The following is a 262,962-nucleotide window of genomic DNA, read 5'->3' as shown; positions in this document are numbered from 1 at the left end:
ACGCTTTCACAATGTTATACAAATGTTTGTCCCCAGAGTCCGAATGGAATAAAGGGGAAAGGCTTGTAAAGCTGTGGCCTCTGTTTCCTGGAATAATATCCTACAGAAGGAGATGACAATGTCCACTTTAAAGGAGCGAGAGAATAGCTCTTTTGGTCAGTGTGACTGCTTTTGTAATGATCTGTTATTTATCTGTTATATGATTTGCATGTTTGTGTTCAACTGTGTGTACTGAATGTCAGGTGTATGTCTTTCTTTACTTGTCATATTGTTATGTGTTGTATTTAGTCAGGTCCCTCTTGGAAAACGCATGTCTTTCAGTACAGCAGGCCTCCTTTTACAGTAGAGAAACATTTATTCAGTGAATTTTCAGTCCATCTAGACTGGATATATCATCACAATGCCACCTTAAATGAACTGAGTTGGTTAAAACTAGTGTGTGTGTGTGTGTGGGGGGGGGGGGGGGGGGGGGCGTCAGACACATGTTCGAGCAAAAATCCAGTAACTGGAAGTGTGTTTGATGCTTCTGATGTGGTTCCTGATAACATCGCTTTACCACAAGATGGCAATGTTGTAGAATTGATCCTAATGTGGTGAAGCCATGAAAAACACAAGGAGAAAAAAAAGGGGGACTATGCGCTTACCTGCTGCTCTCTGGCAGGTAGCTCCATGCCCTCCTGGGTTTTAATTGCACCTTAGAACACACATGCATCAACACTACAATGAGCGGGTGGAGGGAGGTTTGGAGTCTTCTCTCACCCCCGTTCTCTGCGGCCTGCTGGAGCGGGGGGGCTAGGAGGAGTTGGCCGTCCAGCTGCGGTCTGGAGTGTGGGGCCTCCCTGCTGCTGCGGAGTCGGGGCGGTCTGCCTCTCCCCACCGCAGGGAAAAGGGTAACACCACCTGGGTCTGGGTGCAGTTCCCCCCTCCAGGGGCAAGGGTACCTAGACCCAGTTCGTAGAGTACGCTTGGGGAGTGTGATCGTGTGTACAGCGTCTCTTTATGTCTCCATGTTGGTTGAGTGTGGAGTAAGTGCATATGAGAGCATGAGGGCGGGGATGGATGTTTGTGTCTGTGTGTGCCTGTATGTCTGTGTCTATATGTCAGGTTGGGTATCAGACGCCACCTCTCTGGGGACATCTCAGGCCCTCCAAGGTTTGGAGGCCTATCTCCACCCACCACTTCCCCTGCCAGTGGCGGACTCCCTCAGGTGTCGGTGCGTTGGTGGTTCTTTGTGTCTGGGGGTGGGCGTCCGGGTACACACCGGCTCACTCCTTGGCGGCCGCTTATCGGGGCCTGGAGCCTGGGGCTCGCTCGGGCCACTTCGGAGGTGGGGTGCCCCCGGCCTCTCGGCCTGGGGCTCGGTCACTCAGGCACGGCTGGCTGCCGGCGGAGCTCACGGGCGCGTCACTGCAACTCCCCCTGGCTTCTGCTCCGCGGCTGCTGAGTGAACCCTCATCTGGGACTCTCCTCAGCTCTTACTGGGACAGTGGCGCGGCTGCCCCTCTGTTGGTCTTCCTTGGTCTCTTGTGTTCTGGGGGCCTCTGGATGTCTGGATTTTTGATCTCCTCCATACCTGCTTCATACCTTGGAGGACGGGGCTGTGGCCCCCCACACTCTCTAGCAGATCGTTACATGGAGAAACCTTTGGAATGCAAGCATGCTGATCCACACAGGTATGCACACAGGTGTACACACGGGTATTCACAGACGTGGACTACAGCTTTCTTGGCTGCTGCCTCAAAGCACATTGTACGCTGTCTATCTTGCGTGCTGCACAATATCGTTTATTATTTAGTATCTACTGATATCTACTGCTAGCTAGTTTATTGTGATGGTGCCGTTTTTTTTATTATGTTGCTCTTTGTTGTTTGCTTTCTCTTCTGTTTTTTTTTCTCCATACAGGTGACCCAGGTGTTTTGTTTTTTTTGTTTGTTTTTCTTTCTTTCTTCTCCCCCTTCTCACCGTCTCTTCTCCCCTTTGGTTTTCTTTCTCTCCCTCTCTTTCTTTCATTCTTTCTCCCTGTCCTATCCCCCAGTCATGTCTGTCCCGTTTGTAGCAACTGAAAATAAAATAAATTCATAATTATAATAAAGGTCAATCAAATGGACCAATATGGCAAGGCCATGATGATCCACTTGGTAAAATAAATCCGCTTGGCATCTTTCTTGGCCTCAAGACAACAATTCTGATGGCTAAAGTTCCAAACGGGACACAAAAGGAAAAAAAAAAAAAAAGGAGAAAAAAAAAGGGACCAGAGCAAGGTTGTTGTTCTCAAATGCTTTTAATAATCATGTGTCAGAAAGAACAAACAAAACAAAAAGCAACCAAAAGCCAAACAAAATTACTTACAGTACTGACACTGTAAAAATAACACAACACAAGTGATGTATGTGATAAAAAACAGTAGCCCTTTTTATTTGAAAATGCACACAAACGAAATGATGAGAACTCATGCTACACGCAGTTGCTTTCTAGTTTATCTCTGCTACATATTTCTCTTTTTTTTCCAACTAGAAAAACAAACAAACAAACAAAAAATCTAACACAGACATTTGGCCCGACTGAAGGGTTCAACAATACACCTTGGTAGAGTATCGTGAGCTTGTGCTCTCACATGCCGGTGAAAAACGACCACATTCACTCCACTCAGTTGCTCATTACAGCGTCAAAAAACCATGTATTACAAAAATTAAACACAGTATCACATTTTCACATCAGTGCAATTAAACCCTGAACCGTTGCCTCTACCAACAAAAGCATGCAACTCAATTAGTCTATGAATCAGTCGTGTATATACAATAGATCTGCTTGCTTTCAGTGCTGGCATATTCACATACCTCGGCCTAATGAAATGAAAAGAGTTGCTGTTAATTTCACGATATGACCAATTAGATAGTATTCACATATTGATATGGAAGCCACCGAGTTCTGCGTGTGTATTTCTGCTGGAGCGCAAGTGGATTACATTGACTGTGTGTAGCGAGGCATTTTTAATATAATAATGTGGCACATATAGTCAGTCTGGACATCCCCGTGTGTGTTTATTGCTCCTTTCTAATCCAGTGCTTCAACATCTGTCTGTTATCTTGCCGCGTCTGTCCTTTGCTTGCCTGAATGTCAACTATAAACCTGCCTCTCCCTCTCTCCCTCTCTCCATCTCTTTCTCTCTCTCTCACACACACACACACACACACACACACACACACACACACACACACGCACTCCACACACAGGTTCTTGTTTCAGGCTCCGGAGCCTCCTGCTGGTTCCCCGTTCCCTGGATTTAATGTATTCATCAGAAACAGACACTGAGTGAGGGGAGGGAGCAGATTAAAGTCCTACAGTACATGATAAGGGACTGCAGCATTTTCTGCTGCAAGACAACCTTAAAACAGCCTTTCTGTGAACAAGCAGCTTTTACTGTCGGCCAAGATTCTAATAGAGGATGGGGCAGAGAACAAAAATGCATGGCTACTTCTCAGAATCTAAAATTAAACACCACCTAACCATATCTATCTATGTACTTTTTGAGATAACTGGCGCAGAAAATGAGCGCTCTCACTTTTTATCGTTTCCATCTTTTTGCCTGTCGGTCTCATGCACAAATCCCAATAAATCCAGTGATGTTAGATGTGAGCTTCTGCTTTTGACCTTACAGAGTGTGGCAAATTCAAAAGGAAGACTGGATGATATTGCTGCCTGTCCGCTTTGACTCTCACAAACACAGCTTCTGCCCTGTCAGGCCCAGCGACAGACCTTTCATATTGGGAAGCGCAGCCTGAAATGTTGACCTGTGATGTGAGAAACATATCTGTGCTATGCTTTTTGTATTGTTTGTCACCTGCTTTCTTTTTCCCATTTCCTTCCTTGTTTCTACACAGTTGACTAGGAAGTGGTTGGATGACCATGTGTGTAATTTGAGTGTCTTTTACAGCGCACGAATCTAATAAACCTCATTAAGAAAAATCAGCTCAGTAAAGCAGGAGGCCACGGGGTTATTTTTCCCAGCCATTTTGATAGAAAGTCCTTCTCTCTGCTGCCGCTCCACTCCTGAGTTGGCAGGGGTGGAGGGAGCTCTGAGGGTCACATGATGGTGCAGCGATTCCTCTGTAGCGCCCCCTGCAAACGAATGGAGGTGTGGTTCTGGCGCATCCCCCGTGCCACAGCAATCCCCAGCAGCTCCTTGAAGAGCAGGACTACGTGCCAGTTAAACTTGGCAGAGCACTCCACATAACCGCACTTCCATGTCTTCTTCACCAGAACCGACACGGCCCTGCGAGGCATGAAGCGCTGACGCTGCAGATCTCTCTTGTTACCCACCACCAGGATTGGCACCTCGCTGCTGCTACCTTCCCTGCAGGAGTATGAGAAAAGAAGGTTGTGTTATTTATTTTTATTTTTTTAAACCCAGCAAAGCCATCGTGTTGGTGTTTGTCACAGCTGTTGTCTCTGCATAGTTTTCCCTTCCTTCTGAGGTGTGTGGGGGTGGACTGGAGGATTAAAACTCACAGGCTCAAGGGGCCTCCCACCGCATGCTGCAGTGAGGGCTTTACAGCATTATTGAGTGGGAAAATGTACGGCAAGCCGGAGGGATGTGTTATAAAATTCTAACTCAGAAGCAAAATCAGAATACTACTATAAACTATTTAGGAAAAGCTGTAACAACCGATGTTGAACTCAGAACATCTAGAAAAGACAAGTGTATAAACTGTTTAAACAGTTTATACACAACTTAGCTCTTTCTCTCAGAACGAATGATGGCTTATTTTGTATGACAAAGACTTTTGCATACTTTTGCATATTTGCACGTCTGCCTCGACAGATGGATAAAATGGCTCGCCGAAGAGAAGGCGATGCAGCCTGAGAGAGATGAGCGGTGCAATTTTCAAGCCCCGAGGCGAAGTTCTCAAAACTTGGGAGCTGAACAACCACACGGCAGCAATCATCTCACTTTTCTCCTTTTCACAGGTTGTGCTCACATAACAGCCTTAAAAATATCTCCTTGCATATCTGCTCGGGCTTGACTACTTGTGCACAATGAGGTGTACTGAATGTGGGAGGCGGTGTGCGTGCATCCCTTCATGAGAATGGGGGGGGGGGTAGGAATGATGGAAGGACAACACTGTCACAAGCCTCACTGAACTGAAGGTAGGCTCCTCGCTAGTGGGAACCAGAATAATAAAAGATTTCTGAGGAACATTTCAACAATAGACTTTTTTTTTTCGACAGCTGACACACAGAGTAAAAAAAACTCCTCCAAAACTCGATTATTAATGATTCCTCTTACAGTATCTGCCCCCTTCTCCTCCCCTTCCTTTCCTTTCCTTCTCCAGTCTGATGTTAGACTCTCCATGATTGCACATTTTCCCCCTATTGCCTATTCCTCTCACATTCACCATTTCTTCCATAGTTGCTGGGGATAATAGGTTTCTGTCTTAGATCATAAACATTCGTGGTTACACGTTCAGAGCTGCGAGAAAGTGGGCATCAACTGTGGAGAGGCAGTTTGGTGTTGTACAACATGGCAAACAAATGAAGCCACCCAATGCACCTTTCTATATGTAAATATATGCATGCAGCTGACGACTGGAGAGCGAGGGATTTCTGGCCCCATATGCAGCAGGTGCAAAGCAAATCCAGGAAGCATTTACTGTATGTTATCTGTGGGCCTTCTGTACACTAAATGTACGACTGTCCCAAGAATAGCCTTTAAATTACTAGTGTGGGTTTAGGCATCACACAAGAATCAAATGTCATCAGACAGTGAACTGTCATCATGACGAGCGCGCACGCTAAATTGAAAGATACCACCACAAGAAGCCTAAAAATCACTGTCACCATCATGTAATTGTACAGCTTTGTGACAGGCTGTGAAATTGTGTGCTGTCTTCAGACGGGTGACGGGATGATTTCATTACAAATCATCAGTGAAGGATAACAAGCTGTGTGTCAGCGGTTTAACAAAAAAAAGCAGGATTGTTGTATTACATTTAGTTAAAAATGAAATGCAAATCATTCAAACTTATATTCAAATGAAAACAGCACAAAAACAACACATGAATTGTTGAAATAATTTTTTTTATTGAATTTGATTTCAGCAACATATTTTTTAAAAGGTTGAGACATGTTTAATACTTTGTTGCCTCTATCTTTCTATGCAGCCATGTTGCCGTAATACAAGTGGAATTTGGTTTCGCACTCTTTAAGAAATAAACAAGGCCTTTCCTGAGAAACACCCCCTCTGGATGGCAGCACACGTTGCTCCAAAACGTGCATACGGAGCCTTCAAAGGTGTAAGTTACTTATGGCATGTGCACTAATGATCTTCTATACGATTACAGTATGGATGTTGGCTTTTTAAGCTGTGCACTGATAACAATCTGAATAGTCCAATCCTATGCATGACTCGACTACACTAGAATTTCTGTGAAAAACTAAACATCATTACTGCTTCCACTGGAAATAAGATGGTAAGAAACAGCCAGGTGCTGCTAGTCAAATGTAGCTGTTTGTTAAGACAATGTCACAGTCTTTCCAGGAGTGTATGTCCGACCAATTTCACTCCAAGGTCAGACTGTGCAATGCTCAGGGAAACCTTGACAAATTCTAGTTAGTACAACCGTCAAGTGTCACCTTGGGCTTGTTTTACCTTGCAATCAATGACTCAGTATTCAGTAGAAAAGTATTCTAGATGCCGTCTTCCAACAGCTAATTGGGAATTGGGCCATGCAACAGGACAACGATCCCAAGCAAAGCAGCAAATTTACAACAGAATGTCTGAAAAAGAACAGAAACAAAGTTCTGCAATGTTCCAGGCAAAGCGTAGACCTCAACCTGCTTGAACTGCTGTGGTGGACTCTTGACAGAGCTAATGCTAACAAACCTCAATGAACTGAAGCAAAGTTGTAAAGAAGAGTGGAGCTAAAGTAAAAAAAAAAGTCAAAGTGAGAGCCTGCTGGGCTCTGTATAAAAATCCCACAGAAAACTATTACTTTACGTTATTGCTGCTAAAGGTGGCTCTACAAGCTAAAACTTTCTTTTCCACATTTTCACATGCTGGGCCTTTATTTTTTGGTATTTTGTACTTTGATGATAAAATCCCCCAAACGTGTTGTAATTTTTATGTTCTAAACATTATTCTTATGCATTTATTTGTTTTAAAAAAAAGGGTGGTAAACCCACCGTCCTCTTAATTCTCAGTTCTGAAAGGCTCAGCCTCTGTGGGATGCTCTTTTATGTTACTGACCTGTTGCTAATTAACCTAATTAGCTCTGAGATGTTCCAACAGCTTTTTTTTTTTCAGCATTACGTAATATTTCTGGTCTTTTGTTGTCCCTGTCCTAGATTTTTTTTTTTTTTTAAATTAGAAAACAGTAATGCCTGTGAGTCTTGACAGCGTCATTGTGGTTCAGTTTTCAATTAAATATAGGGTTTAAAGCACGGGTGTCAAACACAAGGCCCAGGACGAAGAATTTCCAATGGAAAAAAATACCCCCCTCCTCCCCCCCAATAGATAAATGCTTAATTTACAGGAAAATCTCTGTTTTGTAAATTAACAAAAGCTTAATATTTTAAAATAACACAAAACTTTAATATTTTAAAATAAAAAAAATCGAAGGAGTGTCTGGTAAATTAACTACCACTAAACATTTTTCTGTAATTTCATATATTTATCATGTAGTTTCACTGGTCTGGCCCACTTAAGATCAAAGCAGGCTGTATGTATGTGATGCATGATGTCCAATGAGTTTGACAGTCCTGGTTTGAAGCTTTTGGACGGTATGTTGAACATCTGCGTTGTCAGCAGAGAGTGTTTGTGACCATACCTGTTCTCTACTATCTGCTGTCGGATCATTTTGACGTATTCAAAGCTCTCCACGCAGCAGATGTCATACACCAGGATGTATGCGTTGGCATTACGAACACCTCTGCAGCGCAAATCCAGCCATTCCTGAAAGGACAGATATGTAGAGAAACACATAAATATGCAAACATATGAGTACGTCCAAGACCCGTTTTAGTCAAGCTTAAGAACTGACATGGTCTCTTGGGTATGCTGACGTATTAGATGGAAGACTTTGCAGATGTGTAAGGTTCCCAGGTAGTGTGTCCTAATGGCTTTGTCAAAGTCTGACATTTCCTCAAATGCCACAATGAGGTTATTTGTGGTTCTGAGTGAAATGGCTCATCGGCTCATGAATACGTTCTTGTGAAATTGGGTGTGGACATTAATTTCCCCTTCAGGACAAACTGATGACTTTGCCACCAGCGTCATCATCAAAGAGAAATTTCAATCCAATACTTTGATTCATGACAGATTAAAAGACTAACGATAATCCCATCAGCCTCGGTTAATTTTTTTCCCTCTTTATGTAACAGAACTTTGCTCTGTCACAGTTTGCTTCCCTTTGCAGTTACAAATTTCCCACGTGTGGGACTAATAAAGGTTATCTTATCTTATCTTATCTTATCTTAAAGTGCAGTGTATGAATTCCTCGAGTAGACATGGTTCTGGGAATCTTACAGCTTTGAACAAAGTCATGAAACACGATGACCCCGCAGTAAAACACTGCACGCTGTTCAAGGACAAAGACGGAGGCTGGGGGAAAGAAAACGCACAACCTTCTGTCAGGAGAGGAAAAAAGGGAACGCGGTGCTCTGATGTGGCAAAAAAGCAACATTTTGTTCATGCTAATGGTTTTCAAAGCATAATTCAAAATGTAATCAAAGCACACAGTGCACGTGGGTCTATTTGCACCTTACTGAGGGCCATTCGTTTTAATAGAAACGTGAGGAACCATCCTTCTATCCAAATGTGTATCACTGGGCTCACCACTGCCGACCTGCTGCCTGTAACAGCATGAAATTAATGTATAAACATTTGATCTGATAAAAGAGGGAGAGGCAAATAGAGGAAGTTCAGGGGCTGGGGGAAAAAGATATACTGAGGGAAGGAAATGAGAACACAAACGCAGGCCTGGGAGAATGTTGAAAAGATGAAAAAGGCAACAGCGGATCAAGGGATGAGCAGACATAACCTCTGGTGTTCCCACACACTGCTAATGAAGGGCCTAGACTCTGTGAGACCGCCTCAGTTCAGTTCAGTGAAACATAATTCAATCCAATTTAATATAATTTAACAGACAAACATTGGAAATTAATTTTGCAATAAACAGGGTTGTTCTTATTAGATGCAGACTGCTGTAATGCACAAACGGCATTGCACTTTAGACAACGGTGTGATGAGGATCTTTCAAATGTAGTCTAACATCTGGGGAAATACAGTTTAGTAGCTGGGGATGAGAATGACTAACAATGACTATGAAGCTGGAACTAGAAACTGCTTAGTTTGGCTTAACATGAATGCTGGAAGCGTGGAAAGCTGGGCTCTGTATAAAAACCCAAATCTGTTTTCTGCCACATTTGGAGCTCACCGGTCAACACATTACATTCAGGTTTATTATAGTCCTTTAAATGAAATGAAAAGCGGCACAGGTTGTGATCTTAAAAGGGGCTTGTGTGGCCCAAGACCTCTTTTCTTGTGATCACTTTGAAGTTTCTGGTGTTGTGCCAAAAGATGGTCACCCACATTTAAGCTGTTGTAAATGACTTGTCGGCCTATAATCTGTGAAGCACATGTCAAACCAATGTCATCAAATCATTCTGAGCCACAAATAACCTTCCTGTCACAAGGTAGAAAGTGAGTTTTATATATCCTTTATTTATCCAGCTAAAAAGTGTCATTGATGTTAAAAATATATAACTTTTAAAGAGTGATATGAAGTTGGTAAAATAATGTCATAAAGATAATTTTATATATAATCCTTTAATAAATTCTGTTGACTAAAGTCTATTTACCAATATAAGCAAAGATATACATTTGGGAAAATGAATATAAACATCAGAAATCAGTTTTGGCACATTCACCAGCAAAGATTTTCAGGAAGTTGGACTTGTCTCATGCTTGGAAAGTACCGGCATATTTCCCAAAGCTCAAAAGTGTCATCAGGTAGTGCAATGATATCAGCTTCCGGCTATTTGGATTATTGGTGTCATCTTTGAACAACAACTGAATTTTAAAACTCTAAGCTCATCCAACCTTGTTTCCTTCACCTCAGAAATGTGGCAAAAGTCAAACCTTTACGGATGATCTGATATCGTCGTGTTGGTGTCGTTGCAAGTGACCAATCACATTGTTGTGACGTTATTCTTTGGCGCGCCAAGCCATTCGTGCATTTATGAAATTCCAATGTTGCAAGGACAATATCAATTCTGCTTAGCGTTTATTAAAGGGTTAGGGTCAGGGTCTGGGTCCGTTGATCGGCGGACAGAGGCGGTTTCTCGCAGCTTAAGTACAGTTTTTTGTTTTACGGCGTTTTTTCCTGAAGTCGCAAAGGTATGACGCCACAACATTCTGATTGGTCACTTGCAATGTTGATCCTGGAACAACATTTACTATGTTGATCTGGGAACAACACCAACACGACGATATCAGATCGTGCAACCTTTACTGTCATTCAGTCCTCTGGATCTTTTACTACACAGTTTACTTTTCTAACCCACTTTTCACTCTTCACTGCATCTGACCTGCTCTGACCTCTGGCATCGACAAGAGATTTTCACCCAGAGACCTGCAGCTTATTGGGTAGTTTCTCTTTTTTGACCATTCTCTGTAAACCCCAGAGATCCCAGTAGATCAGCATTTTCTGAGATACTCAGACTACCCTGACAGCAACAACCATGCCACATTCAAAGTCACTTCAATCACCTTTCTTCCCCATCCGACGCTCGGTTTGAACATGTTTTCATGCATAGACACACTTCCATGTGATTGGCCGATAGAGATTTGAGAGCGCTTGAAAAGGTATACCTAATGAAATGGCCAGTGAGTTTATATTATGTTGTTAAGATCACTGATTTAACCTTGGAACATTTCCACAGACTCAGTGTAGATTTACTTCACACAGTGGCTGCTGTTCGATTTGCTCCTCCTGAGCTCTTTTTTAAAACAGTTTTTTTAAATCCCTGTGAACACATTTTTAAAAGAATTTACATACAAATCAATTTCCCCATGTGATCACTGCCTCTCCTGAAGCTGTTTATTATGTTATGCTTCAATGATTTTCAGTGAAATTCCGTTCTGATGTATTTGATGCTTTTTGACTGACGCACCTGAACCTCGGGGCTCTGATGATGATTTGGCTGCTTTGGAGCCGTGCTTGTTGTGCCCATATTGCTTTGAAAGCTCACATATCAAAGTGCTGATTGTCAGGCCCCATTTTAATTTGCATGCTTATAATTAGCATGCAATCTAATGTGACCCCGTAGTGGAGCAGTGCAATGTTGATGGATTTGCTACAGTATTTTGTACAGCGTTAAGTCATTTGTTCCATGTGGTGTTTACTCTACACTTTTTCCAGCACTTACACAGCTTGTGTAACCTAAAATAGAAACGTGAATAGAAAAAAAATTAATTACACTGCTGTCAAGGTTTGGGGGGGGGATTTGCATCCAAATTAAACATGCTGTACAGCTAATCTGTACAATGAAGATGAACTGATAATTTGTGACAGGTGAGGCTGAGGGAACAGGCGAGGATCAGCCTAACTTGTAATGATAAAACGCAGTGAGGGACGCTTTGCCTCTATTCATTTTGGAGGGGGTGTTTGTGTCAAGGAGCAGAAACAGCCTCACAGATCAGCAGGAAGATAATGAAGCCAATCAGGCGCAGAGATGGCAATAAGATCACTGCCATCAAAAGTAAAAAGCGTAAGTGGGACGATGTGTTGTGAAAACTGGTGTAAAGTGCAGTTTTCTCTGGTCTTTCACAGTGTTTTCAGCAAGAGTGGTTTTTTTTTTCTTTATGATTTCTAATTTCTTCCATCAATTCATTTTCTTACTGGAGTCTATCCTAAAGTGTCCAGTACAGCTCCAGTGCAAGATTTGTTGTGTTTCCCGAACAAACCAGAGATGTTCGCTGTCATCACAGCTCATGATAACTGAGGCAGCTGACGACGCAAGGCGAGCACGGTGGCTTGTGGTTGCAGCCTCACATCCCGCGGGGCTAAAAATAGCAGCTTGTGTTTTCATCTCGTATCTCTTTGTCGTCCAAGTCCTGTTTTTTAATGTGGAGGAGGAGCCGGCACAGAAGCAGCAATACTACTTCTCCAAACCCCAAACACGAGGCCCAGGCCAAAACAGAGCAGTAAAGAAAAGGCAGCGCACTGATACGCGGTAACCAAATGAATGCAAACGGCATGTGTGGGCATGTTTATTTGTGTGTGCTCGCCGGGATGTGAGAATGTGCTTGCGGGAGTGTGACTGTGAAGTGTGGTGCCACTGTCTGTGTCCTCCAGTCGGTCGCCTTACCACAGCGTGGAAAAAGAGCAGCTCGTCCTTTGCTCCTCAAGACCCAAACAGAGCGTGTTTCCCTGACAACTGCAGGGCCGTGGTCAGTTTTCAGCAGGCTATGGCAAAGCCGCCATGACTCCGATATTAGTGGAGGCAGCTTGAACGTAATGAGTGGTTGCGATGGATCAATACTCCATCCAGTGCAGGAGGGCGGCCGGTGTAACCTGGCTGGGGCCAATGCTGAGCTATTACAGATATGTCAAACACAGGTCACGCTGGTTGAGTTGGAATTAAAATCCATTACATCCCTTAGGGATGGAAGTCCCCTTTTCAAAGTAATGACCTGGACCAGCAAAACCATTTATTGCCCTTTGTTGTAAGTCTCCAGTGTTCAGGTGACAAGGAGACTCTGGCTGATGCTGGCGAGGGGTCAAAAATGGATATTCTCAAGAATTAGACTGGATTGGGAAACTGAGAGATATGTAACGTTGCTCTATGTCTTTCTTGTCCTTACAGATATCCTTGCAGATATCCTTGCATGCTGCCAGAGAGTTAGATGAGAAGATTGCCTACTTTGTTAAATACTAATAAGATAAAGCCAGGAGCTGGAAGCTTAACATCAAGACCAATTGCTGGGTCTGACCCGAGGCACAACCTCCATGGCTGAAAAATGAAACCAGTTGAAGTGCACCTTGAAGTGCAGTTACTCGAAGGCCCACTGAGGCGGCCTCGAGAAGCAAGTTAATCTGCTTAGACTCACAATTTAAAGGCCTAACTGTACAATGGAAATATGAATACAATTTTAAATAAAATGGTTTACAGTCTCAGTAGCTGATGTTTCACATCCTTTGGGGTGACTGTGTCTCAGGAGGTGGAGCAGGTTATCTACTAATCAAGAGGTCAGTGGTTGGATTTCCTCACGCATCGGAGAGCAACTCAGCTCCAGCTACTTGCCCAATGATTCTTAGGCATGCAGCCAGGTATGGAGTCACCAACCTTTCCAAATCTTCCAGAGCTACAAACACCACCACCCCTAGTGTGAATGTTTAACTAGCTCTCATTGCACTTGCATGAATGAGGCTTGTAGTAAGAAAGCGCTTTGAGCGAAAAAGTGCTACATTAGTACAGGTTCATAATAAGTGCACCAGAGGTGATTTTTAATATAACTCACCAACTGTGTTGTTATTACCACTTGAACTTTGCATTTTTAAGGGAATAGTTGAATGAGAGGGGGAAACGCCAACTGGTTGTTAGCTAGCTGTCTAGCATGCTAGGCTACTTCTAATTCAAATCACTGATCTAGAACAAATAACATGGCTTGCAAGTACTTAACAATTAATTAAATCTAACTGTACTAAGAGCCCATTCAAGGAATCTTTGCTTCAGCTTTGTTGAGTGAAATGTCAGAATTTTATTCAGATTTGACTTGGCAGTAATTAGCACTGAGGATGAGGGTGTGTTTTGCTGATCACGCTTGTTAGAGTCATCTCTACAAGGCTTGTCTGGTCCATATTTTGTTGGGCACAGTTTTACACTACTGTACACAACCATAATGGATTTAATTTTATTCTTATATAAGTGCAAATACAAGGGTTGCCAGCTTGTTTAATTCTTTGCAGCCTGAAGTCTGGAACCCATAGACATCAGGTAATGCTGTCTTTCTTTGCTTGAGATGCAGGGCCTTTTTTACAGCTGCCTTTGGCTGCTGCTTGTGTGTGAGTATCTCTGCTCTGAGTTTTGTATTTAATACCTGAAAAGCTGCACTATTGAGATCAGGCGAAGACTTGCCATTCAAGGATATCTCATTTCTTTGCTTTGACAAACTCTCGGTTGCTTTTACAGTTTGCTTTGGGTCATTTTCCGTTTGTGCTGTGAAACTCTGCCCGATGGGTTTTGTAGCATCTGTCTGAATCTGAGCAGAGAGTGTAGCCCCGTACACTTCACAGTCAATCCTGCAGCTTCACTCAGCAATCACATCACCAACAAAGTGTCCTGGTTCCCCTGCCAGGCATATGTTTCTACGTGGTATTCTTTGGATCATGACCTTTTCTCTAATGCTCAATACTTTTGTCTTCTATTAGTAAGTAAAGTTACATTTTATTTATATAGCACCTTTTCAGATTAAATCACAAAGTGCTTCACAGAGGCTCAAAATATACATCATCCAATGTCAACCAAAACCAATTTTAAAAAGATAAGTCTTTAACTGCTTCTTAAAAGAAATGACTGAGTCCACAGATCTCAAACTCAATGGCAGAGAGTTCCAGAGTCTGGGAGCCACAGATACAAACGCTCTGTCACCTTCAGTTTTTAACCTTGTATGCTGGACAGCCAGCAGGCCTTGGTCACAAGACCTCAAGACCTTTTTTCTTCTATTATGTTAGTACAGGTTAATCTTGGTTTCATCTTTTATCATCTAGATGTTTTCTGTCAAACTCTAATCCGGCCTTCCTGTTCCTCAGTGTAACTGTGTGAACCTTATTGTAAATTCTCTGTATTTCCATTCATGAAGGTGTTTCTTGATTGTAGTCCTCGATAACAATACTCCTACCTCCTTAAGAGTATCCTTAATTTTGTTAGGTGCTATAAAGTTGTTTCTTTAGCCATGGAAATAATTCTGCAATCATCCTCTGTGTTTTTTCTGAGCATTTATTCTTTTTTTAACGGCATAAAAGATTGCTGATTTAACCGATCCTGGCGTTTTGCTCTCTCTCTGAGAGGATAATTTTGCTGTTTCAGTGACAATGTCTTTCACTTGCACCGACATCTATTTGAGACTCATATTTAAAATTTCGGTGAAAAGCTACGAAATACAAATTCAACACTTCAGATATTCTATCTGCTTCATTTATTATGAAATAACAAGTGAACGTGCCTCACCCAGCCATGAAACCGCTCGTCAATCAAATGTAGAACTAACTGTGAGCCACTGAAAATGAGGGACTGTGTATAAACCGTAACTGCTGAACTGTTAATGCAACATTTTTGTTAAACCCTTTGAATTAAGGCTAAAAGTCTGCACTTCTATCACCTCTGGATGTTTCATTTAAAATCAACTGTGAAGGTGTGCACAGGGAAAACTACAAAAACTGTGCCTTTGCAGATAGTATAATGATATTTGTGTATATATCAGCAAAAACAGATTAAATGCAATTCAAAATGAATGATCCACTATGATTATTATACATTTGTGCTCAGTTTCACTTCCAGATCCTGTCAGCACTTAACGCTTCACCGATATGTGCACTTCACAGACGCACACATCTTTCTTGCTGCATCTGCAAGCGTGAAATACGATAGTTTCCTCGCTGTTATATATGAAAGTATTGACAGAGATAGCTGAGAAAAATGCCCAAAGAGAGCAGGAGACGGAGCATTTTGTGTGGGAGGAAGTCATGGAGATACATTATGGCAAGAACAAAAAGGGAAAAGAAGAGAAAGTGAAAAGAAAAGAACAAGAAAAAATCATGCTGAATCTTCCGTCACGCTTAAATCCATCTGTCATCACATCGTATTGACACACCAGGACAGATGCTCTCTCAATGCAATACTCTCAGAAACAGACACACACGCCACAAAGCAAACAAATCATTACACCAACCCAGCTTCACGGGAAAAATGATACAAATCTTGCCTCTTTCCAGCATTAAAAAAAGATTTTTTAATGTCTCTGTATGTTGTTGAAATGAGGTCACAAGTCGCCTGCTAGAACGCCACTGCTGTTCTTATAAAATAATCTGAACTGATGAGAAATTGCCGGGCTACATCAGCGCGGAGGCGTACTGACTCACTCTATTCTGCAGCTTATTCATCACAAATTTTAATAGGACAATATAAAACCTCATTTGGTCACCCCGGCTTCAACGGTGTCCATTAAACTTTCTAATTGACCAAAACAAATTCCCGCTCTCTCCCTCCCCTCTCTCCTTTCTTCCTCTCTTATTCCCCGACTGTATTCTAACAGTGAAGTGTGCTTTTATTTAATTTGCTGTCTTCAGCAAGTAAAATTCAATCAGGATTCTTTGTGCTGGCTCAACTCACCCCTCATTACATCCAACTGCCCCTGATCCACGTTACATTTCTGTGGTCGCAGGGTTAAACGCAGATGAGGGCAGTGACTCGAAAATGCCCCGTGTCTCTCGCTGTGAATAGAGGATGAAGCACCAGAGGAAGCAAGAACGAGCGAGACAAAGCACAGCGGGCCTTCCAGGTGTTGTTCCTTAGCAAATGAGTAACCGTAAATCTGTCAGATGGAAATGTTGTGGCAACACTCAGCTAATGGATTTCTCTGCTGGTATACCTTCGACAAAGAGCCTGCACCACCACTCTGACATTAGCATGAAATATTTAACCAAAGACAATCAAATGAGGAGGAAACCCCTCAAATGTGACTCAACCTTTGAGACACTTGAACTCATCAGATGCACCTCGTCCCCTGTTCCTGCAGCTGCTCCTGCTTATTGCTTAATGGGAGTTCAAAGCACTTTAGCTGGAAAAAAGGAAACTCAGTGCCTTCCCAGCAGGAATCTGTAGCGTAAGCAGTCTGCAGAACTCTTAACACCTTCCAATAAAATGTTAAATCTAGTAGGGAAGCTTTGTATAACTCCGACAAGATGATTGCTCTGCCCTGTCAGATGTTTTCTGACAGGGCAGAAAACATCCGCCGCAGCTTTGTGAGCGCACAGAAAACCAGCACTTTGGGAGGTCTCTCTTTCTCGTTGTGCTTTTGTTGTCTCCTGCTTGGCTTGATCTCATTTTCTCAGTGGCACTTTCGCCGGCGGTAGATAACCACAGCTGTTCTTGGGAGGCCTATCTGTGACACCGACAGGGAGGGAAGGAGAGAAACAGTCAGCAGCAGCAAATCAATGGCTTTGCTGTGGTGACCTTGGAGATTTCGGTCTTTCCAATGAGGTCACAGTGGACAAGAGTCAAACACGTGCCTCGCGTCAGCAGAGACTTGCAGTGGGATGCGCCGTTTCAAGCACCGCACACATGCATACGAAGAGAGGGACGCATTATATTCAGCAACTTAATGGGCTGGGAAAAATGACAAAGAGGACTTTAACAAGGGGATCATTTGTCTCGAGGGATAGAGTCACATTTTTAAGGCGATATTAAAGCAGTTCTCACATGCTCATGTGTAGATTGGAAGGATTTCAGCTGCTGTAACAGATCCTACTCTCCACATTTGGCCACTAAGAGGGAAGGGAAAGCGGAGAGCTGATGTCTTTCCAATAAAGAGAGGATTTAATGCGATTTCACTCTAAGTGTCAAGGGCCAAAATACGCACTTCTTATTCCATGTAAAAAAAATAACTAAAACAATGCTTAATATGTCTGATTCACACAAGGTAAGCGGAATAATAACACAAAGAGGATTTAAAAGATTATCCCCTAGACTGATTCAGACAGTTGAAGAAGCAGGTGAAGCAGCTCTCCCACATCCTTGGTTCTGGTTTTTTGTTCTTATTTTTTACTGGCTGTGTTTTTGAAAACAGAGGTTCAGAAGTCTGTGGTGCTTTGAAGCCTCTGTGGGTCTCCTCCTTGGTTGTGACTGTTTAACAAAGGATCTGTAAGGCGGGAGGGTGAAAAAAGTTAGAGGATCTAATAATGCTTTCAGTATGGCCACGAGGACTGTTTCAAGCACCTCCAATTCTTGTCAAGAAATAAAGAAAGCCAAAAATCTGCTCCAAAAAAGTGACTGCAAAGCCGCAGCATTCACAGCGCTTTTTCATCTTGCTATGATCCTGCGACCAGATGTGCCTCCATCTAATGAGGGGTGGCATCTGACCTGTGGTCAGGAATAAAAGGGCAGTCTGCTCTATTTTTAAAAAGGGAGTTTTAACCAGGTGCTGTGGCCATGCCTGAAGCACAATGCTGCAGAATCAACACAAATATCAGCAGCAGCACTGCTGTTTCTTAGAAGTGTGTAGAAGACATGTTATGATTAACACATAACAATATGCAAGTTTGCATATTGCAAGTTTGCATATTGTCTTCATAAACGGGCTGAAAGACAGAGACAAAGAGAGTTTAAAAACGCCAAAGTGAAGCTCTTAGGCTTTAAGTCAGCCAGGTCTCCATAGCAACTAGTAGACTAGGGACATCTGATACTGAAAGAGAAATAAATAAAATTGGTGTTTTTGCCTTTGAGGGATGTTAGCGGCTGTGAACAGACGGGCACTTGTAAGATTAAGCAGTGATTAAATAAATGAGAAGCGGGTTCAATCAGAGAATGGACCCCCTCCTCTCTAAGCTTGTCTAAATCCTCCTCTGATAAAGTTCCCGAGACAGAGACGTGATACCTGACTGGAGCTTGATGGAAAAGAGGAGATCGGCGGGACGTCCAAAATCTTCAGCTCGTACATGTTCCCGTTCAGTATGACGGAGGGTCTGTACACATATCTGGTCCTGGTCGGCGTGTACACCTCCGAGAAGTCGTTATAGATGAACTGGCGGATTATAGAAGTTTTCCCCACTCCGGGAGCACCGATCACTGCGATACTCAGCGTCTCCACCATTCCTGGAGCCCGAGTTCAGCACCATGGACAGCGGCGACAACAACGGCAGATGTGGTAGTCCAGAAACACAGCTGGCCGCCGCTTTTTAAAAAATAAATCTTTATTTTGTCTTTTTTCTTTTCTTTTTTTTTTCTTGCTGTTTCTCTGGTGGAATTCAACCCACCCGCCGCCGCTGCCCCTTTAACCAGCACCCACTAAATCACCTTAACTGGCTTCAGCTGCGTTCAATAGAAGAGTCGGTGGGAGAATAGAGCACCCACCCGTCGAGCAGAGCGGGGAAACTTTTATCTCCAAGACACGCAGATAGTCAAAAATACAGCTCAGCCACCAATAGATGGGCTCTTCGCCGCCTCTGTGAGCCAACGCAAGGAGAGAAACTCTTGGTTTTCAGGGGACACCCCAGGCAACCTCGTCCCCGGAGAGGAAGCATAAAAGTCCGCCCTTGCCGCCTCCACATGGACATAATCCTGCCAAGGCTGGGCTCCGATGACCTTGTCCAAACGCACAGCTCTCAGTGTCTTCGTTGATTATCTCCTCCGCACCTCTCACTCATCCCCAGCGATGCACCACCGCGCTCCTCCATCACAATGAGGACGGGCGCGCAGCCGCTCGTCTCATAAGCTTTCCACGTGTTCCCGCATAATACGCGATCCCCATAATCTTCTGGTTTTCGATAACACAGCGATCGATTTAAGACAGGAGAGGCAACTCGCACAGAAAACAGCGGCGCGTATTCTGTAAAGGCATCTGGAGTCTTAAGGAGCGCTGCGTGTCTGCCGTTGGAAAGACAGGAGCTCTCCACCTCCTCCCCTCTCTCCCCCCCTCATCATCATTTGCAATATTCACTGCCCCGCTCGTCCAATAGGATCACGTAGTGCACAAGGCGTGCGAAAGCTTTGAGCTCCCATACGCCGCAAACAAATAGCTGTGGAAGAGGCCACACACTATACATCATCTCCGCGCCAGGGTCACGGAGAGGCGGCGCAGGACTGAACATCATACCTGTGAGGTGACTTATGACCGGACAGGGTCCCGGGGCACGCGAGGGGGGGTGTGTTCGAATCAATCACGGCTGACCGCGGAGCACCACAGACAAAGCTGAGCAATAAACGCAATTCAGTTTATGGTTCCTCAGAATAACTGAGATGAGCTCCAGAGAAGTGTGAGACTGTTCTGTGAAAGGTTTGCATGCTTTATGTCTGTGAAGGTTCTCACTCATCCAGGTCATCGTAGTCTAAGGAGCTTGGAAAGAAAAGCGTCTGGACTTCTTTGAGTTGCTTGAAGACGTTTCACCTCTGCACCTCAAGTTTGCATGTTTTAGTTCACACCTCTGCAGATTAGTTCTTATTATTAACAAGTACAGCGTTTTAGATCCAGTTTTCCAAACCTAATGTTGGTGGGGGGTTTTTTTTGTTTTTTTTACTTACACATGTCTGAATACAAATCAGTTGGAGCAAAATTTCTAGGGTTTTACTGGTGAAATGTGTAAAGGTACTAATAAGACAGACATATGGAAAATAGGCGAAGGCTCTTGAGGAAATGGGAGTAGTTAAAAAGAAATATCAAAAGTTAAAAGAACAGAAGCTTTTTCTGCATACTCACTGGTAATGCCCCTGATGGTGAGAGTTTTAGTGGAAATTTGGAAAGGGTATTTACAAAAAGGACCTTTAAAAATAACAAAGCAAGTGTCACATGCTGAAGTTGGTTAAATATCAGCCAAGGAGATGTTTGACAACTCGGCAGCCTAAAATATGTAGAAAGCATTTGAGTTACTTTAATGAACATAAAATAAAAGCTTTATTGGTCCTGAAAGCTGGAAATTGACCGTGTTACAGCAGCTAAAATATGAAAAACAACTTGGCTGAATAAAATAAATATATCACAGAACAAATGTCTTAAAAAAGGACACTAGGGAAGAACGTTATTTAAACAGAATATTTCAAAGAAAAAGCTCAATAAATCCACATTTAACTGTGTTACAAGAAGGAGATTAAAGCTAAAATAAATGACAGTATGTTGTTACGGTGGTAAAGATATTTTTGTCTTTCCAAACATGTTTTATCAGAAAATCGATGATCAAACATCACAAATGAGGACTATAGACGTGCTGCCACCGAGTGATAAATGCCAAATCTGGAAAATGTCAAGATAAAGAGTAAGCCGAATGTATGAGATTACTCTCAGAACACATAAGAGCCGATGATGGGTGGCTGTAGATCAGGAGGTGGAGCAGGTCGCTGGCTACTCCATACCAAATATCCTTGGAAGGATACCAACCAAAGTTGCTGTCTGCTGTATGACTGTGTATGAATGCTAGATAGAAAGGACTTATATGGATGGGTGAGAATGAGATAAGTTGTATGAAGCACTGAGTGCTCAGAGTAGAAAAGCGCTACATAAGAACCAGCTGCCACATTGTTGAGCTCAGCTACATTTTGGAAAATGTGGAAAGTTCTAAAAAGCAGGACATACATTTTATACCTTTAACGGTCTCTTCATCCGTTTCAATCTTCTTACTGACAGATGTAACCCCATATGCCAGAGTAGTAGATAAACCATTAAGTGAATGGAGGTTGTTGGTGTTAGTGTTTAATAACAGAAATGTTCCTTTTCCACCGTCTTTAACACCATTTTCTGGTGGTGACAGTTGTTTTGTTTTTTTAACTTTAGGATAAAGACCTCTATTTCTTACAGTGTAATCCCAGTCAGTCCATACTTGCAAGTTGCTTTGATTTTCCACAGCAAGATTTCTTTATAACATTGAAAAAAATAAATAAAGACCTGCTGCTTTAATTGCACTTCTTTATCTCTTAAGAGAGCTCAGAAATTAAACATGTATTTAAACTTTTTTTTACAATCAAACTAAGGTGAACAGTTTAGAGCAAATAGCTTCACTGAAACTGAGTCCACGACATTAAAATGAGTGTGACACTCCTGGACTGACCATAAATAGTGGAAGTGATCTGGATACATTTAAAAGAAAAAAGAAGAAGAAAAGAACTGAGTTTAAAAGAAGGGATTTCTCCTCCCAACACTTCAGAAAATCTATTTAAGAGATAAAATACTGTGATTACTTCCCTGCTAGTAACACAAATTACATTTGTGATTTGGTAGTTAATGACTGTGCTCTCATAGAGAGGAGACGTTTACTAAAAGACAGTAAAGTAACAGGATCAATATTATGGATCATTCATTACAGCAGCAGAAGAAAGTCTGACACTGTTCACAGCTTCACTTTGCTCTGGTTAGTGATTTCTGTTGACCTTATGATTCACGCAATCAGAGATCCGAGCTGAGAAGTGCTTGTGACCACAATTGGATCATGCAGAGGAAATCTTGGTTAAGCTTTCCAAAGCAGGTTGGACTTTCAGGAAAAGGAGGGTGCACTCTGACGGATAAACCTCAGATTTCACTGCTGGAATGAGGCTGAGCACAACTGAGTCTGTTGACTTCTGTGTGCAAAGCTGCGGACACCGTTTGGTCAACAACACCAGAGCAGAGCTGTGGCGCCCAGAGAGAAAAGCGCTGAATGCCGCAAAGGTCATCAACGATTATGGCGTGTGTGTGAAAACGGTGCACATCGATTTCCAGGCCCCCAGGCGCAAATAAAACTGAGATAATGTTTCACATCCTTTAACACTGGGACTTCAGCATCAACAGGAAAGGGAATAATATACAACTACTTAAAAAAAAAACAAAAAAAACAACCACACACACGTGAATTAATCAAGACTTTTAATGGTTCTTCAAATGATGTACACACAATGAAAAAACAAACATCTGATTAAACATTGATTTTTTTGTACAGCATGTCATAAGTATCAGCTGCATCACACACAAAGACACACACTCAGAATACACAGCCTCCGTGCTGATCCTGTAGAGCCAGTACAGTCTGTAACAGCTCGCTAAAAGGAATCCAATTAATCAGCGGAGCCTGCAGCTCAAACAGAGACGCCGCATGTTGATCCAGCTTTGTTTTAGCGAACGCTGCCTGCTACCTACATGTGCGCTTGTGACTCAGAAGTGTTACAAACTATGGCATCAGCTGTTTTGCTTTATTTTCCACCTGAGCCTTCATGTCAGGTAAGGCGTGGACCTCGAGAGAGCTGCAGCGTGGATACACGGAGAGCAAAGTGGCAGAGAGCCCGGGGTGGCCGGCGCTGCTGACGCAGAGAGCGCCGACACTTATAAAACTCTCGCCACCTGAGCCTCTCTCCCAGTTTGCAGCATGTGCGCTAAACAAGACTACGAACAAAAATTTAACCATGGAATGACCGAGTAAGAGAGTAGTCCGAGGACAACTGCTGCTAGTCTATAAAATGTTGCGATGTTGATGAAAAATTAAACACGCAGTAACACACAGTTTCCATGCACACGGAAACACACATTCTGCTTTCGAGGACAGACGACGAGCCCCCTGATAACCAGACACTAAAAGAAAACTATAAAAGACAAAAACAATAGTGTAATGGGGTTTTTTTTTTAGATGTAATTATGTGGCTCTATTAAGATCCAGAGAGAAGCTAAAATACAGTCAAAGCCTCTCCTGTCTGACATCTTAATTGAAATTAACCCCTAAATAAATATGGTGAAAGTGATGATTCACCTGCTGATCACAGGTGCTAAAAATAGACTCCAATATATATATATGAGCGAGAGAGAGAGCGAGAGAAAAAAAGCAGGGCTTGAAAATGATAAAGGAGCCTCATGCAGAGAAACATTCACGGCCGTCTGCCCCCCACCCCTAAAAACGAATAAAGATTGTTTAAGGATGGCTCGGACAGGGGAGAACAGGGGATGTGGGATGATTTCCTGAAACCGAAGCATGTGGTGTGAACAAAGATGGGGACAGGATAAGGGCAGCCAAGAGAGTGAACCACATCTCTCTGCAGCATTGGAGGGGAAAAAAGGAAGAAAGCAAGCAAGAAAGGAAGGGCCGATAGACCCATTAACCATCCTGATGAAATGGTTGGGTAACATGAGGACCGCAGTGTCCCGACCGAACGCAGCGGGAAGCGGCTCCCGGCACTGCGTGAGGCTGTGATGTGGTTCGTGGGTCAGGCGAGAGAGAATGAGAGAGAGATGGTAGTCTGCAAGGGCTGCGGCTGGGTGGATGCACGGGCTTGTTTGTTCAGTTCTTCAGCACCGCCTCGTAGCTCTGGAACACCCACTGGGAAACCTCTGCAGCTCTGCACTTCAGAGAGACCTGAGGGAGACAAGTTAGGGTGAGCATGATTTGATTTATAAAGCAGTCTGTTGGCAGGCAGTGCTTTGACTGACGCATGAACAAAAAGCAGGTTTTTAAAGGCCTGCTGCGGGTTATATAAAGCACCTCAGAAAAGGCGATAACTTATTGTTTGATCTTAAATCTTTGCTGTTCAGCTGATATCTTCATCGGGCAACTTCACATAACATTTCTCCAGATTCCTGGATTTATGGTGAATAAATGACCTCATCTTTTATACTTATAGAAGATTAAATTCCTAATTTTCCACCTTATAGCTGGAATAGTCTGAAGGTCACATGGCGAGCACGCCTACGATAAGCGCCGACCCCAGGTGACTCTAGTTTCCAGCGACAAATACAAAACGGCACTCGAAGATAAGTAATTAAATCCTGGAGTGTCGTGTCCAGATTAGTCCTGCATTTTAACATTTTGCTTTTAAATCTGTACCTGAATACGAGTAATGGATCTGTGTGCTTTATTCTAAAAGGACAGGATGACCCGAGCTTCTAACATTTTATCATTTCACCGTTGTTTTTTCTTCAGTGCACCAACACTACACAGCAAACACTTTGACACTTGGCACCATTATTATAATTAAAACGATCAGTAATGAATTTGATGAGTGACTGATGGGAATTTCACACCAGGCCCCTTCTATGACTCTGAATATTAATATCAAAGGCAGGTGATGGAGTGTGGAATGCTTGCTGCAGTCAGCTGAAGCAGTAACAGTGCACAGCTCCTTCAGTGCTGCACTGGTACACTCAAGGCTCTTTATTAATGCATGCTGCTGCTGGCAACATTTAGACGCTCCTATCAGGAAGATGTGAAGAAACGCAGAAGCTCCAGCCACTGTGAACAAGCCGCTGGTTAGAGCAACTGCGAGAAACTGCAGTGTTCGAGTCTGCAGCCAAGAGCCTGCTGCTAAAATGTTTGTTTTATCGGATGAGGAAATGGAAGAAAAATACATCTTTGTGTCTATTATTGATGGACTGAGTGAGAGGGGGAGATCGCTCTTCAAGACAGTCTCGGGCTTTACATAACACTGCATAAATACCAGCAGGATGTGCTTTTTTTGGAGTAATTAATGAGTCTGAAAATGATGCAGATCTGCTGTAAAACCTGCATAAAGGAGACTTTGAGCCACTACACTGTGATGAAGCACAGCAGCACTGCAATAAGGCAAAGCAAAGACAGACTGATACAGTATGATAAAAACCCTGTCTTCAAAAAGCATGTGGACTGTTGAACTATTTAAAATAACCGAGACTGTTTAAATGTTAGATGCATTGTTAGCAACAGTTGTTAAAAGAACAGTAACATTCAACAAAAGGTTGGAAACATTTGTCAGAGTTTCTGATCCATATTTACATGGCAGCGTCACACAGTTGCTGCAAATCCGTGACACAAATCTCCGATCCCACGACATCCCAAAGCTGCTCTACTGCACTGAGATCTGATGACTCTGGAGGCCGTTTGAAAATAACGCTCAGTTGGTACTCGACGTGTGCCGGGAAACTATCCTCCACATCAATGCACCGGCAGCAGCCTGAACTGTGGATCCACACTTTCATGTTGTTTCTACCAAATTCTGACTCCTACCATCTGAATGTTGCAGCAGAAATTGAGACTCAAACTAGGCAACATTTTTCCCCCATCAGTTATTGTGGAATTTTTCAGGAGCCTGTGCAAACCTGCTCAGTTTCCTGTTCTTAGCGAACAGGAGTGGCACCTGATGCGCTCTTCTGCTGCTATAATCCATAGTAGGTTCAGAGATGCTCTTCTGCATACCTTGGTTATAGCGAGTGGATATTTGAGTTACTGTTGCCCTCTAATCAGCTCCGAACAGTCTGGCAATTCTCCTTCGACATCAACAAGGTATTTCTGCCCAGAGAACTGTTGCTAACTGAATATTTTTCAGCCAAATCTCAGAGATGCTTCTGTGGGAAAATCCCAGCAGACCAGCAGTTTCTGAAATATTCAAACCAGCCTGTCTGGCACCAACAACCATACCACATTCAGATCATCTTTCTTCTTCATTCTGATGCTAAGTTTGAACCTCAGAAGGTCGTCTTCACCACATCTATATTTCTAAATGCGTCAAGTCGCTGTCATGTGATTGGCTAATTGATATTCGCATTAATGGATAATTGAACCGATGTACCTAATGAATTGGCCAGCGAGTGTAAGAAAACGATTTTTACATGGAACACTAATCAAACTGTGCCATATCCACTTCAATCAAAGGCAACGACATTAAAGTAAAACTGTTGTTGTGTTGCAATTAAGTTTGAAATTCGTATGAAATGCTCACGTCTAAATACTTTGATATGAAAGAGCTGAAAAACAAAAACAACTGGGCTTTAAACTCCAAGTTGTTGTGCCGGGGTTTTGGTCAAAGGTTCAAAAAGCTCAGCAGAAGATTATTTCAAATTGATGTGTGGAAATTCTTACGTCTGCAAATGTCATCCATCCTCCACAGATGGATTTTTATCAAAAAGCTGTAAGAGGAGGACTGTGAGTGAGAACAGAAGGCAGACCCAGACAGAACAGCAGCAGATTGGATATTTGCATAAGTGTGAATAAAACGGAGGAGAAAAAAAGGTTCTCTTTAGATATCAACAACAATGATCAGATACAACATAGCACACAGGCCAGAATCAGCAGGTAAGGTTACAGCATGGTGGAAGCCATTCATGAGCTCAAAGAAAATAGGGGGGGAAAATGCACAGAAAGACAAACACTGTCTGAGGATTTTTGTTTTCCAAGATGTACCCATTTAATCTACATCAGTGTGCTGGTAGCAGGTTTGTGTGGGGAAAAGGCCGGAGATGAAAAATAAAAACCCAAACCAGACTGCACTGAGGGTTCAGGAGAGATGGGAATGTCTGAGGCCGTTTTTCTAACAGTGGAGTCGGTGAGCTGAGTATTTATTGACAAATTCACAGTCTGAAACAAGTAAAACAAAAACATTCAAAGCAAAAGCAGGCCAGCAGCCCGTGCCCCACTGACACTCTGATGTAGATGAACTGAACACATGTGCAGATGTGCCCAGCAGTTCTTTGCATTGGAAAAATAAAATAATGAAACTGTAGCTCATCTTTGAAATGTACGTCTACTTAACAAAAACACAGGGTGATTAGTTTATGTAAAAATGTAGTTTGTTACTGTTTTGGTTTATGTGCTGAAAACGGTTTTATTTGTGTATGTTCGATGTGTTAGACTTGTACATAGTTAAACATGTATGGATCAAATAAAACTGAATTCTGGATATGGATTTGTAAGCAATGAAATTTGAAATAAGGGGGTAGGAAGAGGAAAAGTGTAAACTTCATCATACTCCTTTTCGAGCACACACATTCTGTAGACATAAATATACACATGAAAACTTGATGATTTTTAAGTTTTTTTCCTCTTGTTATTTCAGTTATTTTTGCATGTTTGAAATAAAATTCTATCTAAATAATTTGATTTTAGATGCAATATTCATGTAAAATCTCCAAAATAATTCAGCAGTCTGTTGCATTGATTTATAATGCTACCCATAATGGTATCAAAGTGACATACACAAACCCTTCTATTAGAGATTCAATTCTGATTAGAGATTTTTAAGAAAACTCTTCATCCACGTTTATGTTGAGAAACTGCTCGCGTGTTTCGTTTTCAGCAGACTTCTCTATTTACCAAAACCCCTCAGATTTACCAGCTAAAGTGGTGGGTAGAAGAAAAAATAAATAAATAAGTCAGCCCACAACACTGGTCACATTGTTGCCATGGGGACAGGACATGGCAGATAAGACCATGCGTGATGTCAAAAAGATGAGCAGCATCCCTATTCGCCACTGTAAATACGGTAAAGTGTACACGAGCCTAACTGAGAGAGTCAAATGAGAACGTCAGCTTGGTGTCGCATGAGAAACGCAGGTACAAACCTGTTTGGGATCTCAGTTCAGTTTTGAACTTGCACTGCCAACAAACACGGACCTAAATGCAGGAAGCGGACCAATGTACAACACTGAGAGCAGCCAAACGTATGACACGGGACTTGGCGATGGAAAAACAAACAAGATGCAGCATGCAAAGATGCTGGTCATCAAATAAAAGCCACCTCTCGCATTATCAAAAATGGCTATAATTAGGCCACCATTACTGGTAACAGTGAACGGGTGAGGGGGCGAGACACACTGTGCCAGCGAAAATGAAGCATGAGCTCTCAGATTTGTCTGATTCCCAGGCTAATGAAATCTGGGAGCGACAGACAATTTCCTAAATCCACAGCTGCCATAATGGCAAGATGGCAAAATACACTCTGAAAACAATTTGACAACACACAATAGACTGTGATGTTGCTCATATAAAGAATTAACACCTTAATGTGCTACCCTCAGCTCAAATGCTACATTTACAATGCTGCCAATTTGCAGGTAGATTTTCTTTAGTGCTCATAATCATTCCTAGGCTTGTGTAGGACACTTCAGCACTTCTTAGCACTGTTCCACTATGTAAAAAACACTGTTCCACACACACGGCTTCCAGTATTCACTCACTTTTCCATTGTTAGTGAAGCGTAGAATAAAACCGAGCAGGAAGCAGCATGGGATGTGGAATTGGGACACAGCGTCATAGAAGAGCTGAAGCTAATCAACTTTTAAGATAGGAGGAAAATAGGGCAGCTATGTTCAACCCTTAAAAACTGCATGTGTAAGCAGCAGCAAAACTCAAGCATGTCACCATACGTGTCTACTAATGTCAGTGAATTAGAACAGTTTCATGTCTCATCTTCAGACGTGCAATAGAACCCAGAAAACAGTGGCTTTGCTTCTTCAGGTCTAAAAATAGCTGCCGACAAAAGGCTTTGGCAGCTTGGCTTTAATGTTCTGTGCCAAGAGAGCGCGGGGCCCGTGCAGCAGGCAGTCGCTCCGAGGGACGAACGTCAGGATACATACTGTGCGTGTGGTTTACTTTAAAGTCTGGTCCTATCGTTGCTGAATATACGTTTGTTAAAAGCACTTACAGTCACACCGAGAAACCATGTGGAGATCAGAGGGTACAAGGTAGAAAACAAACCCCTTCTGCTTTCCCCGTTTCAGTCACATTTTGTCCTGTATCACATCAGGATGTGATCTGACCAAAGAGGCTTAACCGTGGTGGGTGTAAAACCACCTCAAAATTCTGAGACTTTAACGCAACTAACAAATTGCCTAGTCTAGACAGAAGAAAACAAAAAGACAGTTAATGCCACCTTATACATAAAACATGACCTGAAAGCAGACTGAGTGATGAGCAGGGAGGAGAGTCACACCAAGGTCATCGTTCTAGGCGAGTTATACAGAATTTCTAAGCCAAAAAACAATCCATCAAGAGTGGCGACTGCAGCGTGCTGACAAAGCAAGACACATGCAACAACACAGCACACAAACAATTAACCCTACAACTGCACAACAACACATGTATGCGCACACAGATGAGTCACCACGGGTAAGTCATAGCCAGTGTTTTTCCACAGCCCTCCACGCACATCAGAGAAGTTTCCTTCCCTCAGACCGGTTCGTGTCGGTCAGACGTAGTTTTAAACGGTGTATTTTGCCCCAAACCAATCTTTTCCTGAACCCGCCCGAGCGGTTTTGTTGCCTAACCTAAATCAAACTACAAGTGAAAAAAAAAGAAAAGCAAAAAAGCAAAAAAGCTGTCTGACAGGAAGCCCGAAGGCAAACTTCTCCCACTACCACACATCGCCATCCAATCCCTGTCCCTAGTGCACATCGACTGCTCAGTACTTCACATTAATCCCCGTCACATCTCTGCTTGGTCAGATCTGATATTAATGTCATTTGTCTCCATCTGTAATATGCAGTGCCCACTATTATTTAACTCCATCATACCGATTTAATTTTCTAACCGGGTTTTAATTTCTGCTAAAAGTGCAAATCGGAGGATTCACTCTTTACGGCGTTATTTATGACTGTGAGAATTCAGGATGTGGCTGATAGACAAGTCTGTCTGATTCATCAGTTATGAATATTTCAAAACATAACAAAATGGGAATTTTCAGTTATTATGGAGGGCATCAATTACAGCTGCCCAATAATGTTAATGTGAATAAATGTAATAATAGAGCTTGTTTAGAAAATGGGACATTTACAGCACCATCAAATTTCCAACAAAGCTTAGAATATCTGGGGAATAGGACCATTTTTTAGTCAAATTAGCTTGTATAATACTGCCTTACTGTGTATGAAACAAGCAGTTCTTTAAAATCTGTAAATGCTTCTTTTAAATGAACCAAAGTAAATTTGAAAAACATTATGTGACAACAAGTATGAATAAAAAAATAAATTAAAAAAAAGTAAAATAGGTCATTTAGCATACAATTTACATGTTTTTATTTTTTAATTGGTGCAACTCGAACTGTTTCTTTCTCTCACTCTGCGCCATTGTACTCATCTGAACTTCGCCAACTTAAAGCTACTGGACGCCGCCTAGAACGTCTCTCCAGGAAAACAGGACTTACTATTCACAAGGACATGTATCTCAGTCATATACAACACTATAAAGAAGCTATTCATCATGCTAAACCTGCTTACTACACCTCTGTTATTGAATCTGCTGAAGGAAACACTCGCACTTTGTTTTCTATATTGCATAATATTGTTAAACCCCCAGATACCTTTGCCATACATACATGCTCTGCCACAGTTTGCAACAAATTTATGGATTTTTTTCTTTTCTTTTTTTGTTTTTGTTTGTTTTTTTTACACCAAGATTGAGAATCTTCATCAACAATTGCCCTCGTCCTGTGAAATGGTCAATTGTTCTATCTGCATTTTTTGTCCTTCTCAACTGTCATCCTCTCTATCCAATTTTGAACTTCCCACAATAACTCAGCTATCTTCCATAATTACTAACTTAAAGTTATCATCATGTAAACTTGATCCATTGCCAACAAATCTTGTTAAACTCTCATTCCCGTCTCTTGCCCCACTGATTGCTAATATCGTACACTCCTCTCTTATATCTGGTTCTGTTCCTTCTTCTCTTAAAACTGCAATAATAACTCCAATACTGAAAAAGAATGGTTCAGATCCCTCCAATCTAAATAATTTCAGGCCAATTTCAAATCTCCCTTTCCTAGAAAAAAATTCTTGAAAAGATAGTGGCTGCACAGGTTCATCATCATCTCATTGGAAATAACTGGTACGAACAGTTTCAGTCCGGCTTCCATTCATGTCACAGTACAGAAACAGCCCTAGTAAAAATCACCAATGATCTTTTGCTTGCAGCTGATTCTGGACTTATATCCATCCTCATTCTCCTTGACCTTACAGCAGCTTTCGATACCATCTCCCACTGCATCCTCCTTCACAGATTAGCATCTATTGGCATCAATGGTACAGTACTCGCCTGGTTTACTTCTTATCCCTCTGGCCGCTCACAGTTTGTTCAATTACTCCCTCACAGATCAGTATCTACTCCAGTTAATTCCGGTGTACCCCAAGGCTCTGTCCTGGGTCCTTTACTTTTTATCATCCATCTCCTACCCCTAGGTAATATTTTTAGGAAGCATAACATCCAGTTTCACTGCTTGCAGATGACACCCAGCTCTACCTATCCTCCAAACCCACAGCTACTCTCCCACCCACATCCATTTCTGACTGTTTAAGTGAAATCAAGGTCTGGTTTTCTCACAACTTTCTTAAACTTAATGGCAATAAAACAGAATTCATTTTAATAGGCACCAGATCAAAACTGACTACAGTTCCAACCAGTCTTTCGTTATCCACTGATAACTCTGTTGTCACACCCTCCCCTCAGGTTAAGAGTCTTGGTGTCATTCTCGATAGCACTCTGTCCTTCACAGCACATATAAATAATATCACTCAGTCTTCCTACTTTCTTCTCCGTAATATTAACCGCCTTCGTCCCTCACTCACACCACACAGTACCGCCATATTTGTCAATGCTCTTGTCACATCTCGTCTGGATTACTGTAATTCTCTTCTCTATGGTTTACCTCATAAATCCCTCCATAAACTGCAGTTGGTTCAAAATACAGCTGCTCGTATTATTCCCAGAACTAGATCCACTGAACATATAACGCCTGTTCTTAAACAGCTCCATTGGCTCCCAGTTCACCTCCATGTCAATTTGTCTCTGAGGAGCTTCATGACTTTACTCCTCCATATCTATCCGATCTTCTCCATACATACTCACCCCTTCGTACACTCCGCTCTTCTTCAGTTTCCCTTCTGTCTGTTCCACCTGTTCGCCTGACTACCATGGGACTCAGAGCCTTTAGTTGTTCTGCCCCGAGACTTTGGAATGGACTTCCACTTGCTCTACGGACCACACACACCATCTCACCACTTTTAAATCACTACTCAAAACCCATCTGTTTAGAATTGCATACACCTGATCTGTCTTAGGCCATTTTTACCTTGCTCAGTTTTTATATTTGCTTTTAGACTTTTATGACTGTTTATGTCTAGATTCTATCTACCATGTTTGCTATATATACACATTTTTCTTATGTTTTTTATGGTATTGTTTACGTGCTACTGTAAGGTGACCTTGAGGGTCTGAAAGGCGCCTATAAATAAAATGTATTATTATTATTATTATTATTATTATTATTATGTTATCCCAGAACAGGTTACAAGGACCATCTTTAGCAGAAAAAAATGCCCATGAATATGCTGTAGTTGTGATAATTTACTGTCAACATCAAAATATTGAAAGGAGCCATATTCCTGGTCATGAGTAAGCACCACAGCACAGGCAGCAGGGCAGCAGTACTCACTGTGTAGACTGGGTTTCCTGCCTGCACCCTCATCTCAGTCAGCACCCAGATGCCATTGGTGAGCTTCATGGACTGATACAGCATGTCCTGACCGTCCACTGTGCGCTTGGCTATGGTGAAGATGTTGCTACCCTGCAGTTTGTTAGAGGCTGCATCTGTAGAGGAAGCATAATGAAACACTCTTAAATTGCAGGTTTAATCTAGTTTAGCAATTACTTAATATGGAGTTACTCACTGACTTCTGCCACGATCAGCGACTAAAACCATTATTAAAACGCACCAAATCATTACGGATTTCTTTTATTTCCATTTCTTAAAATTTCACTCCAGGCTGTCAGTGCAACAGAGACGCAGCCACTCATTTAGAATTTTCCCCTCAGCCATCGTCTCACTCTTGTGCCCAAGCAGGACATGAAATGCTCTCTCTATGTTCATCAGGATGAAATTTAATCTTTGGGGGGGAAAATCTCCATTAGGCCATCATTAGGAATTCTTCTCCAGTTCAGCTGCTCTCACACTTGTGTAAAACTAAATTATCACACATAAATAGGGACTGCAGCTGATGAGTTCCCATCAAATACAATTTGCTTCATTACCGAGGATCTGATTCTGAGCTGTGGACTGTGCTGGCTACAGAAGCTACTGAATATGTCTGGATAGGAATTTTTTTTTAAGCAAGTGCACTCTCCATTCTCCAACCATCCTTCTTACCTGAGCTGAGATGACAGTCTTTGATCTGAAACTGGGCCTCACTGTCATTAGGAATGTCTTTCCATGTAGCAAGAAAAACTTGCCGCTCTGTGGAGGAGGAGATATAATTAGTGATGAGTGCATTGTCAGAGCACACAATCAAATGCACATCTGAAAGCATAGTCGATTTTTTCGTAAAGGAAAATGTACATACTGCATTAAAGAGGGGAAAAAAACAAAAAGTCCAAGTAATGAGTGAGCAGCTTAGCACAAGACTTCCTGTTGTTGTTCAGGCTCTGGAGCATTAAATCTCAGCCTCTGGCTGCGGTCCTGCTGCTAGCCCCATCAGAAAGCTCCACAGGGAGAAATGCCAACACGTTTTCACAGAATAAATCAAATGACATCAAGAAACAAAACGTGAAAAAAAGAGGCAGAAAATATCACTGGTGTGCAATCGAGGAGTACTAGCTGTGCAGCCCCGAGATGTGAGTGAGTTCAAGCAGCTGGACACTTGCATACATCTACGTCACTGACTGCTTCACATGCGCCGAACAGTCACCTTCACTCAAACACTAACGTACGTGTCTATCACTGACGTCAGATGGGCTTCGGCCTTTTTAAGTGAAGAGATTTTGCCAAGGAACACTCACCCATCTTCCCGTCCTCTACAAACAGCATGCTGATGGGGTACTGGCAGCTGAAGTAGAATACGTCAATGTTGTTCTTAACAGCCACCTGCAAGAGTGATTACATCGAAAGAGGGGGAAGGGAGGACAAGCATGAAGCATTACATGAGTAATTACATTCCAAGTGCCCTCCAAGGATGGCCATTACTGCTTATGTGCACTGTCTACTAAATAACCAGCTAAAGTTGTTACGATAACTTGTGCATTCAAAAACACAAATACGGAGGTATTAACACGGTGGAGCCCAACAGTCTGAGGCCACTGCTCCTATTAAGAATTTGATTCAAATTTAATCCTTAATGTTTCATTACAAAATGTTAATACCAGCTTAACAATTTTACTGAAAAGCTCCATCTCCAATTTTCAGAATAACCACGTATTAGTTTGCCTCCTTTTACTTTAATGACAGCAGCCCTGGAGCCACTTGGAAATGGACACATTTGCTCAAAGCGGATAAACCATTTTATCCCAGCGTGATCTGACAATGATACAAAGAGTCGTTTTTGATAGCACACCGAGGCTTCGCTTCCTCAGTGTTCAAGTACCCGCAAATGTTCAGGAGTTTACATAACATGACAAAGGAGGAAGGTCCAGGACGGGGACCGTTGCTTGGTCTTCAGATCACTGTGGAAAACATCTAAGGTGGGTTATGGCTGCAGCAGTACAAATCCTTAACTACACAGATGCAGCCCACAGGGTTTCTCTCTTTACATACACTCCTCTGTCACAGCCACAAATGTGGAAATGGTAAATAGCAAATAGTATTTTTTTTCCTTCCACTGCTATTTCTAAGCTAACCGAGTGTTTTGATTTTGTTTTTCTTCCTGACAAATGTTTTAAAGCTGCAAAACATCTGAGTACTAGACAGCCTTGTTTTGACACAAGTTTTCAAGCCTTTTATTCTTTATTCAGGAAATTCTGCATCAGTGCTGAAGTTGCTTTTCTACCTCTCAGTGAAAAAAAACAAAAAAACAAAAACAAAAAACAAAACTTGATTTGTTGATCTTGTGATGGTGTGCTCACTTACGCTGCGTCTCACCATGCTTTGGATGAAACTGATCCAGTTTCCGCACCCTGTTTTAGAGTAGTGTAATGCACGACCCCCTCAGAAACTTTCAGACATGACTTGACACAGAGAAATCCTCTCATCTATCAGAATAACAAATTGACTTCTGACACTTTCACTTAGTTCTGAAGGCACATTTCTCACTATCACAATGCTACAAGCCTGGAAACTTGAAAAGGAGCTATTTTTATAGCAACCAAGGAATATTTGCTAGTTTATGTACTTGATTCAACTTTTAATGAGCACATCACATCCACCTGAACATTTCCTAAAGCACCAAACTCCCACTACTGGCAGGTGGACATAGAAATACAAGAAAAAAAAACAACAACTTTTGGACTCCACTTTATAACATCATTACTAAAAGTCGTGTTCATAACTGGACCCTCACCTTATCACCAAAAATCTAAATATAATCAAATTAACAGTCTACAAACCGCCTTGAAATATGATTTACAACAAGATATAAATAAACATGAAAATGAGAAAGATCACAACAGAAGACAGTGTTAAAAATAAAATCTGAAAACTGTCCAAAACAACAACCACATATAAAATTATAAAAAAAAATGTGTTGGCCACAGGCTTTAAACAGACAATTCATAGTCTATGCAAGGAAAAACTACAGGACACAGAAACACTCTAGCGACTTGTGGTTGAATGCGAGCACACGAAGTAACAAGCGTCAGCCAGTGATACTGATCGGGCTGTTGAACAAAGAGGTGCTGAAAGAAGAACAGCGAGTTCAAACAGAGCATGGCAGAAGAATGGCTCATGAATTATTCATTACAGGGCATCTTATTCCTGAGTGCAACACAGGACAGCACAAAAAAAAAAAAAAAAAAAAGACCACAAAGCTCCATTCTGATCTAGCGGTCTATTAAAAAGGGTTAGATGCCCAAGATGAGGGGGTCTGACATCTACTGTAGAGAAATGAAATAAAGAAAAAACAAACTTCCAGTCTAATAGTATCTGACACATTATTACACGGCCTTCAAGTTAATCTACTGGCAGCACAATAGTTTCCAGCTCTGTAAAGTCCCCTTTTATGGACAAAAAGACGCAGGAGTAGCTTGCCATTTTTCAGGTAAAGTCTCCACTGCAGCATTATTATTATTTGGATGAGACTCAGTTAACTGCTGTGTCCAGATGTTGCCAGCGTACGAGTGTAAGAAACAAACTGCTTCGACACGTAAATAGTTAAAAGAGCACTCAGAATATTATGTGACACCTTCATCACAACAAAATACAACACATATCTCAGGAGATGTCAAACCCACAACAGTAACCATCAAAGCGGGGCCGTGAGGCAGCACCGCAGAAAGGTTAGCGAGGCTACTGAGGCCAGGAGAAACAAAAGAGCCATGTGCTGTGAGACCGCTAATGACCAATCCCACCTCCATCGCCCCCTAAGGCGCTCTTATCTTCCCTCTCCAGCTGCACACAGCACCCATCCACCATGCTGGCCAGTTAAAAGAGCCGCCCTAATCAAGAAACAGACAGGCTCTGCCGGGTTTTTTTTTTTTTTTTTTAACATTTTCAACAAATCATTATGGCTCTGAAGTCTGTTTTACGCTTTAATCACATTACAGTTTACAGTGTGGGAATTCAGCAGTATAGCTTGACTAATCAGTTAGAACATATGGTCATATCTTCGGGTCAGTGCCTCAAAAGACAATGTGAAGTCCACTGGATATATCAGGTTAAATGATTCATAAGTTAAAATTTTGTGAACTTTAATTTAGAATTTGACAGATTAAGCCGAGTAATGTTTCTGTTTAATTATGAAAAACCTTAAATAACCATGCCAAATCCATTTAAACTTACTGAATCTATGCAATGGGTGTCATAATATAAAGTCAAATTTCAGGACGATAAAGTGTTGAAAATTCAAAAACAGTGGAAATATGTAACCACTTATTCCAATTTGTTCTCGACACCAGTCATGTGTTTGATAGCTTATGTTACTGCCACACTGTGACGCTGAAAAGTTCAGCCAAGTTTGGATTCATGGAAAACGAATACAGAAGCAAGGACAGAATAACACTGTCATTTCAAGCAAAACAAAAAGTAGCAATGTCATAAATAATTCAGGGGAAATGAACACAAGTGAAGGTTATACCTGCAAGTTGTTAAGAGGCTCCATCTTCATGACAGGTCCCACAGTATTGAGGGGAAGAGTCACTTCAATACTCTGGTTTGGGCTGAGAGGAGTTAGAACCTGCAGTGGACCAGCTGGAGCGAGACCAAAGCTTAAGCGAGACAAAGAAGAGAAAAAGGCAAACATGAGCATCCATTGCAGGGTTTGCTCAAGGTCTATCGTATCAAGCTTCAATCTTGTGAAAATCCTGTACGGATTATTAGCTGGTCTTACCTGTTTCTGTTAAACTGTATAGCAAAATCAGTCATGACACTCATAGCTTTATTGGTGAGGGTCATCTCCATTTGGATGACCCCAGAACGGCGGGCGAAAGTGCCTGATATCTCCAAGCCCTTGGCCTTCAAAGCTGGAAGCCAAACCTTAACAGAGACAAGATCATTTATTTTCTGAAGGATCTCTTCTGTTTTTTTTGTTTTTTTTTTTATCTTTCCCCAGCTTATATAAACTTACAGTTTTGGGGGCGCTGTAGGCTCCCATAGGCATACCAACTCCCCCTCCGAGATCAAACAGGTCATCCAGACCGCCGCTGACAGGGGCACTGAAAGAGGCTGGCATTGCAGCTGGGGGAGCACCAAAACCAGCCCCAATCTGTGGGTTACACAGCAACATGTTCACATTCAATGTCACTTTGTACTGAGCAAACAAAGGCCAACAACAATTCTGAAAAATGACTTACAGCAGGACTTCCACCAAGGTCTCCTCCAAGCTGAGCAGAATGAAAAAGCACAGAAGTAATTGAAGTTATTTAGTGCAGTATTAAATTATTTTCTGACAAGTTTAAAGAGGTGGATTGAGGGGTGGGGGGTGGAAGTCTAAAATGTCTTTCAGTGAATGATGACAGCTATGGGGTTTATATCATTATATCAAGTAACAGCAAAAAGGAGATAAAAGAACAGTAAGACTCCTTTTATGTACTTCACTTTTTACCATCCACAAGTTCTGCCTACTGGTTGTTGAAATCCAAGAGCTTTTTGTTAAACTGCTGCTCAATAAATAGGTGTACTGTCATTGCGACTTCACACTGTGACAAAGCTAAACTACTGTGCACGGAAAGAAATTTGACCAAAAACACAGGTGTGAGTCATTAAAATCTCACCTACAGGGAGTGTGGGTGGGGGGTGGGGGGTGGGGGGGGGACTGACAGTGCAAAGTGCAAACAGACTAATATCACTGTGGGATGACTATTCAGAGGGGACACGGTGGCACAACAGGGGACAAGAGAAGGGTTCAAGACTGGTGCTGGCCTTTAGTGGTCCAGCACGGTCCCCTGGACCAACCTCAGTGGGGCTGTAATCTGGGGGCGATGGGGATTGATGTGGGAGCTGAGGTGACTGAGGAGTGTCCATCCGCAGGGGAATGGGCGGCTGATTGAAAGATGAGACATCACAGAGCCCAGAGATAAGAGATGGACTTAAGGATTTGACATCATGTTTACGACATATATCAGGACAATAAAGATGATAATGATGAATGAAGAGATTTAGGTACATTCTCAAAACAAAACAAAACAACATAATAAAACTGTTTTTATATTCTATAATGGCCTGATATGGTTTATAAATGTTAAGCCCTCCCCTTCCACGTAGTTACCGGCTCAGACTCATCCCCCATCTGCAGGTGCAGCATTGAACAAAGGGAATAAATACAAGAGTCAAAAGAAAAAAGGCACCAAAAGGTAGAAAAGGACACAATACAAGGATACAATAGCTGCAAGCAGTGATGAGGGGGAGGCCAAGCAGTTGCCATGGCAACTTGAGCTCATCATGTCAATTTTTCCCCCCTGTTATTAATGTGTTGTTCTATCAGTGGTCAGACAACTTTCAGATGACATGGAGAGTCCATACATCAAGTCTGGTGGCAATATATCAAACACTGAGATTTTGAAAAATCAGAATGTGCCTGGATCTGTCCCAATTGGAAAAAAATGGCCTGTAAAAATGTTTTGAAACTTCTTAAAATCCAGTATGTCAAAAGTAGCCATGAGCATTGATAAACTTGGCTTTATCAAAGTGATTCCCTGTTTTTCGCATAAATGGATCTTCAGCTGCAACCTACTGGTTACAGTTGAGGCACAGCCATAAAACTTTGTGGAAAGAATCAGTCAACACTTCTCCATTTAGTGCACCAACATTCACTTCAATTGTTTACCAGAAGCGGCTTGTATGCATGTTACATGGCTGCTTGGCCCCCTGTTATCGTTACTGGGCGTCTTTAATGTTAAACCTCTGGGTGAAATAAACAGCCTTTCAATTTCACTTAAATAATCATGTTCAGAAGACATACCAGGCTGTCAAGTCCTCCTCCAAGAAGGTCCATAGCACCCATTTGCATGCCACTAGAGGCTGGTGGTGGTGGTCCAGTGGTGGTGGGAGGTGTCAGGTCGAGATTGAGAAGATCTCCCAGCAGGTCTCCCTGGGATGGGATGACAGCCGGAGGGGCATCAGAAACTGCAGCAGCAGAAGCTGTGTCAGGGCTCTCACTCTCCCCACTGGTAAAAGCAAGGGGGGGGGGGGGGGGGGGGGGGAAATGATGTTTAAGCCATATGCATTATGACAACTTTGGTTATTATGAAGCCCCTAATTTGTCATTAAACTCCTGATAAAACTCAATCGAGTTCATATGAATAATGGTAGATGGATGTAATGAATTACATCCGAAAGAAGGAACAAACAAAGAAATGCTCCACAGCTTGGCACTATATGCAAGTTATACTCAGCAGATTTTCTTGAAAGCAAAACACCATAGTTAAGAGGGCAGTTCCACTCAAGTAAACTAAGCCCTCTGCCTGCAGTGTCAAAGTAATTAAAGTCTATGACTCACGATTCAGTACTGCCAGGGAGTCTCTTGTGCTGAACTCCGCGGCTGCCCTCAACAAAGGCACTGGGAGGCTTGTGGTAGACAGAGGCCAGAGTACCAATGTGGCAGATAAGTTCCTCCAGCAGTGTAGGCTCAATCAGATCTGTCTCCTCAGAGATCAGCGGCTTCTCAGCCAGAACCACCTCTTTGGCAGCCACAGGGTCTGTGGAGAGCAGACGCCAGTAGATGTAGCCTCGGTCTCTTAGATCTGGGTTATCAGAGTCCTGTGAAAAAGGGATGAGTCATAAGGAATGTCTTTATGTTGTATGTTTAATAAATACTTAATGTTCGACTCTGTCTTGGCCCAGAAGTTATACAAAGATATCAAAAACGGAGTTTGCCTTAGGGTAGTGGTAAGATTTGGATAATGTATGAGGCAATCTGACACTGTACTTTTTTTCTCAGCATAGAAAAGCACAAAGTTCCCAGGGTTCTAAGAAAATCAAGTAAGCTTAAAAGTTACTTCAGTGAATAGCCAATATATTCATTCTTTGAAGTTGCGAGGCACATCGTCTCTACATTGCTGCTTTCTGCTAGCCTTTTACAAGAAAAAAAAATGTTTGTGTGCATAAAAATTGGACTTAGGAGTGAAATTACCATTTTCTTTTTTGCATGTTTGCCAATAGTATACACAAGTACTGGAAAAATAAAAATAAATGAATAAATGTAAATCTGTGAGAGGATTATAAAAGGTCTGGATTTTGGAACAGAAATAGGAAGCCCCTTTTAATAACGTTTAAATGACACAACTAAAAGAAAAAAGAAATAAGCAACAAAGTTCAAAAAGCAGACAATAAAGGATGCGCTGACAGGAAAAATAGCATGTATGACGTAGACTGCTTATTCCCCCGCCCCCCCTCACCTGTGTGGCTAGGCTTAGCACCTGCTGCACCAGCTCTTGGGTCTCCGTTGGCTTTTTCAGGAACAATTTGACAATTGCAGTCAGGAGCTGCAACTGCACCTAGAGGCCAGTGAGAACACCAAATGTGTTACAAATGCTCACGCACTGCTTTTAAAAGCAAGTGAATAAATGATCATTAAGATGTACCTTAACACTGTGCGACAGTTTAAGACACGCAGTGAGGTTTTAACATGTTTTACATAAATGACACACCTTTCTAGCAGTAAATAGTTTAAGACTATTTTACACATGCACTGCACAGCACAAAAAACAAATTGTTTAATATCTGACTGGTTAGCTCAGACAATACAGTCCCTTGTGTTAGGTCTGCGTAATGTTCACAGAATACACAATGAGTAAGTGCGCTTAACGTGTCCTTTTTCCTTCATCAGTCAATAATAAAAATGGAATATATTTCCAAGGCAATAATATGGGAATCAATCAATTACTTAGGGAGAGTCTAACACCAAGCAAAGCTGTGTAATCCGACAGTGAGCTGTGGCAGAAAGATCTTCAGAGTAAAGGCTGGCGTTTCAACAAATACGCCCCTGAGCCACATATAAGAAGTGACACACTGAAATATTGTAAAGCCTTCTCATTAATCACGGTTAGGTCACAAGAAATTTTGTTCCACTGTTTCTTTATTTTTTCTTATTTTAATCATTGAGCAAGCTCACTAAAAAGAAAAAAAGGTCTCTGGTACTTTCAAAATGGTTTATGCTTTCTCATCCTTTGCTACAGCTAACCAGTGGTTTTAATGATTTCCTGCTTGAAAGGACGCATCTGTTACTCCCAGCACTGATGGCAAATTATTACTGCAGCTTCCATTAAATATTGACTTTTTCAAATAACAACCTCCCCACACCCTCCTAAATACACCTGAGTGCTTTCATCGTGGAAACCCTCCAAAAAGCTCTCCAGCAGCTCATCAGCATTGTCGATGCGCTCAGCGTACTCTCCTACAATCCAGATCATGGCGGCACGCGCCTCCGGCTCATCCAGAGAGTCCAGATTTTCACACAGAGTGGCAATCACACTCTCGTACCTGCAAACAGTGACACAAAGCATCAGTGCATCAGATTCAGAGACACTTAAACGCAAGACTGACAAAATGCAAATTGCAGTTATTTTCTTAGAACAGCATTCATCTGTTTGTTGCCGAGATTGACCAAAATAACTATAATAAAATCTGATCAAACAACCACATGTCTGGCTTGTAATACGTGGTAGCAAATAACTGCCTACTTTCATATCCAGCAGACATAGAACAACATTAACACTGCTTTGGAGTCGTGTTTTCTGGCACCCTGACAAATGTAAATGTATTATTCACTCTCCTTTTAGCTCTGTTTCCTTGTCTTTCGCAGGCAACATGCCAAACTATGAAGTTTTCTGCAGTGGTTGGTGAATTTCTGATCTGCATAAAATGCTTGATAATAATTTAGTCAATTTACATATTGCTTTCATTAAAAAAAATGCTACAGCACAAATGCCTAATTAATAGGAAATCCAAAGGTTGTCTTGGGCAGTGACTCGTGTCGCTCAACGCACAAGGCATGCTGATCTGGAAACATTGCAAAGCTGCTCCCTTAGAGGCTCACAGCCTTGCAGCTGTGTAGGTACTCCCCTGAATCCACAGCCAAAGTTGGACTCCAGACAAACCAACATACCCTTTGAGCCAGGTACAATCAAGTACCGTCGACTGCAAGCAGGTTTTTAGAGGGAAACACTTTGTCTTTATGATCAAAAGGTTTTCATTGCTTATTTAAAGATCAAGAGGAAATGAATGATGAGGTGACTACATGTGCATAACAGCATATGTAAATAAGGGTTATAAGTCTTTGTCATACATTTGATAAATGTGAGGATTATTCATATAAACACAGAGAGAGTTTTAAGTAAAGTGGAAAATGTGAAAACAAACATGTCCAAGAAGAAACCTACTTGTTAGGGTACTTGCGGAAGATGTCCTTGATGACCACAATGGCCTCTTGCACCACATAGTTGACCTTAGTCTGGATGAGGTCTAGCAGTGTGCTGACACAGCGCTCGGCTGATTGCTAACAAACAGAGAGAGAGAAAGAAAAAAATGACTGGTGTGCAGGTTAAGTAGTTCAGTAAGTGTTCTTGTTAAAAAAAAAAAAAAAAAAAAAAAAAAATTGTACTTGATTTTAATATGGATGAGATTCTCTTGAAGGACATCTCCTTGAGCCTTGACACATCGCTTTCTACAGTCCTGCTACTTTTGTATTACTCCCTGAAAGTCTCACTCTAAACATGCTGGATCTCATCCACTGTGTCTAAACAGTACATTTTTTAAAAGAAGATTTTATTTCAGGTTAGGGTTAGTGGGTGGTCACTGTGTTGGTGGGTGCACAATTGCATGAGCAATGCTATGTACCACAGCTCAGCTCGTGTCTGCTGAAAGTTGTCCCTCAGACACCTCAGGTCATTTTAGCAGAACTTTGCATTAGAGCAGGGCGATATGGCCAAAAATATTTATCACGATATATATTTGAAAATTTGCGATAACGATATAACCGATGATATAATTGATGCGAGACAAAATACAACTCCACAACATTACTAGCGCAAAAAGACAACCTTCCATTTATTTTCACTTAAACAAGAAGCTGGTTTTTATGTACATTAAAGCTTTATAAAAATGTAACAGTGCAAATGCAAATTCCTTGCTGAAAGTTTAACCAAAAGGCATTTCCAGTAGAAATGGGCTGACATATCCTGAGCATAACCATGTATAATATCCACTGAAGTTAAAAAGAGGTGCTTTGCAACATTAAACTGCAGTGTGCAGTACGCATTTTTCGGACCATAAGGTGCACGGGATTATAAGGCACATTAAGCGAAACAAAGCAGTCAGATAAATCAAACTTTATTAAACTCATTCTTCTTGCTTCCTCCACTTCTGTACCATTGATTCATTAATGTTGAATTCTCTGGCAGCTGCTCTATTCCCATGTTGTTGCAGTATATTAATGACTAACCTCGCATTGTGGATGGATTATCTCAGTTGTTCTCCTGACTGAAGTTTGGTCCGTTTACAGCATCCTGCCATGCGATTGCATTTGTCTCTAACCATGAAGAACCTTCACGTTAACTTTTATAAGTGGAAAAGTGTTAGTGTTCGTCCTCCAGCTTCACTGTTTATGTTATGCTAACATAGCTGTGTCGCTAGCGATCACGTAGCACATCATTATATACCAGCTAGCCCAACTTCAGTAACCCTACAAACATCACTGCTGTTTAGTTTCCTGTCTTCATTTATGTTGGAAGTGATAGCAGAGCTGTACGTTTGATTTTTTTCAGAAATCTCTCAGTCAGAACATGCAATATCATGCTTAGGTAACTAGCGAAACTAGCGAGCTAACTTCCGCTAGCTTCCTGCTAACTTCTAACTCCGTTAAATGTAATAACTTTTGTTTTCATGGATGCCTGGAAGTTAAACTTTATAGTTACACCTGGTAAAGCAGCAATGCTGATCGTTTTATTAAAGATGAAAGAATTTAGACAGTTTTTAACTCTAAGTGATGCTGCAGTGTTGTTTGACCTGAAGAATACGGAGTTTAGGACCCAGATTACTCCCAGATTTAAGAGCATCTTAGTCCGACAAATATGACAATAACAACGGCCGCTTGCATGTTCTGCAAAAAATGTGCTTTGTTGTGTATCTGACAGACAAACACCAAACCAGTTCCACATCACGGAAGTTGCACCGTTTTTACAAACCAATTCTGGTTCATCTGTTTCACTCAACAATCAGCCATGTGCGTATGAAAACAAAGGCACCGCGCATGCGCGTTTTACTCCCATTCTATCGCGATATTTCATTTTCCTATCGTTGCCTAACATTATACCGGTATTACCGTGAATGGTATAATATGGCCCAGCCCTACTTTGCATTGACAGTTGGATCCCAGGAGACAAATTCATGGTGTACAACTCTATGAATGTTAATATGCTGGCATGCTACTCTGGACTTGATGCACTGCCTTCAGGCTGTGACAGTGTGGGCTCTTCTACTGAAAACTGCTCTTCGGTCTCTGGGTCACAGCCAGATTCCCAGCTCTCATCACCAGTGATGATCCTTGACATGAAGGTTGAGTCAGTTTGACACAGGATTTGATGTTTGCTCTCTGTGCGAGGTGCTAACAGAACCGAGTTGACAGCCGTGGAATCAGCAATGGAGTAGAAAGGGTTAGAATAGAGGAAAGAGGAGAGCAGGAGAATACAGAGTGTGGGGTCTATGGTGAAATTGCAGCCTGCAAGTGGTTAAAGCAGGACTTCCACCAAGTCATACTAGCACAGCATGAAGCAGCAGAGCGGTTCATCAACACTTGCTTTTTGTTTGTTTTGTATTTCTTTTTTTAAACAGTCATGAATATTTCCTGATGCACAGTGCTAGATAACATCTGTGTAGTGCGCAGAAAATGATTTCATTGGTTTTACTGAAGATTAATTTCACTTCACAATGAAACCACATTTTAAATGTCAACGGTAACAGGTTCTATTGAATCCTGTGCTGGATACTCATACTTCCCCAAAATGGAAATATTAATAAGCTGTAGTTCAATTTGTCTGAGGAACTAACACATAACAATGCCATGATGACAGCACCACCTTGTGTTTGAAACTCCGTCTTACTGGTTGGTGGCAAGTAGATTAACTATTTACAGCACTGTGATCTTCAACTACCAGCGAAGTGAACACACAAACCTAGGCATTCACTATGTAGCTAACACAAATATTTAACCAATGAAGCGTCTGATGACATCACCTTCGCTTACCTCAACTTTGATGGCACAGCGGCCAATGGCTCTGACCGCTTTACGCACAAAGTCCACATCCACCTCAGTGGCATATTCCTTCAACTCTGCCAGCACCTACAGCAGGACAGATGTGTGTCACTCACTGGATTCTATTAAATAGATTTATTCTTGGGAGCATCCTTAGATAATGCTGCATTATAGATGTGGGTTTCTTACCTGAGCAATATTGGCTTGAGATGCTAGGCGAATCATAATGTCCAGCTTCTCCAGTTTGACGTAGATGGGGTCATTGTACTTGACAAAGAAAACCTTCATTTCGTGCTTCAGGATCTCTGGGCTGCAATGACACATTAAACATTGCTTGTTTACAAAGTAAAAAAAAAAAGGAGTCTAACTGAAATATGACAGTTTATTAAAGACGTGGCAAAGAGACCCTCTCCTCAGGCTTACCGTCTCTGGACAATGAGATTGATGTTTCTCAGCGCCACATACTGCAACTCAGGCTCAGCAGAGAGGAGTGTAACCAGTGGAGGAGCGAGCTTCTTCAGTAAAGTGCCATAATAGTCCAAGTCTTTGGGCAGCATCTCCATGAACTTCATTAAAACTTTAACCGCTGACAACACCACTGCAGAGTTGGCATGCGAGAGCCGTGGGGTCACACGCTCACAGATGCTAGCAGGTGTTATTAATGTTGGAAAAGGAAGAGCAGAAAATTAAAACTAATCCACAGTGAATAGAACTTAATGACAAGCACAAGGACTAAGCCGTCTCCTTACCTTTGGGACTCCCGGTCATCACGAGGTGTGTAATTGGCCAGACAGTCAAGAATGAATATCTGTCCCCACTCTGTGCACTCATTAAGAGCTGTCAGCAACTTGTTTATGGTCTGAGGGTTCAGGTCCATTAGATTACTATTGGGATGAGACTCAGCAATCTCAGACAGCGCTGCTACTGCATTTGCGACAACCTACAAATGAAGACAAAGCCACAGATAAATGCTAACAGGAAGAAAACCATGCCCACTTACAAAAGAGATCACTGACATCATGTTCAACATCTGCACGCCAACAATGGGCTTATCAGTGAACGATAGAGCTATGGCTTGTAGGCAGCTCTGTCACATGCAAGAAACATGGCTGGCTCAACAGCCAGCTAAAAAGGCTTCGTTAAAAATTCGTACCATAGGGTTGGAGTCAGAGATGAGATCTTTAAGGGTGTCCAGGAAGCCCTGATCCTCCACCAACTGGGCATTGATATCATGAAGCTTTGCTACACAAACAGCAGCCGTCTTCCTCACATATGGGTCTTCATCCTTCAGACATTTTCTCAAAGGCTCACAGAGGTACTCTGTGATCTTGTCCACACGGATGCAGCCCATGGTACGAACAGCAAGAGCCCGGATGAGAGGGTTGGGGTCTTCACAGTCCTAATGGGTGATTTAATGAGGTCAGAAGTTCTGTTGCAAATATTTTATTAATTTCTAAAGAATCCTGCATTACACAAGCAATTTTTAAATTTGATTTAACTCTTGTTTGTATCAAAATCCTTGACCATGTAAAATGGTCCACAATATTTCTGTCCCAAAATTTAATTAATTAATTAATTAATTTAAAAAACAAAAAAACAAAAAACAGGAGTCAAAGATCACCTAAAAAGCTGATCATTTCTTACAGCATCTACAGATTTATGACAAACTGAGCTTTACCTTCACAAAGGTGTTAACAGCCATGATCGCCATGTCTGGCTGGCTTTTTGCGTAGTTCATCAAGTAGAGGTAGACCAGCTTCTTCAGTTCCAGGTTATCTGTCTGCATGCAGTTCACAACATCTGGGAACAGAGCACTGAAGGAGAGACGAGCTGTTATACAACTTATGACTCACAGTGAGAGCTCATGTATGCAGTTCTACTCTACATTTGTAGACATGATTTTCACTGATATTTTCCCCTCTAACTCACCTGACATCCTTGCCCACCGTCATGGATGCAATGACCTTCTTTACAGCCTCCTTCTTCTTCTCTTTCTTATCACTATTGAGCTCTGCTTTGAGCTCAAAGATCTCCCCTGTACACAAGAGACAGAGATAGGATTAAAAACATGAAATGGTATAAATGTCCATGGCTAGAAAAAAAATGCTGGGCGAGTTGATTGGTCAACACCAGTCCTGTTTGGGTCAGTGACCTGTGAAGCAAACTGGCTGAAAAGCACTTCTATTTTACTCCACTAAATTTATTTTAAAGCTTCAAGCACACCCTTCTTCTGATATGTGTAGATGTATAATAGAAAATATAAACTATTATTAAATGAACTACAGTATTTAGCAATAATTAAATTGTTCTTTTTGCGAATGTGTGATTGATAGGCCTGGGAGCCCAGTGGGGGGAGGGGCATCTTTTAGAAACATCTTAATTAGAAACATCTTATTGCGTAATCCAACTGGTACACAAATAGGATGAAAGTGCTTTGCCAACATTAAAATGTGCAAACTAGACAGTGGACGCACTGGCTGACATTTTACAATTCTCTGTCAGAAAGCTGACTGGCTGTCAGCTGTAAGCATAATGAACGCGGTGCAAGAGCTTTTTCTCCCACAGACAGAACAATGGAGTGGGTTGTAGAATAAACACCTAGACCTGTAGTTTTCATCTAAATACTTCTGGGAGGTTGCTATTTCCTTAACAATTATTTCCTTGAATTATCTAAAACCATAATTAGTTTAAAATGTAATCTTTTCATTGGAGAGTGAATGAGTTCATCAGCAAATGTTTACAGAAGCACTTATGTTGCTGCTGTAAACCTTTCAGCAGTTTAGCGAAACCAATTCATACAGTTGCCCTACAATTAGCATTGCACTGTAATCACATTACTATACTAAACTCAACAGCCACATTACAGTTACAATAATGTCATTATCTGCACAATGGGTGCACAAAGATATCAAACATGTCTTTTTCATCCTGCACATCTGTGCTACATTGAGCTTATCTCAGACATGCGCAGAGATGAGGAAACGCAGGACTTTGTGTAAACACAAAGCTAGTAAAGAACAGTGTTATTAAAGCAGAGTGTATACAGTGTCTGTCAAATATAAACACAAAAGGAGTGTGTTTGCCTATTTGTGGTGAATTGTACACAGAATTTTTTATTTTTTTTAATTTGAGAATCACGTTTAATTTAGTTTTTATTGCAGTCTAACTCAGCTGCCTAATTAGGGTACAAACTACACACTGCAAGAAAACTGCAAATTATAAGCTTAAATTTGAATCGGCAGACTTCAGTGTTTCCCAGGCAAATTAATACTCAAAGTCTCTTTTGCATGTGAGCTCCACACTGCACAACACAGCATCAGGCAGATCCAACGGGGGGGAGATTTTGAAGGAAACTTGTTCTTATGTCTCAGGTAATCCTTAAAAACCAAGGAGTCTGGTACACTATCATTTACTAGCATCTGTTTATATTTCTTAAGCCCTGTGTGAGAGAACAAAGAGGGCTTCTAGACTTTCCCAGAGCAACATTGTGTGAGGGGAGCTGCTGAAATACAAGGAGGCCTAGCAGTTATCTCACTGAGAGCTAATTCTCACTACGTCTTATCTGATATACAAAAGCCAAAGCTCTTGTTCTTGGGAACAACTTTGATACAAAGCCGTGAGATGACATCTTTAGGTACATTTTCTGTTTTGTTTTGTTTGTTTTTTCCTTACTTAAATCTACCTTATAGTTCGGTAACATTCCTAGTTATACCACAGTATGCTTGCTCTTGAAACAAGTAAATGTGCTTGGTTTCATAGACTTGAAGTTAGTAAATACATGCCAAATCATTTTACTGGGAATCTACAGAACTTTTTTTTTATCAGCGAGAAAAAAAACATCCCAAAGCACTCGCATAAATATAATGTGTAGGTACCAACAACAATAATTATAATCTTGCACTAAGGAGTTTACCATGTTAAATCTTCTAAAGAACAAAGTTTCAAACCTTTCTTGGTAGTGGTGAAGTACTTGGAGTCCGTCATCTTGGATCCAAATTGTCGATTCTCCTGCAAACGAATGACAGGATGAGAAAGATGATAGCGAAATCTTTTCCTGACTGGAAACTTGGAGCATCACGAGAACAACAGGAAATACTAGAAATGCAAGCACAGGGAAATAAAAGGAATTCCTGTCTTCTTCTGAATAAATGGTAGGGATCTATCGGAAATCAAAACAATGGATTCTGTTAAGAAATCAGACACTAATATCTTCTCTTTACAAAAAAAAAAAAAAAATCATCTTGGTCAGCATGTATGGGGCCAACAATAACTCTTGTCAGCCAACATTAAATGTTTTCTTCTGGGTATCATTAGCTATACTTCCTCATCCCGTTGCCCTCGAGGCACCATTTCATTTTATTTTTACTTTTCTTTTAAGTTTAAGGTACAAAGATGCCTGCTTGACACATTTCAGAGAAAATTGTAAAATATTAAAATACTATTGGAAAAATAAAACCTGTGTTTTTACATGAAATTTTAACATTTTTGGCTTATGGACAGCTGGTCGTTTTTAGGAGGTCTCCACAACAGATCATCTGCCTCCATCTCACCCAATCCCTAGTATCCTCCTGTCACACACTCCATCCATAAATCTCGTCTATAGTCTCCGTCTGTTCATCCTGCCTGGAAGCTTCATATTCAACATCCTTTTCCCAATGCATCCACAACACCTCAGCCTTCTTTCTAACTTTGACTCCAAGCTGCTCGACCTGAGCTGTCCATCTGATGTACTCTTTACTAATCTTATCCATCCTGGTCAATCTAAATGAAAAGACACGTTTAATTCTGCCACCTTTAGCTTGGCCTCCTGTCTGTTTGTCAATCCCACCATACATTCTTTCTGTTGTATTCTGTCACTAATCAGCCCTGACATCTCAACTACACCCATTCCACCCTGCCTGCACCATCCCCTTCACCTTTCTTAAGCACTGGCCAATGTTTAGGTTGGCATCAGGTATTTAAACTCAACCACCTACAACTAGTAGCTTAACTGGACAGCAGTTTATGTTTAACATATATATGGCTTGTTCATACTAACATGTGGAATTTGTCTCTTTAAAGTCTTTCTGATATGGAAATAAGTTAGTGTTTCCTTGACTATGCACTGAATATCTATTATTACTGTGTTACAAATATGTAAAAACACTGCTGCAGTGAATAAACAAACCCATAATGATTTCATTAATCCCACTTATATTCAGTTCAGTCAAATGGTAGAACACAGAAAGAGAAAATTCCTTCACAATATTCCGCAAAATAACCCTTTAGGCTCTTCAACACACGTCTACATTTATGAATGAATCCTGTTAGACTGACATGTTAACTTGTTATTAATGGTACTGAAAAACACATTAACTAGAGCACCGGGTTTCAGGTACCAGTCGACATCCGACAAGTCGCTAACTAGCCATAAGTTAACCAAAACCGAGCCCAACTGTCGACGTAGTTAGCAATACGTTAGCCGATTACGATCCGTTTGTACGATAAAGCACACTGCTACCGCCCTAAATTGACACCGAAACTCTCGTGTACTCTTACGTAGCTTCTGATCTTACAACATAAGTATTTAACAAAAGCTGTCCTTACACAGATAGATAAAACACAAAGTTGAGAAAATGTTCTCTACTTGGCTAGCATTAGGCTAGAACAGCATTAGCATAGCTGGCTCGAGTCTGTACGACAGAAGGCACACGTAGTTGAGTAGTTAACCCAAAATGAGCTAAATTGCAGCCGATATTTGCGCATTTGAAAGTGCATTTCAATCCACTACTCACGCATAACTGATTTGCCCACTCCTGCATGTTTGCAGCAGTTAGAGTAGATGAATGAAGCTAATGCTAAAGGATAGCAGCCTGGTGCAGTGTGCCTGTCAGTGTCAGCTAGCGCCTGACCACTTCTCTGGCTAGCAAAGCTGAGACATGACCTTCTAAGTAGGGACTTAAGGAAGCCTTTGCCGGGACAGTTAAGCTCTTAATCTGTCGGGGTAATTAAGACCTTACTCAACGAATTAGCGTACCTTCTGGCGTTAAAATTAAACTCGCCATACAGTGAATTCAGCAAGCACAAATATCTTACCGTGACAAGCGTAGCAGTTACTGTGATGGCCTTCGTCCCCTCCTACTTGATTTACTTCCGTCTTTTAACAAAATAACAACAGGCAGGCAACGTCAGCTCTCATTCATGCAGGGCTGGTCATAATGAGACAAAGAAATTCAGGAACTCTGTCAACGCTGTGCGCTTTTCTTTTTAGTTCCAATCCGGCTACTTAAATCTACATACAGAGTAGTTTTTTGGGAAGTTGAGGAAAAACACTACCTAAATACAATAAATAAAATCTATGGCCTAAACCTTTCGACTGATAATATTATGCCAGTGTTTTGTGTATCAGTTTATACTGTATTGAGATAGCAAGTGTTTATGTGCATAAATGAGGCGTTAAATGAGGATCACCAAATACTAATTTCTACAAAAAGATAGCACTTTGGTCCACCGTTGCATGACAGCAAAAAGGTCCTGCTGTCCAGTCATCTCTGAATGGTCTACATTCTCTCCCTGGGTGCCATATTCTAAAGACATGTCAAGTTAACTGGTGATTTTAAATTCTTGGTGTGAATGGTTATCTGTGCCTCTTGCCCTATGACAGCTGGGATGGGCTCTAGCTCCTAAGGCTCTAGTTTCCAGACTGACTAAACACTGGAAGGTTTAAAACAAAAGTTTAAAACAAAAATGTTTACAATATTTTTGAACTTATAATTATAAAAGACTATGTAGGGATTAGCTGAATTATTTTATCCAAATAAATAGTAATAAAAATTGAACATTTCAAGCACATTGTGAGGAGAAACAACTGCAGCATTTTAACTCCATTTTGAACGTCACGAAGCAAAATCTGCAGGACGCATTGCCATATTTAGTCGTGTCTTACTTATGCAACAAATTATTTATTATGTATAAAAATATAGTGAGTAACACTGTGCATGAAGAATAACAGAAGCACTTCTTTGCTTTTCTCTGACATGCACTGTAGCACAGAAAATCCAGTCACTGCTGTGCCAAAAGCTACACATGAAAAAATGGCCAGAGCATCATCATAAACTTCAGAGCAAAAGATTTATTACAAGAACAATTTGACAGCATTTTCAAATTCAGAAAAAAAAAAGTGAAACATTGTAGTATTGCTATTTCATACACACAAATTCCACAATGTCAAGCAATCTGTACATTTAACCAAAGTTTTAGTGAAAATGGCATCTGATCACAAACATTCGGATTTTGCTGATTGGGGCAAAATCCAAATGTTTATGAACATTTCATAAAATCCTCCCTAGGCAGAAAGAGCGGATTAGGACAATCAATCGTTTTAAGATCGTAGAAGTCATGGCTCAGTTAGCCTGTACATTTAAAACACCAAATCGGTGTTCGAACAAGCCAAAACAAATGTAAAATAAAAAGAATTAAGAGTACATGTGTAATGTGTTTATACACGCTAAACTGCCCACCGGCTACATATTGCAATCAATGTCGCTCTAACAATACTGATACATCATGAATCATTTGTAGCAGTGAGGAGTCAACACATGATAAAATTACTGTATCTTTAAGAGATGGGACACCATATAAATAAGTTCACTTTGCCTTCAAATCACTCTCATTTTTAACTAACAACATTTCCACTGATTCTGTCTGTTGTCTCGAACTTGAGAAACAGATGTCATGTGAGCCCATGAAAGCTGATTTCATAAATAAATAAATTAGACCAGCACTACTTCCCTCTTTACTTCAAATCTGTACATATTCCCATACAGTATGTACATAAAGATATACACACTCTCCATTCCCAGGCCATGCTCTGTTAGTGTCCAGCAAAAACGATTTTATCAACATTTTCTTTTCTTTGCCTCCACATTGTGTGGAAAACAATCATCAAATATTAATATCAGTTTTTCCTTCACTCAAATTCAGAAGCTCTTGAGATTCTATGGTTTCTGCAGCCCACTAAACAGTACAACCGCTTTCCAACTTTACACCCTTCAACACATGCAAAATACCAAAAAAGCTAGTAATGCAGGCTCTGTAGCTGGAGTCTGGCTTGTCATATTGATGACGATTGTGTGAGAGCTTCACAAAGTAGACTCAGTTTCCAGTTACAGTATCCATTATTCATGCACCCCTGCACACATGCAGACACTCGAGTTAAAGCCAGTCAGTCTTCATCTATCAAACCATACCATGTCATACCAGACCATTATTGGCTCTAATCAGCACCAGGACATTTCAGTATCATATCAAGACAACATTTTCTACCACTGAATAAAACATTTCTCTCTTTTTTTTGCCACTAGATGTCACCATAAATTGCGGCATATTATTGAAATCCATCTGTTAAATAGGCGATAAACAACCGAGGGTATTCAGAAGAAATACATCATATATATGGTTTTCATTATTTGCACATCCACCTCAGGTATAACTTATAAATGAAACTGGCTGGTAATGTTTTTTTCTCCTTCACATTCCCACCCAAACTGTCCAATTATTATAAACAGTTAAAGATGGCAATGTAGTGTTACCTAACAGATTTTAGTGATGTTTAGCTAAAAACATTCAAAAAAAAATTAACCTGTGAAAAATTGTTTAAGGCAAAGGGAATTTTCAAGGCATTTTCAACACCAGTATTGCATAGCTAAGGCTGCACAGCACTGAATACAGTGAATATGTACATTAGACTGTATATTCCAAGCCTTGTCTTTACAAAATACCCACTCTCAGCATGTATTTACACATTCATTCTCTTTAGCATTTAATTCCAGAGTACAGTTTGGTCAGAGGAGGAACTCAACATTTCAAATGTCAGTGACAACTATATAAAATAATATAACCTTCCCCCATGCTCCTCATATTTTTGTTGTACACTCAATGCATTTAAATTAAACTTTTTAAAATTTTACTGCATTAAACATAATCTTAAAAACCGGTGAGACATTAAGCATTCAAACAAAAAGCATCTATCTTGTCTAGAACAGCTTATTATTATGAAAAGCTGACATTGATAAATAATAACATGAAACAACTGTACAGAAACTGGTAGTGCGCATAATGTTCATAGAGCCAGAGATGAGTGTACCTTAGTCTATGTTACTGAATATTGTAATGTGAGTATAGTGAGTCATATATGAATGTGGACAGACTGAAAACATCACAGTCATCATGCCAGTATTTTCACTATAAGGCAAGCAGAAGTGCTATGGCAAACCACAAGAGGGAGCCAGTCTGCATGACTCAAGGACTAGTGTTTACATCAACCCCTGGCACTTTACCATGCCCCCTTGGTGAGGCACATGGCAGCACATATGCTCTCGGTTTCTATTTCTGTGTATCAACCGTGAGAATTTCACTAGTGACTTATAAATAAAAAAAAAGATTGGCAAAAGCATCCCCATGCACACATTAAAATTAAAAATTACAGTAACTTAAAGACCATTCCTTTGGTAATAAATAATTTGGCTTGAGTGCAAAAAAGCAATGTGAAGCCCTGCAGTTATTCAGGGGAGAACCTAAATGGAGAAAAAAAGGAGCGTTTGACATGCAGTGAAAACAGTCTGTCCGTAGCCCATTTTTATCTTGTTGGGTTTTTTTGTTTTTCTCTTTTTTAAACACAGTAGTTAAAATTCATGACAACAACCCCCCTCCCGTGTACTACCCACAGTTTCGTTTTGTGCTACATCCAAGCTTCAGTGTCCACGCTGCCTGACTGTGTAGGGTAGGCACAGTCTTTGTTGCCCATGGCTGAGGAACGAGGATGAGGATGGATCATATCAGCGAAGGCCTGGTGCAGGCCCTTGCATGTGGCTTGGCGACTGGTAGGATGGGAGCTCTGAGGAGACAGCGGTGGGGTGTGGCAGGGGGAAAGAGTGTTGTTCGCCTGCAGGTCTCTGTAGCTGACGGGGGTGGGTATGCGCGAGGGGCCGTTTTCGGGCCTGTTGTCAGTGCGGGGCCTGAATCGGGTCCCCAGTTTGTGCTTAGGGATTGGGTCAAGCCTGTTTGCTCTCTTTGGCCCTTTCTTAGCCTCCAGCATTTCTCCATCAGCGTCCCCATTAGTCAAGGGCAAATTTGGTGGAGGTGACTCGGAGCGGGATTCGCTCAAGCTGAAGCACATGGAAGAGTTTTCACTTGAGGAATCCTGGAAGGAGCAGTCCTCAGAGAGGGGAAGGGGAAGAGATGATGGACAATCCTCAGAGGCTGGGAGGTCAACACTCCCGTCACCATTTTCCATGTCATAAGGTAAGTCTGGCTGGTGATTTTCCAGTGGAACATCTCCTTCAGGCTGTGTGCTCCAGCCAAGAGGACCCTGTTGATCTATCATCCCCCCTTCAAGAGGAGAACATCCATGTTCTCCATTCATATTCCCACATTGAAAAGCAGGTTGCGAGGAAATGTCATTCATCAAACTATCTGACTCTGTGTCTTGAAGGCCAGTCAAGGAAGAAGTGATTTCTCTCTCTTCCATGGAGCTGGAGATAGCTGGGAGCTTCTTGTGACCCCCTCCACACTCCCCCCAGTGTTCAGGCTCTCCTTGACTAAAGTTGTGTGGTCCCCCAAAATTGTGTCCAGAAAGTAAATTTAAGGGGCCCTCCAGTGGGAAGTGACGAGGGTTAGTTCTCTTGGATTCCCTGAGGTCAGGAAGAGTTCCCATCTTGGCCCCCACATTCAAGGAGGAGGTGGATGAGTTGGAAGAGGAATAGGCAGAGTCATTGACATTAAGATCAGTGAGTACTGCTGCCGGATGCATCCCAGCTCGCTGCAAGGTGATTCCACCAGGAGCTTTATTAGACACTGCTCTAGCCTGCTGTGTATTGGCAAGATACTCGGCCTCAAAGCTGCGATAAAGATCATGCTCCCTCTGGGGGTCTAGCGCTGGCAGCAAAGGGAAGCCAAAGCCCAGCCCTTCCTCCTCGGGTTCCTGGCATTCCAGACCGGATGCGTTCTTATGGTGGCCTCTCCCAGCAGAGCGGGAGCCCTGTGAGGTCCGAGAGGAGCGAGCGGCATGATGATGAGAGTTGCGAGGAGATGAGTGTGGTGAACGTCGCCCCCCTGATGTCACAGGTGGTAACAATCTGCCTTTTCCTACGGAGGGTGAGCGAGGGGCAGGAGGCCTAGGAGTAGTTATGGTCTTCTTGCTGGGACTACTGCTATTGTTACTCTGGACCCCTTTAATAGGTGAGTTAGAGCATGAGGACGATTGCCTTTTGGAAAACCCAGCAGCCATTCTCGGAGAGGATGGGGGCAGTTGTTTGGCCCGAAGATCTTCTCGTCTCTCTGAAGGTGGAGGCTGAGGATCTCTGTAGGAGAGAGCGGGTCCTGGGCTGGCATCACTGGACCGAGTACGGCTGGTCAACTTACTCTGGCTGTGGGACCGTGGACCAAGAAGCCTCCTTGGGCCCTCGTTTCCAAGAGAGCGGCCCCTTTCTGTTCGAGGCAGCCGTACTCCTTCAGAGGAATCTTGAGGTGGGTTGGGTTTGAGTATCGGTGTGAGTGCAGAGCGTTCCCGTGACTGGCTGCGTGCACGAGGGAGTGAGGGACGCAGGGATGGGCTCTGACTTCCGGCTACAGGCCTCTCGATCATATGTTTCCCCTCTTTACGATTGACAAGCAGTACTACTTCTTCACCCGAGCGCCGTGAAGCACCCCCAAGAGACTGGCGCCCCCCGCCTCCTCCTCCTCCTCCCTTAGAGGAGGCCGTAGAGGAGTCACTGTCACCAGACAGACGTCTTGTTAGTGGTGTAATCGTCTCCTTGTTCCTGGAACATAAGCAAGAAACAGATTCATTTATATTTATAATACCTACCACATCTATAAAAGTAATATTTTCTTATTGAGTTTGTGTTCATATCCACAGGCGGTACAGTCTACACGCCTGTGGTAGTATACAACCCCCAAGACACCCCCAGATTTTCGGAGTCACCATATTCCTTTGTACCAGCATGTGACCTATAATGTGTAATATGCAGGGATTTTTGAGTATTTCCAACCTGCCGTTGGTGCACACAGACAGCGTGTCCGACCTCAGGCTCATGTGTTTCTTGGAACAGTGGGCAGTGACAGCCAGAGGGATTACAGCAAAGATGAGAACAAGTGGGGGCAGGATTAGAGGTCTCATAGTTTTTCTAGCCCAACACACACCACTGCGCTTTCCTGACCAGAACACACTCCACTGTCACGCACCAGCAGGACCATCGGGTTTAACTGTTTAATCAGCTCAAAGTTCACATTACGGGAAGGAGAAACTTAAATAGATCCCATGAGTATTGATCAACAGCATACTGCTGGTTATTTAAAGACCTAGCAAAGGCTTTGATATTTGTTTGATGGAAGATTTCAGGCATTCTTACATTTTCTATACAGCACTCAGTCTGTTTCTTAAATAATATTAATAAAGTGTATTTGCATGATTTACTGAGCATAACTTGAATTTTCACTTAAAAAATAAAAGCAGCATGAAAAGAAAGCAGACACATTATTTATTACAACTTAAAAAGCCTATAAGACCATTTCAGCACAACAGCCCACTGTGTTCCTTTGTGATGACTTTTAATTACTGATTTAGAGAGACTATATGGGCGTCATGCTTGACTTTTGTGGTTATCCTTCAGAAACTATATTTGTATTTATTCAGGCTTACTAATTTATCTGCATGGAGCCCACCTGTTGACCTACTTCTCCACTTAGCTGACCAGTTGTCGAGGGATAGTTGTCAGATTAGTCTTTATCTTTGAAAGTGGACTCTCCACACACACAGAGTTAATTGAAATGAGCTGCTGCCGTGACGTCTGGTCTGAGCTATCGCTCATAACAGAAATGAGCTGGATATTGGCTTAGAGCCAAAGTAAACCACCATTCAGATCGTAATTATGTTAAACAAAGGCACCCACACACTCTGACATATTCAGAGGTATGTGGAACATTTTTCCAGCTTCATGGATTTTAGACTTAGAAGACTTAGAAGACTTTATTTTATCTATTGTCTCTATATCCATATAATAAACGCCATTGATAAAGATCTCAGTATTATGTGGTTATATTTGACACTGACTTTACGGATCATCTGTTTGCCTTTATATGTAAAAAAAAAAAAAAAAAAAAAGCTGAAGCAACAGTTCCCTCAGTATCGAATCCATGATAGATGATTAGAAATCGAATTAGTAAAATGAAAGGGAATTGACAAGTCCTTAAGAGAGCTGATTAAACATTATAATCTCTACCTTGCAGCCACAAGGAGGTGCTGTAGGGTGGCTGTGTGTTACAGATTTATCAGGGCAATGTCACCTGAGATTAGAGAAATCTGCTCTGCTCTAATCTGGGGCTTTCTGGTGTATTTGTTGTGTGTATGCCACTCTTTGTGTGTGCATGTGTGTGTGTCTGTGTGTGTGTGTGCCTGTCAACAGACACAAAATCACAGGTCACAAAAATGAGTATTTCTCCCAGGCTACCCATAGCAGATTCATTTCTTATCATCGTATCACACTTACCCACACACTTGCCTGCACACTTGGGTAGACACACACACGCACTCACCTGAGAGGATTAAAGTGGCGGGGCTCTGAGCGATCTCTTGGCGGCTTTGGGAGAAGACTACGTGCTGCGCCAGAGTCGAGCTCTAAAGAGTTCTGAGGTCGGCCTGGTCGTGCAGAGGAAGATGACGAGGCACACTGAGCAGAGTGGGGCTCCAGGGACCGCCTGTCAGAAGGTTTATAGGGTGCGATGCCATCATTTCGCCAGTGTGGACCCGGGCTGGTGGAGCGGGAGGAGTGGGCGCTCGAGGACTTGCTCTGGGCTCCCTGACCTTGGCCACTAGCTTTAGCCTGATGGTAGCGGTGGGCTGTGGAGACAGATTGTCAACAAGTGGTTTGGAAAGACTTCTAACCAACATTGGCAGACAGCCTGTACAAGGATAAAAGACATCAAGTGGTCAAGAAATACACTACTGTGGCATCTAGCTCTTTATTAGCAGATAAATTACAGCAGCTGCTGCCCACAAAGATGGACTCACTAGTCGAACTAGCCAATCAGACAATGATTTGTCATGTAAAACACTTAGAACAGCTTATAACTCTATTATCTTCAGCATGGCCTCTTACTTTAGATCAGGATGTATACTCTCTCAGAGTTTTAGGCATGAACGTGTCCTAATTAAAGTAGCAAAAAAGTTCAAAGTTGCTGTACAGATGTGTTGTTGGATCATGTAGCAGACGAGTTATTAAAAAGTCAGAGCCTCGAGGTTCGGTATGACACAGACTGACTGTTGATGGGTGACATAACTATTCAAAAAATAAGTCAAACAGTAAAAATCTGATAGATGCAAAGACGAAATTTAGAATTTCTTATATCATGGTTTTATATCCGCAGGGCTTGAATGACAAATACAGTTTTTCAATGATCCACAATGTCTGCCGTAGTCGGAACACAGCAAATCAGATGTGAATCATAATCTGTAATGTATCATGATTTATGTAACCCGAGCCATGACAATAAATGTGTTATCTAAGGGGCTAGTGGAGAATAGGAAATGACCTCACCGAAAGCAGCACAACGGCACGGGTCATGCTTGTCCAAATAGTGCTCTAATGTGTCCCAGCCCCCTCCGACACGCACCATCACATGGGTACGAAGGACCTGTAGCGGAAAAATAGGAAAAAAAAGAGACGTCAATAGAGAAAAAACATGGACATGCATATTCATACATTAAAAAATTGCTAAACCTTTGAGTAAACTGCGCCAACACACACACGAGTAAACATATTCCACAAACAGGGCAGCTTGCTGAAGGCTGCCTGGCTGGCCCTTAGTATTACATAACCTCTAGATGTGCCCCTGCATGTGTCCCCATCTCTCCTTTCCCCACAACTCCTCTTTCTCCAGCATCACCCCCAGCTGCTGCCATTATGAGGGGTATTCATTACTATGCCAACCCACAATTAAACAAAGTACGGTAGCATAACAAAGAGCTCGAAGTGTGCTCTGGCCGCTTCTCGCTCATGCCTCTCAGCTGTCTTCCCCGTGTTTTCAGGGGGTAGCAGGGTGAATTTGCATGGAAATAACTCACCCCTGCTGTCCCCCTCTGCTGAGACTTCAGTTATCAGGGAGAGGGGCAATGAGAAGAGGGGGCCAGGAGAGCCATAACACAGAGGGGGTTGGTGGATATGTCCCTTCCTCCCCTCTATGAGGTGCACACTTCCATAGGATCAGTCTCACTCCCTCCAGGCAGAAGCTGCCTTCACCGAAGCAACACTGCTAGCTTGATGTGACAGCCCCGTGGATGCATCCCCCTACCTTGTGTTGTGTAACACAGTCTGCCAGCCACATGTTTTGAAGGCTGTAACCCTGTCTTTGAGCCCACAGAGGGCAAAGTCATAATGGCGAATCTGTGCAAGCCGGCACAGAGTTTATTTCCACCAAATCACACGTTGCACAGCATCGCATCTCCGTGTCCCTGGTCAGAGAGAGGGCACAGACATGTGCGACGAAGTCTGACGCCACCTTCTCCCCAGCACAATCCCCGCCAATCCACTACAAGTCATTTCATTGGCCTTGCTCCGCTACTACATCAAATCCGTAAAAACAGCTGATCTGCTTATCTCTATCAGACGTGGAAGCATAAACTGCTTATTCTCCAATGCTTTGGCCTTATGTCAGTAACAGGTTTATGCTTTCTGTGATGCTGCGAGGCCATCGCGAGCCAGCAGTGAAAAGCAGGGTTGCGCAATGTTCTTAATATATCATCATATTCATCACTGCAGTACTAACAGTTACAAAAAAAAAAACAAAAAGGTAGAAGGTTGAAAAAAGCGAGGGACAGACTGTTCCTGGAAATTCTGCAGAAGAAAATTTTGACTTGTTTTTAATTTACAATAATATCTCTGCTGTATATTCTCTCCCTTTTTCTCTTTCTCGTTCCTTTCTTTATATACATTTTTTTGAACAGTGAAACTTTTATCCCCCTTTTTTTTTACCAACTTTTAAAACTGGGTGTCATTTTCTTAAGCATAATACATTCTTGTTTGTTAAACTGATACAGTCATGTGAACAAAGTTTTTATGGGACTCCACGCAATCCTGTGTAAAACTAACTACTTCCCATGGTTCAACAGCTTGTAGAGCGACCTTTAGCTGCAATAACTCAAAGTAATAATTTTCTTTACTGTACATTACCTCCTATTCTGAGATGAGAAACTTTCTGTCTTTTATAAAAAACATCCCAATAAAAGCATCTTGCTGATTTTACTTTGAAAACTGCACAAGCTCTCATGATGGCACCAGATATTAAAAGCCTCATACGATAAATTTCAATTTGTACTGCAGTATAATGACTACAAAGAAAATTACTAGGGGTCTAAAAATGCTATTTGTGCTGTATTAATTTACAGGCTCTGCACAAAGCAACTTCACTGTCGTCTCCTAACAAGAGAAAGGTACTGTGTGTTTAGGATAATCCCCATTTTATCATGTGAGATGCTGAAACATGATTACAGAGATTACACATTTTACGCAAATGCACAAACTACAGCATCACATAGTTCTTTTCATTTCACTTCTCTTTGTCTCGTTTCCATATTCAGTAAGGTTATTACGCATTTCCCCTTTAAAAAGGAATGCCGCAGAACTGCTGAGGAGTCAACTGAGGCTGAATAGATGTTTAGGGACCATGTTCCACTTTAAAAGAGCGCTCAGCTGCCAGATTTCCCAACCAACAGAGGGGTATCACCAGTAGAGAGACCCAATCCCTGTTTCTATGGCAACAGTGAACAGAGACTTCTTGTCATCATTGCGGGGGCGTGATAAACCAGCGTCTTCTTAAATCATGCTGGTGACTTAAAAAATTGAGCTCATGCTTCATTTCATCTGTTGTGAATGTATCGCCTCCCACTAGGGAGCAACCTCCCTCAAGGACAAAGATGCTTTATTGAGCCCCCCGTGTTCATACGGCTGGCTTGCTCACTCGCTTTTAGGACTTCATTCCCTGTTTTCAGCCCGAGATTCTTCTTACAGCCTCGCCAGCTGAATAGGGGTCTGTTGGCTTTCAAGGCGACTGTCCGTTTCCTCCCATCAGAAGAATAAGGGAAGCGTGTTGGGTGCACTTGTAGCTGCTTGAGCATATGTGTAATCTCTGTCATCCCCAGATAGGCGTCAGGGGGAAGGCGGAGCAGCATGCACACAGCCAATCTGACAAGTAAAAGGCTCAAAGCACACTCATGAACACACAAAGCCCATTCTCAAATTTAAATGTTACTTTAAATGGCTGCTGCAACAGGCGAACACATGCTTATGCTGATTAAACTGCTTATAAAACACGTCACACACCATCTCAAGGACTGCATTCGAATTATGTGGAGTCAATAAAGGGGAAGGTTACTGTGTGTATTTTTATCTATTTTGAGGAGGGGGAGGTCTAATATTTTGAGACGACAGTGACTTTTTTAAACTGTTCTCAGTGGCTAATAAAAGCATGTCGAGCAAGGATGTCAAACTCATTTCACATCGAATTTGCTACATTTACTACACTCCACTTTGATCTCCCCTTTCTGTCAGTCTACAGAAATGAAACTGGCAAGACTCTTCAGCCATATATTGTAAGACCTAAATGTTTAAAGTTACAGAAATCTATAAGTTAAGTTTGTCCTGCTTTGCATTTTACAAAGCCATCCAGTGGGCCAGATTGGACTCTTTACCGGGTTGATTCTGGCCCCCAGGCCTTAAGTTTGACATCCCTTATTTTGAGGATAAAATTTCAGTTTTCATCCCATGAATTATTAATTATTTCAAACAAGCTAAAAATCAATAAAGGTTTTCAGAAGCATGAATTTAATAACTTCAACATGGTGATTCAATTTTATATCCCACTATAAGTTTTTTGAAAGAGTTGAATAAAAAGGTTAGACTACATCAATGACTTAACCCAGGGATACTCCAGGGAATACTCATGCAGTAGACATCGGGTGCTATTACAGCTCAACTAATCCGAAAAAACCCTCAAATTACATTTGAAAATTACAATTTTAGCAATCTGACAACATTTTTTAAAAAAAAGCGACTTAACTAACGGATGAGCAGAAGGCAGAAATCAAAAAAGTGCACCGATGATATTATTAGATAAAAGCACAGATAAATATTTGAATTATTTTTAAATAACATAAAGGATAAACCGTACTCAGACATAATAAACGTCAGCAGTTACTGAAAGTGCTCATGTCACGCTCCCTGTCATTCATTAGTCAGTCAGACCTCTCAGGTGATCAGGGGCAGATCTTTTAACTCTTCCTAGAATTAAACGTAAGTGTAGCGACGGTGCTTCTGTTTACCGAGGTTATGGTTTTCGGAACAAGCTGACTGCTGACCTGAGATCAGTTACATCTGTGTATACAGTTAAAAACAGACTAAAAATCTTGTTAACTACACAGGCCTACACTTGGGTTCTTTTGTGTTAAGCATATTTAATTTGCTTGTAATGAAATGCACAATATAAATAAAACTGCCATTCTTTAGTTTTTATTCGTTTCTTCCCGAGCCTTCTGCATGTGTCTGCCATCACGTTTAGTGCTACTCATCGTATTTCATTGTTACTTCTATCTTTTGGTTATTTCCTTTTTTAATCTGAATGTTAGTTTTCTCATTTGTCTCGTTCAGCTCTCACTTCATGTTTTTGCCTCGATCTCATTACTGTCACCTGTGTCTGCTTGTTTTGCATCCGTGTCTTATCACCAGTCAAATAATGTCTATAGATTCCTGTGTTAAAATGCCATTAAACTCACATTTATAATCTGACAGTGTATTAGTAATAGCCTCTAATGGCAGTTTCCTCCTTTATAACCACTAATTAATTGCATATATGTGTATACTGACCCACGCAACTAATGACAAAATGTTAATGTTGGAGATTCAGAAGCAGAGGGTAAAACCGTGGCTGATTAATCTGTAACACTGCATTTGTATGTACTCCATGACTTCTCCATAGCATTCCTTCTGGTGCACCTGTTTTGGATTACCTTTTTGGACCTCACAGATTTTCAGATTCTTTGTCAGTGAATAAATGCTTTTTGCTTCCATGTCCTGGACTTGGGTCCTTTTCCCAGTGACACGTGGATGAATGGTTTCAATACTAGGCCAACAGCTATGCAGAAATGGTAGAAAGGAGAGTGTCCTACCCACAACTGATGGTTATGGTTAGCTGAATGTAATCACAAAGTGTTTTTTGTGTCTTCACATGAAGACTAAAGAACCCATTTATCCTTCATATCTACCAGAGCTGCAGGGATTGAAAAAGGTTGGAAATGACCAGCCTTTACTACAACTTGGGTAAGGTGTTTTTGAAAAATGCTATATAAAAATTTAAATCTTCAAACAAAAATGCTGGAAAATTGATTATTGATGCTGAGTCCACATATCTGGAAATGGAAGCTTGCTTGTTGTAGCAGCCAGGGAGCTCTGATTGCTGCAGACATGTAAATAAACCCAGAAACACCCCCATGGTACAACCACGCCTCATTCCCCCTTGTTCCAGGAATGGACTGGTGCCGTCTTGTCTTCCATAAAGCTGCCCTCCGTTTGTCTTCTCCGTAACTGTCCTGTCAAACTGAGAGCTGGAGCCGTTTTACGGATGTTGTTGAATGTGTAAACCGGATGAGTGAGGTGTAGCTGTATGTGGGTGTTTCTGAGTGTGCGATCGGTGCGTTACTCCTGGCTGTCACAATGACTAACGTACATCACACAATTTGTTTTTCAAACATGTGTCACATTTCATTATATAAGTTGACGGTGTTGGCTTTTTTTCTAGGCCAAGGAGAATGCCCACAGAGCACAATTACAACACTGAGAAGAGCCTTGTAAAACACTGACGAGTCAACCCATTTTTAAACACAACAGCTCAGTTTTGTAGTCCCGGATCTGCATTGATTTTTCCTTTTGGTGTAGGACTGGCCTAACCTGTATGTGGGAAAGCAACTACAAACCTCACAGTCTCTAAATTAAGGACACATTACACACAACACATTTGAAAGCTGTTTTTTTTTTTATCTATAACTCAATATGTATAAAAAAAAATTCTCAATTTCTTAAACAAAGATAATTTTACCAAAAATGTAATCATATATTTTACATTACATCTCCTAGTGTGGGCCAAGTGGTGGTTCTAAAAGTGAAAAAAAATAAATACTGGCATTAGAGCAGTCAGGCACGCCTACAGCAAACCCGGAAAGCCGTTCAAAGAGTCCATTATCAGGCTGTGGTACATGTTAGGTAAGTGACACCAAATCAATCTTTGGTATCAGACGACCTTCCTGCACTGTCCTCTGAGGCCTGGTGTGGGTTTAGTGGCAGCTTTTGAACTGAAAACGAGACCAACAGTCCAAGAGAAACAGGCTACAGCCAAGATAAGGAAAACTCAGGAAGTGACCTAAACCTCTATTTGTGTCTGGATGGAAAAAGTACAATCCTGGGAGTGGGCCAGATGAAGGCAGTTCATAAACACTCAAGAGAGAGAGAGAGAGAGAGAAATCATAGTACTGTTCCAGTTTAATTCAGCCAAACAGCTGAGGGATTTCTGCTGGGATATTATCTTGCTCTTCATGAACCAACAAATGATCCCATATGGTGCTACCATATGGCTCCATGTAATTGCTGTATGCCCGCTGTGCTATGTGCCAAATATACACGCACATGTGACAAAATAAAGGAAAAGCCAACAGGTGACTTAGTAAGATGTTGGACCATCACATGCATGCTACATGAACAGCTTCAATGCATCACTTGCATTATTTCTCCAAATCTATAGCACAGGAGAAACAGGAGCAGCGCCATTCTTCCAAAAGTTTGCGCCCTCGTTATGTCTTTTGATGACGTTGCTGTCTTGCCCTCCCCAGCAGAACAGAGCTCTCCGAATGTTAGAGGTCCAGGGTTCAGGTTTTTCTTTTAATTTGTCCCACATCTCTATAGTATGTGGTCGTTGTCAGCTGAAACAAATATGAATATATACTATTCTTCCCTGCAGCTTACCCCTATGTTATAAGCTCCTCCCACTAGCAGGGGCACAGACATGTAGGCGCTGACATTTCGTTTCACAGAGAAATCCAAACATCCCAGGAGAAACTCCAACCCTTAACCCATTTAACTGCTGCATATTATTCCCTTCACGGAGTTTTTCATTCTTTACACCACAAACCTGAATCAGACCATTTCTATAACAAAATGCTGAAATTTCAATGCAGGTTTTTGTCGAACTACACATGCCACATACCTGGCTCTGAAAACCTTAAAAGAAATCGTCCTAATCCAGGTGCATAACTGCTCATGCTTTATTTTTATTTATTTATTTTTAGTAATTTGGTAATAAAACTTAAATCAGTCATCTGATTTCTGAAACTGATTTCTGAAGTTTTCACATCTGACAACGTGACAACAAAGTGATGGTTCCAGAAATATTAGGAGACAGATATTAAATCAGATTCACTCGTATGCCGATGGAGGCATTTACTTAGCTTTTGCTAAACACCAACATACCTGTGTACACCTTTCTGAATGTTTTCAAACATTACTAAATCAGCCAGTGGCCTACATGTCCAAATGACCATTAGACTGCAATATATGGCATCTCCAGCTATTATATGTCATGTCACTGCACATATCATAAACCTAATTTAATCTAATGGATTCTTACATACTTATGTTAGGCCTACTTAGCTAAGCTACTGTAATTATAGTGTTATAGTTGGCTGCTGAATGTGAGCACAAATAAAGTTTGGATGCTCATTGAAATTTTCATCATTATTTTTAATAATAATAATTAAGGTATTAATCCTTAATAATAATTAAGGATTATTAAGGTAATTATACTATTTACAGTTTTTCTGGTGTGATGTGGTGATCTGGTCTGATCTCTAAGGTTCAAAACAGGACTGTGCTGTAAGCAGGTTAAGTAGTTAATATCAGTCCTATAAACTCCATTCTTATATCTATGCATCAGTGAGCAAGAAGATGAATACAGCATGCTAAGAAACGACAGGTGGCGAGCGTTTTTTTATTAAATGTTATATACTAAAGGATCAATGGCTACCCAAACTGTTGTGGACAGTCGTCGGCTTATTTATGTGTTTAAAAAAGGCAAAACAAAGAGATAGGAAAGGATGGATGGGGACAGGAAGGGGGCCCACAGAGGCTGCTTATGTACAGACCCCAGAATTCTGAGATAAGCTCCTGGGAAGAGCAGAAATGTTGAGGGCAATCCTTTGTAGGACAGGATCTGTGCACAATTATGTAAAACTTGGTTGATCACAGTAGTTTTTGTTTGCCTAAGTGTGTTTTTAATAAAAATGGCATTCAAATGAACAACTGTCTAACAAACATTAAATTAACATAAAGGTAAAAGGAGTAGTAAGTCATTAGGTTTGAGTACTTGTGATGTTTTTGACTTTCAAAAGTGCCCTCTCAACATTTTTTACATTCTCATGACAAAACTAGTAATGTGGGTATTCTTACACAACAATAAGTAAAATGAAAGCATACAAAGATGTGTATCACAGTGACAAATATCTGATGATGCTAGGGTTTATCTTGGCGATGACTTACTCTGATAAAGATCAGTGCGCTGGAGTCCCCCACTTTGTACTTCCCCTCTGACACCTTGATCATAGGAAACTGAGCTGGACAGGAACACTGCCCCAAAATCTCCCGAACCTGTAAAGGACAAAAACAAAGGATTTTTTTAGATTTTGGATTATTTATTCTTTGGGCACTTTAACATTTATTCAACAGGACACCAGGGAGCGACTGCGGGGGCACGATCAAACCCAGGCCAGGTGAGCTACAGCAGCAAAAACAAAGCATTTTTAACATTCAGATGAGCCACACATGATGTTTGATACCTAAGAGGAAGCTGATAATGATCCTTTCCTGTTTTTACCAACATGACATCATGATTAGTCACAAACTTGCAACAATGACCAACGCGCTGCTGAATGTGAGTGTTATGTGTCAAAAGCACAAAGCCTCTGTTTTACGTTATGAGAAATGAGCAGTCTTCCTAAGTAGACGAGTGTGTTCGAGTGTGTGTGTGTCATCTTCCTGCCAAAATATTCTCTCCAACCCCCCCACTGGGTGATCAAGCACCGCGCCCCGCTGTCTCACCACAATAAAAGCCTTTTCTCACCTCGTCTTTTCAGAACATTTGGTCATTAAGTTCACCGCTAAATGTCACAAAAAAACCAAGAAAAACACAAACACAAAATACACACTGGATGTGCAAATTAATACTCTCCCTTTCTGGCTCTCTTGGCTTTTTACATGACCGTGTTTGTCTCTGTGACATCATCAACTAGAGGGAAGAAAAGAGCACGGAAACCAGACTAGTGGCGATGATGTCAGCAGGCCGGTGCTGCCAGATGGGGTTTGAATCGAGAGAGTCAGAGCCGGTGCCCTTGCTGTGGTTACGGGTGCTTATTAGGCAAGCAGAGTCAGACACAACTGCAGGGTGGAGTGAGATCGCTCGCTTTGTTGCGCAGGCCTGCCGCTCTTGCTGGATTGGACAACTTTGATGTTTTTCTTGGCGTCTCCGTCAGACAAAGGCGTGTGCGCACTTGTCGCGCAGCAGGGAGAGAAAGTAAAGCTGCAAAGTGGACCGAGGAGAGCACAGAAGCAGGATGAAGGATGAATAACTGCTTCATAGGTGTAAAATCAAGGGGAGGGGTGCATGTAGATATTAATCTGATCAAATACCTGATTGTAGCTTCTCCGCTTTAGCTGTTTACTGCACCTTTCATGCTATCCGCAGGGCTCAAGGGATATTGCTTGTTTGTGTATGTGTGTGTGTGCTCGCTCTACCTACCGCATAACCGGTATGGTGTATTCAGAGGATTAAGGTGTCACCTTGTTATTTTCTTGAAATAGCACCCTTCTTCTATCCCGTGCTAATTAAAGAGGGAGGCCTCAGAGCTAAGCCTCACATCTCACCTGCGCCTCTGTTCTGCCTCTCACCTGTTTGTATCGAGGCTCCTTTACTTCTTCTTACTTCTCTCGTCTGCTTTGTTGTAGATCAGCCTCTATTTTTAGCCCGTGCACTGCCTGACCAGACCTATATTTATCTTCTTTTTTTTTTGGTTTTGCTTACATTTCTACAGCTGCTTGCTGCTTCTCTTTTTGTCCGCCCAGTCACCCACTCTTTCATTCTGTCAGTAGGTGGACTAGGCCTATCTGGAAAAACCCTAGTCTGTGTGTTAATGGAAAGACTGCTATGGCAACAGACGCACACATAGCATTACCCTTCCCTTTCTGACCATACAGTTTCCCTTCTTTTTTTTTCACCGCAGCCATAGTAAAGTCTCTCTCCCTTGGTCCTGTTCAGATTAGGTTTTCCTCTTAACGTGTCACATTGAGCACTGAGCAGGATGTACATTTGAAGTGTTTTTTAATAGTAACCCATTCAAAGAGCAGCCCTTGCATTTAAAGTATTTAGTCAGTGGATTCTTTGCTGTGAAATACTTGCACTTCCCATGTCTTCGCTGTGTCAACAATGACAGATAAACTGAAACTAAAACACGCACGGACACAGGCATGCACTGCATATGGTGGGGGGTGGGGGTGAGATGAAAGGGGAGGCGAGAGATGGGGTCACGCGGGAAACATGCGGAAGTGGAGCTGGAACACTGGGGAAGAATTGGGGGAGAAATTATGGATGCCTGCTGGTCTCACGAGAGACGCTTCCAGCGAGAGCTGCAGATGTTTGAGAAGGAAGAGAGAGAAAAAAAAGGAAGATGAGGGAACAATTCACAGCATGCCCCAATACTGGAAATCTCCTGCATCTATCTTAAGATAGGAATGCAGAGATGGTTTTGCAAGAAGACAAAAAAGAATATTTTCAAGAAGGTTTTGTGATGCTTCCTTTGAACTGAAAAGCTGTATTTGTTTCTCTGAGGAATTTAACATTAAGATCACGTGTTCTTTTTAACAATCCCACAGCACAGATCTTGTCCTATCTGCGCAGTATGAGTCAACAGTGTCCTCAGTCCTTTCCTTCCTGACCTGCAAACACTGCAAGGCCAACTCATAGAAAAGGATGAACAGAGGAAATGGGAGCGGAGGAGTTAAAGATGTCTCGGTTTTGTTTTCTGTGCATATTCTGTGCTGATTTCAAATAAAGACAAGTGTGCAACGCTGAGACTTGACTTTGCATCTGAACAAAATGTCATCATCACAAAGGAATGTCCAGGGTTTCCAGTTTTTTTCTACTATTTGTTGCTGTATGGTTTGAAGTCAGTGGTTGTTATGCAAACACACAAACACCAGGTTTGATTTTTTTTCTTTCTGGTTTTGTGGCTCAGGGTTTTATTCAGATGTACTCTCAGATCCATTTGAATAATGGTCTGCTCCCTTCATGAGTCAACACCCACGTATGGCCACACATTTCACCAAACATAGGTGTGCTGGCTCCTGTAAGTGGCCCCTTTTATGAGTATAAAGGGACGGATACTCATTGCTAAATTCCAACAATAAAAAGTGAACATTACAACTCACTTCCCAGGAATTTCTTTCTACAGGGCGTTTCTAGATTTCGACTTTTGAGCCCTCGGTGATACAAAAGCGTTAATAAAAGAGCATGTGGCTCCGAGGTGATGTTTCCAAATGACAGAACAAGACTCTTCTCTTAGCTTATCTGCATGCCCCGAAGCCTGGAAGCTTCCCGGGATGAAACAAGCATGCCGTCAGATAAGAGACAAGAAAACTAGGCCACAAGAGGCTCCTGCTGTGTAAGGGAGATTTTTTGGAACTTGAAGGGTTATTGCTTCACCACCCATAAGCAAGCGCTTCAAACCTTATCCACCTATTAAACCGCTGCCCCGACAGCCTGTATAAATGACTTGTCCGTGGACAACCACGCTTTCTCATAAACTGGGAACAGCTTTCGCACAAACGATCTCGTTAAACAACACGGGGGTGGAGGGAGGTGATGAATGGCTAAATGAATGATAATTATGTTTTCTAATTATGTTGGACCTGTAGCCCAGGGGAATGAACTAAAAGAGTGTTCAGACACAGTTAGTCTCCTGGAGTAAGAGCCTAGCCTAACCAGCAGAGAGAAGAAATGGAAAAACAGTTGGATGAGTGCCCTGGGGTCAGATAGGTCACCTAATGCCCTTACATGGGGAGGAGAAAAGGAATAAACACATTTACAATCATTCTGAAGGCAGCAGTCTGCTGTGCTGTTGAGGGAAAGTGCATATACACACACAGGCTTTAATACCGTTTTGCCGTGAGGGTAAATAAATGCAACACATTCTAGCAAAACCTTTAAACCCACTCAGAAACATTTGTATTTTCTACTGCTCCTCCGTTACATCTGTTACCATTAGAAGCACTATTATGTTGGAAAATATCATAAATCTACATGTAATTTTCGTTCCATCTCAGGCTCACAAAAACAGTCTTGCTCTTCTACTAATTTCTTTGTTTATTGTCTAGTATTTACTATGTTTTTAACTTACTCGTTTACTGATGTGTTTGTTTATTTATTTCTCAGTCTTGAGTTGTATATCACTTATCTTCCTTGTGGAAAATAACTGATAATGACGCAGGGCGGTACCGCAGAGTGGACACTTGCATCCGGGGAGGAACTTAGGGGATGGGACTGGAAGTGCGGCACCACTGAGGTCTGATTGCTGATAAGCTCGCCTACAATTAGGAGTGTTTTTTATCTCTGACCTGCAGTGCCACGATTTCTTATTTCCTTGCGTATTTGTCAGATTTATGTGTTTCATTTTACAATTAGACAAAGATAAATGATATTTTTAGAACAATTTCATTTATTGAGGGGAAAAGGTTATCATAACCTGTCAGGCCCTGTGTGAAAAAGTAATCCCCACAAAAAATATTCTGTAGACTGACAAGACCAAAGGTTTTTTTAGAAGGTTTGTGTTTCCTTAAATTTGGTTTAAAACATCTGTTTAAAAAGAACTTCATACTAACAGTCAAACACGGTCGTGGCAGTGTGGTGGTGCATCGTAGTCAAAGTCCGGACTTAAATCAGATTGGCATACGGTACTTTAGCGTGCCAGTATCAACGTGTCTAAAGATACCATTTCAAAGTTCTTAGTTCTTTGCTAAGTTTTCTGTTATGTGTAGACACAACACTGGTTCATCATTTAAGTTTTTATGCTTTAACTATTTATAGGTCAGTGTTAGAAGTTTGGCTTCCTGGTAGCACAACATTAAAGTTTCATACAGTACTGTATTCTGTCAAAAGCAGCATTAAAACAACAACTCTGGAACAAAGTGGGAAAGTAAGCATGCAAAACTATAGGCAGCAGCTAGTTGGCTTAGCTTAGTGCCCTGGTTAAAAGCATTTCCACCTCATAAACATGGTGGATTTGTTTGTTAATCTTTATGAAACAGAACTGGAAATATGTGCTTAACATATAATGTTTTAATTGGTGAGCTCCTAAGATCTCAGTAGATGTTTTTTGCTGTTTTATACTGTACTGTATGTTTGCCCAGAGGTGAAAGTGTAATCATACCTGCTACAGGATAGCTATCATTTACTGCTTTAAGGAAATCGTGCTCTGTAAATCAATGCCTTTTTTTTGGCCACATGACAAGCACCCACTTAGGCTGAAGCAATATAAGAGTCTGATGGGCATCATGTGATCTAAGAGCAATAACACCATTATTCAGCTGCTCCAGTCAAAGAGCAATATCATCATTCAGTGCATGAAAATGAATTATCCGGCCAAGGTTGGGCTGATTTGCTGGTTTGTCTCGATGAAGATCAACAACACTCAGCGCTCTCCTTGTGGCAGGCAAGGTTAGAGGAATTTATGTTTAATCCCCACCTGAGACCAGCTTGTAGAGGCTGCAGGCGGGTGCAGAAAATAACCAGCGAATCACTGTTCATACAGACAGAAAGAGGCAGATCAGACGGACACCCAGTTAAGCGATAAACATGCAAACGATCAGCTGATAGCATCAAGTACAACAATAAAGACATAAAGTGGGCATTATGCAAAACTGAGGACTCAGCTGTTCCATGTGCACCGGGCTGTCTGGAAAATAGCGATGAGAAACGAGATGGCGACAAGTATTACTGTGCCAAATAACCTCTGATAACAGCGCACCCCTTTAAAAGCAAAGTCCACTCAGCAAAGAAAGGAGAAAGAGTGAAGGGTGTTTCGCTCTCTCGGCAAAGCATCTGAGTGTGACCCGATGCAAAGCATGACCTACTTTTCCATTTCACCCTCTCTACTGTAGCTCTCCCTCCCAGAGCCACATCCATTCTAGTCAGGTTTAACGGAGTGTACAGTGAAGTCACTCTAGGCACATTTTCTATCATGCCCCCCCCCCCCCTTGTATACCGCGAATGCACGAATGAGACCATAAGGTTAACGGAGCAGTGTCCATGCATGTAGTCATAACACACACGTTATGTCTTTATCACCCTCCCCCTTTGCCCTGCTGATGTTTCCATCCAAAGATCAAGATGTCAGCCTTTGATTACCTCACTGCCAACAGTAGCTATTCATTTCCTCCTTCCATGCACCCAATGAGACATACGGATCCACTCTTTGCTTCATCATCTCCAGTAGGGACAGATGTGGGGGGATGGGTTGCGAGGGCTCAGTGTAAAAACTGAACGAAGACTGAATGTTGAAGCCCGGGGTGTGAAAAGAAATGAACCAGTTTATATGAGTAAGCAAAAAGAAGCAAAGATGTGGAGTGAATGGAAAAAATCTTTTGTTTCTAAGCTCAATCAATGTGCAACTGCTTAGGTAGCGTAAACAATGCATGTTAGCATCCATAATTTGTAATGATTTGGAATCAACAGATTGCAGTTTGTATAGCTACAACAAGCATATTTTACTATTCAGACATGCAAATACTCGCGTATGAAAAACACCTAGGAGGAGATTTTACTGAAAGACTGTCATCCTATAAATATTTAGGCATTTGGTTGGATGACAGACTTTCCTTTAAAGTGCATATTGGGCACTTTGTGAAAAGTAGAAGGTTAGATTGGGTTTTTATTATTGAAATCTGGACAATTTTAATTTATCAGTTGGCAAAAAAAAACTTCTACAGGTGACATTCTTAAATGTCGTTGATTATGGTGGCATCTGCACGCTGCTTACGTTTCATTGTCTAGACTCGCAGCTTTTTTTAAGTGTCATATCAAATTTGTTGTCGCTGTGTACTTTATAATCTGGTTTCTTGGCCTTCGCTAGTTTTAAAGAGACAACTTCACTGTTATATTTTTATGTACAGCTTCCTTTTATATCTGTGTAAACCCTCAACATCTTCAAACAGCTGCTATGATTTGTGGTGCTCTACTTGGCTATTTTGCATCTTGGTCAGAGCGCATTAAAGCCGAATGCTTTCGTCTCCCTGGAAGAATTCAGAGCTCTCATAAAGACTTCTGTAGCTGAAGTGTGTAACTGCTACTCAGAACCTGGACCTTGAATTTGTATTGTTTTGACTCTGACTTGTTTTATCTTCTTTTATGTAATTTTTGATGTTTAAGTTGTAACGCTGTGATGGTGTGCCTACTTGACCAGGTCTCTCCTGAAAAAGGAAATGTTAATCTCAAGAGACTACCTGGTTAAAAAAAAACATTAAATAAAATAAATAAGAAAAAAGCACAGAGACCTGGAAAAGAGACTAAATGATATCTGTGAGGGTACAATGTGTGTTTTGGGGGTTTTTTTTGCCTCAGCCAATCAATGTCTTTTTCATAATCCCTGTATGATGATGATAGGACAGAAAAGCCCCTAATGCAAAGGATAAACAGTACGTGTGGGTATATTCAGCTCATCTGTGTGAGCCAGCTGCTGTCTGAACATCTTTGGGACTGAGAGGAGGAACATTTATTGCACTCAGAAGTCTTAGTCAGTTACTTCCCCAACATCAAAGTGGAGCACTGGAGCATCAGCCGGAACCTTAACATTGACAGATTAGTGGCAGACTCTGTTGGAGAGGGTGTGTTGAAACCAGGAATGTCAACAGCTTATGCCTATTGTATAGAGCATGTAGTTGATGTGACACATCAACTGTCTGCACTGCGAGTCATTTGTTTACTGAGTCACTTTATTCTTGCATAAGCCAAGTAGTCAGGGACAAATTACAACTTCTGTGACACTTCTGTGATTGCTGAAGAGCCACAGAGGGAGCTGTAGTTTGAGTTATCGTGGCCTGTCTGTATACTTTAACTAATTAGAATAACGACATGTAATCCTATTACCACCACACTTGCTTTGTCTCAGTAATAGGATTAAGTTGATTGACTAACCACTAAACAATGTGTTGAAGAACATCCATACATGCATACTTTTTCTTAACTGCTTATCCCACAGGACCGTATAATTTGAGCCTATGCCAACTGATACTGGGCGAGAGACGTGCTCCATCACAGACACAGAGAGTCATCCACACCAACACTGTGTGGTACTGTGGCAGGGTATTTCTCTGTTTCTTAGCTCAGAGACTTTATGTGAAAGTGTGATCTATTCTTTCATAATTGAACAATAAATAAATATCCTGTATCCCAGTCTCATGTGAAGCTGCCTTACAATAAACATTTCTTCATAGATATAAAGCGCAGCTCCAATTTCCTGCTTTTAATTGAAAGTATTACGGGTAAACATGAAAAGATGATATCCTGACTTTAATCAGTGATTGTGCGTGGGTATTAGCTCCTTCCACTACCTCACATTAATAATATTTTCTATAAGAATACATAGAAGCTAAATGGACGCTGAACGCTCACATTACCAGGATCTTTCATGACATAAGAGGCTGATAATTAATTGATGATATTTTATCAATAATGCTACTGGGTATGCATAGGAAAGCGGTTTGTGGAGAGGTTGATAAATTATGTATTTATTTATTTGTAATGTAGAAACAAAATTAAGTCAATGTGAATTTAGATTCATCTCTTGTAAATACAAAAGTATCCTGGTGGATAAACTTGTGACTGTGCTTATAGAGGGAGAAGAGGTCTTGAGCCTTGCAGCTAGAACTGGGTAGCATATATTGATCAAACTATGTAGATGATAATGTGGGTTTTATTTCCTGGTAAAGACCCTGTGTCAGAGTGCAGGAAATAAAGAGGTATTCAGTGGAAATATATATTACACATAGTCTGCCACCAACAGCTGATGTAATTAGACAGGATGTGTTACTAAATACAACTCAGCAGACAATATACAACATGCTTGATGATAGTGTACTATTTTAATGTTGCAGCCTGTGGTCTAAGTGCCCTGATCAATTTTTTTAAGAGGATGGAGAGTTTATTCATCACACAGATGATAACAGATAATTCCATCCCTAAACCAGTCAAAAACAGTCAAATCTGTGTCTCGATCACAGCCGAGGGATGCTGTCAGTGTAAAACACAGCAAAACGGAAAAATGGGGATGAGCATCTGTAACTTTCCTGTGATGATTCTCTCCCAAAAATGTAGCTCGCTTGTATAACCCTCAGTCATATGAGCGAGGGATAAGGACAGCGCACATCTTCCTCCACGTGCTCTCTTGTTCTTTGGAGGTCACACACTAAAAATGGCTCTGCATGAGTGTGGCTGCTGACTGTCTCCCCTCCTCCCTCTCTGGTGTCCCTCACATTTTTGGTGTCAAAGACAGACATCAACATGACAATATTACAGCTACCCCCTACTCACAACCTAACAAGCGTGCGTTGTGCTGGGCTGTGCTCATTAGCTTTGCGCTGGTAAGATCTTTGCCTCCATCACATGTTCATGTGCAGCATGCTCTGTCAAAGGTCAACCAGTTCAGCACAATGAATGACAAGAGTTAATGGTTTGACTGCAGAGAAGAGAGAGTGTTTCAGAAGCAAAACTGCCCAGAGGGACATTCCCGGCATCTTGATTGAGCAGATACAGAAATGCCACATAATCAGGAAGCTTGTGATATTGTGTTGATGTCAAGCTAAATGAAAGAAAGAAGTAATACTAAGTCTCAGGGAATTTCTTGAGATGCAGGACCGGTATTTCCAGAAGAATGCAGCCGATTTGACCTGTGACTTTTCAACGCTTTCCTGTAGGAGAGGGCAAGGCACACAGGCCCTCCAGAATTGAAGGAATTTAACAGCACGTCTTAAAACAAACCCAGATGTTTGCACGCACCCCCCCACAGGTGATCTATCAGGCTCCTGTGTTCTTTATATCACTGACATGGTACTTTCAGAGCAAGTATTTCACTTTTGGCACATTTTTGTGTTTTACTGTGGGAGAAAATGGGTCTTCTGTGAGCTGTTAGACGCTATTTTAGCACCAGTCAAAACAGACCGGTTGATATTTGCTGTAGACCGAGGCCACGTGATGGAAAACCTCTATTATACATTTATACCGGTAATAGGAATAAAGCTTTCCTGCAAATCCACTTCCACACTTAAGACTGAACAGCGTGGGAATTGAGCAGAGGGATCATTAGGCTGCACTTAACCTTCCTCATAAAGCAGTTATGACACATTTTGGGTTTTCATTTGTTAAACTCACCAGTTCATCCAGATTTCGCATGTCACATAAAACTCTCTTCTGCTGCCAGATGAAGGGCTCTGGATCTGGCTCCTCTTCATCCTCCACACTCTTACTGCTTTCCTTCCGGCTGAAACACCTGCTGGGCGAGCTCTGCTTAGCTGGCTCCCCTTCATCGATCCGCAGGCTCTCCTGGTCCCGGATCTCCTCTTCGATCTCTTCCTCCAGCTGGATCAGCATGGGGGCCAGCATACCGAACTTGGACCCACGTCGCGCCACCTCAAGGAGACACAGAACGAAATTCTTCTCGTTGCATTTCTCCACCAAGTCGTTGGTCTCGAACATGAGGACGTCTTTGATCCAGAGCTCCTGCCTGCACCAGGTGATGAAGTTGGACACGTTGTCCCGCGCTACAAACGAGCCGGGGACAACATTGCGAAACTGGAAGCCGACATCTTTAGATGGCAGCTTCATTGCCTGTGCAGCTTCGGGATACTCCAGCTGAAACTCGTGCGCGGCGCGGTTCACGTTGTTGGCGTGCCGACAGAGGACACAGCCCGTCGCCAGCCCTTCCATAAAGGTGTCCGCAGTGATATCCAGATCATACAGGGTGTTAAGCCATTCAGCCAGATCCTCCTTCATGGCATACAGGTATTCCTCGCTGGATTTAAAGGGCCGGATACTCTTGGATGCGGCGGATTGGATGTTGCTCTGATCAGCCATATTGTCGGATTATGTATCAATTAAGTCTACTTGATAATTCCCGATAGTCTCATTGCACAGCTGCGCTCCGAAGCCTCACGCGCAAAGAAGAGCAAAACAACCGCGTGAACGCACCCACGCCGACGTGCCATGAAAGCTCCTTGAAGCCAGGCTTTGTATCGTCACGAGCACATCGGGATGCGGAGCGGCCGTGGCGCATGGATGCGTTTTCCGGATATCTGCGGAATTTGTTTCCTTTAACGAACGCATCGCCAAGTCCCGCGCGAGACCACCAGTTAATCCAGACTGTGGCCGGTGGGTCCTCGCGCCCACAGAAACCCACGTGTCGCCATATCAGTGTGCGAGGCGGTCAGCCGGAGCAGAGTGAAATGAAACGCACTCCGCAGCGCGCAGTCCTCGACTCATTTCACTGCGAACAGGCTCGGCCCATGATGCGCCGCCTCTTGCGCTGAATATGTTGACCTGCTGTGGCTCAGACCAGCACAGCGACTCGGTGGCACATCCCATTATGAGGGATAAACGGAAGAGAGGAAAACTTAACCCCCTGTTTCCCTCAGTGCTGTTTAACAGTAAAGGAAATCAGTGGTGTAGTCTAAGTAGGCTACTCTGTCGGTTTATTTCCACGCCACTCTCGACTTCTGCTCGTCTGCTTCACGGCCTTTATGGAATAACTTCAACATGAATAATAATAAAATGTTTGTTTGTTTGTTTTTTAATCAAATTAAACCAACCAGTAAGATAAAATAATGCAAATATAAGTCTCATTATTGAAGTGGCAGAAAAAAATATGTTTTTCTTTTACAAACCAATTATTACTGGAACTATTAATTATCCATGATAAAAAAAATAAAATGAAAAAGCTGTAACAGTAATAAATAAATAAATAAATAGGACTTTATATTAAAAAGCTTGGCATAGCATAAGCATTAGTAGTATAAGTAGTGCAGAAATCGTGAAGGGCTATGTGCACCTTTTATGAATTGGTGCTTTATTTTTTAATACTGTTTATATTAATGATCATACTTAGATAACTTTACAATAGATTTTCCAGTGTACTTTGGCTATGCAGTATCTTTTGTCAGCGGTAAAACAAAAATGGAAATCTTCAGAAATACCATCATCATCATCTCTCAATAATGAAATCTTTGTCTCTTTATCAAATCACCCAAAAGGCAAATAAAGCGTTCATATTGGACCCTTCTGACTGCACAGTCAAGATATATATGCTTACAACTCATGATGACCCTGAAGTAGTCAACCTGTGCCAGCTTTGTAAGCTTTGTAGTTTTGCAATGAGTGTGTGGTTACAATTTGTTTAGGCACAGCCCAAATCAAAGTAGTCAAACAGGAGAAGAGTGGTGAATAACAAAAGAGTGATCAGTCTAGTCAAACATGCAGCTGAGTGAAATACAAAGCAGTCAATAAAAGAGCACATGATTTACTCTGTGCACGAAAGAAACACTGTGGGGGTTTTACTGTAGATGATTACAGGGCAGGGCAGTGGAGAACTTTTAGGAGGCACTTTTGAATTAGGTTAAGTGTTGCATTAACTCTGGAAAAAGCTGCCTAAAGTGTGTTTGAGTTCTCTTCTTATCATCCCCATGTGACCTCAAACTATTTAAGCCCAGAATAGTAATGCACATTACATATTGTTTTGGTTGTTGTTAAATACTAAAGGCTTTCCAGTTAAACATAAGAGCTGGAACTGGGATAAAACTTTGGTGCAAAAGGCTCGACTTTTATCTTTTACTATAGAAGCAGATTTTTTTTTTTTAAAGGCAAAATTTAAAGCGCACATTTTGAAAAAGTTACAAATCCTACAGGCTCAGACTAAGTGTTTAATATTTCTTGATGCTGTTGAATGTTCTTATTATGATCTGATATCTGATATGCAGGTCTGTCATGACTGCAGTGAACCCAAAGGCAGACCAAAAGTGAGCCTTTTATTCTGGCCGATTAAAGTTCATAAGTAAAACCAAAACTGAAATACTAAACAAAACTAGGAACAAATGGGAAAAACCAGAAACATAAGAAAAAAGTACAACAGGACAACACACACAGTGTGCAAATGCGGAATGTTCAAGTGGGGTCAGAGGTCAAATGTGACACATTTGGATGCCAACTATAATATGATATTTATCTTCCCCATGTACTAGTAAAACTCCCTAAAAGTTGCCAGTACAATTAAAGGCAGTAGACTTTTAATCGTTTTAAATATAAAAGACATTTTATAAAATGTTGAACTTTTTGGACCCTGAAAAAGAGGTCAGAGGTCCAAAGTAACCCACATAACCTATTTGTTGTCAACACAAACAACGGCAGCGAGATACAGTTTTAAATAGCTCCACGCACCGTTTTGAGCTATTGTGTTTACACACAGAATGATGATAGCACACATAAACACTACCAAAAACATAACCTTAATATCAAACACAGGAGAGAACTAACTAGTAACTAGTAAGTAAAACAGGAAATGAGTAACAAATTGGGCAAAGAATCACAAGACACGGGGAAAACAGGGGAGGCAGGATAAACTAAGAGGAATACAATACTATGATAAACATGAACAGAAACTGGATGGCAAAACTGATAGAACTCTAAGTGTCGTGAATGCCATGAAAACTGTTGAGTACTACATACACCCTAAATTATTAACCTATAAAATACATATAAGTTAAAAACAGTCTGACCAGGCCTTTACTTCTTCTACACCATCTCTTTCTCGGTGTACTAACTCACACTGAGCTCTCTTCTTCACTCCTCGAGTGTGTCTTTTTAAATTTAGGCAACCAGCTGCCAAGAAGGAGGGCTTGTTTTCATTTAAAAAGAGGGATGTGTCCGTTTAAGAAAGACAGACAAAGAGCGAGAATGAAAGGAAGGGAGGGAGCGGAAGAGAGATGGAGAAAGAGACAGACAGTGAGAGAAAAAGAGGGAGAAGGTGGGGTTGATGAGATCATTTTCTGGGCCTGGATGAATCAGCTTTTCTGTCAGTGCAGAGAGAGAACGAGAGAGAGTTCAGCACTTAATTAATCTACATGAACAACCAGCCGCAGCCAATGAGAAAGACTTGAAGATGTCAGCTGTGGCTGCTTTTGCCAAGGCACTACTGAGAGTGGCGGAGTTTAAAAGAGACACACAGACACCATCTTGATTAGTGCATCTTATCTTTAACACGACTCCGAGTCCAGATCCTTACTGATGCACAATCTTGTGAGACTGAATATCAGGTCTTTATAATCAAGTAGTTAAAAAATGTTTTTTCCCCCCCGACTCGGCCACAAGGTCAAAGGTTGGAATGAGAACCAGAACAACAGGAGCTGAAGTAGGTTTTGTGTCCTGCACTCATGAGGACTTAAACATGCTGTGAGATCCACAATGATTTCTGTCTTCAGAGGTTCTAGAAGTATTAGAGGTGATCTGAGGATCAAATCCTAACTACACTAAAACCCCAGCAGGCAGGAGTTTGCAGTGGTAACATGAGCAGTGTATGAAAATGAAAACAGCAACACACTCAGCAGCCATATGTTTCACAGATGTTTTTCTTTTTTTTGTTTTAAATGTGCCAGTGATCAACGTCTGTGATTAGCAGTGCTGCTTAATTTAGGCTGAAGGCCTCACAGGGCTATGATTCTGAGTTTAACAAGTAGCGTAATGAGAGTGAGTGTCATTGAAGTTTGAGGACAAAAGAGAAACGAGCAAAGAAATAGTTTAACCATTGGCTCTTTGTGAATTTTGTTCTGAGAGTTTACAATTTTATTGCTGTGAATGGCAGCAACTATTTAAAGTAACAGTGTTATTAAGACCAGAAGTACATTTGAATTATCCATCCTTTAAAAATTTAAACACTTACACGACTTCCTGTATTTTACTGCAGTTCTGTCACTGATGTAAAACTTCTCATCTGATTCTGAGCTGCACTGATTCACGCAAAGTTTGAATCTAACCTGCGCCACCTGCTGGCAAGAAAAGTAACTGCAAGGCTTTTCAGACCTGCAACTGCGCTACATCGTCTACATTAATGGAAAAATAACAAAACAGAACGCTATTCTGGGCCTACAGAGGGCTCACAGCCTGACTCGGTCACCTTTTGTTCAAGGCATTTCACTGTAAAGCGAGTGATGAAAACTTCCCCATAACAAAAAATGAGATACACACAAATGCGTAGTCAGTACAATCAATGGTGTTAACGAGTACCAGGGTGGAAAACCTGTGTATGCAATGCTCAGGAATGCCTCAGGAAGGAGAGCCACAGAAAGCTCTGAGGGCTTTTATAGAGCTCTGGCACACTGGGCCCAGGTGTTTCCAGCATCACTGATGGAAAGTGAACTACACCAGCCCTCCAATGCCTGCAAACAGGCTGAAAGGAAGGCAGGGTGGAGTGGGTTACCACTGAAACACATTCGTGATGTGAATCTCCGGTCCCACCACATCCTAAAGGTGCTCTACTGGACTGAGTTCTGGTGACTGGATGCCATTTCAGGCACAGCAACATGAGTACACTGTTTATGGAGAGATGGACATGACCAGCAACAAGACTCAGGCAGGCTGTGGTGTTCAAATGATGCTTGATGGGTAGTAAAGGGCCCAAAGTGTGCCAAGAAAGTATCCCTAACACCATTACACCCCTGCCAGACTGAACCGTTGATGCAAGGCAGAATGGATACTCATTAATACTCACTCCAAATCTTCTGTTGTCCAACTTAAGGTGAACCCATTAAAATTGTAGGCTGTGTATCCTGTTTTCAACTGGCACAAATGACACCCAAACTGGTTGGTGTGTGCTGATGTGCAAAACCCTTCAGAAAACATTGCAGATGAAATACAAAGTGTGCAATAGCACAAGGACTCCATAAAAACCTGACCAGCCTCAATGCCCAAAATTTAGTGGGAAAGATTCAATTTAATACTTTTTAATTACGGGAAGAATTTGCCTTCCCAAGTTATGCGAATGTAACCAAGTTGCATTAATGTCATCTCTCAATTAGAGATGGACCGATCCGATATTACGTATCGGTATCGGTCCGATACTGACCTAAATTACTGGATCGGATATCAGAGAAAAATAAAAAATGTAATCCGATCCATTAAATATCACGAAAGCACCTCACAAAACTTGCAACACACCGTAACTCACCTCAGAACGTTAGCACGTCGGCGCAGTATGGATCACGTGATAGAGCGGCTGTGGCATGCGGGACCTGTCAGTGGTCTGGATAGCATGTGGAGCTTCGCTAGCAACCCGGCATTTCATCTCCGACAAAGTTATCCCGAGAGAAGTAAAGCAAGTGTGTAAGTCCATCTCTGAATGTTTGTAAAGCATTCCTGCGTTAAGCTTAACAAGCGACTGCCTCTTCTTGCTGCTACTTCAATCATGAAACTGCTTAACGATCAGCTGATCGGCTTTTCTGTCGCGAGTCCGTGTCTCTAGTTTGCTTTTGGCCCACGTTGCACCAGAAAGAGGAAACCAGCGGCTGAACAACAGCAGCACGTTTAAGCTTGATCAGCTGTTGTTAGAATTTATTTATTATTACTTTCTACTCGAGGATCTTTTTCTACCTAGCTGACGCTGGTAACTGTGCAGGGGCGGATCTAGCAAAGTTTAGCCAGGGGGGCCGATAGGGCATTAACAGGGAAAAGGGTGCACAAAGACATACTTTTCTTTCTTATTCTCATTTAAAATGTCTAGCTTTTAATAAATAATTATCTGACAGCCAAAGTTTTAATTTGATGCAAAATGTATAGAAGTCCATTACTGTATATAGTAACTATTAAGTCTAATATATATACCCTAGTAAGCTATAGTACTTTTTCCTTTGGGAAGGTACCATCTGTGCAGTCTGCAATTTTGTTGAAGAAAGATGTTGAATCTATTTAATATTTCTTGAAAAATAATTGATTTCTGTGCTTTTTTTTTTTTCCACACTGCATCAAATTAAGGTTGATTACGTCGATTAAGCATCATGAGGTGGAGTGTGAGGGGTGGTTCCCTATTTTTTTATTTTTGTTGTTGCTGGGAGTTGGAACCCTATTAGTTAGGTTGCTTAATATTTATGCTAAGTACTCTTTAAAATACCAGAATAGGGAGGATGGTGTAGGTTTAAGTTTATTAGATTGATCAGTATTGCTGTACTATGAAATATTTTTTTTGCATACAGGTATAACAGAATAGCTTTAGTGTAGTTGTTGTTTTAAACTTGAGTATGAACTTATACAAAATGCAGCAAGATATTTAAAAAACAGTTTTGTTGATTAAAAAAAAAACCACTATATCGGATTCATATCTGTATCGGACATAAAAAAGTGGTATCGTGCCATCTCTACTCTCAATTACCAAAAACATTGATCTGTGCTCCTTAGGAAATACCTTTTTTACAATAACGACACTGCTTCCAGTTTTTTTGGAATAAATTTCTTCATTCATCATATGATTTTAAAATCCCCATCAAATATTTGAGTAAGATTAACATCGTGTTTCCTCAAAGAACATACCAAACACACCTTAAGCAGAAAGAGCCTCAAAGAAATACTGAAGTGCCAAAATCTTTGGTTTAACAATTCTGAGTATGTACAGTTCAGAGATGTTATTTTATGTAAGTAGTGTGAATGTGTACAGAGGTCCCTTTATGATTTTAAATTACTTAGGTGCTTAAAATTTGTACAGTTGAGTAAAAGAAAAAAAACCTCAACATTAATTAAGTAAAATTTTATTTCCCACATTTATCAACATACAATAGTTAGTTATGGGAAAGGACAGTTCGTTAATGAATGAAAAATACTGGATTTTACAACACAAAGTCAAACCTAATCTGCATCTTTAAAAAAAAAAAAAGAAAGAAAAAAAGCAATAACAGGAAGAACAAAACATGCACAATACAAGATTTAGCATAAACATGGGTAAACTAATGACGAGGAAAAAAAAATATGGAAACGATATGAATGTAACTGCACAGGTTGCGTGAGAGCAGTTCTATAACCATCAAAATTCGGAACCATAAATTAAAAGAAAATTCTTCTAAAAATCAAATTCCACAAGAGAAACGATCAAGAGCTTCTCCTTCAGTAAGGTCGGTCTCTGCGCTCCTGACGATGATCCCTGCAAACAAAACCAAGGAAGGACAGCAAACACTTCAGTTTCAGTTCCATGTCCAAATTCAGCATTAGAAGGTAGTCATAAAATTACTTAGAGTAATAAGACTGGCACTAAAGTTCACGTTTCAGGTAGCCTAAACCCTACCTCATATCCATCTTGCCCCCTGGTGGTCCCATTCCTCTTCCACCTCTGCCACCCATTCGGTCCATCGGTGGTCCTCCACGGCCGGCCCCACGGAACCCTCCCCTGTCCATTCCACCACGTCCTCTGAATCCACCTCGGTCACCTCCCCAGCCTCCACGGAATCCTCCAGGGCCGCCGGGTCCACCGGGCCCTCCGACTCCTGCTGGACCGCCACGGTCCATACCTCTGCCACCACGCATTCCCATTCCACCTCTGCCACGGTCACCTCCATGGGGAAATGGAGGGCCACCACCCAACCCTTCTGGTTTGGGAGCTTTGCACTGGTTACACTCCATTCTCCAGGCAAAATTCTGATTGCCACAACCCCTGGAAGCACAGATTACATGAATTAAAAAGTTCTGACAAACCAACAAAGTATCAAAAAACCAAGATGGTACACAATGAAAAAAATACATACGGATTAGGACACTCCCAGTCACCGGCTCTCTGCTGCATGTTGCCTCCTGACGGTCCACCTCTGCCCATACCACGTGGACCACCTCGTGGGACAAAACCACCACGGTCTCCGCCACGGCCCATCATACCTGATATTATAGGGAAATCACAGCACCTTTAAATCATGAAGCTGGACTCAGGCTATTTTAGCATGCAGTTCACATAAAACACGCTACAGGGCTCCTGTGTGAGTTTATCTAAATTCAAACTACCATCAATTAAGATTTACACAAGTACAGCAATAACAGCATAAAATACAGTCCATCACTACCAAAATTTACCTCCACGTCCCATCATGCCATCTCGCATAGGCATACCACCTCTCATTCCACCCATCATGGGTTTTCGGCGTGCCATGGACACCTTAAGTCTTCTGCCTTGGAACTCTTTTCCTAATATTTAAAGAAAGAAGAAATTGTTTACTAATAATATTAATACTACTACTACTAATAATAATAATAATAAAGATTTGATGTCGATGAAATGTACCATCAAAATGCTCCACAGCTGCTTTGGCACAAACTGGCTCCTCATAGGACAGAGTGGCGTCCCCCTTTGGCTTTCCAGAGTCCTTGTCTGTGTATATGTTAATCGCAGGCTGGCCAAGTCTGCGGTTAATCTTGATGTGTAGAAAGAAGAGGGGAAGGAAAAAAACATTTACTTTATTGTTAATTAGGTGTGTTTGCAACTACATTTAGAATAAAGTGTTCTTACCCTAATCGGACCGACATGTTTGAAGAATTCAGCCATTTCCTCGAGGTTAGCCTTCTCAGTCAATCCTGTGATATAAATTGTGCTGTTCTCTGAGTCATCCTGCTCCTCTGGGCGTCCTACGAGGAAACCCATTTACAAATTTTTTTTTGTTTTTAAACAGTTGCTTATTTAAAAACAAACAAACAAACAAACAAGCTGTACAGAGTTTATGAAACACCAATTTCAAGGAACCTAACAGGAGTTTAGTGACTCACCCATCTCACGCTCGTTGTCGCCCATAGGTCCTGTGGTCCATCAGCCAGGAGGAAAGAAACAGATTGATACAAGTCAGTGTTGAGAACTCTTGTTTAGTAAACTCCACCTAAAGAGTACTACAAAACATAATCCAGACACTCCCTTATAGACGCATCAGCCATATTGGGAAAAGTTGAAAATAGCACCTTAAGGTACACACAATTCCCACAAGTGATATATTGAATTGAAAATAGGACACCTTGGACCCTTTGGCAAATATTTGTGTGTCATTTGAAAAGCCTCTTAGACCAGTAGCAAATCCTCAAAAAACCCCATGAATTCTGCTCAGATTTCTTAAAGCAGTAACAAAACGCATTCGAGTTGAAATTTGTGATTAACCTTTTGAAAACTCAAGTGTCAAACCATAAGCAGTGACTGAACTATACAGTACCCCAGAGAGAATGGTCTCAGGCAATGGGAAAAAAAATAATTTCCAATATTTTCAGATGTGTTTGTATAAATAAATTTTGACGACCACAAAGTATGTCACATCAATACTCGAGGCATATTTGCTCAAAAAAGTTTAAGTCTTTGAAAGGACTAACCAGTGTAATACTCGTTAACTTACCACCAGGCTTACTGAAGCCACCTCTGTCTCCAGCGCTGCTATGGGGGAATAAATGGAGATATGAAGGCGATTTCCCTTTTACAGCCACTTCCATGGCTCGAGCAAAGTGGCTTGATTGAGGGAGTAATCAAAACATTCTAACTAGCCGGACAGCAACTTTCACATAATAAAAATTCCCCATAATCAGAAATACATAATCTAACTGAGGGTATTAGTTTAGGAATTATGCGCCATTCCTTAGTTAGCTAAAAACAACTTCAGAAACATTTTTTAGTAGAGGATACACATGAAAAAAAATAAATAAAAAACTAACATTTTTTACTGGTATTTAAATTGTGACAAAACCCAAACATTTGTACACAGATAGAAAAGATTTCAGATGCATTGACGGAATACAGTTTTACCCAGAAACAAACTATGGCCGCACTAACATTACTTCTAAGGAAAATTACAGCACAAGCAGATATTACACATGTAAAATAAGACAATGCATCTGAAATTTCACAAGAAGGCCTGGTGATTACATTCACCAGGTAATAAAAACAAATACAAGTATACATGTTTCCAAACAAAACACCAAAACTTTTCGTTTTCTTCTTCTTCTTAAACATAGTTTACCAAGGGAAATTAAAAACAAAGACTTGGTCGCTTAAAGAACCCATCATGCTCATAAAAACCACCATCCTCAGTTCTTGAAAAATGGCAGACCTTGAATCTTTGTTAAAGCTCCTTCTGCTGCTTAAGCTGGCGGCTCTGTACTGAGTACAGATACTTTTTAGAGAAAAGATGGTTTTAAATGGCTCTCACTGTTACCTGTACGGTATAAATGTGACAAAGCATGTTAAAAATGTGCTCAAAAGAAAGTGATCAAACAGTTGTATTCCAAACCACAAAAACAATTCAAAACATTTCAGAATGACATAACGTGCCCCCCACCTCCCCCCAGAATATATAAATATACCTGTGCAAAGCTAAACCTAAGCTAATCTTCAAATTTAATGATAGAAACCTGCTACACTGCATCTGAAATACAATGATGTAATTTTATTTATGCTTTCTAACTGAGAACTATTTTGTTTATATTATACTTTTAAAGTGTGGCCTTGTATGAGATTTGCTGAAATACTTCAGTGTCTGTGTGTGTGCATTTGCGCCACCAAAAACCAGAGATGTCATGCAGAACCCTCTTTCTTAAAAAGGAAAGGAAGGAGAAAAAAAACAACCCCCCCCCCAAAAAAAAACAACTTTTGCCACTGAAAAATAACCATGAAAAATTCTAAACACACCTTAAAATGGACACCTGAAATGAACACCCGATGATGCCCGTGCATTTCTGCCACAAAACTGCTCATTCAAGCTTTGGGCAGGATTCTTTCCCAAAAGAAGGGAAAAAAACCAAAAAAACCCCAAACCCCTGTCATGTTACCAATAGTCACGTTAATGGCTGCTGATGTAAAACTTGATAGCGCAAGTATGAATTTTAAATAGTATTTTTAAACCTTTAAACAGCTCTTCTAAACCAAACCAAATGTGCAGTACAACATGACGGTACAACCCTCTGATGAACTTGAAACACCTGAAATGTGTCTCTGTAACCGTTTTAACTTGGTAAAAATCACATCTGCACAATAGAAAACCTGTTCCGATGCTCAATCTGTAGACAATTTTCTTGTCTATTAAATGGAAGTACCAGAGAGAGTGTCCAGGATGTGTTCCAATTTCCTTAACATGAGAAATACATTTTCACAAGACCCTTAAAACAAGTATAGTGCACCCAAAAGCTGTTTTGAGATTTGACTAATGACAAAACAAAAATCCACTTTGGACTGAATGCATCCACACTAACCACCCCATGAGAAATCTTTATATATTTTTTTGGAACAGATGGGTCTGTGCATACCTTCAATAAGCCCTGTTTTCCCATGCCTTCAACGTCAAAAAACCACTATACCTACATTTTTCTTTCCTCAAGCTGTCAAAAACACCAAAAAACAGCCAGTATATGGCTGGAAAATAACCACGTGTATCAGAAAATTAACCAGGATTTTGAAATTTATTAAAACTTCCCTCTGAGTGTTTTGCCATTAATATAGGCTTACCGTTCTTACTGTCCTTTGTTTTGTTTTTTGCTTTAATGGTTAGTAAAAAATAAATAAATAAATAAATAAATAAATCTGAACATCAAAGTAACCCTTGAAAGAGATTTTTTTTTTAAAAACAAAAACAAAAACTTACTTTGGTCCAAGAGATGACATCAAATGAGAAACTACTTTTGGGAGTAATGTCAGAGCGGCAAATGACAAAAATTCTTAAAATAGATGGTTAATTACTCTGTCTTCTTGTAATTGATGTCATTTACTTTTGAGGTGTTTCTTTAAACAACCATTTAAACATCTAGATTAATTTAAAGTGCCATTTCCCGCCTTTTTTGGCATTTTCTCAACCCAATGAAATGGGGACAAATACATATTGTCACCGGTTGCCCTTTAGAAACCTATGAGACTCTGAAAAACCACCAATGAATTGCCAAAAAATGAATAATAAATAAAACTTATCAAGAAAATGTACTGACCCAAATACTGCTCTCTAGTAAAACACAAACGTGCATGTGAAATGGAACTTAATGTGCTACATGAGCCCAGCGTCCATTTATACATTTCTTAAAATACCTGTCGTAATATATGACCTTACAGGACTAGACTCCAGCATCTAACTGTATTATTCCAGTTAGTCACTCTACAGAGAATAATTCAGCATGCTGACAAACTGAACTGGTGGGAAACTAAAGAAAGTAGGGTTAGAATTCTGTATGTCTTTATGTAGATATTCTTACAGATTGTACCATGTTCCCTGACAAACGTTGAAATCTGAAACTACGTTTTCCTATGCTATACTGTTGATACTGCCCAGTAATCAAATCGTGGTCTAGGATATAAGCTGTCCAACCTAAATTTTATGCACAGGTCTCTGATCAAAATCGGCACTTTTTTCTTCTTCTTACCTTTGACCAAGAGAGAGGCAGGGTTGAGACAAAACTCATTCTTATTGCTGGCATATACAACATATGCCACTGCATGTATTATACTAGCTATATGCAATTCATTAGCACCGATTGCTGATGAATCAGTATCAAATGCTAATAAATTCCCCTTACAAGACTGCCATTATGTTTTCCTGTATTATTCTGACGTTACAGCAGGGTTTGTCTCAGCTCTGCCTCAAATGGCAACGGCACCTGCAAAGACTGAATAAATGTGAGATTAAGTGCTTAAGAAAGACACTTACCCCATGCCACGCCCCATGCCTCCACGCCCACGATGCATCATTCCACCACGGTCAAAGTCCCTTCCAGGGCCCCTGCTGTCCCCTACTCCAGGGTACCTCGTAGGCTCAGAGCCTGGATAACCAGAACCTCCACCCTGCCCGTCCTGCCTGTAACTGTCTACAAGAGGAACAACAATATCAAAACATGCAGTCATCACAGAATGATCACAGTGGAATCGAACAGATGCGCTTAGTTGAGAGAGCAGCTGTTTAGGCAGGAGGAAAGCAAAGCTTACTGTAATGGCCGGACTGACTGTAACTGGGTGGTCCACCTTGCTGGTTGTACTGGTTGGCTGGAGGCTGCCCATATGATCCACCGGCCTGGGGAGGGTAAGCAGGAGGAGCTTGTTGCTGTGGCTGGGTCTGCTGTTGGTATCCCTGCTGCTGGCTGTAGCCTGCCTGCTGGCCTTGGTAACCAGGTTGTTGCTGACCATATGCTGCTGGCTGGGAGTAGCTACTCTGGTTGTAAGTAGCCGGCTGGCTGTTAGCATTGTAACTGATGGAGACAAAGCACAGACAAAATGTAAGTAATCCGATAAGCATGTTCTTCTGGAATTCACGTGTTATTTTGTTGTCAGATGAGATGTTCATACCTCTGAGGGGCAGTGGGAGCAGCCTGTTGGCCATAACCAGGGTAGGCAGACTGAGCCGTGTATCCTGGCTGAGAGCCATAAGACTGGGAGGCAGCTGGAGCAGCAGCAGCAGGAGTACTGTCATAACCACTGGCTCCGTAACCCTGGGTTGACTGTGAATAGCTGTGAGTAGCAGACTGGGCAGCAGGGTAGCCAGCTATACAAAAGACATCACATATCACAAAGAGAAAAAAAAGATATTTGATATTCATTCCTGTTCACATTGTAATTTGACTGTTTAACAACAGAATAATTAAAAATAAATAAATTAAAACAAAACAAAAACTGACCTGATGCTGGTTGGCCATATGATCCAGATCCATACTGTTGCTGCTGCTGGGGGTAGCCTCCAGCTGCAGGTGTTGTCTGACTGTAACTGCTATCAGCAGCTGCTGCAGCAGGTTGGGTATATGAGCCATAATTCTGCTGGCCATAGCTTTGCTGAAAGACCAAATACAGTAGCCATTAGGCACAATAAACCTCAACTAAGCATTATTTAAAAGCTCCATTTGCTTAAAGCACAAACAACCTATATGACTGCCAGCAGTAAACAAATAACCATCCCAAGTTTCCCCCACAATCATTAAATGTTTTAAGCACAAGGCATGCTTTGATCAAATCTGCACAATTAAATCAATAATGGTACCTGAGCAGATTGTCCATAATTCTGTGAGGGCTGGGCAGCATAGGAAGCATACCTGTAAACATATGCATCAAAATTTTAGGATCATCAGAAATCCGGGTACTGCCTGAAAAAAATATCATGCTGTGCGCTGTTTAAAATGGTCTTTATCCAAAAGATGTTTACTACGATCTAAAGAAGGTTACAAAACGACCAAAAGTAATCCATGTTTGCATATTGGTTTTAAAAAATATATACAGGTTTACATTTGCATCCACCCTAATCTCCGCTTTGTTTCCTTTCTTCGAAAGAATTAGGTCATATTGGATGGTTAAAAATCTCAAAGCCATTTTAATAAAGGTAACTGAAAAACCTTACCCCTGTTGAGCCCCGGTCTGGCTGTAGGAGCTGTAATCTGTAAATGGGGAAAAAGGGTTAGTTTAAAAAAATAAAACAAGAAACAATAGTTTCAGATCTTAGCGCGCGAGCCGCACGTTACAGGCCCGTTCTTAGGTTGCCATTCAAAACGGAGACAACTAGACCATTCACTAAACCTATACACTACTTCACAGCCAACGAAACCACTCAGAGATCGACGCACCCGTTAAACAGGATTCGTTTTAAATTGGTAATATGCGGAAAAACGCAGTGTGCACAAATGAAAAAACATATCCGGAGTAAATACCGCAAAGACTCGACGAGCTAACTTGTCTAGGCCTCGGACGCGGAGCCGACTAAGTTCATGTTATTCAATGAAGAAAAGTGGCTAAAAAGACAAACTATGCAAACATACTCACAATTAGGATACATTCATGTAAATTAATGTTTCAATGAAAACCAACATTTACTTTAAAAGTCAGCAATTGTCGCAATTTTTTTACTCACCCGAAGCAGACGCCATTTTAGTGTGCCTACAAGAGACGAATGGACGAAGAATGCTGCCGCAGAAACGCACTTCTCTTCGCGGCAACCGCGAAATCTCGCGACATAACGCGATACTGTTTGGGGGCTGCTGTAGCGAGAGCATTACAGATTAGATACACAAATCGACACGTACGTTTACAATAATAGCCGCATAGTCTGTGCTTTTAAATTTTAAACAACATAAAAAAAAATGCTGATTTGTAAATATTCGGAAGTCAACGTGATTTAGGGAGGGGTTATACAAGAAGTAAAATAAATACCTGTTTTTCAAGTATCCTTATGACTTAGCGTGATTATACCCACTCTGGGTAATAGATCGTAACTAGACCAGTTCTCGTGGGCCACTTAAAAAAAATCTTTATAGAACAATTTTCATATATTTGTTTCCATCTCTTCTGCCCTCTTGGCCAGATCTTAAAAAATGTCTTTGAAAACAGTTCATTCAAATAATAATCTAAATCCTGCTGGTGGTTGACGGCTTGCTAGCAGTATGTCCAGCAGGTGGGGGTAGTGCATCTTTATGCTATTGTTTTACTGCGAAGAAAAAGACGTAACGCGGAAGTTTGCTTTCATTTTCTGAATATTTTCACACTGGAGATTTGTTTATAATTGTAGGACTTTATTAGTTATGCTTTGATTATTCTTTTTTTCCTTAAAATATTTCATCACATACGCTTTGAGGATATGGCTATTTTATATACGATCAGAAGAAATTAGAGGTTGTCGTACTAGTTAGATATTTCATGTCTTTTGGTGGAATTTCTGCAGGCACTAACCTCAGTTTGAAGGATCTTTGACGGGCTGTCTTAATGCTGTGAGGACAATAATGGGTTCAGTTTAATGCCACAAACTATTTTTCGTGTTATGCAAACCAGCATATGTTTGTTTACCAATATTATGCCACTATAGCAAAAAAACAAACCCTCCAAAAAGTGAGTAGAGAAACTACAGCTGATCGTGAATAATCGTGAATAATGCTGGACTGTATGTCGTCAGTGCGGTTCTGGTTTGGATCAGGTCGTCCTGGCTTCTGCCTGGGGACCTCTTTATTGGTAACACTCATGCTACTGATGTATGCTGGGGGCATCCAGGCAAGTCTCAGTGTTGGTCCAGGAGGAGACTTCCCGAGGTTCACAGGTAACCCTTTTTTTGAGTTCAGATCTCACAGACAAGAATTGGTAAAAATCAAAACATATGCATGACCTCTTCCCCTCCTCAGATGTGTTCCTGTATGCTCTCAGCCATGATGAGCTGCCCTCTCTGCTGGTCAGTGTAGCTCTGGTGCTGCTGCTTGGATCTTGTCAGGAGCGCCGCTGGGGGACACTCGCCTTACTCGTCCTCTCCACCCTGACAATCATCGCACTACCTTTTCTTTACACCCTGCTCCTCTTTATTGGTGGGGGTGAGGCGAGCCGGATCTTTGGCTTCTCTGCCGTCCAGCTTGCTTTATTTACAGCACAGTGTCGACAGGTGACACAGAGGAGGGTGCTGAGATGTCTGCCTGTCTGGTTTCTCCCGTGGCTTTTTCTGCTGATTGGTCTGCTGCTGCTGCCCGGGACACCAGCTCTGCTTCACTTCTGTGCAATATGCATTGGGCACAACTGTATCCTACCCCGATTTTGCAATTGTTTGAAACCAAAAGCATTATATTGTGATTTATAGAGAAACAATTTTACTTGTTTTTTGACTTATTAGGACTTTTACTATTAGCTCACTTTTCTCTTATTTTTCTTGAACTCTCAATTTGTTTCTCCAGGTTTAAATCTTTGATGATGTTCATTTCCATATTCATAAGTCTTTCTATATAATACTTAATGTATCGCTCAGATCATCAGCCCTTTATCGGGATGTTACAGGAGCTGGAGGAGTCCAGAGTCTTGGATTTCATCCCTGACTGGATGTATGTTTCCACCACAGCCAGGTTAAGGTTGCCTAGCTACGCTACCTCACACAGGTGTGACTCATTTCGTTCACATCACAAGTCTCAATGAACATTCATTGGTCTTAACCTGTGTTTATTCTGAACATTTTAACCTCGTGTGTTGTCACAGATCTCAACCAGTTTCTCAGACGATACCCGTAGATCAGTCAGCTGCTGTCCCAATGAACCAACCTTCTGCTTCAAACCACCGCTCATGGATTGAACCTTTGCCTGCCTGGATAATGGAGGAGTCTACTGTGACTGCTGAGGCAGAGGTGCTGGAGGAGCAGATGCTTAGAGCGGGGATACTGGCCTCATTACAGGATGCTCCCGATGATCCTGGTGCAAAAGTGGAGGTTCCTAAATCATCGGTTTCCTCTTTGCGGTTAGTAATAACTTAATATCTTGAATTTTATGTCAGTATGCAGATGTGTGTGTATGTATTTTTTTTTTTTTTAAACCTAGTACTACTCGATTTTCTCATAGAATACTGTGGAAAAGTCTTGAGACATCCCTCTTTGTTTTTACAGTGTGCTTCCAGACTTTCTTTTAAGTTGTCTTGAGCAATGTTTAAAGGTCTTCTGACATTGGCTGCTTTTCCCTGTATTTTCTATTTAATCCAGGAATGGCTTTTCTTTTTTCTTGTTTTTTTTAAACCATTTAACACCGACCTATCAATCATTCGAGCATATAAAAGGTTGTGCTTAGACACTTTGTTACTAGCAGCCCGTCACAAAAATACATTATTTGTCATTTGCTCAATTTTTTTGCTTGAATCTTTGAAAACTCCCTAAGAAAACACAGTTTGACAAATATAAAATAGTTTTGCACCAATGAGGTGATTCCCAAAAGCTATTAGCTGAAAACTTAGCACGGTGCGCAGCGTCGTGAGTGGTGGCTCAAGACTTTTGCACAGTACTTTATATATACTTACACAAAGTTTCCTCCTAGTCTTCAGCAGCTGGAGAAGATGGGCTTCCCCACAGAAAAAGCTGTTGTGGCTCTAGCAGCATCAAAACAGCTAGATGGCGCCATCTCCTTGCTTATAGAAGACAGCATCGGAGAACAAGCTGTGGTGGTATCTAAGGGGAAGAGCCCACTGCCACCAAACACCTAACTCGCCTCACAAGTCTGGACCGAAGTTATGCTTGGGTTTTGCTGAGCTTCAGTATGTTCCCCATGGGTTAATTGAAAAACTATTTTATTGATAACAACAATTACAGCCGTGAGTGTAGATGCAGAGTTTAGATTTTCTGTATATGCAAAGATAAATGTATGGTGGAAAGAGTGGATGTCATTTTATTTATCAAAGTGTTTAATGAATACTGGTGTCATGTAAAAAAGAGAAAAAAATAAAATAAAAAAATAAAAAACAGTGGACATTATTTTATTACACCGATCATCTAGACAGGATTATATTAACACTGTAAAACATTTTGCAAGAAAAAAGTTAAAAGTATGAAATGGTTACACAACAGCATACAAAATAAACTACAGTTCATTTTAAATAGTTTCACAATAAATGCAGAAAAAAAAAGTCTTTTCATCATAACAGTATAAGCAGTTTACCAGCACAACAGTGGTAAAAGTATATTCAAGTTAACGTAACAGTTTTGCCATTTTCTCCATATGTGTGTGTGTGTGTGTGTGTGTGTGTGTGTGTGTGTGCTAAAGATCATGAAATATCCTGTGAGGTCTGTTTTCCTTTCAACATGTTTCCAGATTGCAACATCATTTATGGCTGTTTCTAAATATGTGGAGGCTTAAACAAGATGCAAATGTTTGTGCACGTTTACCAAGTTTAAATGTCGAAACGCTTTATCAGTACATACTTTAGAGGAGGAGGGGAGGGACCAGAACAGTACAAATCACCGTTATCAGCACTTATCTCAGTTAGTGAACGGATCACTTAATCTTTTTAGTGCACTACATAACATTGAGTTAAACAATATGATAGAAGCATAACAAATTACATACTATAGGAGGAGTTTTGTTTGTGTAGTCGTGTCCCGCAAACTGTACAGACTCCATGTGCTTAAATAATGAATTCTGTTTAGGTTGCAGTTATATTGTGAAAGCAACAAAAACTCAAATCCAGTCACTTTTCTCACATCTGACTTCTCTTTCACATGATTACTCTAAATGACCTTTATTCTCCAGGACCGTTTGTAGCTCGAGGAGCACCACAGAAGATTCAGATTTTTTCATCATCCTAATTGTGAGGCTTGGAGTTCTGTAGCCAAACAAATGAAAAACAGAAAGAGCAGCTGGAAGTATTGTGTAAAGGTAAATTGTTTGGTTATGGCGATGGATGGGGTTCGAACTAGTTCTCAGGTTCCCGATGGAGCAGGGCATTGTCGAGTACCAGTGGAGTTTCCCTGAGGTGTCCCCCATCCTATATTAGATGATACAGCCCAGAGAGGGTGTCAGTTAACGTCTAACTCTGTTGAGTGTTGATGAAACTTATAGGAGGGGAAGTCAAGCCTCTCCCCCCGCCTGTGATCCTCAGGGTGAGCCAGGGGGTGGCTACTTTCCTCGAACCTTGGTGTCGGAGGACAGAGGAGAAGCAAGTCGATGTGGAATTGAACCTGATCGCTTATCTCTGTAGAAACTAGGGGAGGATGTGCCAAACGGTCCATCCCCAGACCCTAGATCAGGCTCTGTTGAAGAAAGACAGCAGTTGGAACGGCACTTCCGTCTCCACCAGTATGTGTGCACTTTGTAGTCCTAATCCAAACCTATAAGTGGATTCTTAACTTGTTTTAGGCAAGCTGCAGCTGACTAATATGTTGTTGACTAATATGCTTTGTGTGTTTCTTATAAACTTGTTGGAAAAATGTCCATCTTAATTTTCCAGCACCCTTCAAATGGTCCAGAATGAGTCCAAAAGATGAGCTAATTTAAAAAAGAAGAGCACCAATTCATCACACTGGAAAAGCCAAAACCAGTGACAGTTTGGCACATTTTTATTTTCAATCATTTTATTGTCAGGGTGTAGACCTCTGAGTCTTTCTACTTCACTATGAAACAAGCTGATAATTCTTTAATATTAGGTAAATATTTATATTTTTTAATTATTATTGGTGCTCAGAAGTGTACCAAGTGAGACAAACTTAAAGTTGTGAGAAGAGAAAAATCCACAAACATCTATAAGTAAAACCTTGGCAGAAGATTGTAGGCTCACATGTGTCATAGTACCAAAACAGCTTATTTAAAGGATTGCATTTCTTAAAACACATCTACAACAACATTTCGTAGTTCAGTTACTGATTATCAGAATTTGCTTTTAGCTTCTAACACTTTAGATCTTGTCAAGAAGGTAAGTGGGGGCCAGCAGTTCTGCGGGTGAGGATGTCTCAGCGTTACCTGGCCAGATGATAGCCTCCAGCAGTGTCACCCTGCGAGTCAGAAGCTCAAGGTCTGCCTGCAAGTTGTGGAACATCTGCAAGCTAATGTCCTATCAGAGAGCAGTGACAGGGGGGGACTGTGTGAGGGTGTGGAAACACGAGCCCGAGTCCTGGGGCTGCTCGTGACTGTTCCCACCCCTCGGTAGGTAGAGTGGGGGTTTGAGTCGCCCACCTTTGACCCCTGCCTAAAGCTGACCCTGCCGCAGGCCTCCTACTCACCATGAATACCGATCATAGTCTCGAGGATTAAAACCCTCTCGGCTAAGATCTTCAGCGCCTCTCTGATCTGATGTATTCCGTCCCCCTGTGAAGATAGATACAGCCGTCAAGGTAAGGAGCACAAGCTAAAGAACTGCTCGCCAAGGTGCAAGTCATTTTTCTCAACACAGTCCAGCAGTTAGAAGGTTAAAACAGTCCACACATCTGCCCAGCACTGTCAGATATTATCCATTCCCTGTATTTATCTACGCCGCCCTCATTCTCGGAGCATGCTTCCATATATAGTCAGTCTCTGCCATGCTGGGCTGGGCAACATCAGCATGCACATTATGGACCTGCATCATGCTGGTGACATAACACTGTTCCAGGATATGCATTTGATCATGCCATCTGCATCTTTTTGTCAGGCAGCAGTTCAGCCAGGAAAATATGTTTGCTTTAGCGCTACAGTTTCATTCTTAGCACTGTAACCCACCATCACCTGACAGAATGAAGCCAGACTAGATTTACTCTCAAGTCTGTTGTCTTTTGTTAAAGGATGAGCTAACAATTCACGAGTCATACCTTCAAACAGAACACAAGTAGATGAAAAAGAAATATAGAGCATACAGAGACAGCTAAAAGTGTAGACATCACAAAAGAGAGCGTGCAGACAATAGCTGATGATTTGGGTGATTCCCACTACAAAATGCAGCAATTAATACAACCTTATGTTTAAAGAAAAAAGGCAAAGTTATTATAAACAATGTAACTTTAGAGATGGCAGCAGCATTTCTGATTCAGATTAAACTATGTCAGATTTGGGACAAAGGACGTTGTTATTAAGACACTGATGGTCTCCAGAGAACAAATTCTAGTTTGTGAATCATCTCCTGAATGAGCTGGAGGCGAGCATTTGTCGTTTTAGTAAAATATCTTAGCATTATTGGTTAATCGCCATGATGCTCGATACAGGTTTTCAAAATCCCCTCAGGATGAGTCTTGATCCTCTGACCGTTCATCCTGCATCACAATCACGTCATAAGTTTAATCTATCAATAAGCCGCACCTCCTAAAAATCAGTAAACATATTATGCTTGTTGGCTTTAATGCAGCCTCACAGACACTCTTTGGAAGTTTACATCTACTTTGCCTTTTTTCTGTTTTTAACCGCACTCTGTTATTAGTCATTAGATATACTTTTAGTTGATTAACACATCCAGATAAGAGAATAGTTTATTCAGTATAGCAATTTAGGACAAATTCATGCAAGGTTGCATTGGGGGAGAAAAGGGGATAGCTGTATCCACTCCACTCACACCACATCAACACCTCTAAACCAACACCACCCACCACTGACACATATGGAGTGATTTGGCATATACATTTCGCACATTTCTTCTGTGAGTCACTGAATATTCGATAGTCTGTGAAATCAGTTTGTTTTAATTCACATGGAATAATAAAGAATTTTGCCTTTAAAAGGACATGACCGCATCGAGCTGTTCTCTTGGTATGTTTTTGTATTTTTAGATGTATATGCCAAAGTCAGATGCTGAAAAGATGACTGTGAAAGGTAGCCATGGGGACAGCAGCTTGCAGAGGGAGCTTTAGGGTCAAGAGGACAGCAGTCCAGAGCACACCCCGAGGACCAAACAAAAACACGTTAACGTACAAACACACACAGATCAAACGATACAGTCATATATGATCAAACATAAACAACAAAGTAAAGCAGAGACCACGTGACAATCAACAGTCTGAAAAGTCTGAGCCTGAGAGAAAAAAAGATGCTGCTCAATCACCACTTTGTGGTCAATCACCACCACAAATATGGTGACTGCAAACAGATCAAAGCATAAACTGAGAACTTGGCTACACAGTGAAGAGATGATGACATGAATAAAAATATCTTACATTTGGATTGCTCTTGTAAAATGAGAAACAAGTGAAAGAAATGTAAGGATTAAGCATACGTTTCATGCCTAATATTAAAACTTTTGAAACCTCCTGACTACGACTTCTTGTTCAGGCTGTGTGTCACCATTTGAACTGTGAACTACCAGCAGCTGGCATCTTACCGGCAATCCCTTCTCTCCCGGTTCTCCTTTTGGTCCTGGCGCTCCCTGTGAAGAAATGTTAACAGAAAAATTGGTGTGATGCAGCAGTTCACATCAAAAGAAAGAGCACATTCTCTCTCTGATTGCAGCTTTGTTGGTCAATGTGGTTTACAGTGCTGCTGGTGAATGTAGTTTATACTAAAATAACCCAATATGACAGGGTGTTGATATTCTCCCCTTTTCCACATGCAGAGGTGGCTTACCGGCTCGCCGCTCAAGCCCCTCTCTCCTGGGTAACCTGAAGGTCCCTGAAAAATCAAAGACTTGTGTCATTAAGTTGTCAAACAAAGAAAAAACAGCTAAATCTTTCGAAAGAGTCCCTTAAAAAAACCAAAAAAACAAACTAAAGCTTTTTCCCCTTCGATAGTTCTCATTAACATTATGGTTGTGAAAAAGAAAGTACATCCTCTCTCACCTCTAAGGTTTTACATATTAGAGCATAGCAGAAAAAAAAATCATCATTGTATAGTCCTGATTACATTCTATCACTATTTATGTAACAAAAACAAATCCAAATTCAGAAGCAAGACAAAACCGAGAAGCGAAGAAAATCTGAAACAGAATGGCTGGAAGAGAAAAGAATCGTTGTGTTGCAATGAACCAGACAAAGTCAAAAACCTGATTCAGATGCTGTGACGGGGCCTTAAGAGAGCTGTGCATCAACAAAATAACAGTGAGCCAAAATTCTTCACGCTGATTACAGTTGCTTCAAGTTATTACTGCTAAAAGTGGTTCAAGTAGTTTCTGAATGATGGGGATTATGATGAGGAACACATAACCATGAAGATAAAATGTTAATTCTTTGTGTTTTTAATATTTATATTATTATCATTATTGCAAGAGAAGAACGCACAAAGTGACATATTTATGGGTTGATCGTTGTATGAGATATAAAAGTCTGAAGACATTAAGCACCGCACATATAAATCTAAATAAACATGTACTTGCTTATTGAATCATCTGATTGTCTTGCATATATTATGTTCTTTAACTGCATTGAGAACATGTTAATAAATATTAATAATAAACTAATATTGTCTTACTGTACCGCACTGCACTACATGTGCTTTTTTACTTTTCTCTGAATATGTCTACAAACTTGTCTTTTAGCTAAGCTTTTTATATTTTCAAAAATGTAATTAACATGCGCTGTGCCTCCATCCAACAAATCAATAATCTAAGCCAAAGTTTACTCACTCTCTCCCCACGTTCTCCCTTTGGCCCCACGGGGCCCTGCGTTCCAGGCACTCCAGGTTTTCCCTGTTTTGAGGCAGAGAGGAAATTGAAAATGACACAGATAAATTTGTACAAAAACAAATCTAATGCAGCGACTATCGTGCACTGCTGTGCTGTGAGCAAACTTACATTTTGTCCTGCTGGACCAGGAGGTCCTACCGGGCCTTTAGGACCTGGGGGACCTGAAAAACAGATTAAAAGATTTATATTAGCACAAGAGTTTTGTGTTTTACACCTTTTTAACCTGACATAGTGACACACAGAACCTGTAGGTGTTCATAAGTTTATGTTATCAAAGCCTTTATCTTCAAAATGGAGAAGAAAGATCAGTGGAGATTATGAAAAGCATATTAAAAGAAATAAATATAAAAAGCATCACTGACAGGCATCAGTATATACAGTTAGGTCCATAAAAATATGGACAGAGACAATCATTGACTTTTAAATGAAACAACTCAGATGCAGTTAAAGTGCAGACTTCCAGCTTTAATTCAGTTTGTTGAATAAAAAGATTGCATAAAAATGTGAGGAACTAAAGCATTTCTAACTCAATCCCTTCATTATAGGGGCTCAAAGTAATTGGACATATTTAATAACTGAAAGCTCAGTCATTCATCAATGACAGCCTGAAGTCTAGAACTCATGGACATCACCATGATGCTGGGATTCCTCCTTTTTCATGTCCTGCCAGGCCTTTACTGCAGTAGCTTTAAGTTTCTGTTTGTTTGTTTGTGGGCCTTTCTGTCCGAAGTTTCATCTTCAACAAATGAAATGTATGCCTAATTTCTTTAAGATCAGGTGACTGACTTGGGCATTCAACAATATTCCACTTCTTTGCTTTAATAAACTCCTGGGTTGCTTTGGATGTCACGCAGTCTTCGTGCAGTCTTCTCTGTATGGTAGACTTGGATATCAAAATGTCTGCCTCCTGGATAGTGTTGTTCACTTGTTGTTGTGAAGGAGTTTATCATTACCCTGCAAATAATTCTGCAATCATCCACCACTATTGTCTTCTGTGGAAGTCCAGGTCTTTTTGCATTGCTGAGTTCACCAGTGCTTTCTCTCTTTCTCATTATGTACCAAACTATAGATTTTGCCTCTCCTGCCATTGTGGCAGTTTTTCGGATAGGTTTTTCTGTTTTCGCAGCTTAAGGATGGCTTGTGCAGCCTGCATGGAGAGCTTTGGCTGCATATACCCTTAAAGCGTCTACACATTTTGTCCATGTCCATTATATAAGTATAATTAGAATTATTATTAGAATTATAGAATGTTTCAGAAAACAGGTAGAAAACCAAAACTTGTGTCAGTGTCCAAACTGTACACAATAAAAATATAATAACACAGAAAAAGATCATAACACAGTGAGATACTGCACAAGATGTTTGTTCATTCAAACTGTAAGACATGCAAAGGGGCTGTTTTCATTTTGCATATTTGAGTTTGTTTAGAGTGTATACAGAGTTGTGACCACACCTAAGTGTAGTCATCAGTGTGTGGACTTGTTTTTGAAGGATATTTCTTTCTTTCTGGACATCTGGTTAGGAATGAAAAACATTTACTGCCTGTAACATTGCACCAGTTTGGTAGTGGCTCAGTGATGAGCTGAGGAGGTATATCCATGGAGGGATGTACAGACCTCTACAGGCTAGGCAACAACACCCTGAATGCCATTAGGTATCAGGATGAAATCCTATGACCCACTGTCAGACCCTACACTGACACAGTGATTCCCGGGTTCCTCCTGGTGTACTACAATGACCTCATGTAGGGGAAGTATGCAGGCAGTTCGGAGAGGATAAAAGAATAAAAGAACTGATACCATTGACTGAGCCCTGCACACTGGCCTGACCTAAACCTAAATGTTTTTTGTCCCACGTTGCACCTCAGTGATCCCCTGGTGCAGAAGACGGGGGAGATCCCCCAGGACCTCGTCTGTCTTCTCATTAGCAGCCGCAGTGTTTTCAGGCATGCATACAAGCACGTGGGGGGCCATACAAACTACTATTGTTGATATTTTGGCAAAATCTACTAACCTGCTGCATAATTTTTCACTTTGATTTTTGTGGTGTCTTTGAATTCAGTCCTGTAGTTTAATATTTTTTAATAAAGCTGTTAAGAGTGTTTAATGCTCACCAATAGGTCCCGGAGGCCCCTGAGGTCCTGGAACAGGTATCCCTCGAGAGTCGTGGAAGGTGTTGGTGAAGAAAGGGTCTTTTCCACGATCTGGAAGTTGAAACAGAAAATGCACGTGTGTTTAAAGGAAAGCAGAAGCTATTGGTAAAGTTAAAATGAGTTCCTTTAAGCAGAAAAAAAATCCACTTTTGTAGCTTCACCATCTAAACAAACTCTTAAAATACCATTAATTTATTTTCCTCAGTTATAATACTGAGTTGAATTTATTTGTCATGCGTTTCATTCTATAAAAGGAGACTTGTGATATGAGTAACATCATCTGTCCTCCCAATGAGCTCCACAGAACAAATTATATTTTGGTTATATTTCCATATGGTGCTGTTTTTGATTAGGTTCTAATTTGGTAGCCAAGCTCGATAAGCGAGCCATATTTTGCCTGTGCCAAATAAGAAATTGGTCATTCACCAACATTTCATAAAGAAGCAAAATGGCAAAATATCTCATAATAAGAAACATGAACTTCTTGATCCAACTACATGCACCCTGTTAGGCATCTTAGTGGATGGTTAAGTTTTTGTGTGACAAATCAGCCTTACCTCTAGAGGGCAGTGTACTCCAATAAACAGTCAAACTCAATCTCACGACTTCACCAGGGCAGTAAAATATACTAAACTGTAGTTTGATACGTATAAAAGTTCAACATGACATAACAAAAAAGTTTCCACTGTTGAACAGCACTGACTGTGCATGCACAGCCACATGTGTTCGAAGAGGAAGGGCCAGTTGAAGAGGGTGGTTCATGTGTGAATGTTAGAGGAAATGTACGTTTGTTGGGTCATTTTATACTGTCAGGAAACACAGGTCCAATCACAGCATGAGGCCTCAGGAGAATTAGAGAGAAGGTGGAGGAAGAGAACCCAGAAACATCCTTCAGCTGCCTGATTCTTGTTGCACACCACTAAAAAAAATCAGGGCTGCTTTTTTGTATCTGATACTCTTCATTTCCTGCTTACAACAAACTGGAATCTGTGGCTTGACGTAACATGAAAATCTGCTCGACCACTAACAAACACTGAGGTCATGCTTTTAAACAGTCCTGTTCTTAAGTACTACGTGTTGGCCGCTGGTTTAGGAACCCTCTCCAGTCCTGCAGACGGGAATTCCAACATCCTGATGCAGATGTCGAAGCCAAATAATCCAGTGTTTTCCAAAGGAAGCTCTGCACAGAACCCCCGTCTTATGTTCCCTGCTGTTACTTTGATGTGAAAGAAATGACCCACAGTTTCGGAAATAATCATGCCAACCTCTAGCCTGCGTCTCCACACAGGAACCCGGAGCCTGCAAACGGGTGTGCTGCATATTTTGTTTTTACCACTGAACCCATGTATAAAACCCGCCTGTGTGCTGACCTTGGAAGAGCTGGTGTGGGCCCCCATCTGTCTGTCACCCCCTCCACCCCCACCTCTTCCCTCAGCTGCCTGAGCGACCTACATCTGGAAGCTGTTGAGTGACATCAGGGGTGGACAGGTTCTCATCCCAGCATGTGAAGTCTGTGTCAATCTCTCTGTCTCTGACTCCATTTAACACTCTTTGATTCTGTCCTACTTGGCTGGTAGACAACAAGGAGCAAGTAGCAGTTAAAGGATTAACGTCATCTTGCCTGTTTCCTATTCTCTTTGTTTCTTTTGTAAGGCTGCTATAGACACGTGAACATTAGTTTAAAGAGTCAAGCTGGAAGTCTTTAAAATTGATGTCACCCTGCCTGAATCTGTGTGCGTACACAAGCTGATTTTGTTTGGACGTGGAGTAACACTGACTGGTTTGGCTCAAAAACACACCAATTCATGCGAGAAGGTGGTGACATCTGACATGGACCTATTTACCATTTGGACATCTAGGTCCGTTAATAATAGGTTATGAAAAGTCATAACTGGAACCAAAGTAAAAGAGCAGAACCAATTTTTATAAACAAAAAGGAATAAAGTCACATTTAAATGGAATATACAGCAAATCAAGCGGAAGTGGGCTGTTTTTAAAAAGTCCTAACAGCTGACGTCCTTTGAGATGGAGATGCTTTAGTTTGACAATAAAGAGACTGAAAATAAAAAATAAATTGGGGTTTATGGAGTTAAATAGAAGTGTTGTACCCCAAATCCCCATCTTTGCTTGAGGCTGACAGCTGATGGCTACATTACTAGGTAGTAGCACAGCAGTTAACAGCAGTTAAGCGAAAAGGTGTAAAAAAAGTTTAGAATAAAAAAATATTTTTTTACTAGTTCTACTAAACTGAATTTGAACTTTGCTCCTTAACAGCGTGAAATGATTCGATTTATCAAAAACCTAAATGGGTATTTTAAATGTTTGTAGTGAATTAGTGTCATAATAACTACATGAGGTCTCTTAGTTGCGCAGGGTCTTACTGTGGTCTGGTTCTGGGATGCGGGCACTGGCTGGTGCTGGGGAACCTGCAGGGCCCGGAGGCCCCGGTGGGCCAGGCGGGCCTGGAAGGCCTCTCCCTCCTGGCAGTCCTGTTGGACCACGGGGGCCTGGGAGTAGGCATGACAGAAAAATCACCATGGTGACAGACGTTCTGTACAGCAGGGATGTGTCACAGCGAAATAAGACCTGAGTTTCCTCTGAAGAGGCACAGCTCATGGCAGAATGATAAATGACTGTGGCTTATGTGACGACAAGAGGACAAACAACAGAGAGGAAAAAGATTAGATAAAGTGTTGAGTGATGCAACATAGTGTCTCTTAGGAGTGAGTGTGTGTCTGTGTCTACATGTGGAGTAAGATCAGGAGCTAGACTGAACAGGAGAGGTGTATAAACTTTCTTTTGTCTATAGTTAACTAGAAGATGGTCTTTAATTTACCAGTGCTGGCATCTTTACAATGGGAAATTCAAATAAACACAATAAACTCTGCAAAGTGTTGCTTGGACTGGTTCACAGTAAATTAAATGCTCTCTACATACACAAAAATGGCAAATCTGTAAGTGCGCATAAGCAAAAGGGACCCTCGTCACCCCCAAGCGTTATTTTGAAGATGGAAAAAAGCACCACAGTGACATCTGACCTCATTGTTTGGATTCCTCTGAGGTCAGGCTGTATGCTGAACACAACCTCTCGCCCTCCACCACCTTTTTTGTATATATACTAAATGACATTTCATTATTTACAGATTTTCAGCATAATATATTGCATCTGATTTGACATTTTTACTGATCGCAGTAAAGAAACAGCAGCAAAACCAGCTGCTTTGGCTACTTCATGAAGATCGCAAGCTGCAAGATGCAGCACAGTGTTCAGAGGGCCAGAAAAAGCAGCTCTTTAAAGCCTTTGTGACATATTAGGGAAAACAATTTCAGTTTTTCTTCTAGGATAATGGTTCCCCAGAGCAACTATGGGATGATATGGCAAAATATTAGTCAGCATTTTAATACGACTCTCCTGTAAGTTATCAGGGCTCGTATCATATCATACAACATCACTTCTCCTAACTACAGCTGTTCACTTTTGATTTTTCCCACAACCTCTGGCTTAAGAAACATATTTATCTACATTTAGCATGACACTGGATGCATTCCAGGCCTGTGTTTATCTTTCTCTTTGAGTGTTAAAAAAACAAAAATAAAAATCAGTACAGTAAAATAAGAAAACCACAGCGCTGCTTTTGGATACCTATGAAGTAATGGAGATAGAAAAACACCAACACCAAAGGGGCATATGGAAATCATAAGGCTCTGGGATTTCGTATACGTATCGCTTGTGTTCATTTCAATTGAAGTCACATGGTGGGTTTGTAGTTCAGCGTTTGCTCCAAATCTCATCTTTACCCAGCAGCAGGCAGAGAGCAGGGGTCACATGTTAGCCTGAGAGGAGAGGCACTCCCTTCACGATCCACAGCAGAGGAATAACAGCTTATAGCAAGAGCAGATGTTGTGACACACTTATAGACCGCCATTTACTTTATTCATTATTCAAGTCACAGCTGCCTCCGGATTTACGTTTTTCCCCGCAGGTCATTTATTATTTGTACATAACAACTGAACTCTGAATCTGTGGAACAGATTTATGATCCCGTGTCTGTTCTGGCTGCCGACCATGAAAAGCAACACATGTTGGGGAGTTTATATACAGTCAGAAAACAAATACTTTGCTACTTTGCTTCTGGAGCATGCACTTTTTAGAAACCTATGATTTTCAAAGCCAACCAGCAAAATACTCAAATTCCAGTAAGTTACCAGCAGGCCTCAAGGGGGGTTGGATTGTCCCAGCATTTAGTGCTGGAGGGTCTGCACGCCGACTGAGAGGTTTGAGGGAAAGACAAACGCTCTGGATATGGACATCACAGGTCAGGAGGAGATACTCTCCTGTTGTTTTCATAGCCCTTTGGCCTCTTGTTAGCCATTGTTCCACAGACAATAGTGACTAGATAGGCAATAACTAAACAGCTGATCTGACATACCCTCTCTCTTAGTGGCACACATGCAACTTTACAACAGGACGAGGTTTATTTGTTACTCTTATCTCTGCTAACAAAGACCTTTTCCTTGAGTCCACCGTTACCTGCTGGTCCAGGGGATCCTTTTGATCCAGGGGCTCCAGACGGGCCCCTTGCCCCGGCCCCACCTCGAGGCCCAATAGGACCTGGCAGCCCTTGAGACCCTGGCTTCCCTAAGAGAAGGAAACAGCCATGAGTAATCGCAAAGCCCTAACTGGTTTACATCTTAAGTAGTTTTACATCAACTGAAAGTTACAATTTACCATCTCTGCCAGGAAGCCCATCTCTTCCCTTTTCACCCTGAGGACCTGAAATTAAAACAGGAGAGGTTTGATAAAAACAATCCAAGTATAATCCACCAAAGGATGAGGTGCAAACAGTCACAGGAAGAATGTGTCATTGTGTTTATAGGTCAGTATTAGGGCTCATTAAATGTTTTAGCTAGAAAATAAAACATTTTTAAAGTGCCAATTTTATATACATTTTAAAGGGATAGTTAATTCTAACACAGGAAACTGATTTCCCTTACCTAGGCAACTCTTGGGGTTTATGTAAAGCTTTGGTTGTAGTGATTTTGGGAATACTTTATTAAAAGGAAGCAATTTTACACATCAGATTTCATTTGCAGCTCTTCCATTATTGGAAACAGTCGTATAAAACCTGCAGAGAACAGCGTAAAGACATTAAATGATTTCATTTATATCAGAATCTATTAAGGTCTTATTCAGCAGAACCTCCACCAGAACAGTTAAGCAACACCCCACACATAGTGGTGCTGAAGAACAGGAAGAATGAGGAAAATCTAAACCAAGCCTTCACTATGCATTACATAAGAGTGCACTTTGGCCTGAAGGTGGCACCAGAGGAAAACTCACAGGGTGCTGGTTTAGAAATGGTTTATCCTGTGGGGAGAAGGAACTGGTTCAGAAAGATGTTTTATATTTCTGATTTACAAATGGATCAGGGAGCTTTTTCTTTGACACAGGGAGCAGTGGATGAGCACTGGGGAGTAACTCAGCCAGAGCGGTAGACCAAACAGCACTCAATTTCTCCAGGTTTGTCTCATTTAAGACAAATAAAAGTCTTTAATTTGAAAGTCCAGTAAATCAAATCTTTCTCTTGCTGATGGTATAACAACACTGATGACTGCGTCTTTAGCTGCAGCCAGTGCTGGGCTCAACTCCAGGAAAGGAGAGGACGCTCACAGAGCTGAAAGAGAGCTGCACTCTGACTTTTGTTAAAGGAAATAAGTGCGTGTGCATTGGGTGAAACAGGATACGAGCAGAGGTGTGCAGGTAGCGAGCAGGAAAAGCTGCAAGGAATGATTTCTGACTTAATTATTAAACGTAAACGTTGACGGAACTAAATGGAAATGCCTAAACTTGACACGTGAGAGCAGGATACACCTACCTGCAGGTCCCTGCTCACCAGGAGCTCCCTGAGCGGGCACAGCCCCCATCAGTAACGAGGTCTCTGGAGCAATTCCCACTTTACCCTGAAGGTGGCGATGCGATATGGAGGCCGGAGCTGTGAGTAATTGGACCTGGTGCAGGAAAACATAAAACAAGCGCAGGTAATTAAAACAATACGATTGTTTAATGTAGGCCAGTCACGTTCCTCAGCGTTTCACATGCTGCGTCTGAACAAGTAAAAGTCTTCACCTTCTCCTCCAGCGTGTTCAGCCTGTCGCTCATAGCAGTGATTCGACTGCAGTTGAGACAATCTGAAAAACAGATTTTAGTTGGAGGAATCAGACATGTAAAGATGTGGCATACCTACTTTTAGGATTAGGCTTAAACTTTTTCTTTGATAAAGCTTATAGTGAGAGCTGGATCAGGTGACCCTGAATCATCCCCAATTATGCTTCCAAAGGCTCAAGCTGCTGGTTGACCTCACATGATCCACTGAGCACTGCTCTTTTACTCTTTTCACTCCCCGTGTGATGAAATGTCATTAGCTTTGTGCCTTCTTTCTCCTGCGGTTTGTTCTTTGTCCTCTATAGGTATCATGTGCAATGTGCTGACCCCATCACCCTGCTATTGATTGTTATTGTTATATCTTTGTTTTCCACCCTGGGCCTGGTTGTGAGGTTTTTACCTCCTAAACGGGAGCTGTTGTCTTCCCTCTGTTACCAACTAAATTACCAAGTTCTTACTTAAACCATCTCCCTACCTTTGTACCTAAAAGATCTTTTCCTCACTGTGTTATGCATCCTGAGATTAATTTTGTTGTGGTTTGGCATTACAAGAATAAAACTGAGATGAGAATTGCCGTCTAGTCAAAATAATATCGTATTCACAGTTACTTACTGGAGATTGCTTCTCCCGTGCGTGCAGGTGGCCGGCGTAGAGTAGATGGTTTTCTTAATGCCTCTTGAGCTACAAGCCGGTTTCCTGCATCTGTTTAAACCAAAAGACAAAGTGGAATAAATGTCAGTTCTGTGTTTTGCATTTGAAGTTTTTATAATTTCCTGAGCTTGACAACATAATATTTAGATCCCAAAAGGTTAATTCTGTTCATCTGGACGTAGCATTTTCAGTGGGAAACGTTTCGCCACTCATCCCAGTGACTTCTTCAGTCTCAGCTGACTGCAGGTTTCCCCAACCTTATAAGCAGTACCTTTGCACAAAGGTGGTTAGTGAGTGTATTTTCTAGTTTACCAGTGGCATTAGAGCTAAAATGATTGCTTGGGAAAGAAAAGGAAACCATACATCATCATCTGGTTTAAGTAAAGAGACTAAGACAGGAGTAGGCAACTCCAGGCCTCAAGTGCCGGTGTCCTGCAGATTTTAGATGCATCCTTGATCCAACATGGCTGATTCAAATTGCTAAATTACCTACTCACCATCTCTTGAAGTTCTCCAGAGGCCTGGTAATGAACTAATCATTTGATTCAGGTATGTTGGCCCAGGGTGAGATCTAAAACCTGCAGGACACCAGTGCTTGAGGCCTGGAGTTGTCTAACCCTGGACTAGGACAACGCTCATCTCTGATTCTCACCGCCAAACTGTAGGATTCAGCATTCAATTTTGTGTTTAACCTAATGTCATCACTCCTAGAATTCAGTTACAGACTGTGTTGTGGGTTCTATCAAGATGTTTCACATACATGAAATTGAAAATGACCTCTGTGCTGTTTCTGTCCTCCAGGTGAGCCAGACAGAGCTCAGAAAGGGAAATTAACAGTGACAGTTGCAGCTCTTGTATGTGTTACATTTCCAAAGAACAAACACTGTGCTGCATTTCAGCTGAATTGTTTTGCTTTTGCCTCGTTCCTTTAAGGAGGATAGCATCGCAAGGCCTGGGAAAGAGGGCGTGTGAAGACAAACAATAGTTTCCTTGTTGAAAAAGAATGGGGCAGTCTCGGTCCGCATTCTGTTTTGCCTTCATTTTATGAAGTGTGGGAGTTTGTGTCCCAGGGTTGTAGATGATTTGAATGGGCAGACCTCTGTGGAAATGCTAGACTGACTCCATTGTCTGGCCTGGGCTGGCTGTGGTTGGCCCAGGTGCTCCTGATACAAACAAGAGGCTGGGTTCAGCACCTCATTAGCCACCAGGAAGCATGCCTTTCCATTCAGTGGCCAGCGGCCACAGTCGACGCCAAGTACTACACTGAACGAAGCCATGAAATAGCACCTGCAACACAGAGGTGAAGTAGGACAACGGCATTTTTCTTAAACAGCTTCGCGTTTTGTAGCATCGAGATGTCATAATCTGTCTCTATGCACTGCAGGCCCGAAAAAGGAAAATAGAGCGCTTACTGTCATGAAGGAAGAATGAACGTTTTGAAACCTGAGACGTAAAAAGCATAATGAGTTCAGATATTACCCAAAGAGGGGAGAGTGAAAGGGCAAAAGAGGAGTATGAAAAGTACACAGAGCACATGGTTTAGGGTAAAGTGAGACTGCTCCAATAATACCCCGGCCCCGCCTCTCCTCGACCTCTGTGCTCATGATTTCACTGTTTTGGGTTCTGGGTATTTCTCAGAGGATTACAAGTGTAGATGGATTCAAATCATGTAATGTTATGGCATGACCTCCGGATTGTAGAAAACTCCTCCATGCTTCAGTAACAGCATAAACCTTGCACAGAGACGAGGACATTTCGATGTCTGCTTCACTCTTCTGCAGCGTACTTCAGTCTACACGGAGGAAGGCAGAGGAGACAAAGAGACGTGTCTATGTGCATGCACATCCTGCAGGCTTTTCTCTGTGAAGCCCACTTCATATAGATGGCTGCATTCAATTACAAAGGTAGGAGGTGGGGGTGGGGGGGGGGGGGGGCTCAGGATAAGAAATCTAGCTCTCCCTCCTCCCCTCCTGACAGCGCGTCTTTTCCCTCTAAAGTAAAGAACATTCAAGCGCCAAGATCCCCTCACCCACACTCGAGCTATTGTATGAAGCATTATGCCGGCTTTGGCACAAGAACTATAGCCTCCCACACACCTCTTGCACACTTTCTCTGTCTCTCGGTCTTGCAACAACAAATATTGAAATCTTCAAGACCCCTTTTTTTCTTTAGCATCCCCTCAGACAGTATCACTTTACTACAAAGCCTGTGGCGTGCACGCATGCAGACCTGAAGAGTGAGGATGACTGGGATGCCCCAAGAGTGCCTCCATCGCTCTGCTGGCCAACAATAACTTCATCACAGTTAATGAGTGGCCCCTGATGGACACGGTTCATCGTATCCCCTATTTGTTTGAGCTTACTGGGCTAATTGCCCCAGTGAGAGGGGGATCAAAAAATGTGTGAACGCATCTGATCTTTTTACCCCGTGTTGCACTGGGTTCCAATCAGTGACAGACTCAGAGTTCTTCATTAGAGAAAGACCCCTGCAGAGAATTCAGCAGACCAGAGGCTGACATCAGCCAGCACTTGTTAAGCTTTTCTCTCTTTTGCACAGAAATCTCACACAGAGTTGAGTGAGTTTACAAACCCTTTCTGGATTTTCTTTGATGCTTCTGGTGCAATAATCTCCGAGGAACATGAGGGAGAGATGAGCAAAGGTCACAAAGAGAAGGTTATCTTTTCCCATTTTAAAGTGAGGGTGCATTTTCGAGAACGAGCAAAAGGATCGAGGCAAAAGTGTTACAACTTTTAATGAGGGTTCTGAAAAACAAATCAGTTATTCGACCTAATCTGACATTTATTATGGAGTTCTGAAGTTATCCAAAAGTCAAAGGGAGATTCTGCGCACACATTTAAGCATGCGGCCGGTGGCTAAGGCTAGACCATTGAAACTGCATGCTTAAATCCAGGCAATAAGTCTGCCAAGCCGCACATGCAACCTTGTAAACATCGGTTGAAACCCTAACAGACTTTCTTTCCCTCTTGTATTTCCTCTGCCTCACGCCACCGCAAACAAAACAAAAAACAACACTGGAGCTGAACTAATCGTGTTGTGCTCTTTGCATCTTATATCCAAACTCTCCAACAGAAACAAAACGCACTAACATTTAGTTATGCATGTGGTTTAAATATGTCGGTCACTGCATTTGGATTTTACTGACAGAAAGTATGTTTAAAATAGTCTAAAACAAAAGTAAGACACATTGAAGCAGACAGAAGGAGAGTGAGTGGGAACTTGCCAGGGTAACAGACTGCTTTGTGAGCCAACAGTAGAGACACGCTTACTGTATGCCAAGTGCAAACGGGGCCAAAAGGGGAAAGACCTGAAACTGAACTGGTTTTTCAGTAAAATTGAAAAGTTAAGAGAATGCAGCTTTTCAATTTGGATCCCAGAAAAGCATTAAAAACTTGTTTTACTGTAACACCTTTTTTTGTGGTCGCAGCTTTATTAAAAACTTATTTTTATTACTTGAAACTGAGTCGGCGCCAAATGCACAATGAACAGGGCTTTAGTAGAATCTCTATGATCTAAGGTGTGTGTGTGTGTGTGTGTGTGTGTGTGTGTGTGTGTGTGTGTGTGTGTGTGTGAGCTCTTATGTAGCATTTTCTCTGTGTGAGTGTGAAAGAGACACACACACAGGGCTCTGTTATTAATGGACCAAGGTCATTCCTTCAGTGATACTCTCCCTGTGAAAATAAACTTGATGCTAAGAGGCCAGTTAGCCCTGCCAACCAGAGCCTTTAAACACACATCTCACACCCAGCTGCACTGACTGCCTGATCCTGGAAGCTCATAACCTCCCGAGGTTTATTTGTTTTCCACAGTTTGCGGACTGACTACCTCTATGAACGTACGAGTGAAGCATTCGCAGTTTTGTCAGCAGATGGTGGATGAAAATACGAAGATATGCCTGAGGAGCCTTTAAAGGGTTGTCCGTACTGTTTCCCTGCATCCTGCTGTCATGCATCAAAGTTGGACGTTCCTGTTAGGAGATACAGTCCACGGTGTGGAGGCAGCTGTGAACAAAAAACATCAAAACGCACACACAAACACACGCGCTCACACTGGAGCGAGCAGACACAGCAGAGTACAAGGTCCTGATCCGATCCATCTCTGTCTGGTCAATTAGCTGAGCTCAGCGCTGCAGCATCATTAGTGACTAGGCGCTGACAGCCGGCCGGGGGAGGCGTTTGTCTCTGTCTCTGACCCCGGACAGACTGAAGACTGCCGCCTTCAGATAAACACACTCACACACCATCGACCCGCAGAGAACACTGACTCCTAGAAATAAGTCAAGTTAAACAAGGTGGCTGCTCAGAACATATGTTTGCTGAGCAAGCAGTTTCTTTTGTCTATTCTGAGACATTAATCTGATATGGATTCATTCATGCTCTTCTTCCACTTCCACTACCTCTAATGCTCCTTTCCCCCAAAAAACTATATTCAGTATTTGTGACTTCTGAACATCAAAAAATATACAAAAGACACAAAAATGTGAAACTATAAACTGAGAGATATGAAGGAGAGACAAACATTTGATCCAAATCTTAATATTAATCTTCCTGTAAGGAGACACATCCACATTAAATATACTTTTGTTGTCCTTGCCAATATTAAATGCTGTATTTTTACACTTAGCTACATTTATTCAGTCACAGTGGTCTGCGGTCTAGTACCACAGAAACCAGTGCTCCCTTCAAATTATTCCAATGAGTTCCAGTGAGTTCCTTGTAGTCTGGGGTCTATCTATCTCTCGCCAGCTGGGATTGTACTGCACTGGTAACAGGATCATATTAGCAAAATATCCAAATCCATTCTTGATGCTTGGCTCAAATCAGTCTTAACTTATGTTTAAGTCTATTAAAGGAGACCCTCCCTGCTAAGGCTGGCAGGTCCCAGTCTGGTGTCTGAGCGCCATTGTTTACTCTGCCTTCCCAGGGTGGCAGGTGTCTTTTATTAGGTGATTGACTTAAAGGTGGGATGCACATCGTCATTTCCTTACTTCAGAATTGCCATTCTGTGTCTTCTACCTCCAAGTCTGAGTCATAATTGCAGGTAAGAAGGAAGTGCAGCCTTGCCTCTAACAATGGAGGAAAACAGGGGGGGAAAAACAAAAAAAGAGGTAAACAGAGCAAGACTGGATCTAAACTTTTACATTGCAAAGTTTGAAAACACGGAGGCAGCCAGCCCACATCTGGTCTCTCTTTACACATCTAGCTGAGGTGATCGAAAGGCCCGCTGCAAAAGAAACCACGCTACAGCCTCAGGGACCCTGCGGTGAGAGTGTGAAGGGTTAAAGGTTTTAGCCTCATGCAAACGCATCTCACATAATCAATCAGTGCAGACACAAAAACGCAGAGCAGTGGAAGGCAGCACACCAGAACCCCAGCATCTAACCGCACCCTCCACAGAGCTGGACCTCCATCAAGATGAAAATAATCGATTGCATTTAGTCTGACATGCTTTCTGTTTATATTAGTCACATGTGTTTTTAACAAATTAACGAAAGAAATGAAATGCCTTACTTAATATGTGATGCTTCATTTTGCATTTGTCCTCAACAGTTAGTTTAGTTTTTAAACAGGACACATAAATCATCCTGTATGTTCAACCTGTTACCAAACAAATTTAGAGAGTTAAATCTCTGTAATTTACAGTGTACTAGAGTTTTAACTTGTTCTCTGCTGTGAGATTTCCACACTGGTGCACTTGTAGTGTTGGTTTGTCAGAATGAAGAGGGCTGCAACTGTAGAAACAGAAATGAGTTTCAGTTGTGTGCCATGAAAAGCGTAAAGAAAATGTTCTGATGCTCCAGACAGAAACTCAGCATTCAGGATCAGAATTACAGTCTAATAAAAGAAAGCAATCAGTGAGGCATGGCGATGTTTGTGTAATTACTTTTACTGCATAGAGGTGGGAGGACACAGCTCTGCGCTGAAAGTCAAACTAAAGCAGTTTGAACTTTATCCTGTTGTAGAGTTGGGGAAAAGAAACTTAAAGTCGTATTGTGCACAGAGAATAAATTAGACTGCATTGTAAAATTTTTAGCTCACTCTCTTGCAAAAGGTAGTCCAGTTCCAGCAGTTTTTCTAGTCTATACTGCTGTGGAAATAGTTTATTCTAATTTATTTTATTCTGGTTTATTTAATTTGTTTTGGGGGTTTTTGCCAATTCAAATTGATCCCTTACAAGAAAGGGAGCAGTTATAAGACGCTCTGATGCCTGCTTATATAAGTATATACATAAATCACCACATTTTCACTTGGTAAGGCCATTATTGTGCTTTATGTGATTTGGAGTTGCCCAAAAAAAGCATGCCTGCACAGATATCTCTTTAACAGTCCTGCATTGTAAGCAAACACATACATATACTGCAGATGCAGCTCAGTTTGAGCAGAAGTTTTCTTTGGGCTGTGACTCTGCCAATTCTCACATCAGTCCTTTCAGCTCCTCCAGCCCATCCAGATGTGCTTGCACACAAAACCTCTAATCTTTCACAGGAAGGAGGAGGGTCTCCCGCCTCTCCGCCAACTTCTCTGTCCCACACAGGGCTGTCTTTACCTCACTGTCCCTCTCGCTTACTCTCCCTATCGCTCTCTGTTTTTACAGCACATGCCTGTAGTGATGCTGATGTCAGTGACGGGGTCTGCATCTCAGTCTGGCCGTCCCTCTCACCTCCCTCCCCAGCAGGCGGAGGTGTGTAATTACAGAGCAGTGCTGGGCTGAATGGTCTGACTGGTGGGGTGACTGCGGTCTGCTGACAGAGGTGTTTGTCTAGCCTAAAGACATGTGCTCCCATTGGCATTCTGGGACAGGAGACTGGTCACACTTGGCACGGACAGCTGTGAGGTAGACCTCTCTGCACAGGATGTGGCATAACTTCCCCTCCCTCCCTCCCTCCCTCTCATCAAGCTTCCTGCTTCTTGCATTTTCCAGTAAGTTCCATCACGAGAGACCTGCAGCTATCTGTCCCACATCAGCTTAGACTGGATACTGGAGAATACCTGCAAGGCACTTCTAAATACCAGTTAGAGGAAAATTGAGCTTTGTTTCCCAGTCACTCACCAAGTTCACCTCTAATTACTAAGCAGAGCAGCTCTTGTTCCACAGTTTGTTAACTGCCTGTTTAAGGGTGAGTGTGTCTTGGCTGTCTCATTGCAAGACGCTGCCTGATTGTCCAAAAAAGCAGGAGAGGCAGCGTGTGTTTAAAGAGAGAGCCACAAAAAGACAACGGGTCTGGTTTTTATGTAAAGCCTCAAAAATTCAAATGAATTTAGAAAAGGAATAAACATTATTTGCTGCAGTAAAAGTAGCATGCACACACACAAACAAAGAAAACAAAGCATCACCATATGGCACAATGGAAACAATTTTCTCCGTGCCATGAAAGCAAACAATGCTGCGGTTTGTGTAAAGTGGCTAAAATTAGTGCTGGGTGCATTTGTCAAACTGCAGCATGCTGACCTAAGACAGTATGTGGTCGGGACAGGGTGCACTACAAATCTGCCCCACAGTCTTTAAACATTTCCACTTGAAAGCAGCAGATGTGTAATAAAAGCATGTGGCACAGGCTGACAATCCAGCTCACACCCTTCAGCTTTATTAAGAGAGACGCAATAACGCAGAAGTCCGACGAAGCTCAGCTCCTCCCTCCTGATCCTTGTTGACCCAAAAAAAAGCTGCTTAGTAAACTTTGGCTTGGCGACGTTCTCCCTTTCAGTGATGTGCAAACTTTCTCTTCTCCTCTGCGGTCACCAGGGAAACGAGTGAAAACAGGACAGCATGGCTACACACCAGCACTGTTTGATTCTCTTGTCTGTGACCTCTCCATAAAAAACACTTCTGACACACAACAGCAATTAAACCCCACCGCTCCTCTCAGCCAGAGGAGACCAACAAACCATAGCTCTGAAAATATTCAAGAACAGAATTAGTCAGACATACAAACACACACGAGCTCTGACTTATTCACTCAAAGATACTGCTTTTGACTACACAAGCTTTAAATATCTTCAGTGCTACAGTAAGCTCTATAACAGCTTGCTTCTACTGCAATTTTGCTCTGATTCTGTCCGCTGTGATATCAAGGTGCTCAGCCACGTGACTGCTGGGATGTGAGAGTGCGGAGGCATCATCACAATGAAGTCCAGTATTTTTTTTTCTATTTAAGTTTCATTCAATTTATAATCATTAAACCCTAATTCATAGTTAGAAATGCTGTCAACACAAAAATGGCAAAAATTGCAGTTCTTCAAGCTGCCACTAGAGGATGGCTGTGTGGCATGAAATTGGTCACAAAGAATCCACCATAAACTTCCTCGTGATTGTTTTGGTCGCAGCAGTCACCAGTAGTTTATATAGAAAACACCAACTTGTCTGCAAACACTTGTAAACTACTCTCCAAGCAGTTGTGAAACAGTGAAAAGTGCAACACAAACTGGAAACGGAGACTGTTTGCCTTTCAAAGTAAAAGCTGCATCGTTTTGAAATGTGCTGATTGCAGTGATGTGGCACAGGGTCTTCGTTTCTGGTTTTTGTTGCACATTTTCTGGTTTCACTAAAGCTTAGGAGAGTAAATGGCAATCGATCAGAATCAGAATACTTTATTAATCTAAGGAAATTCTGTAAAGTTTCTGTAGACAAGGTGATCTCTTCTATTCCATGGGTGTGTGCTGCAACCCGCTAGCAACCATAAGAATCACAAGGAGGTTTTTTGATGCTGTACTGCCTTTGCAGCTGATTTCACCCAGTGACAGGCAGCAACCTTCATGAACCAGTCAGGTAATACACATTTTTCACTAGTGACCGGAGGCATACTTGTCTCAAACCCTGTGTGACTGAGGCCTAACTTAGCACAGTTTACTACAGAAAAAAAAATGTTACACTAAAGCTAATTTTCCTCTAATTTTCTTACCTTTCAAAGTAAAAGCTGCACCCTTCTCATCATTTGCCATCTTGGTGTTTTGAAACTAGTAAGGGATGGATTGCACTGAGAAACCGAGGATACTGGATGCTTATTGGCTACTGCCTTGTGACTGAGTGCAGCTGTTGTGAACTCAATGTGATCTAAAAATAGTGACTGAGGCCATTAAGTCATCAGAAAAGTGTTTCCTGAGCTCACAGAGGAAGGAGCTGAGGGTTGTTTTATACACAAAAGTCTTCTATACACAGAAGTCTTTCTGCAACCAGAGGAGTCTCCCCCTACTGGTCACTAGGAAGAATGCCTTTCTCTTTGCAAATGGATTTTGGGGTGCTTTTAGCCTTTATTGCAACAGGAAAATGGGGAGAAACCCCAGGGGGAAGACACGAATATCTTTGTAACAGATTCAAACCTGGGCCTCTGCATTAGCCTATGACATATGGGTTACCTACTCAACCCAGTGAGCTAAACCAGAGCCTCTGAAAGAATGCAGATTTAAGACATTTCTGCTGGCTTTACTTTTCAGACCCAGAAGTACGCTCATCATTTACACTTTCTAAGGTCCACATTCTGCAGAAACAGCATACAGGCTGAGCTCTTAAATGTTGAAGCAATGCAGCATTAGTTGGATGAAATGTAATGACCTAACTGTTTTTTTTCACTGTCTCTCACATGAACTGCCTTAGTGGCTAGCACCGAATAAGCTTCAATTTCATGCAAGATGAGATGTTAAACACAGGAAATCTTGGAGGAGCAGATATATCCAAACAAAGGCTATTAAGACTAAACATAAAAGACGCTGAAGTGAGCAATGGCTAAAATAACAGCAGAGCAGTGGTAAAGTTTACACTCTGTAGCTCTCTGCAAAAACACACTGCTGAATTCCTGGCCGCAAGGCCCTTCTACTCTGACCCTGCTCATTATAATACAGAAGCTCTGTGCCCACAGCTACAGCCAAGAAGAGCATAGGCTACTCCACAACGCTTCAGCCAAACGTCCTGGCTCACGTCTTCTGCTGTACACACTCTGTGCTCGGTGAGTAAATCCTTTGCCCTCTGTTTGAAGGACAAGTCCCATCCAGCACACAGTTTATTTGTCCAAGGCTAGTCTGAAAGCTCACTTATTATGGCTCAGAGGCCTGTTGCCACACCAGCCAAGTACAATTTCCCTGCTGTGGTATGATTTGTGTGTGAGCACACATGAGAGTAAGTCTTCTTGAGAGCGAGGTTTCAATAGCCGATATTTTTCCTTAACCACCCATGTAAACAATAAAAACAATTGAGTCTCTTCTGACAACCATGCAGAAGGAGCCATGACAACCAAATACAAATGGTCCAGTTGAACACAATGACTGTGCGATAGTGACAGCACTTGTCCATCCAGAGCCAAGACGCGACTGCCAGACTGTAGATATTCCAGCTTCCCTCAGGACGATATTCTCCTTCAATAGCAAACCATAAAGCTGCCTCAGTCTGCAGGGCTATAAACAAACCGAGAGCAGCAGACATGTGTGGTAAAAAGTGGGCCAAATCTTTCTTCACAATTGTTTCAGTTTTCCTCATGATTCAGCTTCTTCCAGAGTGCATTGTCCGCTTCCTTCACCATAACAAATCATTTGATTTGTCAGTTTCCTTTGGGATTTCTCACGTAACACCCTAATCTCCATTTTGCCTCCATAAGCATGGCTCATGTTACTGTGGAGGTACTGGAGTCCGCTCTGAGGCTCTGAGCACCTGAACGGGGAATAAAATTTGGCTGTAGTTCTAGAAAAGGTTTCGCCTCACTAAACGTTTGTCACTTTCTGAAAGCAACTGCTCTGTTTTTTTAAATTTCAGTGTCTGTCTAATTTTCAGACCAGGCCCCTGTTTTGTCACTCAGATGTTCGCATGCTCACTTGTATGTGGATCATATCCGCACTTTGCCACAAGCTAGTTCAGAAATATCCCCCCAAAAATGACTTTAGACATGTTTTATCAGGCATGAAATTAGAATTTAATTATATATAAACTGGGCTTTGGTGATTGAGACTGAAACAAAGTGTGTACTGCTATAAACATCTGGATAATTCTTTTGTTTCAGTGTTTTATGACAGCCAACCTTTTACCCAACCTGCAGCTGCAACCAACAGCCACAAACACTCTTGACAATGTGTTGTAAGACGTATGTTTTAAGCAAATTACTCTTCTTTTTTTTTTTTTGCAGTGTTTTAATAAAATGTTGCTCTTCCCCGGGCGCCTGTTTAGTGCGCTGCCCACTGCTTCACTGAGTGAATGGGTCAAATGCAGAGAAAAACAAGTAATTTCCCCATGGGGATCAATAAAGTATCCATTATTATCATTATTATTATTATTATTATTATTATTACCTAATCTGCACTCCAATAATTCAGAGCCATAAAAGGTAAAGCATTTAAGGTAAAGCAGGCATGGAAGCCTGGCTTTTAAAAGCAAAACTGTGTTCGTGTGTCCAACCTGCTGCATGTTGTGCATGTCGGGAGATGTGTGTTGTGGACCTGATTGAGTTGCATGTTGTCAAGTCCTGCAGATAGAAACCTGGCATAGCAGAATCTCAAAACACCTCATTTGGCCACCTCGCACCATTTCCTCAAATGGAAATCTCCCTTTAACCAAGGAATGATCACAAAATCTCGTGGTTCCAGCTGAGAAAGGGAAAAACATCAGACACACACTTTCCACTAAATCGCATCAAATCCACCAACTGATACGCCATCACTCCATTACATGCAGTCACACATGTGGAAGCAGCGGCACGGAGCCAGGATCAACATCCCTCCCTTCACACTCCAGACTGATGAGTCCACTGCACGCCGTTTCCTCTTCATGCCAAATCTAAGCATCACTCTTTACCTCGCTACACCTTTATGCGCAGTTCTGCACCTGTTAAAACACACGCGCACGTGACAGAGGCTGACCACGACAGTGTGGGTCCGTGGCCCGCAGCTATTCAGCTGATGCTACAGCGTCCTCTGTGCTTTGACAGATCAGACGCTTACAGCGAGCTCTTCTTGTAACATACAAGCGAAAAAATGAAACTGTAATTAAAGACAGCAGGATGGCATTTTTAGTTTCAGAAGAACGGTGGTGGGATGAAACCAGATGGAGATCAGCTGCTGTTCATTTTACACGGATTACAGATGTTTATGAAACAGCTTCAGGATCCAAAATGACAAAAAAACACAAACGTATTTAATTCATGAGGAAACAGGAATTAAACGGGAAAAGTAACACAAGCTAGCTTAAATCTCAGTAATCTCACCAATAAAACATTGTTCCTGTCATATTTGGCTTCCACTGCCTAAAAATGGGCTATAATTCAATAACATGTAAACATATTGTGGTATTTTAAACATTTCTATTGCACAAGTTAAAAAACGAAAACAATAAATGAGTAACTGAAGGTTTTGGTTTACATGTATTTTGTCTGATGTAATGAAACACTGAGTGATTCTGCTAAACAACAATTTGACTATTTTATTTATTTTATAAGATACAGATGGATCTGTTACTACATATGTAATTTTTTGGACTTGGTGCAGATCGTTTGGCCTCTAAGGGGGTTTTTATGGATCAGAAACTCACATTGGTCTGAAAAGGCTCATGGTAACACCTCATTGTAACTTTTCATCAATCATCATCATTTATTTATTTTCCTAAACACTCATTCAGTTGCATGGAGGCTTTAGCGTATCCCATCTGTCAGAGGGCAAGTGCAGGGAACAGCCCGCACATATAGGGCTTAACACTTAAAGACAACACAACCATTCACACTCACATTTACACCTACAGCCAATTTAACCCAAAGAGAGCCCGCGCAGACATAAAGATCCCAGCCAGCCATTGGATTCGAACCCAGGACAACTGTGGCGCTCTAATTTATTTTGAATTAACAGTGATTTATTGCTGACAAAAAATAAAATTATGAAGTAATTTCTAACTGTCAAATTTATTTATTTGTATTGTTGCTATAAGCAAGAAAACTGACTTTCGTAATACTTGATTTAAAGAGCTTGTAAATAGGCAGATGTGGTGACAGCGGCATAAATCAAACAGCTGTCTGTTTTCACTCACTAGTTATTTTTAATCTTGCTTGTTGTTTGTTTGCATTTATTTAGTCCTTTTGTTAGATTTGGGCACGGAAACTACTCGGTCAGAGTGCGTAGGAAAAGATTGTGGTTTGGGCTAAAATAGGAAGAGTTAGAAATGAGGCCAGTCTCACTATTGCTGCATCACACTATTATTAAAAGACGACATCTCTGTTTTGAGACATCAGCAGTTTGGTGTAAACAGCAGTATTTGGCAGCGTGTGTGTGCAAACAGGCTCACTCTGCTAATATCATCAGCGTGGAATTAATATTGTCTTATTATTGATGAGAAGATGGACAAGTTTGACCCAAACAACAACAAATTGCATCAATAAAAATATAATATCACATATGTAATAATTACTAAACATTTCTATTTATCTTTTTTTATGGTTTGTAAAGGATTATTTACTAGTTTCACTATGATTTCCTAGTTAATTAGAAATCGTGTAAGATTATTTGACCTAACCTGTTTATGCATAAGTGTATGCATAATTTACACATGCACAAGATAAACTCAACTGTATACAGTATATACACTCCCACGGAGTGAGTGGAGTAAATGACTGTGTGAAGACTGAGCTCCTCTCAGTCTAATCCCTGGGTGAATGGTGTGCTGTGTGCCAGGCATTCCTCTGTGTCTTTCCAAGGCTTTCTGGGGATTAGACCCCACTTACTTGCAGGGGCCGCAGGGTGGGATCAAAGCTGGCTGAGCTTTTTGGGTTCAGGGTGATAGCAGTGGAACGGTGAGCCTGCGCTCAGGTGGACTCGCAGGGAGGCACCGGGGAACACGACACCGCGGCTGAGACGTGAGACGGTGACACAGGTTGCACGCACCTGGTGGGGGGTCAAACCTATTCTAATCTGGAACTGTTGTAAACACCGCTCTGGTGATTGATGGCTGGCCCGCAGGAGGTAAGACTTTAACCCCTGCAATAATGCAGGCATGCCAGGCCGCGGCTCACCGGGGTTACACAAATGCACAAACAAGAGATCCGAACGGTCGTTTTCCCATTTCTCCTGCAGTTTGCGCAGCATAAAGAGCCTTTCATGAGGAAGATATAAATGAAACATGTATGCGACAGACTGCACAGCAATCTGGACTTCATTCTCCTGATCTCTCGCGCAGCAGCGCAGGCTTTACGGTGGCTAAACTTACATCCAGGAAAACAGAAGACAGACAAAACAAACACGACGGCTGATCTGCAACGGCCTCAGAACACCCCGCGAGATCTGTACGGCTCACGACCTTTGCCCCCTTCAAAAAAGTTTGGAGGTTTTTCTTTAATCCATTTAGGAACTACACAGAGGAAGAAGAGGAAGTCTTTATTATGACATTACAATGTGCAAAGCATTTGAACTATCAACATAGCCCACAGCAAGACAAACACACAGAGATGGTAAAGAGTTCTGGTCTTTTATCAGAGATAAAAACGGAACAAATTTAAAAGGTTAATATGACGAGGCCCTCTAGGCTGACTGAAAATAAACTGTACATCGTTGAGTATACTCAGCTACTAAAGGGAAATTAGTGGAAACTAGGGCTGCATGTGCAGTACCTCAGAGACAAAAACCACAAACAACAGAAGAAAACACACACACGGTGCGTGAAAGGATGAGACTAATTATTGCGTGTAGGAATTTCAAAAACAAACCTATGTATAGCCAAAGTTATCTGCAGCATCTCAATCCCGACGACAAACACGTACGGCATGTTTTGGAAACTCCCTGTGAAATAAACAAAATGACCTTCACAGGATTTTACAACCCCACAGATAAGAATAATCACCGCAGGCATGCGTTGGCAAACAAAAATTTGTTTATCGTGTGTGCACGCCACTTAAGCTGCAACGAGTTATTCCGATGTTGTGTTCCTTCTCTTTTTCTATCAGCACAGACAGGGGCTAAAACCCATCGTGCACCCTCTGTACTCTCCACACAGATGTTCTTTTGCATCTGCACAATCTGTCTCTCCTCTGAGCAAAACCAACCCCCACACCCACTTCTATAAAAACCCACTGATGACACCTCAGGTCTGCTCATTGTTACTCCACCATCACGTCCTGTCTCATGTCTGCTTGATGTGACAGACGGGAATAAAGTGGGCCCTCATGGGGGCAAGTTTGTTTGTGTTTTGCACCATTGGTGATAAGTGCGCGTGCTCTGTGAGCTCTACAAAGGAATGATAAGCTAAAGAGGGCCATCCAGAGCAGATAGTGGAGAGGACAAAAGGACAGATGCACGGGAGATCTCTTTTATTTTATACTTTGTTTCTAGAGAGGTCCTGAAGCTGCAGATCAAAAGAGAAATGTTCCAATTTATTCCAGGTATTGGGACGAGGATGTTTGAGAATGGTATATGTTCTTCTATCATGAAGTATAACAGCTACTCTACTATGAACTGAGTACAGCAGCAGTGGACGGTGTAAAAGTTAGTTTGGGGAAATGAAACGCACCCAAAAATGAAAATTAACAGTTTTACTTGAGAGTATTTCATCCTTCAAAGACAGATTTATTAACTGCTGAATGACCTATGGTGCAAGGTGTGGAGCAGATGTAGGGATTTAGGTTTTGTGCTCACTTTTTGGCCTCGTCACAGCAGTGGGGGCTGCTGGATGACTCAGTCCAGGAAACTCTCAGTATTCCTACATTAATGTTATTTTTTGTCCAACTCTTTCTCTCAGTGCCTCGGTTTGCCAAGCCAGAAAAGCTGCTATGTGACAGAGTGTTTCAAAGTTAATGTGACAGCCATCCTCCATTGCTCTCGGTGGTACGGACGCAGCTGGAAGTTTGCGCCGGAGACACGAGAAAACTGCAGGGAAACATGAAAAAGGTGTAAAGATCAGAGTGGAGATGAGTAAAGGAAACAGGGGGAGGAAGATGAGCCGCTCCTATTCATAGTGTTTTCACTCCCTTCATCCTCAACCCGTCTGCCATCACACTAGAATGAGGGTCTTATCTCTGAAAAGCACTTGAATACAACATGCCCACAGAGAGGGCCGACTGTGTGAAGACACACACACACCAGGATGAAAGCAGCCGTGCCAGGGAGTGGAAGCAGATTACAGGATAACAGATCAAACTGTGGGAGAACCATCTCGGCCTTTACAGCACTTTAAGAAACAACAGGCCAAACTCGAAGCCAACAGTGCCGAGCCATCAGTCACACTGCTCCTGCCACCTAATAAATCACACCGTGTGATCACTGCTTCAGGTCAACAGGGGTCACCTGACCCCGTGGGGACTCCAGCGGGGACTGCGGTGGACTCGGCCCTTATCTCAGCAGCGCATTACAAAGGAACACAAGCTCTCCTTCATACTCCTCCCTGCTGGCATTCACAAAGTTTTTCATCAACAGCCTTCCTGCACTCCCTCACACCCACACTGTGAGAAACTGCTGATCGAAGAAGGGAAAAAAACTTCATGGCAAACTGCCTCAGAAACATTAGTGCCTCTAAAAACTAGGGCTGCAAAGCCCTGCTTCTTTAGTCCATGAACAACAAAGAAAACACCCATCAGAGTTTTCCTGTCTCTGTGCCGATATTAATACAATTATAGCTTAAACAAATCATCAATCTAGAGAAGAAGAAGTTAGAGAAGTCTTTAAAAGAAAGCCAAATTAGTAGGTATTAATATCTGAGAAGTCTGATCAGCGCATATTTGTTATTTTAACTTATAAATATGACCAAACTAGAATCAGAACTGCTCTTTAAAAAAAAAAAAAAAAAAGCAAAACAAATAAACAAACAAACAAACCTAGACTCAAATCTAGCACTAACTGAAACTTAAATTAATCAAATCTGTTATTGCAGCTTGCCTCATGCACATGTTTACTGACACTTTGAATGTCTACAAGACTGCGAGTCAAGTTCTGTGTTTTCAATGTAATACTTATTCTGACTTTTCTAAATCTGCACCTGCCACAAGCCATAACTACAAAAAATGCTTAAAAAAAAAACCCTAAAACTAACACAGAAACAAAATATTTTCAAACAAACTGATACGAGCAAATCTACCATGAAAGCTAACTCAAACGAAACCAAATTAAAAACAGGAAGTAACAACGAAATAAAAAGAACCAATTTGAAAATACAAAACTATAAGAACTCTGGTGACAGCCAGGAAATGCTCCAGTGCTCCTGCAACCGTTTAGGAAGAAACAGGTTATTAGACAGGGTCAGGAAGAAAAAGAGGATTAGAGATGTATTTGAAAAACATAAAGATAAATGTGAATTGAAATGTGAATAAATGTGAAAAGTGAATTTAAAAAGCCAAAATACAGTACTCTGTACCTGTAGTTACTCTATAAGTAAGTAAAAGTTTATTTATGTAGCACATTTCACAGACGAATGCCACAAAGTGCTTCACAAATAAAGTAATAAAACAAAAGCAAAACACAATACAATCAGAAATGCATTGTAATAGAGCATTGCATTTAAGCCCTGGTCTAATTAAAAGTCCTTAGCTGCTTTTTAAAAGTCTCCTCAGAGTCCAAACTCTGTAGAAATAGAGGCAGTCTGTCCACAGTCTGGGTGCAACAGCATGGAAAGACGAGTTCTGCAGTGGGTGTGGAGGAACACTAAAAGGTTTTGATTCGATGACCTCAGCCTACGAGGTTATCGAATAATGCATCAGTTATGAAAAAAAATGTAAATGGGGAATGCTTGGTTATTTATAAACGTATTCAGTTCAAGCTTTCAGTTAATGGGCTAATCAGAACTTCAGAACAAATGCACATTAACGGGGCGACCGTGGCTCAGGGGGTTGGGAAGCGTATCTGTAACCGGAAGGTCGCCGGTTCGATCCCTGGGCTCTCTGTCCTGGTCGTTGTGTCCTTGGGCAAGACACTTTACCCTACCGCCTACTGGTGTTGGCCAGAGGGGCCGATGGCACGATATGGCAGCCTCGCTTCTGTCAGTCTGCCCCAGGGCAGCTGTGGCTACAACTGTAGCTTTCCTCCACCAGTGTGTGAATGAATAGTGGCATTGTAAAGTGCTTTGGGTGCCTTGAAAAGCGTTATATAAATCCATTATTATGCTGTAAACTTACTGCATTTTACATGTATTTAATCATTAATAAGTCAGATCCTACATCAGATAGTAAATCTGCAATGAGGCTCAGAGCTGTGTTGGGATTTGGGGGCACATGCACAGGCCACAATCCCAAATTACAGCCTTGTATACCAGCGCAGTCTGTTTAGGTGGTAACAGCATCACTCATCTGGACTGAATAAAATGATTCATTTCAATATTTCATGATATTGTTTGGCATTTTTTTAAATCACATCCAGTACTCATCACCAGGGTATTAATCATCATGAACGCAGCTTTGTTATTTCAGTAATTATAACATCATTGCGACAGCGTAAACGTGATTTAGAGACAATTGGTAACATTTTGACAGTCGGGTGAAGATAAAGTTTCATTACCGAGTTCCAGACAGTCGCGAGGGAGAAGTCGCGCAGGGTCTATAAAAGACTTATGATATTAGGGGTCTTTTGTGACTTTCACAGCTAAATCAAGTACAGGTGAAGCCCTCAGCGGTCAGTGCGGTGTAATTCGTCAGAGCGGTCCCGGTCACAGCAGCTGTCTCGGCGTGCCGAGCTCCCCGCTCCAGAGATTTAACACTCCTCCTTCACAGGGAGCTGAGTGTTCTGACACATACGTACTGAGATAAAACATCTGGCTTGTCTAATAGGTCTCCCGTGTGAGTGTGTGCATGTTTCCAGTGCGCACCACTCACATACATTTTCAGTCTGTTTCTAGAATGAAAATGTGTGTAACTATGATCAGATCTCTCAAAACGCTTGATGCTCCAGTGAATAAGGATCAATGTGTCCTGCTGTCTTACATGAAGCCTGTGGGACTTCAAGATAAGGAAAGAGTGTGTCTGAAGAAAACAAGAGTGAAGACGGAGGGATTTAAATCCAGAGCGCTGCTGTCTTGAAGTAACACAGCGGTCAACCGCAACCGTCGACACCTCCTATGAGCTCTTACTCACGCTCTATTCTCTGCAAATTTATCATCTTTAATTGATTTATAAAAGTTCTTATTGAAGATTAAGCTCCGCCATCTGCTCACGATACATGAGGGCTAATTGTGCTGACTTAGTGGGCTGTTTCTGTTTTATCTACCGAGTGTTAAACTACTTAGGAAACCTATAAAAATCACAAGGGCAAAGCAGGTTTTAGAACTCATTATACGCCCATCTACATCAAACCACACAACAGACCACTATTAAAAAGTATTTCAGTTTAAGGTTTTATGTCAGCTTCAGTATTACACATGACATCACTGAGCGGTGAGATAACAAGACTTCACACAAGTGGAAAATTAAAGTCACTTTAAACTGTTTTTGCACTCAAGACCTCATCCCTGTTTCTGCAGAGTTATGAGGGTGATTCAGGGCTGATTTCATAACGGCAAAAGTTTAGTGATAAACTTTCTTTATGTGAACCGCCTGAGTCATGAAAACGAAAGCTCTGTGTCTCCAGGACCTTCGTGCAACCACTGAGATTTATGGTAAGCGCTGTACTGGTAGAATTGGTGCAACAGGTATATAGATTTCTAGGCAAACCCTTGAAGCAGAGGTGTCAAATATATGGCCTAAGCTCCAAACTGGCTGACTGGATGGGTTGGCAAAATGTGAAAATTACAAAGAAGTAAGGACTTTTCACAGCATTTAGTGCTTAAGAATGGATCACATCCCAACTGAGGAACCATCGTCATCATTTTTACTGCCAAAAACATCACCTGCAGCCTGCTTTACAAAATAAGTACAACACACCACAAAAAAAACTATAAATTAAGTGGTTTTTCATCCTAAATATATCAGTGGATTATTTGATATTTTATTCAATGTGGTTCCACTTTGTTTTTTAAAAAAAGGAAATTTTCTTTGAATTAACAGAACATGTCATCTTTTTATTCAGTTACATAAAGAACATCTTGGCCTAAAGTGAAAACACTGAGGGATATTTGTCAGTTTTAGAAACTGAATTCATGTAATGTGCACACTTTCATAAAGTACTTAAATTTCTTTACAATAACAAAAAGATTTTCTTTATAGGCTATCTGTAGTTTCAGCACCCCTGACTTAAAGGGTCTAAACTTAATAAACGAGTATGTTGCTTTCAAAGCCAAATATAAACTTTGTTTTGATCTGCCTCGATCTTTGTGGCTCTAACACAGCTACACACGACAGCTGGAAAAACGATTAACATGACCGTTTTCTAATTTGTCGCCACCGTGACTAACATTAAATACTAAAAGCTCAGAGTCAGACTGTTGTTATTGCCTATAAAAGCTGACTCTTGATAGTTTTTTCAACAATGTCACGCTTTTTCTGCTTTTGCTGCTGCAATAATTTAGAAGACATAAACATACATGTGAGTATTTTGGGCAATTCGAACAAACAATCCAGTCCTGCTACTTTCCCAGTGAGGACAGTCCCACGGGGTAAAATCACAAACATTTTCAAATATGGAAAAGGAATGGAGCGGCATTCGTGCAGTGTGTTTCTAATCTACCCTACAAGACACGTTCACCCTTTCGCCTTTTCGGACTTGCTATATCTCAAATACACAGAATACGGCTAATTAAGAATCAGCAATTAAACTCACAAGCATATCTTCTGGCAACTGTAACCCAAATCAATTTTACAGCAACTCGAGGGGTCACAGTCTAAAACCAGAAAGTATTTTTCGCTATGATCAACTTCCAGCACCAATATCACAGGATACATCGCAACTGAAACAGCAAAACTGCACTGATTTCCCATTATTCAGGTTCTCATGCTGTCAGTGTATACTGCTGTCCTGTTTCCACACTCACATTGTGAAGAACGGTGATGATGTACAATCATCTGACCTAACACTTCTCTTTTCTACAGTACAGAAAAACAGTGTGCAGTCTCTATCTAATGAAGGAATTGAATCCTATGCAATGAATCTAGTCCTCTGGGTGCTTATTTCTCATATCATTTTTGCATTCAATATTATGCAAAATCAACACTTTTTATCACCCAACTTGTATTCGAACAGCGTTAGTCAAGATGCTGATGATTTCCCTGCATGGCACCTGACACTGATCTTTCAGCCGCTTCCACAGAGGAGGGCAGCTGCTTGCTGCTGACAGAAGCTGCCTCAGCCTTGACTAAGAACCTCTTGAAAAGCTCCAGCAAACTCAGCTGCGCTTTTGGAACAAATAGCGAATTGGCAGCAGCTCAGGCTAAGGTTGCTGCACTGTCAGGTGCAGCCAAAGGAAAGGAATTCCAGCTTGGCAAAAAAAACTGCTGCTCTGATGGATGAAAGATCCACAGCAATGTTTGTAATTCATCTCCCAGCGTGCCCTCTCCCATCCCCGAGCAGCCCGGGGAGTGTGTGAGGCCTCCATTGCAAATTACACATCCCCAGTGAAAGTATTAGTCTGATGTATCTCTGGCAGGTATCCACGCTGGCCGCAGATTTCAGCCTGACAGCGTAGATGAAGAGGAAACAGGGGAACAAAGGACTGTTAGTAACAAAGAGCGCACTCAATTCTTCCTGGATATCTCAGTCAATCATCCTCCTTAAGGTTGAGGCACTAGTTGGCTTTAATCATTCTTTTGATTTACTGATACTGTGGGACAGAAAGAGATACATTGTACTCCCAAAGCATGGCCAGCGAACTACATAAAGCTCTGAAGTGACTCAGAAACCTAAGACAGAGACTGAATGAGTATGTCAAGATATTTCCTATCACAGTTCCTATCACTGCCTTTTAAGGAACAACACATGCCATTATTCCACCGAAGAGCACAAACACTTCACCCCTCAATTCTCCATCCTTTCACCCCTTCGGCGTCCTTGTGGCTACCCGCCTGCACCCATGGGGTAGTGGTGTGTGGACTGTTAGAGGGTCAGACAGAGCATACAAAAACAAGTCATCCACAAATCTAATTTGATACTTTTTTGTATTTAGTTCAACAACATTATGAAAAGATAAATTACCTCAAAAGAACATTGTGGTTATAGAGAGCATGAATGTTGCTCATCGTGGTTAATGCTCGAGTCTGTTCTTTGTCCTTTTAACAGCACCACAAACAGGCCTTTCCACTTAAGAAAAACTCTCTTTTCCCTCTTCTCCCAATGTCCCTTATAATAGCTTTCCTTCATCTGGCTTAAAAGAACAGTGCCATCCCATTTCTTTGCAAGTGTCAACAAGAGAGGAAGAAAAACACATCCTCTTTTCCGTTCTCTCTCTTGCTGCTTTTTCCTACCTGGCAGCACTCGGGGAAACGTGTCCCACTGGAGCTATGCCATCCTTTCACCAGTAAAGTCATTCTCATTTTACACACTCATCTCTTTCTTCATGATAGAGCGAGGGAATAGATTATCCCCCACCACCACTTCCACTGCCACCATCATGAGCGAGGCCAGTTCAGAGGGAGGGGGTCAGAGCTGAGCTCAGACTTTCAGGACAAACTGTAATTCTCCACTTTGTCTTGGGGTCGAGGACCCATCTGGCTGCAGATTTAGTAACACCGCTTCAATGGAGCTCTGTTTACTTGAGTAGCTCGGTTTACACAGGCAAAGTGAAGGGTTCATATAAAAAGCATTAACTGAGAATAATCCTTTTGGTCTTTTGTAAATACGATGTAATAGTGGGGGATGTCCAAAGAGGGTAACCACTCTGAAAAGGCTCAGAGCGGCCAATCTGTGTACTGGAAGTGGCTCGGTACCAGATCTTCTGAACTAGACAGCCATGGTGTCTGATATCTGATAGCACACAATTTCAGATAGGAACTGAAAGAAGTATCCAGACAATGTATACAAATGAAAAACACACACAGAAACACAATGAGCATCCAAAGAGTGTTCACAGCAGCACTAAACCTTTACTGTTCTCTCTTGTTTTCGTAGTTGTATAACGCGTAAAATGAGAAGCATATGCCATTTGCTAGACATTTTTATCCAAACTACATTATGACCTCAGGCATATTTCAGTATTTGTGGCCCCTGTGAGGCGTGAACCTGAAAGCCAGATTTATAGAGGGGTTACACAGTAAAGCGACAACCTATGAACACAGAATATAAAGAAACATGTAACATATATACTGCACAAAATGAGCGGCAGCTAATAATTGTTTCCATGACTGATTCATCTGGGACTTAATTAATTACGTACGCTATAAAACCTTAAAATATAGTGAAAATATTTGATCGTGTGCTTGTTACAATTTTCCTCCTTCTTTTCCGAGCAATAAAAGCAAAAATGTTGGATTTATTGCCACCAGGAAAGATGAAACCTTTTTCTACTTTCAGGAACAAGCAGGCCGTTTTAATGCAGCCTACACCTTTGGCTGCACCCTGACCTCAAGAACTGAATCTAATTCTGCTTTCACACTTTCTGTTCTTGAAAACAGTTTGTCCATCCAAGTAGGGAAGTAAAGCATGTGTTTTAAAAGGCATGCAGCTTGTTGTAGGTCAGAAGTTCGTGTAAACAGCTTGTTTGTGTGTTGTGTGTTCCTCCCAACAGGTCTACAGATCTTTTAAAGCTCTAAAGATGATGAGGAAAAGATATTTCCCCACTCAAACAGTGCCCTGAGGACAGTACATGCTGCGGCCTGTGTGATATCCCAGAAAACAGGGTCGTGTTCTCTGAGATATAGCAGTACCATACCACTGGGTATTGTACACGGAAACAATAAACAGCACCATGACTATGATCTCACAGATCTATACTTATGTAACTTTGTTTATGCAAACACACATTGCAAAAACTGAACTTTGTCTAGTGAGTCAGGCATATCCGACCATAGACTGTACACAAAGATGGATGTCATTGATATTTTGGCTGTTGCCACTGGAATTTCTTGCAAGGGACAGACCTGACTGAAACGCAGTTTACAGCTGTGAACATTCAAGGAGTGGAGACTGAGATTGAGATTGTATTAGTCTGCAGATACCTGGGTGTCCATCTCAATAACCAGCTAGACCGGCCACAAATACAGATGTGGGATCAATAAAGTCTTTTCTCATCTGGATCCGACTTCTCTGAAATGAAAAAAAATGAGCGCTCAAACAATAGCGCCTTTCCTGGAGCATACCCTGCTGTATCATCCTTTTTTACTCCAATGAGGACCATAAGTTACAAAATATCATCATGTTGTATTTAACAAAACCTAAAAATAACACCTGTTCTTCTAGACATCTGTACCACCTCATCACTGACATCCTTTTCATGCAGTGGTAGGAAGCTACTGAAAGCTACAAAAAAAACAAGATCATCCATAGCAATGATAACATAAACCGAAGTGACAAAAGGCTCAGCGGTCTTCTTTTCTGAAACACACACCTATGTAGCAAAGCCTCTGCTTGCTTTGCTATAATTAAAGTACAATGTACCACACATGTAGTGAAGCTTAAAGTGAATGTTAAATCATATATCCATTTTTAAATCCACATTAACACAGACTACTGTTACAGTTAAATCGTGGTTACGGTTATTTCCCAGTAATTTGATGACTGTCGGGTCTGGCTGCCAGCCAAGCTGTCTCCACAAAACTGACTGGGCGGGGTCTCCCGGGGCCACAGCCGATCACCATCAGGTGACATGGAGCCCTTTAGGAAGAAAACATGGAGGGCAGCCAAGAGAAATAAAAGGGCCATGACATCATCGTATTTCCTTTGTCCTACAGTCAGCGAATGTAGGCGAATGAGCTTAATCTAGCACAGCAGCAGTGATTTACAGCCCCATCATCCCATCCGTCATAAGGCACACATGCAACTGATATACAGAATGTATGTCTGCGGAAACAGATTGAGACAGTCAGCGTGTGTCTGTCCCAAATATATTCAGTGACTCAGTAAGTGCAGCTGTTTTTTATGGGTTTTTTGTTTGTTTTCATGTTTGTTTGACCAGCACTTGACCACATTCATTTTTAGTGGACGTCACGCGCCTGTCTGCACATACGAGCCTCGAAATGTGTCTGAGCTGGAGAGAGCAGGTGGTTTTGATGCCTGTCTGCATGTGTGCAAGGCGTGAGTGTGTGTATGCTGCCAGGCCCTGGCTGCGAGCTCAGCGTGAGCGAGTCAGAGAGCCATAAACACCTGAGGAAGCAGGAACACACAGGCATCCTCTCTCAACTGTATTTATGGTCCCAATTGAGACGGGGGAGAGGGGGAGGGTCATTATGTGCAGCGCCGCTCTGCTCGTGGCAGGGGTCCAACGAAAACACCGGGGCTGTTAAAGCCCCCCTGGATGAGTCCCAGGGGGCAGTGGTGCGGACGGTATGCAGGCCTGGGTTTAAAGGTTCGGGGATACGTCCTGTTGTTAATGAGATCACCCTGCTGGGCCTCTCTGGCTCTGAGCCCCCAGCATCAGTGCCACAACTTCTTACGCTAGCCACAAAAATAGGACTAAATATACTTCCTAAACAAAGTGCACCCAGGAGGTCAATAAGGTAGGTGTGGTCAATTGAACAAGGAGAAGGTCAGCGTAGATTTTCATTCTTTTTACTGAACAAAATATGCAGCTGACTGTAGAGGAGGTGTGGCCTCTTTACAAAACAATACAAAGTGACATGCTCTAAAGTTTAGACAGACCTGTGAATGCATGACTTATGGAAACTTTGCTGCAAGGGACAACTATAGGTTTAGTACACTGTATGTAAAGTAAGTTTATCTTAAAAAGCACACATCTTTAAACAAAGGCGATTCAGGGTGCTTCACAATATAACAACATTAAAGCCACAGTTTTGCCTTTAAACTCATCCACCTATCCATTTTCCTCATCACTTATCCAGCTTAGGGTTGCAGGGGGGAGTGAAGCGTATCCCAGCTTTCGTAGGGCGAGAGGCTGGGCACAGACTGGATGGATGGCCAGCTCATCACTGCTACATTAAATATGAGCCTGTAGCCTTTAGAGCTGCATATTTGTTCGTGGTTACTCATCCAGGTTTGGATATGTGTGCCTTCTTCAGAATATAATGGATGGCACGTGACCTGCGCTGTAAAGACAGCTTGCCAGCCATCTATAGTTTCACCTTTACATGTCTGATATTTGATATCTAGAGGCAAGTTCTGTAATCCTCTACCTTTTCCTCTCATAACCAGTGAAGTGAGGTAATTTCTTTTTGGTCAAGATGCCTGGCTCCTCGAGGAGAATGCCTGCTCCTCTGTCAGGTCTGACCTCTGAAAGCCAACCAGGCATGTCTCTAATTAGAACAACTGCTGGTGCAGTTCATCCAAACCTCGTCTCTCTCCTCGTCTTCAGTCCAGGACTAATCACAGCCATCAGCACCGCTCTTCTCATCCTCACTGAGCACCGTATCAACCACCATGAGCAAATGGAAATATACGCAGCGACCAGCTCAGAGCAGCGCTCAAAAGTCAGACGGGGGCAATGGCTTTTAAATCCTACGTGTTATTCAAGTGTGCAGCGTTTAGTGGCTACGAAACTGAGCCCGTACCAGAAGGGTTGGAGGGCAAGAGGCCATAAATGATGTCACCGCGGAGGATCTAAGTGATGTTTGTGGTTTAGCAGTCGTGGGAGTGGGAGAATGTTTGGAGGTCTGCACCACAACACTCGAGGTTTTCTTATGTGGCGGTGTTGTAAATGTTTATGAATTTATAACGGTGACAAATGAGGAGCTAGATTATAAGGACTACTGGGAGTGTACGGAAACCGCAGACTGATGCAGCATAAAATACGAATACATCACTTAAAAGCGACTTTTTTATGCCGTGCTTTTATGTTCCTGTGGTCTGGATATCGCTATGCAGGGAGATGAGAGAAGAGCGAGGGGGAGACAAACTGGGTTTTACAGGTTTTACTGAGCGCAGCAAGAAAATGAAAGCGCCAAGTTGTGTGACTAATTTATTGTTGACATTTTCTTGCTCCTGCTTCTTAAACATGAAGGGTTTTTGTTTTCCTTATATAAAAATTAATCAAATATCTGTGGGATAGGTGTTCGGTCACAGAGCAAACGTAATTAAAAACATCATCTTAAGCCTCTTTGATTGATTTCTGACTGTTTCGTTAATGAATTGGTTAATGTAATAATGTTCCTTTAAGATAATAATTACCCATATTATCCATATTTGAGCACCCATACTCAAAATCACCTTATCCCCTTTCACTCTGGAGGCCCTGTTACTGTGATCTGTTATTAAAACTTGACCTGTTTCCATTTTTTAAGCTCACCACATAAAAGGAGCGAATTTCTGGTGCATCACATTTGTTAAGAGTTTCACATTTTTATAATAGGTCTGGTAAAGATTAATGTTTACTGAGTCATACAAAGACAAAGAGACTCCCAGCATGTAAAAACTCTCCCGAGACACCAACATTGTTTATTCTTGGCCTCACATTTCTGACTGTGGGTGTTTCTTCACTTCAGGGAGACGTTTTAAAAATATATTGCTTAGGGGCTTACAGAGTTAAAAAAGATGGACTTTTTTTATCATAACTTGCAGGCATATTATAAAAAATGGCTTGGAACGCAGATGCCTTGCAAAATCTGCCAGGAAATTAATGAATATAACCCCTAACAGAGAAACTAAAAGCAATATCTGGCAAATACGAAGCTGAATAAAAAGGGACGTCAAATATTCAGGATTTTATGCATTAGTTTACAGATGATTTAAAGCAAGTCCATAACAGTCAGTGAGGGTATCAGCTTTGAGCGTGCTGCAGGCAGCAGTTGGGGCCCTGAACTCATCACAGCTGTATGGAACCAGCAGTATCCCGAGCGTACCTGCTCCATCAATGCTGCCATTGTCTAAGCGCCGACATCAAACGTTTCATTACCTCCTCAGAGCCTACCTAAGCACAGTAGCACAGTGTTATACAGTACCTACATAATTCCACTCTATACCTGCAAGCTGAGAGATGGAGATATGTTGAAGGACGGGGTGGGGGTGTGTAGGGGGGGTGGCAGACGGGGTTAATGCAGCTTTAATCACATCAGTCGCCAAGAGGATCAGAGATGGAGGCAGAGCCTACACCTCTGCTAGTGAAGAGGATTTAAAAAGGGCAGGATTTTAAAGTTTGGGGAGTTTTTTTCTACACGAGAAAAGCTCTGCTTCCAGTTCACTTGGTCTTATCTCAGCCACGCAAGGAAGAGAGCGTCGTTCTTCTCTCCGCTGCTGACTGTGCGACGCGTCAGGCTGTAAAGTGCCTGCATGTTTGTGGGTCACTCAGTCAGCACAGCGGTCCACTCACACTACCAGGTGAAGGGAAATGCCTCCGCTTTATTGGCGACAGAGGAACATCACAGCTGCTGAGACTTGTGTGTGTGTCTAGTTTGATGCCTTAAAAGTTTTTTTTTCTTTGCACTGCTGACTCGGCCCACTTTATTTCTTTCAGACTGCAGGAAAAACTGTTTTCAATGTACTCCTGAGGGAAGTCTTGGGAAACAATAAATAAATCAGTAAGCAGAAGAGGCATTTCCAGTTCAGGAGCCAGAAACATAAAACTTAACTCAGATTCAAGGCTAAGTAAGTATGAAAGATTCAGTGCAAAAGCTGTGCATCTGCATTTCTTGAAGTTCACTGCCATCTTTCTTTTTTTTAGACTTACCAACAGACACGGGTCGTTAATGCAGCATAAAGTATTAAAATCAAACATGGTTCTTCATGCAGACGGGCTTTCACACAGATAAAACACTTAGATGATTAATATAATGCACAATAAATCCACCTAAAATAATATCCTGCCATTGTGTGCTTGTCTTTTTCGCCTTGTATCGAAACTTTTTTGTACGCAGAGGAAAAAAAAACAACAAGAGCATAGGAATTTATAATTATAATTCTCATGACTATTATTGTTACAGCCTGAAAGCATTTTGTTGTACTGTGTGTGTCTGTGTGTGTGTTCTGAGGGTGGTTTTCATGGGACATTTAAAAAATAATGCTGTAATAATATTATCAAAATTATCAGTGCATATTGCAGTTTAACTACCGAACCCCGCAACTGATTTAACTATAATTTTCTGGATTTTTTTCCCCACAAACCTTGAGCAAATACCAGCACACCGTTACATAAGGAGAAGACAGCATGGAAGGAAAGACAGGCCGGACGTGAGGAAAGAAAAAAGACCTTCCTACTCTGTTTGGTTTTGTTATTTAAGTTGGCTGATTGGTCATTTTTGCAGGTATATATGTGTTTGCTTAAAAGGTATACATGCTCATTAATCAACAGAAAAATAACTGTAAATGAGCCATACTTGTGGGCTAATTTACATCTGGCCAGTTCTTAAAACAGCAACCAAAGAGTTGTTACTATTAATCACATACAGATAATACAAAGCAAGCTAATGATTGTGTTTTTCTTTCTACTTAATCACTTTTATGATAATTCCTCAGAGCCGAGCAGTGTCGGCTGAAAGGGGCTGGATGCCGAATCTCATCTGGAAGCCTCAGCCCAGTTTGCTTAATGTCAGCTGCTTCCAATTTATGCTCAGCACTTGTGTGCTGGTCATTTACATAACAGCGAATATCAGCTGCTGTGGCCTTTTCTGCACGTTGACTGCAGCCTGCCTCGCTACATTCAAGTGATTCATGCGTCTTTGTAGATCTCATCTGCTGAGTGCATAAACGCTGATGCGGGGGTGACTGACATCAAGTCTGGGATTTTTCTTTTTTTTGTGAATGAACTGGAGCAAGTAAAGGATAACATGTGTAACACCTGCTAAGGCAAACGCAGGGGATCTCTGCTTGATATGACTTTGATAGCGCTCCACTGTGTGGTCTAGCAGGAGTGGGAGTGTGTGGGGTGATAGTGCTGGTGATGGGGGGGCCTTTTGGTCACCTGCTCTTGCTCAGCCTCCTCCCCTCTGACCTCAGGCTGAAGTCCCTACACTCACAGCTCCAAAAAGCCTGCTGCCATTAAAGCTGCTAATCACAGCAAACAGCTGCATAGAAATCCTCAACGCCTCGCTCTCCCACCCACACGTTGACTCTGGCAGGCAGATAGACGCATACACCGGCGTCCACGCACTCCCACTCTTCCTCTGCTAATGGCAAGCTGCAGCCGACTGATGTTTAAAGCACGGGGTTTAGCGTGCGGGCTTGTGATAAGCCGCCCTGAGCTGTGAAAACACAGATTACATTTCTATGGCTTATTACAAGACAGCGGGCTTCTGCCTCCCAGCCACCTCATAATTGCAACCCAAAAACCACAGCCTCCGCTTGGCTGCGAGATACTGTTTGATGGGGACCCCCGTGGCAGAGCTTTGACAGCCGTGCTAATTCAAGTCTACATTCCCCCATATGCTGTGCTCCTCAGCGGCCTCCCCCCTGCGATAAGCCACAGCTATTTTTCTTTTAAGGCCTTTCCTCAATAAATCAAATCAGGGTCAGTATATCAACGCCTGTCTCTTAGTGTCATTTCCACACTTTTCAGGCTCCATCAAAATTAGCAGATCGAGGCCAAAAGCTCAAAATGTCAATGAATTTTACATCCGTGGCTCCTGAGCGCACAGTCACCCCTCGTGGTATCAGTGCAACACTAGCATTTCAGATAATTATTACATTAGAGCCAGAGCTAATGTAATAATATTACTTTTGAGGGGTAAATTTGATATTCTAATACCACATAATTGCCTCTAAATTGGGTATAATTTTGATATTTGTGCTTGATGTAGCATATGTTGGGATATCCCAACTAAAAACAAGCATTTACTTACTTGGAATGCCAAAGCCAACCAGGCATACATTAAATCCCCGTTTCTGGCAGCCTATGAAAGTGCCTACATCTGTAAATACTTAGTCTTCTTTTTCTTTTTTCTTTCTCAGACTCAATCAGAGATAAAGACCATTGTGTTCCAGACCAAGAAGTAAGACAATATCTCCCAAACCTCACAGAAAACAATTAGGACCCAGTAATTACACCATTGGACCGGTATTCAAGCCAAGTCCTGAGGTTGGGGTGTGGAAGGAAGAAAAAGACAGCAAATGTGAAAGGTGCCTGTCTAATGCAGTGTTATCTTACCCTGCCTGGACTCTGATAGGGTACGTTTGTGTGTCCGTATGGGTGTGATGTAATGCTTTGCTTTTGGAGCCTCCTAATGCGACATGCCAAAAATCCTCATAAGCCTGCTTATGACTCGATGACAGCATGCATGATCTCTTCCCTTAATGAACTCTCATTTATTTGCGCCTGTAGATTTGAACACGCAAAGCCCAAAACTTAATTCGTTATCTTCACTACGGACCAAGCCGTTGATTTATACATGTTGACCTATCAGCTGGCAGGCCAAGGGGTGAGAACAGAGGAACACAAGAGAAAACAACTCTCTCATCCCTATTTAAAGCACAATCATATCGGTCACATTCCTATCAGTGTTTTTTGTACTTTCCTGCATCTCAACCTAAACGTAGCCCCAGCCCCAGAGTCTTTTTGCTTTGGACATTGTTGAGATCTGCAGAAATGCAGACCGTCCTTGGGAGTCAGACATGGCTAGAGGCTTTTTGGGGTGGCCTGGTGGGAAAAGCAGGTTAAAAGCAGGGCAGTAAATGAGCGGATCACACACATTTTCCACAGTCTGTGAAAAGCAGACAAGCAGAGGAGTAAGAGTGATGTATAGCAAATAATAAAATTCCAAAAGTGATCCTTAAAGGTATATACATCCTGGTTGCTCTTTATGCGACTCAAATAAGATCAAAAGTAGTATGTTTGTTTAGAGTTGTTTTTTTAAAGCCTGAGTCTTTCAACTCAGTCCAACTAAAAGTTAAAAAGTGCTCACAGCCATCTGGAAACAGCCGCACGCAGGTATTAACAGCCTGGATTTGAAACGTGCACCTACTGAATTATTAGTGCAGCTTTAACTTCACTTGGCAACACTGTGGCAACAGCTTTAAGCACAATCCGGTCACCAGCTTTGCCCGTGTGGCAGGCTTGCATTTCTCCTTAGAGCGGGCGGACGAGGCAGACGGCAGCGGGGTATCAGGTTCTGTGCTGGCAAGGGGTTCTGCTCACGCGGCAAGAGCAGAACAAAGCACTGGTGGCCCTGGATAGGATCCATGGTGCCGGAGAGTAAAGGCCCTGTGAATGGGACCTGTCACTTCCACTCAGCGCCGCCTGTGATCTGAGCCACCCGGAACGAGGCTCAGATAAGTGGCTAATCCCGACATCCCCGTCGGCTCGACAGCCCCCTACTGCCATGACAACCGGAGGGGAATCTCCTCCAGCAACAACTTAATTGGATAATTTCCTCCCCGTTTCACTGTGTGTTCCTCTGCCTTTGTTGGGTAAAGTCTGCGTTGTCTGACTGTGAATGTGTTTTTTGACTTTGACAGTAGGGAGGGTGTGAAACAAGTGTGATATCCAAGGTGGGATGGTGTGTGCAAGTGCAAGCAAGCAGTCGAAGCCACACTACAGCAGACTAGAGGCCACTTGGAGGTCTGAAAGCACCTGGGAGCAGTCATTAGTTACTACAGTTACTACAACAAATGCATTACCTATTAACTCCCTGTAGAAAATAATTTTCTGCCTACTTCTTAAATTACTTCAACATTATATTACACAGTTATTGTCATGTAATTAATAAAGTAACATTACAGCCCGCTTATACCCCATATCTGCACAAATTCCTCTCCTAATGAGAAAAACATAAACTAGAGCCGGCCGTTTACCATCGCGATGTTCCTTTACTAATCTATGCTCCTCAAAAGAAGACTGCCACTGCTTTGTTTCCCATCTGAACTGAGGTCAAGTGTGTTGTTTTCTGACTTCTGAATGGAGGAACTGTAATGCATTACAACACTGTTGCATACTGTGATCACCAAATTACTTCAAGTGGGAATACTAGCCATTTACTGAGTAAATAAATTGAACAGATTATTTTAAACCCACTTTATTGGACAAGATCAAGTGTTTACCATAATCAGTCTGAAAAAAATAATTTTTTCTGTTCACTGAGTTTCAGGTAGAAATTTTCCTTTTTTGTCTCAAAGTATAAGAGAGAAAAACAGCCTCTATTTTCGGCACTACAAAAGGCCATCGCATTAACCCTTTGTGCTGCACGGTCCACTAATTTATGTTACACCCATTCAAGTCCTGCTCCCAGCATAAAAAGACCACTCCACCCTTCTCCCCAGACTGCAGAAACCTGAGGACGGGTGCCAGGGGAAGTCATTATGAACTAGGAGTGTGTGTGTGTGTGTGTGTGTGTGTGTGTGTGTGTGTGTGTGTGTGTGTGTGTGTGTGTGTGTGTGTGTGTGTGGGCAGCTACCATGGTCTAAAAATGTAAACGGCACTTGCATAGCTCTTTTGAGGATAAAAAACTCAGTTCAATCTGCAAAATAAAATTCAAAGTCGCAGTAAAGAAGGAAGCCTTACTGGTGCTGCGACTCTTGGAATGAAGACATAAAAAGTGATTAATAAAGTGGTGGGATGCTGGGGGATCTTATTTCTTAATTTCATTCAAAGAACAGAAGTAGCCTTATGTAAGCCTAATGGAAATCACTCATACAAGCATATTGGAAATGCAGGCTTTAAGACGGCGATGCAAACCAGAGGGACGTGAATGGTGACGAGTCAAAGACTCATAAAGAGGGGGGGGGGCTACTGACACGAGTCAAACTTGCGATCATTTTTCAGTGCAAGATGGCGATTCTGTTCGATTCATTTCCGTCAGCTGTTGTATAACTGAAGTGTGTCTGCGTCCTCTGTCTTCACTCACCTTCTTCACAAGCAGCACCGCTGAATCCCGGGCAGCATTTCCACTCCAGGGAAGTCACAGTGCGGTACACCACTTTATAGGAAGGTCTGACCACGGTCTTGTAGCTGAACAATAAACACAAAATCAAAAGCCGTTACGCACATGGGCACACACACACACGCGTGCGCGCACACACACATAACATTTTTAAAGGAAAATGAAAGGAAATCTCCTCTCTCTGGTAAGGTTAGATATTATCGTGAGGTTTTCAGTCTTTGTATTCGCACAGTCTCAATTAAATGATAAAAAGAAATTTCTAGGCAATGTGTCCCATCAGTAAGTGTCAGATTATATAAAAGCTTTTAGGTTTATCTCAATTAAAAGACAGCATATGGAGCAGCAGCGTGGCATCCTGAACTATGCTAATTATAGGAGAGCTATATGAATACCACTGCTATATATATATATATATATATATATATATATATATGTATATATATATATATATATATGCTATGTATGCTAATATGATTGAACTTAATATGATTTTTAATAGAGCATTAGCTCCAGTAACAAGTTTTAAAGCTAATCCTCTAAGTGATTCAAACAGCATTCAAACAACAACTATTCTGCTATTTTAATCCCAGTATAATTAAAAAACAGAAAATTACACATTACACCAAGCTTTCTGCTTTGATAGCAGGCAACTGTTTTCTTCTTTTTAAAGTTGTAAACATGTGGCTCACTAAAGAGCCATGAGACCCATGTTTTTCCAAAGTGTTTATATTCCAGGGAACTGGAACAGTTTTGAGCAGAAACTTGCACGTCTTGAATACATTTCATGATGAGAGTTTTTCTACCCAGTTCAGATCATACGGTGCTAAAAAATTTTTGGTTTTTTAATGGTTTCGTAAAAGCATTGTGAAACAGTAACAGTACTGGTAAGATGCCTCTGTCTTCTCACCTGCCTCCTGCACATCCCTGTGGCCAGGGGCATGTCCGGTACACCCGCTGGAGGATTGTCCCATTCTGCACCTGGCAGGTCACAGTCTTAGTGACCGTATGAGGACACCAGTTCCTGCCGAAAGAAACAGAGTCAGAAATGTAGAATAAAACAACAGCAGGATTTCAACAGTTTGTTATTTTTAGACTCAGTAAAAAGTCTGATTCTTAAACTAAACACAGGAGAACGAATTTCCAAAACACCTTCAAACAAGTGCTGTCACACTAAAAACACTGAGGTCTCCCCGCGGGTTTTCATTCTGTCCTTCCAGCCCCCCCTCAAGTCCTTTGTTTGGGAACTTCCTCACCGTGTTCACTCGGTTTTAATCAGCCACAGAGTTTGCAGGACTGGGTTATATTTGCACAGGGGTCTCTCCTCTATCAGTACACATGCATTTGTATGGGACCTTGGAGGAGCGAAAGTCCCTCAGGAGGGGATAAAGACGAAGACAAAGTCTCATACAAAGATGAAGGTATTTAAGCATGGGTTAATGCTGGGTCATGAGTTCACTCCCTTTAATGGAAGGCCTTCATAATTCATTGAGGAGAGCCTGCGATGAGATATCGACGATGCTAAGGTCAGAGGTTGAGATCTGATAGTGAGGATGAGAACGCTCCGCAGCTATTACATTCAGACGAGTTCGACCTCCAGAAGCAAAATGCGAAATTTTATCAATGTCTCAGTGAGACTGCTTAAAATTAAAAGAAGTGCGATTTATCTGAAGAGACTGTGAGCTAATTGGTTTAGCTTAATCCTCACCGAGAGCTCAGTGTCCCTTTTAAAGGGAGCAGATCTGTTCTTGATAGCACAGGCGCTATGAGAAACATTTTAGAGAAAGCCTTTAGCTTTCTTCTCTCTCTGCTACATATCAGAACAGGAAAAAACACACAACTGTTGGCTTTAATGTGAAGAGACGCTCTCGGGCTGATGAGCGACCACATTATCAGAATGGTTTTATTAAGAATAATGTGTACAGACATCCTCATTACCTTCATGTGGCTGTAAGAGGAGCACGGAAACAATTACTACAGCCTGTGTTTACAACATTATCAATAGATGCATAGGAAGGGAGCTCATGAAACTACACTTTTTTTGTTCTGCTGCCAACGTGTGCAAGAGTGGGTGGGTGTTCCCACCAAAGTCTGTTTGTCAATATGGGAGACCATATGTTTGTGTGCACGAGAGACAGTTTACACTAAAGAAAAACCGCCAAAGGGAGAGGATGCGAAGCAGCCCTGAACCGGCTCCCATTAACCGTTCCCACATGTCGTGGTGGCCACACACACATACCTGAGCCAGAGCGCGGGAGCACCGCTGATAAATGTTTGTCTACAGCTGCAGCGCCTTTCCCTTATCACATGACAACGTCTCTTTTATTATTGAGCGATCTTGATTGTTTCCATTCATGTAGCAAGTATTTAAGCCTGCAGACTGAAAGGATTTTGTATTATTTACTGGAAAAAGCAAAGGAACGCAGCAAAACGTAAGACATTATTTGAATTAATCATAAGTAAAGCGGGGAAAGGAATTCTTCCGCCACATGTTATTCAAACACAGGCCCACCCTTCGTGTATCATAGCGTATCCATCAGCCATACATCTACTAGAATGACAGTGGATCTGTATGATTACCCTATGATTGCTTTCCCTGGTCCAGAAAAAATTGCTCTAATCACTGGTGGAAAATTTCAGACACTGAAGAAGCTGTGGTCAGGTAGAGCTGGGAGGAAGGGGGAGGGGATGAGGGGGTAGTAAACCCAACTCCTCCCCACCACTTATCTGCCAGACCCGACAGATAAACATCTGAGTTTCCCAGGCCGAGAAGAGGCTTCACCTGGGAACGGACAAGAGTCTCACCAGGGGGTACGAGGAGGGAAGGGGGCGCTGGATTTTATGGTCTCCCTGTCTCTTTGCATTGCTCTTATGCAATTACCGAGGAGGAAATGCTGACCCTTCTTCCTTAAATGAGTGAAAGAACAAAAGCAGCCGATTCATATAATATATAATAAGTGCGATGCAGCAAGACAAACACTTCCACTACAGCAAGCAGATTTGGGGAGGCCTAACAATAACTGTGTTATTATCTATGCATATGAGGGACGCAGGCTCTAAGTGCATTTAGTCTTTCAATCTCAAATGCTTTGTAGTCAACACCTTCCTCTTACTGGAGGCACCCTTGTTCTATGAAGTGTGAAACCCACCAGCACCATGCTGTTTCATTGGCAAAAACACCAAGCAGGCCCTCAGTGAGTATCAGGTCTCTAAGCACACATGGCACACTCTGAATGCTGGGCCCAAGCTAAATAAATCATCAACCATGTCTCACAGTCACATGTAGCCACAGCCAACCGTTAAGAGAAATCACAGCTTTGGCCCATCTGTTCCTCGACGCTGCCGACGCCAAGACAGTAAAATATTGGAGGGGAACAAAAAAAGTGCTGAATCCTTAAATGTATGCAAATGCTGACAGAAAGCTTGTGAACTCGCTTATATGCTGCGCTGTCGTTACCGCATGTGCCCTCTATTCACCTTTTACGCTATGCAGACCACATTTTCCCGTGTTCACACTAGTGAGGCGGTTCGCCTACTTCAGCATACTGCACCGGGATGAAGAAGGTAGGGGTTAAGCCGTGTGAACAGACAAGTAGGCTGATGTGGGCAAAACGCTGATGGGACTCTGATTAAAAACACCACAGTAACTCCCTTTCCTCCGCCCATTCATTCACGTATCGTAGGAGCCGGCCTGAACGCTCGGAGATATGTTTGAAATGCAAAAGGAATTCCTCTGGATTTCTATCTGTGGGAAAATACTCGAGCAGAACAAAGGACAAAAGACAGATGTGGCAAATAGCCAGACAAAGGAGAGGACGGGAAGGAGACGAGAAAAGAGGAGACAAAGGTCAACTTATCGCAGAGGTCATCCAAGGAAGCTTCCGGTGGGGACAGAGATGGCAATTATGAAGCAGTGTGGCTCCCGTGGGATTGAGAGGAGACATAAGATAAATATGGCACCACAACCAACGACAAAGAGGAAAACAGCAAGAACAAGTCGAGGTGAAATTAAAAAAAACTTTGCAGCTCTAGAGTCATGGCCTGCAGGTTCAATGACAAACAAAAGAAACAGGTTGTATTAAGTTTGTATTTGAACAATTGTTATACATTAATTCAGAGCATTACGGCTGCTGGGGTATTATATTGCAGGTTCAAAGCTGCCGTGGGCTTTCCATGCGCAGCGGACAGTGACGAGCATCAAAGCACCGAAGCGAGGCCTTAAAGGTCAGGGCTAAGTGACTCCTTACAGCAGCATGGAATAAACAAGGAAAACTCTCATCTATCTTTGTCTCCTTTGAGCTTTCAGGTGCAGACACCTGTGAGTTTTCAGTCTGTGGCATCTTCAAGTGTTTGAACCTGGAAGTGAAAGAGGAATTCCACTCAAATGAAGGATTCACTCATATCACACCTACAGCACCACGAATCCTGACTGCTCAGTGTGAATGGACCATCATGTCGAGCTGAGCTGCTCCACTGACCGTGAATGAGATGCTGACTTTATGGACTGCTCACCTGCAGTGCACAGGATGCAATATGGGGTCTGGTATTAGGCTCATACTAAGTATCAAATCTCTAAGACATCGGGAAACAAAATCGGCTAAAAGTTATGACATCAATGTCTTGTTTTGTCCAAAAACTGAAGCAACTCAGACTACAACCACAGAAATGAGCAAATATTCAATCTGATAAGCAGGAATCCAACAATTTTTTTTCTCATTGTGGAGGATGAGCTGCCACAATTAATTCTTTGTTTTAAGACTGATATTACACATGAAAATCTGTAAATCATGAAGAAAAGAGTTCAAGATCCTGTCTTAAGAATCTCATATTTTGTCCAGTGACACGTCCAAAAACAGAAGATAAGACAGTGATGTAATACAGAAAAAGGCAACAAATTCAATTGAGTAATGTAATCAACGGCCAGTGGATATTATTGGAGCTGAACAATTGGTGACTGCCTCTTGACATCCATCCAAATAATGGTTCCCTGTGCATACACATCATTTGAAGTTTCACAGCCATTCTGCTTGAAGCCGTGCAGATCCTGGAATCTCAGTTGTCTTCATTCCCATGCTTAAAGTGAACATGGATATGGTCAAGATGGACGAGGAATGAGGACTGCCACAGGGCTCAGACTGCCTGTCAGACCATGACAAGTCCTCCGAGGGAGGATAAAGAACTGGGCGAGACAGGGACTAAAGAAGCATCTCCCTCAGTGACCCCACAGTTTACTGAGCTATGCAGTCATTAAGAGAGATGGTGAAGGAATGCTTTATCAGCTCTTTCACAGAGTGACTGCACCAGCAAAGAAAATACCCACAAGATGTTAATCCCCTTTGATTGTGCTATTCACTGTGTGAAGACAGTGCTGGTATTAGTGAAGGTTTCCCTTTCCCAGTACACTAACAGTCATATGCGTTTCCTTTTAAGCACCTGAACCCTAATGACAGGTTGCTTTCATCGCCGAGGTTGATCTCTGAAATCACACCGCCGCTGTTACTGTTTGTTGACACCCAATAAACTGCTGCTTTCACCGATCAGGCCAGCCAGCCAGCAGGTGGACTGAGACTTTCAGCTCCTCTCATGTCACTGCAAACCCGGTGACCTCTGAACAAGGTGGTTGACTCACACCAACAGCAGCTTTCCCTCTTTCAGTCCTGCCTTTCCTGCACGGCCACTTACACTAACAGCAGCAAACTGACTGTAAACTCATCCCCCTCTGCTTTTTTTCCCCCAAAACAAGCTCAGATTGCGCTGGAGTCCCAGCTGCTTGTGTTTAGCAAACATGTCCACAAACCTCTGGCTCTGAGTGGCAGGGGGAGCTGAGCAGAGAAGTGAGGCAGTGGAGTGACCGAAGGGGCGCTGAAAACCACCTGAACACACCCAGAAGACCTCATCAGAGAGAAGGGATTTCAGCCTCCAGCCACGTTCAGCCCACACACACAAGCTGACAGCATAAATATTTGCAAGATGGGGAAACGTCCTCTCATCATTAATCAGTGGCTAGTCTCCAACTAAACTTGGCTCTGTCCAGGAGGAAAGCAGAGCCGGTTAGCCCTCCTGCCTTCGTGTTTAGTCTGGTGACTCTCTTTCAACACCCTTGTCAACTTGATTGCCCTTACACAGAATGATCCATCATTTTCTGAAGCCTTATTATCCCCCTTTTCATTCAGTGATCCTTTAAGATAAACGTTTTCACGCTTTATTATAGAGATACAAATAATCAATCACTCCTTAAACTTAGGGTTTAACACTCTTTTTTTGAAATCTTCACCCTTGGGATGCTGAAAAGAGCGGGCTTTGTGTGTGAGGCTAAAGGCGCTGTATGGATAGAGAGCATATAACACGCCACAGGGGCAGCAGAGGTGTGTGAGCTGGGACAAGAGTGTGGATGGGACTCAGCAGAGTAAAAACATGCTGCCTGCCAGCACAGGAAAAGGGAAACCAACTGTCAGGAAGACAATAGCGCCCGGTAGATGGATGGAGATGGGAGTACATCCGTGGAGGCATGCAGTGGCAGCAAGATAGAAAACAAAACTTAATATAAGTATTCTGTGTGCAATATGACAGCTGTGCGTACTTTCCTCACCTTTTCTGGTAGACTGAGCTGTGGGTGGCTGCTGTCTGGTCTCTGTTCAGCTGCGTCCCGACTGAATAGGTTTTGTAAAGTCCCGTCTTCCAGGTCCCGTTAACCAGCGTGCTCAGCCAGAGTATCAGCACTGTCCAAAGCAAACTTTTCCTGCAAAGCGCGGACACGCTCTCTCGTTGGTGCGATCCCATTTCCGTGGCATCAAAAGTAAGAGCAGAACTGTTTTAATGAGGCCCCGCTTGGAAAACAGACCGCTTAGTGACTCCAGCTCGGGAAACGTGTCAAACTGCGCCGGGTCTACTGGAGAAGACGCTCATCCTTTTCACTAAAGTAGAAAACACACACAAAAAAACCCCCCGATGTATGTGTAATAGAGCTGAGTGTGAACTAGCCCATAAACCCACGCTTGTCTGTGACAGAGATCCGACTTTATAAAAATGAACCATGAATGCTCTGAGTGTGAAATGCGTGCTGTCCTCCCTTCCCTGAGTGTGCTCTGCCTACCTCCGTCTGTCTGCGCTCATATCGTGCCGATCCTTTACAGCAGCGGGTATGAAACCAGTTTTATAGTCTCCTCCGGTCTTTTAAAAGCACAGCCTGCTGGGTCTCTTTTTACCCTGCCCCGTTTCAACTTCTCACAGAGGACAAAGCGACGGCACTTAACGCATTGTACTGTTTGCACTAAATGAATTATGGGCTGCTGATTCTCAAGGCTCCTCTGAAATCACAGGCGCGGTGCTAGTGAGAGTTAGGCCCCCATTTAAACCAAATAAAACGGAATGTTTAAAGAAAAGAAACGAAAAGTTTTGATAATACTGGATATGACGAGTTTAAACCCCCAGCTAAGGCTAATCACATCTGTTATAAACCTTTTTTTGAACATTTTGAATACTATGCAACCATCTTTCTTTATTTAAAATATAACGCAGTTAGTTTAACCTATTTATAACATCATCAACAACATCTATCTATCTATCTATCTGTCTGTCTGTCTGTCTGTGTTTGCCCCTGAGTTGTTTTCAGCAGGTGTAGTCTGTCAAAGCCATCAGTACCCAGTGGTTAGAGAAAACTGAGGTTAGTGTCATTTCCCACTGCCCATTGCATCTGGGACAGCCAGTAGCCACAGATCTGTGGTCCTTCTCCAAAGTAAACACCTGGCACTGCAACCAAAAACTAGGACATGAGTTGTATATGTCTGTGACTGTGGTGATTGCAGCCCTTGGGCTTAAGTCTGGCCAGCTGCAAAAGATGCTGCAGGCAGCAAAATGTGCTTATCTAACCTGTTAATACAGTCTACTAAAGTTTTGTGCTAAGTTCTTAACTACTGAAAGATAATGTTAGCACTTTCACAGTCACAGAAGAGGACTGGGATTAATTCCTGTTCCTCACCATGCCACAGGGAGAATGGGGAAAACAGTGCATTGACTTTACTGGCTCTTAATGAGCCCACCTGCTCCCAATCACCACACATGGGAGGGGATTTGTTCCTGGGCACCCTTGGCGCTTTTACGAGGCCACTCGGGGCAAACAATGGTGCCAAGCAGGAACTAGAGCAGTTTAGGGTTAATGTAAATCCCTGCAGTCATGAGCAGCTGAAAATAATTTTGACCTCTAAGGAAGCAAGCTGGGTTTCTTTTTTTTTTCTTTTTCTGTCGTTACTCTTACTTTTATGATTTCCCTCCCCTTTATTGTACAAAGTTAAACAGCCAGATTGCCCATTGTTTGTTTAGGTCTGCTTTTACTAAAGTTCCATCCAGTGATGTAAAGGTTCATTAAACAACACAACACAACATTCATTCCCTCTTTTCAAAAAGGGAAACACAATTGCTCCTGCCCCCACCCAGTGTTTGGTCATAAACATGTCCTGATTTTCCCTCTTTTTGTGTTGGTTGAAGGTGAGAATGGGGCCTGTTCAACCTTTGTCCCTCTGTCATTTAGAGAGATCCTTTTAGGCTGCAGAATATGGTAATGACAAACATTGTAATCGTGTACCAGGTTGGGACTTTTCAGGGAAGAGACTAAAGAAACTAAAACAATTTCATGCTGCTGGTTGTTTGGCTTATAAAGACTTCAGTCAAAGCAATTTAGTCTTACTATGATTACAGCTCCACTCTCATACCTGGGGCTTCACGATGTATACTGCGTGAGTTATGGCTCCAAACTGTTGCAAGTTTTATTTCTGCACCTGCAACGTCACTGCTGCACCAGCTGCCACATCCTCTAGGACCGTCTGAGTTTTTAGAGGTTACTTCACCTGAGCTGGCATGCTCACATCAGCAGCCTCGATTACTCAGTGCTGTGCAGGATCTTCTCTTTGCACGATGTAATAAAACATGTCCCGTTACCTATACTGCAGAGAAAAGCTAAAAAGTTGCTTGTGGTTGCCTCTGGTTACTGTTAAAGTTTCCACTGCACGCAGCAGTTTATGATTTTTTTTTACAAAATCAGCAGAAATATTTTTCATCTGCTGACCTCTAAGAGCACGAATGGGATTCTGAGCCTACACGACACAAGTAAAAACCATTTATTTATTCATTCACAGCCTTAACATTTCAGCAGATTAGTCAACCGTAGCTTCAAAGACAAATCCCTAGAGATGTTGATCAGCCTGAAGCTACTGCCTCTGTTATGTGCTGCCATCTAGTGAGGCAAATAATTAAAGTTATAAAACAACAATAAAATAAAATGTATTACACAGGCTATGTTTAAGTATTTTTCTACATGAAGCAGGAAGCAGACATTGCTATCGTTAACTAACATTTTCAGCTGACTATGCTACAAGTAATCAGCTCAGTGGCGTTGACAGTTGTCTTTAGTCAGTGTTGAGGCACAAGCAGACTCCCTGGAGTACCCAATGAGAAAGGTGCATGGTGGTGAACAGGTCTGCCTCAAACACCAAGCCCACACCCATTGCATTCCTCCGCAACGAAGTGGTGTAGACAGGTGTCCGCAGCGTATTCTGAGGTGCAAAACACACAAAAATATCATTAAATAGATGCATTCAATAATGAGCTATAAATTAGTGTGGAGTTCTGTTGTGCTTGCTGTCCACACCTGTAGCCTGAGGCGGCGCGTCTCTATGGGGACGACTCTGAGGATGGGCAGTTCAACGATCAAAACTTTTGGTTTACTCTTCACTAAGCAGCACTTCTCTATGTCCCAGTCGGCTCCTTCCAGATACAGGCCGGACAGAAAGCAACCTGCAGGGAATGAGACTGTCAGTCTTTACAACTACTCGCTGCTCATGCTGCAAGTGATGAGCTCTGATTATTACCCTGTCTGGGTCTTTCGGCGACTTCATCCTCACTCTGGTGATGGGTAACTTCTGAGTACAGTGTTGAGAGATCCAGAGGCCACCCATTTTTCCTGCACGCAGCTTGGACCAGAGCAGTGAGGTAAGATTCAGGGATATGTAATCCTGATAGCCACATAACCTTTGGCTCGCCCTCATTCACCTGGTGAGCACAAAATACACCAACTTGAAAGTATATTCAAAGCACAAGTCATTTGTTAACTGTAAAATGTTATGGTAGAAAAATTATTTTTAAAAAAAAATAAATGGGGTCATCCTTACCCAACAGTTATACTGCTCATATCGCCTCTTGAAATGGGACATCCAGTTACCAAGAGACTTAAGAGTGTCAGGTGCCAGCTTCTTCCAAATGACCGGAATGTGACCATTAAAAAGGGATCGAGCGACCTCGTCCAACTCGCTGCTCATCCCCACCTCACCAGCCAAGGCCTACAGCACACAGGAGAATCGAAACAAATCCCAATCGGAGCAAAGCACAAGTATACAACACCTGCAGATTAATTTACTGAGCATCTTGGGTCTTCAGCCCCTCCATCTCACCCTCTGCAGCTCAGCCAGAGAGAGCTGCATGCGGACCACCAGTTTGTTAAAGCGCTCTAGTTCCTGAAGGAGAACCACCGAGGTCGGAGAAATGTCCATGCCAAACTTTTTCCGGATCACATCCATGTCGAATAACTGCGGGAGCTTGTTCTGAATGTCCTGGGCCACCTGGCTGATGTACTCATCCCTGCTGATGTGTCCACCAGATTCACCTGAGATATGAGAGAGTATTTATCAGCCACTAAGAAGAAAGCATATGGAAATAAATAAATGCTTCTACTTCTGAAAAACAGGATATATTACTTCAAGGGATGAGCTGAAAGATGCAAAATCATACCTGTCTGAGGTTGAAGGTCTATCAGGTGAGTCCACATCTCCTTAACTGCATTTGTGTAGTATCCTATCTCCGCGTTGGAATGGAGACCCATAACCTCTGGTGTGTTTGCCAGTGGCATGGCTTCAATCTCATCTGTAGCACATTAACAGCATAAAGCATTAAATGATGACAGAAAATTTCCCCCCTCCCCTTTTTATGAGTGAGAGAATTTGAGAAATAAGAAAACAACTGCTGACCAACATAGACGTTTTTTGGTCCAGTTGGAGGGATTTTGTAATCTACATCTTTGTTTCTGAAGAAGTGGAACTGCCGGAAAGTGTAGAAGAGGAAGTCTCCAAAGTACTCATCCATGTAGACAGTCAAGATCCTGCGGTCAAAGCTATCTATTGCTCGGCCGCCATACATTACCTGACAAAACATTATAAATTACACCAAACTTACAGCATGTAGTAGTATAACAGATGCACACTATTCAAATGTACAATATAAACGAATTCACCCCCACTAACCTCCCCAGTAAGATATTTAAGACTTCCCCAGGGTATATTGATGTCTCCTTGGTCATGAGCTTTTGTCAGATAGGTGTTCAGGATCTCCATACACACCTGTCAGAGCACAGATACTATGTTTAAACTACTGAAAAGTGAAATACAGCAAATATTATACCACTCATAAACTAATTTAAAATATACCGGTCAAAGGTTTTAGAGCAACCTAGTTCTTCCAGTTATTTATTGCAATTCAAGTCATTCAAGTCCAATGAATAGCTTGAAATGGTACAAAGGTAAGTGGTGAACTGCCAGAGGTAAAAAAAAAAAAAAAAAGGTAAGGTGACTAAAATTTGAAAAATAATGTACATTTTAGAATTATACAAAAAGGCCTTTTTCAGGGAACATAAAATGGGTTAACAATTTAAAGTTGTTCTGCATCAACTTCTGCAACAGATATGGGGAGAACTTTCTGAAGAATATTTGATTTCTATTGTAGAAAGAAATGTGTGTTCAGCTGCTATATCTGCCAAAGGTGGAGACTTAGATGAGTCAAAAGTTTAGAATACATTATTGTCTATAAATTAATTCCATGATTTCTTTTTTAACTCCAGTTCCTTATTTGTACTATTCTTTTATATCAGAGTTCAATGAGACATTAAACTGCATAATTTTCAATTAAAGAAAATGGAAAAATTGGGGTGTTCTAAAACATTTGACCGGTAGTGTAAACATACTTTCAAAATAATCTTAGACTAATGTGCAACTTACAGAAAAGTCAGACTCGCTGAAGTCGTATGGGACATTCCAGCCAATTTTTCCATATTTCCGTCTCTCTTGCACCACAGCATGGAAGAAGGCAAGAACAAACACCAGGCTGGAGAACGCAGGGTGCGGGCATGTGGTCAAGGCCTCATGGGAGATTTTAGAGTATGTGGCTCTCATGTTAAGCTTGAGGCCGTTGGGGGGCTCTGTCACTACCTGCACACAACAATGAAGGAATACTGTCATACCATCTGTTACTTCTGAAGCATCTCTGCTTCCTAGAAGCAGTCCTTTAAGACTTCTTTTTCCAGTACAATAGAAATATTCTACTATTAACATGTTAATAGGTTCTTAATGCAGTCTCATCTGCCATGAAACATCAATTTCTATAAAAGATAGTTGACATGTAAAGGGAATGTGTAACTGTTTTATCACCTGACTTTACTGGAAATGGAGTTATGTCATATTCCCAGTTAAAACCATTCAAATACAGCACCAATGTGAGGAAGTCCTTCCACTTACAAACATCTACAAAAAGTCTTTACTGAAGGTAAAGAGAATGTGTGTTTCACCTTTAGAGATTTCTGAAGTATGCCAATGGGAAAATCTTTAATGGGGTTGGTGGTGATCCATAAGCGGAAGTTAGGGTTGGGCTTGGTGATTCTCTCTAAGGCCTTTTCCAGTTCCTTCAGCCACTTTACCAGCAGATGGCAGTTCTGTAGCATCAGCCACTGACCTCGAGAGGCTGCCTTCTCCAATAAATCTAGTGCCACCTTTACCCCGGGTACAGAAAACAATTATGTTCAACTTCATCCCTTTTTAATGTTATTCAATGTGATTACTTGGTAATCCCTATATTCATATAGATATGCCGTGATATAGGAAAAAAAGTATTGAGTACCTTCTCTTGGCCTTGGCCCATTGCAAGGAACTTGAACTTGCCTCCAAAGCCTGATCTGGCTGCTAGTTTCATGAGGTCACCGGCTGGGTCAGAGCCAGGGCTCAAGATGAAGACAATGGGGGAGAAAGGTGTGCTCTGATCATAAATTGCATCAAAGCTGATCACAGGGGGTTGAACATATCTGAGCAGAAATACAATAAGAAACATCTGTAAGCGCAGAATGTTTCAATATTCACACAGTCATCTATACTTTGTTCACAGGAGTGGATTATATGTACAGATTGTATATACTGTATACACAATGACACGGTCTGTGCAAAAGTTTTAGCAACTTTACCGCAGCTCTTTAGATTCTTAGCCATGTGTTATCAAAGACATGTGTGACTAAAACTCTGCAGCGATCTCAGACATCCATCCAGGGAAACAAGAAGTACAAAGTGTCACCCTGCACTGAGCTTTCCTAAAAATCTGTTCTCGTAGGAGTTAAAAGAAAAACTACCTGCCAGGTACCTTAAACAACTAAACAAAATTGTAAAAGCTGGTATTTTTATGGGTGAAGAGTTCACACCAAATACTGATTTGATATAAATGATTTTGTTGTTTTTCAGTCTACTTCCCTCTGAGTAAGGATAGTCAAAAAATGAAAAATTACAGTACAAAAAGTTTCACCTCTCTCCCATGATAACAGTGATATAGTCAGTGACAGCTCTATAGACTCTATCAACCCGGAAGCAGCGCAGCAACAGCAGCTTCTGAAAGGCAGACAGGTTCCCCTTGTATTTCATGGGAAACGGAGCCTGTTCTGGTCCATCCAAGTCGTACCACTGAAGAGAAAAAGAGTGTGAGTTACACTCACAGTTGATTCAGAGGTATGGCTGTAGTGAGTTCTGTCCCTGTGGCCACTTACAGATTGCCATTCAGTGGGATGTTTCTCGATGTCATCAGGCAGAGAGCTGAACTGTTCGGGAAAGAGCTCTGCAAGTTTCACAATGTCTTCCCAGCCCTGATCGGCAAGCCAATCACACGGCTTTTTGCGCTGGCTTTTTTCCAGGGATAGATTACCTTTATACACGAGATGGAAATGTGCTTTGAACATTGTGTTTTCGTGTGCATAGTTGATCACTATTGTATGTACTATATTGTACTTCTCTGAATAGCTCACCTTTTATAAAGAACTCCAACTCCTCCTGAGGTACCCTCCCTTCTGCCTGCTCGATCTTGATGGTCATGTTAAAAGAAAAGAGCAACTTGTGGCTCTCAAACAATCCTGGGGATAAGAACTCAGTTAGGGTTATAAAATCTACAAAATAATTATAAATTCCTTTAAAAACAGACTTTTTTCCTGCCCCTCACATGGTTCACTATTATTCCACCTTAAATATTTTACCTGTGCAGCCATAGTTATAAACGCTGTATGTCAAAGTGTTCATGATGTTCTTTAGTCTGTTGGGAAGGGAGGGGTCTGGCACTGATTTCCGCAGTGAAAAGTCAAACACTTCTAGGTAGGAGGCAAGTGAGTACTGGTACATGCTGTTCACCACAGCCATTTCTGTCAGCACGAAGAACAGGATAGCACCACGCTTGGCTGCAGGACGGTAGCCATCTCTAAGTTTATCAATGTCCTTGGACGTCTTCTCAGCCAACTTTAGTTTCTCAAATACCTGATGATCACAATGTCAAACATGAAGAAACAAACAAACTGGGATTTGTGACTTCAGTTAAATAATATTCCGCCACAACTTTTACTCTTTATGCATAAGCCAATACCAACCTCACTGGCTTTCAGCTTCGTCTTTTCCAGTGTTTCAATGAGCTCTGTGTTGTCCAACATGTTGCCTGTAGATGTGGCCAACTCTCTGAGCAAGGTGTCTCCGAGGTTTTTAAGCAGCTTCTTGTTGTTACTTGTCTCTTGGATTAAACATTCTCGCTGCTCCTCTAGCTCCTTCTTCTCAAACCCCATGATAACACTCAACAGCTGGTCTTCCAGACCCTTAAGGGTCACTGTACGTAAAAAGATGCAAAAAGATGGGGAAGAAGCAAACATACAATTTAGACCCTGTGGTTTAAGGATACAGATTAAATCTGACCAGTACACAAAAACATCTTACCAGTATAGTTAATGACCATGGCTTTTCCAAACACAGATGGAGAGTATTTAGGGTTAGCTAAATTAGTGTTGAGATAGAGTTTAAAATTGGGATCGTAGTCGACCTCTTTGTCACCCAACATGATGACCTGTCTTCCCTCTGCTCCTTTCACATTCTTCTCCAGGACATTGTCAATCACTGGGTCGATGTATTCATCCACATCTTGGAAAAGGAATGGGAACCCGTACTTGATGGCCATCTCTAGTTGTTTCAGGAAGTCAGGATCATTGAAAGATGAGACCTGGGACAAAATTGATGATCACACTTTCAGGTCTGCAAGTCATAAACCTCTGTTTGTCGAATCTGGTGATACAGGGGCTGTCAGTAATGGGAGGCTGCATAAAGCAGTCATCCCAGAACATCAATGAGCATTAAATCTTTCCGTACCTTGAGGTTATTGTTTTCTTCCTTCTTCTTAATCCAGTTGAGGGCTTGTTGCTGGGGGTCAATACACATGGGAAATCGACTCCCTCTGGTTGTGAGAATCCCGTTCTGCACGGACAATTCATCTGGAGGCAAACCCTCTGAGCCCCATCTAACACAGGGTAGACACATAGTTAGGCCATTAATTAGCATACTAATTGTCATTATTTGATAGAGAAAAGTCAGATTGTACAGCATTTATTAGCAAGTTACGCAACAACTTCACCTGCTGATTTCGACCTCATCAGTAAGAAGGTTTTCTACTTTGAAAGGCTGGCTCAAGGGGATGCCTCTCTCCTGCACATCTTTAACCCACTTTTGGTATACCATCTCATTCCTGAAGTCCCAGCTGAATGCCCCTTCATAGCTCAGAAATGCAGCAGCAAGCAAACAGTCACCCAAGAGACGCACACGCCGCTGCTTCAATCCCTCCAAATCATTTGTCCACCTAAGTTGGGAGTATGTAGAAGGGGTGAAAAATAATTGGTAGAGACAGGGGGGGAAAAGAAAAAACAGGGGGTTTAAAATTAAAAATCAACCTGTTAAAGGGTTGGTTAGTAAGTGCTGCATGTTTTTCAACCTCACCGTTCATTCTCAGAGCTCAGCCCAGAGATGAGTTTGTCAGCAGCTATCAGTCTCCTCTCCATCACCTCAGCCTCCTCCTGCAACTGCTGCTTCTCGCAAATAGCAGCTTGGTATTTCTTACTAAGAGTCTGCAATTCTTTCTGGATGTTGTTGAGCTCATTCTGAATGCACTCCAGCTCCCGCTTACTCTGAAAGAAGTTCCTCTCTAGGCGAGCCACCTGAAAATAAGAAGGCAATACATCAGTTTAAGCTGTGTTTCGTCCAAAACAGGAAAATTCAATGGCGATTTAATAAACTTAATAACCTTTTCTCTTTTGGGTTTTATCTCCCTGGCAACATCACAGTAACCCACGATTGCCTCGACAAACTTGAGCATTCCTGAGCCGGCCTTACTGATGGCCTGCATTTCCTCAAAGCTTGTGTGGAGGTTCTTTAGATAGCCTAGCCAGAAAGAGAAGAAAACAAAAAGTGGAGCATCTGTCAAATTCAATTAGCACTCTCTTGCACAGTATACTAGCACCATTACTTGTTTTTACTTTTGTACTCAACGTAAATTCAACTTACCCTTGACTGTCCTGACCTGGTTGTTAGTGATCGCATCACAATCCATCTCCATCAGGGAGCGCAGGAAGTTCGCTTCTGACATCATCCCTTTTGCTGACTGCCAACTGATTTCTTTGTTGCCACGCAACACCAGGATGCACTCGCAAACCACCTGCACCTGTTTGGGTGGCTTGGCAAATGATCTTCACATTGGACCAACAGGAAAAAGCCGATAAAGGGAAAACACTGATTAAAAGAGGACTTAATTGTCATGATAAGCAATGGCTGTGCATCAATGACGACTCATTAAGGTCTCTTGAAAATGAACCGCTCTGCACTGTCCAGTATTCCTTTTCAGGGTTTATGTTATCCAAGAGCCAAATGTAACTTACATGTAATGTATTTCTACAACAGAATGAAAAGAATGTTCTTCATAAGGAGCACAGTTTACCGGATCTCTGTTACATCAGATTTTTCCAGGTCTTGCAGGGCATTACGTGCGGCCTCTAATGCTGGCAGAGCTTCAGCTAAGGAACTCTCAGCTTCTTTCTTCTCAACAGCTATGACTTTATTTTGCTCCTCAATCTCTTTAGCTTTGTCTTCTGCCAGAACCTTTTTTTCCTCAGCTAGAAAAGAAAGTTATTGATAAGTGGTTTGAACTAACTGCACTTAATTTCCATTTGAAGACTACAGGATACTGTATTAATGAAGGCCATACGGCAGGCAAGTGTTTACTAACCTACTGTTGTGTTGGCGGCAATCTCATCCAGCAGGGCTTCACATGCCGTGGACTTTTCAGCCAGGACAACTTTCTGATCTGCCAGCTTGACGTTCAGTTCAGCCAGCTGTTCACTGGCTTCCTTCAGTTTATCCAAACCTCCCTCCAGATGCTTGCACTGAGCTAGAACAGAAGAAGACACATTAACGGTCTCTAATGCACACTAACTCCAACAGAAACCCTGCATTTACAACAGGTTTCATTCCCTCACCGAGAATAAATTGGTCTTTTTCCTCTAAGAGTTTGGAATAGGTGTTAATAAAGTCCAAGTAGTTCTTTGGAGTTACATGGTTGCAGCGTCTGAGTTTTTGCTGGAATAGCTTGCTGTAGTGATCCACAGAGCCGTGGACCATGCATACATGATCTATAACAGCTGCAGAGTGTGCATCTGGTATCATCGGACTTTCCCCTGTGGAAGGACAATAATAATATAACATTTCAACTGTCTTACTGAAACACCTGTTTTAAAATAAACATTTTCCACGACAAATACATATAATAGAAGTAAGTTTAATTACACACCAAGAAAAGACTGAGCTACTGCAAGTAATGCCTGCGGAGGCCATGGAAGGAACCAATCTATTACAGTGTTGTTCATCAGTCCTGGGAGAAATAAGAAGTACGTCGGGTTAATAAAACTAATTTATAAACTATATTAAGTCAATTGAAGCCTGACCAAATATTTCACCTGGGAAGTTCCTGCAGCGTGTCCTCAGGGTATCTCCCACTGGAGACATGCCTAAAACAATGTGTAGATTGTTGGCACTCTTGTTGACAAAGTACTGCCACACACTGTCTTTAGAGGGATCTGATCCCATTGTAAGAGCTTCGTCTCGAAGCTGGTTGAGAATGGATTCTTTCTCATCATCGGGAAACAATGCAGGAACAATGCCTATAAATAGAGTGCATGGTGAGAGCACTGCAGCTGTAGCTTTTAAGAGAGATAAATAGAGAGTGAGGAGGTCAGGAGATTATAGTCATATCCAACCTGAGGTAAGCATGTTGTTAATGAGCTCCAAGAAGCCTTCCTCAGCAACGTGAGCATCAGTAAAAAGAAACACGGTCTTCTTATTCTCAATGCCAAGCTTCAAGTACAGAGTTTTTAGGTCTTCACGGAGGTTAGACTCACTGTATCCTCTGCTCAGGGTTATCTCAAATACCTGGGGAAAGCAGATCCAAAAATCTAAAGCTGGAAATGTATTTGTGAAGAAGGTTTAGCACTGCTTAACATTGAAAGCCCTCATGTAGTAGCCTTACAGTTACAAGATTGCAGCTTTCACATCCCAAGACATGTTAGTAAAATGTAATTTTAGTGTATATGACACTTGTTAGTGACAGTCATTTGCCCTTCGCCACACCAATCATGAATTTTACCACCTCACAGCCAGCAGCAAAGGCAGCCAGCTTGGTAAGGGACTGCTTGCCAGAGCCCCCCACACCAACAAGCAGAGCATGGCCGCGATCAATACGGATGATGCGGTGAACCCGGGTCAGATGTTCCAGAGCATCGTCAAAGAGCACTAGGTTCATCCTCGATTTGCTCTCATTGTATTCCTCTAAGATTTCCTGCAGAATTACATAACACAGTGATCTGTTAAAGGAGTATAACAACTATAACAAATGCCAAAACATACTCTTACATTATTTTATTTTGTTGACTTTATAAGACAGTTACAGAGAAGAGCTACAGGAAAGTGGAGGGAGAGAGAAAGAGAAATGCAGCAAATGGCCACAGTTCAGACTTGAACACGGGCCAGCCACTCTCCACCATGCAGCATGTGGTTGGCTGCTCATCCCAGTGAATCAAACCAGCAGTATTACTTCACTTTTCTGTCTGAGACCCCACACCTCCACCAAGATGAACATTTTCCCCCAGAATAGTTTGTAATATTTTCTTGAAAACATCAAGATTTGTTTAACCTGGTATGTATAAGATACAACGTGAAAACTAAATATTGTCCTAGCTCACATTAGCAGACAATCCTTACAGAAATATCTCCTGGCCCAAGCCACACCTCTGCTAAAATGTTCACGCAAACTCATTTATACTTTTGGAGTAACTCTGATAACAAACATACAAATAAACAAATCAATCTAACCATATGACCACTTGGGTTAAGGTAATAACTTTACCTGAAACAGGGCTTTTGAAGCATCATAGTCTTGTATGTCCTCATACACCCTTGGTTCAGTATCACTGAGGGCTGTCCTATAGTCTCCAAAAAGAATTGGGTCTCTCATAACTGCCTCCATGTCTGACTTAAAATGCTCCTCAGTCATGTTGTTTATGTGCCTTTGGACCTTGGGGAAAAAAACACACATCTTCAGTATCAGTATCTATCAGTAGATTTTGAGTCTTATTGTTACATCCAACATGGAACCAATTACCCACTTAGTATTTGCCTTTTTAATTAAATTCAGTTTAACAAATTTTATTTATATAGTGCAAAATCACAACAAAAGCTGCCTCAAGGCGCTATATAGTGTAAGCTAAAGATCCTACAATAACACAAAGAAAACAGAGGAAAACCCAACAATAATATCCATGATCCATTTTGAGCAAGTGTTTTTGCAACAGTTGGAAGGAAAAAACTCCCTTTTAACAGGAAGAAACCTCAAGCAGAACCAGTCTCATGGAGAGGTCTGCCACGACCCGTTGGGGGTTAGTGGAGGAAGACAGGAGAAAGACAGTTTAGCCTTTAGTCATTAAAAAGGAGAATTCACATTAAACATCTGCTAATATTATTAGTAAATATTACCAAAGCTTTGTCAGTTTCATCAATGAGTCTGTCATGGAAGATTCTCAAGCACTCATTTCTCCACACACGTACAAACTGGGCTACAGTCAAAAACCTGTAAGTCAGAGAAAGGAAAGACATTTAGGATCACAGACCTCTGTCAGTCTGTCACAAGAGTGAATATGCTAGATTAGACCTGTCCGGTTTGGTGAGGGTGAGTCCATTGTACACTCTTGACAGGTCTCTCAGGTTGAAGATGTAGTGGAATTTGGAGGGAGTGGGTGGCATATCTTTGATGATGGTGTTGTAGAGCTCCAGTGTGCAGGACGTGACCTGATCACAAACTTTCTGTATGGTGTCCTCAAACAGCTAAAATGTTTTATCACGTACAAATTGGAGAATTAAAGTGATGCAGATGGTTGAGATTTCAATATGTTTTGATTTATATGTGAAAGAGGTACTCACTCTGGTGTGGCCTTTTAAAATAGAACCGTAGATAAGGTGGAGGGACTCCATTGTAGGGAAGGGGACGCTAAAGACACTGAAGAGTGAGATGAAGCGAGGATCCACCTCGTTTCGCCCACCTCCTGCCATTCCCATGGCAGCAATAAAGCCAAGATCCTTGAGGATTTTGAAGTTAAGCTCCTTTCCTCTGTCATATATGCCTCCTCGATCCAAAAGCAGCTTTAGAAGCGCAATAGGCTGCTGTGTGCCATAGTTATCCACCTGCACAAGTGTATTACAGTCATTTCAAACATGTAAGCACTATCGCACTTTAAAGAATAAAAGACTACTTAAAACAGGTACCTTTGGCATATTCATGTCATCCATAAAGATCAGGAGTCTCTTCCCCATGGGAGGTCCATAGGTCTCTTTAGTCCTTTTCTCCACATTGGCTTCGAGGTTTCTCTGCAGATCCAATGATGTTGTTCTGGAGGAGAAGTTGATGACAAGAGTACTCTGGGAACAGAAAGAAAGACATTTAAACCCATATGACAAAGAAATATATGTACATACTGTGTGTACAGTAAGATGTACAACTTACACTTGTTTCTGCATTAATATTCTTCAGAAAGTTATGAATAGTGGCAGTCTTGGAAGTGCCAGACTCTCCAACCAGTAGCAGCGGCCTCTTTATCTTCACCATCTGCTCCAGGATCCAACTGGTTCTTGTTGTGTCAATAGTTGGCACTAAAGAGAGAATGAAGGTACCAAGGCAGAAATGTATAATTCATGATGCATGTATTTACACCTATGTTGCCCAGTTTTCACAGTATACAGACAAGACCTTTACCTAGGATATCAATGAACTTCATTTCAGGGCTGTGGATGTATTTGGGGACCAGAGAATTCCAGGGAACCCACTTCCCCTGTGTTCCATCAAAGTGAAAATCATACAAGGTTGGGAGGCATCCTATATGGATGAAGTCACTTCGTTAACAATATTAAGTAAAACAGTTTAAAAACTGGCACAAATACCTGTGAAAAAGGTTTATCATAGTTCTTTTTTTCTCCATAAATCATTAATCAATCCACTATAAACCCAAGAGAATGAATGGTCATTTTCACCATAAAATAAGAAGAAATCGTCCCCTTTTACCTGGGATCTCGCCAGGCCCAGCCAGGGCTTTCTCATCATGAACTGTAGGTAGGCAGGACAGCTTTTTGATGAACTCATCAAACTGGATCCTACCACTCTCCAGCAATGTAGCCCCAAGTGAACAGTACAGAGCTTCCAGAAAGTAACACTCCAGGACTTCGGGAGTGCTGTTTTCACTCTCAAGAAGTGCATCCAGTGTTAAGCACAACTGAGTGACCTAAACACACATATCATGCATAGTTAGTTCAAGTTCAGGTTATGAGACTATACCATTAATTCCATTCATTTCTTCTTATTTAAATACAATCAAGTGCAAAGGAGCATTTACAGTGGATGAGATTATCCTACCATATTCAGATCTGTCTGGGGGACAACAGTCTTAAGTTTCTCTCCTTGTTTCCCATCAACAACACCATCCACAATCATGTCAATAGAGCTGTGGACATATTTCTCAAACAGACTATTAAGCACTTCTTGTTCCTAGACAAAAAAAAGAGACAACAGTATTTAAAAGTCTAGAGAAGTATGCATTTTAAACAGTGATTTTGTTTCTCAAACCTTATCAGGTCTGCTGTTCACCCATCTTTGCCAGAATGGGGTATATCGCAGGTTTTTAGGATCAACAAATACCATTCCACAGCGGGAAACAGTAGCTGGGGAAGCATACTGCAGATCTCCAACCTGTGTGGGTAGTTTTCTTACATTAAGCTTTCTTTGAGGCACAATCCAGGCAATTGTATTCTACTAACAGAAATCTTGAAATTCAGACAAACCTCAAACAGCAGAGCACAGTGACTTTGTAAACGGATCCTTTCTCCATTGGCTAGAGTCAGAAGCTTGTTGTCATCCATCACTGAGTTCATATTTTCGACCCACAGAGCATCCACATCCCCATCAAACAGGATGTACCTGTTTGTCAAAGAGCAGGTGATTTACAGAAATGATTTCTTGTTATCCTAAATGGATGATTACATGCCTTCTAAAAATATTGTCTACCTCCTGTCTTTTTTGTCAGTAGGCTTGTTAATTTCACGGAAGATGTTGGATAGAATCCCATCAGTCCAGTCTCGCGTGTCTGGGTCCAGAATACCATAAAGTTCAATCACGCTCATGGCTTTAGGGTTCAGAGGATACAGTTTGGTTTGCAGTCCCATTCTGATGGTGAGATAGATTAAAAGTTACTACTGTTCACACAAAAGATCAGAGAGACGATGTAAAGTTAAACTGACTTTGTCTGAGCTTGACATAATGTGTTGATCACCACTGATTTTCCTCCACCTGTTGGACCCACAATCATTGTAGTGTGCCGTGTCATCATTGTCTCATACATCTGCACCACTTTATCCACCTGAAACAACAGATGGATGCAACAGTTTACTGTTGACACATTTAAACAGCAAAACTTTGCTAGAAATTGATAGACAACATCAAATATGAGACTTTGCACCTGGTTGGGTAGTATGACATATTTTTTGTCCTCCAGGGTCTGTTCCACAGCATCATTGAAGTTGGGATAGCGAACACGGGGGCAATCAAGCCCAGGGAACAGGTCTGAGATCAGCCCGAGGAACAGAGGGACATCCTCAAACACAAACTTGGGTAGGTTCATGTCCCTGAGAGCCCGCATCAACACCACATCCTGTTGTCAGAGGGATAGACATAAATACATGAACTGAACGACGGAATAAATGAAAAAGAATTTATGCATTTATACATCAACTTCATAATATTTCAGTATTGAAAATACTGAAAAAATAAAAAACGAACCTATAAAATTGTTGCACACAAATATTTTTTGAACATGGGGGCTATGTAACAATAGTTTAATGAAGGACAGTTTTCAGTACAAATAACAGCTCCAACTTTTGTGTAAAATAATAAGAATTAAACTATTGATAAACAAATATAAGATTTGCACCTCTATCTTACATTCTCTGTGTCATCTTAAAAAAAGAAATTTTGGATGATACAGGACAAATCGAGCATTTGGTAACCTTTACAAATGTCCAACATATTCCTAGGATAAATCAACCTTCAACTTTTACCTGAGAAGTCACAAATAGCAACTTGGTTTTCTGTCAATTTAAAAAAAAAGAAAAAGTTTTATTTGTTATTTTTCTGTACCTCGCTCAGCTCAGGTGAGCTTCTCTTCAGCTCTCCTGCCATCACTAGGACAGACTTGAGAGCGCGCAGGCCGAAGTCATAATGAGACTGCTTGGACAGCTGTTCACGAGCCAGCTTATAAAGTACGGTCATTTTCTTTGCCAGCACCTGAAAAGAACAGAAGTAGAGACACATTAATAACACTATTATCAGTCAAAAGTCAAAATCTCCAAGTTATCTATTTTCATATGCATTTTTTGTACTATTTAACAATATAAAGTAATACAATATAACCTGTGCGTGTACATAGTTTATGATGCATTTCTTGCAGTACAGCTGACAGCATGTGCAAATGAAATCAAATGCAAGTTCATGGGTGCATGTGGTACCTTGGCCATTAGGAAACCCTCAGAGAATAGCATAATCTCGCAAATCTGCTGCAGGTCCGGCACAATGACCACCACAGGCCTGAAGAGAGCTTTGACGGATTCAGGCAGCTCTGTACGTCCTGCATAACCAGGGTTCATAGTGATGAAAATTCCTATGCGGTCATCCAAGTTGATCTCTTGCCCTTCAAACTGATGCGTATAGGGAGATGGAAGGTGTTTAGGTGTAATACATATATAATGCATACATGAAAAATATATATTTATTACTGGTCCCCAGAGATGGGCAGTAACGCGTTACTTGTAACATGTTACTGTAATCTGATTACTTTTTTCAAGTAACGAGTAAAATAAGGGATTACTATTGCAAAAACGGTAATTAGATTACCGTTACTTTCCCGTAGGAACGCTGCGTTACTGCGTTACTAAAACCGTGATTTTTTGCGAGAATGTCTCACGACAGTGACGTAAGCGAGTGCGCCGTTAGTGACAACAGCTGTCTGCAGATCAACAATGGATCACATATCGATTGTGGGAGAGAGTATGAGCGTGCAGCGTTTAAAGCGTGGAAGTACTGACCTTACTTTGAGTTTGATTCCATAAAAAGTGACAAAAACATTAGCGTCCATTGTGCGTGGGAAGAAAACTTCTTTTTACAGCGAAAAAAAAACCCTAAACTTCCAAGCAAGCACCGAGTGCGCCATGACGTAATGGGAAACTCACAGAGGAAGTCGCGGATTCTTCAACTGACCGCGGCACACCTGCACCAGGGTAAACCTCCGCCTACCGCAGTCCTGCTTTACAGGTGAAAATAGAGCAACAGCACCGCTGAGTCTTTGACTTTATTTATGTTCTCCTGTGTTTTACTTGCATCTATTTGAAAGAGTGAGTGTAAACACAAAAAATATTTTATTTTATGTGCTGGAATGTGCAGAAAATAGGTTTAAATGTTAAACTAATTTATTCAAGTCAGGGAATGTTGCATATAATTAAATTTTTGCTTGATGCATAAAGTTAAAAGATTAAAACTGATAAAACAAGTTAAAAAAAGAGACTTTTCCATTTGATTACATTTTGTATGATGGATTATGTAGAAAAAGTAGAATTGGGCTGAAAGATCTATCGCTTTATCACCTCTTCAGGTTGTAAATCGTGTTTTTAAAAAGTAACTAAGTAACTAAGTAATTAATTACTTTTGAAAATAGTAATCAGTAAAGTAATGGGATTACTTTTGGGGGGAAGTAATCAGTAATTAGTTACTGATTACTTTTTTCAAGTAACTTGACCAACACTGCTGGTCCCACATAACTAAACAGACTTACATAAAACCTGTTAAGGTGTAGAATGAGAGCATTGCGGATAGTCTGGATTTGGGAGGAGATCACTGACAACACTGAGGCATCGATACGATTGAACTCATCAAAGCAGCCCCAAGCTCCGCACTGTGCAAGGCCAGACAAGATCTTGCCCACTGCCTGGACACAAAGGGAGAGGACATTCACGTAAAAAGCTAGAGTGATGACAAGTGATGACTGCACTTTTTTAAATCCCAGAAAAGCTTCTTACCAAGTAGTCCATGCCCTCACCACAGTTTGTAACAACACAGAGCAGGCCCAAAGCCTTAGCCAGATCCTTGGTGGACTCTGTCTTTCCTGTACCAGCAGGTCCAGCAGGAGCTCCACCCAAGTACATGGACAGTGCCTTCATCCCAAATACACATGGACAGGCATGTTTTAGTCGAAAAAATGTACATGCTTAGGTATTAAAAATTTGCTTATATCCCAGACCTGTGTGAGAGTGAGGTAGATCCGGTCTGTCAGTGGGGTTATAACCAACCGCCCATTCAACCCCATGTATTCGTAGCCATAGGAGAAAGATGCACTGCACTGGCGCACAAATAAGTTGTCATCTTCCCGGACCCAGTAAAATCTCAGCTGGCTTTCCCATTCAAATTCTTGTGCATCCATTATGCTGGAAGGAAACTGAACTTTAAATGTCGTTCTTTTATTATTTTCACTATTTAAAACACACTGCCACAAACAAATGTTCAAACCTGCAAAAGTCAAGTTTACCTTTTTAGCACAAAGCTGTCCACTATGTCTCTTGCGTGGACATCAATGATGAGCACAGTGTTGAGCTTTCGTCTGTCATTTTTCTTCAAAGGCTGAATAATGCGTGACACCAGCTCATCAATCTGTTTGTGCATTTTCTCAGCATAGTTCTTAAGTGCATGCTTCTTTCCTTTCTTCACATTTTTAAAGACATCCTCTAACTCCCAGGTCCACCAAACTTGGTTAGCAGCTAGTACAACCATGCCCTGGTACAGCAACATCCAATCCACCCTGTAAAACATTGCAATGACAGATTACCTGAGGGCCAGACTTGCACACGCAGACATTGGCAAAAACACTCAGGCACTTCTTTCGGTCACAAACGTGTCATCACTGTGCCTCTTAGCGAATATCAAAAACTTTTTTTCTCAAAGATATTTTTATTAAGTTTAACCAAACAGAACATTTGCACACATTTATAACAAACACAATAGAAAAGACAACATTGCAGAGCTTGTGAAGAAAGAAATCCAAAAAAGCATTGAATGCAAAGTGGTCTTCAATTCTAAGAATGAACAAAACTAGACTTGATTATTGTTGAGGTAACATAGTTAAGGTAAGGTGTGCAATTCTATGCTCCACAACTTTCCCAAAAATTAACCCCATCCTCAAGCCGGATTACATAAAAAGAGAAATATATGTAGAATAAATAATATAGAATAAGAATAGAATTATATGTATATATTCTATATAATTATATACATATAAATAAATGACGATCCACATACATAAATAAATTATATATTTAAAGAGAGAGAGAGAGAGAAAGAGAATCCCTTCCTTGTTGAAACTTAAAGAGTAGCGATGGAACTTTGCTAAATATTTCCACACCAGGTGGAACGATTAGCTGTTATTGCTAATTGAATAAGAGCGTTCATTTTAACAGAGTTTTAGCTGAGGGGGGACCACTGTGTCAGAAACTGTTTTGTATTATTTAGTGAAGTAAGAAAATTTGTACTTCCTTGTAACAGTTTTGCCCAGATATGTGAATTGGTTTTCTGCTATTTTAAATGGGAAGTTTGAGTATCCTGGCCCAGACTCTCCTCCATTTACCCAGAAGAGTTCACTTTTATGTAAGTTCCAAATGTGTCCTGGCCAAACTGAATGATAATTGACAACATAGAAGGTATAGATCCACTAGGAAGACCAGGAGATCTTTATGCACAACTCCTATCCTCCAAATCTCTGAGGCATCTGCATAGCTTCAGAGTGTGATAGCCAATGGTTCTATAGCAAAATCAAAGAGTAGTAGTGGGCTTAAGGACACCCTTGCCAAGGTTCATTGTTGGAGGTTGGTGGGCTGTAACCGTTGGAAGTTCAAAAGGACTGAGGCTTTAGGGAAGAAATATAGCAATTTTATCCAATAAATAAATTTAGGTCCAAAGTAGAATTTTTGTAACAATAGATACTCCCACTACACACAGTCAAATGCCTTCTCCGCATGTAAGGAGGGGACATACCCACAGGTCTCAGTGGAGGGAAAATACAGCATTTCTTTAATTTGGTTGGGTAATTCAAGTTGCTCTGTATTGGCCTTTTCATGTTTGCTGAATAAGAAATTATTTGCTATCTCAGAAACGTCTTTCATGTATCCCAAATAATCAGGTTAGAAGATTCATTTGTAGTATTCGTTTGAAACACAAAAGATTGTTGTTGTTTTTTCGCTGAATTTTATAAAATTATGATCCTACACCACTATGCTCTGGTAGTCACAGGGGCGGACCGATGAAAGCCACTGATTATCAATAATAAAATAATCAATCCTAAAATAGGTATGGTGGACCTGTGAGAAAATTGAGTTTGGACTGAGACAGTGCCAGGTGTCAAAGACACCACAATTAGACAGACAGGACTGAACAAACGATGGAGATTTACTTAAAGTTATGGGGTTGGGGAGCCAACAGTTAAGATCCCCACCCTGTATTAGAGAGTATGAGCTCGGATCAGGCAATAAAGAGAAAATGCACTCAATATTATCCACATTGGGGGCATATACATTGGCCAGTATCACCTTGGTATTGTAGAGTTTGCTCAAGACAAAGACATGCCAACCATCAGAAATGACCTTGTGTGTTTCGAAACAAACATTTTGATTGATGAGGACTAAAAAACCCCTGGCTAGTACGAAAATATTCAAAAAAAAAAAAAATAACAACACAAGCGGTTTCTTTCTCTGGTGCATGTTATTTACACATACCTACTCCGGTCTTCACAGTAGTGGAAGATCGCTTCCTTTGTGATGAGCCTGTTAGTCTTCCTCATCTCCAGTAGCACCCCCATCATCCACTCCTCCACCCTGCCCTCCACTGCGACAGGCTGTCTTAGTTCCATCACCTCACCCTCAGCAGACACCATGGCTCCAACTACTGTCTCTCCATTGCTATCCACGTCAAATCTCAGAGATGCTATGTTGTCATACATCTTGTGAGACAAAAGAAAAAACACACATTGGAAACAATGAGCCTCCCTATCTATACTTTGAAAAATTAAGGTCTTGTCTACCACTCCACCATCGCTTGTACTTGCCAAATACCTTGATCATATGTTCCTGGACACAGGTATGGTCACTACTCCCCAGAATGCTGAGCAGTTCATCATCAGAGATGAAGAAGAAGCGAGGAAATGCATGTCGCTTTGAGTCCAGGTAATCATTAAGACTCTTCTGGCATCTCTCTAAACCGTCACTCAGGGCCTGCAGGTCTGTTAGCCGGTTGGGAACCAGGCAACAGCGCTTAATGTTTGGATTCCTCACTGTGTCATTCATTATCTACACAAACAAAGAGAGATGTAATTTTGACAAGTCTAGAAGAAAGTACTTTAATTTTTTAAGACCAATATTATAGCAACACTTACGTCTTTAAACCTTTTGTCAATGTTATCAAATTTCTTTGCTTCCTCAGGTAACTGCAAGCGAATGTCTCCTCCTATAAATATGCTCTCCAAGTACATCCATTTTCTCTGCACGAGCAACCAGACCTGTGAAAGACGTATTTTTTTTCCTATAAGTATTTTGTGGATCAGCCTAAGGGTGAAGGAAAATTTGGCCAGTCTTACTCACCTCAATAGTCTCAGAAATAACAGACAGATTTTTTTCCCACTGCTGTATGGTACCAAGGAAGGGTCCAACAAAGCGGCTGCCAGCCATGCTCTGTAAGTTCATGACATCATTGTCCACATTCAGTGAGATCTCATCCACCGCACCCAGAATGGAGCCACGTTCCTGAGTGCCTTTGAAATAGGGCTGAACATTGAACTTCATGTTTTCCCAGGTCTCTACCACTCCTTTTACTCCCTGGAACCAGATACAGATAACATGTTTTAGAAGTAACTGTCATTTCCCTGATGAACTGATAGAACTGGCAGATTATTCCATTTTGAGAATGTTTTTAAAAAAGAGAGAACCTGCCTTCTCAATACCAAGCTCTTTTACAGCCGAGGTGACGATGTCGCCTATGACATCTGCATATTTGTGCAACTCCATAGCAAACATGTTCTCCAGTGTGAAGCTTTCAGGGTTGATCTCAAAGCTGGTGCCAGTCCTTTCCATCAGTTCCTTCCAGTGCCTTGAATATAAAGACATTTTTATTCTCAGTTTTTTTGTTTTATCTGGACATAGATAATTTGAACACGTGAATTCAAAAGTTTACATCTAAATAAGTAGAGTATTTAATACTCTACTTATTGTCAATATTATGCGTATTGCAGAACAATCCGCTAGGAGCAATAAATTTAAACCTAAGTGACAATAAAACAAATCCAGCTACGTTATTAACTGTAAATTTTGGGGGGGTATTATATTCATTCTGGTTTCTCACTAGTATCAATCTTGAGACAGACCTGTCTCTGAGGGCCTCATTCTTCAGGTCCAGTAAAAGAGGCAGAGACTCTCTGAACTCCTTCATGCGTCCGTCTAGGAAAAAGGCCACAGGCATGGCCCGCACTTCTTTGGGCAGCAGCCTTAAGCGTTTGATGAAACCCTCAATGCCCTGTTGTAGCAGCTGGATGTCTAAATCTATCCACAAGGTCTGAGACCACTGTGTCTTTGCATCCTGCAAGATGACAGGACAAGCATATATATATATATATATATAAAAATTTAAAAAAATTTTAATGATCACATTTATGTGTATTATGCACTGGTGTTTTACAAGCATATCCCACCTGCTGAGCTTTATATATATCATATATCTGTCTCAAGCCATTCATGTCATTCTTTATGCTCAGAACTTCTGGGAAAGTGGTGACTGACAAGTCCAGCAGCTTTTCAGCATTAGTTATTTCCTGTTGACCTGCTACAATCTTTGCAAGATCTGCCTCGTATTTTCCCATAATGGCCAGTCCTGCAAAAATAAAAGTGACACGGGCTTTTTGCTCCACTACATTTCAACATTTACCATGCACTACTATTCTCTACTCAGCAACAGCAGCATTCATCTAAGTGCCCAAGTACCTTTCTCCAAATCATCTCCTACAGCTCCAGGACCATGCATGTTGAAGCTTTCGGCAAACACAGACAACTCCTGTTTGAACTCTTCGATATTCTCCTTTGTGATCTTTGGGTGTGTGGATGGGAGACAAGTGTGGCAATCATAAATGTAAGACAAGAACATTTCTGTTTATTTTTAGGTTTAAGAACATTGTATGGGATTGATATCTTACCACAGTAAATGATTTCTTGATGTCTTTCAGACTTCGGTCTACTTGTCTGGCTTCTATGAAAAGGTCACTCCACATCTGGCCAATGCAGGCCACCAGCTCCCATTCATCCTCACCTGCCTAAAGCACATAAGACATAAACTTTTTAAAATGGGAAACAAGATCACTTTTGAGGTTTTATACAAGAGCACTCAGAGCCTCCCCCCAAAGGGCAAGGGCTATACAAAGAAATGTTGATGTTTTATTTTCTTTTTATTACTCCATGCTGATGTTAGTATCGGTAATATAGAAATCCCCAATAATGTCACCGGCATTGCTTTCATAGATCATTTGTGCTGATATCAATATTAATATGGAAAACTAGTGTAGTATTTTTTGTTTTGTTTTTTCATTGTGAATTCATATAATGTTATATTGAAATAAATGTTTTTTTAGTTTAAAGAACTATATGATCCGAACTCAAATAAACTTTTTCCTAATTTGCAGAACCCTGACCTTTAACCCATAACCTTGAAGCATTACATACTAAAATTGAACATTTTCCTATTTCCACCCATGTGATTGGAACAGAAATGACTGAAGTCTTTGGCTTCTATAAGTTATAAAACTTGAGATTTTAAAATATATCCCTGCAGTGTGTGATTTTGTAAAATATTATGGCATCATTGTGACATTCTAGGGAGTCATACTGAAAAAATTAAAAGTGAGTTGCACAGACTGCTAACAGACAGACAAACTGATCACACACTCTCTCTCTGTAAAAAGACACAGTACCTCCACTTTATACATGGCCAGTGTTCTGTATTGTTCCTGGATATCTGTGATTCTCATCTCCACTTCTAATGACATGTTCTTGATGGCTGAGATGGTGCCAAGGACAGACTTCAGGTCGTCAAAAGTGTCAGGACTCTGTTTCAGCTTCTTAGACAGTTGCTTTTGTACAAAATAATCACAAAAAAGATAAATCACATAAAAGCCAAAGAATATTTAGGATAAAGACTGTAAACACAAACTGTGTATTATGATTAACTACCATGAATTCATCTCTCAAGTTAAAGATGTCCTCTTTAGCAGGCTTGTTGAGTAAGCTACCAAGTGAACTGATCCAGGCTTCAGCAATTTCGCTCACAGTGTGGGCCAGAAGCTCCAGGTTTAGGCATACGCTGTGCTCATTCTTAAACTGAGGCTCGAGCATCACTTCCTGCTTGATACGAGCAAGGGACTGCAGCTTATAATCATACATGACAAAGGACGGCTTCCTTGCAGCAAACTTTTCATTGACAATGGTTCTGTTCTTTTCCCAAAGAACCCGATAGCGCTTCCAGTGGTAAAGGTACTGATCGATGGAGAAAAGCAGACGCTGGATGTTCTGAGATACAGTTACACAGCTCTCCTTGATCTGAGGAAGCTGGGACACGTCACTGTAGAAATTAAATGTCACCAGCTTATCTTCAGCACCCACATGTTGTGGAGGGCACTTAATGCAGGTCCCATGCATCCAACGCACAAATTGCTTGAACACAAAAATAAATCCAAAGTTAAGATATATTATTAGTGGTAAATTGAAAATCATTTATTTTTTTAATGCAGCGACAAAAAGACTAAACAAAACACTGTGATGAGCCCACCTTGGTGCTAACTACACAGTCTGTGATACACTGCACGAGCAGGCGGTAGATCTCGTTGCTTTGGGGCTGCAACACAATCTTAGGTGCAGACAGGATGGCGGTGATTTGAAAAAGAGCTTTATCTCCCATCAGCGCTATATTAAAGGCCTGAATGTTTCTGAATATGAAAACAAACATGACAGATGTTGCAATGGTTAAGACTAACAGCATTCTACTTGTTAGAAATGTGGTGATTATTACCACTCACAATCTATGCAGGCTCAAAACCATTACTCATTACCTCTGCACCATCTTTGTAAGAGTGTCCAGTATTCTGTGTTCCCAGTGTTGGTAATAATCTACCATACATTTGGCTCTGCCAGTGCTGGTTTCCACACTCAGCTGTTCTATTCTAGTTATAAGGACTCCAATGTCAGCATACTTCTTGGCAAGCATCGTCACAGTTTTGACTCGCTCTCGCTCAATGTGTTCACAGAACCCCTTAATAGCTTAGGAAAAAATATGAAACTATTAAAATAATGTATGCACAAATTCTTTATTTCCAGTAAACTAATAGTATACTTCTAATACATCTACCTGGTAAGTCGTTTGAGGCATCTGGTGATGGAAATTTCAGTAAGTTGGCCATCATCATGGACTGCAACTTAGAATCAATAGCCTTCTCATGTTCATGAATCTGATTGACGACAAACTCAAACTTAGTTACAGTCTGAAGGCTTTGGTTGATGAAATCTGGGATGCCTAAAACCAAACATTAGCAGATTTCAGTTTTATACAAAAGTAATTTCATCTGACAGCAAGCATAAACAGAGATGTCAGCCTTTGTATGAATAGTACCCAAGGAATTCCAGTTGAGTCTTTTGAATCCCAAACTGATGCCTTTTCTGACTACTTTTATATGTGGAGCCAGCATGACGACATGTGCTTCATTCAAACTGTCCAATGCAGAGTGATAGCGGTTGATAAGCTTGCTCAGATCACTGACATACCTAAGATGAAGGACGAAACAGTTCAAGAGAGAAAGGAGATCAAGTACTGGTTTTTGAGTTTTCTAGTCAGTTACGGGTGAGTCTCATCACCTGATGAATTTGTTTTCCTGAAGTGCAACATTTTGAGCTAGATCAGGCACAGTGTAGCCCAGGGCTTCAAGACTGTAAGCCTCAGAAATTATTTCTTTGATCTCCGGAGCAAAGTTCACAATGTATCGCAAACCCTTTGGTGTGCAACTTTCAGGTGGTGGGACGTCCTTAAAGTGAGAAAAATGCAGGGAATTTTAGAGAGTCTTAACACACAATATAAGAGAACCTTCACAAACACACAATATAAGATACAACAGTTATGAGGAAATAGCAAAAGACACATACTAGTTCTGTTTGAGTTGAGTTTTTACTGGTAACCATGGCCAAAATGGGTTTTTTCATTAGCAAAGGCAAATTATGTTCTGTCTCCGCCATCCAGCTTTCATATTTTGCTGCCTCATAGTCCTTCAGCTGCTCTGCCACTTCTACATACTTCTCTATGGCCTGAGCAAACTACAGCAGAAAGAAAAGAAAAAGAAAGAAAGAAAATCACAGAAAGTTGTTTTAAAAAGCATTTTAGTGTATAAACAGTTTAACATTAATGGTGACATAAAGCGTTTTGAAATAACTCACCACTTTGTTCTTTTCACAGTCCAACATCTCCGGCACTTTCAAGAAGGGGAGGATGGCATATTTGATGCGATGGAATAGAAATCGTGCCCATCTGATTGCCCCAGCCACAGGAGGCTCATTCTTATTTAACGGTGGTTTGTCTTTCATTGTCTCAAAAATTTCCCATGTCCTGTCCACCTACAACCACACCAACAAAATGACGTGTCACTCACATAAATTACAAAACTTTAGTATTTACCTTTATGAAACGTTTACGTCGAGATTTTATAAGGATAAGTTAGCCAAAGCTTGACAGATCAAAGGTATAAAGAATAAATGTCATTTGTTAGTAGATTTTAGTTAGCTGTAGCATTATTTTATACACACATGCTCACCAACTTAAGTCACATTGTCTTGGGTGGACTGTTCCTCAGCTGAAGCTTCAAAATGATTTTAACAGTAACTTTAATGTTAAATAGATGCCAGCATGTTTTATTCAATAGCATATTACCTCCTTGCAGTACTGCTCCAAGATATCGTCAAGCTTTTTCATCAGATGGTTACTGATGACCTCTCTGGTGCGAATGTGTTTAAACTTCAGCAGCATGTCAAAGGCATCAGTTGAAGAGTGCAGTGTCTTAAAAGACTCATCAATAAAGTGCATCGCTTCTGCCTCAATAGCCTAAACAGACACACGCATTCAGCTTGAAATATTGCACAGTTATATTTGTCCAAGCTGTTTAATTACTTTGTGCATTTAGAACAACCAAACAGCTTCTGCAATATCTGAAACCCACCTGAACTGCCGTGTTGAAGTCTTGCATGATCATTTTCCAGCTGCTCATCTTAGAGATGTTGAAAGGACTAAAAACGGCCTCCTCAAGGGGCACAACCAGATTTTCCACTGTGCGGTGCACTTCATCAATGTGTTTTGTGTCACCTGTCACACTCAATAGCTCTGGGCCAAAGATATTGTAAAACTCCTCCAAAATCTACCCAACACAAACACATGAGAAATAAAAATCTGAAGTTTATTTTACACATTCAAATCTTCAGATATTGTGTGAGAGGTCAGTATTTATGAATTATATATGTATTTTATACATATAAATATTCACACCAACCTGCAAAACATTGTACAGATCCTGGCAGACAGAAGCCATGTAATCAGTCTTCTCAAACAGTTTCTTACGGTCAAACTCCCAACGTGAAGCCTTGCTCAATTGCTCAATTTCAGCACGCCTCTCAAAGTAGGATGTCTTCCACTGACTTAAAACCTGCTTAGCTTCGTAGACCTTGGATTTGGCAACTCCCCTGTTGTTTCTGTTTAAGGCACAACACACTATTATACTGACACAAGAAAACATCACATTTGAATAAATGATTCTGTTTGACTACTGAACAATAAATTTGGTTTTACTATAAATTAAAAAGTCTCAGAATATGTAAATGGGTCCACATATACTTGAACAGCGTGTGGACATCTATGGCTTGAGTCACACGTTCACACAGCTGCCAGGCAATTCGCTCCATTAAGGGGACCATACAATCGTTCGTGTTATAGTGGTAGGAGATCATCCATACAATTTGCAGGCTCTCCATTAAAGGAGGGATGGTCTCCAAGATCACACCAAAATTTGCTCCAGTAGCCAGATTCTGAAACAGACAATGGTAGCTTTGATAAAAGTGAAGGAGAAGTTAACACAACAGATCCACAATCATTCTTTTGATTCCTTTTCCTTTTGTCCTTGCAAAAAATTTATAGATTCATGGAACCTTTTAGTTTCATGTAACTACCTTTTTTTTTTATAGTCAGCAATAATGTTCTTACCATGAAATGCCTTTCTAGTGTCTTGAGGAAGCGTAAATTCTCATCTGACTCCAAACGGTATTTAGTAAGTTCAGCAATCGCTCCCTCCAGTGTAAGAACAATGCCTGCACCTGCTTTGGTCATCACCTCCACGATCTTCCCTACTGCAGCATGATTAAGCTGTTCACTCAGAGCATTAAGGACAGACGCACGTTCCTGCCAAAGTGCTATCTCAGCCAAAGGACCAGGCGCCTGGAGGAAAATGGAGAGTGAATGATTGAGTCTAGCGACTGCATGTCACCAGGTGCAGTTGAGACATTCTTTAACTGAAAGTTTTCCTTTTAGGTCGATGGGTATTTCTTAAATTCTTGACAATATTGCATAAATTTAGCAGAAAAATTATTTCTCCTGCTTTAGTTCCTGGACTGAATCTCAGAACACGAAATTACAATTACAAACCTGTGGTTTTTTGTTTTTCTGCTCCTCAATAACAATGGTTATTTGCGTTTGCCAGTTCATCAAGCACTGCTCCAAGCTTTCTACCATCTCTGGATTCGAAGGCAGGTCTTCCAACTCCAGCTCAGGAATGTGCAGTAAAATCCCATCTGTGACATGTAGAATGCTTTTAGACTGAATCACTTTTTGTGAATGGGCATAAAAAATAACTAATGTCCTGTAGACATTTATCAGTACTAGTCGATACTCTTGCTTGGAAACTGAGAGAAGAAAAAGCATTTGCTTGCAAATCTATATACTCTAATAAAAATTAAAAATCATGGTGAGTTGCCTTTAACAATAGCAAGCCCTTGGTTCAAGTAATTAAACGAACCTTCAAGCTGAAGGTGTTGGAGAGTCGTGTTCAGCAGTCCCAAATGTTTATGCGTTATGTTGAGCAACTCATCACGAATAATAAATTGCCCACTTGGCTTCACTAAACTCTTTGTTTCATTTGCTTCACTCTTCCCATTCATCTTCTCCTGATGAGAAACTTCCTCACTTTGATCACCTGCTCCAGCTACTGCCATTTGGTTGGCAGTAAGCATGGGTATATAGACCTGAGAGGAGATGCAGTCAAATATTCATTAGAAAATCTGATGTTTTTCCATATACAATAATAAGATTAAAAGCTAGTATGCTGCTGTGACATCAACTTTCAGTCCTACTAACAAAAGTTGCTCCTGATCAGTTGTATTTCTTATTTTTCTTACATGGGCAAGTTTGCTTTGCAGCACCTGAAGAGGGTTTCCACAATGCATGCCGATGTCAAACAGCGAGGGCATCATGATATTGACCTCATTCATGTCCAGTGGTTCAACAATAGTCTCTGTTTTATAATACAACAACACAGTATCTTGTTTATTGCTTTTTTATATGGAACATTAGAAGTGACAAGATTAGAAATAAGTACATCAGAAGGATAAATAAAGTTAGAGAAGCAAAACTCAGATGGTTTGGACATGTGCAGAAGAATGAATTTGAAGAGTGAATAGTGGATTTAATCTGAAAAGGATGTCAAATATGGAGCTGACAGGAAGAGGGAAAAGAGCAAAAACACAGGGAGGATTTGTGGATGGAGTGAAGGAGGATGTGCAGAGGGTTGGTGTGACAGAGGAAGATGCTAGGGATAGGGGGAAATGGAGCCAGGTGATCCAGGGTGGTGACCCCTAAAGAGAGCAAATAAGAGGCTTGAACATGTTTAAGTATGACGATGAGGAACTGGCATCTCACCCTTTGTGTTCCTGAGAAAGTAGAAGACACAAGATTTCAAAAATCTCTGTGGGTACTGGTTGACAGCTACGTGAAGCTCAGTGTGATAGACCAGATTTATCTCAGTCCTCTGAAATCACCAAACCAGAAATATGTTAAACCTTAACTATCTTGAGCCTCTCAATCAATAATGCATTAATAATTATATCAGTTTTAAAGTTTGATCTCACATGACTTTCCCTATCATCATTTGTAATGAAGTCGGTGGTGTTCTCTGCCCCACCTGGCTCAGGATCTCCAGTTTTCTTTTCTGGTAATGTAAACATTATTGTTAGATGTTGTCTTGCGGTCCAAATGTCCACAGCGTTGTTAAATTACACTGAACAAAAATATAAATGCAACACTTTTGTTTTTGCTCCCATTCCCCATGGGATGGACGTAGAGACCTAAAATTCATTCCAGATACACAATATAACCATCCCTCCCAAACAGTGGTCACAAATCAGTCCAAATGTGTGGTAGTGGGCACATCTGCCATATTGAGATAATCCATCCCACCTCACAGGTGTGCCACATCAGGATGCTGATCTGACATCATGAGTAGTGCACAGGTGTACCTCAGACTGCCCACAACAAAAGGCCACCCTGGAATGTGCAGTTTTGTCTCACAGCAAAATGCCACAGATGCCACAAGCAATGAGGGAGCGTGCAATTGGCATGCTGACAGCAGGAATGTCAACCAGATCTGTCGCCCGTGCATTGAATGTTCATTTCTCAACCATAAGCCGTCTCCACAGGCGTTTCAGAGAATATGGCAGCACATCCAACCGGCCTCACCACCGCAGACCTCGTGTAACCACACCAGCCCAGGACCTCCACATCCAGCAGGTTCACCTCCAAGATCGTCTGAGACCAGCCACCCAGACAGCTGCTGGAACAATTGGTTTGCACAACCAAACAATTTCTGCACAAACTGTCAGAAACCGTCTCATGGACGCTCAACTGCATGCCCGTCGTCCTCATCGGGGTCTTGACCTGACTCCAGCTCGTCGCCGTAGCAGACTTGTGTGGGCAAATGCTCACATTCGATGGCGTCTGGCACGTTGGAGAGGTGTGCGCTTCACGGATGAATCATGGTTCACATTGTTCAGGGCAGATGGCAGCTGAGAATGTCCCAGTTCTTGCATGGCCAGCATACTCACCGGACATGTCACCCATTGAGCATGTTCGGGATGTGCTTGACCGGCGTATACGACAGCGTGTACCAGTTCCCACGAATATCCAACAACCTCGCACAGCCATTGAAGTGGAGTGGACCAACATTCCACAGGCCACAATTGACAATCTGATAGACTCCATGCGACGATGTGTTGCACTGCATGAGGCAAATGGTGGTCACACCAGATACTGACCGGTTCTGGGTCCCCAGACCCCCAATAGCGCAAAAAACTGCACATTCCAGGGTGGCCTTTTGTTGTGGGCAGTCTGAGGTACACCTGTGCACTACTCATGATGTCAGATCAGCATCCTGATGTGGCACACCTGTGAGGTGGGATGGATTATCTCAATATGGCAGATGTGCCCACTACCACACATTTGGACTGATTTGTGACCACTGTTTGGGAGGGATGGTTATATTGTGTATCTGGAATGAATTTTAGGTCTCTACGTCCATCCCATGGGGAATGGGAGCAGTAACAAAGGTGTTGCGTTTATATTTTTGTTGAGTGTACATAAGTAATAAACTTTCTGAGAGTATGCTGAAACATGGTAAAAGGTACCAGTAAAAACATCCTACATTAACCCAAAAGCAATACAGTAAAAGGATACGGGTTCATCGAAACTTTATTCACTTTTGCAAACTTGAATTAGCTTTCAGAGACACTGGGCTTTCTGACCTGCGGGTGACTGATAGCCCTAGTGAGGGCACAAGCACCAGGACTTACCGACGGGAACTTCTACTTCACGTTCTTCCTCTCTAACAGTTTTGAAAAACAGAAGACACGATGGAGAGTCTTCCTCGGAGACGAAGTTCAAATAACGGATAATTTTCTCTTCTTCTTCTCCATCTCTCCGACTGAGCAATTCATCGAAACAGTCGGGACATTTCCTTAAATTAAACCCAGCAGACACCCGCTGTCGGATCCACTCCACTCGTAAATCGTCGTGCACCATATTTTTCCACAATATTTTATCCACCTATTTACCATTAGTTAACATCATCATGTCGGCAGCGATTTCGAGCTCTGAAACTCACCGTAAACGGTGTTTTGCGTTGCCTCGGCAACCAAACGTCTCGTGGCGTACATGGTGAGAGGCATTATTTCCCGGAGCTTTGACTGTAAGGGTCAATTTCAATTTCTGGTGTATATAGCAAAATAGTCAAAATGCACACAAATGACGACAATATTCCATCCGCCCGTTATTCCTTTGTGGTGAAAAAAAAAAAAAAAAAAAAAAAAAGAGTAAAGACCCTAAAGGCTACCTATTGAACCACACCAACCACGGGTCCACGTCAGTGGTGTTAGTGCCACAATACCTTGGATCTGTAACTACATTACATAAAACTCATGGATGTGAAACATGACCTGACAGAATCCCTTCAGTAAGGCTTGTATAAACCCAAGGAGGGAAGACATTTAAGGGCTTGAAGAGGAAAAAACAAATAAACCTCAAATACATTTTATTGACATTAAGAAAGAACAGACGTTTGTTGTAAAAGAGTTAGAACCTTAAGTGTATGATCAGAAAATACATGATATTAAAAGGGTAGCATCATAAGAAATTACAATACACCTTCAATCTATATTTTAACAATTTAGCTTTAACGAATCAATTAATAATGAAACAATTTGATTCAACAAAACAAAGATTGCTAATTCTGTCTCAAAGATTTGACATTACAATGAACCACTGAAAAGAAAGAGAAAAACATACTGACAGAACTTCCCTTTACCAACTCCAATACCAATCCTAAACAGTACACTTTTAGAAAATAAGCAAACACTAGTGCCTGGCACGAGTACAATACCTCCAATCTTCACCCATCAAAGGATGTTTGAAAGTAAAAGGCTCGTGACTAGCAGAGCTGAGTCAAAGGATGTGAGCTTTTCCATGATAGGAATGTTAAGCTATACAGTAAGTAGCAGGTGCAAAGGCAACACTGTGAATGCATGAAAGTAATAATCACATTCCTTAACATTCATCTGCAATTCTGATACATTACAAAATATATATGTAATTTTTTTTTTTGTTTAATCTGTAAAAGTATTTACATCCCTTCACACACCTGCTCAAGCACTTTTCAAAAGTTAAAAGTCAGGGATCCTTTGCTTTGTTTTGGTACTACAAGCTGGGCATTAAGGATGATACATTATGCTGTCGTGGGGTGGTAATTTTGGTAAGGCAGTCAGTGCAATAAAGTCGAGCAATGTAAATGAGAGGTTGGCTCACTCTCTACTGTGTGGAAACCAAATCTGCCAAAAACAAAAACGCCTTGGGGAAAAAAAATTAATATAAACACATAAACCAGGATGCTGAAATGAATGACAAAAGCTTGTTAAAGAAGAAGAAAATGAGGAAACACAAAGTAATAAATAAACTTCCATCTTATTAGATCACAAATGTCCACAGTAAGGTCAAAACTACCAACATATTTATCCCAAAGGTGTTTTCTAAGTAGCCAAATGTTACGGCCCTTCGCTTTCTTATTACTGCTAATGTCGGCTAATACTAAAATTTTATACATTACATTTTCCTATATTGATCCTGCATTTGGAAGATTTGTCTCTCCATGCAAGTGACATCAATGACCATTAACAATTGTACCTTATAAAAATTTGATGAGTTGCATGTTAAATCTGAGGCTAACATTTCACCCGAAAAACACTCTGCAGTGAAACTTAATGATCCTGACACAAAAGAATCGAAAGTTACACGAATTTCTGAATCTCGCCATAAATTTCTTTACATGAAATGTAAATAATAAAAAATGAGAATAAATATCCAAACTATTTGATCATACCTCTGGAAAAGGTCTTCACAAGTACAGAACCCTGTTGGCTTGTTTTGGTTCTGGTTACCAACTAAGACAATTTCTCAATAGTCACTTCACAGTAACCCATCCTGCTCAAAGCAAGATGGTAGGAGAGAGAAGGAAAACGGGCAAAACTTGACGCCAGTCCCACTGTAGAATTTATTCTGGAACTCCACCCTGTGGATAAAAAGATGAGAAACCGAAATTATAAACACGAAAACAGATACTTCAGAACATATTGATCCTATCACACACAGTACTTTAGTGCTTTGTCTTACCAGTGTAGCCGAAGAGCATGAAGGAACGCAGAGAGACCCTCCATTACCAAGAGGATGGACACAGTGAGGACAGCAAACAGGCCAAACAATGGCACCAGGACTACAACCCCAAGTTTTGTGTCCATTCTTAGTCCTATTCGCATGACCATGGCCCACAGCACCTCTGACAGCTCTGTGATGGCAAATAATAAAATCTACTTCAGCATCCATTTAGAGAAATACAAAATTCTGGCAAATCACAGGTCAAGAAATTTTTTTTACACTCACTCATCATGGACATTAATGTCATGGTCATGGGTGGTGAACCTGGACACCAATGAGTGTTCCAACAGGTCAATAATCCCAAGAAAACAGCAAAACTTGTTTTGGAATTGATAAAACAGCCTAACATAAAGCTGCTGGAATGGTCTTCCCAAAGCCCCGACCTCAACACTATAGAAAATTTGTGGACTATGCTTAAAAGCCAGCTCTGTCCAGGAAACCGACCCATTTAAATGAATTCCACCAGTTCTGCCAAGAAGTGTCAAATATTCTGCCAGATTTACGCCAGAATTTTGTTGACGGCTACAAAAAGCCTCTGACTGAGTCGCAGCTTCCTTAAGGACATTTAACCAAACATTAGTGGCGACGTAGGTATATATTTAAGCCTCTGCGTATACTTTTGACCCTGTGTGATTAGCCAAACTATTCAAACTATTCAAAACTATTCTTGTTTTTTTTAAGTCCTTAAAAATGTATCCTGTACAATTATGAAACCTTGAAAAAGATTAGAGTTCAAAGAAATCATTAACAGCCAAAAATGACAATGCCTTTCATGCCCATGAAGAGTGCATGCAAGCTTCTGACAACAAATGAAACAAGGCAGCTAATAGTCTGCTGAATGTACTGCTAGTGAGTGGCCATCTCATAGCCTGCATATTTAATCATTTTCTCTGCATGTTAGAAAGGACAAATGTGGACAATGTAAAAACAGGTTATGTGAGAAATACTGGAACTGGAATAGAGGCCACAACTTGATACTTGACTAACCTAGTAAAGTCTGAAAAATTAAGTAACAATTAAGAGCAAAGTCCATTGTAACATTGTGAAGAAGCACTTTGTTTTAGAACACATAATACTTATTAATGATCTTGTACTTACGGGCATGTGCCAAGCTTAGAGCCCAGAGCCTTAGGTAAGAGGCTGTGTTGGAGATGCAACCCAGGCAATACTCTATGGTGTGAATGGACTGATGAAGTATCTCCTCTGCAAAGTCAAACTATTGTATAAAAAAGATAAATGAATGTAGCAACTGGTAAAAATGTTTGCTTATGAGCAAATACGAGATGAAAAGGTACCAAGCTGTTTGCAACACTGACCTCCTCTGAATGGTGATCCTCACTAGTAGACAGATCACTGTGACTGCTGCCCTCCTCCATGTCATGAGCCCTCATCAGGCAGAGATCTTCATCACTGCTGCGTCGCACACGCTCATATCCCTAAAATCGAACGGACAAACTAAGTGTGTTTGAAAATTTACACCAAGGAAAAATATTTGGTGATGTTTTTCACATCTTTTAAATGCAGGCATGAATCTCAAACCCTTACCCTGTACATTACCAAGCGGTGACTTCCATTTTTTAGCCAATAAAGGTAGATGGGTTTCCCCAGGAGTAAAACAGGCACTGAGAGAACAGCAATGATTACCAGAAATATCTGCAGACCATTCTGGAAGAAATAAATAAATAATTTAAATAATGAAGGTATGGGACTTCTGTGGGATATTTTAAATAACATTAGACTGAATGTGTTCATTAAGCACGTAAACACACAGCTGAAAGAGTGGAGCTGCTTACCTGTCCTGGGTAAAGGGGCTTCAATGAACTATCATCCTGCATGATGAACATGTTTATGAAGTGGATGAGAATGCTCGGAGCGTCCACAGACGAGAAGGCGAGCCACTTGTAGAATATCATGAACACCAGGTATCCAAACAGACTCAGCATAAACACGAGCTCAGGGATGAACACCAAGTACAGGTTGTACTTCTTCCTGAAGTATCTGTTTTTTTGACAAACAAAAAGAAGGCAGACTATTAAAAACGATATCATGTTACTTAAGGAGCTGACATCATGCTTTTTTGTGCAGCTCAATGTCTACATAGGACAGAGGTATTCTCTCCCACAGAAAATACTCCTACAATACATGAAATAACCTTTTACACTGCAAGACTTTCTTCCATCTCTATGTTTGCCAGCATGTAATTTGCGTAGGCTTAAAGAAGTTATAAACATTTTTTGCCAAGAAAACTAAAGGTTCTGTTGCCGTCTACAAGAGCGAACACACGTCTCTATTCTTTCCCAGCTCCAGCAGCTAAAATGACAACTTGTTCCAAAGCGAAATACTGGCTCTTAAGGGCTTTCACAGGGTAATGAAAACAGTAAACTAGTACTTACAGATGATTGTAGGTGCTGAGGATTACCCCAAAGCTCATGTGTATGACCCCGAATATCACTGACATCTTCATCTTATAGGAGTTAAGAAATGTAAGCCGGTTCGTTGCCAAGTTCCAAATCTTTACAAAGGAAAGGTGACATGTTATTACTGGTGACTTCAGGGATTAACTGGAGCAAACAGAATAAGTAGCTCTGCTTATTACTGTGATACATTACCAACATGAGGATTATAAGACTATTACTGTTGCGTGTCTAATAAGGTTACTTTTACCTAAGTGATTCAATAACAGCAACCCTGACACCAGAAATGTTGCTTTATTGAAGAATGTGTGGCTGATAATGTATGAGTGAAATTGGTTATCAAGCAAACTGACTGCTTTTAATGAGTTTAATCAGTTACGAATTGATCCAGTTTACTGTATCAACAACATCCTGGTGACTGATTTTCTTTAACCTTTTTAAATAACAGGATTTAAATTTCACACGTCAATAAAAAGATTCAAGTGCAAAATATCAAAAATTAAGATTAATCACATTATAAACCACCAAACCATAAAAAGTAATGATAAAATCCATTATTCCAATCAGGCATAACATTATGACCAACTGCCTAACACTGTTGCTCTCACTGTTCCTTTCTCGGACCACATTTGATAGATATGGTCCACTGCAGACCGGGGAAGCCCCATAGGAGCTGCACTTTTGGAGATGCTCTGACCCAGTCATCTCATATCCTCATGCTTACCCATTTTCCTGCTTCTAACACATTTACTTTGATGGCAAAATGTTCACTTGCACCCTAATGTATCCCACCAACATAACAGGTCCAACGATGAAGAGATAATCACTGTTATGCACTCTACCTGTGAGTGTTCGTAATGTTATGCATGATCAGTATATATATGACATGATATCATATTTTTAAGCTAGCTCTTAAAACTGTCTACTCACCGGGTCAATTCCCAGAGGGTACGGCCCTTTAAAAACACCTGGAGTATGTGGATCCAAAGTTAGCTGGCAATTCTTACAGAGGACACTATTGCTGTAGGGCAAAAATGAAACCCGTAGTAGTGTCTGTGATTGTGAAACTGATTTTACAAAATTCATCTTATATTCATCTTATCTCTAAAGATACAGTTGTAAACTTCCTGTTATATGAAGTTCTTCTTATTAAAAGGTACTTACTTCCACTTTCCTTTAAACATGGGAAGCACACTCCATCCAGAACCAAAGATGTTGAGAGATTTTGAGAAACAGTCATTGTATATCAGCCCAGTGTAGATAGAGAACAGTCCCATCATCAGAATGATATAACGCCCCTCGAAGAATGTGTTCAAGATCTGCACGTGCACATTAAAATCACTTAATTATTCTTCTGAGAGACTGCTTTTACCCATGCAACACAAATAAACTTTAGAAAGGGCATTTTCAAAAAACTTTGGAGTACTTGCCTCATTCCTGGTGTTTTTAAATTTGCGGTGGTTTTCATACAAAACCATCCAGAAAGCAAACAGAGCCATGAGAACGCCATGACCAAGGTCACCAAACATCACAGCGAACAAGAATGGAAAAGTTATGATTGTGAATGGAGCTAAAAATAAGCAGAAGGGGGAAAAAAGCACAGTGAATGATCATTTAAAGCTTTTTAAAAATAAATACGATAGTACAAGGGTGGACAACAAAGGCATTAGTATTAATATAACTGTAATGTAATAACTTGATAGTAAAGTAATGTCACTGCAGCTACAACAAACTGTTTTGAAGGCCTCATTTATACTGAAACACCTGTAAAAACTGCATTTCAACATAAGAAGTCACATCATATATACACATAAATACATATAATTTTGTGACTCTTCCACCAATTTTTACACATATAAATATTAACATTGAAACAAAAGGGTATGTTTCACTCATAAAGGATAATCATTTCTGCAATAAAATATGATAGTTATCAACTTTGACTTGCAAGAATTTTAGTGCAATTTTAAACATATTAGTCTAATAGGAGCCTATAATAATTAACCTATATTAATTATGCTATAATTATGAGCATGTTACCCTATTATTATCACCATACTACCATTTTTAATCTAGATAAAGTACAGATATTTATTATAATGAGGTTACTATAGTATTACAAATACATTATTATACTATTATTAAATGGTTTTTGGATCATTGGAACCTTTATTTTTTTTATAATTATTACTCATTTGGATTTTTAAAATCTCTTTATTATAAAGTAACAGAAAAATAGCTACTAAAACTACTAATACTAAGTTAAGATAAATCATGCTATATCTAAAATATCATAAAAAGCTAATCTGAAGGTTGCCTGCATTGTTACAGGGAGCAATTTGCTTATCACGCACAGACCATTTCAGGCTGTGGTTGCCTAGGTAATAGTGTAATGCAGGGGTAGGCAACCTTTCTGATGACGAGTGCCATCTAAAAATTTCCTCAGAAGTCAATGTGCCATATGATTGCATTAGCAATAAATTTAATAACGCTCTATATTAACAGTTACACACTATATAGAACAACTTTGTAGATATATGGCATGTTTGTTAATACACATGTTAATCTGATCTCTGGTCTCCCACTCACAGACACAGGTCTCCAAGTGTCCAGCATTCAGACAGCTACCTGAGGACAGTCATGTGAGAGAAAATCTGCTCACACAGATATGTAGAAACAAATACTGTCAATAAGGCCTCTGCAATGTTCTGAAGACAGTTAAACTTGCCAGGTAGTGATGTCCAGCAGGTGAAAATGCAAGCTCCATGAACACGCACAGCTGTGGGTTCCAGCTGCGTTTGTAGTTCTGCAAACTTTGACCCCCACAGAGTCGAGGTTTTCATTTCAATCAGCTGCATTTTGATGTTGTATTAACTGGCATTAACTCGGCCAGTTAATGCGAGACAAATCCAGCTGCTCATTAAAGATTTCTGGTTTGATCAGAAAAGAAAACATTGGTCCATACACCTGAAAGTCCCAAAAACGTATTGTGAATTCTGTCTCAAGTCTACGGATGTATCCGTGTATTTCCGTGGTGCTGATGGAGCGGAAAGCTCCTGAAGCTTTTGAAGTTTCGGAACGTGGAAAGCTAACAACATCCCTCTCATCAAGTTATTTTTAGCCAATTACAAGTTGAAACTGGTAGTTGGGGTTGTTAGCTAAGATACCGTCATTAAGAAGAGGCACAACTAATGTTTCTATGTGAGCTTATTTGCGATGTGCACCGCTGGCCCGGCCATTTATTTTTTAATGCACCTCAGATTAATTCACTGCGTGTCGTGCCCAGGGCTGGACTGGGACAAACAAAAATCGGCCCGGGCATTTTGACTAGAGACCAGCCCACCAGGTATTAAAGCCATAAAGCCTTTGAATGAAAACAAACGCTGTTGTGACAGTGATGTACAGTCTTGTTGGTATATGTATGATTTCTATACATTTTACGTCAGATAAAATCTCTGGTTGTAAGCTTCAGATAATTATTTAATAACAGCCAGACATTTTAAATGAGAATAAGAAAGAAAAGTATTTCTTTGTGCCCCCCTTTCCCTGTTAATGCCCTACCTGGCCCCCCTGGCAAAACTTTGCTAGACCCGCCCCTGCACAGTTACCAGCTGTCAGCTACTTAGAAAAGGATCCTGGGATTATTTGTCTCTCAGAAACAGTTCATAACTTCAACTCATTCATGTCACCTAAAAGGTAAACCTGTTTCTCCATCACCTGTTCAGCTCTGATGATTCAGTAAGGACATCTCCTGGTTTCATCCTCATGTTTCCCTCTCACCAGATATACAAACCGATATCATGACCAGCAGCTTTACAGCTGTGGCTCCAGCAAACATCAACTGATACTATAAATTAATATTAAATAAATTCTAACAACAGCTGATCAAGCTTAAACGTGCTGCTGTTGTTTAGCGCGAGATCCAGCGGTTTCCTCTTTCTGGCACAAAGTGGGCGACAAACAAACAAGAGAGAAAAGCCGATCAGCTGATCATTGATCAGTTTCATGATTGAAGTAGAAACGGGAGAGAATTAGACAAGAAGAGGCAGCTGTGCAGCGTAACGACAGAATAACTCCAGCTTTGTGTCTTTTTTCCATTCTAGCTGAAGTACGGGACAAACTGTGCTCCTTTTCAGCTCAACACGAAACGCGTGATGTTTTCTCTGAATACAAGACCAGTCCGTCTTTTTAGGCGACGGTTGGCAACTCTACTAACTAACCTTATGAATAAAATAAAGTTTACTATCAGTAACATCATAGCACCCACCCAGCTGTATAGAAACTCCGTCATGCTAGCTAGTACGCAGTACGAGTTATTGTAACTGACTGTAAAAAGTCAGCACAATGAAAATAAACTACACCTAAACTTGGTTTATATCTGACCCAGATAGACTGCAGGTCATAACTTCTTACCTGAAGTTCAGTTCACCTGACAGTCGGACCAGCGGCCGCCTCAGGTCTCTCCTCCTCCTGCCTCCCCTTTCCCTCATCCACCTGCTGGCCTCCACCACTTGCTAATGTTACTGAACCTGGGGAAGCTCCGCCATATCCGCCACCAAACAACGGACTAATTTTTACATATACCGTTACAAAAAAAAAATCATCAGTTTCCTTGTCAGGAAACAACTTCCTGTTCAGCGGAAATGCCTCTGGTTTCAGTAGTGTGTGTGAGAGCATTTCAGTAGTGTGTGTGAGAGCAAAAATTTCAGTAGTGTGTGTGAGAGCTAAAATTTCAGTAGTGTGTGTGAGAGCATTTCAGTAGTGTGTGTGAGAGCTAAAATTTCAGTAGTGTGTGTGAGAGCTAAAATTTCAGTAGTGTGTGCGAGAGCGTTTCAGTAGTGTGTGTGAGAGCTAAAATTTCAGTAGTGTGTGTGAGAGCGTTTCAGTAGTGTGTGTGAGAGCTAAAATTTCAGTAGTGTGTGTGAGAGCTAAAATTTCAGTAGTGTGTGTGAGAGCGTTTCAGTAGTGTGTGCGAGAGCGTTTCAGTAGTGTGTGCGAGAGCATTTCAGTAGTGTGTGTGAGAGCGCTTCAGTAGTGTGTGTGAGAGCTAAAATTTCAGTAGTGTGTGTGAGAGCTAAAATTTCAGTAGTGTGTGTGAGAGCGTTTCAGTAGTGTGTGTGAGAGCTAAAATTTCAGTAGTGTGTGTGAGAGCTAAAATTTCAGTAGTGTGTGTGAGAGCGTTTCAGTAGTGTGTGCGAGAGCGTTTCAGTAGTGTGTGTGAGAGCTAAAATTTCAGTGTCGTGTGTGAGAGCTAAAATTTCAGTAGTGTGTGTGAGAGCTAAAATTTCAGTAGTGTGTGTGAGAGCGTTTCAGTAGTGTGTGCGAGAGCGTTTCAGTAGTGTGTGTGAGAGCGCTTCAGTAGTGTGTGTGAGAGCGCTTCAGTAGTGTGTGTGAGAGCTAAAATTTCAGTAGTGTGTGTGAGAGCGTTTCAGTAGTGTGTGTGAGAGCTAAAATTTCAGTAGTGTGTGTGAGAGCGTTTCAGTAGTGTGTGTGAGAGCTAAAATTTCAGTAGTGTGTGTGAGAGCTAAAATTTCAGTAGTGTGTGTGAGAGCTAAAATTTCAGTAGTGTGTGTGAGAGCGTTTCAGTAGTGTGTGTGAGAGCTAAAATTTCAGTAGTGTGTGTGAGAGCTAAAATTTCAGTAGTGTGTGTGAGAGCTAAAATTTCAGTAGTGTGTGTGAGAGCTAAAATTTCAGTAGTGTGTGTGAGAGCGTTTCAGTAGTGTGTGTGAGAGCTAAAATTTCAGTAGTGTGTGTGAGAGCGTTTCAGTAGTGTGTGTGAGAGCGTTTCAGTAGTGTGTGTGAGAGCTAAAATTTCAGTAGTGTGTGTGAGAGCGTTTCAGTAGTGTGTGTGAGAGCTAAAATTTCAGTAGTGTGTGTGAGAGCATTTCAGTAGTGTGTGTGAGAGCGTTTCAGTAGTGTGTGTGAGAGCGTTTCAGTAGTGTGTGTGAGAGTGTTTCAGTAGTGTGTGTGAGAGCGTTTCAGTAGTGTGTGTGAGAGCGTTTCAGTAGTGTGTGTGAGAGCGTTTCAGTAGTGTGTGTGAGAGCGTTTCAGTAGTGTGTGTGAGAGCGTTTCAGTAGTGTGTGTGAGAGCATTTCAGTAGTGTGTGTGAGAGCAAAAATTTCAGTAGTGTGTGTGAGAGCTAAAATTTCAGTAGTGTGTGTGAGAGCATTTCAGTAGTGTGTGTGAGAGCTAAAATTTCAGTAGTGTGTGTGAGAGCTAAAATTTCAGTAGTGTGTGCGAGAGCGTTTCAGTAGTGTGTGTGAGAGCTAAAATTTCAGTAGTGTGTGTGAGAGCGTTTCAGTAGTGTGTGTGAGAGCTAAAATTTCAGTAGTGTGTGTGAGAGCTAAAATTTCAGTAGTGTGTGTGAGAGCGTTTCAGTAGTGTGTGCGAGAGCGTTTCAGTAGTGTGTGCGAGAGCATTTCAGTAGTGTGTGTGAGAGCGCTTCAGTAGTGTGTGTGAGAGCTAAAATTTCAGTAGTGTGTGTGAGAGCTAAAATTTCAGTAGTGTGTGTGAGAGCGTTTCAGTAGTGTGTGTGAGAGCTAAAATTTCAGTAGTGTGTGTGAGAGCTAAAATTTCAGTAGTGTGTGTGAGAGCGTTTCAGTAGTGTGTGCGAGAGCGTTTCAGTAGTGTGTGTGAGAGCTAAAATTTCAGTGTCGTGTGTGAGAGCTAAAATTTCAGTAGTGTGTGTGAGAGCTAAAATTTCAGTAGTGTGTGTGAGAGCGTTTCAGTAGTGTGTGCGAGAGCGTTTCAGTAGTGTGTGTGAGAGCGCTTCAGTAGTGTGTGTGAGAGCGCTTCAGTAGTGTGTGTGAGAGCTAAAATTTCAGTAGTGTGTGTGAGAGCGTTTCAGTAGTGTGTGTGAGAGCTAAAATTTCAGTAGTGTGTGTGAGAGCGTTTCAGTAGTGTGTGTGAGAGCTAAAATTTCAGTAGTGTGTGTGAGAGCTAAAATTTCAGTAGTGTGTGTGAGAGCTAAAATTTCAGTAGTGTGTGTGAGAGCGTTTCAGTAGTGTGTGTGAGAGCTAAAATTTCAGTAGTGTGTGTGAGAGCTAAAATTTCAGTAGTGTGTGTGAGAGCTAAAATTTCAGTAGTGTGTGTGAGAGCGTTTCAGTAGTGTGTGTGAGAGCTAAAATTTCAGTAGTGTGTGTGAGAGCGTTTCAGTAGTGTGTGTGAGAGCTAAAATTTCAGTAGTGTGTGTGAGAGCGTTTCAGTAGTGTGTGTGAGAGCGTTTCAGTAGTGTGTGTGAGAGCTAAAATTTCAGTAGTGTGTGTGAGAGCGTTTCAGTAGTGTGTGTGAGAGCTAAAATTTCAGTAGTGTGTGTGAGAGCATTTCAGTAGTGTGTGTGAGAGCGTTTCAGTAGTGTGTGTGAGAGCGTTTCAGTAGTGTGTGTGAGAGTGTTTCAGTAGTGTGTGTGAGAGCGTTTCAGTAGTGTGTGTGAGAGCGTTTCAGTAGTGTGTGTGAGAGCGTTTCAGTAGTGTGTGTGAGAGCGTTTCAGTAGTGTGTGTGAGAGCGTTTCAGTAGTGTGTGTGAGAGTGTTTCAGTAATAATGTCCCTTACGGCACCTCATATCTCAGGACCCGCCCCCCTTAGCTTAATGCGTGCTGATGTAGCCGTCAGCTCTTACTTTCAATACAGAATCGTTCAAACATTCAGAATTATAAAGTGCTGTTTTGATACATTAGTTGGGCCCATAGTGTGAGTGTGTGTGTGTGTGTGTGTGTGTGTGTGTGTGTGTGTGTGTGTGTGTGTGTGTGTGAGAGAGATAGACAGACAGACAGGTACAAATCTCACTTACCAGGGTTTACTTCCCTGTAGCTGCCCACTCCATAGGAGTCTACAATATTCTGAAATCCAGAGGTAAACTTGTTGGTCCTTATCAGGGTGGGAGGAGTGTCAGTTGTGGGGATACGATTAACGAAGGAAGGAACTGTTGCTCCACTTTTCCTCTGAAACATCAATGGGAAGTTACACATGTAACATGTAAGTAGGTTACAAGAAGCTTTTCTCCACAAATGTACATATAAGAAATATATACAGAACTCTAAATCATTTTTAAAAAGCCGTACAGACAGTATAATGTACCGTTTTTAGATCTATAAAGTGCGCCAGCTCTAAATAACTTATATTTTATATGTATTTTAAAATCTATACATAAACATGTATTAACAATAACACATCTTTGTAGTTCTTTTTCACAAATACACACTTTTACACTTCTCAACCTGCAAAATGAATCAATAGTGAGCCCTCAGTACCCAAGCAACGCAAAATGTGTTTTTCTTTAAATAAAGTGGGGCAAAGACTGATGCCTCACACAGCATTTGCTTTTATCATAATAAAACCAAGCCCTTTAAACAACAGCAAAGGTTAAATAAACAGAAAAGCCTCCAGTCAGGCTGAAGTTCCTCACCGATCCGTCTTCTAGCGCTCTCCGCAGTGCAGGAATGTCACTGACAGGACACCACACCTCTGCGATCAAACACTTATTGGTCACATCAAAACTACACAGGTTCAGAACATAGTAGATGGCCTTCATCTTCTTGACTTGGACGACCCAGATGTAGACAGATTCTGAAGCCTTGATCAGGACCTGTCTCAGGTAGTCTTCTGTCCTATGAAGCACCTGGATACAGTAACAGGTAAACACGACTGTTAGTGTGATGTATAGCTTCAGATTATTAAGAATTTCTTTTTAAAAGAGAGAGATTAAAAGTTACAAAACATTTTATTTTATTTTAAGATGATGTATGTGACATTTAAAAAGAACAACATGTTCAAATTTAGACCTTTGTGAGTGTTTGTGTGTGAATATAAGAGGAAAAAGCTATAAAACAGGCAAAAGACAAAGCAGTGGGGAGATAAAGAGAGAGTGGCATGTATAAAGTTTCAGCTGAGGCCTCATGTTGATCATGTGCTACAGCGGCTGAGTGGAATTCCATCTTTCAGTCACAGTGGGTTAATGCTACCAAAGGATTCACAGTGCAATGCTCTTGTTAGGAGCTGAGCTGTTTGTGCAGTTTTGCTCACTGGCTAACAAGAACAACAGCCAGGTTAATCGTTCAGAAAACAGATCAACCATTTCATTTTGTTCTTTGACCGTGAAAAGAAGTTCAAAGCAGAAATCGTGTGTATAACATAAAGAAAGAGTATTCTCTTGTCACACATAATAACTTTTTCTATCCTTAACTAAACACTTGTATGATCAGATAATTAAGCAAACAACAGACATACAGTTTTCAGGTCCTGAATGCGAGTTCTTAGTCCTTCCACAACATCGTCCCTCTCCTCGTTGTTACTGGGATAGGGGTACAGGTGACAGTGGTAGCTGTGGAGAGAAAAAAGTATGCCATTATTTATAGCTTACTACTATTGGACATAGAGTCTAAAACAGATGCCAGCCTTTTAACGAGTCCTGTGAAATATTTACCAGTCACAGATCTTTTTCACTTTCTGACCAATTTGGTCTCCCCAGTAGGAAATCAGGAACACCACACTTTTGGTAGGTTCACCCTGCAGAAAAAGGAAGTGTAAAAAAATAAAGGAGACACCACTGACACAAAAAATACAAGTTTAATATGAGAAGGATTTCAGGTTTTACTTATATATGTAACTTTAATAAAAATCTAAGGAAAACAAAAAACTGATTTAGATGCATTTGTACAATCAGCTGTTGTTTACCAAAAAAAATGAGAGGAAATACAGCTGATGACCTGAAAGCTCTTTGACCTTGAAAACCCCAATTTTTGAAAAAGCACGACTCTCTCTCTCTTTTTGTGGAGTTTAGTGATGAGCGTTAGCACGCCTTTCCGATCTTCCATCAGTAAAAATCCATCTGACATTCCATTAGTGAGGTCATGCCTCTGGTCAAGCAGAGGAAATTCCCAAGTGGATTAGTGGTATCTCTCACTATGAATAGACAACATCACAGCACTCACTGTTTATATCAACAACTAGTAAAGAATACTTAAGAGCTTCAAAAGAGTCATCTACTATTTTGTCCCATAACAAATCTGGGATTTAAGCTTTGGGTGGTCCCGAGTCTGGATAAACTGGGAAGGTTGTGTCAGGAAGTCAGGACATCCTACATAAAATCTTTGCCAAACCACACATGCAGGTCACCAAGAGGAGCAAATCCATGATTCACAACTCTCTACGATACTCTCCCACCTCCATCCTCTGATCTCCAGCAAAACAAGACGGACTTGTTCTCAGTAATATTTAATAACATCAATACCATGTGTGCACACAGCAAGGGAGGGGGGAGACAGAAAAAGAGACGGGAGTTTATTTCCCATTTCTACCATGAAATGAAAGTAATGTGCATAGCGGGAGAGTTACTTAGGTATATAAGCATGTTTTCTCATTATTACATGTGGACAAAGATGTTAAAATCTATTTGTACTAAAGTTTTTAGTGTGCTATTAAAGCTAACTTACAGTTAATTTGATTTAAATCAAATAAACCTGGTTCATTAACTTGTTGTACAAAGTCAAATATCCTTAATCAAGCCTAGTTAGGAAATAAGATACAGGCAAAATTTTAAAAGGAAGCTTCTTTTGTTTCTTTCTGTCTCATGTTTTTACGTCACACCGTAAAACATAACAAAATATAACAAAAGTAAATTGGAATCCAAATCATGTTTAACCTACCGTGTCAGGATCTTCCAGATACTCTTCAACTTCAGCATAGCTAAGGATGGTGTAGCCTTTACATACTCTCCAAAGCATTCGCTCAAACGCCTCGATCTTCACCCTCTGAATAAGGCCAGAAATGAAACTGCAAAAGACAAACGAGCAGCTGTCAGACCTCATCCTCTATCAAGATCAATTAAATTAATTAAATATAAATAAAAATTTAATGTATCAATATAAAGGGAATGACACCAAGTACATCCTGACTGCACTAGCACTGTAAGTTTAGCCACCTTTTCTTTGAGCCCTCATTGTCACTACACATTCAACTAAATCTGTGCCCCACCACACTATCTCTCTGTTTTTACAAAGTCTAAATATATTTTTGCTTCATTAATCAGTTCTTTCAAAAAGCCACAGCTGCCTCACAGTTTCAGAGCATTTTGTGAATAGCTTGTTTGTTTGTGGGTGTTCTAAGTATAAAGTGCATCTGTGAGTAAGAAGAGCAGCGGCAGACAGAAAAGGAAACAGAAAACTATTTAGAAAGAAAATAAATGTGCATCTGTCCTCATTCATGTGGAGCATTCACTTTGTATAACATAAATAAAATGCTGACTGATAAGGCTGACAGAATTGTATCCCTCACCCCAGTTTGGCTCCTAGCCTCTGCATGCTGCTGTAGTTCATCAATGTGTCTTTTTCCAGGAAGGGAAACTCCTCATACTGTACTTGCAAGGGCTCCCGCTATAAGTGAAGACAAGATGCAGGAGGGTAAAGAAGGCAACTGAAATGAAATCAGCCAGCACACTAATTTCTGAGCCATGAAAGAAAAACAATGTGGCATCGTAGTGAGAATGTGGGTTTTTCAAGAGGTGAGCCAACACAAACACTAACCTCAGCATTTCTTTGGACAAAGTTGCGTGTGATGCGCAGCATGTGTGTGTACTCTGTCAACTCCAGCAGATTCCTCTGCAGCTTCTCCTTATTCCTGGTGACTTCACCTAATTCCATCTCTAGCCTCTGTAGCTGTTCCTGAGAAACGATAGGAACGTGTAATATTTAGCAATACATGACAGCAATAATAATACTAAAAATGATGATTATGATAAAAATAATAATAAGATAGTAACTAACCATTATAGTCATGACATGCTTGGGTAAAGGAGCTGCTGGGTTCACATCTGTTTCTGGCAGTGAAATATCTGCTTTCTTGATTTCCCTCAGAAGGTATCCTGTTATAAACAACAAGCGATTTTTAACTTTATGAAACTATCATAACCGCTTCCAAACACCGTGACCAGCCTTTGAAAAACACTGAAATTGAAGACAAGTCTGACAGTGTGCTACTCTCTTCCTAATTTAATAATCCAGGGTTTGGTTAACCGAGTTAAGCATTCAACTAAATCTACAACCAGCTGACATTTCCCATGACTCGATTTACCTTCAGTGAGGAGATCTTCTTCCCACCATAAGCAGCCAAGAACTATTAAAATGTCAAAGACTAACATATGCTTACCGAGGATCCTCTCCATTTCTTCACATTTTTTGATCTCATTGACATATTTTCTCTGGAATGCGTTAACAGTGGGATTGAGCTGAAACAGGTGAAAAGTACATGTTCGTTAGCACCTTCTCATGCAGGACTCTTAACATATCTCATGAATAAACTTAAAAAACTGTGCAATAAGTCTATGTATGATCCCATTTATGATAGCATTAAGACATATGCCGGTGACTTCCGCGTTCACTTTATGTACTGAGCAAACGTCACTGCATTATTTGATGACTGTAGAGAACTTTTAGATTATTGTCAAAAAATTCAGCTACAACTTTTTAAGTGATGAATTACTGTTTCTAGCAGATTCAAAGCGGTCTGTTTTCGTACTTACATCTCTGAACTCTGCAAGCCCCAGTTCTCCAAGTTCACTGATGCAGTCGTACGCGGACCCAGACTGTAGAAACAGCTGGGCCAAACACATCTCTTCACCACGGAGCAGAGAAGCCATCGTGACAGTTCTATCTGATATTCCCCTCTTCCGCGGGTGGGCTAATGTTAGCAAGCTAAACGGTGCTGTTTCTCCAGATTTTATGTTAGCAATGTTCAGTCGAGTAGTCCGTAGCCCTTGTCATGATGTGGCTCAGGTGATAAAACTAGACTTCCCTTACATAACTCCTGATTTACATAGCTATCATTACAGCACACTATCGCTGTTAGCTAGCTAACTGGCTAGCCAAGTGCCGTGTTGTTGACTCTTGGATGGGGAAAAATGTTTCAGTAAAGTTGAATGTGAAGCTAAGAAATAATAAGTGTTACGACCGCTAAATCCTAGTACGTGGCGAAAAGTCTTAGACTTTACGAAGTTTTAGCCTACGTCCGTAACACTCACGTCACTGCACTTCACACTGTTGAATGCGATCAACTTCCACGGCACCCAGTGTACCTTTGACCAATGACGGCAGCCTCCTGGAATCTGCGCACAACACAGTCAACATAACGCTAAACCCTGAACGCTGACTGAAGGTTCATGACCTGAGACAAAAACTTCGACCTCTTAGAAGTTTTTTATTGGATTCTTTCAAGAATTATATGGAAGGTTGTTTACACCACTGAAAAAAAAAGCCAAACGCAAAGACTCAAACTTCTGAGGAAGTTGACATTTTTACATAACAAAGTATTAATGACAAGTATTTTCCACCTCCTTACTATTTTTGCATAATTTTCACACTTACATGTTTCAGATCATCACATTTTAATATTGATAAATAAAGACAAATTAAGTAAATAGAAAATGCAGTTTTTAAATAATGCTTTTATTTATTAAGTGAAAAAATCCCAACCCAATCCAAACCTCGCCATATGAGAAAAGTAATTGTCCTCACTTGTTAAATCGTGAATTAACTGTGATTAACCACAATATTTTGAAAGCTAGATTCAGTGGCAAAAAGCCATAGTCATGCCTGATTACTGCCACACCCGCAGAATCTGTTATCACTTAAAAAGACCAACTGTCTGACAAAGTGAAGTACACTAAAAGACCTCAAGAAGCAACACATCATGCCACGTTCTAAAGAAACAGCTGAGAAACAAAGTCCTTGACATCTATCAGTCTACAAAGTGTTACAAGGCCATTTGTAAGACTTAAGTGAGTGAAAGCCATTATCCCTAAATGGAGAAAACATGGAACAGTGGTGAACTTTTCCAGCAGTGGCTGGCCTGCCAAAATTACTCCAAGATCGTGCTGATGACACACTCACGAGGGCAAAAAAGACCCCAGACCGACATCTAAAGGACTGCAGGTCTCACTTGCCTCAGTTAAGGTCAGGGTTCATGATTAAAGTAAGAAAGAGAATGGGCAAAAATGGCATGCATGGGAGAGTTTGAGGAGAAAAACACTGCTGACCAAAAAAGAACACAAAGGCTTGTCTCACATTTGCCAAAAAAAACATGGTGATGATCCCCAAGACTTTTGAGAAAAGTTTTCTCAAAAACGTTTTGGAAGGTTTGAGTGCTGTTGCATCTGGTTTAAAACGAACACAGAATTTCAAAAAAAGAGCAACATTCCAACAGTCCAACATGGTGGTGGCAGTGTGATGGTCTGAGGCTGCTTTGCTGCTTAAGGACGTGTTCAAATTGCTGTAATTGATGGAACCATGAACTCTGAATGTCCAGCCATCAGTTACTATGCTGAAGCTCAAGAGCGCTCAGATTAAGCAGCAGGACAATGATCTGAAAAAAAAAAAAAGATCTGCCAAGCGTGGCACAGCCAGTTATTAGATTTGAGGGCATATTTAGAACTGGGCCAGGTATGTTTGGATAGCTTTTTTCTATGAATGAACTAGAGTTTGTATTTACTTGAGAAAAAGAAAGTTTTTTACTTTCTTTGTCTAAAGTTGAATTTTATTTGATGGTCTGAAACACATGTGACAAATGAGTAAAAAAAATAATCAGGAAGGCAGCAAATCCTTTTTCACAGCACTGTACCCCAAATTTTGACTTGTGGATGGCTTTCTTTTCAGTGGCAGAAGCAAGCTTCTACAGGAGGTAAAATAGGTCGCATAAATCTGATTTCACAGACAGAATAAATCTATATTTTATCATTTAGGTTCTTCTAAAACCATTTTGGAGTCATGGTTGTGATGCTGCTGAAGTGAACTGAAAATATTAGGAAGTTTATTACGTATTGCTGAAAAAACAGAGAAACTGAGAGAATGAAATCCTCCTTAAAAATTACATTTGAATATGCACTTCCCCAAAATGGCTATTGAACTGCATTATTCATACAATGCATTTGCATTTTTAGCAATCTTAGCACATACATTGGTAACTGGCTGTCACAGAGTATGTACAAGCCATATCACCAAAAACAAATGAAAAGAATAACGTAGTAATTTAACAGCCCAAACTGAAGCCTAATTGCCCCAAATCCTTTGTTTGAGTTCATTTGTGTAATTTCCCCGTTTCCATTTTGTTGTGCTGTTAGTGTACTCAGAGCAGTAAAGAAGACGCCAGAGGTTCATTTATACTATGTTCCATTTTCACTGTGTATCTAGTGGACATTTGAAGATAGTACACAGAATAGTTTGTGTAAAAATAAATAAAATGTAGATTCAATAAGTGTGATGACTAAAAAAAAAAAAAAAAAAAAAAGAACAATTACTCTAAAAATAAAATAGTGCAAAATGGAAAGGAAACACAAATTAACAAAAGAGGAAGCGATGTGGCTGCGTAGACACACCTCATCACAAAGTGCACACTGCAGCAATAAACAGCAACAGAACGCTGACTGATGCACATCTGTGGCTGCAATAAATATCGGCCTGTAGGCGGCATTCAGTAATGATTTGATGATTATCTCTTACAGCATGAAATACCACATTAATAAATACTGTCAGCAGCACATTGTCTCACAAATAAATACTTTTTTTATTAATATTCCTGCTTCTTAATTTAAATTGCACTGGTGATTTATTTCAGTATCACTCTGTGACATCAACTTTGAGGTAATTTAAATTACTATTACTATAAAATATAGTAAATAACTTTAAACCCAGGTCTATAATCCTAAGGAACAGTAACTGTGTTACAGCTGTTGCCTGTCTGTGTGACGCTGAAATAATATTTTGCTTCTGGGTGATGACCCTGAGCCATGTGAGAACAACTGAAATCTGAAAAAACAACAACCAGGAATCAAGTCCCATGCACGAGAAAGTAATAGAAAAATATTTTTATTGCAAAAAGGTTCACAAATACAACAGTTTATACTCCTACAACAATCATAGGAATAAACATGTAAGTTACTATGTTATTAAGGAAAAGGTGTCATTATCCTCAGTGACACTTTAAACCATCATCACTGAGTTTTAGTGAGCAGAGTTGTTCCACGCCTGTCTGATTTGTCTCCACGGGGTGCCAAGAACTGAGGCAACGATAAAGAAGAAAACCAAGATCATGCCCTTAGCCAGCGACTGAGAAAATGGCTCGCCTGTGAAGGATAAAGGGAAAGTAGGTCACTGACTGTAGTCTCAGTAATCCAAACTTTTAGAAATGTTTCTAGGGGGAAAAAGTGAAACACATGAGAGTTTTTTTTTTATTATCCACCTCAGGATCAGTTTTATTCACTAATGCATTTAAAGATACATTTAACCAGAATCCTATTAATCTAGAACTGATTTTGGTACAATTACACTGAATATTACATTGTAATTTGGAGTAGAGCCTGTGTTGCTCTTGTTTAAGCTTTTAGGTCTAACAATGGATAAAATTATTTTAAAACCACAAATAGAATACAGAGGAATTATTCTCTGGGTAAGGACTCTTCCTAATTGATTAAATAACGTCCAAAAGGAAAGAGTAAAAACACTGCACAGTTTCTAGAATTTAACAAATTCTCACCTGTGTAATACTTGGTGATGGGAAAGGCGAGTTCAGGCCAACACACATCATTCCTGTTACAGTCATATTCTGTGAAGTTTATGTAAAACCTAAGGGAAAAATTAATTAACAAAGCAACACTTTGTTAGAAACAAAGTACACAGGAAGTTTTTAATCGGCCTTTAATCTGTATCTGGTATAAAAACTGTTTCTGCTGGATTAGGCACCTGGTTTTCGCTGGTCTGGTGTTGATAGGAATGTCAATAAATGTGACAGAGGAGGTGATGGAGAACAACTGAGGCTCCTCTGGGTCCACACATGAAGAGATAGCACCTCCACCACAGTCCAGCGCCCAGTTAGATGGGCTATTGCTAAAACAGAACAGAATTCTTTATATGAAGTGACTCATTATGTGCAATAATCAATAGCCCCTTCTAATACATACCTGACTTGCAAAGCACGAATTTCCCTCTGAGGCACACCCTCTACCACGCTGGTGGTAACACTCCAAATATGGATATGCAGGTGGGCCGGAATATCGTAACATGTACTTGTGCTGTTTTTCATTGCTGTGCTTGAGTTCAGTGTCACAACTGGAATTTATATGTTGTGAAAAACATTTAGAACCATAAAAAAAATACTATGGCAGAACGAGAATGGCAAAAAGGAGTTTAATATAATTAAAAAGTAGACAATTTTTTTTTTTTTTTTAAAAAGGAAATTCTTTCTTTGCACTGTGTACTTACAACTTATGTTTATCCAATCTGCCATAGTTAGAAAATCTGGGTTTCCACTCTTTGCCACATATGTGGCTGCAATCAAATCTGCCTGTAGGTTAGTAACAGTCTCTCTAAAGAGGAAAGAAACTATATTAAAAAACACATATATCTACATATATACATTAGAGAAGTAATCATGCAAAGCCACTGACCTCAGAAGGCTACACTGAGTTAGATTTTGCCGGCTGACAGGCAGCAAACACCCTGATGTTGAATTCTCTCCAAACAGAACCGGTTTCATCCCAGCAGTGGAACAGAGTCCATCACTCACTGGAAGCCAGATCAGAAAATGGAGAGGACTGGTTATCTTCAATGTACAGTAAGTCAAATTGTTTGGACTGAAACATACAGTCAAGTAAAAAATTACATTTTCACAGGACTCTGTGAAATCCTGTGGAAAACTAAGTGCCCCCTTAATAGTTCCATAGTAATGAAGAGGGTGAGTAGCACCCAGAGGCTCCTAATCAAAGACTTTTTATTAACTGCAACGCACCATTCAAAGTCCAGACCTCACCCTGATTGAAATGCTGTGACAGGACTAAAGAGAGCTGTGTATAAACAAAGCCCAGAAGGCTTGACTAAAATTCTTTCACAATGATGTGAAAGACTGATCAAGTCATAAAGAAAATGATCACTTCAAGTTTTTGGTACTAAAAATGGCTCTGCATGCTCCTGAATCATGAGATAGTTTTTCACATAAATGCACAGAGTCCTGTGAAAACCTTCTTTTTTATATGGCAGTATGTAGGTTACATGCAGTCATCTACTAATCAGCAATCTTTATGGGTTTTACCTGGTTTCCAAACATTAACTGATGTCCGTTTTATTAAGCCTTTGTTGCTGCCCAAAGCTTCCACAATTCCAGCAACAACAGGCCTTCCCACCTGGTAACCTGTCATTAAAAATGTGTACACATGTTATTCCCAGGTACTGTAAATACTTTATTTTATACAAAACCTCCTCTTGGTCCTACCTGGGTTGCCCGAGTTTGGCTCGCCAGAAAATTCTCCATTTAGAAATGTGGCAGAATACTTTGTGCTTAATGTTGCTGTTAAGACAAGAGAGTACCAAAAATGAGTTTAAACTACAGGAAAAGAAAACAATATTAGTCAGAACCATTAGTCAAGCTAAACAACGGCCAAGCGTTATAGCACTTACCACGACTATTTAAAATGATAGTCCCAATAGTCCTTGTCAGCGTGATGCCTGTGATGCCATTTTCTCTCCAGTAAAACTTGTAATCCAGCGCTAACGTCAAATTTTCACAAACCAGCATCTCATCTTTTGAAAAAAATGCCCAAACATGCCAACATTAAGGTCAATTAAACATTTGAGTTATGTTAGTAATGCAGTAATGTAATGTGGATACCTGAGGGGGCAACTGCATCTATTATGGAAATAAATGGACTCGTATCAGCAGCCACTTCATCAGTTACATCCACCACAACATCACCTGAAATACAGGAATAAACAAAACCATTTTTAAACAGCTCGACATTCAGATAGCTTTAAAACACTTCAAAGCTTTTCTATAATTTATTATTTTTAAAAACTACCTCCTTGTCCATTCTTCACTTTAATGCTTAGGTTTCCTGACAGTGTCTGTAGAGGATATCCAGTTGGACAGGAGAGCAGCAGAGTTGTACACTCATAGTTGAAATTTTTCAGAAATGCTACAGGAGCATTGTTTACACAAAGTCCAAGGACCTTCTGTTGAACAGAACAGTTGTTACATTAAGTGTTAGCTGTCACTGCTTTGGAATACTTACATATAAAACATTCCTATAATAAAAGGCATTAAATACACTGGTCCCTCGCTATATGGCGGTTCACCTTTTGCAGCCTTGCTGTTTCTTGGATTTTTTTGAGGTGCAATTTTGCGTGCTTTTTTTGTCTTTTTACAACGCATTGTGTTCTGTGTCCCGATTAGCTGACCATTGTCAATCAATCTCGTGGCGTTACTCCTGTACAGTACAAAGTGCGTTCAGCTTGTCAAATTTACATAAATCTTTGATCGCTAGCAGCGTGACTCTGAAGTGCTGTACTGTATGTTTGCAAGTTTTCTCCCCAACAAACACAACAATGTCGACGAAATGTCATCACCTGCGGGTCCCTTTGGTTTCATTCTATTATGCTGCACTTATTTTTCTACAAGGTTTGAACTTTGAGTGTTTGAACAAGACAGAAAAGTGTGAAAATGTTCATGCCTGTCTGAGAAAAGTGTATAAAGAGTGTAGTGAGGGGTTTTACAGCCTTAAAACATCTATAATAATTGTAAAAAATAAAGTTGGCTACTTCGTGGATTTTACTTATCGCGGGTTATTTTTAGAACGTAACTCCCGCGATAAACGAGGGGCCACTGTACACGCTAACACTAACCTGAGGAACAATGAAGTATTGGCCATTTAATGTGAAAATTGGATTTCCTTGAATATAAACATCAACTGGGACTGGAGCTGGTAAAACTGGACTTTGGAATGATGGACCAGGCTTAGGTGCACTAGACAGGTGAAAGACAAATGATGATAACATGAAACATGAAATTCCTTGATAAGTTGCAAGACTGAAATATATTTAAACCTTTCTCACATTGTGTCTCCCTTGTAAAAGTGACCAAGGTAAGGGTTGTTTTCAGGGGGAGAGTTGACACATAAAAATGGAAACCAATCTGGGGAATTTCCTGTGGACTGCACAGAACACTGATAATCTGGAGCAGGAGAGACCTGCCCACCAAAGGGTCCTGGCAGACAATGGGATGAGAACAGCTTCAAATCTTCATTGGAACAATCCTGTTGAGGGGGAAGTCACAAATTAATCACTTGATGATCAACACAGAAGAAAATATTTGTCTGACATCCACACCTGTCTTTTAAAAAATATTACCGTGTCACAACAGCAGAGTATGTCACACGCTCCGGATGTCAGGTCACAAGGACAAGGGCCCAGGGGCTGGTACACTTGGTTTGGAATAACTGTTTTATTATCTGAAATGGAGATTTCAATTTTTGTTGTTTGAATTTTTTTTTTTTAAATGAAAGCACATTACAGTGAGACACAAGATTCATTTGAATTACCAGATCCTGGATTAGCAGGAACCAACAGGGCATGTATCTTAGCCTGGATCAGCAGCGATGCCTGGGGTGTACCGTCCACACAGGCAGACACCTGAAGGGCTTCCAGGATGCACAATGCTCTTTCACAGCAGTCTGTGTTTGTATCATTGTTGCCACATAAATGCAGACTTTGATTCAGTCTTAGATGAACTCGAACTGCAGTCTGGGACACCAAATGAGACAAACAAGACCATGAAGAAAATGCATGTCCAAGGATCAACTTTATGAAATTAAATTTTTGTTGTAATTAACTCAGGTGCTTGTGTCTTACTTCATCATTGTTGCATCTGTTCACTGTACATTCTTAACTCAGATCAATTCATTAATTAATATTTGAAATAAACTTCATGCTTCTAACAACTCTGGTGTGTATTTTCTCCATTTTATGCCACAAAAAGGACAGGACAAGTCTCTTACCTTTCCCAGCTGCTCCCTTGTGAGGACCCAATTTGTTTCTTCTGCTACACATGATGGAGAACCAATGTTTCCTGTTAAAAGGAAACCATCAACAACAACCAAATGCATCCAAAATTATTTTACTGTCACTATTCATAATCCTTATTATTATTGTTGCATCATTTATGATTTATCATTGTTATCATTTCATTGACACATTTATTGAAACTGGTGAGGTTATAATAAAGTCTGTATTTCAGGTGTTAGCATAAGCACATAATCTTTCATTGCAGGTGCAACTGTAATCATGTTATACACATATTGCATAATTAAAGGGTTGAAGCTCGGGTAAGTTAATTAATGGTTTGAAGCTACGGGCAGCGCGATGTCTGGCCGATCAATGGAGCAAAGTTCAGCTATTGAAAGGTTGCCTACATGTTTACAGTATAATTTACTACATGTGGCCTGTGTGCATTCAGCAGGCTGCACTGGAGTTGGCCTGGTCACAGATGAAGTCTGGACAAGTAGAATAACAGGATGCATCTGGAGGAACTGAAAGAGGAACTGTTCTGTTTTAGTGACGCGAGGTACTGGTCATCATAAGTATAAATATTACACCCACCTATTGTAAGGGGAAGATGGAGCTTGATGTTTTGCAGAGCCTATCTTCACCACATATGTGTTTTAATAAAATAATTTGTGTTGACCCACTATGGACTTTCATTCGTATGTCTCTTCCTCAAAATTCGAACCGCGACAACTACTACTGCTAAATTCTTCTCATTTTTCGAGTTTCTAAGCTGTGAATTTATAAAATGCAGTTAAACTAGTACAACAATATCACTGCCAGACCATGCTGGGATGCTGGGGGGCTGGTGGACCAAAGAGGATATGTGGTGTCCTGGAGCTTTTACCTGTTGTGTTGGATGGAGAAACTGTCCTCAGGCTAAGAGAGATACCCGAGGTGTTTCCCAGCAAAACTGCAGTGACCACTGGTCCCGTTGTAATCACAAAGGAAGGCTGGAAAACTTTCAAAACAGTTATGTCACATATTAGCTACAAAAATTCACTAAAAAATTAGCAACTGCTCGTTTCTCAGGTAGGTTTTGCGAAGGTACCGTCAGCTATTTCAAAGCAAATTAAATATAAGGTCTTACCGACAATGTTTTGAGTGTAAGCCACGCAAGCGAAGAGTAAAACATGTGTAAAGAACGAAGAATATAATAATACGACCACATTAGCCATTTGGTTTGCCTCAGGAAGTCGACATATTTGTAAACTGTTCGTGATGTCCTAGCAACGTCCTTAACCAATCACAGCCCACGATGAGACCGGAGAGGATCTCGCTTAACGGAAAGAGCGACATCATCTGGTCAGGAGTGATTTATACCTATACACTCAGAACCTCACTGGCCTCTGGTGAAGAAAAGCATACCAAAATATTACATTATATTTGATTGATTGATTGATTGATTGATTGATTGATTGATTGATTGATTGATTGATTGATTGATTGATTGATTGATTGATTGATTGATTGATTGATTGATTGATTGATTGATTTTATTTTTCGCCAATACATCCCACGATTCTGTGGATACAAAGTACCAGAATAATGAGTAACATCACAAAATCAACTAGAAACACTTAAAATATTAACAATATATAGATCAACATTTGAGGACAGTATATATAATATTTAGCAAAAGGTCAGTAATTAAAGACGTGTCACACTTGTGTGTGTCACAAAACAAGACTACACATAAAATCCAATAATAAAAGTTTGTCACTATTTTTTCTGTTTGTTTGGTTTTTTGTTGTTGTTGTTTTGTTTAATTGCTTATTTGTTTTTTTTTGCAAACCAGTACATTTCAAATTTGAAAATCTATGGATAGCAACAATAACACTTCGGCCTCTAGGTGGCAGCATGTGGCTGTAAGTCTGCGATGACAGCTGCTCTAAAAAATAGTAGAAGAAGAGTCTTGTCACGTGACCTGTAAATCAACGTGCTCGCTGGGAGTCTGGAAACAGTACACATCTGTACTGTGGAATCGATGTGATGATGCTGGGGTTTGAAGAGCTGCTGAGAAGTCTGCAGGACTGTGTGATCTCCGAGAATGAAGCAGCTGAGAACGTCAGCCGGACTCTGAGGCAGTTTCTTCAGAAACTGTCTGAATCGTCCAGGTAGCAGCTGCACCTCAGGCACGCATAGCTATTTTCTAAAACACTGCATGCTGTTCTGAAAAGTTTGGCTGAATAAGTGCGCTTCCGTGAACAGGAGCGGCGTGAAGAGATGCAAGGAGCGCTGCTTGGAGGAAGCTGTCCAGCTGCTGAGACAACTTTCTGAAGCACAGCTGTCTGGTTTAGAAAACGACCATCTCACACTTCTCGTCAGGCTGCTCATATCCACGCAGCTGCAGATGGTCGGCATCTCCACAGCTTGTCGCAAAGTGGACCAGGTTGGCTTTACTTTGTGTCCGATGTGGCTGTTCGCAGCTTAAAGACAGAAAGGCACATTTACACCTTTATTTTATTCCTTAACAGATGTTGCAACATTTAGCAAAGGTGGACCACCAGCTGGTTTTTAGAGAGACCCGTGAGTGTTTCCACTCCGTAGTCCACAGTGACCAGGTACAGAGTCCTCACTTCGCTTTGGTTTGTCGCACATTTCCATAAAAGGACTGCAGCCAACTTTGACCTTGTCTTCATTTCAGATTTTGTGTTTTGAGGATTTGCAAAGAGGTCAGAACAAATTTAAACTTACATTTATTTTTAGTAAGTTGCCACCTTTAACTTGTGTTTAACTGTTGTTCCTGTGCGTATATATATATATACACACACTGTCTGCAGCTTGTATGTTCCTGGAAGACAGCACTGTTGGCCGTGAGGTGTGGAGAGAGTCGTACATGTCCATGCTGAACAAAGTTTCTGAGTTACTCCCTGTCGCACTGCAGCAAGAATCCCTGAGAGATGGACCGCTGTGCTACATTACAGTCAAGGTATGCGAGGAGCAGTGTGGATCATCATCAACTTACTGCGTGACCTCTGTCACTGACCAGAGAACTGTAATCTCTGCAGGTGTGTTTGCAGATATTCCAGCTGTTGTCCAGTGATGTTGCTCCTCTGGTGTGGGATGAGGAACAGAGAGCCCCAGTGCAAAAGATCCTGCAGACCCTTATGGCCATAATACTTGGACAGGTTTCTAAAGAATTAATTAATCACTCACTTACGGGATAAATGTCAGCTGTTACAGCTTAATGCTGACTGTGTCCTGTTGTGCAGTGCTGCAACAGAGACACTCGTCTTCTTGCCGGCACCGCCGTGGCCATGCTGATCAACACAGCCTCAGAGAACGGAGCTGGAGGAGCTGCAGCCTGGAGTCTGCTACAGGTCTCTCACTTGGGTATGGAAGCAGTGACATGAATGTAGAAGCAAATCAAGCACTGGAATTTGAACAGATATTTACCCAAGCGAACATCTGCCAATACATGTAATATATGTTGCACTATGTCTAAAAATTGATCAGAAACTATGCACACAATGTGTTATCACAGATTCTACAGCACACTGTAAGTGTGTGGACACTCGTTGCTGAATAGCTCCCACTTCCTGTTATTTCTCAGAGCCCTGGCTGCTGGCTGTCGGTGTTCTCCGGGTGCAGTGCGACCCTGCAGAGAAGGATGGAGTGGCCAGACTGGCTGTTTGCAGAGGTCTCCTGACCTGCTGTCGACCTCACATTTTGCTCAGTTCACATGAGGACGCCCCAGAAGTAAATCTACCTGAAGTCCACCTCAGAGCATGCATTGTGGTTGTGTTTGCTTTCATTTCCAAACTTTTCTCTTTAGAATCGCCTGCTGCTGCATGGTTTGTTTCCTCTGGTGTTTACTTTGTGCGAGGAGAAGCTGGATTGTCACTACTTTGCCTTCGAAGGTGAGTTGCTGCCTAAGCTGTTTGTTCATGCTTTGCAACACTTCTGTGGCCTACATAAACCTGAGGTGTTGTTGCAGTGTTAAACTTATGGCTGAAGAAGGTGAAAGAATGTCTGGCTGATCTGTGGAAGGTGACATGTGTTCGCCTTCTTCCTGACAACTGCACTCTGCTGCAGCAGCTCATTCACCTCATCTGGACCAATGCAGAAAGCCCGGTGAGAACAGAACTATTATTGTTAAGTGAAGTGGGACGTTTTTAATATTCAAACTCTTCGATAGACAAAATTGGCAATATGGAAAGAATTACAGAGGACAGGAGTAGGATAGGCAGAGGAAAGGGGAGCAGAAAAAATATCCTATCATATTCTACTCCTCTCCTCTATAATTCTTTAGTAACCATGTTTGTCTTGTATATTTTTATGTCTGATAGACAAAAGACTTAAAATAGACTGTAATTGGAATCAAATTTGTTTATATTCTGTCTTGGTTGATGTCATATTAGCTGCTCAATAAATCATAATCAGAAACTTTATTGGCATTGTCACGAGAACAACGAAATGAAGAATGGTCCCCGATCATTGCATCATCCCTAGCAATATCAAAATATAAATAAAACAATAAAATTCAATAAATAAAATAGATAAGAATACTTAAAATACTAATAAGATGTAACAGTAAAACATTCACATACATTCCCACACACATGCTTCAGACCGTGCATAGATTAACACAAGAGTGGCGTGATGGACATTTTTTTGTAGTATTCAGATGTGTTATTGCAGTTGGATAACAGCTGTGTTTGAGTCTATTAGTCCTTGCTCTGATTGCCCTGAGGGCAACAGTTCGAACAGGGAGTGGCCAGGATGTGAGGTGTCTTTTATGATGTTTTGGGCCTTTTTAAAACAGTGGGCATTGTGTAGAACTTCCAGTGTGGGGAGAGGGCAGCCAGTGATCTTTTGGGCGGTGTTAATGATCCCTTGGAGTGCTTTCCTCTGAGCCCCTGTGCAGCTAGTGTACCAGATGCATATGCAGTAAGTTAGAACACTCTCAATGGTGGCTCTGTAGAAGGACACCAGCAGTTTCTGTGTGATGTTATTCCTCCTGAGAATTCTCAGGAAGTACAGTCTCTGTTGGGCCTTTTTCAGCAGCTCGGAGGTGTTCACACTCCAGGAAAGGTTCTCCTCTATATTGACTCCCAGGAAGCGGAAGCTTGCCACCCTTTCTACACAGTCCCCATTTATGAATAGTGGTTGGATCTCTGCCTTTTTCCTTCTGAAATCTATTATGAGTTCTTTGGTTTTTGAAGTGTTGAGGAGGAGGTTATTGGCCTTACAACATGACGTCAGCTGCTCCACCTCGTCTCTGTACGTAGACTCGTCTCCCTTGGAAATGAGCCCCACCACTGTGGTGTCGTCTGCAAATTTCACAAAGATGTTGCTGTGGTGGCGAGGAGTGCAGTCGTGTGTGTAGAGAGAGTAGAGCAGTGGACTGAGCACACAGCCCTGGGGTGAGCCAGTGCTGAGACTCAGGGCTGAGGATGTGTGATGGCCAACTCTGACTCGCTGTCTACGGCCCGAGAGGAAGCTGTTGATCCACATGCAGGTGCTGTATGGAAGCCCCAGGTCTTGTAGCTTGGCCACCAGTTTGTGTGGAAGGATGGTGTTAAAAGCTGAGCAGTAATCCACGAAGAGCATCCGCACATAGCTACCATGCTCTTCCAGGTGAGTTAATGCAGCATGGAGTGCTGTGGCTACAGCGTCTTCCGTGGATCGGTTTGCTCTGTAGGCAAACTGGTGTGGATCCAGGCTGCGGGGCAGGGCTGCTGTGATGTGTCTGCGGACCAGCTTCTCAAAGCATTTCATTACCACTGGGGTGAGTGCCACCGGTCTGTAGTCATTCAGGCCGGTGATGTGGGGCTTCTTAGGCAAGGGGACTATGGTGGAGGACTTCAGGCAGAGTGGGACAGTCGCCTGTGCGAGGGATTTGTTGAAGATCCTGGTGAAGATCCCAGCCAGCTGTTCTGCACAATCCCTCAATATTCGACCTGGCACACCATCAGGACCCGCCGCCTTCCTCGGGTTAACAGCCTGCAGCATGCGCCTCACCTCGTGCTCTTCCAGGGTGAGGGTGGTGCTGCTATGGGTGGCGTGTTGCTGCTGTGGCTCCAATACCTCCGGTACCCTGGTCTCAAAGCGGGCGAAGAAGATATTCAGCTCCTCTGCCAGCTCCAGGTCACCGTCCGCAGCTCCGAGATTGATCTTATAGTTGGTTAGGTGCTGGATGCCTTGCCACACCTGCCAGCTGGTATTACTCTTCAGATGGTCCTCAATCCTCCTCCTATAGTCCCCCTTTGCCTCTCTGATGCCTCTCTTCAGGTTGGATCGGGCTGTGGTGTAGTAATCCCTTTTGCCAGACCTGAACGCAATGTTCCTCTCCTTCAGCAGCTGCCTGACCTCCCGGGTCATCCAGGGCTTTTGGTTGGGATAAGCCCGGATCCGTTTGACTGCTGTAACAGTGCCTATGCAGTGTTTTATATAGCAGAGGACACTGTCTGTGAACATTTCCAAGTCCTGATGTTCAAAGATATCCCAGTTAGTCCTGTCAAAACAGTCCTGCAGCTGCTGAGAGGCACCCTCTGGCCATATGGTAATATTCTTTGTGATGGTAAGAGCAGTTTTCTTGAGGGGGGCATATGCAGGGATTAGAAACAGTGACAAGTGGTCAGACTGACCCAGATGTGGCAAAGGTCTGGCCCTGTAGCCCATTTTGATGTTGGAATAATAAAGTCATATTACAGCCAGGGTTGTCGTACTGTGTGTTTGCAGGTGGACGGGGTGTCAGAAACTGCTCGCAGTGCATTTTTTCTGCTGCTGGATCTCTATGAGATGGACTGTAAACAGTTCTGTGACACAAAGAGGGCTCTTTATCTTACTCTGCTCGAGCGAATAATGAAGCTACCTTGGGAAGCCAAAGCTAAGTATCATCGCCTGTGCGCCTTGCTGCCGTATCTGGGTACTGACAAGGTGAGAATTTAAAGGCAGTTACAGTGTTAATTAATGTTGTGAGCTAGTCATTATTGGCCATGTCTTTGTTTACTTTTTCTGTCTTTCTTTTGCCCTTCCTGTCTTCAGCTGCTGGATCAGTGTCCTGAAATATCCAGTCATCTCCTGAAGTGCTTGTCTACCAATCACCTGGCACCGTGTGGGTCAGAGCTTTATAAAAGTCTGATCCAGCAGCAGAGGCGAGAGCTGTGTGATGGCTCTTCTTCACACGCGGAGCTGGATCTGGCGAGTCACTGGGCACGGCGTTGGCAATCTGTCCTTCATGAGGCGCTGACATCTGAAGTGCCTCTTCTACAGAACAACAGTGCAACGCAGTTATTACCCTGCACCTTCCAGGTGTTCCCCTCTGCTGTGGACCACATGCTGGCCTCCCTGGACCCATACACCCCAGGTCACCTCCACGCCTGGGCCTGCATCTTGAGCTCTTATCGAGCTGTAACTGGAGACTCCCTCTGGGCCCTTCAGGGTAGTTCCACCTTAGAGACCCTCCAGCTAGCTCTAGGATCTGCAGATGACAAAGTACGACTTGCTGCTCTCAATCTGCTCTGCTGCTGCCCGAAGACCAAAGACACACCAACTCCGCAGGAGATGGCGATCATGAGGACGTTCATACCTCAGAATCTAAACTGCGACTCCTCGCCTTTTCGCCAACATTTTCAGGCTGGAGTGAAGAAATTTCTGATTCGGATCAGAGATGGCTGTTTGGCATATGTCAGAGGACAGAAGGGCAAAAAGAAAGGAGAATCCTCTCACTCGGAAAGGACACAGGATCTCTTAGATCAGGGAATAGGTGAGAAAATCATCATTTTTGAATGAGACCTTTCTAGTTCCCCATTTTTGTCCTTAGACTATACTAGAGTAGCTTTGCATGATTCACAATTCAAAATAATCCCCATTTAACCTACACCAGGGCAGTCAGGTGGTCCTCTGTATGAAACAAACTCTCCTCCCTTTAAGGCGATCGTTCCTTTAAGCCAGCTTCTTCTGATTGATAGGCAGTCTCAAACAGGTTTGAACAGTGCGTAGGTGAGTGACTTCTTCTTTTCATATGTCATATAGGATTTGTGGAATGGCTGAGTCAGCTTCCATACACCTATCTGGCACCAGGACACAGTTATCAGAGAAAGAAGACGGCATTGCTGTTGCTCTCAGCAGTGCTGGAGACCTGCACAGACACCTGGAGCCCAGACAGGAAGAAGGGACAACCTCCGGGTACGTTTGGAAAATGTGATGCTGATATTCTACACTTAACAGATTTTTTCCCTCCTGTTTTTTGGCTTTTAATGATATCTGTGGAACATGTTTGCAGCAAATATCAGTTCTCTCATTAGCTGTGCCAGACAGAGAGGACAGTGGGATTTCTTCTGCAGGACGAAACAGCTAGTACTTCTCAGCTGTTTGGAAGATGCTACAAATGAGGTAGAGATGCCGTTTCTTACCTTGAAATTTTAATTGGTTTAAATCAATCGAAGCTGAATGTAAGGAATCCCCCCCCCCAGATTCGGGAGCTCGCTGCTGGGTTATTGTTGAGATTTTTTCCACCCAGTTTTCTAGATGATCTCACTGAAGTGCTGCATACGAGAACTAAACAGCTTCTATGCAGTCCCCGGGTGCAGGAGGCCCAAATGGGAGCACTGATGATGAAGATCCTCCTTCAGAAGTAAGAACTGCTCTCTAAAGGCTGTCGTTCTTATTATATTTCTTTTTTTTGGCATGTGGATTCAAAGCACAAGCTGTTGATTAATTAAGAGTTGCAGTCTATTAGAGAGTGGTGTGTTTTGGTCCCCTGCAATATGTCACTATTGCACAATACTGTAGCATTCCCAATGCTACAGTACTTTTCTTGCTTTTGGAGAATTGAAATGATAAGATTCTTTAAATGATGCTGTAGGTCCATAAACTCCTGATTGTGTAGATGCAGTTGGCAGTCAAAGGAACAGTTTGCATTGCCTGCTGATAATACAAAGGAACTTTAGAAAATGCTTCACAGGTAGTGAGATTTCTTTGGCAGGGGAAGTTACTGAACACCCAAACTCTGTGAAAAAACATAAATCAGGGTTAACTCAGATTAGTAATATAGTTGCTAAAATAAAAAGACATTTCCACTAGAAGAACATGTGATTTTTTAAAAATTTACAGACGTACCAGAAGCTTTGTTCTCACCTCACGCTTAATAAGAGCCAGCTCACTCAAAACAGAGCTGCCACTGCTCATTGAAGAACAGTGCAGAAAGGATGGCGTGCAGTTTAGTCTTCTATATAAGAAACTTTTGTGGCTTGAAAATACTTGTTTGTATTCACAGGTAATATGAACTAAGGAGACACAGTATTATGAAACCAGACATGCAATGTTTTACATAAAAACAGAGCTTTGTTTTTAGCATTGATAATTGTAATGTACATCAAACTGGAACAAACTGCTTAAAAACAGCTTCATTCTCACTGATGACATTTATTCGTTGTATATTTTGTTGGACTGATTGGACTATTTAGATTCACTGTGGTGTGACGATCGGATCCATTGTGCCGTTTTTTTTTTTCTGGGGACACCAGGAAGAAAATTAATTTCCGTTTTTTTGTCACTGTAGATCAAAACACCAGTGTGAGGGCTGCAGGCTGAACAGTAGGGAAAGTAACTCAAAGGCCTTCTGCATGGTTAAAGTCCTGGTGAAGGAGCTCGAGGAGCACTATCTAACAGCCAAGGCAGACATGATGCTTGCTGCCAGAGAAAAGCCTATACATGGTGAGACTGAGAGACATTTAAGATAAACCTCAAAAAAAGTTTCAGTCCTTTAAATCCTGTCACGAATTGGGTTGCAGGTGCTCTAAGTGCTCTTCAGAGGTGTTTGCTTGAGACACCCAACAGTGTATATGACACACTTGACCCCAGTCTGAACATGGAGGTGCTGGGCCTGCTGGAGAACATCTCTCTGCTGCTGCTCGGTGTTCTTTACGGAGATCCGGAAGCATGTGCCAGCGAGAAGGGTAACAGAACAGTCTGCAGAAACACTTCTCACTTAGTTGAGATTTATTTCTACACCTCTCGAGAAATTACTCTGTCTCGTCCTAGATGCACCGCCTTCCTTTTGTGATATGGGAAATGCCATCAGCTCTCTGATAGCCCAAACATCTGCAGGTGGCCAGGCAGAGGGAGAGGAGTGTGTCCTGCTCTCTGAAGAGCACAGCCTTGTTCTCACCTGCTGCTGGGTCTCCCTCAAGGTATAGCTGTAGATGTAGATGCACAAACTGATTGCTGAACGTTGAAGATGTTTTTACCACTTTGATAAATGTGCATTATTTGTTTTCTGATTAGGAAATAGGAATATTTTTAGGCTCTTTGGTGGAGAAAATTCTCACACAATCCAAACCCAGCAAGTGCCTTCTAACAAAACAGGATCTAATCAAAGCTGCAGAAATATTCAAGAATATTCTTCTCAAATGCCGTCACTGGGTAAGTTTTATAGAGCCCACTGAGAGGCACTGAGTCTGGATGTTCTAAACTTTATGAAACTATATTTTTTCCTCACCAGGGGGCAGTAGAGGGATGTTGTATAGGTTTCACAAAGTTCTGCGCTTCTCTATTGAGCAGCAGTGATCCAGAGCTCAGGGATATCCCAGCCCAAATGCTGAAAAAAGTAAGTGATGGTGCATTCCCGGGTTGAAAGCTTTACACGGATTGTTGGCTTTTAGATTGAGTTTTTCCACTCGTTTCTGTTTACAGGGACTGCAGGTTGTTCAGTGTCTTCGTTCTACATCTGTGACCCGGCGGGCTGCGGGGTTGCCTATGCTGATCCTGTGCATTTTGTCTGCAGAAGAAGCGAGTAAAGCAAGACCACTGTTAGCCCACAGTATGCAAACCTTGCTGGAAACAGCCAGAACTCCTCTAAATGATGACTGGGACCAAACGTTGGACCTGCCACAGGTGCGTAGCTACAGAGGGAAGATGTTGGTTTTTGTAATTAAAAAAGACAAAACAAAAAACAGCAGAGGTGGTGGAATAATTGTGCTTTCCTCTTACAGGTGTGTGCAGTGCACACCCTGCAGGCTCTGGTGCGGAGCACGGCTTTGGGAGCAGCTATCCTTCAGTTTGCGTCAGATGTAGCTATCTTGTCACTCACTCTGCTCAGCTCTCCTTGCTGGGCCATGAGGAACGCTGCTCTGCAACTTTACAGTGAGACACTCACTCATTTAGAGTTTTAGTTTTACTATGTATTTGTAGTTTTTCATCATGACTGTTACTGTGTTTTCTCCATTTTTAAATATCTGTACAAATACCAGAAATACCTCAGTTTCCTTTTAAAGAAGAAACCGATTTTGATTATTGAGGAATATGGCTATTAAGTTCAGCCCTAAATATCCTCTGTTTCCAGGTTCTCTCTGCACACGAATGCTCGGCCAGCGGTCGACCTCTGAAGAGGCTGGCCCCACGCAGCATGCTATGTCTCCTGCTGCCTTCTTCTTCCACTATCCTGCACTCCAGCCCTTCCTCCTGGGCGAGCTGAGAGGGTCGGCACAAGACCTCGAGGGTCCACCCAATGAGGCCAAGCTACATCTCAAACCCTCGCTCTACCCTGTTCTCACTCTGCTAGCCCAACTCCAGCCCGGTGTTCAAGACTCAGAAGAGTGTGTAATGTTTACATTTCTCTTAAACAGTTTGATTAGAAGTAAGATTGAAACATTACAGTGACTTTACAATGTCACTGAAGACCAGCGATTTAAGGAAGGCATTTTAGGAAGTTTTCACATTTGGTTTTTTGCTTAAAGTCAGATAAGAAAATCAATATTACTCTCATGTCTGCACAGTAATTATGTAGCTATAGCTATCTACCATAACTACTGAGAGCAAGAATAAAACATTTAGAAATAAGCAATCTCATTTTGCTGGAATTCTTGACAAGAATAAAAATAAGTATATTCATCAAAATGTTCCTTGTATAGGTCAGCATTTTGTTTCATTTATACATTTCTGGTATATGTTAGTTGCACATTAATATTGAGCAATATTTAATTAAGTGAATCTCCTGGCTTTCCTCCTTTCTTCCAGAACTTTGTCAGACTTCCTGCCTCCTTTACTCCAGCTGTCTGCCAGTCCGATTTACAGTGTGAGAATGATGGCCTCAAAGGCTCTGGTTGCCATGACTCCTCCCTCTGAGTACATGAACATCCTCATCAACCTGACATCTCAACTTCCCAGTCCACAGCAGCAGTGCTCTCACAACCGGCTCCATGGACAGCTGCTGCAGATCAAAGCTATTCTAGAAAGAGCTCTCTGCGGCAACAGGTGAGACTTAAAAGAGCTCTTTATTCTTTCATCTCACACTTTCAGGCTTTCAAAGGGCTTTGTTCATTCATCAGAATGTCGGGTTTTGAAATCCTGCTGCGTTTCCATTAGCAGCACCCCTTCAGATAACCTGTTTGAGGTGCTGAGCAGGATAATAGCGTCACTGTGGATGGTGACTGAAGCTCAACGCTGCCCCCTGGTGAGAGCAGTCTATCTCGATGTGGTCGATGCTCTTAGAAGATTCTGCTGTGAGACCTACCTTTCAGATCTCAGCAGCACACTCCTGCGTCACCTCCAAACACCTCAGCAGAGTCTTCAGGTGTGTGAATTACTAACCCGTTTATTGGGCCCATAAAAGGTCTTCCAAAGCCTGATACATGTGGCTGGTGCAAATGTAGCTCCTTCATTTTATATAAAATAAGCACAAATGTGACTGTTATCAATATAATTAAATTTTTTTTAAGGATTCTTCTCTTGATCTCAGTCACTCAGTATCTAGTTGATTCAGAAAATATATTTGCAGCTGCTTTTACCACAAGTCTTTCTTTGTTTTTGCCTAATCCGCTCTGTATTGAGCCTGTCTATACCTGTTTCCACAGGTTGGGATGTCATCCTTCCATGAAAAAGCCATTCACTTTCTATGTGCAGATCAACAGTGGGCATGCAAAATCTGGGAGAACTTCTCTTCAGCGAGCCCTGATCTTAGACTCACATTGGTTGCATGGGTCCTGGATGGGCAGAGTTTGCGGCAGACTGGCTTGAAAGAAGTGGTCCAGAGGGTGCTGCAGGTAAAACGTGATTTGTTCCCTACACTTGAGGCAGCACAGAGAAAGCAGACTTTCCCAAAACCAGCCGAGCAGCTTTTTTTGTAACGACCTTCTTATAATACAATGAGAGGAAACCTTTGAGCCAAAGATAATCTTAAATATAATGCCAGCCGAGGTTGACAGCTGGCAAAAGAAAGGGTGTGCCCGTACACTATTATAATTTGGAAAAAGGGCGACTCTAGCACAGTCGTGCTGAGGATATATTCCCTTTATATCACTTGTGTGTTATGTTATCGCTAAATCAACCAACTGCATTGTTTCCTGCCAGTGTTACTCACCCATTTTAAAAAAGATCCGATAAGATCCTGAATATCTGCAGACAGTGGGAAAGATGATTCTTTTGTGGTTTGGTGTTTATTTTCCAGCAGTTTTTTTTAACCTGTTCATCTGATTTGGTAACAATGCATAAGCACTGCTTTCAGTAAACTGAAAATAAAGAGAAATTATCTGTTAAAAGACAAAAAAGAACCTGAACGTCTTACAATCAAATCCACTTCCAGGCAAATTTAAGGGAGGCATTGTTGAGCCGCAGTGTGGAGTACTGCAGGAGCTACCTTGCAGCCCTGGTGGCAGTGATGGCCAGAGGTGATACCGCTTCATCCCAGCGTGTTGTACTCTTGGCCCCACTGGAAGAGCCAGTTCTGCTTGAGTGTCTGGATTTGCTGCTTAGGGACCTGGAGGACCAGAGAGGCGGGCCAGAGTTTCTATCCCAGGCTTTCTCTGCTGCTAGCCTGCTGCTGTCCCATTGGCCACAATCCAGGTTTTTACACATTTTATTGCCCCACTTTATTTCTTTATTAAGTCCCATATTGGAGTACGTCTCACTGCAGCCCTAATTTTCTTCTTTTCTTTTGCCAATCAGTCTAAAGATATCCATGATCCAGCGCTGGTGTGGTATTTTGGAATGCCTTTGGGCCCCAGATGTCCCTGAAGTGCTCAGGATAGCATGCGCTGAAGCTCTGTGTGTGGCTGGAGCGCCACTCATGAGCCACACAATGAAAGAATACAGCACTCTGGTTCCCATTATGATCAGGTATTAAGGAAGTCAAAGCATGTCGTCAGGTGATGCACTCTGATGAGCAAGACTTCAGAACACTGAACCTTCCCTCCTAGGTTGATCAACACAGGCCTTTACTTGCTGCAGGACCAAAGCCAGGAGGTGAGGATTAAAGCGGCTTGTTTCGCCTCCGTGCTCCACCATGCAAGAAGAGGCCAAAGCCAGAGGAATGTCTACCTTATGCAGGTCAATCAAGCTCTGCCATTCCTCTTGGATGTGCTGCTAGAGGAGTGCTGGGATGCTCCTGGCACACTGGAGGTGCTGATGTGTCACCTGCCTCAGTCTGACCTCAGATCTGTGCTGAGACATGCCTCGGTGGAGGGGTACGTTTCATCACTGAATCAATGCATTTGTACAAACGTAACCATATAACCATATTAACTGCGTGTGGCTTATTGCTCCCTCTCTCAGGTGTTCCAGTCTGTATGAGCAGGATGAGGCCAATGTGTTTGCAGAGCCCTCTGTGATGTCCGTGCATGTACTGCCTTACCTGCTACAGATGGCTGAAAAGTACTCTCAATCCTCTTCTCTGGCACGGAGCCTGAATTCATGGGCACAGGACAATGCTGCACAGGTGGTAGACGGCCTTGCAGTCTGCAAAGAAGTCCAGCCAGGTGCCACATTAGCATGCCAAACGCCATATACATACTCTTGCATATTTGTGAATTTTCAATGTTATAATTCAATTATTTATTCTTTCTATAGCTGAATCATTGACCCCCTTATGGCTGGCTCTCCTTGTGGACCCCCGTTTCCACAGCACCCTGTGTGGCCTGTTGACCAGGGCTGCCTTCCTCCTCCGACTACTGAAAACATCTAATTGTATACAACACCTTTGTGATCCTTTATCCGTGAACACGCATTTACAGGACGTTTGTAGTCTACTCACTCAGAACGGTGTCCACTTTCCTTCTGCTTTGACAGCTGCTGTGGCTGGAGAGCTGCCACTACGACAGAGCGCTCAATGAGCAGAGCCTTTTTGGCTGATGTGGCTGTGGATAAAATTACCTGCAGACACTTGAAGAATGATGATGATGGCATACTCGTATAAGGCCCAAGACGTGAATGAGTATTGCAGATCCTGATGCTGCAGTACAAGGTTATGTAAGAGCTGCTACCACTTCTGGACATTATAATATTTGCTCTACAGAAAAGAGACCATCCAGGCTCTTCATGCCAACTGAACATATGCTTTAAAAAAAAGAGAAGAAAAAGAAAACAGCTGCTCCTCCTAATCTCTAGAGGGATGTTAATGATACAATGCCTTTTAATAAAGTTTAATAACATTTTCTGAGGGTTGGTTCATTTCTTGTAGAGCTACAGTCACTAGAATAGCAGGTCTGCCTTTGATCACCATAAACAGTTTCCCAGCTACAAGTTTGCTGTGTCTGAGCATCGACAGCAGTGAGGCTCAGAGTGATGCAGTGATGTAATGCAACAGCATCTGGAGAAATTATCTGCCTGCTACCCACCAGGGGAATACAGTGCATGCTTTATTGTTCCATTAGAGGCCTTCTGCCTGGATAAGTGTTCCCTTTCCAACCACATGAGGGCTGATGATTATGGACTTGAATGTGATTGAGAGCCGGCGGTTGCCCTGCAATAGACCGCACACTTGAGCAGTCTTACATCACTGCTTTTGTTTGAGATGGGCAGCTCTTGTTATTAGATAAACAGGGACATCAAAGCGGGTGTACATGCTGTCATTGGACATGATTAGTAGTGCAGCATTATCAGTTTATTTGTATCTGAACCTACCTCTATATGTGCTTGCACTGTGCATATATGAAGCGCTGCACTTGTGTGCATCTAGGTTATGCAACAGTAATGACTATAAGCTTGTATTAATGGCTCGTAGATTAAACTTATGCAATGTGTCTTCTATGAGCCATGGCAAAATCCACACCTGAGTACTGTGAGATTAGCATGAGCCTCAAAGGAAACCGTGTGGGCCGTGTTGATACCGGCTCATTTTAAATAATGGAAGCAGGAGAACACAAGTGTGGGGGCCATATTTGGACAAACATAATCATTCTATCTAGAATCCTTTAAGAGTTTAAATAGTGCCTACAGCTTGCAGCTGCAGATAAAAACAAAACCATGCTTCCCTTCCTTAGTTTTAAACACACTTTACTTTCCTACTTTTTAATAATCTTGTTATTTTAACTCTTGAAAGCTTTTTCACATGCCTGAAAATAAAAGTGTACTTTTAATGAAAAGCTATTTTAATTGTGTTTTTTTGACTGAACGCTCCTTTATTCCCCTTAAACTTGAAAACAAAGTATGAGAAGTGAGTTTAAGGTCATGATGGTTAGAGATTTCCTCCTGGAGGCAAAGTGTGCATGAAACTGGAAAATGACCATCTGCTTCAAGAAAAGCCTCTGTCGGCCTTTGTGACTGACAGTCTCTGGGTTCTCAGTAAGCCCGTGCCCTTGGTAATGAAATGATTAACTATGGCAACGTGAAACAAGACCATGTATGCGAAGCCCCTTTTATGTGATGTGTAAATAAATACTGACGTGTGTGCACTGCACTGTTTGGACGTCATGTTTTTCCACTGTTCTACCACAGGGACCCAGCTGATCTTTGCGTTTGCAGTGAGAAAATACCCACACTTAGTTTTGTTTTCTTTTTATAATGACTTAAATCTTATATGAAATCTGAAATGACAGCTTCTTGTATCTTGATTTAAAAAAAAAAAAAAAAAAGCTTATGCAGTTTATATAATCAAGAACTTTTTTAAGGGTGATACTTTGGAAAAATGTTAGTCATTAATATGATTAGTGCTGCTTACTATCATTTTCCAAACCTTTAAATCATCAAATATTAGGCACAGGCATCTGGATTGTCAATGTGAATGGTCAACCTTACACAGCCTAAAGCTTCAGATCACTCAGATTTAGCAGTTTAATTGTTTAATTTATATGCATGAGCTGGAACATTTCAGGAAGTTTAGCCTTTTAACGTGAACATTTAGCGCAGCAGGTCTCTGTGGAGGAGAACAAAGATGAATGCAGACAATGCCAACATGTGTTTTCACAGATTTCTTTCATTTAATCTCCAACAAGGCATATTTATTATAATTTAGTCGATTTCAGATAGGGCTCAGACACATTTCTGAAGGTAAGGAAGTCTTCCTCATCAGGTTGGAGAAACTATAATCGAATGGTCATGTTGACTTTTTGATTCCTTACCACGATGGAGAGAAATTTCTTAGGAGAATTCTTTACAGCAGCTCATTTCTGGAGAAAGTCGTGCTGATAAAAAGTGCAAGTGTTTATGACATAGATAGTCTCAATGAGACAAAATGATTAGATCCAGAGAGGCCAGAGTGTACTGGAGTGTACGGCACACATGTTCACTGTTTGCTCTGGTGATTGCCTGAAAACTGAGTAAGCATATATTTGAAAAGTGGCAGAGTGAACATTGACTGAGTCACGGGTTGGCTGCCCTCTTTATTAGTCAGCCAACAATGGCACAGGCCTCCACTCTGCTTTGAGCATACAGCTCCCTGTGCACAGGAAGAGACAACTGGCAGCCCTGCTTTATTAGGTTCAGCAGAGTCAACTTCTGACAATATCCACCTAAAAAAGAACAAAACAAGGGGGGAGGGGAAAAAAAAAAAGAAAGCCTCCTGGGGTGGAGAGGAAGCATGGGAAACAGGAAGAGGGAGTTTGGATAAATGCACCAAGTAGTTAGAGCCAGATAAGACCTTGCAGTTGGAGAGGGATTAAAAATGGAAAAGTTTTAATTTTTTTTTTCATGGAAATGGAAAAGTAGAGCAGCTATTTATAGGAAACCAGAGAAAAGGCTGTAAGTGTGGAAAATAGTCTTGGTTAAGGAACAGGATCGAGGCTTGATAGTTGGGGGGGGGAAATAAGTTCTCCTCACAGCTTAAGCAAAACAATCTCTTATCAAGGCTGCACGTATTATTTTTCAGGGTATGCTCTTCATTGTGCATGTTCATTGTGTGTGTGTGTGCGTTGCATAGGAATCTGGTGAGGCTTTAGGACCTTGAGGTTTGCACTGCAAAGGACACCTCTTCCTCCTCCACCACCACCGCCTCCACCGCAGAAGGCTGTTTACGAAGTAAGCTGAGAGCTCGTCTTGACAAAAACAAGGGCTGGGACTGCAGCAAGAGGGGCAGTGTGTCTGAATCCAGCACAGGCTCGTCCTCCATCGGAAACACTTTGTATATATTGAAATATATATATATATACATTTTTGGTGTAGAGGGAAAATGCTGTCTGTGAAATCAGCCCGTCAGCTCTGCAAAGTGTTTTTCTCTTTGCACGTTGTTTTCCTGAGCGTGGCTCTGGTGGAGAGCAGGGCATCAAATGGAGACCAAAAAGGTAAACTTGTGCTTTATAGACTGATTTTTATGTATGTGTGTGTTGAATTCCTCTTTCTTTTTTTGTTTTTCTAAAAGCTGTGCTCCGAGTGAATGTTTATATTATTTTTCTATCCTTTCGTTTTCTTTGCACAAATAAGTTCATGTCTTGCGCTCACTTGTTGTTTTGCTGTTTCGCTCAGACTGCGTGAGATCCCATGGTGTGGACTACAGAGGAGAACAACAGAACTCCTCCTCAGGTCTGAGCTGCCTAATCTGGACCAATACTACAAGGGACTATGATGTTACAATCCATCCAGATTCAGAAAAAGGTACAAAATTATATTAGATCTAATGCCCCCCTTAAAATGAAGTCAGATTTGAAATGCCCACAGTTATTGGGCACAACAGTTTCCGTGCTGGATAACAAACAGCATGGAACATCTTGGCTGAGGTGCTGACATGGCAAAATCAGAGGAAAGGCTGTGAAATACAATAAAAGATGTGAATTTTCAGCATCTGTGCCTGTTGATGGTGTTAAGTGGCCTATTTTATGCACCAGTTGCTCTTTTCCTTTGTTTGTGCTCATACCAGGCCGTTCATTGTACTGTGATGAAGTAGTGTTAATGATTAATGAATCCACACAGTGGGGACAGACATGTAAAGATTGGCCTTTATTTCTACAAGGCATGGTATCAGACACATGCTATTTTTTTTATCATTCCTCCCGTAGGTGTTGGAGATCACAATTACTGCCGAAACCCAGACGCCTCTGAGAGGCCTTGGTGCTACATTGCTGGCCCAGATGGAGCAATTCAGAGAGAATCCTGTGCACTTGAGACATGCAAAGGTTGGTAAACCCTATACACAGCGGTAATTATTAATACTATACGAGTTGTATGCACAGTACAACTGCCATTTGCACAACAAATTCGACATTTGTAGAAACATGGCCAAAAATAAGCTGCACTGTCTGGCCTTGCAGTAGAAATGGTTTTTTTTTTTTGTTTTTTGTTTTTTTTGCTAATAATGATGTTTTCTAGCTTCTCAGCTTGAGGTAAAACTTATTAGTCAATGCAAAAAGTGTGCAGCCAAGTTGGAAACTCTTATCACTTAAAAAACAAAGTTTCCATCTAGCACATGTCTAAAACTTGTTCCAGTCTCATTGCAGATGGATCAGTGATGACTTGCTTTTAAGAGTGTAGTAGGTCAGCTGGGCGCTGTTAAGTTACTCTGAGGAATCTCGCGTGACCTTTGTCTCCGTCTCTTCTGGGGAGCCAACAAAAGTCATACAATAACAAAGCACCAGCGCACGCGTCTCAAACTTCTGTTTGGGAAAAGCCGTTGACCACGCCCAGCACCGAGCTTATTGGCACAGAGGAGAGGTTTTTCCCACGGAGACAGCAGCTAATTGGCTGAATCAGTTTATGACTTCCTGCCCTTTAACTGGGGCAGAGTTGATAAACAAGTTCTGTGGAGGAAACGGAGAACAAAAGATTTAAAGAGCAGACATTGTCATCTGTTGGAGTGGCAGTTGGCTGTGCTGGGCTTGTTTGTGTCTGGTACATTGGAAAAAAACAACCCAAAAGGCACGTGCTCGTCAGTCCCCTATTGATTTACATCCCAACAGTTTGTTGAGAGAAATCTCAGAGCTTTCGTCATGCCACAACATTACCGCTGTTTTTGCGTCAGCGGTAATGTTGTTGGACCAGCAGTAATTGGACACCACATGGTCCACTTCTGGTCAAATTGAAGTACCGCCACACACTAAAGAATAAAACTATATATTAGGTTTTAAAAGCATAAATACATATTCTTGGGTTAGGGTTGCCAAAGTGAACTACTTCATGTAAAAGTAGAGATAAAAGGTAGGAAATGGAAAAACTCCAGGTTCAGACCCAGAGTGTTTTACTACGCAGACATGCTGCTGTAGTTTTTGCAGGATGTTCATTGGAATTGCCTTTTCAAACATGCAATGACTTCACATTCTGGAATGGCAGCATATGTTTCTCCAAAACGACTGTTACTACTTTTACATTACACGTCACTGTGCAATGTTTAGCATTAATAGTGCCTTCACAGATTAGCAAGCATCCTCAGTATACTAAAAAGTTTTTTTATGGCCAAAAAAAACAACCTATTACTTCTGTTATATGGCAAAACATGACTTGGGGAAAGACCACTAAAAGGTTGTTTTGCTGTATGTTTAGAACAATACTCTTCCATACCAGCAAAGACTGAATCCCTCAGTACAAAAGCAACCACTCCCTCCACAGAGAGCGCTCAGCCAGCCAAAGCTTCGCGGGGAGATGTTCCAGCTCTGCAGCCAGTGATGGGGATCAGCCAGCGAGTTCATACAGGACCAAAAAAGAAGAAGGACCTTGGCGCTATTGGTATGCTGTGCTTTTTTGTACTTTAAAAACATGTATGATGCTGGCATTGTGCACAAACCTGCAGCTTGAATACGTTTTAATTATAAATTACACAGTTTAGTTTTTAAAGGAGCTGAAAGTCTTTCTTATATATCTGTATCTTCTGTTTTAACCATTTTCCTCTTCTCCTTTTGTTTTTCAGGATATGTCCTTGCTATCATCATGATGGGGATTATAATCGTCCTTGGAGTGGGCATCACATTGGGCTACTTCTATAAGAGGTGAGCATCTTACTCACAGCAGGCCAGCTGGTTCAGTATCAGAGGGATTTGTGTGCATGAGGATGTTCAGGATTGTCTGTTCATGGATGGTGAGCTACTTAGATGTGAGATAAAGCCAAAATGCGATCCTTCAGAGTTGCATCGTCCAGTTTAAACCGGCTTGTAGTGTTTTTGATAGCTTTGAAAGGTGGAGGAGAAATACCGGAATGATTCATTCACACGACATCACGTGTCATCGGCGTACTCTTAAGTTTAGGCCATCGACTATTAAACAGATTCCCTACCGATGGTCTCTGTTGTTCTTCTCAGAAGCAAGGCAGCAGTTTTATGAGCTTTCTCACAAAAACCACAACAGAACATGAGGGCAAACGTGGCATGAAATGAAATGCCTGCAGTTTATTTTAAGCAGGAGGGGCTGAATGGGACAGGAAGCGTACAGTTATGTAACGTGCAAAACGTTAGCCCCGATGTTACGAAAGAGGGAACTCGGGTTCCCTTTGGCAAACACAAAATGCCCTCCCGGATCTGTGTTGGGCTGTCCTATCTGATTAGCGCTGCCCCGTCCTCGTTTTCTATTATTAGGAAGTGATTACTAATAAGGAGGAGAAGCATATTATGTCAAAGGGTTTATAAGTGGCCTCAGCATACACTGGCAGCATCACCACCAGTAATGAGTTTGATGAGTGGGAGACATGCTTACATTCTTTGCAATTCGCTGTCTTTGACTGACTCTGCATTATCTTATGCCACCTAAAAGAAGAGCTGAGGAAAGATTTCACCCCAGACTTCTCCAGGCAAAGATTGCACACTATATCCCAGTGGAAACAGCCTGCAGTGGGAATAGATAGCTTATTGACAAGGAAACCAATCCCCTCGAGGCTTCCCTTCTACCCCAAACACCATCCATTTGGATTACCTCCAGGAGTGCACTGATTCATTTTGTAGCATTAAGTACAAGTAATCTTTTTTTTACATCTCGTGTATCGCTAACCCTCTGGTCCTGAAAAGAAATGGAAATTTGTGAGAAGTCTAAAGACTTTGTGGTGATATAAAGTGTTTCAAGGCAGAGCAAAGACAGCACAGGAGCAGGCAGATAGGCGTATATTGGCCTGTTTTGGCTTCAGATCAGCAGAAGGTCACCTCGTGCTGCTTCCCGTCGCTGCATTGCCTTGGAGTAGATAAACTCCCTGCCAGCTTGTGAGTTCTGGGTTCCTCTGGCCATCTGTCCCACTGCTGACAATGCAGCGCTTGGTGTAACAGGCTGTGTTATCTACGTACAGTATGCTCTCTGAAGACCCTTATCGTGAATATGCTGCCTCGGGTGACGCCCAGAAATACAGTGTGTAGGATCAGCGACAAGGCTTCTGAGTGCATGCGAATGATAGATATTTTCATGATGCTGAAAACAAAACAAGACTTGACTGTGATTGGTTGTTTGCATGATAGCTAAGAGTTAAAAGGGAGAATGAACAAATGCTACTGTTAATTAACAAAAATCCATTTAGAAAAATCAGTTATTGCAGATTCATCTTTTGAGGGTTAACTATATATAAAGAGATATCATAACCGATCTATGTTTTGTGTTTGCCTTTAGGGGTCGGGACCTGAAGAAGCAGCATGAGCAGCGGGTCTATGAGCGTGAGATGCAGAGGATCACCCTGCCCCTGTCGGCTTTCTCCAATCCCACCTGTGAGCTTGTAGATGAAAACACCATTGTTATCACAGCAGAGCATGAGACCACTCCCGTGCAGGACGACGCGGATGGCGGAGACCCTCTCATGGCCCAGCAAGCCGGTACCCCTGGAGCATGAGCGGGCATCTAGTTCCTGATGATTTTTCTTTTCTTTTATGGACCAAAGCACTCCCATCTCCCTGTTTCTCCTTTCCACCTCCCTGAGTAATGTCTATTTTAAAGGAGCAGGGGGCAGTGTTGTCTCCGGAGACTTGAACTGAATGAAGCTTTGTCCTTTCTGTATTTGTTCTTAACACGTGAGGCACAAACAAGATAAGTTCACACACAGTGGACACAGCCTTAACAACTAGAAACCCATTACAGTGGATCTGTTGTTAATGAGCACGTCTGGAGGTCTTTAATGTTCATATCTGATACTTTTGATAGCCAAGAGAATAAGGGCTATTCTCTTAAATAACAATACGAATATCAAGTCAGTGTTTATAATAATACGTAATGACACCAGTGTGTAAAGAGGTGTTGTTTGGAACGGGGAAAATGTTCATAACCTTTTGCTTTTCAAGGGAGGTTTGATTATGTGATGGATATCTGGTTTATTTTGATTTGTAGTGACCTGCTGGCTGTGCTGGCGGGGAGGCACAGACAAGAAACCTGTGCGCACAAAGAACGCTTTTTCTTGCGTGCACACTTGTGATACAGATGTGGTCCAAAAATAGTCTCCCTCTTGAGACAGGATGAGGGAGTGTGAGGTAAGACAGGCCCACTAAAGACAAGGGAAGGCCTATAACTCAAAAAACTGCCTTAGCATGATACTTCTGAATGTATTTCCTTTATAATGTTCCTGGAGATTTGTTTTTCGTGTTCAGCCGACGGGTAAATTTGATTTGAAAACATCGATGGTGGTCCCGGGAAGACGTGAAAAAGAAGACTTGCTATTTTTTTTTCACAGGTTAAGGAGTGACAGGAAATTTTCCAGAGTCTCCTCAGGATGAACGAGAGACAGTAGTTAGACGAAATAGCACTGCCGCAACACAGACCAGACGCGTTTAGAAAAAAAAACAAAACATAAAAATCTGTCTTTGCAGTGCAGGGCAGTGTAGCTGAAGAGGTCTAGATTAGATTGACACTTTTGAGGTGTGCGCTGCGATGCTTTAGAGTTGACACAGGAATGGAGTAGATAGTAGAAACAGTCCAAAGTTTAGGTGTTCACATAAAAACACTCGAGAACATGATTGCATGTGTATGGTTGCCTGTTGTACGTTTCCCCTTCTGAGGCTTTTATTGTGTCTTAAAAAAACAGGACTAAAATGACTGCTTGAGAATAATTAAAAACGTTAGACATCATCAAGATTTTGCAATGGTAGTTTTCACTGCGTTACTATGTTGTTTGTTATGATCCAATCACTCCAGAGCATCTTGTTTTGTGATTATTGCTGGATCCGTATCACTGGTAATGTTTAGTTACTGCTGCTCCGTTATTTTAAGTGTCTGTGCGCTGGCTGCGATCATTGTTTATAGTAGCAGTGTGTTTAAAATACTTTTGTTCAGCGTTTGGATTTAGAACTTGTATTTTTATGAATGCAGATTTTCACTGCCGAGACTGAAATAAAAAAAAAAGAAAAGCTAAAAGTACAACTTATAAGGTGTGTTGGACTCACTATGTTCTTTCTTACATTTATTGCAATAAAGAAAACAATACAATAGAGCTGATTTGTTCAAAGGAAGGACGTTTTTATGCACTGGCTCCCCCTGCTGGCAGTTCTTAAACACAACACTGAGGCTTAGGTTTAGCTGACTGTTTATAGGACAAAATCAGTTAAACATCAGAAAACTTAAACTTTTGTGGATCCATTCCACCTGCTCTGGTACAAATGAAAAGGGACAACACGTGCACTGAAAGGGAACAATCTTGCAGGTGGTAACGGAATCTAAATCCTTTACGCGAGGAGCACAACAGGAGTCTTACAAAATGACCTCCAGCTGGCTGATGATGTGCATGTTTCTGACCAAACTGTCAGAAACAGACTCCATGAGGACCTGGTGTTCTTTAGTGGGACCTGTACTCACAGGTCAGCACCATGCACGTGGATTGGCAACTGTCATACAGGGAGTGCAGAATTACTAGGCAAGTTGTATTTTTGAGGAATAATTTTATTATTGAACAACCACCATGTTCTCAATGAACCCAAAAAAACTCATTAATATCAAAGCTGAATGTTTTTGGAAGTAGTTTTTAGTTTTAGCTATCTTAGGGGGATATCTGTGTGTGCAGGTGACTATTACTGTGCATAATTATTAGGCAACTTAACAAAAAACAAATATATACCCATTTCAATTATTTATTTTCACCAGTGAAACCAATATAACATCTCCACATTCACAAATATACATTTCTGACATTCAAAAACAAAACAAAAACAAATCAGCGACCAATATAGCCACCTTTCTTTGCAAGGACACTCAAAAGCCTGCCATCCATGGATTCTGTCAGTGTTTTGATCTGTTCACCATCAACATTGCGTGCAGCAGCAACCACAGCCTCCCAGACACTGTTCAGAGAGGTGTACTGTTTTCCCTCCTTGTAAATCTCACATTTGATGATGGACCACAGGTTCTCAATGGGGTTCAGATCAGGTGAACAAGGAGGCCATGTCATTAGTTTTTCTTCTTTTATACCCTTTCTTGCCAGCCACGCTGTGGAGTACTTGGACGCGTGTGATGGAGCATTGTCCTGCATGGAAATCATGTTTTTCTTGAAGGATGCAGACTTCTTCCTGTACCACTGCTTGAAGAAGGTGTCTTCCAGAAACTGGCAGTAGGACTGGGAGTTGAGCTTGACTCCATCCTCAACCCGAAAAGGCCCCACAAGCTCATCTTTGATGATACCAGCCCAAACCAGTACTCCACCTCCACCTTGCTGGCGTCTGAGTCAGACTGGAGCTCTCTGCCCTTTACCAATCCAGCCACGGGCCCATCCATCTGGCCCATCAAGACTCACTCTCATTTCATCAGTCCATAAAACCTTAGAAAAACCAGTCTTGAGATATTTCTTGGCCCAGTCTTTACGTTTCAGCTTGTGTGTCTTGTTCAGTGGTGGTCGTCTTTCAGCCTTTCTTACCTTGGCCATGTCTCTGAGTATTGCACACCTTGTGCTTTTGGGCACTCCAGTAATGTTGCAGCTCTGAAATATGGCCAAACTGGTGGCAAGTGGCGCCTTGCTACAGAGAGGCCAAGTACAGGTTCACTAAAGAAGTGGACATTGCCAAACATCAGCACTCTGAGAAGATGCAGCAGCAGATCTCAGAGAACGACTCGGCCTCTGTGTGGAAAGGTTTTAGGAATATTACAAACTACAAGCCTAAAACCCCCCACTCCACTGATGACTTGCTCTTAGCCAACTCCCTCAACGACTTCTACTGCCGTTTTGACGAGCCATCAGGCAGCCTTCACACCTCCAACGACCCCAACAATAGAGGCACTTTGGACACTAATTCCCCCACCTCTCCCCCCTCCATAGAGCCATCACCACCTTCAAACTGTTCACCTGCAACACCCGCCCCCTCACCCCACACAAAAGAGGATTTCACACCACCTCCTCCGACCACAACTCTTCATATTCATGAAGCAGATGTGAGGAAGCAGTTTAGGAGTCTGAATGCTCGGAAAGCTCCCGGCCCAGACGGTGTGTCTCCTGCCACCCTCAGACACTGTGCAAACGAGCTGGCCCCAGTGTTTTCTGGCATCTTCAACTCCTCACTGCAGGCATGTCATGTGCCTGCCTGCTTCAAGTCCTCTACCATAATCCCTGTCCCCAAGAAACCTAGGATCACTGGACTAAATGACTACAGACCCGTGGCTCTGACATCTGTGGTCATGAAGTCATTTGAGCGCCTAGTTCTCTCCCATCTCAAGACCCTCACGGCCCCCCTCCTGGACCCCCTGCAGTTTGCATATAGAGCCAACAGGTCTGTAGATGACGCCATCAACATGGCCCTACACTTCATCCTGCAGCATCTGGACTCCCCAGGAACCTACGCCAGGATCCTGTTTGTGGACTTCAGCTCTGCCTTCAACACCATCCTTCCAGACCATCTCCGAGGCAAGCTTTCCCAGATGAATGTGCCTGATCCCATCTGCCGGTGGATCACTGACTTCCTGACGGACAGGAAGCAGCACGTGAGGCTGGGAAAGAATGTCTCGGACTCCCGGACCATCAGCACCGGCTCCCCTCAGGGCTGTGTTCTTTCTCCTCTGCTCTTCTCCCTGTACACCAACTGCTGCACCTCCACCCACCAGTCTGTCAAGCTAATCAAGTTCGCAGATGACACCACCGTCATTGGGCTCATCTCGGACGGGGACGAGTCTGCCTACAGGAGGGAGGTTGAACGTCTGGTGTCCTGGTGCAGCCACAACAACCTGGTGCTGAATGCCCAGAAGACAGTGGAGATTATTGTGGACTTCAGGAAGCACACAGCCCCACTCCCCCCCATCATCCTGACTGACACCCCCATCACCTCTGTGGACTCATTCCGCTTCCTGGGTACCACCATCACCCAGGACCTGAAGTGGGAGCCCACCATCACCTCCGTCATCAAGAAAGCCCAGCAGAGGATGTACTTCCTGAGGCAGCTGAAGAAATTCAACCTGCCAACACGGACGATGATGCAATTCTACACTGCAATCATCGAGTCCATCCTCACCTCCTCCATCACCGTGTGGTACGCTGGAGCCACTATCAGGGACAAACAGAGACTGCAGCGTGTTGTGCGCTCTGCTGAGAAGGTGATTGGCTGCAGACTCCCATCTCTGCAGGACCTGTACACCTCCAGGACATTGCGGCGTGCAGCCCGGATCTCAGCTGACCCTTCTCACCCTGGACACAGTCTGTTTGACCTGCTCCCCTCAGGCAGGAGGCTCCGGTCCATTCGCACCAGAACCTCTCGCCACAAGAACAGTTTCTTCCCCTCTGCTGTTGGACACATGAACAATAACCACATGACTGTCCCCGCCACTAACACATGACCCTACGCTGTGTCACTGCATCATTTCATGTTTGGCACTGATCACCACCTGCACTCATGTATATATCTTTCTACGTAGCACTCATAATTCTTATTCTCATGTATATATCTCATGTATATCTCATGCACATATCTTTCTTTCTACATAGCACTTTAATTCTTATTGTCTGCACTGAAGCACCGCAGCAATTTCCTAATGTTGTAAACCTCAACATCTGGCAATAAACCCATTCTGATTCTGATTCTTGGTTTTTCCACACGCTTCTTGCGACCCTGTTGACTATTTTGAATGAAACGCTTGATTGTTCGATGATCACGCTTCAGAAGCTTTGCAATTTTGAGACTGCTGCATCCCTCTGCAAGATATCTCACTATTTTTGACTTTTCTGAGCCTGTCAAGTCCTTCTTTTGACCCATTTTGCCAGAGGAAAAGACGTTGCCTAATAATTATGCACACCTGATATAGGGTGTTGATGTCATTAGACCACACCCCTTCTCATTACAGAGTTGCACATCACCTAATATGCTTAATTGGTAGTAGGCTTTCGAGCCTATACAGCTTGGAGTAAGACAACATGCATGAAGAGGATGATGTGGACAAAATACTCATTTGCCTAATAATTCTGCACTCCCTGTAGATCATCACGCAACAGCCATGAGTAGGAGTACCAGTGGCAGATCTTAAAACTAAAGACCTAAGTTGACAATAATGAGCTTATTAAACTACATTTCTGAGACAAAAAATAAATAAAATAAAATGCTGATGGCCACCAGTATCCCTCAGCCCTAAGTAGATTCAGGTATGGTAAATGAAAATCCCAGGAGACTGCCATCTTGAGTCACTGCATTCACAAGATTTTTAGATAACTTAACCTCTGACCTTGCCTTTGAGGTCACAGCTGCACCTATGCATGAATTTGAAAATCATACATCGCCTCATTCTCGAGTTGTTGCATTCACAAACTTAGGCGCCCCGTGTCGTCGCTCTTCAGTGCGTTTGATGCCACGCACCTGAATAATGACAATTAAAAATGCAACTTTCAGAAGGTTTATTTATGAAACACTACATTAATATAAATAATAGTGGTTACAGCTGGTTGTCAGTACCCTGAATGATGATAGCAAAAAAGGCCAAAATGTCATTCGCTGACGAAATGTCTAAAATATACAAATCTAGAAGTCCCATTAAAAAAAGAAGAAAAAAAACAAGACGTCAAATTAGTGCTACAATATGTACATACTTATATACAGTGGAGAAAATATCTAGTCCTGTACAAAGGCAGTTCTTTTCTTTTTCCAAACAGTCAGCTCTTGCATGATTATGTCCAACAATCATTATTAACAGTCCTAAACTGCAAAAGAGCTTTTGTCCCGTTTTTTTCCCCCCCGACAGAAATAAAACATCTGCACGGTGTTCGTTCCACATTTTGGTAAAATAATTAAAATAATTAAGCTAGAAAGTACACAGATCCATGATCAAAAATGAGATGAGTGATGCTTGGAATAAACATAATCTGAACATTTCTTTGCCATCATGTGTGAATTCTCAGCAGCAACGGTGTGTTTTGCTTTCTTTGCTGCCCAAGGTCACACCTATTTTTTTTTTGTGTGTCCTGCCCTGTTTATTTGAACATGCCAATGAGCTAGACTGTCAAGGATCTTTGTTTTCTTTGCCGCTGAAGTGAAGTGACTCCTCTGTTGGGCAAGGACCGATCTGTGCATTCCACACACAGCAACAACAACTCCAGAGCCAAAAGAAACCCGACAGAAAATAAAACTGTTGTCACGTGGGAGCATAAAGTCCTCCGCCTTAGAAAGAAAGAGTCTTTCCCTCTGCCAAGGAGGACGTTTTTCTTTTGTCTTTATACAGAGTGAACAATCTTCTTTGTAATGAGTGGCACAGGAGGAATTAGTAAACACTTGTAATTCTGAAATGTTTTTGCACTATCTTTGCAGTTCACTGGTATTCACAGGGTTAAAGTCCCAAAAACACAGATTGATCCAGCTACCTCAGGTTATCCAGTTTTAATACGGCTCGGGTTCAATACAACTTTCCTCTTTTTACACATCCACAGTGCAGCAGGTCAGAGGTGTCACTAAAGTAAATACAGACAGAACAGGCAGAAGTCCTAGGTGCCATTGTCTGTCGTGCTCGAGCAATCTGGAGAGGCTGCAACTGGGGTTAACGACTGATCGGAGCTCTGGTTTGGAGAGCCGTCTTTAGGCCAATAAAGTCGACTCAGGCTCTGATGCAGTTCATCCAGTTCGGCTGGCAGGGGGATTCCCAGCTCCTGATTGAGGGACAGAGCTGCAAACCAGTCCTCAAGCTTCTGAAAAGGTGGACTGAGGAATAAAAAAAGGGAGAAAAAGGAATGGTCAACGAGGGCACAGAGAGGGGTTTGAGGCTAAAACCAGACTGACAAGGTTGAGAGAAAACATGAGGAAGCAATCTGGTAGCAGAGGCGTGTCTCTCAGCGAGCAGGTTGAGATGGCATCTGAAAGGGTTTTTGTTTCACTCCTCCTCCTACAACCAGTTTCATTAAAAGGCCGCATACCGTCTCGAGTGAAGGCAGATACAGTTCTCATATGGCCACATCTCTTGACTCTTTCAGGTTATTAAGAACTTTACCTTACCGGTCAGCAACTCTGCAGAACATTAACTTTTCATAACAAGTTAAATGAAATCTGTAATACATTAAAACAAAAGCTGTGGCTCACCGGTTGTCTGGTGTGAGGTCACAGCAGGCTACAGCCAAAGGAAAGAAGGCTGGTGTGCAGTCTTCAGGGAGAAACTTCTCCACAAACTTGCCAACATTTAGGCCAAAGTCCAAAGTCCTGGGGAGGCACTCAGGGTCCGCGTAGACTTGTCCAATGATCTGAATCACAGTAAGGAGGATAAACAGTAGGCAGTCAATTAAACAGATAGTGATGTGCATACAATGCTTTCACACATAAATGCATCAGTGCTTACTTTGAAAGGCTTAATTGCATGCAAGGTCTGTCATCTAACCCCAAAATGTGCTCGTTAAGCCATTACTTTGAGTAAACTGAGTAAAAATCAGCGTCTTACCTCGCAGAGAACAATTCCAAAGGAGAAAATGTCCACCTTCTCATCGTAACGTTTACCTGAAATAACAGATAAATAAATGTAATTACAAAATGGGTACAAATTAAGCTCTCATTCCTGTTTTTTCCCCCTTTTTAATGTCCACTCACCATTTAGCATCTCTGGAGCCATCCAGTAAGGATTCCCCACAACGGTGTACCGCTTCTTTCGATCAATCCGTCTATAACGCTTCTTATTGGTAGGTTTTTCAGGTGGAGGTTTAACTTTCTCTTCTACTACGAGTCGGGACAGTCCGAAATCAGCAACGACTACAGTGTTGTCCTGTTGAATGATTACAAGCGAGGCTTCTCTAGTTACCCAGGATAGGAGAGAACAGGGTTTATAATGCCAAGAAGATGAAATGCCACCTACCAGTTTAACCAGACAGTTGTGAGTATTTAGGTCTCTGTGGATGATGCTCATTGAGTGGAGGTAGGCCTAAAAACAAAAGGGGGAAAGTCATGTCAAGTAAGCACAGAGAATCCAAAGTAAATCCAAAAATAAATTATTCATTTGCTTAAATCTTCTAAACGCGGATTTCATCAGATCTTTACAAGATGAATAAAAGGGTTGCACTTTGTCACAGCATGCGGTTGATCTACAGCTATGTTAAGCATTTTGTTACACAGTAGCTTAATGGTTATAGTTTTTCAACTTCATTTTTTCTTTGAATTCATTAGTTTCATTTTCCGGCTCATTTGTGGCACTTAATATCTAATAGATGTGGTTGTTTGAACACATACAGTCAGGTGACAGTAGCAGCTAGTAAGCTCTTTGCAGGAGGCCAACTCACCATGCCAGAAGCGATACCCTTTGCAAAGCTCACCCTCTGCTCCCATGGAAACGGGTCCTGTTAGTCAGGAAAAAGAAAAAGCAATGAGACAAACAGAAGCTCTCTGAGAGACCATAACAGCGTTAAATATAATGATTTTACACCAAGTAGGAGACAGCTATGTTAAATGAAATTAGACCTTTATGAAATAAACTAAATCTAAAATAGTCCTCCCCCACATGCTTTAAGCCTCATTAGGGACAAAGCACCCTCACTCTCCTCAGTGGGGCGTGTGCTGAATAGGCGTTGGCAGTGGGGGGGGGGAGCGGAGCGCGACTTCTCCAAGTTTCACCTGAGAACACTTTCTATAACTTTTCTCACTCCACGAGCCGGTCAGTTGATACACAACCCAGCCAATTATAGAGTCCAGAGCCCTGTATCAGTGCAGAGTTTACTCCAGGTCACCACCCTCCCTCCCCTCCCTACATAACTCCTGGCACTGTTTTTCTGCTTCACTATGGGTGAGGAGTGTTTCAGCTTTTTAGACTCACCATGTCTCTGATGAAATCCTTCAGCGTGCCGCCCTCAATAAACTCAGTAATCAAATTGAGCCTTTTGTCTTTGTATAGCACGCCGATAAACTTCAGAACGTGGGGATGGTCAAGGCTTCGCATTACTTTGACCTGAAGATTAAACGTGTGACAGAAAAAAAAAAGAAAAAAAGCTCCAGATTATTATAAGCAGATGATCCCAAATTGATTTACACCAGAGTCTGTGGGATAAAAAGCACTGAATAAAATACAAGTCAAGCTAATGCGTTTCCACAAGACACTGGCAACAACAACAAATACAAAGAGTTAACTACTGGGTCATGTGCCGTGCCTTTAGTGGTGTGTATTAATAAACAGCTCCATACAGAGACAGTGGACTCTGCTTTCTCAGTGACTAATCAGAGGCTCCTGCTGCAGATTACCAACCTCTTTAAGGAACGTTTTCTGGGTCTCCTCATCACACCGGATCAGCTCCTTCATCACCATCACCTCGCCTGTGGCTTTATGAGTCACCTGCGACAGAAGGAACACATGAATTACATGAAGTTCACAAAACTTGCTCGATGGCAGGAGTAAAAGAGTAAAGGACCCACCTTGATCGCCTGTCCAAAAAATCCTTTTCCTAAGACCTCTCCGTGTAGGAGGTCACATGGCCGAAAAATGCGGTGAGAGCAGCTAGCGGAGGATCTCAAGGACTCCGAGCGCCCGATGTCTCGTGTAATAAATGGATGGTCTTTAGGAGAAGTTGGTCCCGGTGACTTGCATATACTGTTACTGCGCCTGAAACACAACATAGCTCATTAATGATAACTCGCATCCCTGATGTCTTCTTCATTACAGAGTCCAAAATATGGAAGTTGCATGCTTTTTGGTTGTTGTAACATACCTTAAAGACCTCCTTTTCAGTGTGCCATCGTCAACCACATCTGTCCTCTCCAGCACCGTGTCAGATGGTGAGGACATGCGCATGCGGGAGGTGGCTGGGACTCCTAGACGGTTCCCTGGTGATTCCAGCCTTAGCCGGTCCAAACGATGCCTGACTGGGTCATACTCTATTAGAAGGTGTAGCGTGTGACTGGTACGGTGAATAAGATCATCCACCTGGTTAGAAAAAAAAAGATTATACATATATATATTTATTAACTAGGGTTAATGGATTTTCCACAATTACACTATTTTCAGGCTTTTTAACAACAAATGCCACAATTACTTCCTGTAAACTATCATCCTTCACCCTTAGGATGATTTGATGGCAATGTAATAAAACTTCCTAAACAACACTGCAAAAATAAATAAATACCAGTATAATTTATAACTATATTCAAAACTGATGCTTAAAAGCATCAGTCAAAGAGCCCTGGTTCAACGTCAATTCTTTAAGTCTGGTATTTGCTTATCCAAATGACAACTGATGGTGAAATCTGAGGTGCAGTCATAGTTTTTGTACTGGCTCAGCCTGTGTGACGCAAGTCCAGCGCTGTAGGTGGTAACACTCCCACCACATAAATTGCAGGACATGTGACATGCATGCTGACAGCAGTGACCAAGTTACTGTGATCAGAGTGTCTAGATATGCTTACGTTTAAAGGGAACAACCATCCCAGTGTTGAGCACCATGTGCTTTGTTCGAGGAAGAAGGAAACTAAAAGCCCAGTTCATGCAATGTTATAATAGTGTCTCTGTTCACCCTTTGACACAGCAGAGTCTGACAGGTAAAGATGACCAGCTAATGGTACGAGTAAAGTAAGAAGCTAAATCAAGTTCTGTGAGTTAGTCTTCATTCAACAGCAGCAAACTATTCATAAGCTCATGATGATGTCACTTACTTCATGTTGTTGCCCAACATGAGTTTCCTTTTATTGCGCATTTCTTTTCATTAATGCATTATTTTATTTTTCAGGTGAAATTCTGTTCTGATATTTTCGTTATCTTTAACATAACAAAAATATTAAAAAGGAACCAACCAGTCGAACACAAAAACGCTGAGATCGTGGGAATGAGCCTATAAGTGCAGTCATTACACACCTTTGTCTCCCAGCTTATGTAAAAACGATCGAGGAATGGGAAGAATGTCAAAAATCAAATGTGCAGCGATTGTATAACAACATTGCTATGCGAAAGTGCACTCAAGGAATTGCATTAACGATGAAACTAATCGGCTTTGGCTGAATGACTTCACTTATGACTCCATAAGTATCAGAGATAATATGTAAGCCCACCTCCTGCTCCATCAATGTCGCCACAGGAAGGCCATTGATCTCCAGAATCCTGTCTCCAACATGGATGGCATTTCGAACCTCTGGACTAATAAGCATTCCTCTGACCCTGAAAAACAGCAGCAGCATGAGTAAGTGAGGACTATGAAATAAATGTGCTGGTTTAAAAACAGCCGGTCCTGTCTGCCCACCAGGACACCAGGACTCGAGAAACTCCCATATATTATTAATCTGTCAATAAGTACTTTTTTTTTTTCAGTGGCTTATTTACACACACCTGCTATTTAGTCAACCTATAATCAACGTTACGTAAAGCATTACTCATGCTGTTCCCACAGAGCCTCGAGGACAGGCATGGAGTCAGACATCACGAGGTCCCACTTACTCTTTGACCTGAACACTCGCTGAGCCATTGACATCCCTCAGCACTGACACAGAGAGGCCTCTCTTCCCATTGGCTGCAGAAGGCATCGAGATGAGGGTCACCGTGTGGGGCAGGGAGTCCAGGACCGAGTCGTACGAGCGTTTTTCCAACATGGGTGTGAGAACCTCCTGCTTGTAGCACTTTCCGCTGTTCACACCAGGAGAATGCAGAAGCACATTTTATTAAAGTTTGGTTCAGAGGGCACAGAGTAACAGGAAGTCATGCAGAAGTGACCAACTAATCGTGAGCAAACATACTTGAGGGTGAACATTAACTTTTTAAGACATTCCTGGCATTGGCCAGTACAATTAAATGTAAGACGTTCTAGAAAAAGAGGGGACAAGGATTTTTAATTAAAGGACTATAAAACTGAATCGCAGCAGAAGAACCACATGAAATGTCCAGGGTTGAAAAACACATAAGATCAAGTTTAGTTTAGACCAACCAAGTGTTGCAACCTAAAGTAAAATCTAATCTTTGCTCAACAGCTTTTTGCTTTACTATCAATATTGCACCAATTTAATATCAGTGCCATAGAGTTACAGAAACAAGCTTTGGTGTATCGGCTGCTTTATCCATTTTTGCGATAACTCACTGGATATAAAAATTCAAACACTGCATTCTGGGTAAATTTTTAAGTCTTATATCATCATGTGGGACAGGCAGCTGACCAAAAAAAAGGTACAGTATATGACTCCAAGCTGTGACTACTCCTGGATCAAAGCAATTTTCCAATATAGTCAAGTTTTAACACTCGTGAGTGTAGCTTATGGCTGTTAAATAGAAGTTTAGATATGGCACACTGATGAAACCGCATCAGGCATGAGTGAAGTTATGCTGTGGTTTTTCTTAGATTTATAGTGTACATATTATTTTATGTACACTAATTACCCATGTGTGATCAATCCTAAAATACTCTAAACATGAAGGTAAAAATATATCTGGCTTCACTAAATACTCTAAAGACACTGCATGAAAAAAATAAAAACAGTTTACTCTGGTGGCGTTAGCTGGAAGCACCTGGCTAATTTTTCATGGGACGGCTGTCGGAGTGGTGTATAAATGAGTTTACAACCTTTACTTATAGACTATGAAAATCAGCCTACATACCAAGACACGTATGTTAAGGCCCTACAATTGCTGCTCTAAGCAGTTCTCAACAAACAGCTTTAAAGAAATCCAGTGCAGGTGACTTACCAATACAGTTTTGACCTCTCGACTAAAGCGTAGGTGTCCCGGTCTTCAATGACCACCTTGCAGCTCAAGCAAACAAAACACTCAGGATGGTACTTATGTTCTCCAGCCACCTGGAAGCAGAAACAAACGGGCTAGTTCTCCATTCAGAAGTAACGCGACGAGCCTGCTGTCTTGTTCTGTTGTGCTTTGGTGGTGAGCTGTGAGCTGCGTGTTGTTTTCTGCCCTCCTCCCTCCCACCGTGAGCGGTGACATAGCCGTAACACCTGCTTCACTCTCAGCCTGTCTGGAATCTGCTATGACATCACCCTCTGGGGATCTGACACACTCGTCTTACTGGCTTTCTCCCTTTCAATGGTCTGAAACTTTCAGCTGCTTCTCACCGACACTGCCTGAGTATCAGTCATCGATTTCCCTTTCTGACATGCATGCAGGACTTCAGTTTCATCACACCGTTTTCATCCCTTTCATGCAAGATGAGATCATGTCTACCCTTTGCAAACAAGTAAAATGTTGATTTCAGGACTATTTATGTAATTAAATAGGCAATAGACAAAGTTTTGGTTTTAACTTGTGATGAAATACAAGTCGATTGCACAAAAATGCCTGGGCTTAAAGTGTTTGCCTAGCAATCTTGCACACATTGGACAGTTTTGTCTACAACCAGGTACAAAAATGAAGGCTTGATTGTGAAACCAAAACAGGAAGAGGATGGCGCTCTTGTTTTCCCGCTAGTTGAAATAGTGGACCTGGGAACAATGGGAGTAAGTGCTGAAACTGTACCCAACAAGAAAAAACAGGAGGAGGAGGCGAGGAGGATAAAGTGAAAGCGATTGAAAGTTAATGGGGGGGGGGGGGGATCAGTGGGACTTGAGAGGGTTTAAAGATTACATTCACCTGGTATTGTTAGACCAGACCGCCAATTATCAAAACCTGCCCAATACAGCCATGTGTTTCAGGCCCCGTCCACATGTGGATGGGTATTTTGTTTTATGCATTTTGGCCTTAAAACGGTCGTTGTGAATGGACTAAGTCACTGAAAAAGGAGAATTTAAAAAAAAATCTTCCAGGATAAAGATTTAGAGAAACTGATTTTCTGTGTTTACAAGTGGACAATAAAAGGAACCTCAGAACCGTGCACCTTTAACCCCTTTTTTCTGCCATCAGCCTGTGTCCCGCGTTCTTATTTGTCACTTCTGATTGGAGAACATTTCTAGAAATTTAGGGTTATATCATCATCTCTTGTTTCGACATGCTCCTGATGTGGCCTCTTTGTGTGGACAGATTTTTCAAAACAGTGCTAGAATGGACGGGATTTTAGATTTCAATATTAATGCTTTCAAGCTGTGAGCAGAGCTTGGTAGCGGTGGGGGTACTCCTAGTACTGGCCCCAAGCCCGGATAAATGGAGAGAGTTGCGTCAGGAATGGTATACGGGTTGGTGTGACAGAGGAAGATAATCTGCCATGGTGACCTTTAAAGGGAGCACCAGCAGAAGAGCAGCAACTCTGATTTTCTCACCGTTTTGGAATAGAAAAAATAAATCAAAAGCTTTGATATTTGTTTGTCTTTGATGCAAACAAAAGTCCTAAAACTATGGATTAGTTATCTCAGCTATTTGCAATAAGCATATGGGGAGTTGCTCAGTATTTTTCCCACATTATTGCCACAGCTCTGAGTCAGAAACTTCGTGCTGTGAAAGGATTCCCTGCTGCTGCAGAGAGATTAAAGTGATGTCAGCCAAATCATTGTGACATATCAGGAGTCTGTCAGTACCTCCCTGCCTTTAAGCCAGGAACAGAAAATCCACCAGTGACTAAGAGCAGCCACAAACCTGCCTGAGGCTCAGACAGCAGTGCGGAGCAGTAAAAACTTGGCAAAGCCAGATCAAAGTGAGGGACAATTAACGGTGACCCCGCTGTGGGCAGAAAAATATGGCAGTGGAAAACAAAAGCGGGATTGCATAAACTGATCATAAACACTGTGCTCTGAATTCCAAAAACATCTCCAAAGAATCAATGAACTAACAATCAGCTGGACCAGGACAGAAACAATAGTGTTCTGGACTTGAATACTTAACAAGCAGCAGCGCTGCATGGCCCTCCTCCGCTGATGGACCACAATGATTTTCTTTCTGGCTGAGAGGCTCCGGTGCCAGCTATGCCCTGCCAAAAACACTTGGCTTTGCTGGCTGATGAAGCAGAATGCCAGAACCAAATAGAGGACTCCATTATGTGTGTTGCTTGGTGGCAAAAAGAAAAACTTGAGCCTGGCTCCATGCTAGAGAAGTGACCCCATTTGTGGCCACCTCAGTTTTAGGTTTTTGATTTGTAGATATAAAAAAAAAAAAAAAATCGATGCTGCCTGACATTTAGGTTAAATTTAATGGATGTCAGTTTCTTTACTTTAATAAAAAAATATAAAGGCAAGTTGATCAATTACATTTTCTCTTTGTGGAGAAACAAACCCCAAAAAGCAGGCGCATTTGTTCTTTATACCATCAGTACGGATCATAATGTGAGTGGCAGAGTGTGGCATGCATTAACAGAGAACTGTGGAGAAGTTCTGCACTGAGAGGGAACATAATGGGGCCTCAAGGGGGGGAAAGTAATTCACAAGTAAAGTCTAGACCGCATTCTGCAAAGTCCAGCAGCAGCCCATGTGAAGTATCACTCATCTGTAAATGTAATAACTGCCACAAAAAAACACTGCCCCCTGCCTTTTAACGCACGTTAATCTGGAGCAGTAAGCAGAAACAGGAACAGAGCGTACTAACATGGTCTGTGGGCTTTCTGGCATTATTTAAGTAGGCAGGGAAAAGGTTGGCAACTGGTGTTATAAGATCATGGCAAGACAGACGCTGAAAGCCAGGCAATCACATGCAAACAGCAGTGGTCAAACAGTCTCGACCCAGTGTTGAGAGTCTCCAAAAGAAAAAACAAAACGTACCAGACGCGCAAAGAGCAAAAAAACCGATCTGGCGGGTTGTAATTCTCATTCTACACCAGAGTATGGATACTCTGTTATGTTCAAGTCTTTAACACAAGAGGGCTGAGTGCCAGGCCAGGTCAGCGTGTCATGTAAGCATTAAAAGAAGCCCAGCCAATGTTGTGTAAAAACTTCTATTGGATTTACAAGACACAACCCCCTCCCAAAAAAAAAACATGCAACCTGATCGCACCTTTAATTGCATCCTGACTGCCTGAGATGTGCATCTATTTCACATACCACACCCGAGCTTACATGTGCTGTCTCAGCCAAAAGCAACTAACAATGTTATCTAAATGTTTTTACAGGCCATAGAGTGCTTGGACATGTAAAATTAGTGGAGTCTGGGCTGATTAGGTGTTGGCTCAGATTCCAGTGTCTTTGAGCGACAGCTTAAAAAAAGAAAAACAAAAGACCCTCCATACAATGGAGTAAAAGAATGAAAGCAGCAGACTTACCATCGCAGGTCCAGTCATGAGCAGAGAGCAACCATGACAGAGCTCTCCAAACTTTTCCCAGTAGTGATTGCGACAGTACAGCTTGCCGTCCTTCTCATAGTACCAGTTAGTCAGGTGGTCACAGCACACAGAACATCTAAGGAGACAGAAAAAAACCAACACTCAGGGTTACGGAGGCAGAACAAAAGATTTCAGAATGGATTTTGAAATGTGAAGCAGATGTCTATGATGACATGAAGGCGCTCAGAGTCTCAAAAGCCTGTTTGACTGCATGGATGTTGGATGTACAACACATATGAGACACAGCAGGGGAAAAGCCAGCCAAAGATGCTGATAGAGAATACTGACTGTGCACAAAAGCAGCCAAGCATTTAGATTTTCCAATATTTCTAATGTTTCTTATCTTAACTTCAGCATCCGCAATATCTCTTAAAAAAAAAAAAAAGTGTGTTTTTTGAACAGTTTCTCATGCACAACGTAGGAAACAAACCAAAAAAACAAAATCCAAACTGCCCTAAATTCTCATCCAGTAAACCACCTGTGAGGTCAGGGCAGCCACACATACCTAGGGGTGCAGCGTGGGCAGTCAGCCAGTGAAATCTGCCTCCTCAATGATGCTGCTGACTTTAAAACCTTTACTCTGTGGTGATAACGCCATGTGGACAGTTTCTTGCAAAAATATTGACGTTTTTAATCAGAAGTTTAATCAGTTGCAAACGTGCTACAAGTGACTTTGATGTCTACAAGTTAAAAATGAATCAAAAATAAGCAAACACGGATAAATAAAATCGGTTTTGCTTGTTAATCTAGCAGTTTTTAAAATTTCAAGAAACATAAAGAATGAAAACTTTGGACTTTTGTTTGTACGTGCTGCGTCCTGTGAAACGTCCATTAACTCTGTTGCACTTGGCAGACCCTCCTCACTCTGCCTTTGTAATCAAGGGTCAACGTCTGGAACTGAAAAATTCAGCGAATGCAGAAGTAGCAAAAACTGCAACTCCTCAAGTAGCCAAAAAGGGTGACAAAAACTTCACAGCTTTGAAAATCATATTGGGGCTGAACTTTCTATAACTCATCCATGGATATAATTCAGTTATCTGTTATCAGCATCATCTAGACCTTCGAAATCAGAATCAGAATATTTTATTAATCCCTGAGGAAATTATGTGGTCATTGGATTGAACCTCTTCATTGTGTGTGTGCTATTGGAGCTTTTTAAATGGATTATCTGACTAATGATATGGCTTGCTGCGTGCTCGCTGGCTCATTCTAGAAGCTTGTGCTCCTGCTTGGCGAGTAAGATTACATTAATCCACTGCTGAGAACTAATAAGCTGATAGGTGTGTCTGTGTTGCACCCACACAATTTATAAATGCAGCATGTGAACCACGTTTGCTGAATCGCACTCCACCCTTCAACTGTATAAAGGTAACAGCTGGCTTAAAAAAAAACAAACAAACAAAAACATGGCTACAGCTTAGCTTCAAAATGTGGAGTCCAAAAACGAAGGGTGACACCACAGTGCCATATCTGTGTTTTATACCATTTATACTTGGTGATGTACCAAAAAATATTAACGAATCTCAGTGTAATTTTTGATTTATCAATGAATGTCTCAAGAATATGGAACTTTTTTTTCAAGAACTGTCTTTAAAATAAAATAAATGAGTAAAAGCATCACACGAGAAAAGCTGTAACAAAAATTCTGATCGCTTTGCCAATTGTCAATTCCACACATATAACATGCCTTGTTTTACAAGGTGTACAACAGTACGAATACCTTGTCGCTGAAATGCCCTGGGGCTTGCACTGTTAGAGAGGCAGGGATCACAAAAGTAACTAACTAAATAAAAATGCTCCACTTTTGAAGAAGCAGATGTTGGATTTGGGAGAACTTTTCTTACTTGATGACTGCGCAGTGCCTTTATAGCTGCCAAGTCCTTATTCAGTGCTTAATGGGATTCAGGACAACAACCTATAAGCAGGCTCAAGATAAGACTCTACAGAGGCAAAGTCCTCAAATTATCCAGTTGGGCTATAATACAGCTTTTGATTACAGTTCATTTTCTTAAGTAGGTCATATTAAATACTAACAAGTCATGCCGTTAGCCACATTAGCTCAGAAACCCATCCTGGGGTTTAGGATTTCTGAGTGTCTCTCATTGTACTTCTCTTCCTTCAACAGTCTAACAAAGCGTGATAGTAAAAGCTAGCACTACCATTATAAATAGTGCCAACTGCTGCTCCTGTTAAATGACTAGCTGCTAATCGAAACTGATATTTGGCAGAGGTAAGAGGACGTTAATGCCTGAGACTGAGACAAAGTGTTCAGAGTGAAGAATGCTGAAGTTACCAGCAGACTGGGAAGCACCTGCAGGCACTGAGCGTTCCTTGAACAAGCTGCACTGGTTATGCAAAAATGATGGCAGCAGATTTAACTGCCAGGGCCCGAACCAGGATGAGCCACTTTATGAGAGATCGGATTACTGAAGCCTCTGGAGCCACTTTTGCCCGACTTTGCAAATGATTCCTCAAGCTTTTTTTTCCCCCCTCTCCACCTTGGTTACACATTCACCTGAAGAAGAATCCTGATGTATTGGTGATGACATGTAGACAAATGAGTCACAGTGAAAAAGAGACGTCAGGACAGTCGACTATTTGGACTTGAACAGGAAAGAAAAAGCTGTTCACTGCATTGATTTCTCTCGAACTTATGCACAAAACTAACAGCAGATGTGAGATAATATACTGGCTGCGTAGAGGAACGGCTATAATATTAAACAGTCAACTACTTTCAGTTTAGAGTGGTTCCCAGCATGATTATTTTGCCAGTTACTGTAGATGAAAAGCATCAGATTCTCGATGAAGACAAAAACATTATTTTAAATGCTTATCGTACGCATTTTTATTCTTTTGGTGCTGGCTCCAGTCTTCAGCTGAGACCCGCGTATCACGTTGTTCTCTCCACTGTAGGTATAGTTCATCCAGGATTATTGACTTTGGCACAGACTCCAAATATTTCAGAGTTTTCTGGCATTACTTAAGAAGGAGCTGTCCTTTGGAGGAAAGACCACATGTTTGTGTCTGTGCTGCAGAGAGAAAAGTGGAGAATGAGGGAACAGCTGGCTCTGAGGCAGAGAGGACGTGACATGAAACAGATCCATATTTGTGTCAGGAAACAAACCTTTTTCCTCTGACATGAAAGCAACATAAAAGAAAAGGACACAAGATACAGCCTGGTGTATCACACTGTGCTGTGATGAGGAGTAACAGAGCAGAACAATTATCCTGAAGTCAAGATTGCATGAGTAACGCTTGCTAAGCTGCTGTGGTCACAACTGCACTAAAAGGCCAAACATCTGATGTCTGGGTGTGACACAATATTACACAAATTTGGCATTTTCATTAAATGATTAATAACGTTATCAAACATCATTAGGAGTGGGAGAAAATACAGATGCTGCATTATATTATTATTGACTCGTTTCTGCTGCAATACAATTACAGTGCCAACTTTTAAAATTTTGCCCGGTCTTAATGAGTCTCAGTTTGTGCCGCAGCATTCGGATGGTAGTCTGACACGAGGTTATTATAGTTAACTAAAACAAAACTAAAAACTACTAGAAGTGAAAAACATATTAGTTAACTTAAACTACTTAAATTGAAAAAAATATTCGGAAATGATTTTGCGAACTTGGAAAACTCACACAAAATAAAATCAAATAAAAGCCTCATTTTTAGAATTTGTTGCTTTGGTAAAAATGTTATTACTAGCTGCCTGATGGAGTCCGGCGTCTTCAGCTTTAAAAAGGTTGTGTGCTTTTGTTTTAGTACCTGTTCAGATTTCCCAAAAGGTTGCCCCTGACATATTACAATATACAACACACACAATAATAATTATAAATTCTTATTCTAAAATAATAAAAAAAAGAAAGTAAAAGTAAAGCTTTTTCCAGTGAAATAACGCACCATATCACAAAGCTGAAATCATCTCAAACTGGTCTCTTAAACATCACAATGAATTCATTGTACTCAAATGGCCTCCACAATCTCCAGATCTCACCCTGATAGAGCACCCTTGGGATGTGGTGGAACGGGAGAGTCACATCATGGATGTGCAGCTGAGAAATCTGCAGCAACAGCGTGATGCTATCACATCAGTGTGGATTATAATCTCTGAAGATGAATCTATGCCATGAAGACTTAAGGCAGTTATGAACACAAACGCAGGTCCAACCTATTACTGACAAGATGTAACTAATAAAGTGACCAAGTTAAAAATAAATAAATAGGCCACAATACACATTTGATTGTTGTAGCACTCAGACATTGCCATCAGCCTGAAACATTCAGTATTTGTCAAACTGTAGCACACAGACAAGTAATGTCAGCACAGCACCAACAACGACTGGAGGTATCAACACTCTCATTGTCCCTTCAATAGATACAATAGTTACAAAGAAGAAGAAAAAAAGGTGTATTTCTTCAAAAATACTGAATGTACAACATACTGTGTGTCTCGGTGGAGGAGAGAAAACAAACATACAAAGAAAAACTTGTTCTGAACAAAAAGCATTCATATACAAAATTGTATTGTACACTTTGTTCCTTTTACCATCTACATTAAGTAATGCAAGTAAGCTTATAAAAACACCTAAATTCCTCGTATACATGGTGCTGAATGGGCGTGTGCACTTAACTCAGGTGGTTACAGTCACGTTGGCTGCACAAACACTACACAGTAAACATTACTTGTTTCCTTAAATATCCATTGCCGTTGGAGTCCTTTGTTAAAGTGTGGCAGTAATGATAGAAATAGACACTGAGATGATCTTTTACATGTGGCCTTGAAAGCCTGACAAAGGTGTATTTCACTGTGTGCAACAGCATCAGCACCAACAAGTTCACCACAGCTCCTTTAAGTCCTCAAAGTTGTGAAATTGGGCCTCCATCAGACCCGTTTATACTGGACACACCCCACAACTGCTCGGCTGGAGTCAGATATGGAGAATTTGGAGGCCAAGTCAACACCTTCAACTTTTATTATGCCAATAGAGGACACAGCCATCAGGAGAAGTACTTGCAATGCTGCTTGTACCTAAGTAACCTCCACAAGAAGGACATAAGACTTTCCACATTTTCCAAAGCATCCTGTACAGCCTCCACTGGCTGGCCTGCTTCCAACAGCACATCCAGATGCAATGTCTTCACAGGTAGGCTAAATGAGGCGCAAACATCCACTCATCCACATCTTCTAAATAATGCTCGTGTGCACCCGGTGCTCTGTAAACGTGTACATAAGCAGAAGGCTTTTTGGGGGGGGTTGTTTTCCTTGAAAGCAAAACAATTGTTGAATTTCACTGAATTTAAAGTCTATAATGTATAAGTATGAGGCAACACCAAAATGTAAATGAAGGCATAAAAGAAAAATAGTAGCGTTGTACAAATCTAGCTGTGGCTTCTATTTTTGGTTAAACAACTCTCCCCAGTATGGGAAAGACTATTTTTAACCATAGAAAAAATGCAATAAGATCTGCAGTTATGCAGGTGGAAAGCAGTGAACAAGATAGGAAATAGTTTTGTCTAAAAAAAGAAAAAAGAAAAAAAAAAGCCAACAACACAAAGGCTTCTGTAGTGTTTGAGACAGAGAGCTCACATCTCTGATTCGCCGTCTAGGAATGCAGAACGCTGCGGAGCTGAACGTGCCATTACCTATAGGCCTGAATAACACTGCCAGGTTTACTGGAACAAGAGTGATGCCACCTCACAAGAATGTTACAGAAGGTGGAGGTATACGGAGGGCAGAGGGGCAGCATGTTGACAATAGAGAATGGGACCACCACAGGGTATCACATCTGCAAGGACATTTTTATTTTTGTTTGCTTAACGAGTTATGTCTTGCAAAGAATGTGAGCGACGATGGCATCAGCTTACAATGGTGCTTAGAAAAAAAACAAAACAAACACCCAAGAAAAATATTTCATATATGCAGAAACTTTAAAGAAGGGAAGTTATTAGACAAAGAAATGACCAGGAATTCCAAAAATGTGAAAAGGTATAAAAGAACAAAGGGAGGGAAAGCATCAAGGGTGAGTAACGCAGCTGCGTCAGGAACCTTGCTGCTGAGATAAATAGGCTTTGTGTGTTATTGAGAAGTGTGTGCTTTAAAAGAGTGAAATCAAAGGTTGTGCAAGGACACTGCCACATACATACTGGCTTAAGAGTCCCTTTTTTTCAGCTGTAAGATTCAGTCAACCTAGAAAATATTAAATGTGTTCTATTTTTAGTGCCAGAGGAACCCTGATCCACTCCCAAACACATTTTTGGGTGTACTTGTGTGTGCTAGGTGCGCCTTCTCAGTCAGAGATAGAGAGAGGGGAAAAAAAAACATTCACTAATGAGCAATATTTCACAGATTCAGTCAGCCAGCTTTGGCTGATCAGTTTTATAAAGTTAGTTAAATACAACCCAGCAAATGCAACTGCGATCCCGCAGTAAGCTGAAATACCGCATGTCATTCCTGTTAAACAACCTGAGCTTCCTTATTTAACACGGAGGGAAAAAACAACAACCTTCAACTGATCTCCATGGGGAAAAACCCTCTGTGTGTTATATAATATTGGCATGTGCAGTATGTTGACATCAAACTGCAGGTTTACTGCTGCACACAAAAATATGGTCAGTGACCTGTACGAACCAGAGAGCTCACATCATCTCCACGGCGGCAATCATTAAGCTTAAGAGCAGAAGGGGCAAAGTTCTCCTGGGGAGGCGATCTGTCAGCTGGGACTGCCGAATGACATTCTACAGAGGACATTTTGTGCACAAAAACGATGGAGAACAGTTGAAAACAGACACGAGTCTGTGTTTAGGCGACAGAACAGAAAATTCTGGGATTATCCACAGGTCCATTTGTAAGTACATCCAAACAGAGTAAACTACAAACACACACACAAAATCAACCACACAAACAACTGTCTGTGTCAGCGCGAGCTAACACCTCCTTATACACAAACAGTCTCCAGCCATCGGAGTATGAGTGACAAAACTGTGCTCATGACAGTAATGAGGGTCCTTAAAATCAGGATCTGCAGCCACTTACTTGAAGCAGGCGTTGTGCCAAGTGTCCTGGAGGACTTTCATTTGAAACGAGTCTTGAATCTTTCCTCTACAGCCCACACAGTAACACTTATCTGCAAAGAAAGAAACGAGCCTCCCCTGTAAATAGGTGTAGCGCAGAAACCTCATGTGAAAATTGCAATACTGGTTTAACTGGGATCTGGATTTGAGCGAGCAAACAATCGCGCCGCTGCGCTCGGTCTCCAAAAAGCCCAGTTTTTAAAGGTAAAAACATTGCGTGAGCTGAGCGCTTCAGACAGAGAGATGGTGCTCTTTTACATCACTGCAATGTAGCATCACTTCAATGTAAAGGTACAGTGTGGAATACCACTTTACCTCCTGGTTCCTCCATCTACTCCGCGAGAGTGTCGTCGATATTCAGGTCCCTTTTTTTGTTTTTTCACTAACTCCTCATACTGAAGAGGAGAGTTGTCATGAGCCGCTTCACGCTTTCGTTCTTCCCCGTCCGAGATTCCCACCTCTAAACACAGCAGGAAGAAAACACAAACGCCTTTAATCCTCCACAGAGAGAGAGAGAAAGCAGTGAGCTGAGACCTCCTGGACGGAGCTGTTCTCTCGCCGCTGGCAGGATGACTGACGTAATGCAGTGCTCACATTCCTGTACGGAGAGCGGAAAGGCCAAACCTCCGCACCTGGAAGAAGGAGAAAACTGAGATTTGGCCCCAAACGCGAAAGGAAAAACAGTGGCGCCATCTACTGCCAATATCACCGCACTACACAACGATTTGCTATGTGGTTGCTAGGCTTTTGTGGATAGAAATGAAACGTTATTGTATGTTATTGTCGCGACATAAAAACGATGGGATGCTTTTAAAGTGTTGACGTCATAATATATTAAGGATAATATAATCATCAGATCTTATTGCATTCTTAAAGCAAAAGAGTAAGTACAGTACAATAAGACGCAAGACAAGTGTCTTTCCTGAAGTTCTACAGTTGTATCAAAGGATTTCTCTGTTTTAAAATTCCCATTTAATTATTTTAAAATTTTATAAAAGATAAATGACTGCTATATCATCAGTAATGGTTTGCTTTACAATTTGTGTTTTGCACTTTTCCTATTTAAATGGAAAACATGGGATTAACTGTAGGAACAAGTCAGCCTTTAAAGTGCTTCTAAATTGTTTTATTTCTGTTATATAGCCAAGGCTCACTGATAATACTGGGCTGGGCAAAACAATAATTTCACTGCAACATCTGAAATCAGTAGGCATCATCTCTTTAAAACCATTTCAACACAGGCAGAATAGCAATGAATGTTATTTACTGAAAGGGTATTAGACCTAATGAGAAGATTTAAGCACACATTAAACTGGCAAAGTGCGCGTGTTGTTTCTTTGCTTTTCTCTGCTCCATGCAGAATAATATTTCTTTTATAATTTACACTTCCAAATTCAGAAGACAAGCATTCAAGCATTTTTTACAATAACATGATTCATGACTCATAGTTGACCTTTAGGCGATTGAATTTAAAGAGTTAGTTTCCCTTTAAATCACATATGAGCTTTAGTTTCAAAGCATTCAACACAAATGCTGGTATGTACTAAGATTTTAAAATTTATACAGTTTTGTTTATTGAAAAAAAAAAGTGGCTTATTCACTGTAACATCTGTCAGTATTAGTACAGTGCTGTGAAATCTCATGCCGCACCTCATTTCATTATGTCTTGCTTGGAAAATGGGGAATAGGTGTAGTGATTTATTGAAACATGTGCAAATATATATGGAAATATGAGCAAAAAACAGTTTGCGCAGTTCAACAAGCTTGATATCCACATTTATTCTTCAGCACAGCCTGGCCTCTGTCAGCCAAGCTTTCTTGTTATTTTTTAAGTAGTCTTCAGAAATAGCCATTGTACAGTACAGTACAGTCACATTGATTTTTTCTGCTTGTTTCTTTGTTTTCTTTGTTATTGTTATGTTATTTTAACATGTTCGAAATAAAGCCACACAACACTGGGAAAACTGTAGAACTGTGTCTTCAATCTTCAGTTTACGTAAAAGGGCCAGTATACAGGCAGGAACATGAATGCGTCATGAGTTCCTCAGTTTCACTGACTGTGGCTGAAACATTAATTTCCTGTTTTGAAGCGTGGGACATGGTTCAATATTTGTGTGGCATATTAATGAAAATGGGGCTATTGTTAACAGTGCATTAAAGTAATGGAGAAAAACTGAGATAAGGTAGAATAAACTGAGAGTGGAGAATTTACAGTAGCCAGGACGATATTCACGATAAGCTTATTATTAAGTCTTTGGCTCTTGATTTTAGAATGCAGCTGCGTGAAAGCCCATTCATTGTTATTTAAACAAGGTAAACATTATATTTGGCAGTATTTGTTGTTACACTGTAATAGTCATGATGGACCTTACAATGAAGCTGCCATACACATCCTGACACAACACTATTATTAAGCCACTTCTGTTTGGAGTACCCTGTTCTAAGAGTTACCGCAGTTCTACCTTCTGGGGGCGGTAATTAAAAAGCAGATGTTCTTGTATTGAAAAATAGGAGCAAGCTACACTTCAGGTCTTCCTTCTGTGTGTGTTGGTTCTGTAACAAGAAACAAATGACATAATAAACTAGGTTCTCTTTCAAACATTCGTTTCGGTGTCTCACTATGGGGAACGCTCTCTCAGCGTTGTCCTCAGAAGCCTCTATATCATTACTCCAGCCAGTATTGGCTGGCAGTCGTGACGCTTGCGTCAGGGAGGGGCCACCCTCCTCCCTATAAAAGGGTGTGACGCAGCGTCACCCGTCATTCAATTTCCTCTTCTCGCTTCTTAGAAACCTCATCTCTCCTGACTGCGAACGTGAGTGCTAGCTTAACTGTCCACACGAGCAAGCTAACACCTTGGTCACCGGGCGCCAGCACGGCTCGCGTTTCGAGTCGCCTGCTCTTCACCACAGAGCCAGGTCGGAGAGCTGTCTTTGCTACACACGGTCACCAAGCCAAGTAGCACAAGCGCTAGCCACCACACTAGCCAGGTCATACTACCTCACCATAGCTACCTGACCGAGAGAAGAAACAAAAAACAAAAAAAAGGATCAGCGTTAGCCGTCCAGCCATTCCAAGCTAGCTACACCAAGCTTCCTTAATATGGCAGACTGCAAACCGCTGCCCAGAATTTGCCCCTGCGGTTGCAAAATCTCAGGTTCAGATACACATGACGCGTGTGTGATGTGCCTCGGGCTGCAACACGCCCAAGCGGCTATTTCCACACCGGGTATATGCGAACACTGCGCTCGCTTCACCCTAAAAAGCCTTCGCCGAAGGCTAGCCCGCCAGGCTAGCCTGTCGAAGGAGGACTCGATGCTGTCTCCAATCGGCCCACCGATGGAGCACACTGAGTCCGCCACACCAGGCACCAGCTGGGGCGACGAGATGGATGTCGTCCTCCCGCTGGTGGATGATGCCGAGGTCAGCTGCGAAGCTATGCTTGATTCCCTCGAGGCTAATGATGAGCTACTCAGCGAATCCTCTGAGGGAGCGTCGGAACATCTCGTCTCGGACGAGGATGACGACGTTTTCTTTGCCCCCTCTGGTCGGAATTCTGCGACACAAGGGGCCGATTGTGATAACCCCGGCACACAGTCCCGCGGCATGGAGCTATTTGACGTGGCAAAACGGGCAGCTGAAAAGCTGGCAATCCCATGGCCCGCGGTGACAACGGAGACCTCCACCTCACGATACGAGGGTAAAAGGCTCCCCAAAGCAAAGCGCACTACTAAGCAGGTACTGCCGCTTTTCCCCGAATGCGTGGACGAGGTCACACGCTGCTGGGCAAAGCCATTTTCGTCACCCAACCCCGTGCAGGGAGCGGCGGCGTTTGACTGCGCTGGAATGAAAGAGAAGGGCATCTACCAAATTCCCACAGTGGAGAATCTGGTGGCTTCTCATCTCCACCCGAACCAGAAACTCTCCATGTCATCTGGTCCGTCCCTGCCCTCCAAGGCCGAACGCCTGCAGTCCTCCCTGGCTGACAAGGCGTATAAATCGGTTGCCACCACCGCGAGGGCATTGAACGCCTCATCGCTCCTGCTAGCCTACTCGGCGGAGCTCCAGGACCAGGCTGCTGCGAACCCGGATGCTAGCGAGTTGTGGGAAGAGCTGGGCGTAGTTACGGACCAGTGTCTCCACCTCACTAGAGCAGCAGTACAAGCGGCGGGCAGAGCCCTCAGCATCATCGTCCTACAGGAGAGGGCAAGATGGCTGAACTTGTCGGGGCTTTCGGACAGAGAAAAACGTGACATTCTGGACGAAAGCATCGACCCCGCTGGGCTTTTCGGGACTGCCGTTGCCACCATGCAAAGACGGTGCGAGGAGAAGAAGAAAGAGGGAGAGGCCCTGCAGCTGTGTCTCCCTAGGAAGACCCAGGCTGCGCCTCCACCCGGTCGCCGCACGTTCGCTCAGGTCACCAGCCGTCCAGCCGGCGTGCCGACGTTTAAAATCCCTCGCCGCCCAGCCCCGCAGGTCGCGGCCCAGGGTCCTCTAGGATCGCAGAACCCTAAGACCCACTGGCCCAAGAAACACGTCCCGCCTGCTGCCGCTCAGGGTGCCCCACCACCAGCCAAGCAGTCGGACCGCAAGAAGAAGCAGACTGCCTAACATCCCCCACGGGGAGATCGGAGCCGGACCAGCCCGGGCTCCAAGTTCACTCCAGGGCTCAGTTCCGGAGCCCGTTCGGAGAAGTGTGTTCTGCCTCCACCTTTCAGCGCCTGGGACTCGAGTTGGATCCCACAGAGCGGATTTCAAAAAAGAGACGACGAAACGCTGTTCAGCTGAATCAAGCATGTCTGTCTCACAAAACACACTGTTTATTAAAAAAACTCACCCGTTGCATCCAGGCATGTTGCCAAGGGCACGGGAAAAATGTGTGAAAAACACAGAAAGTATTGTAACGATGGTTAAGTGTTACTGGACAGTGACATGTTGGTTTTCTCTGCACACTGTTGTTGTTCCTTTAAGATTCATGTTTGGTTGGGCTGCAGGAAGTAGTGAGGGTGGTGTACAGGAAGGGGTGGGGGGACCTGGTTGTTCTGTGTGTGTGCCAGGCTGAAGAGAGGTGTAGTTCGAGAGCGCTTCCCCCTGAGTTAACAACCCGCTGGCTTATGTGCCGAATAAACGGACAAACTGAGACCCCAACCGTCTGGTTCTTGTGAACGTTACATTGGTGTCAGAAGTGAAGAAAGAAAAAAGAACCCCAGAACGC

General features: G+C 41.7%; 12 protein-coding genes across 25 annotated transcripts; 3 read left to right on the top strand and 9 right to left on the bottom strand.

The window, feature by feature from the left end:
* Window positions 1–2,274: 2,274 nt before the first annotated feature.
* Window positions 2,275–19,820, bottom strand: rasl10a (RAS-like, family 10, member A). The gene is made up of 3 exons (XM_004544609.4): window positions 18,656–19,820; window positions 7,827–7,951; window positions 2,275–4,354 (listed from the first exon to the last, which is right to left on the bottom strand). Exons 1-3 carry the CDS (start codon window positions 18,869–18,871, stop codon window positions 4,084–4,086), a joined length of 612 nt encoding a protein of 203 aa, XP_004544666.1. The 5' UTR covers window positions 18,872–19,820; the 3' UTR covers window positions 2,275–4,083.
* A 2,769-nt stretch (window positions 19,821–22,589) lies between these two features.
* ap1b1 (adaptor related protein complex 1 subunit beta 1) lies at window positions 22,590–52,291 on the bottom strand. Of its 5 annotated transcripts, none has more exons than XM_004544607.5 (24): window positions 52,148–52,291; window positions 50,020–50,080; window positions 48,002–48,107; window positions 47,751–47,886; window positions 47,226–47,471; window positions 46,822–47,012; window positions 46,496–46,717; window positions 46,262–46,382; window positions 46,064–46,159; window positions 43,203–43,318; window positions 42,138–42,303; window positions 41,220–41,318; window positions 40,322–40,581; window positions 39,785–39,989; window positions 39,092–39,112; window positions 38,779–38,865; window positions 38,178–38,207; window positions 37,952–38,089; window positions 37,715–37,860; window positions 37,463–37,592; window positions 34,239–34,323; window positions 33,610–33,696; window positions 32,899–33,053; window positions 22,590–24,080 (listed from the first exon to the last, which is right to left on the bottom strand). In XM_004544607.5, exons 2-24 carry the CDS (start codon window positions 50,054–50,056, stop codon window positions 24,006–24,008), a joined length of 2,955 nt encoding a protein of 984 aa, XP_004544664.1. In that variant the 5' UTR covers window positions 50,057–50,080; window positions 52,148–52,291; the 3' UTR covers window positions 22,590–24,005. The 5 variants fall into 5 exon arrangements, with proteins under 5 accessions (XP_004544664.1, XP_004544662.1, XP_012772776.1 ...); XM_004544605.6 differs by lacking the exon at window positions 52,148–52,291 and adding an exon at window positions 51,847–51,985; XM_012917322.5 differs by lacking the exons at window positions 38,779–38,865; window positions 52,148–52,291 and adding an exon at window positions 51,847–51,985.
* An 872-nt stretch (window positions 52,292–53,163) lies between these two features.
* gas2l1 (growth arrest-specific 2 like 1) lies at window positions 53,164–79,787 on the bottom strand. Its single transcript, XM_004544604.5, has 5 exons — window positions 78,614–79,787; window positions 68,683–68,790; window positions 60,646–60,742; window positions 59,645–59,948; window positions 53,164–57,870 (listed from the first exon to the last, which is right to left on the bottom strand). The coding sequence occupies exons 1-5, from the start codon at window positions 79,313–79,315 to the stop codon at window positions 55,791–55,793; spliced, it is 3,291 nt and encodes a 1,096-aa protein (XP_004544661.2). The 5' UTR covers window positions 79,316–79,787; the 3' UTR covers window positions 53,164–55,790.
* A 6,216-nt stretch (window positions 79,788–86,003) lies between these two features.
* Window positions 86,004–94,197, bottom strand: ewsr1b (EWS RNA-binding protein 1b). 2 transcript variants are annotated; one of them, XM_004544603.3, is made up of 15 exons: window positions 94,084–94,197; window positions 93,577–93,613; window positions 93,223–93,274; window positions 92,867–93,017; window positions 92,538–92,733; window positions 92,181–92,440; window positions 91,906–92,062; window positions 88,621–88,658; window positions 88,013–88,042; window positions 87,759–87,874; window positions 87,534–87,663; window positions 87,326–87,436; window positions 87,007–87,133; window positions 86,550–86,915; window positions 86,004–86,408 (listed from the first exon to the last, which is right to left on the bottom strand). In XM_004544603.3, the coding sequence occupies exons 1-15, from the start codon at window positions 94,097–94,099 to the stop codon at window positions 86,372–86,374; spliced, it is 1,824 nt and encodes a 607-aa protein (XP_004544660.2). In that variant the 5' UTR covers window positions 94,100–94,197; the 3' UTR covers window positions 86,004–86,371. The 2 variants fall into 2 exon arrangements, with proteins under 2 accessions (XP_004544660.2, XP_014269508.2); XM_014414022.3 differs by having other exon boundaries at window positions 88,621–88,655.
* Window positions 94,198–94,237: 40 nt separating this feature from the next.
* Window positions 94,238–97,398, top strand: rhbdd3 (rhomboid domain containing 3). Its single transcript, XM_004544598.6, has 5 exons — window positions 94,238–95,259; window positions 95,342–95,725; window positions 95,950–96,076; window positions 96,174–96,428; window positions 96,995–97,398. The coding sequence occupies exons 1-5, from the start codon at window positions 95,097–95,099 to the stop codon at window positions 97,158–97,160; spliced, it is 1,095 nt and encodes a 364-aa protein (XP_004544655.1). The 5' UTR covers window positions 94,238–95,096; the 3' UTR covers window positions 97,161–97,398.
* A 16-nt stretch (window positions 97,399–97,414) lies between these two features.
* Window positions 97,415–153,112, bottom strand: emid1 (EMI domain containing 1). Of its 2 annotated transcripts, XM_004544601.5 has the most exons (17): window positions 152,809–153,112; window positions 152,305–152,629; window positions 146,626–146,739; window positions 145,683–145,786; window positions 111,953–112,042; window positions 111,305–111,366; window positions 111,054–111,186; window positions 109,907–109,951; window positions 109,709–109,816; window positions 107,559–107,684; window positions 105,139–105,228; window positions 103,134–103,186; window positions 102,966–103,028; window positions 101,972–102,016; window positions 101,730–101,774; window positions 99,410–99,500; window positions 97,415–98,703 (listed from the first exon to the last, which is right to left on the bottom strand). In XM_004544601.5, exons 2-17 carry the CDS (start codon window positions 152,493–152,495, stop codon window positions 98,570–98,572), a joined length of 1,494 nt encoding a protein of 497 aa, XP_004544658.1. In that variant the 5' UTR covers window positions 152,496–152,629; window positions 152,809–153,112; the 3' UTR covers window positions 97,415–98,569. The 2 variants fall into 2 exon arrangements, with proteins under 2 accessions (XP_004544658.1, XP_023011203.1); XM_023155435.3 differs by lacking the exon at window positions 99,410–99,500 and adding an exon at window positions 99,670–99,754 and having other exon boundaries at window positions 152,305–153,112.
* A 1,700-nt stretch (window positions 153,113–154,812) lies between these two features.
* Window positions 154,813–185,936, bottom strand: dnah10 (dynein axonemal heavy chain 10). Of its 3 annotated transcripts, XM_076890857.1 has the most exons (78): window positions 185,441–185,936; window positions 183,725–183,804; window positions 183,516–183,624; window positions 182,996–183,111; window positions 182,617–182,842; window positions 182,247–182,392; window positions 181,809–182,039; window positions 181,443–181,633; window positions 181,102–181,300; window positions 180,775–180,969; window positions 180,489–180,659; window positions 179,999–180,175; window positions 179,711–179,878; window positions 179,426–179,592; window positions 179,184–179,335; window positions 178,923–179,087; window positions 178,627–178,834; window positions 178,347–178,503; window positions 177,752–178,231; window positions 177,493–177,651; window positions 176,722–176,838; window positions 176,513–176,615; window positions 176,224–176,402; window positions 175,900–176,111; window positions 175,465–175,625; window positions 175,121–175,350; window positions 174,916–175,038; window positions 174,596–174,829; window positions 174,260–174,483; window positions 172,024–172,293; window positions 171,739–171,922; window positions 171,518–171,652; window positions 171,274–171,426; window positions 169,955–170,143; window positions 169,587–169,733; window positions 168,910–169,101; window positions 168,692–168,810; window positions 168,459–168,617; window positions 168,236–168,371; window positions 168,021–168,143; window positions 167,811–167,942; window positions 167,463–167,679; window positions 167,157–167,276; window positions 166,908–167,053; window positions 166,670–166,822; window positions 166,328–166,588; window positions 166,059–166,231; window positions 165,884–165,977; window positions 165,258–165,425; window positions 164,502–164,690; window positions 164,113–164,284; window positions 163,813–164,016; window positions 163,647–163,727; window positions 163,336–163,533; window positions 163,086–163,247; window positions 162,798–162,972; window positions 162,368–162,549; window positions 162,108–162,244; window positions 161,804–162,021; window positions 161,445–161,666; window positions 161,183–161,330; window positions 160,757–161,036; window positions 160,420–160,649; window positions 160,036–160,309; window positions 159,811–159,915; window positions 159,556–159,710; window positions 159,318–159,472; window positions 158,649–158,829; window positions 158,320–158,520; window positions 157,754–157,963; window positions 157,004–157,099; window positions 156,731–156,902; window positions 156,495–156,626; window positions 156,158–156,369; window positions 155,879–156,046; window positions 155,579–155,759; window positions 155,359–155,504; window positions 154,813–155,263 (listed from the first exon to the last, which is right to left on the bottom strand). In XM_076890857.1, exons 1-78 carry the CDS (start codon window positions 185,667–185,669, stop codon window positions 155,117–155,119), a joined length of 13,713 nt encoding a protein of 4,570 aa, XP_076746972.1. In that variant the 5' UTR covers window positions 185,670–185,936; the 3' UTR covers window positions 154,813–155,116. The 3 variants fall into 3 exon arrangements, with proteins under 3 accessions (XP_076746972.1, XP_076746973.1, XP_076746974.1); XM_076890858.1 differs by lacking the exons at window positions 183,516–183,624; window positions 183,725–183,804; XM_076890859.1 differs by lacking the exons at window positions 182,617–182,842; window positions 182,996–183,111; window positions 183,516–183,624; window positions 183,725–183,804.
* Window positions 185,937–186,160: 224 nt separating this feature from the next.
* atp6v0a2b (ATPase H+ transporting V0 subunit a2b) lies at window positions 186,161–203,341 on the bottom strand. Its single transcript, XM_024804469.2, has 20 exons — window positions 202,779–203,341; window positions 202,406–202,484; window positions 202,024–202,121; window positions 201,784–201,921; window positions 201,536–201,633; window positions 200,908–201,034; window positions 199,686–199,768; window positions 199,490–199,583; window positions 198,669–198,881; window positions 198,054–198,204; window positions 191,695–191,834; window positions 191,429–191,583; window positions 191,195–191,285; window positions 190,244–190,362; window positions 189,644–189,848; window positions 189,396–189,515; window positions 189,167–189,286; window positions 188,949–189,066; window positions 187,809–187,980; window positions 186,161–187,707 (listed from the first exon to the last, which is right to left on the bottom strand). Exons 1-20 carry the CDS (start codon window positions 202,893–202,895, stop codon window positions 187,605–187,607), a joined length of 2,541 nt encoding a protein of 846 aa, XP_024660237.2. The 5' UTR covers window positions 202,896–203,341; the 3' UTR covers window positions 186,161–187,604.
* A 2,758-nt stretch (window positions 203,342–206,099) lies between these two features.
* On the bottom strand, window positions 206,100–212,377 carry tctn2 (tectonic family member 2). Its single transcript, XM_004544595.3, has 18 exons — window positions 212,207–212,377; window positions 211,964–212,077; window positions 211,071–211,141; window positions 210,615–210,816; window positions 210,424–210,524; window positions 210,130–210,329; window positions 209,920–210,040; window positions 209,097–209,250; window positions 208,910–208,993; window positions 208,699–208,821; window positions 208,514–208,588; window positions 208,334–208,432; window positions 207,693–207,810; window positions 207,508–207,611; window positions 207,207–207,354; window positions 206,989–207,132; window positions 206,783–206,871; window positions 206,100–206,372 (listed from the first exon to the last, which is right to left on the bottom strand). The coding sequence occupies exons 1-18, from the start codon at window positions 212,292–212,294 to the stop codon at window positions 206,251–206,253; spliced, it is 2,157 nt and encodes a 718-aa protein (XP_004544652.3). The 5' UTR covers window positions 212,295–212,377; the 3' UTR covers window positions 206,100–206,250.
* A 657-nt stretch (window positions 212,378–213,034) lies between these two features.
* Window positions 213,035–227,737, top strand: si:ch211-225b11.4 (tRNA (32-2'-O)-methyltransferase regulator THADA). 4 transcript variants are annotated; one of them, XM_012917396.3, is made up of 32 exons: window positions 213,035–213,233; window positions 213,328–213,508; window positions 213,594–213,680; window positions 213,764–213,791; window positions 213,900–214,048; window positions 214,128–214,247; window positions 214,332–214,452; window positions 214,673–214,818; window positions 214,895–214,979; window positions 215,057–215,193; window positions 217,804–218,001; window positions 218,110–218,830; window positions 219,100–219,252; window positions 219,350–219,459; window positions 219,540–219,700; window positions 220,628–220,782; window positions 220,860–221,024; window positions 221,110–221,258; window positions 221,353–221,490; window positions 221,570–221,674; window positions 221,761–221,961; window positions 222,060–222,210; window positions 222,410–222,662; window positions 223,084–223,320; window positions 223,432–223,639; window positions 223,920–224,108; window positions 224,648–224,907; window positions 225,010–225,180; window positions 225,261–225,527; window positions 225,616–225,818; window positions 225,910–226,026; window positions 226,129–227,737. In XM_012917396.3, exons 1-32 carry the CDS (start codon window positions 213,109–213,111, stop codon window positions 226,170–226,172), a joined length of 5,535 nt encoding a protein of 1,844 aa, XP_012772850.3. In that variant the 5' UTR covers window positions 213,035–213,108; the 3' UTR covers window positions 226,173–227,737. The 4 variants fall into 4 exon arrangements, with proteins under 4 accessions (XP_012772850.3, XP_012772849.3, XP_012772848.3 ...); XM_012917395.3 differs by having other exon boundaries at window positions 223,435–223,639; window positions 225,910–227,737; XM_012917394.3 differs by having other exon boundaries at window positions 225,910–227,737.
* Window positions 227,738–228,711: 974 nt separating this feature from the next.
* Window positions 228,712–235,522, top strand: pik3ip1 (phosphoinositide-3-kinase interacting protein 1). Of its 3 annotated transcripts, XM_004544588.6 has the most exons (7): window positions 228,715–229,017; window positions 229,196–229,556; window positions 229,738–229,866; window positions 230,268–230,384; window positions 231,745–231,927; window positions 232,109–232,187; window positions 233,782–235,522. In XM_004544588.6, the coding sequence occupies exons 2-7, from the start codon at window positions 229,445–229,447 to the stop codon at window positions 233,996–233,998; spliced, it is 837 nt and encodes a 278-aa protein (XP_004544645.1). In that variant the 5' UTR covers window positions 228,715–229,017; window positions 229,196–229,444; the 3' UTR covers window positions 233,999–235,522. The 3 variants fall into 3 exon arrangements, with proteins under 3 accessions (XP_004544647.1, XP_004544645.1, XP_004544644.1); XM_004544590.6 differs by having other exon boundaries at window positions 228,712–229,556; window positions 231,811–231,927; XM_004544587.6 differs by having other exon boundaries at window positions 228,715–229,556.
* A 4,413-nt stretch (window positions 235,523–239,935) lies between these two features.
* Window positions 239,936–258,338, bottom strand: limk2 (LIM domain kinase 2). The gene is made up of 16 exons (XM_076890856.1): window positions 258,065–258,338; window positions 257,712–257,802; window positions 250,610–250,745; window positions 247,168–247,277; window positions 245,932–246,117; window positions 245,550–245,655; window positions 244,217–244,431; window positions 243,924–244,110; window positions 243,757–243,843; window positions 243,331–243,462; window positions 242,801–242,857; window positions 242,380–242,445; window positions 242,118–242,289; window positions 241,972–242,027; window positions 241,620–241,777; window positions 239,936–241,244 (listed from the first exon to the last, which is right to left on the bottom strand). The coding sequence occupies exons 1-16, from the start codon at window positions 258,078–258,080 to the stop codon at window positions 241,031–241,033; spliced, it is 1,989 nt and encodes a 662-aa protein (XP_076746971.1). The 5' UTR covers window positions 258,081–258,338; the 3' UTR covers window positions 239,936–241,030.
* Between the last annotated feature and the right edge of the window lie 4,624 nt (window positions 258,339–262,962).

The sequence above is a fragment of the Maylandia zebra genome, linkage group LG12 (genome assembly GCF_041146795.1).
Source record: "Maylandia zebra isolate NMK-2024a linkage group LG12, Mzebra_GT3a, whole genome shotgun sequence".
Taxonomy (NCBI): Eukaryota; Metazoa; Chordata; class Actinopteri; order Cichliformes; family Cichlidae; genus Maylandia; species Maylandia zebra.
This window is presented reverse-complemented; position numbering and strand designations above follow the sequence as displayed.

Coding starts and splice junctions, on each gene's coding strand:
- rasl10a (XM_004544609.4), bottom strand. CDS start 18,871: ATGGTGGAGACGCTGAGTATCGCAGTGATCGGTGCTCCCGGAGTGGGG. Junction 7,952..18,655: donor TTCCATCAAGCTCCAGTCAG/GTATCACGTCTC, acceptor CTGTCCTTTCAG/GAATGGCTGGATTTGCGCTG. Junction 4,355..7,826: donor CAGCAGATAGTAGAGAACAG/GTATGGTCACAA, acceptor ATACTCCTGCAG/GGAAGGTAGCAGCAGCGAGG.
- ap1b1 (XM_004544605.6), bottom strand. CDS start 51,873: ATGCAGGAGTGGGCAAATCAGTTATGC. Junction 48,108..50,019: donor CTTCACCACTACCAAGAAAG/GTTTGAAACTTT, acceptor TCTTGTGTACAG/GGGAGATCTTTGAGCTCAAA. Junction 47,013..47,225: donor TCTCTGACTCCAACCCTATG/GTACGAATTTTT, acceptor CTTCATTTGTAG/GTTGTCGCAAATGCAGTAGC.
- gas2l1 (XM_004544604.5), bottom strand. CDS start 79,315: ATGGCTGATCAGAGCAACATCCAATCCGCCGCATCCAAGAGTATCCGG. Junction 68,791..78,613: donor TGCGAAATCTGGATGAACTG/GTGAGTTTAACA, acceptor TGTCCTTTACAG/GTTCGGGAGATTTTGGGGCA. Junction 59,949..60,645: donor GTGCCGTTGTGCTGCTTTCG/GTGAGGTCATTT, acceptor CTGTCTCCACAG/CCCACCGCTACCATCAGGCT.
- ewsr1b (XM_004544603.3), bottom strand. Junction 88,659..91,905: donor GGCATGGGGCGTGGCATGGG/GTAAGTGTCTTT, acceptor ATTCCCCCATAG/CAGCGCTGGAGACAGAGGTG. Junction 88,043..88,620: donor TGGCTTCAGTAAGCCTGGTG/GTAAGTTAACGA, acceptor GATGGACCACAG/GACCTATGGGCGACAACGAG.
- rhbdd3 (XM_004544598.6), top strand. CDS start 95,097: ATGCTGGACTGTATGTCGTCAGTGCGGTTCTGGTTTGGATCAGGTCGT. Junction 96,077..96,173: donor AGCTACGCTACCTCACACAG/GTGTGACTCATT, acceptor GTGTTGTCACAG/ATCTCAACCAGTTTCTCAGA. Junction 96,429..96,994: donor TCATCGGTTTCCTCTTTGCG/GTTAGTAATAAC, acceptor GTTTCCTCCTAG/TCTTCAGCAGCTGGAGAAGA.
- emid1 (XM_004544601.5), bottom strand. CDS start 152,495: ATGGGATCGCACCAACGAGAGAGCGTGTCCGCGCTTTGCAGGAAAAGT. Junction 145,787..146,625: donor CAGGGATGTGCAGGAGGCAG/GTGAGAAGACAG, acceptor TTTATTGTTCAG/CTACAAGACCGTGGTCAGAC. Junction 111,367..111,952: donor CACGGGAGAAGCAATCTCCA/GTAAGTAACTGT, acceptor TCTGTTTTTCAG/ATTGTCTCAACTGCAGTCGA.
- dnah10 (XM_076890857.1), bottom strand. CDS start 185,669: ATGGTGCACGACGATTTACGAGTGGAGTGGATCCGACAGCGGGTGTCT. Junction 181,634..181,808: donor CACTAGAAAGGCATTTCATG/GTAAGAACATTA, acceptor TGTCTGTTTCAG/AATCTGGCTACTGGAGCAAA. Junction 162,550..162,797: donor TCTGATGTAACAGAGATCCG/GTAAACTGTGCT, acceptor TCCAATGTGAAG/ATCATTTGCCAAGCCACCCA.
- atp6v0a2b (XM_024804469.2), bottom strand. CDS start 202,895: ATGGCTTCTCTGCTCCGTGGTGAAGAGATGTGTTTGGCCCAGCTGTTT. Junction 191,286..191,428: donor ATGTTTAAAGGAAAGTGGAA/GTAAGTACCTTT, acceptor TTTGCCCTACAG/CAATAGTGTCCTCTGTAAGA. Junction 187,708..187,808: donor CATGCTCTTCGGCTACACTG/GTAAGACAAAGC, acceptor TTTTATCCACAG/GGTGGAGTTCCAGAATAAAT.
- tctn2 (XM_004544595.3), bottom strand. CDS start 212,294: ATGGCTAATGTGGTCGTATTATTATATTCTTCGTTCTTTACACATGTT. Junction 209,251..209,919: donor AATACTTCATTGTTCCTCAG/GTTAGTGTTAGC, acceptor TCTGTTCAACAG/AAGGTCCTTGGACTTTGTGT. Junction 207,612..207,692: donor ACTCAGTGTAGCCTTCTGAG/GTCAGTGGCTTT, acceptor TTTCCTCTTTAG/AGAGACTGTTACTAACCTAC.
- si:ch211-225b11.4 (XM_012917394.3), top strand. CDS start 213,109: ATGATGCTGGGGTTTGAAGAGCTGCTGAGAAGTCTGCAGGACTGTGTG. Junction 219,701..220,627: donor ATGAAGATCCTCCTTCAGAA/GTAAGAACTGCT, acceptor TTGTCACTGTAG/ATCAAAACACCAGTGTGAGG. Junction 221,025..221,109: donor AGCATGTGCCAGCGAGAAGG/GTAACAGAACAG, acceptor GTCTCGTCCTAG/ATGCACCGCCTTCCTTTTGT.
- pik3ip1 (XM_004544588.6), top strand. CDS start 229,445: ATGCTGTCTGTGAAATCAGCCCGTCAGCTCTGCAAAGTGTTTTTCTCT. Junction 229,557..229,737: donor ATCAAATGGAGACCAAAAAG/GTAAACTTGTGC, acceptor TGTTTCGCTCAG/ACTGCGTGAGATCCCATGGT. Junction 231,928..232,108: donor GAAGGACCTTGGCGCTATTG/GTATGCTGTGCT, acceptor TTTGTTTTTCAG/GATATGTCCTTGCTATCATC.
- limk2 (XM_076890856.1), bottom strand. Junction 243,844..243,923: donor TTTTTGGACAGGCGATCAAG/GTGGGTCCTTTA, acceptor CTTCTGTCGCAG/GTGACTCATAAAGCCACAGG. Junction 241,245..241,619: donor GACCTCACACCAGACAACCG/GTGAGCCACAGC, acceptor TTTATTCCTCAG/TCCACCTTTTCAGAAGCTTG.